This window comes from Poecilia mexicana, unplaced genomic scaffold, assembly GCF_051168715.1.
Source record: "Poecilia mexicana isolate PSO_F unplaced genomic scaffold, ASM5116871v1 scaffold_23, whole genome shotgun sequence".
NCBI lineage: Eukaryota > Metazoa > Chordata > Actinopteri > Cyprinodontiformes > Poeciliidae > Poecilia > Poecilia mexicana.
Window position 1 is genome coordinate 12864940 of NW_028263392.1, and position 275129 is coordinate 13140068.

The window sequence follows — 275129 nt, forward strand, 5'->3', positions numbered from 1 at the left end:
AGTTCAGTAGCTGGGCAAATAACAATGCGACTAAGTAAAACTGAAACTGTTCCAACAGTTACAGCAATTTTGATTAGCTTGTTACACTGTTCTGTAACAGATTAGATAATAAATCCTCTGTTTACAAGAAAAAGTAAGAAAACAACATTAACACAGAAAAGCTTACCCTCGTTAACATAAACTCGGTTTATGACTAATGCATTCTGGTTAAAGTATTCTTGTCATTCATTCACTGAGTATCCAGAAATTTTACTCAAGAATAGTAGCGATGCTTCATAATAATATTGCTTAATAAAAGGACACTTTTACTTAAATGACTTAAGTGTACATTTAAGATTGCAAAACTAATCTTAAATGTACACTTTTTACTCAAAACGTAACTATTTTAATTATATTATATTATATTATATTACATTATATTATATTATATTATCATTCCTCGCGAGGAAGTGGCAAATCGAATTGCAGTTTGGGAATTGTAGTTTTAGCCGAACGTTAGCACCCGGCTAACTCATAACTTCCCAACCGCTGTTTGTGACAACTCTCGCCTCCAACTGGAGAATGCTGAATGGGTTTGGTATCGATGGCGGAGAGCAATGACGGAGGAGTTTGACGAAGATGTGGTATTTGAGGTTTGTATAAACGCGCCTCTTCTTCTAAACGAACTGATGCTTTGTCATAACCATTGGAGGTAAATATGGGCTCATTAACAGGCTAACAGGTAAGCTAGCGTCGCTTTAGCAGCCCCCTGCCTGTTGCAGTGTAATCCCAAGCAACTCCACATATTTGGCTGAGTTTCTGAGCGTGTTCCTGTCGAGCCAAGGAGCTTTGGTGGTCATGAGGGAGGCTGAGCCGGTGTTTCATCCGCATTTATAACGAGGTGGGGTGGGGATGATCACATCCAGTGCTGTTGCGTCGGTTCTGAAAAATGACTCCAGCGTAGCTCTACATCTGAGTGTTTGCTTGGTGACAACATGAGCTGCGACTTCGTGTGACAATGCATGTGAGTAGCTATTGTTTGCTATAGCTGCAGTGCAGGCAGTTGGCAATGATTGTAGATGTCTTGAAATGCTTTCCTGCAGGAATTAAACACAAAGGAGCTGCTCAGATGGATATCACCCAGAAATATGGGCTCAGCAGCTGGGAATAAATGGGTCAGACATCATTTGGATAAAATCATAATTGCATAACAGATTGCACTTTTCTATCTGGGATTAAACAAGTTTATGCTTTTTTTTTCTAAAAACTAAAAATTAACATGCCTGGATTTTTATTCACACCATGTAAACATGAGACCAGTTTCATCTCACATCCTTTCATCTTGATTCAGCTGACATGACATTTTCCTCCTCTTCCTCATTCAGATCAGTAAGTTTCTCTTTCTCTCCATCTCTGCAGAACTCCCCGCTGTTCCAGTACCTTCAGGATCTAGGGCACACAGACTTCGAGTCATGTCCGACGGCGTCGCAGGAGGAGGAGGAGTACGGCGGTGCAGAGGGAGACCTGGGCTCTCGTGGCCAAGAGCAGCAGAAAACCTCAGTGAGTTCTCCTCCATCCTGCTTACTGATACGAAACAAGCTTTTCTTGGTATTCATGAGAGATTACTGAAGATTTGTCCCGCTGAATATCACAAGTTTTATTCATTCCGCCATCAGATGGAATCCAGAATGAACAACGTATTTAATCTCTTCATTTGGTCAATTTTCAAGATGATAATTTAAGGAAATATAGTGAATTATGCAACAGTTTACTATCTGATAATGTCAGGTAAAACATTAAAGAGAGAGTCTAGAATTTAGTAAAAGCATTTTTTAGATTTTGATAAGAATATAAAAAGACAATAGAGTATTATATTTATTTCCTTTTTTATTCTATATCCATCAAAATTCATGCTTTTTCCATTCATTCTTCCTAATTTCTCTTATTTTTACTGTTTTTTGTTAGCCTTGTACTATATGTATGTATTATTATTATCATTGCTATTGTTAATCTTTTTTTTTACATTTATTGTTTTTAACACTAAGAACTTTTTGTCTGAATCTTTATTTCTGTTGCTTTATTGCAAAACAATAAAGGTGGTTTTATTGTAGAAGGTGACAGCTGTTGGTATCATTTTGTGATTTAACTGTATAGTGATAATAATGATGATAATAATTTGATGCATCAAAGGAAATTTTTGCAGTAGATATCAGCGTCGCAGTGTGATTCTCTTGTTCTGCATCCATCCTGGCTTCCTCTTGCGTCCTGAAGCGGCGTCTGTGTTTTTCATGTCATTCCCCTTTAATCACTTGTGCAGTCAGATAAAAGTAATTAATTAGACTATTGACCCCAAAAAAGGACACATGCTGGCTTCTGACAAACAAGGCAACAAACATGGCAACAAACATGGGAGCAGAAGCTTCTTACATCCAGATTCAGGTATCATGTTTTTACATTTTGTTTTGCTTGTTGCATCGGGTAGATATAAAAAAAAAAAAAAGATGGCCCTGATTTTATAAGAGATTTCTGTAATGTGATTACAGCCATCTGGTTGTTTTTTCTCCGATGTAACCCCTCACTCCAGCAGCAACTTATGGTAGTATAATTTCTGTGTGTTCATTCTCCAGATGTTTTTAGTAGAACTGAGCGCAACCTGAGGATTAAAACAACCATTAATGACTCTAGTTTTAGGTTTTATTCAGCTGTGCAGGCGACGTGTCCCGGTAAGCTTGGGTGGGTGGGGGGGGGATCACATGACTCAGCCTCTCCTTATTTGCTCTCCTCATGAAAACGGGAAGCGGAGCTACGCTCGCCTCGCTCGGGAACTTTCCATGCGTGTCATGCTTCCTCCCCGGCGGTGTGTTGTTCTACAGAGTTGAGGAGGATGAGAGACTCAGATCTGACTCTTCCCTCTTCCAGCCATTTCCTGAAACCCAGATAAAAGTTAAACTCGGATAGATAACTTTCTGTGCTGCTTCAAACACTCATAAATGTCAAAGTCCTGATTTGCTGCTGTGAAGGTTTGCATAATTTTAAAGGATGCATTCTTTAAATTGTGTTGTGATATATTGCAGGCGGCAGTAGACGACGTAGTATATATGACATTAACATATGAAGCAGCTCTCTGTTTATGTGTTATAGTACTGAAGTACCTTGTTACACAGACTGCTACATAATTTACAGCCTCATTTACCTGTTCTCTTTCTTTTTATTGTACTTGAACTGCTTATGCAAATACAGTCCTGGGGAATTGTTCAGTCTACCAGTAAATAATTTATCTGGTATAAATGTATCCTTTCATGTGAAACGTCTTTTCCCATTACGAACATGGAACAGTGCATACGTTTCCTGTGGTTAAGTTGTCATGTTTTATGTGTCTACTAGCTTCACATATTGTTATTTTTCTTCCACTTAATAGTTTTGTTCTACTTTGTTTTGATCTATCAAATAAAACCTGAATGAAAAGCTCGACAAAGAAAAAACAGTAACACTTTATTTGAAGGGGGGTGAATAAGACTGTCATGACACTGTCATAAACATGACATAACACCTGTCATGAACATGAATAAGCCTTCATGAATATTTATGACTGTTGTCATAAAGCGTCATTCGGTAAATTATGACACTTTTAATACAAAGTTGACATTATTCAAAATGTCTTTGTTATGACAACTTGACATTAACCAATAAATCATTACTGTTTAAACTTTACCTTTAATAACATAAAGTTACCTAATTTTTAAAGTGCAATCAGTAATACTTTTATAACAAATTTATATCAGTAATGATTTCTTGGTTAATGTCAAGTTGTCATAATAAAGACATTTTGAATAATGTCAACTTTGTATTAAAAGTGTTATAATTTACCGAATGACGCTTTATGACAACAGTCATAAATATTCATGAAGGCTTATTCATGTTCATGACAGGTGTTATGTCATGTTTATAACAGTGTCATGTCAGTCTTATTCACCCCCCTTCAAATAAAGTGTTACCGAAAAAACTAATAGAATATTAAACCTAAAGTCTTCTTCTGTATCTTCACCAATGACTCGGGAAAGAGAGAAACTTGAACACAGATACTCTGGAGATGGAATAATTTCTTTTAGCAACACAAAAAGTAAACTATACATAACATTACGGTTCAGCTGTGGTGTCATTTCCAACTGGTTTGTGAACCAGTTTAACGAAAATAGCAAAATAAATTTACATGATTTGCTGTTGAAGCCAAATCATTGTTTCTGTTTCTGCTTTATTTTGGAGAGACTTTGCATGCAGTCCCACACTTTTCTGCACAAGGAGCTTTTACTCCAGCTCCTTGAATTACTAACACTCATCAGAGCTGCAGTTTTTCCAGAAGCTGCAGCAGAATTCAGATGAGCGTCAACATGAGTACACCAGAGTAATAACTGGATTTGATCCATCCAGGCCTTGCATCATTTCTGCTGTTGATTATCGTCTGTGGTACGGCTCTGGGCAGAGTTGTGGCCTACTTTGATAATGCTGCGGATAAAACTGATGATCAGTGGCGTGTGAACGTCCCGTTGGTAATCAATACGGTTGCAGTTGTAGAGTAAACACACTTAACCGCCTCTGAAATTAAACAAACATGAGCGCCGACATGAGTCCCATTTTCACTCAAACACGGTAAGCAGATTAGAGTCAAATAAATCCTGTCCACATCGAGGTGTTATGCATTTTTGGGAGGATCTGGCAACAAAACCGAGCAAGATTTTGAAAAATCCCTTGAGCTTAGTCATGCATCCAAACGGTGCTGCACTGAAACATTGTAAAAGTCTGTGGTGATTTCCCTCAGTGAAGGTGTTGACAGGGGAATATGCTGGTTAAAGTGCGTTTTGTGTATTTCTGCAACAGAAATACAGTTTGATGATTGACTTGGCTTTTTATTAAAGTGCACAAACATGACAAACTCCTTACAGAAACTGAAACAAGTTTTATAGTTTGTGCAGCAGAACTCCTTTACAGATTATTGCACGAAAGACTTTGTGAACTGGGAAACTCCTTTGGTGTGTTTGTTGACTTAAGAATTTGTCCATAAAAACGTCGTACTGCAAAAACACAAATATTACCAAGGATCTTTGGTCTAGTTCGCTGTGCAAATATCTTAGTATGTTGAAATAAGGCAAAACTAACTTACAAGTAACTTTGCAGGAAGTTAAAGGAGCTTGTATTGCGTAAATAATTCCTTAATGTGATGAAAATGTATTAGTACCGATTACTTTACTTGTAACAAGATGTTTTTCATGTTATAAGTGAAATAATCTGCCTGTGGAAATATAACTTTTATGACTTCAACCAAGCTCCTGTGTCTTACTGAAAAGTTACTTGTAAGTTAGTTTTGTCTTATTTCAGGCGTTCTATAAACTAGACCAAAGATATTTGGCAAGGTTTTGTGTTCTTGCAGAGCAAATAATTTAGCAATCTAAACAGAGATAAGCCTATTGTGAGTTTATCTCTGAATTGTTTGGTTATGTTTCCTTGCTGTGCGTCTCTTGCAGGGAGGATGTTTATGGAGGCTGGTTGAGGCCTTGTGGAGATGGAGTCCTCTTCACCAGGCAGCTGAATCCCGTAAGCTGGAGCAACAGCTGGTACGTCCAGAAATGCATTTATTTTTTATATCATTTGCGAAATGTTTATTGTTTGTGTTTTGCTTTACTGGTTTTCCCGCCTCGTCACAGGACGGCGTCTTCGGCCAGTACTCGGTCAGATGCATCCTGGACCAGGACGTTCTGCTGCAGGAGGACGTGGAGCTCATCGAGCTGCTGGACCCGAGCCTGCTCACCCTTGGCTCGTCGCCCTCCGGCTCCCCCAGCCGAGTCAGCTCCCTCCCCAGGCAGAGTTTCGTCTCCACTCCATCGCTATGGTATTTCTCTCTTTATAATTCATTCATTTAAAATGGACATTGTTCATTAATAATTAAACAAGTTAAAGGTAAATATGTCCAGGTTAACTGGAAAGCTAGCTTGAATGAGTATGTCATATAATTAAAATATTTTATTTATTTTTATATTTTTCTAGTTAAAAAAACTAAAACATTGTGCAATAAATGTGATTGTTCCAGCAAAGACGATCCACATCAATAAAACTAACAAGTGTTTAGACATTGCTCATTCTTAATAGCTCATTTGTTTACATTGTGCTTGAAGGAATAATAAATATCTGTACATTGGTAAACAATCCTATTCATTATGAAATGCCTCCAACTGAGAAGAGAAGGTAAAACAATAATATACATCCCAAAAAATAATTGTACCTGGCATACAGCCCTGTGGGACACCAGTTAACAAACATAGGAACCTGGATTTGTAGTTGACAATTTTACCAGCTAAAGCTACTTCAACATCAAATTACTTGACTATATAATATTCTCCAGTTTTATTATAAGTAATGTTTTTGTTTATCACAATAATTACTGACACAGTTCATCACCCTGCTTGTGCAATCCTTACACAACTGCAAATGTTCAGGCCTAAATACCGTAAGTCACAATCATTAAGGTTTTGGAACACAATATGGCTGAAAATCGTCTCACGATAAAATCATTTCATGTCAGTCGAAATTGATAATTATTGATTAGTTTTCGGTTTTGAATATCTGAAATATTACCAAATTGTAGTCGTGACCTTGTGTTTGTTTAGTCCACAGTTTTCACTTCACGCTGTTATTTTTTATTTTAAATATAAAGACAGTAAACGCACCACAGTAACAAAAATTTAAACTACTGCTGCCGAACTTACTCAACAGGCTGTTGCTAGGTAACCAAAGACAGACAGAGTGAGTTGCTAGGTAACCAAAGAGAGAGTGAGTGAGTTGAAGCCACCAACAGAGGTTGAGCAGCTAAAGGTTTTCCTCTGCCCCCATTTCCCAGAATGCTGTGTGGTTCTGGATCAGAGTTCAGTGAATATTCTATCACATGTATTATGTATTGACTTTGATCTCAAGTCTATGACAATACATATTTTTATTGATTTATTGTCCAGCTTTAATGCTAACCCTGGTGTAAAAAGCTTAACCTTCTCTTCTTCTACTTTACTCAGTTAATAACGATGGATTTATTTTGTCAGGGATGTGGCGGGGCTGCTGGGCCTGGCTGCCGTGCTGCTGGGCGTCTGCTGCTCTCCGGACAGCCTGTGGTCCCTGGCTGCGGCCCCCTGGGCTCTGGCCCTGCTGGGCTGGGTGGCGCTGAGGGGCCTGGCGCTGTGGAGACGGAGGCGGATGCAGAAGGACGTCCAGACCAGAACCACGCGGCTCCAGACGCTGGTCCATAACAGCAAAACTCTGACGGGACTGGCCCGAAAAGCCCTGCGCCTGGTCCAGGAGACGGAGGTCATCTCCAGAGGGTTCACCCTGTAAGTGCTTCACTCTTCCTCATCCAATCACAGAAATTCTTCTAGATTGATTTATTCTAGATTGATTAATTATGAAGGGGGAGTTTTAGGATAACTTAGTGTTGTACTGCTTTTAACTGGATCTTTTGCAGTAATTTAAACCAAGTTGGGCGATATGAACTTAAAATTTTATCACAATATTTTGTGTTACTGTTGTGACGATGATAAAGAGTTTGATAAAATACTTATTTCTTTCAGGTAACTGTATTACTGTGATACATGGCACAGCATTCGTGGCGCCAAAAACACAAATATTGCTGAAAAACATTTCCATTTGAATTAGGCGTCTTCGGGACTCTACTGACTTTAAAAAAAAAAGATTGATTCATATCACTAAACTGCTCACAGTAACTGCAGTTAATCATATTTTCGAATTGACTAAGATTTATTGATTCTCTATAAATGGAGAAAATGGCAAAAATAACATTTCCAGTCATACTGGGTTTTTTTTTTAGTTTACAATAAATATCTGGAGTTTATCATAAGAGTAAATCAAAATTTTTACAAGAAAATTTTTCACGCTAAATGATAAACGATACGATACGATATGATACGATAAATGCCCACCCCTAATTTAAACTACAAATAATCAAGACTGACATTAAAGGGTAAGGATGCGCTTTATTTTGAAAGTGCAACTTGTTTTAAGCTTACTAGGAATTTTGGAAAATTTGAACATGTAAATGAAAGACTTTCTTTGAAAAACATTGTTGAGCTTTATTTAGAAAAGACAGTAGATAGGATAATAACAAATTAAGGCTCAGATAAATGGATCCATGATTTTAATAACTTATCACGTAACGTGTGGTTTTAATTCTGTTTCTTATTTAATGGAAACATCACAATTGTAAAATTGTATTTTGTGATATTGACAGAATATTGACAAAGTTTTGCACACATTTATAATGAAAATGCAGCAAGTGATGCTGCATTTTAATGATTCTTCATTATCTTATTTATTATCTTTAAGTCCTTTTTGTTCTTTTCTTTCTTCCTTGTATCCTGTCTGTCTTTATTTTGTCCCTCTTTATCTCATTTTTCTCTTTATTTCCTTTGCTTCTCTACCTTCATCCGTCTATTTATTCCTCCTTTCTCCATGTGTCGTACCTTTTTTCCTTCGTTTTATCGTTATTTCTCTCCAGTTTCTGGTTTTTGCAGGCTTCATGTTAATGCCTGGCCACTCTAGAAATATCTGCTGTAAATTTGTAGTGAAATTTAATGTTTTATGTCTAGAAAAAAGAACCTAAAACTCTTAAAAGTTTGTTGTTTCTTTTACATGAAAGGTGCATTTGATTGATGCTGAGTAGCGTTCATGTCTCAGTCGTCTGTCTTGTGTGTTGTGTGTGCCCCCACGCCTCTTTGGGACGTCTCCACAGTTGTATCACATTTCACTTGTCAAGTTTGCTCGACAGGGTGAGTGCGGCCAGCTCCTTTAGCAGGGCGGGGCCCGGGGCGGTGCCTCGCAGCCAGCAGCTGATGGGACTCCGGAAGGTGCTGTACCGGGCTCTCCGCTCGGCCTTCAGAGCCTCGCGCCGGGCCACCTGCCACATGCTCAAAGCATATCCTTCACCTGAGTAAACCAGGACCTCCATGATGTGCGCTGCTGTAAAACTTCCTGAAGCTTTCAGCTGCTTTTGTGCCACTGCTGCTGTTTGATTTGGATTAATTTGATTAATGTTTTCATTCACAGCGTAAATTAGAGGCTGTGAAGGATTTCAGTGTCGTCTCGGAAGTTATCAGATTTTTTTATTTATTTATTTTCTTGCATTAATGTGACTATTTACTACCCAACTCTGATTAATTTAATATAGTTCTAAGAGATTTTTCTTTTTCACCCTTTTCATTTCTGTTTTCATGCTCGTTTTTGTTTTTTATTTCTTCTTTTTCCTTTTCTGCTTTTTCTTTGTTTTCATTTCTGTTCTGTTTCCTTCATCTGTTCTATTATTTGTTGTTTTAGTTTTTTTTCCCTTTTCAGTTTTTTTCCTTTCATGTTCCATGCTTATTTCTATTTTTTCCTTTTTGTTTCTTTGTCTAATTTTATTTACATTTTCCTAATTTGATTTTTCCCTTTTGTCTTTCTTTTTCAGATTTTTTATTTCTGTAATTTTTCTTTTTTTTAGTTTTTTTTTGTTCTTTTTTCACCTTCCTTTTTATCCTTTTTCATCCCTGTTTATTTCCTTCTGCAGCGAAATATTATTATTTTTTATTAGCTCAGATCCCTAACCATCCTTTAATGACTTTCAGAATAGATTCTTTGATGCATCAGGACATATTTTCACCAAAAAGATCCCTTCACGTTAGGTGAAATAAGCCTGAGACAGAAACCAGGAACAAATTAAAGTTTATAGATGTGAACATTGCTTTTCCAGATATGTTTTGTGTCTTTAACTCCCCTGAACGTTCCCGCTGAACTCTGAGGTCGACAATGTGACCAACTACGTGTGCGCGGTGCCTCTGAAGGAGCTGGGCCTCGGCCTGGGGATCGAACACCTGGGGGACGAGCAGGCGCAGGAGCTGACCGACGACTACAGCCTTCCAGCCCTCAAGGTTCGGCCTCGTCACGCTTAAAGTCTGGTATTCCCTAAGTAAAGGAATCAGAAGATGGAGAAACTTTGAAATAGAGACGCAAACAATTTATCAACTTAGAATTAATTGTCGGTTAGCGGTTTATTAAATTAAAATTTGTTCCAATCGATTAACTAATAACGTAAATTAGACCTTCTTTTAGTGTTGTAGTTTGGTCACCATCCAGCAGAGGGCGCCGCTGGTCGGAGCCGTTGAGGTAGAAACAAAGATGGCGGCCGTATCAGAACGGGAAAGAGAAACGGCCCAAACAGAATCCGGTTTGGGGTGTGCAGTGCACTGTATGCGGTTCTGTTTTGAAATAATAAACACTCGACAAACTCCTTAAGTGGTTTTGAAATAAAAATACTCGACAATCTCCTTAAGTTATCACCTTTATGGCGCTCATTTGAGCTACATAACGGAGCAGTTAGCAACGAAACTCCTCAAACAGCCGATGTGCTACGAAGTGAGGCTAATAAGTCACTAAAGTGGAGAGAGGATAGTGGTGAAAAATTGTAATATGATGGGGAAAAACACGATGCCACTAAACAAGGCTGATTTTGTGGGCTGTTTAGAGTTAATGTAATTAATTTACTCTATTCCTTTAAGACCAACCACCGCCTCTGGTTATGGAGAATTAAATATTGCACACGAATCTTTTTCTTTTCATCTTCTAATTTTCTATTCAGAAACTTAAGAGGTTCCTGTTTTGTTGTATTTATAAAAATATATTTAAGTTTAATATAAGAAAACCACAATTCTTTGTTTATTCAGTGAGTATCTTATATTCACTGAATAAACAGGGAGTATATACAAAATATGTTGTACGTTAAAATTTAATGATTTTTTTTATTTAGTTTATGAAAAATATAGTTATTTATATAATGGTAAGATGTTCAGTCAAGTTTTTAAGAAAATAGCCACTTAGTCATTAGTAGATCAATAAGATTAATCAGCTTTTAGATCAACTGATTATTATTGTTGTTCCAGATGTTGTTCCAGCTGTGGTTGGGTCAGAGCTCAGAATGTTTCCGTCGACTCGCTCTCCTCCTCTCACCGCACCGAACCAAGGAGTCCGAGGAAGGCAGAACCAAAGAAGACATCCCTCTTCCTTCATCTCCCTCACTTCCTCCACCTCCGCTGCACCGGTCCGTCGCCGCGGTGACAGAGCCCCTCCATCACGCCCTGGCCAGCTGTCTGGGCGACGTGCAGCGCAGCTACGACTTCCACCGGCACTTCGAGATGCAGCCCAGGACATCGAGCGCCGACAGCAGCGGACGAGCGAGGGAGAAATGCCGAGAACTCAACGCTTTGCACACATCCATCCGCAGCCTGCAGCTCCACCTCAAGGCTCTGCTCAGCGAGTGAGACTCATGCACAACTCGCTTTGTTTCACTTTGTCCGTATTAAATCAAGGCCAGATTGACCTCCACCCTTTTGAACCAACAGGATGATCATCTTGGAGGACAATCTGGAGAAGCTGATGGTGTCCAAGGAGCTGACGGAGCTGACGCTCGAAGGCTACCGTGACCTGAGCGAGCGGCTGCAGCAGCTGCAACCCCACATGCAGGCCAGCGCCGGCTGCTGGGAGGACACGGTCTGCCAGGTGGAGCACATGCTAAGACGAGCCAACGCCTGTACAGGTAAGCAGGGAAAGTAAAAACGGCACATGTAGCACTTTATCAGTTATTTATAACAAAACACTTAAATCCCTGGGTCTCCTGGTACAGAACTGTTCAAGTCCTGAGAATAAATGTCTTTTATTGCAGCAGCATAGTCTGAGAAACCGACCTTAAATCACAGTACATTTATTCAATTCTAAAAAGCTAAAAGAAAACCATATAGAAGTATCAGAACTTCTAAGATTTTCTAATTTTTAAATGTGACCTTTTATGCTTCCTTGAACAGTTAGGATAGATCTAAGGACTATACCAGGGCTCTCATTTTGGGCCATATCATAAATCTGAATGTTCTTAAAGAACCGATTGTGCCAGAATATGTCGACAAAACCAATTAAACTGTTAAAATATCAATAAATAGCTGTTCCTCCAGGATTTTGTGATTCTTTTAGTGTTTTTAAGACTGAGGAAAAAATGTGGAGATGCGTTGAGTTTGTGTGAATTTTACAGATTTGTGAAAAACTGGAAGGACTTATTGATGTAGTTTGGAGTCTAACGGGCCACATAAAATGTTACACCGGGCCAGATTTGGCCCCCAGGCCTTGAGTTTGACACCTGTGGACTATACAAACGTCTTGTCACTTTACATCCCAATAAGCTGCTGCTGGCCACAACCAAGAAGCACTGCATGCCCAATTAAAACATAGTGGAAGATCTGTTGTGCTGTGGGCCTGTTTTTCCTCCACTCAAAGCTCCGGTGAGCTCACAGCGCCCCCTCTGTCCAGGTAATCCTGACGACACGGAGCAATTTGCTCCTCTTGTTCCTGAACTTCCTGCTGCTCCTCCGTCCTACCCGCTCATCCTGGACAGAGACCCGGTTCCAGAGGAAATGGTGAGATAAGATCCCCGACTTTTCAGCTGAAAACTCACACTCTGTTTGTCTCAAACTTAGATTCCCATCCCTCTGTTTGGTCCCGCCAGGAGCTGGAGGCCTACGTCTCCGACTCGGACTCGGACGGGGAGGGGAGAGGTTCCTGGTCCGACATTCTGTCCCCAGAGGAGCGGGAGCGGCAGCGGAGGGAGAGGGAGGAGTCGCGGCGCGTCCTGTCGGAGCTGAAAGCCGTCCTGGGTTTCCGAGCGTCCGAGGGGGAGAGGATGAAGAGGAAGCAGATGCTGTTCAGCGACCAAGGTCTGGAGTTATTCCTGGAGTGAAGCTGCTGTAGTTTCTGCTTCCAGTCTGGATGACAGAATAGAAAAGCTGCAGGTCTGTTCTCAACCCAAACAAGCAAAGTTGCAACTACTGTCTTAGAACTCCTTCACATTAGTCAGAGTTGGCTAGTAACTAGTTACTTTTACTCAGTTACATTTACTTGAGTGACCTGGGAGGAAACTTACTTTTACGAGTATTTTTGCTACACTGTACTTTTTACTTTTACGAGTTCTGGATTCTCTACCCAGAAACAGAAATTCACCATTTTTGTTAGTTTTACCAGTTTTATTTTGAAAGAAATTGATTTGGAAATATGCTTCTTTTGCCTGATTTTATTTTGTAATTATGTTATTGATATAAATTATTAAAATTTTGATCTTTACCAAAATTTCAAGATAAACTTTATGTTTTGGTCTGTCTGATATAATTTTTAAATATTAAATTATTTATGTTTTGATTAGTTGCTCAGTAGTCGAGTCGCCTTTTTACCAAACAACTTTTTACATTTACTGGAGTAGAAACATGTTGAAGTAGTGCTGCTCTTACTGAAGTAGTTTTTGGGTTGATTATTTATTTATTAAGCAATTAATAATTGGACAATAAAAGCTGCAATAGGATCTCTTTTTTTTTTTTTTTTTTTTTACAGAATATGAACCAGGTGAAGCTGAAACTTTTCCATCATAATTACATAGGCTTTCTTTAAATTAAATGTAAAATGTGGGGGGGGGGTTTGTACAGTTTTTGCTAAATTGCAGTTCTGAATATGATTTTCTTCCAGCAAATGGCCTTTTTTTTGAGTCTATTAATGATCAATAATTGATTAATCACAATTAATCTGATTAATCTTTACAACTCTAGTTGTAGTAAAATCTTAAGTGTTTGCTTTCTGCCTCTCTTGCAGCTGCTGCATTGCCTTCGGTTCTGACCCAGAGTCCTGATGCTCCGGGTCCAGTGGGCGCTGCAGGAATCGGTTCTGAGGAAGGAAACTACCTATCAGAGCGGCCGGCAGGAAACAACGGGGAGCCAGGGGAAGGAAAGGACGACAGGGTGAGGCCTGACCCAGTTACAGAGTTCAGCTGCGGCTCGGAGGAAAGCGAGCCGGGCGGACCTTCTGTTGGAGGCGGAGCTTCAGAGCTGCACCAGTACGACGGCATCACGGAGGAGGAAGAGGAGCGTCAGAACGGTCTGGACTGCTTCCTGAAGCCGAAAATCCCCGCCGTGTCGGTGCTGGACAGACTGACGGAGATCCACGGCTCGGAGACGCTCAGCTTCAGCTCCGCCCTCGCCGCTCAGGTGGCGGCGCGCTCACAGTCGCTCGCCAACAGGGAGGAGCAGACGTTTGGAGATGATGAGGAGGATGAGGAAGGAGGAGAAAACTTCAGAACCTCAGAGAAAGATTAGACATTAAGCAGAAGCTGTATTTATGTCTCAGTCCGGTCTTCGTCTCGTTGCGTCCTGATGTTCCACCCGTCCGTCCGTCATTCTGTCACCTGCGACTCTGACAGCTGTGGAAACTCAGGAACAAGAAACACAAAACAAGAAAACCTCCCCGCATCGCAGCGAGGCTCAAGTAGCAAAACATCCTCAGCTGCCACCACATCATTTCATATCTGCAGTCAGTTTTTATGTAGCTGATTACTTCACTGCTGAACTCTGTGTTTATTCACTAAGCAAATGTTTGCTGGATGAATTTGGCCAAAATTATGTATAATTCCAACTCTTCCTATTCTTAAAGACCAATTTTATGCTTTTATAAGACTAAATCTGACCTCATATCATATAAAAGTTGCTTATATTTAGGAAAAACTTGACCACTTGTTGAGCGTATAGCACCTAATGTTTATGAAATATATATATTTATTTCTCTACTGTTTTGACATGTTTTTAAAAAAAAGAAACACAGATAGATGGCAATATCTGTTTTTCATATCAAACTGATACAGTACATTAAAAAATTACCAATATCATCTGATATCAATGTTATTGTTGATCCCAAGGAGCAAATATTAAAGGAAAACATAGCAAATGATTAGGAAAATAAAGGCTAATTTCCCTTTAACACATGTGCAGCTCATGAGAAAAAGAACTGGAGACCCTGCAGCTTTTCAGTAAAACTGGTTCAATTTGTTGGTGTGTAAACACAAACCGTTCTGCAGTGAAATCCAGAAACAATCATGAACTCAGCTGACTTCTCCTAAAGACACGAGGGAAGAAGAAGAAGAAGAAGAAGTCTTGTGCTATTTTTTTTTTACAATCAGCGCTCTATTTTGGTCCTGCCCCCCCCGTACCCTCCCTGTTTCCTACATGCCATTTGCTCTGGTGGGGTCAAAGCAGAACGTACAGTCACAGTGACGTAAAGAGAAACTCCCATTTCATCAGTGTGTGTGTTTACAGGGGGAAACGTTTGGGTTTGAAGTGGTTGACGTGAATGTAATTTACCGCGATGCAGATTTGAAGTTAAAAACTTCTTCTTTTTTTTTTTTTCTGAGACCGGCGTGTCGCTTTAAGAGAAAGCACCAGATGGTGACGGCGTCAGTCCTCGTCTCCACCTTGTCACCATGTTTGCCTTTTCCCGACCCTTCCTGCATTTTTTCACTCTGAAATAAAACGCCACTCTGGAAGTGTTGAATGAAACGTGTCGTCGTCTGTCACTGTGGGGGTTTACAAACTGGTTCTGTGGGTTATTTGATCTGGTTTTCTGGATTTTGCACCCCGACTAGTTCACACCAAAACTGAATTAGTTTTTTAATGAGCTTCACTTATTTGTTACATTTCAGGGTTTTTAGAAGTCATTTCTCAGATTAACAGGAGAGAAAACTATAATTCACATCTTCATTTACATAGTTATTTACCTTTTTAACATATAAACATTACTAGTTTTATTATATTTAGCTTATTTCTTAAGTAAAATAATTTTTATACTTATATTTATCTTGTAAGTGAAACATTCAGTTTAACAAGATATTTGAGAAAAGAAAGATCCATCTTTTTATCAGCTTACAATAAATAAATATCTGACTAACCAGTATCCATAAACACTTCTAGAAGCATTAGCTATCTATTTAATATTTACATTATTTATAAAATGTTGAAAATTACAATCCGTTGAGTCTTAATTGATTTTAATGTGTTATAATTTTGGTCACTGGAACAGCTTTGCCATCTAGTGGGGTTTTCTATACCTGCTGGTCTCAGTGGTAAAAACAACTTTTATCAGTAATAGAAATATTTCATACATGCATATATTACAGTAGACAGGTACTAAAATATATATGTAATAAAAAATGTACAAACATGCAATGAGAATTGTAATATCTTCAGTTAATTTATGAAAAATAAACTTTTTATATAGTATTGTATAATGTAAGCTATTTATGCTACCTAATACTGTTTAGTTTTATTATATTAATTTTTATAGCATCATTTGCAGTTAATACATTTTATCCCATATTTGTTTAATTTGGTGAAAATATTTTAGATATATTGTATACTCTACTGTCGTCTTTTTTCTTGCATAGCACAAATTGGTTATTTATTATTATTATTATTATTATTGTTGTTATTATTATTATTAATAATAATAATAAACATGTTTAATGCATGCGTTATCTAAAGGTATTCCATCTTTGGCCTTCTCTGAATCGGCAAGTTTTTACCTTGTGAGGCGTTTTATTGCTTAAATCTGGCTCGGATATATTCCCACTACGCTCATAGCTGTAAATAGATTTCAGTTAATAAATATTCAGTTGATTGACATATTAACCTTTTGAAGACGATGTTTAAGTCGATGAAACATAAACATACATTGCAGGAAATAATATAAATCAATTTATAAGCAAAGGTTAAAACTGTAATGCAGCGACGACTGCGGTTTTTAAAGTAACGAGTGTCCGTGAAGGCAGCAATAGTTCCCTCCTGCTTCCTTTTCCAGCAGTGCCTGCGATCATGGCGGACGTTGTTGCGGAGCAGATAGTGATCCAGAAGCCTGTTCACGAAAGGGAGCTGAACGGGGAGGCCGAGATCCGGGAAGAGGCCGACCCAGTGGATGAGGCAGCAAAAAAGAAGAGGAAAAAGAAGAAAAAGAGCAAGTCTGCAACGACAGGTAAGGGTTTTCTGTGGCTGCTGTAGTGCTAACAGGCTAACGAAGCTAACATTAGCTTAGTTAAAGCTGCGCCAAACTAGCCAGGGTTAGCCGCACTGGAGTCGGAAATGTTTAAATGTAGCCCTAAAATGTACATGACATAAATGCACATACACTTATATTGCCTACTCTAACATTGTATACTTGTTTTGGAGTGATTTTGAAACATTTACCATGAAGTTTTGAGTTATTTCGGATCGTTAAAGATAGCAAACTTTCTGCGTTAATTACAGCTGTGAAACGCTAAGCCATCTGCAGTTTCTTTCGTCTTTAAGCTATGAGAAAATGGATTATGTGTTGCTTTTAAAAACAGGTCAACTAAAAGATCTCGATTAGTAAAAACCATTAAATTTGTGCTGCATTATTCTACCCACTTTAAAATACTGGTTATGATATCTGAAGAGGGTGCAACGCTTCCAAATTGTATGAATTCAGTGTTATTGTTTTTAAATGTAACAAACCGAAATGAGAACATTTCAGTTTCCCCAGGTATATTTTCAAGAAATGTATTCAATGTACGACAATTCTGTTTTATATAGGCTTGTTTTTAAAGCCTATTCTCGTGTTCTTCGGTTTTATTGACAAAAAAAGGCGTCAATAAAGCCAAACCGGAAATTTTAGCTAATCCAGTGTCGCATAGAATAACTTAGTTTAGGATTAAACTAGTCGAGTGATTTACATTTTTGAACTATTTGTTTTACTTTGAAAGGTTGAACTAGCCCTTTCATGGATTGCCATTGTTGTTTAATATGGCAGTTTTTAGTTCCTAAAACTTTCCTTCAAAAATAAGTGAATCTCTTTACTTCCGGTAAGTTAAAGTCAGGGTTGTGTGTTTGACAACAAAATCTTTCAGCTTTTCAAAAAAAAAACAAAAAAAAAAACAAGTAAAACTAAATTTAGTTTGCGTAAGCTTTTCAGACACTCAGTTTTATAGTCTAAAAAAACCCCTATACATCTAGGGCGTTTATTTTGAAAGAGAAACCGGAAACACCGCAGCTAGCAGGCGGAACTTGACGTTTCCCGTCTTTTAGCCATGCGGGTTTTACAGCAGAGTATATTGGACTTTTTCAGGCCTCAGAAAACGTTTCAGAACAAGAAAGAAACGTATAAATTACATAAAATTAATGTTTCAGAATATTTGTAAAACTCCTCCCTGTTATCTGACCCCACCTTTTGGCTGCTGCTTACTGATGGCGGTGGAACTCTGCCAAGTTTTCCTGTTTCGTAATTCTCTTTTTAATGTAGTTGTTACGTAAGAAAACAGGAGAATATGTAATCAGCAAATTAAGTAATGCATTACTCAGATTCTCTCAACCTCTCTCAAACCAAGCTTTGCATTATATTTCACTTTTGTTTGTTACAAAAAATTAAAAGCCAATTCTAATGATTACCACTTAAATTTTGCACATATAAATATTATTATAATTAGTATTATTGTTGAATAAAGTGTTTGTGTGGGCAAAATATTGTACATATTTTCTCTCTTCAAATAAACTTTAATAACTTGTTTTGTATTTTAATTATTTAAAAGTTGTAGTCCATATCACCTAAATGTGGACTTTGTTTGTTGCTTATTTTACAAAAATGCAGTGATGTAGTTTATAGTTTGACATTTTAATTTAATGGTACACAGAAATAATTATTTTATGTTTTCTAGCCGTAAAGAAAACAAAACAAGTCTTTTTATTTATGGAATTTAATACCTTCCTTAACAGATAAAAATGTCAATTATAAACTAAATCATCTCTACCGGTTTTCCTGCTGCAGCCGTGGAACCTGAGGCAGACGGCGTAGCGGCGGACGGCGTGGCGGAAGTGACAAAGCAGCTGGATAAGCAGTCGATTGAGGAGAAGGACGAAGAAGGCGAGGAAGGTAAATATGCCAGCAAATCAGCAGTTTGTTATTCGGTTACTTTAACGTCTCAACATGTCGGTTTAACGGCTGCTTGTTTGTTCAGATGGAGACGATGGCGAAAACGCAGCAGGGAAGAAGAAGAAGAAGAAAAAGAAGAAGAAAGGATGTAAGAGGATGAGTTTTTTTTTTTTTTTTTGAAGATTCATACTCTGTTGGACAAACTAATGCATTTCTTATTTATTTGGTTATTTTTTCAGCCAAAGCTCAAACAGATCCTCCGTCTGTCCCCATCTGTGAGTTGTACCCAAACGGCGTGTTTCCCATCGGACAGGAGTGTGAATATCCTGTCTGTCAGGACGGGTGAGTGTTTTAGACGTCTCTTTATTTTCACTTTGTTCGCCGAGGTTGTCGGCGCTAACCCGTGTTGTGGTTTCCCAGTCGGAGTGCGACGTGGCGTATGACCATGGAGGAGAGGCGGGTGATGGACAAAGCCAACGAGGAAGTGTGGAACGACTTCCGGCAGGCAGCCGAGGCCCACAGACAAGTCCGGAAACACGTCCGCAGCTTCCTGAAACCCGGACTCACCATGATAGAGATCTGGTGAGGCGGCTCAGACACACACTTGTTTAATAAAACATTTATTTTCTACATTCCTACTTTATTTTATGATTATTGTAATGTATTCTCCAGAAAAAATTAATAGACAACTTAAAATGATCAGTTTCTCTGATTTTGCTTCTTTTTATAGGTTTATGTTTGAGTAAAATGAACATTTTTCTTTTATTCTATGAACTACTGACAACATGTCTCTGACATTACAAGCAATAATTTAGTATTTATCAGCAGAAAATGATAAATGGTCAAAATAACAAAAAATACGCAGTGCTTTCAGACCTCAAATAACAAAAAGAAAACAAGTTAATATTAGTTTAGAAACAACAATAAAAATGTTTTAACTCAGGAAGAGTTCAGGAATCAATATTTGGTGGAATAACCAGGAGGTTTTCAGTGCGGTGGGCTCTGCTGGACGCTGGCCTTTTGATTTTGAGACAATCCAGAACTAATTCCCATTTTTTAAAAGCATGAGATTCCCTTTCAGACAATCTCTCAGTCTTTCTAATACAATAACTTCAGAAATTAAGTTTTTCCACAGCTGGACTGAAGAATCATCACAACCAATCAATTATGGACTTCCTACACATTATTTTTATATTAAAGTTGAAAAGTCTGAACTATGAACTAAGAAGTGTATTGGTGTGAAAAAAATCCAGATTTTCCAGAAACTAAGTCTTCAAAAGTTAATCAAAAAATACAATTGATTCATCACTCAGCTCTGTTTGTAGTGTTTAGCCTCTTTGGTTTGGACGTTTTCCTTCCTGGTTTTAATGTTTTGCTCCTCTGCCCAGCGAGCGTCTGGAGGATTGCTCCCGTAAGCTGATAAAGGAGAACGGGCTGAACGCCGGGCTGGCCTTCCCCACCGGCTGCTCCCTCAACCACTGTGCTGCCCACTACACCCCCAACGCGGGAGACCCCACCGTCCTGCAGTACGACGACGTCTGCAAGATCGACTTCGGGACGCACATCAACGGTAAAACGCAGCTTCAGCTTTGCTCAGCGACAACAGATCAAACATCAGATCTGTAAATTTAACGCCGCTCCCCCCCCAATTCCTGTGTTTCAGGGAGAATCATTGACTGTGCCTTCACCGTCACGTTTAACCCAAAGTACGACAAGCTGCTGGAGGCCGTGCAGGACGCCACCAACACTGGAATCAAAGTAGGACTCAAACACGCTGGCCATGTTTGATCTGTTTGGAACCGGCAGCTGACGCGCTGCTGTCGGTCTGTTGCAGAACGCCGGCATCGATGTGCGTCTGTGTGACGTCGGCGAGGCGATTCAGGAGGTGATGGAGTCCTACGAGGTGGAGCTCGACGGGAAAACATACCAAGGTGTTTATTTGACCCGGTTTTGGGTTAGCAAGGTTGCTAAGGTTGCTAAACTTGCTACCAGCAGAATAAAGCTAGCAGTGTTATTGTGTTATTTTTATTGCTACCATGACTGTATTATTGAAATATTATGACTTTATTCTTGTAAGAAAAGTTTTAGCTTGACCTTGATGTGTCCTAAAATCAAAGTCCAAATAAATAAAATGCTTGTCAAACAAGATGGCGGCCATCACTGATGGACAAGGAGTTAATTGGTGGGGGAAAAAAATCCAGATTTTCCAAAAATGTAAATCTTCAAAAACTTTATTTGTCATAATATTATCAGATTAAAACTGATTTGTCAACCCGCTCTAGGTCCAAGATATGCTTCCTTAAAGCTAATAAATGTTTATTAAATGTAACAAACAGGCTGCACAGCAGCAACAACAACAACAAAGGAATATAAGAGACTTAAAGTTGTAGAAAATCATTTGTTTTATCTGACATAAAAACAGTGAAAAGTTTTTATGTTCTCATTGATTTTATTTATTTTTTCAGTGAAACCAATCAGAAACCTGAACGGTCACTCCATCGGCCAGTACAGGATACATGCTGGGAAGACGGTTCCCATCGTTAAGGGAGGCGAAGCCACCAGGATGGAGGTGGGTGGTGTTTACTGCTTTTAATGGTTGAACTGGGACGTCGGTCTGTGCTGAGTGTGTTTTCTGTGTTTAGGAGGGAGAGGTTTACGCCATCGAGACGTTCGGCAGCACGGGGAAAGGCGTCGTCCACGACGACATGGAGTGCTCCCACTACATGAAGAACTTTGACGTCGGCCATGTTCCCATCAGGTGAGGCCGCGTTCGCTGCGCTGCGTTTTGTCGACGTTTTGTCAACGTTTTATGTGAATCGTGATCATAATTATTGAAATAATCAACTAATTTAGTAATTGGACAAACTAAAAAAAGAAAATCTGCTGAAAGAACAGCAGTAATTAATCCAAAACTGTATAAAAAATACAAGTTTCCATTTAAAACTTAATAAAAATCTTTGTAAATATGTCCTCAAGTGGCAGTTGTAGCTTCACCCACTTCAAACTTTGTAAAAAAAAAAAAAAAAAATTGAAAAAATCTCTTTAAACTCTATTTTCTAATTAATAATCAGATTAGCCCTATAATGTATTGATAAGTCAAAGAGCTGAGCTACTCACATCAACACGTTAAAATTTGTGCGTGAACACAACATGCGCATTGTGTGAAAGTTTGAGTTAAATCCCGTCGCTCTTCTTTTCCCTCCAGGCTGCCGCGAGCGAAGCACCTGCTGAACGTGATCAACGAGAACTTCGGCACGCTGGCGTTCTGCCGCCGCTGGCTGGACCGCCTGGGCGAGAGCAAGTACCTGATGGCGCTGAAGAACCTGTGCGACCTGGGCATCGTGGACCCCTACCCGCCGCTCTGCGACACCAAGGGCTGCTACACGGCTCAGTTCGAGCACACCATCCTGCTCCGGCCCACCTGCAAGGAGGTGGTGAGCCGAGGAGACGACTACTGACCCCCGACCCGACCGTTCCACCTGTCGCCCCCTCACCGCTCCTCCAGACACTGATTGAGAAACAGCAGAACAGAGCCGTTTTATTCAGAAGAGTCATTAAAACTATGAGAAATGTTGTTGTAGGCTGCCTACAGTGCACTCCTCACAGCTTCCAGGGAGAGATAAAACCCAACAGCAAACTTTGGACCTCGTTTAGAAACGTGTTACAGCTGCCAAGCGAACTCGGTGCAACCCCCAGTATTCAGAGAAGCGCAAACCCAGAACCTCCCTGTCAGGTTTAGCGACTCCACTCTGAGACTTTAATTCTATAATCAACGAAGATACGGATGGTTTTAGGACATATTCAGCTCAATGCATGATGGGAAATACAGACTTTACTGCACATTTAAGCGCAGGTTGCCGTAGTAATAGACGCCATCTTCATTCAGACGCCACATCCCTGCAGCTTCTGTCGCTCCTGGAGGGAAACCTGCACTCTGACCCTCCAGTCTCTGTAAAATATCGTAGAAAAGCGGCCGCAGAGACTGTATGCTCCCAGATAAGATGCTTCATTTGGAACTCTCCTTGGAAATGTTTTTGTAAGAAAAAAAAAAGATTGATTAAAATAATTTTTGCTCATTGCTTGTTGTCTTTAATGTTTATATATAAAAAAGATATTTGACAAATTCTTCAAATGTTTTAATATTTAGGCTTATTCTGACTACTCTGAGTAAACATTTTATTGAACACTTAATTTGTAGCAAAGGATGCATCTGCAGGTAAAAAATACTGCTAGCATCAACAAATGGTTAACCGGTTAATAATTACATAGCAAAAGCAGGTTAATAGTTTTTCTGTTTTCTGTTTGTTTGTTTTTTTACCAAATTTGACCCAGGTGTAGCTAAAACCGTCACATTTCTAGGTGAAACATTTACATACAAAGTTTTTTTTTATTATCTTAAACTCAGAATCTACATACATATTTTGAAAGTTTTGAATTAGTTACTGCTCTGAGTATGTTCAAATTGGCTTTCTGAGTGTAAACTCCAGTTAACGATTAATTGATTACTAAATTAGTTGATTATTTCAATGACCGATGAATCTGATAAATCATTTCAGCCTTATATTTTTGTCATTTTGTTCAATTATAATAAAACATACAAATGGATCTCAATTAGTATTGAAAAGTTTGTAAGTTTAGAATAAGTTAAAAACGTAAAAAAGTCGTCCACAGTTTTTACCTCTTTGCAAGGGGCTTCCTAACATGTTAATCACAAATCTTAAATTTTGTTTGTAGCGGGACTATTTCATCTATTTTTTTCTGGCGGGGACGCGCAGACATCTTGATTGCGGCGGTTGAATATGCCGCTAGCTAGCTGCTAAGCTAATTAACTTTTTTACTTTGATCATAAGTAGAAATTTATCGCCAGTTGGCTTACTTCTGTTGCCAACCATACAATGTAAGGAACATTATGTGCAAAGAGAGACATATACAGTATTTAAAAAAAAAAACAAACACAAAGTCTCTGACAAGAAACCCCAAAATGTCAGTGTTTGCTAGCATGATCTCCCGACCTTCCCTGTATTTGTATTTTTTCGATCTAAAATTTTACTACATTTTTCTTAAATTTGACTTGCTCTAACCTGTTTGTAAACTTCTTTTATTAAGTAATAATCAAATATTGACTTTGTTTAAAGTGGTCAGATACCATATTTAAAAAAAAGACAAAAACTCCCATCTTTGTAGAAAAATGAAAAAATAATCTCATTTATTGAGGTAATTTTTTCTAGAAATAAAAATTGAGGTAACAATTTGCATAGCATAACTTCCATAAAATTTACACACACGCACAAACACACCGTGAAGTAGTAACCAAAATGCCAAAAACCAACCATTCAACAGTGAAAGGAAAACAAAGTGTGCTGTGATTCTTCTCTAATGAACAGATTCATACAGTAAAATCTTTATAAAAACAGATGCTGGTGTTGAACAAGAGATCGTATAAAAATTTAACATTTGATGGTCGAGTTTGTATAAAAATACATTCATAGACTAAATGCTGGTTTGTATGGATCGCAGTGCTGCTGAATTAATAAGAACTATAAAAATACTTTGAGACAAAAGGGCACTTTTTCTGTTATTGTCTGGTTGGGGATGTTTCTCTTAAAGCAGTTACATTCTGGAGCAGAAAGGTGGCAGAACAATGCTCAAGGAAAGTTTCCACCATGTTGAATATTTATTCAAACCCAAACTTCCTGTCCTGTATGTTTACATATTTTTTTTGAAACAACCGTCATTTGTGTACAAAAAGAAGTTAAAAACTGTAGAAACTAGTGCATTTCTGGCAGGAAAATGACCCAAATGCCATCATGAGTGACTGACATGTTAACCTACATCCACTTCAACAATCTAAAGTGACTGAGAAACATTTCAGCTGATAAACAAACATTTACAATCAACAAGCGGGCAGATGAGAACTCTCCCTGCCGTCTGCTACAGAGACAAACCTTGGCTGATACTCTCTTCTTAATAAAATACAAATTTACATAAATCACATCAGCATTTTCTTTTAAAATACCTACATATATAAACACCATTTACAACAAGTTCACAAAGCAGAACCGGGTTTTTACAAAAGGAGTCCTTCCTCTTATTTTTCCTAACGTAGAAAAGTAGACACAAAAAAAGTCCCATGATCCCAGGTTTTAGAAGAAATACTGGAAAAGGAGCGACAGGTTGGGCCGGGATACAGTGGAGGTCAAAGTTCAGGAGAGAGGTCCTGATTCTATAGTGGCCGGTCTTTGTCCTGAGTTACTCGCTGTGTGTAGAAGAGGATGTAGGCCTGAGCCCGACAAACCTCGTCCACTGAGCAAACATTCAGCTTAGAGTCATTACAGTGAACCCAGAAGCCTGGAAAAGAGAAGATTAAAACACAAATGAACTTTTTCAATCAAAACAATGCAATTATTTCACTTTTTATACAATAAAACAGTTTAAACAGTTATTTCTTGATCAGTCAAGTTCAGGATAAAGAGAGACATTTAATCAAGTGGGTTAAATAAAATCCAAAAACAAGGAAAACCTGCTACAAGAATATAGACATCTGAAGTTTGATAAAAATGTACAAGTTATGATATGTCTGCTGTTTTATTTACACTTTCCCCTCTTATATTAATACCCTGATAGGGTTTTATCATGAACTTTTTATGTTGTCAGATGTTTTTGATTTGAGGTCAGCATTCTTAGGTGGGTTGAAGTTTTTAGTGATTTAATTTTTATTTTATTTTTTATTTAAACCTCATGTTCTTTTAAATTAATTTTATTGAGGCACTTGGCAGACATACAGTAATAGAGAACACCAAGTACCGTAGGTTAATCATTGATCGTTTATCTGTGTTCAGAGACTGAGTCACGGAGCTGGAGTACAGCATGAAATTAAATTTTTGATTAAACTCAATAGTGAGGAGATACTTTATTACTAGCATAATAAAAGAAAAGAGGTTTTATTTACAGAAAAAAGTGGATGATTCACTTTATTTGGGAAATGTGTCTCAACAAAGCTATATATTACACTATATTATATATTTTACAACATTGCAGTGGCACAGAATGGTTAGATATGTTCTCATGTCTGCCACTCCCTGGAATGTTTTATGGCTAAGACCAGTTTTATTAGCCATTAAGATTCACTCAAATGTTCCTCCAATTTGATACCCCTATTCATCACTGATTATTAGCTTGGAATATTTGCCTCCTCCTGTTAGCTCTTCAGGTCTGTTCCATTCAGTTTTTCACATCTACAGTATTAGCATCTTCTCAATCCTGACATTACAACACATCCATTGATTCCTGTCATGAAGCATCACTGAGAAATAGATAAAATATAAATAGAAAGCTGGTCCCTGTCAACACTGATCGTAGAAAAAACTGATAAGAACTGATAAGAGTTCTACTTTTTGGCTCAGAGAATTCAATTACAATTAATTGTCAATAAATAGTTACTTTGATTAGCATTAGTTCCAGTCTCTCGTCGTCCGTTGGACCTTGTTTTAGTGTTGTAGTTTGGCCGCCATCCAGCAGAGGGCGCCGCTGGTCATCCTTAAGCGGAGGCGCTGACAAAGATGGCGGCCATACCAGAGCGTTAAAGAGAGAAATGGTCCTAACAGGGTCAGGTGCGGCATGTAAAACGCACTTTATGCGGTTCTGTTTAGAAATATAAACAGTCCCGGAAGTTATTTTGAAATATAAATACTCGACAAGTTCCTTAAATTTCATCTTAATAGCGCTCATTTAGCCTAGCTACATGACGGAACACACACTACGTCTCAACAGAAAATAATGATTTGCTACGAAGGTGAGGACGTGAAGACAGAAAAGCGAAGGAGATAACGCCGAAAAATTTAGAAAAAACATGATTTTGAGGGCTGTCGTGAGTTAATATACTTAACGGAGCTGGGTTTCGGCATTCATTCGAGTAATTACAAACGGTACTCCTGTGTTCGTATTTAACTTTTCATCTTTTATTTTTTAATCGGCTGTAACACCTGCTTTGTTTTAACATGTCTAAGTTTGACCATTTAAGAAAATTCAATGAATATTTAATACAGATAAAATAATGTTAAAATTTAATGTTTTTTAAGTCAGCATATTATGAAAAAATTAGGCTTTCGTGTTACTTATACAGGAAAAAATTCAGGTTTTTAGTAACATGACCGCTTATCAATTAATTGTTTATCGAGCTTTAAGTCTAACTTTAGATTAACTCATTAATCAATATCTATGCTGACTAAAAAACTGAAGCACTACTTCACCATATTTTTACTCAAGTAAAAGTAAAAGTAGTCATCCATGAAATTACCCGAGTAAGAGTAAAAAAGGTATTTGGTAAAAAAAAAAGGCTACTCATGTTATTTTACAATGTCACCAGGTGGACTAAAAATATAAAATTATGCACAAATTCTGGAATATTTAAGCCTAAAATGAAAACATTAATACAAATAGCATAATTACAAAAAATAAAGCAGAAGAAGCACTTTTTAATTCTTTTTTTCCAAAATAAAACTTATGTAACTCGCGTCTATAGTAGGTTATGTTAAAACAGGATAGAGTACTTCCAGTAGTAATGCATAATGTTTACCGTACATTCATTTGATCATGAAATGGCACAAGAGGCTCAACGGCAAATAAAAAATAACATCAGAAAAACGAAACAAGAAGTCTCGATTTAACATAAACTAGGTTTCCATCTGATGCTCTTTTGGTTAAAGTTCTGGATTAATTTAAAACATATTTTTAAACATAAATGTACTGAATTACAAATTTATTTGATAACTCTGCACCAGTACAGATCACTTAAATACACCAATGGCTTCAAAAGTTTGGTCAAACAACCGTTTTAATTTGCTCATTCAGTACATTTAGGAGTATAACAGCCAATGGAAAGTAAATAATCAACAAACTCACAAAAGCAATAAATTGACTACCTTGGCCAAACATGTCAAAATAAACAAACTTTCTTTCAAATGGTGCAGAAGGAGAAATTAGAAATTCTAGCATGAAGTTGCTCAGAGAACAAAGCATAGAATTAGACTGAATAGACGTGCCCTTACGATAAAAGATATAGATTTATTTTTTATCATGACCGATAGACATTGATATCGGATCGGTGCATTTCCTAACCAAACTTCATTTCTTTTTCTTTTTTTTTCCATTCAAATAATTTCAGCTTTTTCCCCCCTCACCTCCTTCTGTGTTGTAGCAGTAGGCAGTGTAGTGGCCTGATCCAAATCCCTTCCCATGATGCATCACGACAGCAGAGAGCTCGTAGAGGAAGTGCTTGGGGCGCGGCGACCCCGCAGCGCTGGGGCTGCTGGGATTGGAGCAGTAGGGCTCCATGTTGAGGAGCTGGTCAAAGCTGACGTGGACTCCGATCTTCTCCCGGTGGTTCCGCCCGGACCACCTAACCGTCAGACACAGTAAGTCGACCAGCTGAAACCTGCTGCTGTTTTACCAAAGCTGTGGCTAATTAGTATACTAACGTGAAGCGTGAGCTCACCTGAAACGTTTGAGGTGGAGCCTGAGGACCTGAGGCAGTTTATAGACCATCAGCTGTTTCTTTGCTTCGGTCAAGATGACGGTTTTGGAGCATGTGCGTCGTCGCGCTGCTGCAGGAGGAATGTAAAATGTAAACTTCTATTACACTAAATGTTTTTAATAGCACTTAACTTAAAAACAGGTTAGTATAGGTCTATACAAAACATCGTTCTTAGAAAATGAAATTTTAGTCCAGTCAGTTCTGCCTTTTTTAAGTTTCTTTCAGAATGAGCAGTTTCAGGGCCTCTGTCACTGTAAATCCTGATAAAGTGCTGCTGGCCACGCCCCCAAACTCAGTGTTTACACACGTGAAAATGGCTGCAAACAGATATGCAATTATTAAACGGCTGAAACAATTAATCGGATTAATCGATTATTAAAATATTAGTCGCTGAAAGAATTAAGACAAGACAAAGCAATTAAGTCCAAGCTGTACAAAAAATAAACATTTTGCATTTAAGATGAAAACAAAAACCTTTTTAGTCTCTATATATGCTCTGCCAAAAACTTATTTTGATCATCAACATAATCAATAGAATTTACTAATATAATATAATATAACCCTAGAATAATTATGCATCTTTGAAAAGCAGAAGTAGAGCTTCCTTAACAAGCAACAAGAATGCAGCATGTAGTTTGTGAGCATTGGGCAGCTAGTCTTTTACCAGCTGACCAAACATGCTGGAGCAGACTGGGGTTGCTAGGTAACAGGATTTATGAAATGACATTCTGAAGTCTTTTAAAAAGGGCTGCTTTTCCAGACATCAAAAACATGAACTTATTGCCAAAAAAAACAGCTGAGGGTTTTTTTTAAGCACTTGGGTTGTTTTCAGAAGCAGTAGAGACCCAAATGGAAGTTAAAAAAAAACTTGCAAAATATGAATTTTGCACAATAGGTACCCATAAAATAAAATAAAATATCAGGTGTAAATGTTTTAAAACCGAGGTGGCTCAGAGTGTTGCACTCACTCACCGTTGCACTGGTCGCAAGCGTAGATGTTTCCCTCCAGCGCTTCCGTTTCTGTAAACTTGGCCAGCATCTCGGTCAGGTGGCACGGAGCCTGCGCTGCCGACTCCCTGCTGTTGCTATGGTAACGCTCGGGGAACTCCAGAGACAAATCCCAGAAAGGCTCCACAGTGTTGGAGCGATGGCTGCAGGCCAGGCACGTCACCTGCACAGACGAGTCGGGATGAGAGGAGCTTCCCTCTTTGTCATGCAGTCTGAGTCGGGGTTATGGTGAGCAGTCAGAGTAGAGAATAGCTGAAGACACTCGGCCTTCTGTCCAGCTAGAGCAGGTGTCTCAGTGTGTGCACAGACTACAAGGAAGCATTACTCTTTTCACATACACATCCTCTACAGAGCCCTGAAAAAGTATTTATTAGGGATGCTCTGGTCAGGTTTTTTGCTGATCCACCCATGAGGGCCGATCACACGGATTGGCTGTTAATTTTTCGCTTTAGGTATAAATGCTACTATGTGATCTGGCAAAATGGAAAAATGATCTGGCAATAAATTCACCTAATTTAGACATAAAAACATGCAAAGTACTTGCAGCCACAACACAGCAGCTATTCAGTCAAAAGGACAACTGAAAAACCTGAAATCAGTTAAACAATATTTAATAGTAAGGTTCTCAGTGCCATAAATTATATATGAGTCAAATAAACATCAACACTGCATATATCAAATAATCTCAACAAAGAAAGAAAACATTCATTCCAAGTCAAATGCAGGTTGCATCAACATAAACAATCCTGAGTTACTGAGCCAAAACTTCCTGAGAGGATGGCTAGCCGATTAATGCTGGTTCTGATTGGCTAGCCGATTAATGCTGGTTCTGATTGGCTAGCTGATTAATGCTGGCTCTGATTGGCTAGCTGATTAATGCTGGTTCTGATTGGCTAGCTGATTAATGCTGGTTCTGATTGGCTAGCTGATTAATGCTGGTTCTGATTGGCTAGCTGATTAATGCTGGTTCTGATTGGCTAGCTGATTAATGCTGGTTCTGATTGGCTAGCTGATTAATGCTGGTTCTGATTGGCTAGCTGATTAATGCTGGTTCTGATTGGCTAGCTGATTAATGCTGGCTCTGATTGGATGTTTCCGACTGAGCTGAGTAATTCTGCAGAACACAGGAGGAGGCAGAGGAGATAGATTTTTTATTTTATTTTCTTTTTAAATTTTTTCCCCAGACATTATCTGTCTTAGCGAAAGTTTTAATTGTGTAAAATATATATATTTTTTGTTTTAGTTACATGCTGCAGCTTTAAGCAGATGTTTGGTGTGAGAGTTCACTGCCGGGTGGAGGTTGAGCGGTGCTACGTCTGTGAAATATTACTACCAGTAGCGTGTAGCGGCGGTCCAACAGCGAGAGCACCACTAGTTCGTTAATTTTTCGGGTTATTTGTTTAGCTTTCTGACCGTCATGCTCTTCTGGGTGAGGATTTACCTGCTGTCAAATCGCTCTGGATGACTTTGTTTTTCCTGGATTGAGCTTTGGTGTAGCCAAACTCTGTCAAGTGCTTGTTTTTTAAATTGCGTATTAGATTTGTTGTGTTGACGCATTTTGACCTGCTTCACCCCGAGGTGTTTTTCCGCAACACTTAACTCGGGTCACATTCGAAAAAATCCAATCTGTGTTGCTCAGACCATCATAAAACGATCAGACGCAGGTCGCTTTACGGCAAAAAGAATTGGATTTGGGTCACTTCAGGCTGCAGTGTGAACACAGCCTAAGTCTCTATCTGTGTAGCTTAGAGCAGAAGCTGGACGACAGGGTTAAAGGTGTGTGTGTGTGTGTGTGTGTGTGTAGGTGTGTGTGTGTGTATGTCGTACCTGGCTGAGAAGCTGGCCATGGAAGATGGTGTTGACGACGCTCAGAACCTGCTTGATGAGGCGTTTCTGTGGGACTCCGGCCGTGTTGGTGTGCTTCCCGGTGTTCTCCAGCTCCTGCTGCACCTTGTCCAGCAGTTCGCACAGGAACTCTTGCGCGTCCTGCTGGGCGTAGCCCCTGAACGCGGGGATCAGCTGCCACACCGAGTGCAGCATGGCAAAAGGCGAGACCAGCGCCCACTTGCCGGACCACATGACCTGGAACAGGGTGTGCAGCTCGTGGCAGAGGGAGATGTGCTTGGAGCTGGGCTCTTTGGGTTGGATCAGCTCCATGCTGCGGCCGCGCGACGCCCCGCCACTCAGCCCCGACGTCGACTGGAGCCCCTTTCTCTGAGACAGGGGGAACTGGGTCGTGGTTTTCACAGTCAGCTGGTCGTGGACGGCAGACGCCAGCAGCTCCAGCGCCTGGGTCAGGTCCAAGCGGAGAAAGCACTCCCTGAAAACGTGCAGATGGCTTAAAACCTGCAGGATGGAGTTCATGTAGCAGGTGTTCCCCAGATTCCTCAGACCCGTCACGCCAGGAGTGACGGTGGGACGCCGTTTGAAAGGCGAGCCTTCCTGCTTGCTGCTCTGACGGCGGCGGACCGGCGTCTGGGCGCCGCGGGACGAGGATGGCATAGTTCTGGGCTTAGATTTTGGGTTAGAGGAACGTCTCTGGGATTTGGGGCAAGGCGGGGACTTTTTCGTCCGACCGGCTTTCTTAGGCGCCGCAGTTGAAGGACTTCGAGTCCGTGACCTGCGAGATCGAGACGAGGCCGTTTGACTTTTTCTCTTCTTGCGATTTTTCTGAACAGTCGGCACGATGGTCGCATCCACGACTCTCTGGCTCTTCCGACGCAGACGTCGACTCTTTCTGATCGGAGCGTTCTCCAGTACCTCCTGGAGCTGGCGCTTCAGAGCACGCCGCCTCTCCCTGGCCTCCCGTTTCTGTTCTTCCTCTTCCTCCCTTCTCTTTTCCTCTTCCTCTCTCCTCTTCCCACAATCGGTTAAACCAAACCAGAGGCGGAAGATGCGTCCGATGAGGGCCCGGCGGCGATGCCAGAGGGCAGTAAACATTCGGTCCTCGTCTCTCAGCTGCAGCTCGCTGGCGCCGCATGGTATGAGCGCGTCCGATCCAAAGCTAGCTGAGCGCAGGGTTCGGCCGCTGCGCGTTGTGACCTCATAGCGCTGGCTCTGGATGGCGCTGAGGGTGCTTCGGAGTAGCTTCAGATCCCCGGTAGCGTTATCATTCAGCACATAGTCGTCGCACAAGTAGCAAAACACATACAGCTCGTTAACCTCCATCGCCAGTGGGTGGCGCTGCTGCTGGAAGTGCTGGAGAGCATGCTCCTCGATGTAGCGGCCGCACGCCACATGCGCGCAGCCCAGGCAGGCCCAAATAGACTCGGTGGTGTTGCAGTCCACACAGTGCCACTTCTGGGGGTTGAGGATGGAGTGGTCTGGGGCCAGGCGCAGCCGCCCCACGTGTTTACACCTGTCCATCACACAGGCCTGCTGGCCGGCCGGGCGCACCGCCTGGGACAGTCAGCGCCTGACTGTGGGTTTGCGTGCGAGGCAGAGAGCGTGTGTGTCACTTTCAAACTAGCCTCATATTACCATGGTGACCACAGTGAGCGGAGAAATGGGAACATCCCAGGACATGGTTGTGGTTTCTGGAAGAGAAAAAAGCTGTATCTAATCTGTACTGAAGGTTTTATCAACCCAAAATAAAATGAAACACAATAAACTAACAGGCGGCAAACAAACTCTAACATTACATTTTAAAAATAAACCAACTTTTCAGTGAATAAGAGTTTATTTTGTGCTTTCAAACAGTTTAGAAAAATGAAATTATACTATAGAGCCATTTAACCAGATTGTGTGAAATAAAATATCTTATTAAGCACCTTTTGCTATCCAATTATTAATTAGTTAATAATGTTGCCTTCCTTGTAAAAAGTGGGGGGGGGGAGCGTTTTAGCTCTTCTTTTAGCCAGCTGACCAGCAGTGTGCAGCAGCAGTTGCACAGTCTGTGCTTCATTAGCTCAATGAAGATAAAAGGTCAACGCAAAAATATTCAGAATCTTTAACGACTTGTGTTTGTAAGTAATCCTTTAAATTAAAAAATTAACATTCTATAATAAAAGATTCTCGGCTGATGGAAAATAATCTTGTACATTTTGGAATTTAAAATCCGACCCAGACCTAAATTAGCCAGTTAAACTTGGATGTGAAACATCAACCTAAACCTGTTCTATAAATAGTAACAGAAACACAAACTCACTGAGCCCAGAAAGACAAACAGCATTAGAGCGCATGAATTAGCACTTCCTGTTGAGCTTATATCGGTGTTTTAGTTGTAGACGTGCTTAATAAACATACGTCGTGTTAGTTTCAAACCACTTTTAAGTGTAATTAAACAATCATTCAGGAAATACACTTGAATAAATATCTTCTTTTTCTGTTTGATTCAAAACTACAACCTATAAAAATACCCAGAGTCAGAATTTTGGGCATAAAAATATCTGAAATTGGCATCACTCAGTAAAAGCCTGACATCATTTCTGGTTATAATGAGGATGTTGAAATTTCCACACTGAGGTATAATAATCACATGTTCTCATCTCTCCTCTGCACTGTTGCTCTCCTGCATAAATCCCTCAAGGAAAAGCGATTTCTTCATTTATGGACAGTGTGTGACTCACTCAATCGTTGTTCCGACTAGATCAGGAAGAAATCTTACACACGTCAACACTCTACAGCATTGGATTAGCTAAATTACACTGCATTATTTCTGACTTATTAAAACTACAGAACTCTTCAACTTTATGAGACTATCACTTTTTGATCTACAGTAACAAACGTGCTGTTTGGTCTGAATAAGTTATGTTAATTAACTCTTAATATACTGGTGTTAATCCTCCCTCAGGGAACATCTTTTATTTTGACAAACAGCTCTTTAAACTTTTGCAAACTTTCCGTACTAAAATGTTTATATGCAAATCACAGATCATAAAAGCTAAAACGACTGTTGTTCATGGACTCGAGTCGATCATTGCGCTTGTTTACCTTTTTATAGTGCAGGAGTGGGCGTGTTTATTCGTTTATAAAGCATAAATATCAAAGATTATGCAGTAATTTAATATATTTGATTTTTCTTATGATGTATCCACTTATAGCTGCAACAGAACATTCACTTAATATATTAAAATAATAGTGGTATAATTTAGCATTAAGAGTCGTGATTGTTCAGAGAGCTAGCCAGGATTTATCAGCGAGTTAGCGCGCTTTACCAGGTTTGTCCTTGTGGTTGCCTGGTCTGAACATGAAGCTTCATTGTTGCATAAATGCATAATAAATACGACCTATCTGAAGACAACCATTAAACGGTAAAAGAAACAACAATTAATTTCACATCAGCATGAGAATGTCTTCTGTTTTATCATGATAATATTTCAAAAAGTGGTAAATCCCCAGTTGCTAACTTGAGCCAGCTAGCTACGGCTAACCCGAGATCTCTGGGATTTATAAAACAAAATATAAACCTAGAGACTCACCAAACACGAGAAACAACACCGTCGAGCAATTTAAACATAAATTAGAGTTTATCCACAGTTTCCGGTGCATATTATTCCTGTTTTCAGATTTGTGATTAAGAGATTAGTGAGCTGCTAATTTTAGCCTAGCATGCTAACTAGCATTAGCAAGCCGGGTTGATATCCCAACTAGTTCAAGCGTTATCCGAGCCGCCGTTCACGGCGTCCGTTGGGACTTTCCACCAACTCCCAGATTATGATCAAACACAGTTCTCATGGACAAGACAAGTCATTATTTTAAAAGGACGCAGCTTACCGAGGCTCCCCTTCACGGTTTACTCCTCTGTTTCTAAAATGTTCGCCATCTTGTCAATCCCTGTCGCGTGGTGTTAGTTCGAGCGCGTCCACGAGACGTGACGTTTTTGTTGTTGTTTATATTGTTGCTGGTAGTTTATTGCTAATTAGTTATCATTTACAACCAAACGTATGCGTCACATTCACCTTTTCATTTGCTTTCTTCAGTTTGACAGCTTTAAAATATTCTTACGTATCTTGACGAATTTATTAAACACCAAATTTGGATTTATTAAAATGATTATTTTTATTAAATAATTTCAGAGGAATTCATTTACAAAAGAGAAGAATATCACCACAGGTAGATACGTGTTGTATATCCTCTATTGCGTGTTTATTACTCTACATTTAATATGCGCTTATCAAAAATCACAACTCTTACTGACACAACAGATGTGACCAACTTTAATCGCTAGAGGGAGCTGTTGCCATAATTTTGAATTGTGTCAAACCCTGAGTTAATCAAGTCTGTAAAACAAATGCAATTCTTTGTTTTGGCTAGTTTTCTGTTAAACCAGACATTTTTACCTGCCAAGCTCCACATTTTTTTTTGGTATGAAATCGAAAAACTGGACCTTTAGCTGGAAGTAAAGAACATAAGTTTATTATTTACAATTCAATCCAGAGCCTGGATTCTCCAGATCTTGGTGTTGGATAAAGACGATGGACAAATATGGACTTTGAACATCCAAGTCTGGAAAAGTCGACATAACTCTGGTCCATCCTTTGATGGACCAGCCTGACATAATTGAAACAACTGAAAGACATTTTTATTAAAATCTGTTTCAGGTAACACAGTGATGCCACTTTCCAGGACGTAACATGTGTATTTATTATCTGTTGGCTTGTGTTCCTGTTTGTGCACCTTCAGAGTCTCTGAGCTACTGTAGGATGCAGGTGCAGAGCTTCATGCTGGCTAATGGGGGCTGCATGGTGGTAGTCACCATCTAGATCCCATCAGGGCAAAGAAAACATCATTACATCATCTGTGATTGCAGGAAACAGTGCAATAACCATACAATAACTGTGCATAAATATATTAAATCGTTCTGTGCGTATTTCTGCAGAGGCTCAAAGGCAGGAGTTAGGTTTCATCCAGGAAAGTTTGCTTGAAGGCTCGTGCTTTTCATCTCAACACATGCTCCCTGATTGCATGTGAGGAATCCCTCTCATGTTCTGATTAGTGGGGAACTGATCCATTCAAACCTTGTTAAATCCTCTTGTGAGAAGGGGGGAGAGTGCAGATTAAGGAGCGTTTGTGACTTGGAGAAAGAGGTATGTGTTGATGTACCATGCAACGCCTGTGAATCATCTCTAATGTTTTTTCTCCCTTAATGTCTCCGGGCAATAACTGCTTTCATGTCTGCACACGCAAACCCTCGTTCCCTCGCGTGTTCGTTTTATGCACCCTCCTCATAAACACTTTATTCGCTATTATTTAACTACTAAAGATCTTGTGAGATGAAGCACATTAAGTAATTTAGCGTTAATATTTAATAGGATTTTTATTACTGGCGCGATGACCAGATTTCTACTCCTTGTTGTGGTTCGCCTGCTTTGCCTTTACTGAACATCTAATTTCATTCAGTGTCACGATTTTCTCAGGAAACCTTGTTTTCAGTTAGCAGGCTGAGAAAACCTGCTGTACTCAATATTTTCAGCACCAAACAGCAGAAATGATAAAGTCGAATGTAGATTTTCCCATGAGCTGGTGGAGATTTCCAATCACACCTTAATGCCAAACGTATTTGAAGATATGGATGGATAACATTCATATTGCATTTCACAATGCAAACCAAGGCGTTTCTGTTAAATTCAATAAATATGCATTTCTTGTTAGTAATAGATTAAAACACCCCAATGTTTATTCCCCCTTGAAATGGCATCACTTAAACCCCTGACATTTAGAGGGTGGTGTGCTCTTGGCAGTTGAAGTGACTAAACTTCATGGTAAGATCCAAAAATCTTTCTGGTTACAGATCTGAAAAAAGAAATAAAGGAAATCAGCTATTTTGCTATGCAGAAAAAAAACTCCCTATATTCCCAGATCTCTATGCAAGTTTACCTTTAAAGCAGGCTGCAAATGCTAAAAGAAGTCTCCAAAACCATGCCTGCAAAATCATAACATGGATTACACAACCTAGAACGTCTGGAATAATGACAGATGAGTCAAAAATAAAAATATTTGGACAGTATATCAGGAAAAGAGCTTCATGTAACAGTGGAGCATGGAGGAGGAAGTGTGATGGTTTGGGCTGCTTTGCTGCAGCAGATGATCATAAAAACCAACATGAATTATTCTGGGTATCAGAGAGGGATTGAGGGAAATATGTGTTCAAAAACAATAAAAAGAAAGCTGAGGCAGAACTGAATCTGCAACGTGACAATATTTTGTTGATTTGGAGACTTCTTATAGCATCTTGCGGTCCGCTTTAAAGGTTAACGCACTGCAAAAAGACAGTTTTGTCTAGTTTCTAATCCAAACATTTTAGCACACTTGAAATAAGACGAAACTAACTTACAAATAGAACTTACAAGTAGATTTTTCCTTAGCATTGATAAAAAAGTGCTAATCCCAATAGCAGATCCTTTCACTTAAAAGAAATGTATAAATGTGAAATATGTTAATAAATTATTGACTTAAAATAAGCTCTTGCATCTTGCTAAAAATGGTACCTGTAAGTCAATGTAGTCTAATTTAAAGTGCACTAAAATATGTGCACTAGAAAATAAACAAAATCACTTTGTAAGATTTTCATGTTTTGCAGTGCAGTTGGTCTGAATCTTCTCCACTTGTAAATTTTCTGAAACTTCTGAAAGATTTATAAACCAGTTCAATTTTTTTTTTTTTGAACATTCAAGATGGCGTTCACTTTCACTTCAGCAGTCAGGAGAACACAAAACTAAAGGTCAAGGGTTTCAAAATGTGCACCTGATGCTATACATCAATCTTATTTTTCGACATTTCTCTGTTTTACTTGCATTTCTCAGTGTTAATGAGAAATGCATCAACACTGATGCATTTCCCACACCATTATCCGACTGCTGTGGATAATGCACACCAGTTGATCCAAGTATGTTAGAAAACACGCAGGTTGCTGTAGGTTGTCCTCATCTTTTCCACTCGGATGTCTGAACAACAGCGATGTGCATTGAAAGACGGGGAACGCTCGGTGCGCACCATTTCTCCCAGACACCTGGACCTCATAAAGATAAAAATAAAAGCAAGCCCACATGTGTGAAACAGGCAACATGTTTTCATGTTTCGCTGGGCTGGTGCTTCCAGAGAAAGGAAGCCATTCCGGTGGTTTCACGGTGGTGTTAGCGCAGCTGGATACGCCGCTGGTTTTGTGGGGGGCTAAAACACAGGTGCAGGTGAAGCCAGAGGAAATGCTGCAGAGCCTGTAAACAAACACGCCTCCTGTAAAAATGTCCTCCCCTCGCTCCGCGCACTCAGGCTGGATGTTGGCGTTGGATGCATGACTTCTCGTCTATTATTATAATTCTTTTTTGGTCTGAATAAACCAATGACATCGGGATCTTGATTTGGCACGTATGTAAAAATGATCAGCAGTTGTGTTTTGATCCCCGTCCCTGTTCTGGCTTGCTCTTTCAACATTCCTCAAGTGTTTTTAATGTGAAGCCAGCGAGCTGTGATGGTTTCTGAGGAATATTTTTCCTTAACTCGATTCACTGACTCGGTTTCCGATGCATAAATCTTCTCATTTCCTCTGTAAATGAATCACGACTGACGGGGTAATTCTGACCACATGACTCCCTGATCCAGCACACGTATAGGAAGGAGAATAAATCCAGTCTTGGTGTATTTTCTGCTTCCAGAGCTCTGATTCTGGCTCCAGAAGCTCATGGTGGGAAGTGTTCAGATGTTTAATGTGCTGGAAGGTTAATTATCGGGTCAATGTTTTTAACTTCCCATTTCTGAGTGAAGTTTATAACCTGAAACCTCCAGAGGAGAAAAATATTTATTTACTGAACCAATGAGAAAATTAGTTCAGTAAATAAACCTGAACTGAAAGTTTAGAGGAATGCTGGTAGGAGAACATCCATCTATCCAACCAAGCGTTCATCCATCCAACCGTCCATCCCTCCATCCATCCATCCAACCAACAAACTCTAATTCCATGTATCAATTCTCTATTTTCCCACCATCCATCTGTTTTTGTCCATCATTCTGTCCTTTCTTCTCTGATCACTGTACAAATATCTGCCCTAAATTCATAATTCATTTTTCCATTTATACTTCATACTTTGATCACTGCGACTCTGTAGCAACTAAAGATAAGCGCATGGATGAGTTTCTCCAGATTTGTTCTGCAACATTTGTCCTTTAATCCTGAATATGTTCTTCAGGTGATAAAAGGCCGACTTTGCAATCGTCTTTATGCGTCTCTGAAGGTTCAGGACTTGAAGCAATCATTACGCCCAGATTTCAGCCTGATCAGAGCACACAAGGGCCTACTCAAAGTACTAATCTTAAACTTAAAGAGCCTGAAAGCCGAAAGCTGACTGAGCTTCATCTATTTTGTAAAGAACTGGACGTCCTGCAAAGGACTTGATGATGTAATTACAGGAAATGGAGGTTTCTAACCTGGAATGATGTGAAAAGATTCCAGGTTCGTCTGTGTTTTTTTCTACCTGTCGCTTCTTACATCCTGGATGCTGTTTGCTGCCAGTTTCGGGGCGTCTGTCTCGGTGCATTGTGGCTGGCTGTGAGGGGACGGGGAGGTGGGGGAGGTTATTGTCCCCCGGCCTCCAGGAGCTGCCACGCACGCCAGAGCCAACCGCAACACAAGAATGCTGCCGGGACAAAGGCCATAACTCCATTCTATAGCAACACAAGCGAGGCATTGTGTTCATACAGGCGTGCACACATGCATGCATTCGCCGTTTCTACAATAACACAAAAACTATACTGGCGCGAACTATGCCAGAGGAGAACGCTAGCATGCCAACACTCATTCATCAACCGGGTTCCCACAGCAGGCAACCCCCCGCTGGACATCTCCATCACAGGCTGAGAATGGCCAGTCAATCCTGGGACAATGGGCGAGCGAGCATGAGGGAGTGAGAGAGGAGGTCTGCGCTTGAATGTGTGTTTGCGGCGGCCTGTTGTGTCTGCGCCTCAAGGCCGGTTCCCACAAACACCTCCTTCGGTCTGATCCAAAGGTCTCCCCAGAACACAGAGGGACATTTCAGGTACTCTGCTCATGGAAGAACTCCTCTGTGTTTTTAAACTCCAGATTTAACGCTTTCAGTGAATAACTGCTGCTAGTTCTTTGAAGATTTTCTGTGTTGAATCCAGGAGTCACTTGATAAATGTCAGAAAATGATTAATGATGCCTTTAAGCAAAACAGAAAACAGTTCATTTTCTGTGAACCTTTTATTTAAAACCTTTTCTTTCTCATGTGAACAAAAACAGTTATTAGGGCTGAGACGATTAATCGTGATTAATTGATTATTAAACAACTAATTTAGTAATCCATTAATTGTTAATTGGAGCATACAGACTCAAAAATTAAATTTCCTGAAAAAAAATCTCACTCAGAGGTAATTAATCCAAAACTGTACTAAAAAAAAATATATTTTGCATTTAAGATGGAAAGAATCCTTCTTTGTAAGTAGACATGTTTAACTCAAAGTCCCTTTAGTGGCATAGTTTTAGCTTCACCTGGTTCAAATTCTGTAAAAAATAAGTGTAAAAATGAAGCATATTTTGCTATACAATTATTAAATAGTTAATTCAAAAATAATCACCAGATCAGCCCTACACTGTTTGGATAAACATATTTTTATCTGCAGATGCATTCTTAGTTAAATATAATCAGCAGTAACCTGAAGGAATACTGTGTTATTGGATTTTAGATAATAAAATGCTTATTTTCAAATTCAGATAAGGGACTGAAGTATTTTTTAAATACATTTTTTATAATATTGTATAAAAAAACATTAATGAATGACCATTTTTTTTGACCGATTGGGAGCATTTTGTAGTGTATTTAATTGATTGAAGACAAATATTTAAACTACTGCTGTTTACTCATGAACTGATCTGGAGGTTCATATGAGAATGTATTAAAATTTATGTGGTAATAATAAAAACATTGGGGGAAAAAAACACCATTTATCGTTTTAGAAAGACCTTCAGTCCGTTATAAAAAAAAAGGTGTATTTTTCAGAATATCTCAGAATTGGGCATTTGGATTTTCAAGGTGTAATTGTAGAGATTTCCTTTCCACATTTAAATGTTTTCAGCTGAATAATCTGTTACTGCTGAATGTTTTAGCTCAGTTCTTATAACCCATCCCAGATGTTGAGTATTTTCAGTAGAAGGTTTTTTCTTGCCATGATTGGTGAGGTCTATCCAGCTTGGCATTGTGGTAACGGTCCCAACCCAGTAAAACTTAAAGTCTTTATACTTCAAAAGTTATTAAGAAGTTTAGAACTTTTGGGGGGTTTTTTCTAAAAAAAAATTCAGACATTAACCTGAAAATTTTTGACTTTACAATGCAGAAATTTCCTAGTTTTTCTATAAAATCTGAGATTGATCTCAAAATAATTTTTTTTCCAGAAATTTACTCCATTTTGACCCGTAAAAATGTGTACTTATTCCATGAAGTGTAGCATGCTGCAGAAATATGTCTGTGCAACATGACTGATGGTGGGGAGGGGGACGTATGTTGTCTGCAGATACAGCAGGTTTGTTCTAATCTTTTCTTTCAGCATTCCTCTTCCCATTTGCACTCATTCACCCTCCACCCTGCTGTCTGGAAACTGCTTACAGAAACCTCCAGCGCTGCCACAAATCTTTAAACAGGTCAGCAAGTAGGAAATATGGCTACTAGAGGCTATCCGACTGGTGAGGTGGACACAGGTGAATGACCTTTGACCCAGAGAGCCGCTCGACTCGCCAGGAATGTGTTCGCACCTTTCGGCCAAACGCGTCACGTCGCGAGCGGAAGACAAGCTCTCCGTCTAAACCCAAACAGAGTGCCGGTCGGGGGCTCGCTCTCTGTTATGGTTTACATTTTGCAGTGCGGTGCGACTGTGCAGGAGACTGATGGATGACTGGATCTGAAAAGATGTGTGTGTGAGAGAGAGAGAGAGAGAGGATGGGTTGATAAGGATATTTTAGTCTAATTTATGTGAAGTATTTCAAGGCCTGTGAGGGTTTTCGCTCTACACACAAACACAAGCTCCCCCTGACAAGAACAGCTTATTATAATCCGGATATGTTACGTCAGATTTTCTTCTGCATTTTAACTTTTGCCCCAAACTTCAAAGTACAGTGCAAAAACAAAAAATCCAAGTATTATTTACTTAATTTCTAGAGCAAATATCTTTGTTCACTTGAAATAAGACAAAACTAACTTACAAGGAACTTTTCAGAAATATACAGCAGCTGTTTTAAATAAATAATTCCTTAGTAATGATGAAAAAGTACTAGTTTCACTAGTGGTTTATTTCACTTATAACATGGGGAAAAAGTTGTGTTAAAAATGAAATAATCTGCCAGTGAAACTAGTACTTTATAAAATTAACATTAAGGAATTATTTACATATAAAAGCTTCTATATCTTTCTGAAAAGTTCCTTGTAAGTTAGTTTTGTCTTATTTCAAATGTACTAAGATATTTGCACTAGAAACGAGACAAAAATACTTAATATATTTTTTAGCAGTTTATTTCAGTTAGATATTCTAACTAGCATTTTGCAACTTCCAACAGTGGCACCCCCAAATGGGGGGCATGAGGTGGCCATGGCTCCCTCTTGAAATACGTTGGCCACCCTACAGAATCATGTTCAGGTCATAGAAAGGCATGAATAACCATCTTATTCAATCAAGACATAAACTTAAAACCCAATAAATGAATAAATACATTTCTAAAATTTAAAATATAAAAAATCTACTGACCTAATAGTAAAACAGTTGCTTTTAACAATAAAAATATGGAAACATTTTAACTGAAAGTTGTTTTTTAACTTATTTTTTCTTCTGTAAGTTTATGCTGCTGAAGTGTTTATTGAGGTGCTTTTTAATCTGCTGAAATACAAGAGTTAGACCAAACTTGTAATAGGCTGGATTTATCCTTTAATATAACCATAAACAAAAAACAAAGAGGTGAGCGACAATATTTATAGAGATATATACAAATAATACTGTACATGGGCATAAAGGAGGAAAGAATAAGAGCATTTTGAGTCCAAAAGGGCATATTAATATGAAATGAATCACATTATGCTGCGATGCAAACGTTAGTTGGTTTATAACCTAAAACGTCAGAGTTGGACTGAGCCTCACTCAGCCTCAGCCGGGGGGAAATACATTCAGGTCTCCATTTGCTCTGATTTCATCACAGACACACCTGGACTGGCGAGGATTTAACCACCTGTCGTGGTTTTTATGGCTTGCTCGGCGTCGCTCCACGATGTGGAGATGTACTACGTCCACTCCAGGCGCTGCTGCTTCTTCTTCTTCTCCTCCTCTTCTTCTTAGTGCATCCGCGTTGGCTTGGTCCATCTTAGGCTAAAGTGCTGCAGAGGAGGAAGAGCAGTTCTGCACTTCTGGTGAAATCCACTTGTACTCGAACATAATCACTCAAGAGGAAGTTTGCACAGGTGCAAGGGAGACATTTCTTAATAAAAATACCTCCAGCAGTGGTATTATGCTGTCGGTAGACAACAGCAGAGAGATTGAGGGATTCGTTCATCGCAGTTCAGTCCCTCAAAAGCTGCTCCAACAGCAAAAGCAGGAAACTAGAAACTCTCCGCTCCGTTTCCGTCTACCAGTTGCAGTCTTTCTTTAGCAGCGTGAGGACTTTGCGACCCAAACTGGCCTTCCACGGCTTAACGAAGCTCTTCATGTTGACCAGGAGCTGACCCTGCTTACGGTCCAAGTGACCCGCCACTAAGTACTCCACACCTGTTGGATAACACAGTTAAAAAAGTCTTTAAAAGTTTTAATTTTTTCAACCTCATGTGTAAACAGTATCTGCTCCTTAAACCCAATAATTGTTTGTACCGTTCTGCAGCAGAAACCATCAAGTGATGTGAAATGACTCCTTTATGTCACTGCAGGCGAATTTACCCACAATTCTTTGCAGGAATTTTTTTCAATCCAAACACACTGGAGGTTTTTTTTTTAAAGCGATGAACAAACATCTCAATGGGAGTAAAGTCCAGACTTTGACTAGGTCATCATTCCTATACTTGAATTTCTTCTTTTTTTCCTTTTTTAGATCTCTTTAAACCAAGTGTAGTTCGTAAAGCATTTTTAATAAACTAATGAAATCATTTTAAACAGCTTTTTGTATTTATTTAGAGTTGGGTAGAACTGTTGATCAGAGGGACGCCACATTCTTTCAATTGAAGAAGCTAAATCTAAAGTTTTCATTCCACTTTCCTGGCATATGTTCATTTTATCACAAAAAAACCCCAATTAAGTGCATTGAATTGACAGTTTTAGTTTGTGAAAAACTAAATGAGTGCTTTTGCATCTTGCTGTAAACTGCGGATCTTGGGTCTGACCTGGGTTCAGGATGGGGCAGGTGCAGCCCCGCGTCGTCCAGGACTCGGGGTAAAGCGTGACCTGGCCTCTATGTATCTTCAGCTTGGTGTTGTGGCTGAGGACCTTTTGAACTTTGGCCTCCACCTCGGCGTGGGAGCCTTTATCGTGGGCCGACAGCACTTTCACCTTTAGCACTGAAGGTCAAGAAGGAGAAAACAGATGCTGAAAGCAAAATACAAACTCCAGAGTCAGGACTGTTCTGCTTTCTCAAACAAATATTTCAATCTTAACTTGAGTAAAGTAAGGGAATACATGGCTTTAAATGAAATATTTGAAGATATTACCACAACAGTTAGTAGAAACTAGTGTGAGTTTAAACACTAGATCATTTAATTTATGGGTCTTGACCAAGCAATTGAAAAATAAATCACTGCACTTCAAGTTTAGAAGTTAAAAAGCAAACTGGCATCATAAAAGGGAACTGTGAAGTAAATTGAAAACACAAGCAGCATAAAATAATGTCTGTAAAAACAAACAAGTCAGTAAAACCCATAGTTTTACCACATCAGAGGGAATCTAATAAAAGTAGCTTCTACTTGCTGCAGCTGTTACAAAATGACAAAAGAATATTTTTTGAAGGCATAAATTGAAAATGTGTAATTTTAACTTAAACTGAAATTGTTAACACCTCTTGTGGCAAAAAAATAAACTAAGATAATTTAGTTTTTAAGTGATTTAAAGGCGCTCTTCCTTTAATTCACCTCAGAAAATGAACATTTGAGACAAAAATGTAACTTCAATAGCTAATTCTGGCTGCATTCAGATAGGAAATATTGTTTCTGCTCCAAGTTCTTTAAATAACTCCCACCAGAACCCTTTAAATTAAAATATGTAATAGATACATTGGTTTTGTAAAACATAATAATAGTAGTGAATGGAAATGGCTAAAAGTCACCATAAATTTTTTTTTACATTAAACCGGGTCTGTAAAGTTAAAATACTGAAATTTACTGCATGTGCTAATCACTAATATATAAAGATCCAGGTGGAAAGTTGAGAGAGCTGATCTGTTATCAAATGTATTAAGACTGATTAACTTCTATGCTGATGAGTCTGCGATGTTTAGCACAGTGGGCTTTGAGATTCATTTAAACTTTAAAACTTGCATTCTTGCATTTGTTTGTCTGCTTTGTCAGACTTAAATACTGGCATATCTATTAAAGAAGGTATTCCTGCTCTCTTCTTTCACATTTATAGATAGATTATAGATTGATTTCCAGTTACTTCCAGTTATATCTCAGGCATTTTCTATCTTTTTTCAGGACAATAATCTCTGTATTCTTAACAAATAATCAAACAATCCAGGTATTTGAATTGTTCTGCCTCACCCTAAACGTCCTTATGTGAACATTTAAGCTGTTTTTGTGTGATTTGGTAATTCCAGACACCCAAACAAATGTATTTTTACCAGTAAACCTAATTGGGGCTAAAACAGTGAATCAATTATAGAAATAATCATCAACTAATTTAGTAATTGTTAACTGGAATATACAGACTTAAAAAAGGTCACTTGCGAAAAGAAAACAAATTCACTGCAATAATTAAGTCAAAACTGTACAAAATACATTTTGCATTTAAGATGAAACCACATTTGTAAATGTTTTACTCAAAACTCCTTAACTTCTGTAATTTTATCTTCGAATTCACCAAAGAATGCTGTATTATTGAATTCTATGCAGTAAAATGTTTATTTTATTGAACTGAATGAATTTGTTTGCATGTTACCTAATATTAAGGCTTTTAACCAATTAATTGTCAGCTGCAGCGCTAACATTAATTTACATTCGCGTATTGAATAATTTAACTTGTGGCTGTGTTTGGACCCTGATGACGGGTCAGAGGTGGATGCTTGAGTTCTTACCATATGCATAGTTCATGGTGCAGAAGAGTTTACTGTTGGTCAGCGTTTGCTCTTTGCACTCGCACTTTTCTGCAGGGAACAGACACAGGCACCAATTTGTAACATAATCAAATAACTTGCATGCGTGGCGTGTTGCTGTGAGGTCTTGGACAGCGTATGTCCTGCCAGTGAGGAATGTGGCTGTAAATGCTGCAGCTTACAGGGAGTCACTGATGAGAAAAGGAGCATTTTTCATTCTGTCATCTATCTGAAAGCTTCTATGGAGTAAATGTTCATGTCTGATTCACTGGACTGTTGTGAAAGGATGAATCTCACCTGAGTAGTGGAGAGCAGAAAATAGTTCATGTGGGCTGAAGATCCTGACTGGTTCACTTGAGTTTCCATCCAGGCTGTATATTTCCAGATCGGAGCTGCAATAGGATATCACACATTTAAAAATGAATCTATACAGCTGGAAAATTTAGGTGGTAGCGCCCTGAAAATCTCCAAATGTAAAGTTCAAGTGAGAATGTTACTTCATGCCAGCTGGCGTTTGGTTAGATACAACTTTAAAAAACTAGAATTTGGTCAACAAGTTTGAATTTATGTCATAAAGTTTCTGCATGGGTTGAAGATATAATATGATATAAATATTTAGATAAATATCTGCCAGAACCACACACACTGTTAAATGTGTATTGTTTACTTTCATTCTATTACAGTAAAATTATGATAAGTCAGTAAAACTGTATTAGAATAACAGTAAAATTGTAGTAGTTGCAGTAAGACTGTAACAAAATCTGAATATTTCACTACAACCATAGTAAAATTGTAATAGGATTACAATAAGACTAATAAAATCACAGTAAAATTGCCATAGTTACAGTAAAGCTGTAATAAAATTAAATTACATGAAGGTTACTGTAAAGAATACAGCTGTTATCCCTGCTGCCAGTATTTCACAGTAAATTATACGGACATTTTACAGTGTAGCCATCAACATGCTTCTGTTATAATTCTGGTTGGATATTTAACTGGGTTTTTTATTGGAACATTTTGTAGAATTTGTTTAAATTGTGTTTTTCCATTCACAGCATTTAAATTGAGCAATTCGTCTGCTCAGTCATATTGGATTGTCTGAACATCAATTTAAAGCTTTATCACTGATTGGATTGTAGATCTGGGCTTTGACTAGACCATTCTAACACATGAATATGCTGATTTTCGTCTTTTTTTACTTACCCATACATGCAGTCCCCAGTAAACGGGTCGCAGTCTCCTGCACAGTCACATGGGCGACAGCCATACTCATGAAAGCCCCAGTATCCCACCATGCACCTGTCACACTGCGCTCCGCCGACGCCAGGTTTACAAATGCAGTTTCCGTTGGAAGGGTCGCACAGAGAGCCGTCGGTGACGTGAAAAGGCATGGAGCCCATTGGGTGGCAGCTGCATGCTGAAAAATTAGAAAAGTTTGATAAATTTTGATGAAAAGACTATGACAGAATCTAAATCTAGAGCAAAAATGGTTATAATGGTACAAAAATATGTTTATTTGCAACAACTTGGCGCTAAATACAAAGTCTGAAGGTCTTTTAACCGCATTATAATAATTTACGACCAGCAGTTAGACGTTTTATCATTCAACAGTTGCACTATTGTTTGCCTGGTGTGGTAGGAGACAAAGCTCTCTATCGTTTTCTTATCCAACAAGTGTTTGTAGTTCATTTTTTATGACATGATAACCATCACAAACACAAACTGCTTTCTTCGAACTGAAAAAAGCTTTCTGAGTGTCTGTCCAAAACCTAAATACCAGCCAACATTTGTCCAAGGGCAAAAACTCTACACAAACATTACAACTCTCCCTCTCTTTCCCTCGTGTCGCCTAATTGTGCGGTGATATGGTGTTCTTTAAACAAACTCCAAAAGCAATATTTTTACGTCAACATTGTGACGTCCACTCAGGTTTTTACTGGCAGTTTGAGAAAAGCTTCTGTGTGCTGGGATTTTTTGGGAGCAGAGAGGATGCCAGGCCTGCTGCATAAACCTGTTCTTATCTGTAGCCTGGAGAAAGGGACATGAAGACGGGTTTCTGAGGCAGTTTCTCTCCGTAAAAGTTGATTGTCGTTGCCTCGGTAGGAACGGGTCTTCTGCTGTAAACCTAGAAGGCTTTTGTTGCACTAAAATTGGGGGAAATTTGTGTTTGGTTGTTGTAACCGTGTTACTTTTAAAGAGTAACTAAACTCCAGATAAGCTGTATAAATTGGTCCTTGGGGGTACTAACTTTATTTTACAGTGCAAGTTGGGACTTTTTCATTTAAACCTGCTCAATTCTGCAATGCTTGGTTAAAAAAAAAGTGTTAGTGCTTCCCTCTTTGGGTTGAAATGTGGCTACTGCAGCTAAATTTTCCTATTGGTCACAATACAGGGTTTCCCCTAATGTATTATAAGCCTGGCGGGCCACCAGGCTTCACTTGTGTCCCCACCAGGCTTAGCACTGCTTTATTTATTTAAGTTTCTTTAAAATGTTTGCATTTTTAAAACTTTATAGTTAATGTTCAGGTGTTATTCTTCCAATCTTTCAATCGCACATAATTACCAAGTGATATTTTCAAATTTCTTGACAACTTAAACATTTTTTAACTCAAAAACACGACGGGCCGCTGGATGAATGACTGCCGAGCGCCACAACCACCGAGTTTAGCAAGTTCTCTGGGAGAAACTTGCAATGGTAGAGCCTAGTTGATATCTGTCAAACCTTGAAATTAGCAGTAATCTGGTTTTTGATGGATCATAGAGATTTAATTGTCCAGTCCACATATGTTTCGCAGATCTTGAGAAAACTTTACCAAAGTATTGGGGCGCTGCAGTAATTTTTTGGTGATCTGTGTAACCAGACCAAAATATGTCCAAATGCTCTAAAAGCAGAGGAGCTTAGTTTGGTCTTCGTTCCTCCAGAGATGCCCCATGTTTCTGTGGTGTTATGGAGAGAAGGTTATATATTTTGGGAATGTCAACGTCTGAAATTGACTATATTACCTTTTTGGTCTTCAAGCCATGTTTCTGCGTACACTAATTGTGAAGCAACCTAGATGAGAGTCAGCCACTCTAATGGTTTTCCGAGTTGTGGATGACTTTATATTTCAAGTTAAGAAATTCAAGGATCTTAGGCTGTTGGTTACAAGAAGCAGAACGATGGAGGTAGAGCTGGATTGAGGGGTTACTGGTTCATCTGTAGGTTACAGTCTGTTTTTAACTGACCTGTTGAGGTCTTTCACTCCCCATCTGCTTCAAGGTTCAAGGTATTCCCATCCATTTGACCTCTGACATCAGCAACACATATGGATGATTTCTTTTTTTTTACCAAACCTGTGAGGTTTACAGAAATTTCTGAAACTCCAGCAACAACGCCACGCTCAGTTGATGCCATCTAATTGGTTGTAGCTAATGAACCACAGCATCAGTGCCTTCTTTTGAACGATGTCACATTTGTCTTAAAATCAAACCGGACAGTCGTTCAGATCAACCATCCACCACTGCGAAGATAAGATAAACTTATCTTAAAACCGGGCTGACTACAGTATCCATAAAATCATAAAGATATCACCTCTGTATACCCAACAGGCACACAAGGTGACGTCTGTGTTGTGTTGTTGTGCACAGCCTGGTAATGTTTAACAGATCATGCCTTGGTTGGAGGCAAAGCCTCAACACGTGCGCTTCCTGATGGGACTGTGAATTAACGAAAACATGGAGATTGAGTGGATGTGTGTGTGTGTGTAGATAGACAATGGACACTTAATGAGCGTGACATGACTAGACACAGACGGTAATCTCCAGCTGTAACCCTACCTTCAGTTAATCTGTTTGGGTGTGCGTTTCTTTCCAGGGCCTCTCAGAGGTTGGTATGATAAAAATGTTCCTCAGAATAGAGGGAAATTCCTCTTTTTGTCAGTCGGATTGTACAATCTATATACCTTCATCTTAGGGGTGTTTTGAGGCATGCACACGCTGCTTTTTCCCCCGATCAATCAGGCACACAGGTGAGATGATGTAGCCAATATAATCAGTAAGATTCAGTTCTGACATGGTTACAGCTGCTGTAAAGAAGGTGGAGAATCTGCTTCTGTGACCTTTATCAGAGATACCAGGAAGACACATGATGGGAAACACCTTTAAGTTCATGTGCAGTCCATTAGTCATCACTGCCACTGGCCGACAGATCAGTGTTATGTGGCAGACGGGAGAGAGACATTCGATTTGTGAGGAGGATTTGAAACCTGAACTGTTTTGTGAAGTTCAACGTCCATTTTCTCCTTTGGTTAGAGGCACAAGGCCGTCGTCAACTTTTCCAGATATTTTGGACTCAGTCTTGTCCATGAGATTCATTTTTCTGATGTGCCAAATTAAAGATGGAGTAAAATTAAGTTTTGGCAACATTAGTTTCTGGATGTATCTTAATGGGAGCAAGATGGCGGGTCAGAAAGTGGAAGAAAAGCAAAAAGCAACGATAGAAAATATCAAATTATCTGTCGAAGTGGGGCAGATTTACTGGCTAATCCAAATCTAATCCCAAAATCTGTCAGATTATCCATCCATCCATCCATCATCCATCCAACATTTTATCCATCCATACATCCATCCATCCATCATCCATCCAACATTTCATCCATCATCCATCCAACATTCCATCCATCCATCCATCCATCCATCCATCCATCCATCCATCCATCCATCCATCCATCCATCCATCCAACATTTCATCCATCCATCCATCCAACATTCCATCCATCCATCCATCCATCCATCCATCCATCCATCCATCCATCCATCCATCCATCCATCCATCCATCCATCCATCTTTATTGTTTCTATTCTTTAAATGTGGATCTACATCTGAAACTGAGTCTGGGTTCTGCTGTAGAGCCGCTGTGCGTCTGCAGCACAGAGATATCATCTCTACAACGTGCACACTGAGACTTTTCCGGCATCTCTCCTCCGCTCGATAACATCGTCTTCTTTGTTTAACGGTCTGCTGCTGTTGGATTGTTCTGAATTCAGTGAGATGTACGTTGACGAACATAAACACATACAGCAGGAATGAGCTCAGTCGGTCAAATCTGACAGATAATCAGAGGGTGAATGTAGCCACCGCGCTGTTTATGGATGACTATCTCATGTTTACTTAAGTCGTCCTCATCAGCGGAGGGCAGCACCACCCCCTGCATCCCTGCAGGAGAAACGACCCTCATTTTTTTTTACAGCCCCTGACAATGATTATCCCCGAGCTAACTGAGCTCTGAGTCACGTCTGAAAAATGGCAAAACAAGCCGACGTGGACAAGCGGGAGCCTTTTGTTGAAGCTTGAGTCAAGAAGGAGGAATGCCGCCATCTGATGATTAACTACGATGTTAACAGTGGATAAAGCGTGGGCCGTCTCACTCGCTCATTCAGAGTCAGGTACCGGCCGGGACTGAGCGCAGTCCGACAGGTCCCGGCTTGCGATGGCAGCCTTCCTTCAGCGTTCCTTCTCAGAATGAGCGCTGTGCCAACGGAGGTTAATGTTTTGATTCACACCAGCAACATTTTGTCAGACAGGGTGTAATTAATCACCGGTTCATGTTGTGGCATTTTGGCAAAACTATTTGCTCTAATATATTTACAGGCAGAGGCAGAGCACGCAAAAATTATACTCAATTAAGAGCAGAACTGCCTTGACATATTTTTAGTAGAAATACTTGAGTAAAAAAATATTTACTTGATCTAAACAATATTAACTTAATATTTAAAAGTTACATCATCAGACGGACCAAAATGTAAGCTTATGTGGAAATTTTGCTTTTTAAAGACCAGAGTCAAAATATTTTACGGCTCTGGAAAACATTAAGAGACAACTAAAATGTGTCAGTTTCTCTTATTTTACTTAATTTTATAGGTTTATGTTTGGGTAAAATGAACATTATTCTTTTATTCTGTGAACTACTAACAACATGTCTCTGACATTACAAGCAAACATTTAATATTTATTTGCAGAGAATGAGAAATGGTCAAATTACATCAATCAGTCCTTCCAGTTTGTTGAGAATTATCATGGAAATTCACACAAAATCAACAAATCCCTGCACTTTTTTACCCTAATACATGATTGGGACTTTATTGAAGATTTTTCTCCAAAATTGTCAAAATCTTTCTTACTTGTACTAAACATCTGCCTCAGCCTTATTTGATATCAGAATCCAGTCAATGATCTACATAAAATGTCCCTTTTATCGTCATAAATAAGTGCAAATATTTCCAAATTAGTACCACAAAAACTTTGATTTTTATTGCAAAAAAAAAATCACAAAAAGTATCACAAAATCCTGGAGGGACTGAAAAGATGTTCATTAATATTATTTAATTTTAAGAATTTATTGATATTTTAACAGTTTGTGATCAGGTTTTATCAATATATTCTGCAACAACCGGCCCTTTAAGAGCATTCATGATCTTGATTTGGCCCAAAACGAAAACAACCCCTGGTCTAAGGAATGGAAACTATCTTATGGTCTACAGAGACAAAAGTCAAACTTTTTCAAAACAACTGGAACAAATTCATCCTAGATAAAAATTTGCCGTGTTTATGAAGTGTTATGCCAGCGTTTTGTTAGTGACTCTTACGTTTGCATGAGTCTGGAGCTGCATGAGGCTGCTGTGGGTCTCTGAAGAAGCCAGCTTTGCATTTCTCACACTGACGCCCCTCTGTGTTGTGCAGACAGTCGCAGACGCCGCCGCTTCGCTGGCCGGAGTCGCTCCACGCCGTCCAATCGAAACGGCAGCTCTGAGCGTGTCCGTTGCACTTGCACTCTGGAGGGGAAATAAAAGAATTCAACAATATTTATATTTAGCTTTGTTATGTAACAACTTCCTGCTTCCGCTAAGAGATTTTAGATTTTTGTAATGTGTTGTAAAAGACGATTTGAATAGCCAGAATAAAGCAGATTTTAATATTTTAAGTTGGAGCAACTTTACTTTAAGACATTCAGCCTTCTTATTGCCTGCTGAAAGTGCTGCTCTCTCTCGTTGCAGGCATGTCTCAACATGCTGTAGAAACCCCCCACAATTTTATCAATTAATTTTGGTCTAGTTTCTCGTGCAAATATTTTATTTCACCTGAAAAAAGATAAAGTAACCCAAAAGTAACTTGTCAGCAAGATATAGGATGTTGTTTTAAGTCAATTATTCTTTAATATTGATGAAAAGTGTCTTGTAAGTGAAACAATCTGCCAGTGGAACTAGTACTTTTTCATCAAACATTACATTTAAGTTAGTTTTGTCTTATTTCAAGTGAACTATGGTATTTGCACTAGAAACCAGACCAAAAGTACTTGCTAAGATTTTGTTTTTGCAGTGAAAGTTGCTTCTTCAGACTCTCTACTGACACTGAAAATATCTTTTAGTTTCTTCAAGAGCGTTGCTATCAGTAGTGCTAAATTACGGTGCATTCAGTGATTGGATTTCAGATATACAAACAGCTGGACACATTTTAAATGCCAATCAATCAACAGTCAATTATTCTGGTTTAAAATTTAATTCTTTGACATTTTGCAGACCAATAACAATCAAACATCACAGTGGTTTTTAGTGAATTACACGTTTGTCCAGCTTACTGCGACATTCGTGCGGCGCGCCTGTCAGTCCGTCGGCGGGCTGCCAGGGTCGGTCGTTGTAAAGAGGAGCGCAGCGCTCGCAGTGATCTCCTGCAGTGTTGTGTCTGCACACACACTTCCCATGAACCTGCAATAAAAAGTTGAATGCTAAATAATGACACAGAAAACTGAATTTCCATGTAAGTTTCCTTCTTACAAATTTTATCACAACTGAAAAAGTCCTACAATGTAAAGATGAGAAGAAAGCAATTTTAAAGCTACTAACATAGAAAAATACAGTATATTTAAATAGACATGTAGTGGTGATTGAGATACATAAGACAGAATTAGTTTTGGATTTTTGGGGCAGAAGATGATCAGTTTCTCAAATGTGAAAACAATTTAAAGCACTTCTTAAAACAATTCAGTTTAAATCAGGCGCAGAAACGGAGGCTCTGCTGCTTATCCTCAAGACGATATTGGTCAGTTTGTAAATCAAAATAACATCAAACCACATGTTCGTTTGCACAGCAAAGGTTATGTTTCCAGGAGGAATGGGAAAGAAAAAACACAACTTCAATGCATCATCACTTGATCTCATATAGGGACATTGCAGATGGAAAATACATTTTTGCCAAAGAAAAACTCAGAAATTGAAAAAGTACTCTTTTTTTTCTAACTTCAAAGGCCGTCGTGTCATACTGTAAATGGATGAGCTATCCTTATTTTCCAAATCCTGCCATTTTTTCCTTCATCACAATCATCACATTTTCTCTCCATTAACATTTCTCTCCTAAAATTAGCGACAGACTGGTGATTATTTTTGCTTCAATGCTGGAAATAAAAACAGGCCGCTGCTCTGAAAGGCCTGTGTGTGCGTTTATAAGTGTGTGTGTGTGTGTATGAGAAGAGTAAAAGTATGCAGTGCAGAGAGCACAATAACAATCTCCTTGTCATTCCTTTGAGCTGGAATGCCATGCATGCTGGATAATGATGGGGGGAGAGGGGTCGAAGCGTCTGAGGAAGCTCTTTATTTGTTTGCGTTACACTGTGCAACTGTAATGTAGGACACACAATTATACAATGATTAGGTAGGCACTAATCAACGCGCACACAAGCCTGCCAAAGCTGCAGAACGCAGATCGAGTGTTGCGTCTGTTTCCCACGGCGACTGATGCGCGATACGCTGATCTGAGAGCAGCCTTAAACACACGCTATAGGAGCGGGTCGTAAACAACACGCCCTATGCATGAACCAGCACCACACGCTCGCTTTTACACACATTTCACTCACACTGACAGGGGGGAGCGGTCGCACAAATGAGAGGGCCAGACGAGCAAGAGGCCGGAGACCTGATGACACGTTTCACAAAAATGGAGAAGTGATGAACTGGTGGAGAGGGAGGCCAGAAAGAAGAGGAAGACGTGAAGGAGAAAAGGGCAGACAGCTGGTATTTAAGCCCATTTCACATTTCCCATCCTGTGATAAGGGATAGTTAACTCATGTACACACTGAAAGCTGCACACGCCCAGTTGTGTAAAGTCAACAGTACTTTGCAAACATGGAACTTTTCCTCATTTTCTCCCTTTAAGTTCAACATCTAAAGGGGGTCTATTCTGCAAAATTATTATTTTTTCCTTGTTTTTATGCTTTCTTTTGGGCTTCTACTGCTTCTATAAACAGCCTAGGTTCTTAAAACATGAAATAATGTTTTTTTGGTGTCTGGAAAACAAGTCATTTCAAAAACCTCTGGAATATAACGTCACAAACCAGCAGGCCCAACCCGTCACCTAGCAACACCAGAGGAGATCCGCCGTTACCTAGCAACCCAAGCTGAGCTCCAGCATGCTTTGTCAGCTGGTTTCACCACTGTATGTGCTGTACAATGGCTGCTGGAAAAGGCAAGTGTTTTGTTGTTGACTTAACATCCTGAAATCACTTGCTGCATTCTTGTTGGTTGTGCGGGAGGTTTCACTTCTGCTTTTCAAAGATGTACTGTTGTATAATTTCGCATCTGTTTGCAGCCATTTTCACGTGTGAGTGTAAATGTTGAGTTTGGTGGGTGTGGCAAAGAAGGCGAAGCAGTACGTTTGAAGTTAAGTTTTTACAAAAGAAACACGGACAAACCCACAGATTACGATCAAATGAGTCAGATTTCACACGAAAAGCTTCAACTAAAAAAGTGTGAATATTACAACGTTGGAACGTTCAGAAACTGACATGAAAAGAAAGGCGCATGGATTCAGAAGCAGCTACTCTCAATTAGTGGACTAATTGCTGGTAATGCAACAGTAGCAGACCGTGGATGTCACAGAGTGTGTGTTGGCTTTGTGGCCAGCCATCAGACAGTGTAATCACCCTGAACCACAAAACCCCTGTGGAGGGACAACAAACAAACGAGCCCTTTTCGTCTTCGTGTCTGAGCAGTAATGACTGCCGGGGAAACTTTCTCTGCTGATTACTGCACAGCAGCTCACACTTGGGGAAGACAAAACACTGCATTCCTAAGAATACTTTAGATGGACAAAAACAGGCACAGATGTGAGTAAAGTCAACATGAAAAGGCCAAGTTCAAAGACTTCAAATTTATATTGAAAAAATTAAAAATGAATAAACACGCGACCCTATTTTGTCCTTCCTGGGGTTAGCTTTAATCTCTACTCACATCTCATGTCTGGTGCTGCTCTGCTTGTTTGGGTTTTGCCAGAACCAGCAGCTGTCTGCTAACATGGAGGCACAAAGCAAACTGCTGATAGGCAGGAAAAGGTATTTATATAACCTGTCCTTGTTTACCGACTGGACCTGGATGGCGCACGTTGCAAACGTAGTAAGGCAAGGAAAAGACTATTTAAAATTAAAAATATTAAATCGGGTAAGACACATTTCTGTGAAAAGGCAAATAGTGAGTATTTCTATGACTGGAGTTATTTTGACAAGCAGAGCAGGGTTTTTGAGTCTTGTGGTTTAGAGGCCAGATTTTCTGCCCTCAAAGGAAGGAAATCCTTGTGAAAACCAAAGAGCTACTTGGAATTTCTTGGCATGGCAATAGTCAGATTTTCAGATTTAAAGGGTTGTGCCCAATAAATCAGATATCAGCAGCTTTAGTCTCAAAGGAAACACATGAATCGTCCTTTGTATTTATCATATAAAATATCCCAAAAATGTTTTGCTCTATTTCCGATTTAGAGATGAAAACGTTTTAGTTGCTGCGTCTGGTATGTTGGGCTGTGGTGTCTTTGAGTAAATAACAGATTGACTAATTAATGATACAAGGAACTATGAACAATGTGTTTATTGTATTTAAATTTAAAACATTAGAAAAAGTTAAAATTTAGTTTTCATCAAAGTGCCAGTCAAACATTTTGGTTAATTAGGTTTAATTGTTGTTAGCGGTTAGTGTACTAGCATGTCAGCTAGCTTAACCAAAATAGCAAAGAGACATCCTTCAATATTTTGGGGAAACCTAAGAAGTTATCTGTTCTTATAATTCAAACTTATTGTATATACTCTGAGAAGCAGTAGATGCTCTTTAGCAGTCTGTGCTAAATGCTAACAATATCTCCAGATGCTAATTAACTGAAGCTGATGTGTTTACTTGCTTTTCAGGTCAGAACTATCTTATGGAAATTATTATCTAATTCAGTGTTTCCCAACCCTGGTCCTCAAGGCACACTGCCCTGCATGTTTTAGGTATTTCTTTCCTTCAGCCCAGCTGATTTCAGTCGATCACTGATTAACAGGCGTTTGTTGAACTGCAATCAGCTGAATCAGGTACATTAAAGCAAGGAAACCTCTAAACCCTGTAGGACAGTGTGCCTTGAGGATCAGGGTTGGGAAACACTGCTCTAATTTAACAAGTGAAAAACTCAGTCTGATTGTGACTCTAGCAGCTAAGCTAAGTTAGCATGAAGAGGCAATACATGCTCTTTAGCAGTCTAAGCTAAATGCTAACAATATCTACAGATGCTAATTTAACAAGTCAAAGTCATAAACAGAGTCTGATTGTGACTCTAGCATCTAAAAACGACAAAACACACTTTTCTCTATAAATATGGCGAAATTTATCTCCATATTTATGTTTTTAAATATTAAAGCAGCATATTTGCTAACATATCTTGTGCAGTACTATCACTGCAGCTAATTTAATAAGATATAAACTAAAATAGCTAATTATTAAGTTACTTCTGCAACTATTACACACTGCTATAAGTTATTTTATTGGATTTTGAAGTTGGATATTCTGACTTCAGGTGAGGTTTTTGATAGTAAAATCTGAAGTATATATCAGAGTTAAAGTGGCCACAGATTATATTTCCTCCCACTTTTTCATTGTATTAAACACTATCAACTGTGACAAATGCAGCCCTGAAATCCAGCAATATAAAAGCAGATTACCTCTGCCGTCTCAGTGCTATTAACTGATGACTTTCGCATTCAGCTGAAATAACATAAAAGCATATTGCATTCTATAAAAGTAAAAACACGCGATTTGTATCACAAACGTTTATTTTGTTAGCGATCTGAAGAGAAATTTAAGCCTAACAGTCGACGCAGTGATATTGTTTATCTTGAGAAATACCACCACAGTTTTTCTCGTTTCAGAAAAACAAACTGGTTGTGTGTCTTAAATTTGTGTTTGTGGAGATTTATCGATAAGCTCTCCACCATGACACACTCAAGCCAAAACATTGCCGATTCACACTTTCATCAACAAACACAAACGTCCGTCTCCTGACTCTGCTATAAACAGATGTTTATCTGACCAAGACGGAAAGGTGACCCCTCCTCAAATGTTATAAACAAAACAGTCGACACAAAGAAACTAAACTGTTCTTAAGATGTCTGGTCCTAACATCTTGATTTCACCGAAACAAGAAAATCGTCCACAGGGTGTGATTACTGCCAGATAACGATCAAAGACTGGAAAAATGTGTCATTTTGTCTAAACAAAACAAGTTTACTAGCATTAGAGAGGTAATTACTAGTAGAAATAAAAAGTTTCACTAAATATTTTTCAGAGAAGAATTCAGGAAAAGAATGAGCTCACAAAATTTGATTATTCAGCCAAGTATGTCCGGTTATTACTGGACATACGGTTTTACCTAAAAGGCTTTTGGACGTAGTTATTAGTGCCTAAAAAATGTCCATCAGAAGCCGTAAACATAGTAAATTATAGGTCAAAGCCATGCTTTGCATACAGTTCCTCTTTACTGATTTATTCTGTTTTTTCTCTGTCAGACATTCGTGTTTCAAAACAAGAAAATTTGTTACTTGTTTATATCTATAAACTTTTTTAGCCAAATGATCAAGAACCTGCAGTTTGGATCAAACTTCCCAGGCGTTTCTGCTCTTACCACGTGGTTGGTCCGGTCTCTGGTGGGCTGGTATTTGGGCGCAGGGACGCACTGCTCAGCGTGGCCGTTGCAGAAGCAGCTTCCTTTCACTATCAGGTCGTAGATGGCAAAGTGCTGAACAGGAAGAGGTTTTCTTGTAGAGGCGAGACCTTTGACCTGGCAGGGGCACGGCTGGTGCTTCAGCAGCCGGATCCGGATGTTGGTCACCCTCAGCTGCTGCTGGCCCTCCAACCCGAACGGATCCAGCGACTGCCACTTTGGGAGGGTTCGATAAATCACCTAGCAGTCAGAGAGAGACGTTTTGAGTTAATGATGTGGAATGCTACCCTGTTAAAAAAGAAAACCTGAAGAAACTTGACATGTCTGATGTAACTTTTGCTTCTATGTTTGAAATACCTGGGCATTCGTACGGCCCATTAGCATCTGAAAATAGCCAAACTGTCCAAACAAAACTGATTTTCATAGCAAATACCTCACACTTAATGGTGTAGTAACACTTGTCACTCACTCCATTTAGAATATAAAGTAAATATATGGAGCAACTGATGTTTGTTTTTAAACCATTCAATAGAAGAAATTGGTTGGAGGGTGTTTGAGTTTCACACACCGTCCAATTGTGCAATTGTTTAATTCCTCAAGTGCATAAACTGTTGAACTCCCAAAAATTACTGCCTGCAATTTACAAGGGCAAGATTCAAGTAAACGTTGCAATTTTTACTCCTGTTCTGACCAGCATTACCAAAATACAGCACATTTTCTCAAACAACTTATCAGAATTAGAAAACCGTTCTGAAAACAAAATAACAGTGAATGAAAGCACCTGCACGTCTCATATTTTTACACATAAAACATAGTAGGGAGATGTTTGAGTTTAGCAATTGATTAAATCCTGAACCCATCAGACTTCTGAACTGCCAAGTTACTCAGGAAAAATCTCAACTTTTCTGATTTATTAAAAATCTATGGAGAATCCTGTTTGCTATAATTCACCATAATGCTGGACAGTGATTAGAAACTGACTAGAAAGCTGTTTCAAGCTTCCGCAAACACCGCCGCCTATGAGCTCCAACCAGGTGTGTTACGCTCAAAATTAGCTCGACTCAAACAAGCAGAAGCCATGAATAAACGGGCAAAAGCAACTTTAGAAAACAACTTCAGTCGCTCAGTTCATCGCTCCGGATCCTCACTTCCAACGTCCATCCTGGCGCCTCCAATGATTAAGTGGCATAGGGTCAATTTTGGGAGGCCTTTCAGTGGTTGCATAAAACATAAACAAAGTGAATGGAAGCTAAAAGTGTAATTTTTGTACAGTCTGGTTGTTACTTGTAAAAGTTGAACTGAACTACAGTGACAGTACAGTCGCAATGTTCTTCCATTCCACTCAAATTTAAACTCTGTCAACAATTAGCTTATTACCAACATCATGTTTTTGGCACTAAAAGTAACTTCAAGCCAATTAGAGTGGATACATTTTTGAGTCTTTGGATAGTATAAGTTGGTAGAAGTTTTCCTGTGTTTTATTTTTTGTTTTACCAAATGTAGCTTCAGAAACCAGTAGATCAGGTTTTGTACATTTTCAAGACTTTTAGATCTGAAATACTTTTGTCTTTTGGAGATCTGTAACATCTACTTCATTCTCTTCTTTGAAGGGTTATGTCTGTTTATTCAGAGTAAAACACACCAGCTCATCTGCTCCTTTATTGGGAGCTGGTTTAGGATCATGATTTACACCCCAGCATCATTGGATGTAACCTCAGGTGACCTTGATGTTGCCGGGCATCCTTGCACAAGTGCATTCCCGTTCTGTCTCTGTCTGTTCCCTGAAAATCCTTTGAATTGACGATCCCTTTATGGCCTACCATCGCCATGGCTATTGCTGCCGCTGGCAACTAACACCACTGCTGTTGTTGTGGGGGAAATAGTTGGTGTCACTTCCAAATGCTGGCTGGAGAATAAAACAAGTTGATATCGTTTATATTTTGGGTAAGGTGTAGGAAACATCTTGGTGCTCCACCCTGATTGGCTGAAGGGAGGAGCGCTATTAACTTCCTCGTTATTGGATGAGGTCACAGGGGCACGGCTTTGTGATCCACGATTAAGAGAACACGACAAATAGGACGAGGGGGCGCCAGGTCCACAGGAGAGCACGAAGACCCCGGCAGCACAAAGCCGGGGATGAAGATGCAGATCCACATAACTCAGGACTGGACAAAAGGCCAACGACAGCCCAGCAACGCCACGGCAACATGAGCACACCCGTACACCGCTGCTGGCATGCACTCAAACACGCACCGACAGATCACAGTCCCACTACGGCCCACTTTGAGCTTTTTATTTCTTTCTCTATTCATTTAAATTTAGAGATACAACGTAAAAGTCTGCAAATACGCTGATGACGCCTGTGTTTTTCTGAGTGTCCCACTATGAAAAGGCTCAGTATGAGTTTCAGGTTTATAATGTAATCTTTTTGAGTCACATGGTGGCCCACCATCAGCCAGGCTGGGACAGTGCAGTGTCATGTTTTCTTGGTTCAAAGTCAACCTATAGAAGAACGACCCAAATGAAAGCTGAATGATGACAGCATGTAGAAATCATAGCAAAATATCCAGCTTAAATGAGCTCATATCAGGATTTATATAGTGTTCGTTAGCTAATTTCAGGAATAGGAGGCCACATGAAATGTCTAAGACGACGACCTAACAAACAGGCACCCAACCTAGGAATTTGAAGGTGTTTTTCTCCAAATAATCAAATAACCTCATGAGGCTTAAACTGCACTAAAGTTACACAGGTGACAAAATATTTTTTCTGGCTGACGCTATCTGTCCTACTTAAACTTCAGGCTTATTTTCAGTTGATTTTCTTACAACCCCATGATATCTGGCCATTAAAAGTCAATTTAAACTGCTCCCTTTTGTTATTTGATAAATATTTTTTAGATTTATGTTATGTTATGTTTGACTGCTTAAGAGGAGAGTCAGTTTCATTGTATTCTGTACAAATCAACAAAATTCTTAAAAGTATTTTTTGTATAAATCCAAAAAATTAAATGTAAAGTAACTTCTTTCACTGTCAGTCCTTCAGTACAAGAAGGTTTACTCTACATATTTAACATACTAAAAACCTGAAAGCCTCTAAAACTAATTTTTTTCTTTAATCTGATTTGATGAAATCTAAAGATTTCAACAAGAAACTGTAGGGATATTTAGGGGCTTTATTTCACAAACTGATAAAACATTTAAAGTTTTATCAAAGTTTGACAACTGCAGCTGCTTGTAAAGCCGATTTAAAAAGGAAGTTAGACATTCTGCTGACTAATTGTGTTGTTGGGAGTTGTTGAGCTGTGTGAACGGAGAAAGAATCTCGTTTACTGTAAATAGGGCTGAGGATTGTCCTCCAAGCAGAAAGCATGGCTTTTGAAGCCTGGGAAAAAATTAAATCAGGGCGAAAAGCAAGATCAAGTTCATTTATGCTCATTTTTAAACTAAGCTTTTCATGAATTCAGTTTGTATTTGATCCTTTTTCATGTTTCAAAACATTCACATTCATTAGTGACTGAGGAAATCAACTATTACCGTCATTGTTGGAGGTTGAAAAGACCGAACGGATCGACTGTGTTCAAAGCACCTTTTGGAGATGAAAAGCCTTCCTCACCTGCCATTAAAAAATGCAACAGATTTCAGGCCTGAGGTTGTGAGTTCACTGCGGGACACTGAATATCTTTCTTCCTGTTTCAGTGTGCGAAGTAAAGTAAGCCCAGCTTTAACAGGCCTAATTCCATCAAAGCACTGTGCACTGTAATCTGGTAAACAGGCACAATGGGCATTGATGGAAGCAGAAAGACGGAGAGAGGGAAACTCTGGGAGGGAGGGGCGGCGGCGGCGTCTAGCCAATGGGACCGACATCCTTCAAAGAAACGGCACTTCCTTCCCAGCAGACAGATGGAGAGCGACTGTATGTGTTTATCTGAAAGGGCACAGAGGCCAGAGTGTGTGTTTGGAGCACAGAAAAGGGAAACGTGTGTGTGTGTGTGTGCGTGTGTGTGTGTGTGTTTGTTTGTGATTCCTTGTGGGAAACATTTTTCTGACACATACTACGTCGTGGGGACCGAAGGGGAAATGCTGCTTTTGGGTCAGGGGTTAAGTTTAGGACTAAGGTGTGAATTGAGTTGTTAGGCTGCAGAAATGAATGGAGGTCAATGGAAAGTCCCCACAAAGATAGCCACGCCAGTGTGTGTGCGTGTGTGTGTGTGTGTGTGTGTGTGTGCGTGTGTGTGTGTGTGTGTGTGTGTGTGTGTGTGCGTGTGTGTGTGTGTGTGTGTGTGTGTGTGTGTGTGTCTGTGTGTGTGTGTGTGTGTGCGCGCGCGTCAGAAGGAGGCAGAGTACCTAAAAATGGTGCGAAAGTAAGAGTAGAAGTACTTCAACATATTTAGCAGTCCAATTACTTAAGAGTAGAAAAAGTATTTGGTGAAAAGACCTAAATGAAGAGGGCCCCACCGTCTTCTTTAAATCAGACAAAATTGGTGTCAGATGTTTGTAATATTTTAAGGATGTTAAGAAATGTTTCCAGAGGTCATGAAAGGTCAAACAGCCCCCCGACCTTCTCCAAGTCAGACAAAATTGGCGTGTGAATTTGAAGGTCATTTTGATTTCATCAAAGTAGGGGGGCTGGTTGATCTTTTGACCCAACTTCACTCAGGTGGCGAAAAGTTTACTCAAATACTGGAGTAACTGATCAAATTATCAATCATTTAATATTTAAAAATTAGACCATCAGGTGGACCAAAATACAAAGAATTTTGGTATTTTACAGACGAAAATAACAGTAATGTCTGTAAATAACCAAACATAACAAAAAGAAAAAATCTCCAAATCAGTTTCTTTAAATAAAAAAACTTATTAAACTTTAATAAAAACTGCAAAGTGTGTCTGAATCTTTGGTAAAAAATAAATTTCTTCTTTGTTCAATGGGTAGAGAATCCAGAAATCTATTCAAATAAGAGTAGAAATACTTTATAATAAAGTTACTCAAGTAAAAGTAAAAAGTAGAACGTAGTAAAAATACTCCCAAAAGTATTTTCTATTTCAGAAAAGTTACTCAAGTAAATCTAACAAGTTACTTCTCCACTCGGTGGAGTTTTGGTCTCTCTTCCCTCAGGAGGTCAGACTGCGTAACAAACACTTGCATTTTACAGCTGACCTCATGAACGCGTGAATACTTTCCCTCCGTCTCTTCGCCATCACCTTTTCACCACTTCACAGGTGAACACGGAAAGCTTTCAGCACATGAGATGACACGCTTTTATGTTCGCCAGAGAAAGGAGAGAAGCAGAAAACCGAGAATGCCTGCTGCCTGCGATCGCTCCGAGCTACAACTCCCCATCCCTCCACACCTTCACCCTCCCTTTCTCCGACACCCGGCTCCAAACCTCCAGTCTCACTTATCTGATCCCAGCAGCTCACATGCAACCCTGAGAGCTTTGATGGCTGCTAAAAACAACACACAGAGCCTCGTTTTGACTCCTTATGCGGTCAAAAATGTCAGTTTTCAGTCATGTTGATGCAGGTGGAAGCTAATTATTACTGATAAAGCTTTTGTTTTGCAAAACCAGCATAACGCCATGGCTTATTATTGTGCTGATTACACATTTAGCCTTAAAGGTGTCTGACTATGCTTCCTTGAACATGTTAGGAAATGTTTATGAGCTATGCTAAAAATGTTTTGCACAAAATCATCCATGAGATGATGAGATTTTAGTCTGATCAGTTCTGCTTTAGGACCTCTTGCCAGTGTAAATCGAAATAAGCTGCTGCTGGCCACACGCCTAACTCAATGTTTACATTCATGCCTAAAAATTCCTACAAACAAATGCACAATTATACAAATGAAAAGCAAAAGTGGAGCCTCCTGCACAACCAACAAGAATGCAGCAAGTGATTTCTGGATAGTAAGTTAACAAAACACTTGTCTTTTCCATCAGCCATTGTACAGCGGTAAAACTAGCTAACCAAACGGACTGGAGCTCTGCTTGGGTTGCTGGGTAATGGGTTGGGGTTGCCAGGCTCAAGGTTTTCCCCAGAAAACTTGCTAAGCCCATTGGTTGGGCGCTAGGACCAACCACTCAAAAACAGCAGCTCGCGTGTTTTTGAGTGTTTTTGATAATTATGTGCTATTGGAAGATTAATATCTGAACACCAATTATGAAGTCTTAAAAAATGCAAACATTAATTTTTTTTAAATAAGTAATGCTAAACCTAGTGGGGGCACAAGTAAAGCCTGGTGGCCCGCCAGGCTTATAATACACTAAGGAAAACCCCGAGGCTGCTGATTTGTGACGTTACATTAGGAAAGTTTTTGAAATAGCTCATTTTCCAGACACCAAAAAACATTAATGTGTTGCCATAAAACAGTTGGGTGTTTTTTTAAGCACTTGTTTGTTTTTATAAGCAGTAGAAAACCAAATGGAAGTAGAAAAAATGTGCAAAGTGTGAACTTTTCATAATAGGTCCCCTTTAAAAATAAATGGGCTGCAGTATTAAACAAAACCATGTCCAACCTCTTGAAAGTATACTTGTCCTCTTCTGTTTCTGATAGAAACCCGTTTATTGAGAATCTGGTATTGCTTTTCAGAACAGCTCTGGAGCTGTTTAGTTCTGGTACCAGTTAGATTTTATAACAACAATATTTTCTACTGTATTATCAAGGATTCTGTGGATTCGCTCTTCTGATTTGATTTGCCAAAGTGATATTGGATAAACAAGCTAGTATTTCTTCAATATGTGTTGCAAAACTAAATTCAGTAAAACCAACAACTATCTTTGTAAAGGTGAGACTGAAGACTGGAGAGGTACTGAATGAGTTGAAGCACCTTGGGTCAACCCTTCAAAGTTGCAGAAGAAGAAGAAGAAGAAGAAGAAGATTTACAAGACGGCAGTGAGATCTGCTCTGAGGTTTGGTTTGGAGATGTTCAGCAAATCAGACAAATATTCCTGGAAGCAATGTCCTGAATCTGTGAGCAGCTACACTGTAAAAACACAAAATCTCCAGTATTTTTGGTTTAGATTCTAGTCCAAATATCTTAGTTCACTCGAGATTAGACTAAAGTAGCTTGCAAGTAACTTTTACAAGTTTATTTTAAGTAAATAATTCCTTAAAATTGATTAAAGAAAATGTAGTTCACTTGTATATAAAATGTGTTTTTCCCATAGTACCAGCATGTAAGCCTGTCACAATAATCAATAAATCAAATAATCACATGATCAATTAAAGCAAAGGTAATCATTTCGATTGGCATGATTTATGGTTTTTTTCCCTTTCTACCAAAAACTGAATTGTAAAAGTCGTCAGTCTGGTGATTTGTGTCTCTTATAGTCATTTTGTATTTACAGAGACTAAATAATTCAATCTATTTGTTGTTTTGTTTATTTATTTTGATGTTAAATGTTCATTAGAATTTAAAGTTTATGTTTACATTACAGCACTTAAAAATGGTCCCAAAACAAAAATGTTATCATTTATTGCAATAACTTCTGGAACAATTTATCATACATCATAATTTATTGTGACAGGCCTTCTAGTACATTATCAATATTAAGGAATCATTTACTTAAAACAAGCTCCTTTATCTTGCTGAAAAGTTACTTGTAAGTTAGTTTTGTCTTGTTTCCAGTGTGCTAACTTGGTAAACTTTGTGTTTTTGCCGTGTATGAACGAGGTAAATGGCCTCCGTGGTGTAAAGAATCTGTGCAGCTGTCTTGGTTTTGCTCTGGAGCCTCCGGTTCAGGGGTGAAGCCTAATTACAGAGGTGGAGAAAGAGCGGCCAGCTGAGCGGCAGGAGAAAACAGCTGGTCCGTCGGAGCGCTGCCTGACCTCTTCTAAGATCTGGCTCATCAGCTGATGCGTCACAGGTCAAAGGTCAGGCTCCCTGCACAACTGGCTCTCACTAACACAAGAAAGCCACAAACCAAGGGAGGAAAACAATGTTGTTTACACACAGCGCTCCAGCAGCTGTCAGAAACGGTTTGCAGAAATGACCGCCAGGCTCCCAGAGCAGCTGCAGAGCGGCTCCCGACTCACACGCTTCCAATTAAACATCAGTGGATCTCAGGAAGCTCTGCAGCGCCGCAGTCAAAGCGTGCCGATTAAGCACTCAATCACCTGGCTCTGCTCTCGCTCTGCTTCCTACGCTGCTCACCTGTAGCCTTACTTTTCCGGTGACTGAGCCAACACAGGAAAATCGCTCATTCTGCAGCACAGATTACCGTCCACACGCGACATGTAAATTATCTCATCAGTGGAGCTTTTTTTTTTTTTTCCCAGAGGTTGTTGGAAAATGCTGACACACCTCCAGCATTTTCTCTGCAGGTGTGGTTCCGCCCCCCGCTCCACCTGCCTCCTGAGCGAGCTGCGTGTGTTTGGAGCGAAGGAAAAGTTGGATTTTAGCACCGGATTTAAATCCTGGTCACTCACACTGCGTCCAGAGGGAAAAACTGTCTTCACATATTTAAGGGGTTTTGATGCAACGGGATTAAAAAATCTGGCTCTTCATGATGATTAAGTCAATATTAATCACGATTAATCGTTTCAGCCCTATTAAAAAAAACTTTTTCCAGTGTGGTTGGGAATCTGGACCAGGTTTGGTCTATTGAAGCATTTGATGACTTCCATATTGAGCTCTGAAACAAGAACATGTTTTTAATTTATGTTTTAAACTATTTTTGAGGCGGATGTTACTTTTAGTTTCCAAACTTTCACATTAAATGTTACTACTAAAAAGCTCAGGGTGCAGCAACCTATTCTTCTTTGTGTTTCGCCAGCAAATGTGGACAAACTTAGGTCTTAACCTGTTGCAATTAGCAATAAATCACAAGATCAATTAAAACAAGCTTGATCATTTCCATTTGCATGTTTGTTTTTCTGGTGTTGCTTTCTCTTTCTACTAAAGACCGGACGAAACGGCTTCAGTTTGGTGGATTAGTCCTAAATAGCTGTTTTTTGTTCATTTACATTTTAGTTGTTGCTTTGCTTGTTTTGTTTATTTTGGATATTTAAAATGTTTTCTGGTTATACTGTTAAATGTTAGACTTTAAAGTTTGTTAATTTTTTAGATTGTGTACCACTATTTCACTTAAAAGTGGTCTCAAAACAGCAATATTGTCGTTTATCGCGATAAATTCTGAGATGATTTATCGCCCTGTAAAATTTGATACTGTGTCAGGCCTAGGTAAAAGTTATCAAAAGCTTTTGGAAACATGTAAATGCACGGATAAGCTATTTTCTCTGAAAAGTCTTGACAGAGTTTCACCTCACCTCCCCTCGGGTGCAGGGATAAGCTCCAGAGTACTTTGAGGTGCAGGCGGCTCCGTCCCGGCCCCTGCCTGCTTTTCCCTCCTCCAGCCCAAAGGTGGCGCTGCAGTTACTGGCGTAGTACTGCAACATCCTCCACGTTCGGCCAAAGTCCTGCGAGCGCTCCAGGGTCATGGCGGCAGGCCGGGGTGAGCGAAACACGAGGATGAGGTGCGTAAAGTAGAACTCCGTCTCCAGGTCCAGCTGGACCGTCTCGGACTCCACGCCTTCCGCAGACTGCCACCAGGTGTTGGGGTGGCGGAAGGACGAGTCGGACATGGCGCCGGCCAAGTGGGACAGGAAGGGCAGTGCGGCGTTGCATTTGGAGCACTTGGGGGCGCTGCAGGCCGGGTTGGCGTTGGGGTCGGCGTAGGAGCAGTACAGCTCTGTTCCGTTGTTTCCGCAGACGGACTGAGTCAGAACCCGCCGACCCAAGGCGAGGTTTCCCATGCGGGGGTTGCAGGCCCTGCTCTCACAGCGGGGAGCCACACCGGCTCGAAACGCCTCCACCGAAACACCTGGGTAGAGGAATAAATGAAGATTTCATATCAAAGTAGAGGAGGTTTTATACCCCAAACAGCTGAACTTACAGAGTTATTACACACAGAACCACAATAAGGCCCATTTGCTATTGGCAGGGCTGGCACTAGCCTTTTTGGGACCTTCAGCAGATTTTCATTTGGGGCCCAACATACCAACAAGTCAACACTAAATGCTTCATCATTCCTAGGTTACTCTATGTGTGTAACATACCTACTATCATTAGCATCATTCGTATTTAGCTTACATGATACCAATGGCTGTTGATTTTAACAAACTAAAAAAAAGGATTTTGTGATGCAAATTGGTCTTTAAGTGTGCCATATTTTAATTATCTTAAAGTAACATCAGATGATGAGCACTAAATTTACAGTAAACATCGAACATGTTAGTTACCTTACATTTCCCCAACAAGAAATATATTGTCATTATGAAATATGAAATGTATGATGTCATGCTCATACATTTCAATATGAGCATGACATTCTTCAAGATGGCCGCAGTTTTTGACCCTATTAAACCAATTATTTCCATAACATGTTACCTACCATTTCCGTGATTTGGATGAACTTGGACATTTTCGACTTTGGTCATCCTATCCATGCAGCTTTAAAGTAACAATAGGAAGCAAAACTAGATGCTGAAACTGAAACTGTTTGTGAGTCTCACACCAGTCGTCAACTAGAAGGAGATGAAGATGTGGCACACAGACTGTGACCCGGTTAGCATTAGCTTTGGCTAGTTTTAGCAGTTTACGATTTGCTTCTGCTAAACAAGTCCTGTGCATTAGCAGTTTAGTGCTAACTTCTGCTAATTTTTTATATGTTTAGTGGTTCAGCGTTAGCTTCTGCTAATTTTTTATGTGATCAGTGTGTTAGCTACTGCACAGTTAGAGTGTAGCAGTTTAGCGTTAGCTTCTGCTGTTTTCTTTTATATGTTTAGCGGTTCAGCATTAACTTCCACTAATTTTTATGTGATTAGCATTAGCTTCTGCAAAGCTTTTAAGAGTGTAGCAGTTTAAAATGAGCTTCTGCTTATTTTATTATATGTTTAGTGGTTTAGCGTTAGCTTCCACTTAGGTTAACGTTTTTTATGTGATTAGCGTTAGCTTCTGCAAAGGTTTAGAAGAATGTAGCAGTTTAGTGTTGGCTTCTTGGAAAAAAATTGTTTAGCAGTTTATGGTTATCTAATGCTATTGTTATGTGTTTGAGGTTTAGCGTTGGCATAGCTACCATTCTTATCTATGCAATTGTTTTTAGTTCTTCCCATCAGCTTTCTTCTTCCTGAAAAAGAAAGCCACCCCATAGCATGATTCTTTCACCACCATGTTTTTTCCATTGTTTTTGTTTTTTCAAGGTGCCACACAGTATTTTTCAAATTGGTCAATATTACATACATAAAAATGATGGACTCAGTCAATGGCATAGTTTCTAAAATTCACCAACTTTATAATCTTTTTCTTAAATTAAAAATGCAAAAATACTCTTATTGCAAATTATTTCTCTTTTAAATTCACAACAATAACTTAAACATTTTCATATTTTCCCTAATATGAGTTGTGTAACATTTTGGACTTTTTTTGTTTTGTTAATAAAATGTTTTTAGTTTATTTGGAACAACAATTTTCTTCTAAATCTTTGCTGTATTTAGCCAAGCAATGAATGGATGGTTTAAAAGTTGTTGCATGTTCATAGCAGCCCAACTTACTACAAAATAATAGTATAATATACTTAACACTTCAAAATGTGCCCATTTTTGCCAAATTTTTAACATTTTTTTATTTACAGTTGGGTGCCACAACTGGTGCCAAAGTAAAGGGAACCAAATGCAGATTTTCATATGCAAAAAAATGAAAATCCAATTGAAAATATATAGAGGTTTGTGGTTGTAATGTGACTTTATGGGGGTATGAATACTTCTGCAAGGCAGAGCAGAGTTACATTCTGACTCACTGTGTCTATGTACACAAGTCAAGTGATTTACCTCGATCGGAAATGTTATGCAAAACCGGATAATGGAGGCATTGTGCACCTGCCTGCCGCAGACTGCAGCCTGCGTGGACTCTGACACAGATAAAGTTTGGCAGCTATAGAGAGGGATGAGCTGCATTCAGACGCCTTCCAGACGCTCCATGACCCCCCTGCAGGGCCACAGTGTCAGGTTCCGCTGGATTTATTGTCCTGAACCTGCAGCTCAAGCTGGAAAACCTCAAAACCTGCCTCAAAATCAGCTTGCACTAATTTATTATAACACCAGAAGCTTTTTACATAGCAGTATTCGTTACTTGAGTGGCTGATTGCACTAGTTTGTGAGATAAGAACTGGACTTACCTGCGTCTGACAACACGGCCAGACTGATCAGAAATAAAACCAGCATATCTCCTCGCAGAGATAATCCAGAGAGAACTGAACCAGACGGAAAACCATGCAAATATCTTGAAAATATAAAATAAAAAAAGAAGTTCTTCAGATCCAGTGTGGACTTTCTCTTTCACTCAGCAGCGACCCAACGAGGCGATAATAACGCGGCGCTCGGAGAAAACAACATGATCCCGGACGCTGCGTGCCGTCCCGCAGAGAGAGAAGGAGACCCGCAAAGGAGGAAGAGGAGGACGAGGAGGAGGAGGAGGAGGGATGAACGGCGGTGCTCGGCTCGTCTGCAGCTCTCAGACCCGCAGCGTGGTTCATCTCCCCGCAGTCTGACTCCGCCGCCCGGTCATCTATTTCTAAGGAGCGCACAGACGCGGAGGGTTTGTTTGGTGACAGCGGCGCTGCAGCTCCGCCTCTCTCCCTCCGCGTTTTTTTCTTCTTATCCTGCTTAAAGAAATACTCCGATTTACGATTCAAACCGCTTTTAGTGAAGCTTTCATTTAGGTTTGTCCACATCTTGTCACACTATAACCACAAACTCTAATCTATTTTATTTATGTTGTAGCTGGAACTAGTTACATTTACTCAATTATATTGATTTGAGTAACTTTTTTTTTTTTAAAGATGTACTTTTACTACGATATACTTTTTACTTTTACTTTGGTAATGTTTTTATGAAGTATTTCTGCTCTTACTTGAGTTAAACTTCTGGATTTTCTACCCACTGATTGAAGATCAAACATGTTTAAACCAAAAATTCACCAGACACAGACACACACCTGCAGTTTTTATTAAAGTTTTATAAATTTTTTTATTGAAAGAAACTGATTTGGAAAATATATATATATATTGCCAGATTTATTTATTTTTTGTTACTAGGAATTATTGTAATGTTTTCCTTAAAATACCAAAATTTCCACTTAACTTTATTATTATTTATTGTCTGATTATGTAATTTTTAAATATTAGATGATTGTTAATTTGATCAGTTGCTCAGTACTTTTTACCAAATTCTGTTTTACTCTTGAGTCATTTCTGGATGGCTACTTTTTAGTTTTACTTGAGTAAAAATAAGTTGAAGTAGTGCTACTCTGACTTGAGTTCTATTTTTGGGAACTCTACCCACCTTAGTTCCTAGTTACATTTACTTTAGTAACTTTTTGTAAAAAAAAAAAAGTACATTTATTTTTCAAGATAAACTAACGCCTGGATCACAGTGTATAGCAAATTCACAACACTCATCCCTTTAAAACCTCTGATAGTTGGTTAAAATAAAAAGCTAAGATTCACAGTAAATACAATAAAATAATGTATTTACAACTATTCAGTTACAATATTTAGAAATGAGTGCACTGCAGAAGCCTTGAAATGAATATTTTAATGCCTTAAAATCAGATGGTAATGAGTTTGAAAGCTAAACTCAAATGGTATTTTACAGTAGTTTATGGTGCTTCTAGTGACTGTTGCTTTTCTCTTGATAAATATATGCAATGCCTTCTGTGCTACAACACAATAAAGCTGTCAAAGCTCATTAGATTATATATTTTAATAAAGGTGCAGATGATTGCGGGTAAACTGAGCAACAAATTGAAGTTTGTGGTCGCAATAGCCACTGTGTCTGGTGTAAATCCAAATTAGGACACTTTATTACATAAACAGTTGTGTAATTCCCTCCAGTGCTCAGTTTTGGACCGCCGTGTGGATTCCCAGTGAAAAGCTGATTTCTGTTTCCTCCTTTCCTGACTAATTGTCTCACAAAGTGACGCACTGAGAGGAGAGGAGCGCCGATTGATCGCTCTGCTGAGCACCAATCACCTCCTTTGTTGTTGACAATGTTGCTGTCCGTAGAAAACCAGTGACATAAACAGGCAACGTGGAAACGTCAAGTTCTGTTTTCCACACGAGCGTCTGCTCTCAATAATTGACGCAAAAGCAGATTTACTGGGACTTTTCCGAGTCAGTAAGCGTTAAAGCGCCCCCTTGCGTTCGGGGATTGTATCCAAACTTCAGTTTGTGTAATCGGAGCGTGACCCGTTTTCTGCGGATGTGACCCGTGTCCAATAAGCAGTGAGCCAAGCTAAACTATCTCACCTGTTGTCTCGGTTCTGTTTGTCTGTGTTCAGTCAGTGGTCCCGCTCCCCCTCAAGGAGACATTTTCTCTCCAGACCGCCTGCAGCCTCACAGTGAAGCTTCCTGCAGGCCTTTACATCGCTAACCAACTTTATAGGTTATATTTACTGTAATCCAAAAAATATATTTGAGCCGCTCTGCTTTTAAACCCCGTTTGTAAAGTTACACTGTAAAAGAAATAATTTTTTTTTTAGCCTGTTAAAGAAAACACGAAACTCATTCATTTATAAACGTTTAACTCAAATGAAATATTTAGCTAGGAGGATAAACATTTAGTTTGTAAAATAAATATTTAGTGTGGAGTAATGCAATATTTTTAGCTGGCAAAATAAATATTTAATTTGGAGTTAAATATTTAGTTGGGAAACTAAATATTGAACTCTATATAAAATATTTATTTGGGACCTAAACATTTAGCTTCCAAACTAAATATTTAGGTATCTAACTGAATATTTAGTTTGGAAGTTAGAAAATTAAATATTTAGCTCAGAATTAAATATTTAACAACTAAAAGTTTAGATTTCAAACTAAATATTTAGCTTTATAACTAAATGTTGACTTTGGATGTTAAACAAAATATTTAGTATAAAACTAAAAAATTAGCTCCAAATTAAATATTATTTGGGGGGAGGGAACAAAATGTTTAATTTGGAAGTTAAATATTTAGTTTGGAAACTAAATATTTAGCCTTCTAGCTAAATATTTATCTCCAAATTAAATATTTAGTTTAGACCTTTGACATTTATAAATGTAAGGATACGTTGGTTAAAATATAACTTTGAAAGATGAACAGCCAACATATATTTTTATATGAGAGGCTAAATAAAATAAATCTTGCTGTTAATTTTTTACTGTGTAACTTTTCATTCTCCGCTGGACTTGAACCAAAAGTGTGGGAAGATTTTGCACATGGTCGGTTTCGTCAGCTCGTCCTCTTCCCTCCGTTCAGCGGCTCCAGAGGCTCGGCGCTCCTCTGCGGGCTTCAAAGCTGCATCAGGCAGCAGACTGGAAAATTCCCGCTCGCTCCCTGAACAAAGTCGATTCTTTCCAAATGGTGACGTCAACAAACGAAAGGCTTGGAGTCGATGCCAAGACAGTGACTGGGAATCTTATGACACTGAGGCCATATTGTTTTAAAGAGCCGTGGCTTAAATCCAGGAATAGTTTATTGTCTTGGGAAGGTCATGAACAATAAACGTAAAAAAAGAAAAGAAAAAGAAAGTGTGTATTTTTTTTAACGACCACTGAGCATCTGCATGGGAGGTTTTTGCTTTTCTTTCTTTTCAGGTCTTTCCCAGTTAAGATCATATCCTTACTCTATTTGAGATAATTTTCCAATAATGTTTTGATTTTAATTGGTCAGTTTAAGGCTCCTAATGGTCATACACTGCAAAACAAAAACAACAAAAAATTCTCAAATTTTTGTTGAACCAGCAGGTGTGGTTGGCAGATATATACCGTATATATACAGTGAAATGTGGTAAAATTCGGTAAAATGTAGTAAAATTATGTAGAAATACAGTAAAATTTCAGCAACCACAGCTGATTGTATTTTCCTATAAATTAGACATTTTTTTTTTTTTTACAATGTATGTGAAAGCTTTGATTATTTTAATGCCTTGTTTAGTGTATTTTTTTCATTTCTTTTATATGAATCTTTCAAAAAACATTTGCTCATTTTGATAATCTATAATTTATCTCTTAAATCATTCTATTTATCGTAAATTCACAAATCTTTTCGGTATTTAAACTGTTTGTATATTAGCATGTATTGCCTATTTCTCATATTTTTAGTGAAATTATGAAACTGTTTTGTCACATTGTCGAAACCAGACTCCCTGATGGATAGGATAATTAGGGGAAACTTAAGTAAATAAGTTTAGTGATGTAACGTTAGAAGCATTTCAAACATGTTAAGAAAGTGCCAGACCAATTTCGCAGGAATGTTTCTGAAAGAACTCACCTGTTCCTGTAAAATCAGATTTTACCTTATTTACTTAGCGGGTTTCAACTTGTCCATGTGCGTCAGTACTGGATCAACTCTTCATAGCAGGGGAAAAAAGTGCAATTACCATATGATGATATATGTCTCTAAAGGGGAAAAAAAAGAGAGCTGCAGAGACAACTTGCATGACCCAGATCTCAGATGAATATCAAATATTTTGGATGCCTTAATTCAGTTTTCATTTCACTAAACATCTTGCTGTCAAACACAGTTTTATACAAGAAATTAGAACAGAGGAAAACTAAATGTTTACAGATTATAATAGAACAAAATAAACTGAAACAGTGTAGGATAGAATGGAAGAGAATAGAAGCAAAATAACACAATGCATAAAGATTATAAAAGAAAGATTACAATAACACCATGGAACAAAAAGGATAAATAAATTAAAAAGTCAGAAGAAGATGCTGCTTTAAGCCAAGGATTATTAAATTCAATAGAAACATTTAGTACTGAAACATAAACAGTTACAAAAACTGTAAAATCAGAAATATATTGACTGGTGATTGTGGAAAACTATAAATATGACAAGATAACAATAGATTATTGAAACTTAATTAGCACATTATTAAAAGATGGTCAAAAGATTTTTATTAAATTTTTTATTTTATTTCATTTTTGCCTCCTTTTTAGTTTTAATGTTTTTATTTAAGATAATTCTCATCATTTGTTCTCTGTTCTCTTTTTAGTTGAGTGTGCGCATATCTAACCGCTAGGTGGCGGTGCGAAGAGGAAAAAACAGGAAGACTGTCTCAGCATTAGCAGACGTACTTCCTGCCGGCGGCAAAGCGTGCTGCTAGTTGTTTGAACCGAAACGTTACTGTGACGAAAATATTGCATTTTCTACTTTAGCCTTTGATTAACTATTGAACCGAAATAAATATGGTGAGTAAACTCTTAGCGCGGCCTTTAAACTTTATGGATATGACGTAGCGTCCTTCCTGTTTGTGTGTGTCTTTTTGTTTAGCCTTAGCATCGTTAGCTTCTCATTCATAACTTCCACCAAAGCGATAAAGCTGTCACAGTTCGTCAAACAGACTGTTTAAATAGTCGTGTTTGCCTCTGTCTTCTGTAATTATTTACATGCAATCATTTTATTGAAAAGCAGAACGTCTTTAATAGACTTTAATGACGTTGCACGGAGGTGTATTTATTCATTTGCTAAACATGGCGTTACTACAGCTAAATGTTACACTATCAGGACGTCAAGCCTTTACTTATGTTATTTTCTTTTAGGAATTTTAAAAAAGCTCCTTACCACAAGTAGAATAAAAGCTTTATAAAGCTTAAAGTTGCTATTCATGACATTTGGTTTAGAAAATACCTTTTACTGTATCCATGCTTTCCAAACCATAAAATATATCACTGTGTCTTTGTTTTACCTCTAATTTCACTGGTAGCTTTTGGTAAACTAAAGTTTTATTTCCTGTTTCTTCATTTCCTGCAGAGTTTACCTCTGAATCCGAAGCCTTTCCTCAACGGCCTGACAGGAAAACCTGTGATGGTGAAGCTGAAGTGGGGGATGGAGTATAAAGGCTACCTGGTATCTGTGGATGGATACATGAACATGCAGGTGGGAACAACTTGGAGCTCTTCCTGACACTAAATATTACTCACAATGTGAGAATCTGAACCTAATAATTCCAAACAATACTTTCAGATGTCAGTATCTTACATGAAGCTGAAGTTGGTTGCCAATTCCAGCTTCCAATAGCTAAAGGGCGATTCCACTTAATTTTTCACTACTTTCCACATCTTTAATCAACTCTAGTTTAAAAACTACAACACCTATAGACTTGAAACCTGGACTAGATTATTCTGCTTTAATAGCAGAATATTTATAACCATGTTTGGGATTTGTGAAACCTTTTTCTGATTTGTGAAAACTGAATAAAGTTAGATTTTCACCATTTTTGGCACCTCTTTCATTACTACAACTGCTCTAATTAAAAAAATTACAACTCCTAGACTCTTCAAACCTGGAATAGATTATTCTGCTATAATAGCAGAATATTTATAACCATGTTTGGGATTTGTGAAACTTTTTTCTGATTTGTGAAAACTTAAGAAAGTTAGATTTTCACCATTTTTGGCATCTGGATCGCCATAGATCTGCTCTAATTAAAAAACTGTAACTCCTAGATACTTCAAACCTGGAACAGATTATTTTTCTCTTCAAGCAGAATATTTAGAACCATGTTTTGGATTCGTGAAACTTTTTTCTGATTTGTGAAACTTCAATAAAGGCTGATTTCGGACATTTTTTGGATATTGATCACTCCAGCTCCAAAACTGCAACACCTAGACTCTTCAAACCTGGACTATATTATTCTGCTCTAATAGCAGAATATTTTAATCCATGTTTGGGATTTGTGAAACCTTTATGTGATTTGTGAAACTTCACTAAAGATCAGATCACTATTCTTTTATGTTCCATGCAGTTTTTTTCAAATTCAATTCTAATTCAAAACCACTTTATTAATCCCAATGGGAAATAAAATGTTGGTGTAACTCATTAATTTTTCAAAGAGTTATTGTAGATGGTGATGGCTGTTGGAAGGACAGATCTTTTGCAGGGGTCTAAGTGAAATTTCACAAATCAGAAAAAGGTTTCACAAATCACAAACATGATTCTAAATATTCTTCTAGTAGAGCAGAATAATTTAGTCCAAGTTAGAAGAGTCTATTTCTTGTAAATTTGGAATTACAGCAGTTCTCGTTTGACAGAGATAAAAATAAAGTGGTGATATCTCACTTTTTGGAAGTTTCACAAATCCCAAACATGGTTATAAAAATTCTATCACTTGAAAATAATCTGATCCAGGTTTGAAGAGTCCAGGTGTTGTAGTTTTTAAACTAGAGTTGATTAAAGATGCGGAAAGTAGTGAAAAATTAAGTGGAATCGCCCTTTAGCTATTGGAAGCTGGAATTGGAAACCAGCTTCAGCTTCGTGTATCTTGCTTGGATTGTGATTTTTGATCCAAGCAGGATTTACAGAACGTAAATAAGCTTCTGAACGTTATCAGACGTGTTGCAGCATAAAATAAGACCTGCTTAATGCTGCAGCTCATTGAACCAAGTTTGGTTTTGAATAACAGAAATTTGTCAACATTATTTTTTTTTTTAAACTGTTGCGATGAAAGAAAAAAAAAAGCATATTAAATGTTTCGGTATCCTTTAAAATTTCAAGTCGTATAATTTGATCTTTAACATTATTTTTACATGGAACAAAATATTCAGGCAGAGTTAGCACCTGCCTAAATATTTTCTTAATATTTGTTCTTCAAACCTGAGAAAATGCAAACTAAATATCAAAATGAGAGTAAATATATTTTATAGATGTTATGTTGTCTCTGAATGTGAAGTATTTGTTGTGGAAATTATGTAGTCATACTAATGCAACAGGCAATGAGATGAATCATTGATCTGCTTTAATTTATTAAGATGTTGCAACAAATTTGGCTTAAAGAGTTTCCTAAACTCTCTACTTACTGCTGAGAATTGATTTCACTTTTTTTTTTCCAAGTCTGACTTCTATATATTTTCAAAATAAAATACTGCCTGCTCAATTTGCTGTTGAACTGGTTAGAAAATAAATCACAATAAAACATTTCTGTAACGTTATTTTTTTTAATGCTATTGGCCAGTGATTAGTTTCCACTTGGTGACTTGGATCCTCATTTAATGCCCATATTCTATAAGCTGCGCAAAAAATAATAATAATAATAAAAACCAAACCAAAAAACTAAATTTACACCTGCTGAACAATTCTTCAGACTTTATTTTACCCCAAATCCAGCAGAGGGCGCTGCAAAATCACCTTCATTTTGATCCACATTTGAGTAAATTTATAATTTAAAAAAATTAAAATAAAAAAATTGGTAACTGCTTACCAAACCTTTTCTGCTTAGTTATGAACTAAACTTGATGTTCATGTTAATACCTTTCAGTGAAGAACATCTCTAACATGAATAAACTCTGAAAACAATTAGAATGTTGCAGCTATGATAAAAATAAAACCAATTAGAGAATTATTGGCAGAGTTGTTTTTGTCTGATCTTAATATCCAAGTGAACTTTCATTTAGTAACTTTCTTGGTTAATTTTTGCCACGCAGAGTGTTTGTTTTACTCTGCGACGCTTTTAAAATGGCCGACGCAGGACAGGAAATTATTGTGTGTTAAAACAGGAGGAAGGAAACAAAACAAAAACATCCATTTCCACTAAAACCTTTTGACCTTTTTTATGCATGATTTCCACCAGTTGGCGAACACAGAAGAGTATGTTGATGGAGCGTTGGCGGGGCATCTTGGTGAAGTGCTGATCAGGTATGGAGATGGTTTTTTTATCGCATTAGCGCTGTGGTTTATTCACATGGATGTGCTCTGAAAAAGACGCGTAAAAAATTTACATTTTACTGCCACAATCTGACCCTGAAACACGTCGGAAGAAACAAAATGTAATAAAAATGTATGCAACTGAAACATTTTTTTGTTATTGTAAGTTGGATCAGAGTGCTGAGGAACTTTTATGTAGCATCACAGCGTGGATGCTAATATTCGTTAGCCACTTTTAAAAATGGGAAAGATGAGAGAGCATTAAATTCAAGACTGTTTTTGTTGCAGCAGAAAACAGGAATCCTAACCAACATCTGTTAACTATTAAATGTGCTAGAAAAAGTTTTTGAATTTTTTTTTTCCCTCCACAGATGCAACAATGTCTTGTACATCCGAGGGGTGGAAGAGGAGGAGGAAGATGGAGAAATGAGAGAGTGATGAAGATGTTTTTGTAGTTGTACCTGGTGGTGGAGTTAACCTGCGTTTGTGTTTTCACCATGTGAAACAAATTTTGATTTTCTTTTTTACTACGATGCCTGTTTGCGTGTTGCGATCCAGAAACAATAAAACGATTATTGTAACATTTCCTAAAGCGGATTTGTGTCCTTTTTGTTTTTCTCTCTCTCTGAATCTTAATGTGTTTGAGCTCTGCCCGCCCATCTCTCTGTGCACTTTGACCTCTTCTCTCTTTGGCAAATATTTGCCTCGTTTCCACCCCAAGGTAGTCTGAGCGTTGCTTTTGAAGAGGGAAAATGTCCAGAAATCACAGGCTGCTGGTGAAAAATGCCGAGCAGGTTGTTTTAATCTGCAACAACGGGGAGAAGTTCCTGACCAGGCATGGGATGAACAACCTGAGTGTGATCGAAAACGCCAGCATTGTCGTCGGCAGGTGAAATTTAACAAAAAGAATTTAAAAATCATTTTTAATTTTAAAAAAGTGATTATAAAAGCTGCTGTTTGAGGTAGAAAGTGGTTTATTTGTCCAACATGAGACCCGTTTGCAATGATGCTCTTTTTTCTGTTTGTCCACTGGCGCCCTCTGCTGGATATTGTTGATTACACCAAAAGTCACTGGAATATTTATTTTTTAAAGCTAAGTTTGTCACCAACTACAACCAAGAGCCAACTTTTGTACATTTCCTAATTACAGTTTTTAAGTTAGGCTTTGAGTTTTGTGCAAAAGTTTTAAACCAATCCTAATCTCTTCATATTAGCAATTAACAGATCAAAGTGTCTGAAGGTGTTTTCAGTCTGACTCATGACCTCATTGAGTGGAAGAAAAGTAAATAAATGAGGGTTGACCCAAGAATTTTACACATGACTTCTTCCACCTCAACTGCAGTCTTTAAAATGGTTGGTTTTTAATTTATGTGAACTATTTCTCCTGGCAGTGATGGTCTGATTAAAGCTGTGGGTCCTGCAGAAACCATCAGTGCTCGGTACTCCGAGTCCTCCTTCGATAATGTGATCGATGCTGCAGGGATGTGTGTTCTTCCTGGTGAGTATCGGCTGCAGTTTGCTGCATCCGACTAATTCATGCATCTTTCAGACCTTAAACATGGAAAATGTTTAAACTCTGCAACTGTTAAAAGTGCTTTATTAAGTTTATGCATCTATTAAGGGTAACTAAAATGCACCTTCATGACAAAGTCAAACACTTTTTAGTAAAAACTTATATTTATGTCTTAAATCTATTTGAAGAGGCCATAAATTAAACATCTTTAGACATGGGACTAATGTACAAAGCTGAAAAGTGGGAATTTAATTGGAAACTTTTAAGTATTGTATTTAAAACACATCTCCAAGAGAGGACAATAACGGTTAACGATTAGCATTATCCCATTAGTATTTTTATTTTATTCTCAGTCCTTTAAACATTTTTTTTTTCTACATTAAGAGGAAATAACATCTGACATAAAATCTTTTTCCTCACTATCTTGTACAGAGAACATAAACATTGTGAAATTTAACTCAAAAATCAGTTTATTTTGTAAAACACAGATATCTAGAAAACAAAAATGGAAAAAAAAATATGTGGAAACTCAAACTGATTTCATTTATTAGAATAAAGAGCACTGAAGTTGTTTTCCCTTGTTTTGTTTCAGGGCTTGTTGATGCTCACACTCATCCAGTCTGGGCCGGAGACAGAGTTCATGAATTTGCAATGAAGGTACAAACATCCTGACTGAGTCTGTTCACTCCCACAGCTTCATTCAGAATGTCCTGGAAAATCTAGAACTGGATTATTATTATTTCCCAGATCTGGATAAACATGAATAAGGAAATGCAGTGAAATATTTATTATTTTAGTCCCTCTGTTCGCCAATCCTTTCGTTTAGTCGCCAGCTTTATGCAGGGTGTCCACGCATCCTCAAAAAGTCTGAAATTCATAAAATAAGACTTTAAAATAATTAATTTAAAAACATTTTAATTATCACTCATATTTTGTGTGACAGGACTATTTAATCTTGTGGGCAGAAATCTTTCGTGTCCTGTGACTTGAGGCTAGTGCTAACTAGCTGCTAAAGTAGCCTTGCTAGATAGCGTTTTCTTTTCTTTTGGCCTCTATCGTAGCACCTTAGTGAAGCCCCCACCTGCTTTAACAAACATTTGTGCTGTTTGTGCAGCAGATTTCTTTGTATGTGCTGCTATTATTTTAAAGATATTAATAAATGTTTCCAGAGGTCGTCAGAGGTCAATAGGCCCCACCCCAATCAACCGTCAAGCAACTGTGCTATAAAAATTTTAGCTTCACAAACAAAGCAGAATTAATTTATATCAATTTTGTTTGGTTTTGTTAATCTGTGGCAGAGGTGGATTTCTGGTGACCTCTGGAAACTTTTGTTTGGCTGAACAAATGTAGCACGGTTCATTGACGCCGTGTTTCGTTTGATTTTGTATGTGGACCGGTTGGTTGGCCTTTGATGAGGAAACATTTATTAATATCTTTAAAATAATGGCGGCATAAACGATTTTTTTTCTGTTGCACAAACGTTTGACGCCAATATTTAATTTGAAGGGGAGGCTTAGGAATCTTTCCGTTATGGTTCCAAACGGTTGAGGCTACTGCTAACTAGCTGCCAATATATCGTTGCCAGCTAGTTAGCTTTCTTTTGCGTCCATCATGGATAAGTGTAAATTTATCGCCAGTTGGCCACTTTTGTTGCCAACCCATGTGATGTTACATGTATTAAATTTTTAAAAATGGCTTAATTGTCAAAATTGAGACGAAATCTTTTTTAAAACATTTCTTGTTATTACGTGTTTTATATCTCGTCTGAGTTGGAAGGTTTCTTGTTTTAAGATTCCCTTCTGAAGCTGAAGCTGGTTTCCAATTCCAGCTTCCAATCGCTAAAGGGCGATTCCACTTAATTTTTCACTACTTTCCGCATCTTTAATCAACTCTAATTTAAAAACTGCAACACCTAGACTCTTCAAACCTGGACTAGATTATTCTGCTCTAATAGCAGAATAATCTAGTCCAGGTTTGGGATTTGTGAAACTTTGTGATTTGTGAAACTTCACTAAAGATCAGATCACTATTCATAAATGTTCCATGCAGTTTTTTTCAAATTCAATTCTAATTCAAAACCACTTTATTAATCCCAATGGAAATAAAATGTTGGTGTAACTCAATAATTTTTCAAAGAGTTATTGTAGATGGTGATGGCTGTTGGAAGGACAGATCTTTTGCGGGGGTCTGTTAAGTGAAGTTTCACAAATCACAAACATGATTCTAAATATTCTTCTATTAGAGCAGAATAATTTAGTCCAAGTTTGAAGAGTCTATTTCTTGTAAATTTGGAATTACAGCAGTTCTCGTGTGACCGAGATAAAAATAAAGTGGTGATATCGCACTTTTTGGAAGTTTCAAAAATCCAAAACATGGTTTTACATATTCTGCTATTAATTGAAAATAATCTGATCCAGGTTAGAAGAGTCTAGGAGTTGTAGTTTTTTAATTAGAGCAGTTTTAGTGTGATCCAGATGCAAAAAGGTGGTAAAATCAGCCTTTGTTGAAGTTTCACAAATCGGATAAAAGTTTCACAAATCCCAAACATGGTTATAAATATTCTGCTATTATAGCAGAATAATCTAGTCCAGGTTTGAAGAGTCCAGGTGTTGTAGTTTTTAAACTAGAGTTGATTAAAGATGCGGAAAGTAGTGAAAAATTAAGTGAAATTGCCCTTTAGCTATTGGAAGCTGGAATTGGAAACCAACTTCAGCTTCGTAAATTGAGCTGGTGAAACTTGTAGAAACTCCTTAAAGATGGCGAACACCTCCGTCCTGCAGCTAGCCGGAGCCACCTACATGGAGGTGCACCGCGCCGGAGGAGGAATCCACTACACGGTGGAGCACACTCGAGCCGCCGCCGCCTCCGACCTGCTGTCCTCCCTGAGGAGCCGGCTGCAGCGGATGCAGCGAGCCGGAACCACCCTGGTGGAGTGCAAGAGCGGATACGGCCTGGAGCTCCAGACGGAGCTGAAGATGCTGGAGGTGATCGAGGAGGCGAGCAGATCGCTTCCCATCAGCATCTCCTCCACCTACTGTGGAGCCCACGCTGTGCCCAAGTAAGAATCCTTCACTCGGTAAAATACTGACGCCACTTCTGAAGTATTTAATGTTCTTCTATACAACGTGGTCACAATAGCGCAGTCATATTCTGTGACGATCTATATTTCCATAATGTTAGTTCTTATTCTTTGTTGCTGCTTGAAAAGTTCACGTTTTGGGCGTAGCATAGTGTTAAAATGCTGCAGCTGCAGCTCCCCCTACGGTCATAAGATATGGTGGTCACAGAATACGTTGTAACACCGGTGTTCTGTCGGTGGAGAATACCGGAAGTTTGTTTTGATAGTCTGGTGCTTTGGTGTCAAGTTGTCCTTTTTTTTTAAATTACAATTTTGTTTACAAACACTTCATCATTAATTTTATTGATTGTTTCTGCTGTTTTGTTTATTTTGGATATTTTAAATGTCTTCCAGTGTTAAATGTTCATTGATATTTGAGAATGGAATTGAAAATGTTCTCAAAACAACAATATTATCGTTTATTGCCACAACTTCTGGGACCTAATGATAAATTGTCCCAGTAATTATTGCGATAGGCAATATTATTATTTAGAAACAATTTCCAGGTAATATATTGACAACAGCATAATAATGCAAGTTCGCCCTCAACAAAAACAAAAAAAAAACAACTTAACACTCAAACTGGAAGACATTTTAAATAAAGCAATAAATGCAAGAGAAATAAAAACACTTAGAACTGCAACCTTGAATAAAATGTTTTTTATTTATTGTCTAAAAACAAATTTGACCATATTAATCATTAGAAGGGAAATTAAGGCCATCTTTATTGCTTATTGTGACAAGTTTAGCTTTTTTCATATAGTACACAGTTTAAAATTTAGCAACAATCATTTAAAAGTTAAATATTCTGCAACATATTTAATCTGTCAGTTTGGGGGAAGAATAATAAGTCGATCAAACACCAGATTAAACAATTTTATGACTCCGCTTGCTATAGAAAACTACAGTGTACATTTATTTCTAACTATGGAGTTAATATGAAATTTATGCACCAAATATTGCAGAAAAAGTTTGGCGTTATGCTGAAATGATGGGTTGAATGTAACACAGGCGCCGTTTCTGTCCCTCAGAGGGAAGACGGTGGCAGAAGCCACAGAGGACGTCCTGCAGGTTCAGCTTCCTCGGCTGAAGGAGCTGATGTCGGCCGGGAGACTGAAGGTCCAGAACATCGACGTTTTCTGCGAGCAGGGAGTTTTTGATCTGGACTCGACGCGCGCCGTCCTGCTGGCTGGGAAAGAGATGGGGCTGAACATCAACTTCCATGGAGACGAGCTGCATCCCATGAACGCTGCAAAGGTTTACCCAGATTGATTACTTGACCATTTGTAGCAAAGGATCTGCAGCGTTGGGCTGATTTGTTTTTGAATGAATCGATAAATAATTGGATGGCGAAAGATGCTTGAGATTTTTCTTTTTACAAATTTTTAACCAGATGAAGCTAAAACTGACACTCGAGGTCATATTTACCGAGTTTTGTTTTTCTTAATTGCAAAATGTATTTATATATATATTTTGTTTCAAGTTTCCATTTCTAAATAAGGCTGCAGCTAACATTTATTTTAATAGATTATTCTGAATAAAAATTTACACATGCTGCAGATTTTTTATGTAATATTAGAAATGCATAAAAATGTAAATCAGCAAATAAAATATTTTATTGCTTAAAATGCAGGGACAGATCATAACTTACTCTACAATACCACCTGAGGAGTTCAACGTACATCTTCTGCCCTGAATATGTTGTTCATTCACCAAAAGTTAATTTTTTTAATGGATTATTCATTAACACAAGCTGCTGTGTCTCAGATGGGAGCGGACCTCGGAGCGTTGGCCATCAGCCATCTTGAGGAGGTCACGGACGAAGGGATCGTCGCCATGGCGAAATCGAAAACCGCCGCCGTCCTCCTCCCGACCACGGCTTACATCCTGCGGTACTGAGACAGCGACCTGGCGCTCTCTGCTCCTGGGATTTGTAGTTTATGGATGTTTCTGTGCCCTCAGGCTGCCTCAGCCTCGGGCCAGAGACATGCTGGAGGCAGGCGTGATCGTCGCCCTCGGCAGCGACTTCAACCCCAACGCTTACTGCTGCTCCATGGTCAGTACTCGCTGCTAGCTTCCTGTCCGTCTCAACCTGTTCTCCTCATGTAAATGTTTTGTCATTCCCAGCCGGTAGTGATGCATCTAGCCTGTGTCAACATGAGGATGTCCATGACGGAGGCTTTGGCTGCCGCTACCATCAACGCCGCCTACGCACTCGGCCGCTCCGACATGCACGGATCCCTGGAGGTGAACAAACGTGGAGACCTGCTGATCCTGAACGCAACACGGTAAATAAACTCTGAGAAGTTTATCCAGGATGCCCGCGCATCTTAAAGCCTTAAAATGCAACTAAAGATACAAATTGGCCTTAAATACGTAAATATCAGATCTGTTGTCCTGGCAGGAATATTTAGTTTCATGTTCTATGTAGTCTTTTTTCTCACATGCCAACATCATTGGCTTTCATGAGGCGGTTGCGTATGGAAGGCCAAAGTGGACATAAATCGACATTTTCACTACATGTCTTAACAAAAAATGCTGGTTTTTGACATTGAAATTGTAAAATGTCATGCTGAGATGTTTAGTCTATGCAGAAACTTCCACACTGTCAACAGTTATCTTAATTATTGCTGATGTTTGGCTGTGTCATTGCTCTGTAAAACAATTAATAAAATTTAAGACCTGTGTTTAACATGTTTAAGATCTTAATGTATGGTGCTAACATTCTCAACTTAAATCAGTATCAAGATGGCTGAAAGTTGGGTAGAATTTGATGCTTTGAACAGCAAAACTGGCCGATATTGAGTTTAATGTCAGCCGTATTGTAAATTTTAGTGGGTCAATGATGGGAATCCTACCAATTTTAATAAACTCCACTTGTTAAATGAATGGAGCTACAACTTGGTGATATTTAAATTTGCTCCACAATCATCAATTAATTTAAAGTTGAGAAATTCAAACATTATTTTTAAGACTTTCTCTGCTGTTTGAAGGTGGGAGCACCTGATTTACCAGCTGGGCGGACACCAGGAGCTCATCCGCTACGTCGTCATCAGAGGAAACATAGTGTACGATAACGACAAAACCCTTGACCTCTGACCCCGAAGGAACTCCCAGCAGAGGTATGTCTAAAAATAAAACCACACTTCCTTCCAGCTTTCAGAAAAAACAGCTGGTTTTATCTTTGCCACCAAATTGAGTGTATATATCTGAATGAACAGTAGTCAGTGGTGTGTGTTTAAATCTCAATGAGCAGCAGAAATGACCAAACAAAATGGTTGGATTTATGAAAAAATGCAACACTTGGAATTTGTAGCCTAAGAATATCGTTGCTTACTTTGTGCATTTTAGATAATATTTCTACTTTTTAGCAACTTTTTCAGTTTTTATTCAGATAAAAACACAGATTCTTGTTTTATTGCTTTATATAAGCATATTTGTACATTTGGCAACAAAATTAAAGTTAAATCCTACCATTGTGTTTTGAAACTTCTGCAGCCTGTTGAGTTTTGATTGGCTGATGTGGTTCATTTGAGATTTAAAGGCACACTCAAGAACACCTCTCTGCAGGAAACAGAAAGGGACGGAGACGGACCACTGTCAGTCTCGTACCTTATTTGGAAATGGGACCATTGCAATCCGGAAGTGAAGGGGGCGCTATTTCTTATACTTCCGTTTTTATTTTCTTTTGAAATCTGTGATATATTTTCACCTTTAGGAAAGAGTTTAACTCAGAATGTATTTGAACTTCTCTTATTTACTTCATGGCAGCTCACAGTTTTTAGCAAATTCTGTAGCTTTTGGTATACTGCTACTGCCTCTAGTGGCGTGGGGGTGGTAACGCAACTAATCTAATTACATTACTAAATCAGAATACCACAAAGTCTTTATTTACTATTAATTATGGCATTATAAAACATTTTTTCATTTTCTTAAGGATGTAGCGCCAGTTAAGACACACATTACTTTTATACACATACTTATCTTCTTAAAAGGTAGTCTCTGATATACATATATTATTTATAATGTATAAAAGCGATGTTTCTTTTAACTGGCGCTACATCCTTACGAAAAAATATGTTTTATAATGCCATAATTAATAGTAAATAAAGACTTTGTGGTATTCTGATTTAGTAATGTAATTAGATTAGTTGCGTTAACACCCCCACGCCACTAGAGGCAGTAGCAGTACACCAAAAGCTACAGAATTTGCTAAAAACTGTGAGCTGCGCTAAAGTAAATAAGTTCAAATACATTCTGAGTTAAACTCTTTCCTAAAGGTGAAAATAAAAATGGAAGTATAAGAAATAGCGCCCCCTTCACTTCGGGATTGCAGTGGTCCGTCTCCGCCCCTTTCTGCAGAGAGGTCCTTCTTGGCACACTGACTGCAGTTTGGTCACAGATATATAGACTCAGATGATTAAATATCAGCAGAAACCAAAAGAAAAACCTCAGACTGGTGATCAATATCAGCCTTTATTGAACATTTTAGTTGATAATCACTTTCCACAGGCAGGGATATAAACCTGATTTTCAGTAGAGGCTTATTTAAAAACAAGGAATAAAAAACTATTTTAGATGTTAGAATATGTGAGTGCATAGATTAAGTAAAAGTAATAACAGTGGCAAACATGTGAACTGCCTTTCTACTTAACATGAACAGTGTTTCCCAACCCTGGTCCTCAAGGCACACTGACCTGCATGTTTTAGATCAGGAGTGCCCAAGTTCAGTCCTGGAGAGCTACCATCCTGCAACACACCTGAATGGCTTATCAGGCCTCTGTAGAGCTGATCCAGGTCTGTTGGAGTAAGGATACTTCTAAAACCTGCAGGATGGTAGCTCTCCAGGACTGGACTTGGGGCCCCCCCTGTTTTAGATGTTGCCCTGCCTCAGCACATATGATTGCAATTGCTGGCTGATTAACAAGGTTTTGCTGAATTGCAGTCATCTGAATGGTGTATGTTGAAGCAGGGGAACATCTAAAACATGCCAGGGTTGGGAAACACTGTTCTAGACTATGACAGTTTAAGTACCAGAGGTGATCTGGATCCCGTTAAGCTTCGTATTTCTTTCCGGCTCGGTGGATCTGTTGGTAAAGTGTCATGGAGAACGCCATGCCCAGCAGCTGGAAGAAAGAGATGATGTTCAATTAGTTCTGCTTTTATTAGTCTTTATTTTGTTAAAGTTCTGGTTATATTGGGTTCTAGTAAATTGATCATTATCAAACATAATTTAATGTACTCACCTGTATGACCAACACACACATGGCAATGGTTCCCAGCAGGTGTTTGTTGGCATCCACCCACTGCTCCGCCTTATCATAGCAACCCTGAAAACAGAAAACCTTCAAGTTAATCAATAACACTTTAATTCTTTTTCTGTTTTTCTTCCAGGTGAATTGGGGCTGGACTCTTAAAAGCCTGAACTGAGATGCTAATAATAGCCTCTATGTTAACCCTCATGTTGACCAACAGTAACAAACTGCAGTGTGAAAAAATAAAGTGTTTAGTTAGTTAATCTTACTTCCATCCAGAAGGCGTTTGATGCATTGCGGCCACAGTTCAGGTGACGCTGCTGGCAGCAGCTGTCTGGAACGACGTTCTCCTGCATGATGCTGGACCAGTCGTCCGCCTTCGTCACGCCGCAGCACTCCCACTGCAGAGGAGGAAACCAGTTCAGAATAAAGAAACCACTGACATAAAACCAAACCTCCTTACTGGTGTGGTCTACCTCTCTCTGTATGGTGTTCCACACATCCCTGAGGCCGGCATTGTTCTCTGTGTTGTACAGCACCAGCCCCTCTTTAAGGTCCTGTCTGGCATTGTCCCTCACCTGGGAAGACATAGGGAGTGAGGATTATGGGTAATCGACACAAAGAGCACAAAGGGTAGGAGTCGAGTTTTACCTCTTCTATGTAGACAAAAAAGAGGATGAGGAGGATCAGTTCAGCCAAAAGGATGATCAACAGAACGATGAAGAACTGTTTGAAAGAGGGAAAAGTGTTTCACAAGATCGTATTTACTCACTGAAGATTAACAGCTGAAAGTTATACAAGAAATGAAACGACCAAAATGACACATACTAAACTATGATGTCAAAAAATGACCAAAATCACACATACTAACTACACTATGTCAAAAAATGACAAAAATGACACATACTAACCTATGATGTCAAAAAACGACCAAAATGACACATACTAACCTATGATGTCAAAAAATGAGATAAAATGACACGTACTAAACTATGATGTCAAAAAACGACCAAAATCACACATACTAACCTATGATGTCAAAAAATGACAAAAATGACCAAAATGACACATACTAAACTATGATGTCAAATAACGACCAAAATGACACATACTAACCTATGATGTAAAAATGAAATAAAATGACATTTTAATTTCAAAAACGACCATCATAGGTCGTTTTTTGACCTACGATGTCAAAAAAACGACAAAAATGACATACTAACCTATGATGTAAAAATGAGATAAAATGACACATACTAAACTATGATGTAAAAATGAAATAAAATAACATTTTAATTTCAAAAACGACCATCATAGGTCGTTTTTTGACCTACGATGTCAAAAAAACGACAAAAATGACACTAAACTATGATGTCAAAAAATGACAAAAATGACACATATTAAACTATGATGTAAAAATGAGATAAAATGACACATACTAACCTACGATGTCAAAAAATGACACATACTAAACTATGATGTCAAAAAACGACCAAAATGACACATACTAACCTATGATGTCAAAAAATGACACATACTAAACTATGATGTCAAAAAACGACCAAAATGACACATACTAACCTATGATGTCAAAAAACGACCAAAATGACACATACTAACCTATGTCAAAAAACGACCAAAATGACACATACTAACCTATGATGTAAAATGACATATTTATTTCAAAAACGACCATCATAGGTCGTTTTATGACCTATGATGTCAAAAAAACGACAAAAATGACACATACTAACCTATGATGTCAAAAAACGACAAAAATGACACATACTAATCTATGATGTCAAAAAACGACAAAAATGACACATACTGACCTATGTCAAAAAACGACAAAAATGACACATACTGACCTATATCAAAAAACGACAAAAATGACACATACTGACCTATGATGTCAAAAATGAGATAAAATGACACATACTGACCCTATGATGTCAAAAAACGACAAAAATGACACATACTGACCTATGATGTCAAAAATGAGATAAAATGACACATGCTAAACTATGATGTCAAAAAATGACACATACTAAAATGATGTCAAAAAACGACCAAATTCACACATACTAACCTATGATGTCAAAAAACGACCAAAATGACACATACTAAATTATGATGTAAAAAAATGACCAAAATGACACATACTAAACTATGATGTCAAAAAACGACAAAAATGACACATACTGACCTATGATGTCAAAAAACGACAAAAATGACACATACTGACCTATGATGTCAAAAAACGACAAAAATGACACATACTGACCCTATGATGTCAAAAAACGACAAAAATGACACATACTGACCTATGATGTCAAAAATGAGATAAAATGACACATGCTAAACTATGATGTCAAAAAATGACACATACTAAAATGATGTCAAAAAACGACCAAATTCACACATACTAACCTATGATGTCAAAAAACGACCAAAATGACACATACTGACCTATGATGTCAAAAAATGACCAAAATGACACATACTAAATTATGATGTAAAAAAATGACCAAAATGACACATACTAAACTATGATGTCAAAAAACGACCAAAATGACAACTATGATGTCAAAAAACGACCAAAATCACACATACTAACCTATGATGTCAAAAAACGACCAAAATGACACATACTAACCTATGATGTCAAAAAACGACAAAAATGACACATACTAATCTATGATGTCAAAAAACGACCAAAATCACACATACTAACCTATGATGTCAAAAAAACGACAAAAATGACACATACTAACCTATGATGTCAAAAAACGACAAAAATGACACATACTAATCTATGTTGTCAAAAATGAGATAAAATGACACATACTGACCTATGATGTCAAAAAACGACCAAAATGACACATACTGACCTATGATGTCAAAAAACGACCAAAATGACACATACTGACCTATATCAAAAAACGACAAAAATGACACATGCTAAACTATGATGTCAAAAAATGACACATACTAAAATGATGTCAAAAAACGACCAAAATCACACATACTAACCTATGATGTCAAAAAACGACCAAAATGACACATACTGACCTATGATGTCAAAAAATGACCAAAATGACACATACTAAATTATGATGTAAAAAAATGACCAAAATGACACATACTAAACTATGATGTCAAAAAACGACCAAAATGACACATACTAACCTATGATGTCAAAAAATGACAAAAATGACACATGCTAAACTATGATGTCAAAAAATGACAAAAATGACACATACTAAAATGATGTCAAAAAACGACCAAAATCACACATACTAACCTATGATGTCAAAAAACGACCAAAATGACCAAAATGACACATACTAAACTATGATGTCAAAAAATGACAAAAATGACCAAAATGACACATACTAACCTATGATGTCAAAATGAGATAAAATGACACATGCCAAACTATGATGTCAAAAAATGACAAAAATGACACATACTAAAATGATGTCAAAAAACGACCAAAATCACACATACTAACCTATGATGTCAAAAAATGACAAAAATGACCAAAATGACACATACTAACCTATGATGTAAAAATGAAATAAAATGACATTTTAATTTCAAAAACGACCATCATAGGTTGTTTTTTGACCTACGATGTCAAAAAAACGACAAAAATGACACTAAACTATGATGTCAAAAAACAACCAAAATGACACATGCTAACCTATGATGTCAAAAAACGACCAAAATGACACATATTAAACTATGATGTCAAAAAATGAGATAAAATGACACGTACTAAACTATGATGTCAAAAAACGACCAAAATCACACATACTAACTAACCTATGATGTCAAAAAATGACAAAAATGACCAAAATGACACATACTAAACTATGATGTCAAATAACGACCAAAATGACACATACTAACCTATGATGTAAAAATGAAATAAAATGACATTTTAATTTCAAAAACGACCATCATAGGTCGTTTTTTGACCTACGATGTCAAAAAAACGACAAAAATGACATACTAACCTATGATGTAAAAATGAGATAAAATGACACATACTAAACTATGATGTAAAAATGAAATAAAATAACATTTTAATTTCAAAAACGACCATCATAGGTCGTTTTTTGACCTACGATGTCAAAAAAACGACAAAAATGACACTAAACTATGATGTCAAAAAATGACAAAAATGACACATATTAAACTATGATGTAAAAATGAGATAAAATGACACATACTAACCTACGATGTCAAAAAATGACACATACTAAACTATGATGTCAAAAAACGACCAAAATGACACATACTAACCTATGATGTCAAAAAATGACACATACTAAACTATGATGTCAAAAAACGACCAAAATGACACATACTAATCTATGATGTCAAAAAACGACAAAAATGACACATACTGACCTATGTCAAAAAACGACAAAAATGACACATACTGACCTATATCAAAAAACGACAAAAATGACACATACTGACCTATGATGTCAAAAATGAGATAAAATGACACATACTGACCCTATGATGTCAAAAAACGACAAAAATGACACATACTGACCTATGATGTCAAAAATGAGATAAAATGACACATGCTAAACTATGATGTCAAAAAATGACACATACTAAAATGATGTCAAAAAACGACCAAATTCACACATACTAACCTATGATGTCAAAAAACGACCAAAATGACACATACTGACCTATGATGTCAAAAAATGACCAAAATGACACATACTAAATTATGATGTAAAAAAATGACCAAAATGACACATACTAAACTATGATGTCAAAAAACGACAAAAATGACACATACTGACCTATGATGTCAAAAAACGACAAAAATGACACATACTGACCTATGATGTCAAAAAACGACAAAAATGACACATACTGACCTTATGATGTCAAAAAACGACAAAAATGACACATACTGACCTATGATGTCAAAAATGAGATAAAATGACACATGCTAAACTATGATGTCAAAAAATGACACATACTAAAATGATGTCAAAAAACGACTAAATTCACACATACTAACCTATGATGTCAAAAAACGACCAAAATGACACATACTGACCTATGATGTCAAAAAATGACCAAAATGACACATACTAAATTATGATGTAAAAAAATGACCAAAATGACACATACTAAACTATGATGTCAAAAAACGACCAAAATGACACATACTAAACTATGATGTCAAAAAACGACCAAAATGACACATACTAAACTATGATGTCAAAAAACGACCAAAATGACACATACTAACCTATGATGTAAAATGACATTTTTATTTCAAAAACGACCATCATAGGTCGTTTTATGACCTATGATGTCAAAAAAACGACAAAAATGACACATACTAACCTATGATGTCAAAAAACGACAAAAATGACATACTAATCTATGATGTCAAAAATGAGATAAAATGACACATACTGACCTATGATGTCAAAAAACTACCAAAATGACACATACTGACCTATGATGTCAAAAAACGACCAAAATGACACATACTGACCTATATCAAAAAACGACAAAAATGACACATGCTAAACTATGATGTCAAAAAATGACACATACTAAAATGATGTCAAAAAACGACCAAAATCACACATACTAACCTATGATGTCAAAAAACGACCAAAATGACACATACTGACCTATGATGTCAAAAAATGACCAAAATGACACATACTAAATTATGATGTAAAAAAATGACCAAAATGACACATACTAAACTATGATGTCAAAAAACGACCAAAATGACACATACTAACCTATGATGTCAAAAAATGACAAAAATGACACATGCTAAACTATGATGTCAAAAAATGACAAAAATGACACATACTAAAATGATGTCAAAAAACGACCAAAATCACACATACTAACCTATGATGTCAAAAAACGACCAAAATGACCAAAATGACACATACTAAACTATGATGTCAAAAAATGACAAAAATGACCAAAATGACACATACTAACCTATGATGTCAAAATGAGATAAAATGACACATGCCAAACTATGATGTCAAAAAATGACAAAAATGACACATACTAAAATGATGTCAAAAAACGACCAAAATCACACATACTAACCTATGATGTCAAAAAACGACAAAAATGACACATACTAATCTATGATGTCAAAAAATGACAAAAATGACCAAAATGACACATACTAAATTATGATGTAAAAAAATGACCAAAATGACACATACTAAACTATGATGTCAAAAAACGACCAAAATGACACATACTAACCTATGATGTCAAAAAATGACACATGCTAAACTATGATGTCAAAAAATGACAAAAATGACACATACTAAAATGATGTCAAAAAACGACCAAAATCACACATACTAAACTATGATGTCAAAAAATGACAAAAATGACCAAAATGACACATACTAACCTATGATGTCAAAATGAGATAAAATGACACATGCCAAACTATGATGTCAAAAAATGACAAAAATGACACATACTAAAATGATGTCAAAAAACGACCAAAATCACACATACTAACCTATGATGTCAAAAAATGACAAAAATGACCAAAATGACACATACTAACCTATGATGTAAAAATGAAATAAAATGACATTTTAATTTCAAAAACGACCATCATAGGTTGTTTTTTGACCTACGATGTCAAAAAAACGACAAAAATGACACTAAACTATGATGTCAAAAAACAACCAAAATGACACATGCTAACCTATGATGTCAAAAAACGACCAAAATGACACATATTAAACTATGATGTCAAAAAATGAGATAAAATGACACGTACTAAACTATGATGTCAAAAAACGACCAAAATCACACATACTAACTAACCTATGATGTCAAAAAATGACAAAAATGACCAAAATGACACATACTAAACTATGATGTCAAATAACGACCAAAATGACACATACTAACCTATGATGTAAAAATGAAATAAAATGACATTTTAATTTCAAAAACGACCATCATAGGTCGTTTTTTGACCTACGATGTCAAAAAAACGACAAAAATGACATACTAACCTATGATGTAAAAATGAGATAAAATGACACATACTAAACTATGATGTAAAAATGAAATAAAATAACATTTTAATTTCAAAAACGACCATCATAGGTCGTTTTTTGACCTACGATGTCAAAAAACGACAAAAATGACACTAAACTATGATGTCAAAAAATGACAAAAATGACACATATTAAACTATGATGTAAAAATGAGATAAAATGACACATACTAACCTACGATGTCAAAAAATGACACATACTAAACTATGATGTCAAAAAACGACCAAAATGACACATACTAACCTATGATGTCAAAAAATGACACATACTAAACTATGATGTCAAAAAACGACCAAAATGACACATACTAACCTATGATGTCAAAAAACGACCAAAATGACACATACTAACCTATGATGTCAAAAAACGACCAAAATGACACATACTAACCTATGATGTAAAATGACATTTTTATTTCAAAAACGACCATCATAGGTCGTTTTATGACCTATGATGTCAAAAAAACGACAAAAATGACACATACTAACCTATGATGTCAAAAAACGACAAAAATGACACATACTAATCTATGATGTCAAAAAACGACAAAAATGACACATACTGACCTATGTCAAAAAACGACAAAAATGACACATACTGACCTATATCAAAAAACGACAAAAATGACACATACTGACCTATGATGTCAAAAATGAGATAAAATGACACATACTGACCCTATGATGTCAAAAAACGACAAAAATGACACATACTGACCTATGATGTCAAAAATGAGATAAAATGACACATGCTAAACTATGATGTCAAAAAATGACACATACTAAAATGATGTCAAAAAACGACCAAATTCACACATACTAACCTATGATGTCAAAAAACGACCAAAATGACACATACTGACCTATGATGTCAAAAAATGACCAAAATGACACATACTAAATTATGATGTAAAAAAATGACCAAAATGACACATACTAAACTATGATGTCAAAAAACGACAAAAATGACACATACTGACCTATGATGTCAAAAAACGACAAAAATGACACATACTGACCTATGATGTCAAAAAACGACAAAAATGACACATACTGACCCTATGATGTCAAAAAACGACAAAAATGACACATACTGACCTATGATGTCAAAAATGAGATAAAATGACACATGCTAAACTATGATGTCAAAAAATGACACATACTAAAATGATGTCAAAAAACGACCAAATTCACACATACTAACCTATGATGTCAAAAAACGACCAAAATGACACATACTGACCTATGATGTCAAAAAATGACCAAAATGACACATACTAAATTATGATGTAAAAAAATGACCAAAATGACACATACTAAACTATGATGTCAAAAAACGACCAAAATGACACATACTAAACTATGATGTCAAAAAACGACCAAAATGACACATACTAACCTATGATGTAAAATGACATTTTTATTTCAAAAACGACCATCATAGGTCGTTTTATGACCTATGATGTCAAAAAAACGACAAAAATGACACATACTAACCTATGATGTCAAAAAACGACAAAAATGACACATACTAATCTATGATGTCAAAAATGAGATAAAATGACACATACTGACCTATGATGTCAAAAAACGACCAAAATGACACATACTGACCTATGATGTCAAAAAACGACCAAAATGACACATACTGACCTATATCAAAAAACGACAAAAATGACACATGCTAAACTATGATGTCAAAAAATGACACATACTAAAATGATGTCAAAAAACGACCAAAATCACACATACTAACCTATGATGTCAAAAAATGACCAAAATGACACATACTAAATTATGATGTAAAAAAATGACCAAAATGACACATACTAAAATGATGTCAAAAAACGACCAAATTCACACATACTAACCTATGATGTCAAAAAACGACCAAAATGACACATACTGACCTATGATGTCAAAAAATGACCAAAATGACACATACTAAATTATGATGTAAAAAAATGACCAAAATGACACATACTAAACTATGATGTCAAAAAACGACCAAAATGACACATACTAAACTATGATGTCAAAAAACGACCAAAATGACACATACTAACCTATGATGTAAAATGACATTTTTATTTCAAAAACGACCATCATAGGTCGTTTTATGACCTATGATGTCAAAAAAACGACAAAAATGACACATACTAACCTATGATGTCAAAAAACGACAAAAATGACACATACTAATCTATGATGTCAAAAATGAGATAAAATGACACATACTGACCTATGATGTCAAAAAACGACCAAAATGACACATACTGACCTATGATGTCAAAAAACGACCAAAATGACACATACTGACCTATATCAAAAAACGACAAAAATGACACATGCTAAACTATGATGTCAAAAAATGACACATACTAAAATGATGTCAAAAAACGACCAAAATGACACATACTGACCTATGATGTCAAAAAATGACCAAAATGACACATACTAAATTATGATGTAAAAAAATGACCAAAATGACACATACTAAACTATGATGTCAAAAAACGACCAAAATGACACATACTAAACTATGATGTCAAAAAACGACAAAAATGACACATACTGACCTATGATGTCAAAAAACGACAAAAATGACACATACTGACCTATGATGTCAAAAAACGACAAAAATGACACATACTGACCCTATGATGTCAAAAAACGACAAAAATGACACATACTGACCTATGATGTCAAAAATGAGATAAAATGACACATGCTAAACTATGATGTCAAAAAATGACACATACTAAAATGATGTCAAAAAACGACCAAATTCACACATACTAACCTATGATGTCAAAAAACGACCAAAATGACACATACTGACCTATGATGTCAAAAAATGACCAAAATGACACATACTAAATTATGATGTAAAAAAATGACCAAAATGACACATACTAAACTATGATGTCAAAAAACGACCAAAATGACACATACTAAACTATGATGTCAAAAAACGACCAAAATGACACATACTAACCTATGATGTAAAATGACATTTTTATTTCAAAAACGACCATCATAGGTCGTTTTATGACCTATGATGTCAAAAAAACGACAAAAATGACACATACTAACCTATGATGTCAAAAAACGACAAAAATGACACATACTAATCTATGATGTCAAAAATGAGATAAAATGACACATACTGACCTATGATGTCAAAAAACGACCAAAATGACACATACTGACCTATGATGTCAAAAAACGACCAAAATGACACATACTGACCTATATCAAAAAACGACAAAAATGACACATGCTAAACTATGATGTCAAAAAATGACACATACTAAAATGATGTCAAAAAACGACCAAAATCACACATACTAACCTATGATGTCAAAAAACGACCAAAATGACACATACTGACCTATGATGTCAAAAAATGACCAAAATGACACATACTAAATTATGATGTAAAAAAATGACCAAAATGACACATACTAAACTATGATGTCAAAAAACGACCAAAATGACACATACTAACCTATGATGTCAAAAAATGACAAAAATGACACATGCTAAACTATGATGTCAAAAAATGACAAAAATGACACATACTAAAATGATGTCAAAAAACGACCAAAATCACACATACTAACCTATGATGTCAAAAAACGACCAAAATGACCAAAATGACACATACTAAACTATGATGTCAAAAAATGACAAAAATGACCAAAATGACACATACTAACCTATGATGTCAAAATGAGATAAAATGACACATGCCAAACTATGATGTCAAAAAATGACAAAAATGACACATACTAAAATGATGTCAAAAAACGACCAAAATCACACATACTAACCTATGATGTCAAAAAACGACAAAAATGACACATACTAATCTATGATGTCAAAAAATGACAAAAATGACCAAAATGACACATACTAAATTATGATGTAAAAAAATGACCAAAATGACACATACTAAACTATGATGTCAAAAAACGACCAAAATGACACATACTAACCTATGATGTCAAAAAATGACACATGCTAAACTATGATGTCAAAAAATGACAAAAATGACACATACTAAAATGATGTCAAAAAACGACCAAAATCACACATACTAAACTATGATGTCAAAAAATGACAAAAATGACCAAAATGACACATACTAACCTATGATGTCAAAATGAGATAAAATGACACATGCCAAACTATGATGTCAAAAAATGACAAAAATGACACATACTAAAATGATGTCAAAAAACGACCAAAATCACACATACTAACCTATGATGTCAAAAAATGACAAAAATGACCAAAATGACACATACTAACCTATGATGTAAAAATGAAATAAAATGACATTTTAATTTCAAAAACGACCATCATAGGTTGTTTTTTGACCTACGATGTCAAAAAAACGACAAAAATGACACTAAACTATGATGTCAAAAAACAACCAAAATGACACATGCTAACCTATGATGTCAAAAAACGACCAAAATGACACATATTAAACTATGATGTCAAAAAATGAGATAAAATGACACGTACTAAACTATGATGTCAAAAAACGACCAAAATCACACATACTAACTAACCTATGATGTCAAAAAATGACAAAAATGACCAAAATGACACATACTAAACTATGATGTCAAATAACGACCAAAATGACACATACTAACCTATGATGTAAAAATGAAATAAAATGACATTTTAATTTCAAAAACGACCATCATAGGTCGTTTTTTGACCTACGATGTCAAAAAAACGACAAAAATGACATACTAACCTATGATGTAAAAATGAGATAAAATGACACATACTAAACTATGATGTAAAAATGAAATAAAATAACATTTTAATTTCAAAAACGACCATCATAGGTCGTTTTTTGACCTACGATGTCAAAAAAACGACAAAAATGACACTAAACTATGATGTCAAAAAATGACAAAAATGACACATATTAAACTATGATGTAAAAATGAGATAAAATGACACATACTAACCTACGATGTCAAAAAATGACACATACTAAACTATGATGTCAAAAAACGACCAAAATGACACATACTAACCTATGATGTCAAAAAATGACACATACTAAACTATGATGTCAAAAAACGACCAAAATGACACATACTAACCTATGATGTCAAAAAACGACCAAAATGACACATACTAACCTATGATGTCAAAAAACGACCAAAATGACACATACTAACCTATGATGTAAAATGACATTTTTATTTCAAAAACGACCATCATAGGTCGTTTTATGACCTATGATGTCAAAAAAACGACAAAAATGACACATACTAACCTATGATGTCAAAAAACGACAAAAATGACACATACTAATCTATGATGTCAAAAAACGACAAAAATGACACATACTGACCTATGTCAAAAAACGACAAAAATGACACATACTGACCTATATCAAAAAACGACAAAAATGACACATACTGACCTATGATGTCAAAAATGAGATAAAATGACACATACTGACCCTATGATGTCAAAAAACGACAAAAATGACACATACTGACCTATGATGTCAAAAATGAGATAAAATGACACATGCTAAACTATGATGTCAAAAAATGACACATACTAAAATGATGTCAAAAAACGACCAAATTCACACATACTAACCTATGATGTCAAAAAACGACCAAAATGACACATACTGACCTATGATGTCAAAAAATGACCAAAATGACACATACTAAATTATGATGTAAAAAAATGACCAAAATGACACATACTAAACTATGATGTCAAAAAACGACAAAAATGACACATACTGACCTATGATGTCAAAAAACGACAAAAATGACACATACTGACCTATGATGTCAAAAAACGACAAAAATGACACATACTGACCTTATGATGTCAAAAAACGACAAAAATGACACATACTGACCTATGATGTCAAAAATGAGATAAAATGACACATGCTAAACTATGATGTCAAAAAATGACACATACTAAAATGATGTCAAAAAACGACCAAATTCACACATACTAACCTATGATGTCAAAAAACGACCAAAATGACACATACTGACCTATGATGTCAAAAAATGACCAAAATGACACATACTAAATTATGATGTAAAAAAATGACCAAAATGACACATACTAAACTATGATGTCAAAAAACGACCAAAATGACACATACTAAACTATGATGTCAAAAAACGACCAAAATGACACATACTAACCTATGATGTAAAATGACATTTTTATTTCAAAAACGACCATCATAGGTCGTTTTATGACCTATGATGTCAAAAAAACGACAAAAATGACACATACTAACCTATGATGTCAAAAAACGACAAAAATGACATACTAATCTATGATGTCAAAAATGAGATAAAATGACACATACTGACCTATGATGTCAAAAAACGACCAAAATGACACATACTGACCTATGATGTCAAAAAACGACCAAAATGACACATACTGACCTATATCAAAAAACGACAAAAATGACACATGCTAAACTATGATGTCAAAAAATGACACATACTAAAATGATGTCAAAAAACGACCAAAATCACACATACTAACCTATGATGTCAAAAAACGACCAAAATGACACATACTGACCTATGATGTCAAAAAATGACCAAAATGACACATACTAAATTATGATGTAAAAAAATGACCAAAATGACACATACTAAACTATGATGTCAAAAAACGACCAAAATGACACATACTAACCTATGATGTCAAAAAATGACAAAAATGACACATGCTAAACTATGATGTCAAAAAATGACAAAAATGACACATACTAAAATGATGTCAAAAAACGACCAAAATCACACATACTAACCTATGATGTCAAAAAACGACCAAAATGACCAAAATGACACATACTAAACTATGATGTCAAAAAATGACAAAAATGACCAAAATGACACATACTAACCTATGATGTCAAAATGAGATAAAATGACACATGCCAAACTATGATGTCAAAAAATGACAAAAATGACACATACTAAAATGATGTCAAAAAACGACCAAAATCACACATACTAACCTATGATGTCAAAAAACGACAAAAATGACACATACTAATCTATGATGTCAAAAAATGACAAAAATGACCAAAATGACACATACTAAATTATGATGTAAAAAAATGACCAAAATGACACATACTAAACTATGATGTCAAAAAACGACCAAAATGACACATACTAACCTATGATGTCAAAAAATGACACATGCTAAACTATGATGTCAAAAAATGACAAAAATGACACATACTAAAATGATGTCAAAAAACGACCAAAATCACACATACTAAACTATGATGTCAAAAAATGACAAAAATGACCAAAATGACACATACTAACCTATGATGTCAAAATGAGATAAAATGACACATGCCAAACTATGATGTCAAAAAATGACAAAAATGACACATACTAAAATGATGTCAAAAAACGACCAAAATCACACATACTAACCTATGATGTCAAAAAATGACAAAAATGACCAAAATGACACATACTAACCTATGATGTAAAAATGAAATAAAATGACATTTTAATTTCAAAAACGACCATCATAGGTTGTTTTTTGACCTACGATGTCAAAAAAACGACAAAAATGACACTAAACTATGATGTCAAAAAACAACCAAAATGACACATGCTAACCTATGATGTCAAAAAACGACCAAAATGACACATATTAAACTATGATGTCAAAAAATGAGATAAAATGACACGTACTAAACTATGATGTCAAAAAACGACCAAAATCACACATACTAACTAACCTATGATGTCAAAAAATGACAAAAATGACCAAAATGACACATACTAAACTATGATGTCAAATAACGACCAAAATGACACATACTAACCTATGATGTAAAAATGAAATAAAATGACATTTTAATTTCAAAAACGACCATCATAGGTCGTTTTTTGACCTACGATGTCAAAAAAACGACAAAAATGACATACTAACCTATGATGTAAAAATGAGATAAAATGACACATACTAAACTATGATGTAAAAATGAAATAAAATAACATTTTAATTTCAAAAACGACCATCATAGGTCGTTTTTTGACCTACGATGTCAAAAAAACGACAAAAATGACACTAAACTATGATGTCAAAAAATGACAAAAATGACACATATTAAACTATGATGTAAAAATGAGATAAAATGACACATACTAACCTACGATGTCAAAAAATGACACATACTAAACTATGATGTCAAAAAACGACCAAAATGACACATACTAACCTATGATGTCAAAAAATGACACATACTAAACTATGATGTCAAAAAACGACCAAAATGACACATACTAACCTATGATGTCAAAAAACGACCAAAATGACACATACTAACCTATGATGTCAAAAAACGACCAAAATGACACATACTAACCTATGATGTAAAATGACATTTTTATTTCAAAAACGACCATCATAGGTCGTTTTATGACCTATGATGTCAAAAAAACGACAAAAATGACACATACTAACCTATGATGTCAAAAAACGACAAAAATGACACATACTAATCTATGATGTCAAAAAACGACAAAAATGACACATACTGACCTATGTCAAAAAACGACAAAAATGACACATACTGACCTATATCAAAAAACGACAAAAATGACACATACTGACCTATGATGTCAAAAATGAGATAAAATGACACATACTGACCCTATGATGTCAAAAAACGACAAAAATGACACATACTGACCTATGATGTCAAAAATGAGATAAAATGACACATGCTAAACTATGATGTCAAAAAATGACACATACTAAAATGATGTCAAAAAACGACCAAATTCACACATACTAACCTATGATGTCAAAAAACGACCAAAATGACACATACTGACCTATGATGTCAAAAAATGACCAAAATGACACATACTAAATTATGATGTAAAAAAATGACCAAAATGACACATACTAAACTATGATGTCAAAAAACGACAAAAATGACACATACTGACCTATGATGTCAAAAAACGACAAAAATGACACATACTGACCTATGATGTCAAAAAACGACAAAAATGACACATACTGACCCTATGATGTCAAAAAACGACAAAAATGACACATACTGACCTATGATGTCAAAAATGAGATAAAATGACACATGCTAAACTATGATGTCAAAAAATGACACATACTAAAATGATGTCAAAAAACGACCAAATTCACACATACTAACCTATGATGTCAAAAAACGACCAAAATGACACATACTGACCTATGATGTCAAAAAATGACCAAAATGACACATACTAAATTATGATGTAAAAAAATGACCAAAATGACACATATTAAACTATGATGTCAAAAAACGACCAAAATGACACATACTAAACTATGATGTCAAAAAACGACCAAAATGACACATACTAACCTATGATGTAAAATGACATTTTTATTTCAAAAACGACCATCATAGGTCGTTTTATGACCTATGATGTCAAAAAAACGACAAAAATGACACATACTAACCTATGATGTCAAAAAACGACAAAAATGACACATACTAATCTATGATGTCAAAAATGAGATAAAATGACACATACTGACCTATGATGTCAAAAAACGACCAAAATGACACATACTGACCTATGATGTCAAAAAACGACCAAAATGACACATACTGACCTATATCAAAAAACGACAAAAATGACACATGCTAAACTATGATGTCAAAAAATGACACATACTAAAATGATGTCAAAAAACGACCAAAATCACACATACTAACCTATGATGTCAAAAAACGACCAAAATGACACATACTGACCTATGATGTCAAAAAATGACCAAAATGACACATACTAAATTATGATGTAAAAAAATGACCAAAATGACACATACTAAACTATGATGTCAAAAAACGACCAAAATGACACATACTAAACTATGATGTCAAAAAACGACAAAAATGACACATACTGACCTATGATGTCAAAAAACGACAAAAATGACACATACTGACCTATGATGTCAAAAAACGACAAAAATGACACATACTGACCCTATGATGTCAAAAAACGACAAAAATGACACATACTGACCTATGATGTCAAAAATGAGATAAAATGACACATGCTAAACTATGATGTCAAAAAATGACACATACTAAAATGATGTCAAAAAACGACCAAATTCACACATACTAACCTATGATGTCAAAAAACGACCAAAATGACACATACTGACCTATGATGTCAAAAAATGACCAAAATGACACATACTAAATTATGATGTAAAAAAATGACCAAAATGACACATACTAAACTATGATGTCAAAAAACGACCAAAATGACACATACTAAACTATGATGTCAAAAAACGACCAAAATGACACATACTAACCTATGATGTAAAATGACATTTTTATTTCAAAAACGACCATCATAGGTCGTTTTATGACCTATGATGTCAAAAAAACGACAAAAATGACACATACTAACCTATGATGTCAAAAAACGACAAAAATGACACATACTAATCTATGATGTCAAAAATGAGATAAAATGACACATACTGACCTATGATGTCAAAAAACGACCAAAATGACACATACTGACCTATGATGTCAAAAAACGACCAAAATGACACATACTGACCTATATCAAAAAACGACAAAAATGACACATGCTAAACTATGATGTCAAAAAATGACACATACTAAAATGATGTCAAAAAACGACCAAAATCACACATACTAACCTATGATGTCAAAAAACGACCAAAATGACACATACTGACCTATGATGTCAAAAAATGACCAAAATGACACATACTAAATTATGATGTAAAAAAATGACCAAAATGACACATACTAAACTATGATGTCAAAAAACGACCAAAATGACACATACTAACCTATGATGTCAAAAAATGACAAAAATGACACATGCTAAACTATGATGTCAAAAAATGACAAAAATGACACATACTAAAATGATGTCAAAAAACGACCAAAATCACACATACTAACCTATGATGTCAAAAAACGACCAAAATGACCAAAATGACACATACTAAACTATGATGTCAAAAAATGACAAAAATGACCAAAATGACACATACTAACCTATGATGTCAAAATGAGATAAAATGACACATGCCAAACTATGATGTCAAAAAATGACAAAAATGACACATACTAAAATGATGTCAAAAAACGACCAAAATCACACATACTAACCTATGATGTCAAAAAACGACAAAAATGACACATACTAATCTATGATGTCAAAAAATGACAAAAATGACCAAAATGACACATACTAAATTATGATGTAAAAAAATGACCAAAATGACACATACTAAACTATGATGTCAAAAAACGACCAAAATGACACATACTAACCTATGATGTCAAAAAATGACACATGCTAAACTATGATGTCAAAAAATGACAAAAATGACACATACTAAAATGATGTCAAAAAACGACCAAAATCACACATACTAAACTATGATGTCAAAAAATGACAAAAATGACCAAAATGACACATACTAACCTATGATGTCAAAATGAGATAAAATGACACATGCCAAACTATGATGTCAAAAAATGACAAAAATGACACATACTAAAATGATGTCAAAAAACGACCAAAATCACACATACTAACCTATGATGTCAAAAAATGACAAAAATGACCAAAATGACACATACTAACCTATGATGTAAAAATGAAATAAAATGACATTTTAATTTCAAAAACGACCATCATAGGTTGTTTTTTGACCTACGATGTCAAAAAAACGACAAAAATGACACTAAACTATGATGTCAAAAAACAACCAAAATGACACATGCTAACCTATGATGTCAAAAAACGACCAAAATGACACATATTAAACTATGATGTCAAAAAATGAGATAAAATGACACGTACTAAACTATGATGTCAAAAAACGACCAAAATCACACATACTAACTAACCTATGATGTCAAAAAATGACAAAAATGACCAAAATGACACATACTAAACTATGATGTCAAATAACGACCAAAATGACACATACTAACCTATGATGTAAAAATGAAATAAAATGACATTTTAATTTCAAAAACGACCATCATAGGTCGTTTTTTGACCTACGATGTCAAAAAAACGACAAAAATGACATACTAACCTATGATGTAAAAATGAGATAAAATGACACATACTAAACTATGATGTAAAAATGAAATAAAATAACATTTTAATTTCAAAAACGACCATCATAGGTCGTTTTTTGACCTACGATGTCAAAAAAACGACAAAAATGACACTAAACTATGATGTCAAAAAATGACAAAAATGACACATATTAAACTATGATGTAAAAATGAGATAAAATGACACATACTAACCTACGATGTCAAAAAATGACACATACTAAACTATGATGTCAAAAAACGACCAAAATGACACATACTAACCTATGATGTCAAAAAATGACAAAAATGACACATACTAAAATGATGTCAAAAAACGACCAAAATCACACATACTAACCTATGATGTCAAAAAACGACAAAAATGACACATACTAATCTATGATGTCAAAAAATGACAAAAATGACCAAAATGACACATACTAAATTATGATGTAAAAAAATGACCAAAATGACACATACTAAACTATGATGTCAAAAAACGACCAAAATGACACATACTAACCTATGATGTCAAAAAATGACACATGCTAAACTATGATGTCAAAAAATGACAAAAATGACACATACTAAAATGATGTCAAAAAACGACCAAAATCACACATACTAAACTATGATGTCAAAAAATGACAAAAATGACCAAAATGACACATACTAACCTATGATGTCAAAATGAGATAAAATGACACATGCCAAACTATGATGTCAAAAAATGACAAAAATGACACATACTAAAATGATGTCAAAAAACGACCAAAATCACACATACTAACCTATGATGTCAAAAAATGACAAAAATGACCAAAATGACACATACTAACCTATGATGTAAAAATGAAATAAAATGACATTTTAATTTCAAAAACGACCATCATAGGTTGTTTTTTGACCTACGATGTCAAAAAAACGACAAAAATGACACTAAACTATGATGTCAAAAAACAACCAAAATGACACATGCTAACCTATGATGTCAAAAAACGACCAAAATGACACATATTAAACTATGATGTCAAAAAATGAGATAAAATGACACGTACTAAACTATGATGTCAAAAAACGACCAAAATCACACATACTAACTAACCTATGATGTCAAAAAATGACAAAAATGACCAAAATGACACATACTAAACTATGATGTCAAATAACGACCAAAATGACACATACTAACCTATGATGTAAAAATGAAATAAAATGACATTTTAATTTCAAAAACGACCATCATAGGTCGTTTTTTGACCTACGATGTCAAAAAAACGACAAAAATGACACTAAACTATGATGTCAAAAAACGACCAAAATGACATACTAATAATGTATGATGTCAAAAATGAGATTAAATGACACATACTAACCTATGATGTAAAAATGAAATAAAATAACATTTTAATTTCAAAAACGACCATCATAGGTCGTTTTTTGACCTACGATGTCAAAAAAACGACAAAAATGACACTAAACTATGATGTCAAAAAACAACCAAAATGACACATATTAAACTATGATGTCAAAAAATGACACATACTAAAATGATGTCAAAAAACGACCAAAATGACACATACTAACCTATGATGTCAAAAAACGACCAAAATAACACATACTAACCTATGATGTAAAATGACATTTTTATTTCAAAAACGACCATCATAGGTCGTTTTATGACCTATGATGTCAAAAAAACGACAAAAATGACACATACTAATCTATGATGTCAAAAAACGACAAAAATGACACATACTGACCTATGTCAAAAAACGACAAAAATGACACATACTAATCTATGATGTCAAAAAACGACAAAAATGACACATACTGACCTATGTCAAAAAACGACAAAAATGACACATACTGACCTATGATGTCAAAAAACGACCAAAATGACACATACTGACCTATGTCAAAAAACGACAAAAATGACACATACTGACCTATGATGTCAAAAATGAGATAAAATGACACATACTGACCCTATGATGTCAAAAAACGACAAAAATGACACATACTGACCTATGATGTCAAAAATGAGATAAAATGACACATACTGACCTATGATGTCAAAAAACGACCAAAATGACACATACTGACCTATGATGTCAAAAAACGACCAAAATGACACATGCTAAACTATGATGTCAAAAAATGACACATACTAAAATGATGTCAAAAAACGACCAAAATCACACATACTAACCTATGATGTCAAAAAACGACCAAAATGACACATACTGACCTATGTCAAAAAACGACAAAAATGACACATACTGACCTATGATGTCAAAAAATGACAAAAATGACCAAAATGACACATACTAAATTATGATGTAAAAAAATGACCAAAATGACACATACTAAACTATGATGTCAAAAAACGACCAAAATGACACATACTAACCTATGATGTCAAAAAATGACAAAAATGACACATGCTAAACTATGATGTCAAAAAATGACAAAAATGACACATACTAAAATGATGTCAAAAAACGACCAAAATCACACATACTAACCTATGATGTCAAAAAACGACCAAAATGACCAAAATGACACATACTAAACTATGATGTCAAAAAATGACAAAAATGACCAAAATGACACATACTAACCTATGATGTCAAAATGAGATAAAATGACACATGCCAAACTATGATGTCAAAAAATGACAAAAATGACACATACTAAAATGATGTCAAAAAACGACCAAAATCACACATACTAACCTATGATGTCAAAAAACGACAAAAATGACCAAAATGACACATACTAAATTATGATGTAAAAAAATGACCAAAATGACACATACTAAACTATGATGTCAAAAAACGACCAAAATGACACATACTAACCTATGATGTCAAAAAATGACAAAAATGACACATACTAAAATGATGTCAAAAAACGACCAAAATCACACATACTAACCTATGATGTCAAAAAACGACAAAAATGACACATACTAATCTATGATGTCAAAAAATGACAAAAATGACAAAAATGACACATACTAACCTATGATGTCAAAATGAGATAAAATGACACATGCCAAACTATGATGTCAAAAAATGACAAAAATGACACATACTAAAATGATGTCAAAAAACGACCAAAATCACACATACTAACCTATGATGTCAAAAAACGACCAAAATGACCAAAATGACACATACTAAACTATGATGTCAAAAAACGACCAAAATGACATACTAATAATGTATGATGTCAAAAATGAGATTAAATGACACATACTAACCTATGATGTAAAAATGAAATAAAATAACATTTTAATTTCAAAAACGACCATCATAGGTCGTTTTTTGACCTACGATGTCAAAAAAACGACAAAAATGACACTAAACTATGATGTCAAAAAACAACCAAAATGACACATATTAAACTATGATGTCAAAAAATGACACATACTAAAATGATGTCAAAAAACGACCAAAATGACACATACTAACCTATGATGTCAAAAAACGACCAAAATAACACATACTAACCTATGATGTAAAATGACATTTTTATTTCAAAAACGACCATCATAGGTCGTTTTATGACCTATGATGTCAAAAAAACGACAAAAATGACACATACTAATCTATGATGTCAAAAAACGACAAAAATGACACATACTGACCTATGTCAAAAAACGACAAAAATGACACATACTAATCTATGATGTCAAAAAACGACAAAAATGACACATACTGACCTATGTCAAAAAACGACAAAAATGACACATACTGACCTATGATGTCAAAAAACGACCAAAATGACACATACTGACCTATGTCAAAAAACGACAAAAATGACACATACTGACCTATGATGTCAAAAATGAGATAAAATGACACATACTGACCCTATGATGTCAAAAAACGACAAAAATGACACATACTGACCTATGATGTCAAAAATGAGATAAAATGACACATACTGACCTATGATGTCAAAAAACGACCAAAATGACACATACTGACCTATGATGTCAAAAAACGACCAAAATGACACATGCTAAACTATGATGTCAAAAAATGACACATACTAAAATGATGTCAAAAAACGACCAAAATCACACATACTAACCTATGATGTCAAAAAACGACCAAAATGACACATACTGACCTATGTCAAAAAACGACAAAAATGACACATACTGACCTATGATGTCAAAAAATGACAAAAATGACCAAAATGACACATACTAAATTATGATGTAAAAAAATGACCAAAATGACACATACTAAACTATGATGTCAAAAAACGACCAAAATGACACATACTAACCTATGATGTCAAAAAATGACAAAAATGACACATGCTAAACTATGATGTCAAAAAATGACAAAAATGACACATACTAAAATGATGTCAAAAAACGACCAAAATCACACATACTAACCTATGATGTCAAAAAACGACCAAAATGACCAAAATGACACATACTAAACTATGATGTCAAAAAATGACAAAAATGACCAAAATGACACATACTAACCTATGATGTCAAAATGAGATAAAATGACACATGCCAAACTATGATGTCAAAAAATGACAAAAATGACACATACTAAAATGATGTCAAAAAACGACCAAAATCACACATACTAACCTATGATGTCAAAAAACGACAAAAATGACCAAAATGACACATACTAAATTATGATGTAAAAAAATGACCAAAATGACACATACTAAACTATGATGTCAAAAAACGACCAAAATGACACATACTAACCTATGATGTCAAAAAATGACAAAAATGACACATACTAAAATGATGTCAAAAAACGACCAAAATCACACATACTAACCTATGATGTCAAAAAACGACCAAAATGACACATACTAACCTATGATGTAAAATGACATTTTTATTTCAAAAACGACCATCATAGGTCGTTTTATGACCTATGATGTCAAAAAAACGACAAAAATGACACATACTAATCTATGATGTCAAAAAACGACAAAAATGACACATACTGACCTATGTCAAAAAACGACAAAAATGACACATACTAATCTATGATGTCAAAAAACGACAAAAATGACACATACTGACCTATGTCAAAAAACGACAAAAATGACACATACTGACCTATGATGTCAAAAAACGACCAAAATGACACATACTGACCTATGTCAAAAAACGACAAAAATGACACATACTGACCTATGATGTCAAAAATGAGATAAAATGACACATACTGACCCTATGATGTCAAAAAACGACAAAAATGACACATACTGACCTATGATGTCAAAAATGAGATAAAATGACACATACTGACCTATGATGTCAAAAAACGACCAAAATGACACATACTGACCTATGATGTCAAAAAACGACCAAAATGACACATGCTAAACTATGATGTCAAAAAATGACACATACTAAAATGATGTCAAAAAACGACCAAAATCACACATACTAACCTATGATGTCAAAAAACGACCAAAATGACACATACTGACCTATGTCAAAAAACGACAAAAATGACACATACTGACCTATGATGTCAAAAAATGACAAAAATGACCAAAATGACACATACTAAATTATGATGTAAAAAAATGACCAAAATGACACATACTAAACTATGATGTCAAAAAACGACCAAAATGACACATACTAACCTATGATGTCAAAAAATGACAAAAATGACACATGCTAAACTATGATGTCAAAAAATGACAAAAATGACACATACTAAAATGATGTCAAAAAACGACCAAAATCACACATACTAACCTATGATGTCAAAAAACGACCAAAATGACCAAAATGACACATACTAAACTATGATGTCAAAAAATGACAAAAATGACCAAAATGACACATACTAACCTATGATGTCAAAATGAGATAAAATGACACATGCCAAACTATGATGTCAAAAAATGACAAAAATGACACATACTAAAATGATGTCAAAAAACGACCAAAATCACACATACTAACCTATGATGTCAAAAAACGACAAAAATGACCAAAATGACACATACTAAATTATGATGTAAAAAAATGACCAAAATGACACATACTAAACTATGATGTCAAAAAACGACCAAAATGACACATACTAACCTATGATGTCAAAAAATGACAAAAATGACACATACTAAAATGATGTCAAAAAACGACCAAAATCACACATACTAACCTATGATGTCAAAAAACGACCAAAATGACACATACTAAACTATGATGTCAAAAAATGACAAAAATGACAAAAATGACACATACTAACCTATGATGTCAAAATGAGATAAAATGACACATGCCAAACTATGATGTCAAAAAATGACAAAAATGACACATACTAAAATGATGTCAAAAAACGACCAAAATCACACATACTAACCTATGATGTCAAAAAACGACCAAAATGACCAAAATGACACATACTAAACTATGATGTCAAAAAACGACCAAAATGACACATACTAACCTATGATGTCAAAAAATGACACATGCTAAACTATGATGTCAAAAAATGACAAAAATGACACATACTAAAATGATGTCAAAAAACGACCAAAATCACACATACTAAACTATGATGTCAAAAAATGACAAAAATGACCAAAATGACACATACTAACCTATGATGTCAAAATGAGATAAAATGACACATGCCAAACTATGATGTCAAAAAATGACAAAAATGACACATACTAAAATGATGTCAAAAAACGACCAAAATCACACATACTAACCTATGATGTCAAAAAACGACAAAAATGACCAAAATGACACATACTAAATTATGATGTAAAAAAATGACCAAAATGACACATACTAAACTATGATGTCAAAAAACGACCAAAATGACACATACTAACCTATGATGTCAAAAAATGACAAAAATGACACATACTAAAATGATGTCAAAAAACGACCAAAATCACACATACTAACCTATGATGTCAAAAAACGACCAAAATGACACATACTAAACTATGATGTCAAAAAATGACAAAAATGACAAAAATGACACATACTAACCTATGATGTCAAAATGAGATAAAATGACACATGCCAAACTATGATGTCAAAAAATGACAAAAATGACACATACTAAAATGATGTCAAAAAACGACCAAAATCACACATACTAACCTATGATGTCAAAAAACGACCAAAATGACCAAAATGACACATACTAAACTATGATGTCAAAAAACGACCAAAATGACACATACTAACCTATGATGTCAAAAAATGACACATGCTAAACTATGATGTCAAAAAATGACAAAAATGACACATACTAAAATGATGTCAAAAAACGACCAAAATCACACATACTAAACTATGATGTCAAAAAATGACAAAAATGACCAAAATGACACATACTAACCTATGATGTCAAAATGAGATAAAATGACACATGCCAAACTATGATGTCAAAAAATGACAAAAATGACACATACTAAAATGATGTCAAAAAACGACCAAAATCACACATACTAACCTATGATGTCAAAAAATGACAAAAATGACCAAAATGACACATACTAACCTATGATGTAAAAATGAAATAAAATGACATTTTAATTTCAAAAACGACCATCATAGGTTGTTTTTTGACCTACGATGTCAAAAAAACGACAAAAATGACACTAAACTATGATGTCAAAAAACAACCAAAATGACACATGCTAACCTATGATGTCAAAAAACGACCAAAATGACACTTATTAAACTATGATGTCAAAAAATGAGATAAAATGACACGTACTAAACTATGATGTCAAAAAACGACCAAAATCACACATACTAACTAACCTATGATGTCAAAAAATGACAAAAATGACCAAAATGACACATACTAAACTATGATGTCAAATAACGACCAAAATGACACATACTAACCTATGATGTAAAAATGAAATAAAATGACATTTTAATTTCAAAAACGACCATGATAGGTCGTTTTTTGACCTACGATGTCAAAAAAACGACAAAAATGACACTAAACTATGATGTCAAAAAACGACCAAAATGACATACTAATAATGTATGATGTCAAAAATGAGATTAAATGACACATACTAACCTATGATGTAAAAATGAAATAAAATAACATTTTAATTTCAAAAACGACCATCATAGGTCGTTTTTTGACCTACGATGTCAAAAAAACGACAAAAATGACACTAAACTATGATGTCAAAAAACAACCAAAATGACACATATTAAACTATGATGTCAAAAAATGACACATACTAAAATGATGTCAAAAAACGACCAAAATGACACATACTAACCTATGATGTCAAAAAAACGACCAAAATAACACATACTAACCTATGATGTAAAATGACATTTTTATTTCAAAAACGACCATCATAGGTCGTTTTATGACCTATGATGTCAAAAAAACGACAAAAATGACACATACTAATCTATGATGTCAAAAAACGACAAAAATGACACATACTGACCTATGTCAAAAAACGACAAAAATGACACATACTAATCTATGATGTCAAAAAACGACAAAAATGACACATACTGACCTATGTCAAAAAACGACAAAAATGACACATACTGACCTATGATGTCAAAAAACGACCAAAATGACACATACTGACCTATGTCAAAAAACGACAAAAATGACACATACTGACCTATGATGTCAAAAATGAGATAAAATGACACATACTGACCCTATGATGTCAAAAAACGACAAAAATGACACATACTGACCTATGATGTCAAAAATGAGATAAAATGACACATACTGACCTATGATGTCAAAAAACGACCAAAATGACACATACTGACCTATGATGTCAAAAAACGACCAAAATGACATACTAACCTATGATGTCAAAAAATGACAAAAATGACACATGCTAAACTATGATGTCAAAAAATGACACATACTAAAATGATGTCAAAAAACGACCAAAATCACACATACTAACCTATGATGTCAAAAAACGACCAAAATGACACATACTGACCTATGTCAAAAAACGACAAAAATGACACATACTGACCTATGATGTCAAAAAATGACAAAAATGACCAAAATGACACATACTAAATTATGATGTAAAAAAATGACCAAAATGACACATACTAAACTATGATGTCAAAAAACGACCAAAATGACACATACTAACCTATGATGTCAAAAAATGACAAAAATGACACATGCTAAACTATGATGTCAAAAAATGACAAAAATGACACATACTAAAATGATGTCAAAAAACGACCAAAATCACACATACTAACCTATGATGTCAAAAAACGACCAAAATGACCAAAATGACACATACTAAACTATGATGTCAAAAAATGACAAAAATGACCAAAATGACACATACTAACCTATGATGTCAAAATGAGATAAAATGACACATGCCAAACTATGATGTCAAAAAATGACAAAAATGACACATACTAAAATGATGTCAAAAAACGACCAAAATCACACATACTAACCTATGATGTCAAAAAACGACAAAAATGACCAAAATGACACATACTAAATTATGATGTAAAAAAATGACCAAAATGACACATACTAAACTATGATGTCAAAAAACGACCAAAATGACACATACTAACCTATGATGTCAAAAAATGACAAAAATGACACATACTAAAATGATGTCAAAAAACGACCAAAATCACACATACTAACCTATGATGTCAAAAAACGACCAAAATGACACATACTAAACTATGATGTCAAAAAATGACAAAAATGACAAAAATGACACATACTAACCTATGATGTCAAAATGAGATAAAATGACACATGCCAAACTATGATGTCAAAAAATGACAAAAATGACACATACTAAAATGATGTCAAAAAACGACCAAAATCACACATACTAACCTATGATGTCAAAAAACGACCAAAATGACCAAAATGACACATACTAAACTATGATGTCAAAAAATGACAAAAATGACCAAAATGACACATACTAACCTATGATGTAAAAATGAAATAAAATGACATTTTAATTTCAAAAACGACCATCATAGGTCGTTTTTTGACCTACGATGTCAAAAAAACGACAAAAATGACACTAAACTATGATGTCAAAAAACAACCAAAATGACACATGCTAACCTATGATGTCAAAAAACGACCAAAATGACACATATTAAACTATGATGTCAAAAAATGAGATAAAATGACACGTACTAAACTATGATGTCAAAAAACGACCAAAATCACACATACTAACTAACCTATGATGTCAAAAAATGACAAAAATGACCAAAATGACACATACTAAACTATGATGTCAAATAACGACCAAAATGACACATACTAACCTATGATGTAAAAATGAAATAAAATGACATTTTAATTTCAAAAACGACCATCATAGGTCGTTTTTTGACCTACGATGTCAAAAAAACGACAAAAATGACACTAAACTATGATGTCAACAAACGACCAAAATGACATACTAATAATGTATGATGTCAAAAATGAGATTAAATGACACATACTAACCTATGATGTAAAAATGAAATAAAATAACATTTTAATTTCAAAAACGACCATCATAGGTCGTTTTTTGACCTACGATGTCAAAAAAACGACAAAAATGACACTAAACTATGATGTCAAAAAATGACAAAAATGACACATATTAAACTATGATGTAAAAATGAGATAAAATGACACATACTAACCTACGATGTCAAAAAATGACACATACTAAACTATGATGTCAAAAAATGACAAAAATGACACATACTAAACTATGATGTCAAAAAATGACACATACTAAACTATGATGTCAAAAAACGACCAAAATGACACATACTAAACTATGATGTCAAAAAATGACAAAAATGACACATACTAAACTATGATGTCAAAAAATGACACATACTAAACTATGATGTCAAAAAATGACAAAAATGACACATACTAAACTATGATGTCAAAATGAGATAAAATGACACATGCCAAACTATGATGTCAAAAAATGACAAAAATGACACATACTAAAATGATGTCAAAAAACGACCAAAATCACACATACTAACCTATGATGTCAAAAAACGACCAAAATGACCAAAATGACACATACTAAACTATGATGTCAAAAAATGACAAAAATGACCAAAATGACACATACTAACCTATGATGTAAAAATGAAATAAAATGACATTTTAATTTCAAAAACGACCATCATAGGTCGTTTTTTGACCTACGATGTCAAAAAAACGACAAAAATGACACTAAACTATGATGTCAAAAAACAACCAAAATGACACATGCTAACCTATGATGTCAAAAAACGACCAAAATGACACATATTAAACTATGATGTCAAAAAATGAGATAAAATGACACGTACTAAACTATGATGTCAAAAAACGACCAAAATCACACATACTAACTAACCTATGATGTCAAAAAATGACAAAAATGACCAAAATGACACATACTAAACTATGATGTCAAATAACGACCAAAATGACACATACTAACCTATGATGTAAAAATGAAATAAAATGACATTTTAATTTCAAAAACGACCATCATAGGTCGTTTTTTGACCTACGATGTCAAAAAAACGACAAAAATGACACTAAACTATGATGTCAACAAACGACCAAAATGACATACTAATAATGTATGATGTCAAAAATGAGATTAAATGACACATACTAACCTATGATGTAAAAATGAAATAAAATAACATTTTAATTTCAAAAACGACCATCATAGGTCGTTTTTTGACCTACGATGTCAAAAAAACGACAAAAATGACACTAAACTATGATGTCAAAAAATGACAAAAATGACACATATTAAACTATGATGTAAAAATGAGATAAAATGACACATACTAACCTACGATGTCAAAAAATGACACATACTAAACTATGATGTCAAAAAATGACAAAAATGACACATACTAAACTATGATGTCAAAAAATGACACATACTAAACTATGATGTCAAAAAACGACCAAAATGACACATACTAAACTATGATGTCAAAAAATGACAAAAATGACACATACTAAACTATGATGTCAAAAAATGACACATACTAAACTATGATGTCAAAAAATGACAAAAATGACACATACTAAACTATGATGTCAAAAAACGACGAAAATGACATAGTATAGTATAGTAGAGTATAGAATAAAATCTCACATTGATGACTAGAATAAAATATAAAATAATAATAAAAACAGCTGGATGCAGCGGTACTCACACTCAGCAGCAGACACTTGTTCTCCTTGATGGCCCCCAGACAGCCCAGGAAACCTGTCACCATGACAACGGTGCCCAGTGTGATGATGAGGTTGGAGGCGGAGAGCGTGGGGAAGGAAGGAGACAGGGTGGCGAAGCTGCCCTGGGAAACCGAAAGCCAAACTCCGACTCCCAACAACCCGCATCCGCCCAGCTGGAACGAACAAAAAATACCAGAAAATAAAAATCCTAATCAAAAATATTTTGATTGCTTTGATTGTATCACTGTTAACAGTTGTCAGAACTTACCCAGAACAAGAGGTTGAAGAGGAAGAGCATGTATTTCACACAACAAATGCAACCCCGAGCCATTACTGAAGACAAAAGGATCTGCTAAAATTAAACACACAGAACAAAAAAAATAAAAAACATAAATGCTACAATTTATCATTCAAATCTAATTTTAATCCTTCCAAGTTCCAGAACTGCTGGAAAACTTCTCATGTTTGATGACTCACGTTTTTTTTTTTTTAAACTGAAGACCACACAGTAAGTTCACATAGCACTTTGATTCACTTTATTTTGGCACCGAAACCACATTAAAAGAAAGAAGCTATAAACTCACCACTTTAAGAAGGAAGACAACTCTGCAGCTTGAAGGTTTCTGTAAAACACAAATATATAATTATAGTATGGAAATTATATGACAAATGGAAAATAAGAGTAAAAACATTTGGATATAAATGATTTTGTGACACAAATATTGTTGAGAAGGAGGTAAGAAAAAGCAAATTGTCTGAAAATTTGATTCAAAATGTCTCAACTGATTTAGATTAACACATTGTTTCATATTTTTTATCAACTATTAGGAATCTATATTTGTCCTCACACCAACATTAACTCACTTTGGTGAATTCAATTTATGTCACAAGAAAATTCGTATTTTCTCCTGATCAGAAACATACTTTTTGTGGATTGGTTTAGATAATTATTATATATTACAGCTTAGGAAAGCAAATTATGCACCATTTTTTTATTGTCCTTTTCATTGGTCCTACAACAAATACCACAAACTATTGTGGCATTTTAAGATCATGTCGTCCAGCCCTAATATTTATATTTCATAGAGTTAATTTATTTATCATTTTAGCAAACATTACTAATTGTTATTGTAAATGTAAAAAACACGCTTAAACCTAACCTTGAAAACGAAAGTGTCAAAAAAAACAGAATTAAAAAAAGAGTAAGATAATCCATTTTAAACGTTTTTTTCCCTGACTTTTGTATTATCAAAGAAAAAAAAAATTACGTTAACTTTCGAAACTCGTTAAAGCTAATTTTATCAAAAGAAAAACATGTTTTTGTAAAATAAAATGAATTTTAAAAAAAAGAAAAAAAAGAGAAAATACCAAGAAAATGTTTCTAATAGTTTTAGAGTTGAGATTTTTGGACTTTAATAAAGTAAATTAGTCGAAACATCAACTGTCCATTTCTTATTTTGTGCTAAAATATGTCGACTAATTAAAAACAGTCGACATATTTTAGGGACTCTACGCGTTGACGTAAACGATACGTCACGGCGTCCCCCTCAGATTTCGCCGTTCTTAAAAGTTTAGGCATTAAAAACTGGACGAAAACGGACAAAAGCAGTTTTAAGACACTTCTTGTTTATATTCAGATATAGATACATATAATGCTTTGTGATAAGCAAATGAACCGCTTATCTTCGCCTCGTGCCGTGTTTGCTTTCATGTCCATGCAGCCAAAAAAAAGTGACGAAGAGGAGGAAAAACGGGGATAAAATCTCACCGTTAGCTACGAACTGGCGTCCATCTTCTCACAAAAAGTCTGGCGTCTTTTGCCGCAGAAACCTTCGCATTCTGCTTCCGCGAACAGCTGGAGTCGGTTTTAAAACACAAATCCAATAGCTGGAAACCGCGACAGCAGCTTTGGAAATCCGTCGACGGGTGGAAGTGGAGAGGATGTTTCCCCTGCGGATGGAGGGCGGAGCTGGACAGGAGGCCAGGAACGGGTCCGCTCCTCATTGACCAGCCGGCGCTCGACCCGGCTACCACCGCGTTATTCCAACGGGTGGAGCTTCTCTCTTAATTCAGGGACACGCTGTAAGAGGGGTTTAAATGAACTCTACCACCCAAAATTTAGAACATTTAGTAATTTAGAATAATTAGCAATTAAAAACTTCCCTTCTTGTGTTACTTCTTCACTTAATCAATAGGTGCTTCTTTTTGGTTTAAATAAGGGAAATTATCACACAATATGACTAAATTTAAATTCTTCTGGTCCAGATGCTAATAAAATATGTCTAACATTAATCACTGAGTAAAAATGTTCATATTTCAAAAATCTTAGTTTTGTTGGGGTTTTTTACTATCCAGAACTTGGTTTTACTTTCTGGAGATTACAGGCTACTAAACAAGATTAATCTTTTAAACTTTTTCAGTTAGTCCTCTGCAATCGTCAAAGTACAACATATGTAATGTTTAAAAGTGCAAACATTGAGTCTATAAGTTTTCTAGACTTGAGGATCTTTACTTCTCTGAAATTAGCTTCTATAAAACAAAAGGCTTTTTCCAAAACTTATACTTTAATACTATAATTTTTCTGAAACTAGATTCAAATTCATTAGAGCTCTAATAGTTTTTACAAACAGCTATGATACTGGAAAGGACCTGGAAAACAAAACAATACCAAAGTAAAAACAATGATTATTTATCTTTTCCAAGGACAAAATGTGTCCTAATTTATGAGTGTGTACCAAAAGAATTTGAAAAGCAGATTCTTTGGTTATTCATCTACAATCATTTTGTCTTATTTTAAACATTGGAAGAGAGAAAACAGGGATTTTAAAGTCCCAGTAAAGTCAAATCCAGCATCATTAATAAACACACATGAAAAGCAGGTTTTTGCTCTGGTTAAAGGGGCAGCTAAATTAATAAATATTTTCTAAACCCATTTCAAAAAATAATCTGAGATGTTACTGAAAAGAGAACAAACAAAATGCATTAAAATTAAGTTTTATAAACAGTTTTTGTACAAAGTTCGCCTCCATTCATTGGACATTAACTTGAGAGACCTTCTAATAAAGTCAAGCAGGACTTTAATAAACATTCTTTATCATAACAATATAAATACATAAACCTGAACAGAAAATAAATAAAATACAAAACGTACAAAAAACATTAAAAGGAACGTTTTTGTTTTTTGGTGCAGTTTTTGCATCCATGGAGTTAAACTGTGGGGGAAAATTACAATGTATTATCCAGGCTGTCTGCAGGTCGGTAGAAAAAGACACACAGGACTCTGGACAGCGAACGCATCACCGTCCATCAGGAAACTTATCCCAGGACCCATCGATCGGCGTGGGAGGAGTTCAGCTGCACCGACTCGCTGCTCTCTCCGCCTTCATGCTGACAAACAAAAAAAATCAGATGAATAAAAACCTTCCAACTGGTGTCATTTTCCCCACTTAAAACATTCACAGCAGCAACACAAATTATTTTTAGTGCAAATATATTACTAGACTTGAAATAAGTCGAAACTAGCTTTATAAGTAACATTTCAGTAAGATATAAGAGCTTGTTTAAGTAAATTATTGCTTAATATTAATGAAAAGTAAAATAATCTGCCAGTTAGACAAGACGGGAAAAATATTTTGTTCCACTAACAGATTATTTCACTAATAACTGCAACTTTTTCATCAATATTAAGGAATTATTGACTTAAAGCAAGCTTCTATATATTAGAATAGCACAGCATCGCACAGCATAAAGTAAAGTTTGTCCAAAGAACAAATAAACATCATAAGACATGAGTTGACAGGTGCCTGAGTCCGAGAGGTGCTGCTCTTTCATTAAATGAGAAAAATTATAATTTTCTTGCTGAAAAGTTACTTTTAAGTTACTTTTGTCTCATTGCATGTTAGCAGTGGAAGCAAGGCCAAAAAGCTTGCTGAGATTTTATGTTTTTCTGCCCACCTTGTTGGCGATGGCCCTGAGTTTCCCCAGCAGGGAGGGTTTCTGGGTGTAAACCACGTCGTCCTCGGCCTCCTCTCCTTCCGCCAGCGCACAGCTGTCTGCAGCTGGAAGCTCACACTCCTTGTTGGCCGACATCACCAGGCGAGAGTATTTATACTCCAACCTGGACGCAAACATCACTGGGACTTTCAGCACTGGACGAATTTAAAAAAACATGAATTTATCTGATAAAATAATAAAAAAAACCTAATATTTCTACATCCACATTGTTTCTAGAAATTTAATATGTTTCCAGTCCTTTTAAAATATTTATGTCATAAATATTTATTTTAAAATAATTTTTTTCTCTATAGATTTGCAATTATAAATGTAACATTTTATCGCAATATTTTTAGGTACTATCATGATAAAGATATAAATGTCCATGATAAATGATTGATTATTGATCTTGAAAAGCATTCCCATTTGAAATCGGCTTCTTAAAGAATTCTGATTTAAAAAGTTTAACTGCAAACATTAATTGCATTTAACCCTGTTTTCAAACTTATATATAAGTTTGAATTTATAAGTTTGAAATCTCCACTGTTTGTCCTACAAACAGTGGAGATGACATTTCTGATGTCAGTTTTTAAAAATAATTTAAATATTGTTAATTCAAATTTATTGAGATGATTAATCAAATTTTTATATGCAATTTTAATAATAAAATTAATACATAAAAGTGTAATAATTAAAATAAATAATTATTAAATAAAATACATTAACAGTAAATGACTAAAACTACATGCAATAAATGTATAAAATTTAAACATAGTTTAGAATAAAACAATATTTTTTTCATTTGTCTCAATTTAAAATTAAAAAAATGTGTTTTTGTCCCTGATCAACACATCAGTGAAGTTTATTTATTTGTTTTTATTTATGTTTTTATGTATTTCTGGGTTAACCCTAACCCTTTCTGCAGCAGCCCTCCTCTGTTCTGTCTGGAATAAAACACCTTCTACTGAAGAAACAGGGAAAACTTAAAGTGAATAAATAAATGTTTCATCTTATTTATTGTCCCAATATGCAGTTTATCTGAGCGGCTTCAACTCTGTTTAGTCTAAATAAAAAGTTTCCGTTGTTTTTGTTTTCAGCTCAGAGTGTTTCAGGTAAAATCAGACAGTCAGAGTGAATCAGCTGCAGTTCGTCTCCACTCTGTCATCACATCAAGTTCCCCTCTAAATAACGTCTGACTCAGTTAATGGGCCTGCTGCTCCCACCTCTTGTTTTTCTTCCAGAAATAGAAGGTGAGGGAGACGAGCAGCACGGCGACGAAGGCTCCGACGCCGAGCCCGACCTTCAGCCACAGAGCGATGACCTCGCAGGGGGCGGAGCTTCGGGAAGGCAGCGCCGCGCCTTTGGTGCACAGCTTCGGTTCATTCCACACGTACAGCGTTTCCTGAAAGAAAGTTGGGATTAACTCCTGGGAGACGTTAATCTGCCAGACTGTAGTGTTTCCTCTGCTACCTGGATTCCCCCCCTGCAGGCTCCCTCTATCAGGTGGTAGTCGGCCTCTGTGCAGCGCGGGCAGGCGCTGGCGCTCTGCCACAGGAAGTGAAACGTGCATCCGTCACACGTCCCTGCAGGACAGGAGCTGCACAAACCCACAGTCAGGTGAAACGGCGCCTTTTCCTTTTTTGACATAGATCTCTAATGTTCAACTGTTTAGTTTGGGAAATTCAACCCAATGTTGGTGGTGTTTCTGTAGAACGTAGCTAAGTCAATGCTGAAAATCAGATTTAAGAAAAGTATTTAACAGTTTGAGACAAATTCCCTAATATTATTGTAATTATTTATTCTTATTTGGGATTTTCTTGAAGCTGTTAAGCTTTTTAAGTCCAACTGAAAACTTTTGTATAACATGATTTAACATTATTTTCAACTGTTGATCCTTAAAGTTTCCAGTTTTTATTGCTAATAAATAAAAATATTTTGTGAGAAGAAATGTCAAAGAATCTATGGAAGCTATTCTGCAGTGGATGGATGGATGGAGCACTGGATGGACAGCACCGGGTCAGGACTGGGTCAGCTGTACCTGGGCACAGAAAGTTCTCCTCTGTCTGACGCTTCCGGGTCGCAGCGGACCGTGATGACCGAACTCCGACCCTGATCACAGGAAGCCGTCGCCTGCGTTGACCTGGAGGAAAAGCTCGTTAAACCCAGAACCAACCAGGACCGATAAAAATCGCCTTTCTGTCTCCACCTGTAGAAGAAGTTGATGTCCGGAACGTCGTTTGGATTTTCCGGGAACAGGTCCGGTTTGGCGTTCACTCCGCTGAGAACCGTGTCCACTGTTGCTCCTGAAGAGAAGGATGGGTCAGATCGGCTTTTACCAGCAGGGGGCGACACACAGCAGACTTCTACCTATGAAGGTGTCGGCCAGGCTGATGGACTGGGAGGAGATGGCCATCCTGAAGCCCCGCCCATCTCCTGGGATGATGGTCGACTGGCACAGGAAGCTGTCCACCGTGTTGACGAACTGAGACAGGTCACTCTGGTCGTCTTTGCTGGACACGTCGGTGACGTTATCGGTGCAGACGGCAGCTCGTTTCCCCTGAGAAGGAAACGGAAACAACACCGTTTCTCTATTTTTAGCGTTCGCTTTTTATTGGTGCTCCCAGAAAATGTTCATAGATGAGGCCAGTAAAAATTCAAGGGGGAATAAATAAAAAAAATAGTAATAATTGTTAAAAAAAAAAAAATCACTTAATTACAATTTTTGTATTGTGTTTATTTATTTGTAAGGTTTCTACATGTTTGTCTTCATTGAAGAAGATGACTAGGGCTGGGCACCACTTTTTAAGAACTAGGGAAAAAGATTAGGGGCACTGAAAAAAGGGATCCTGACTTTAAAGTCCGAATTCTAAAGAAAAAAAAAGAATTCTGAAGGGGAAAAAAAGAATTCTGGGAAAAAAATCAGAATTCTAAAGAAAAAATCCGAATTCTGGGAGAAAAAAGTCAGAATGTTGAGAATAAAAGACATAAAAAAAAGTCAGATTTTTTTTATGGTCCTAATCCTCTTCCTTACTAATATCCCCCATGAGGGCGCCACTGTTTTAAAATGCTTGAAATAGTGAAGTGTTTTTATTTTTTTAAGTTTGTTTGAAATAATTCATAGAAAATGTGGATTTGAACGGCCTTTATGTTTCAAGTGTTCCAGACGTTATTTTAATAGTTTTTAAATTTTATTTTCCTAAGCCTCTTTATTTCTGTAACCACACAGTCAGAAGATCACAGGAAGTTTTACTGTTTTTTTTGGTAAACTATAATGTTTGTAAAATTGTAAATAAAAACTGTTTCTAAATGCTTCGTATTTTAGGAATGAAATAACTTCGGGCTGGTCTCCAGAGGTCAGTTACCTCGTGGCCACAGAGGCTGACGTTGAACAGGTGCAGGTACTTTGTGCCTTTAGAGGTGAAACTTGGCCCCAATATCAGCGAAGCCACATTACTCATGGGGCTGAGGTCAAAGGTCAGCGTTCTGTTGTTCTCAGTGTGGGTGAAAAAGCAGTCGCTGAAGCAGCGGGAATGTTCCTGAAAGAATCAACAGTTTTGATAATAATCCAGCTGATCGTTTTGTAAGTGTGTCTGTTGGTTTCACTGTAAAAGTCAAATTTACATATGAAATCACATATTTATGATGCGAACACTGTAAAACACAAGCAAGAACAACCAGGTCCAGTAGTCCAGACTGGGATTACTGGACCTCTGTACCTTGTTGCTGATGCTTCCAGGTCCACAGGCGATGCAGGCGTCCTGGCCGTAGGTGTGCCGCCCAGCCAGGTGCGTGTTGGCCGGACACTCCTGGCACCTGTTGGTCTCCCGGTCGATGAAGAACCCGGCGGGGCAGGGGACGCAGGAGGAGCCGGCCCGCTGCGAGTTCTGCGGGACGAGAGCGCAGGCCCGGCACGCCGACGCCACCCCATCCAGGACGTTGGTCACCTTGATGGAGTAGATCTTCACCGTGTCGCTGACGTAACGGCGCACCTGCAGGTTTAACCCGTCGGTTTTAAAGAAGCGGTGGAACGGGTCGGAGAGGTTTTGCTGCTGGAGGTTTTACTCACGTCCAGAGCGTGGCTCGTCCTCTGGAAGGCCCAGGTGTACGTCACAGAGGCGTTTCTGGTCATGCTGTGGGAAAACGCCTGCTTCCCCTTGCTGCCCTCCCAGGACTCCACCACTGTGGTGCTCTTCCTGTTCACATCCTGCAGGGGGCGCCCAAGACAAAACAGAGAAAAACTCAAAGTGCTCACTTCTTCTTCTAGGTAACATGTTTTTTCTTTTGTGATTCCTCTCAGTAATGCACTTGTGAGTTCTTGTGGCATCTTGAATACTGAACGTCTTTCTGCTACAATTAAAGGTTTTTGTAAAGTTTTTCCATTTATGCTAATATTTTGCTAGCAAAGGTACCCAAATATTTTACTACAGTGAGAGTAGATTAACTTCACATATTTTAACTCAAGAAAGAGAAAAAAGTATTTGGTAACTAGCCTACTGAAGTACTGAGTAACTAAGTACTTTCTGCCGACACACACTGAGACACACACCATCATGAAGTAGAGCTCACAGTCAGCAGAGCAGATCGTCTCAAACACAAACGTGATTTTTCCGATCTCTCCGCCGGTCATCCCTGACAGCGACGCCGGCATCCTGAAACCAAAAACAAGCAAAACTCTAAACATTTTTGCATTTAAGATAAAAAAAAAAAAAACTTTTGTTGGTAAATATGTTTTACCCAAAACTCCTCAAGTGGCAGTTTTAGCTTCAACCAGTTCAAATTCTGTTACAAACAATCTATCCAATTATTAACTAATAATAATAATAATAAAACAGATCAACCATAAACTTTATTGATGTTAATTAAAGCAGAAAGATGTTGGAAATATTGTTTTAGCTGCAAACGATCGAGTGTTCCCTAAAGGAAAGCTTTGTTACTGCATTTTAGGCAAAAAAAAAGTTTATTTTTTTATTTAAAAAAGGAACTGAATGTTTAATATATCTCTAATATTGTGTAAAAAAAGTTTAAGTGGTTGAATTAAATATCTGCAAATTTATTTTCTCCGATTAATCATCAATTAACTGTTAGTTGTAGCCTTAACCTCCTGACTACCAGTGGTTCATTTTTGTCCTCTGTAGAGGACATTTCTAAACTTGAATATCTCCCACTCCCTGCATTCTACTGAATTAATTCCTTTTGGTATCTGGAGAGGACATTTAGGGCTTTTCAGTGATACCACATATGAAGGGGTGGGACTTTTGTTCGTATCTTTTTCTAATACATAAAAATTGTGTTCATCAGTAATAACACATTCTCTGGGACGAGACAAAGTAAGTGCATAAAACCTTTTATTACCTTACGAAGAATGTGGGATTTAAAAAAAATGGTGATTGGACAATATTTTTTTTCCTGGTAGTCAGGAGGATAAAACCGTTAATGTGTCGCCACACAGCCAGTTAAATATATAAAATAAAGCAAAAGTCTTAAGTTGCCTTTAATTTCTTTTTCTTTCAGGAACTCAAATAGACCACTTAAAGTGGATTTTATCAATAATTTTTTCACGTTTCTAAGTAAAAGTAGAAAATAGCCGCCTATGAAATTATTCTATTCTATTAAATTAAATTATTAAATTATTTTAAATACTAAAAAAGTATTTGGTAAAAAGTCTGATCGAAATATCAATCATTTAATATTTAAAAATTACATAATCAATGGACCAATGCATAAACTTGTGTGTAAATTTTGTTATTTTAAAAATGTCAAAATTAAAATAATTAATATAAATAAAATCAGGCAAAAGAAACTTTTTTGTTGTTAAAACTTATGAAGCTTTAACGAAAACTGAAGGTGTGTGTCTTTTTTGAATTTTTGGTTAAAACAAATTTTTTCTTCATTCAGTGAACAAGTGAAGTGAGGATTCAGAAAGTAAGCGAAGCAACACTTTATGATAAAAGAAACGTTTTTTTCCAAAATGTTACTCAAGTAAGTGTAACTAGTTATTTCCCAACTGCGTACCAAACTGAAGTAGAAAGGGGAAAAGTGACGATGTTGGACTATGAAATGGGGTAAGAACTGGAAAAGAGGTGAATTAACCCAAAGTTATAAAATAAAACGATAACTTACTTAAATCCAGGAACAGTGAGGCTGAGGATGAGGTAATCATTGTCTGAACTTCCTGCCCCGCTGCGGATGTGATCTCCAGCGACCTCCCATCCTGACAAACAACATGCTTACCTTTACTGAACGTAGTGTAATAAAAGAACGAATAAATAATGCTTAAGATGGACATTGTTGAGTAAAAGCCCAGAGTTTCTTCCAGTGTATTTTAAGCCTGGCGGGCCTCCAGGCTTTACTTGTGCCCCCACCAGGCAGAGCATTGCTTATTTATTTAAGTCTTTTTAAAATGTTTGCATTTTTTAAAGACTTTATAGTTGGTGTTCAGGTATTAATGTTCCAATCTGTTAATATCATAATTATCAAGTGATATTTTTCAACTTAAAACATTTTTTAACTCAGTGAATGACTGCCCTAGCGCCCTTGAAGTCACAAGATGTCTTGTTTTAAGTTTGTCAGAAACCAGAACAGAAATAAAGATAAATGTTGGAAGAAAACCTATTGGAGGCTGTAAGAGCTTGGAAACTGAGAAGAAGGACAACAACCCTGAGTTTGAACCATTTTGCAAAGAAATGGAAAAAATGTTGGTAGAGAAAACCAGGTGTTGACTTTCTCACCGTTCATATCGTCACATTTGGAGTTCCCTACGTTGAAGCAAGACGTCTTCATGTTGGACGGCAGCACGTTCCACCATTTGTACTCGTAACCCAACACGGGTTCGGTGCCTGCAGGACACTCGACGCACGCTGAAAGCCAAATATGACATCCAGAAATCATTTCAGGCACACAATGATAACAAGCTGCAGAGCTGTTTGAACAGAAACGCTGTTCAGAGGAGGATTAACCAGCTGTGTCAACATCAAGGGATGGACAGAGATGCTTTTAGTTACGCATACTGAGGTCGGTACAGAACCCGAAACTGTACTGAAGTAACAGCAGAACTACTTCAATATGCAGCTCTGGAAAAAATAAGAGCCCACTGCACTGAAAACCTCCTGGTTTTTCCACCAAATATTGATTTGAGTTAAAACATTAATATTGTTGTTTCTAAATGAATATTAACTTTTCTTTGCTTTATTTGAGGTCTGAACATTTTAAAAACTTATAAAAGTTTAATAAAAACTGCAGCTGTGTCTGGTGAATTTTTTTGGTTAGAAAATTCAGAAATTTTACTGAAGAGTAGAAATACTTCATAATAAATGTAAAAGTACAGCGAAGTAAAAATACTCCTAAAGGTAAATTTTTTCAAAAAAGCTACTTGAGTAAATGTAACTAGTTATTTTCCAGCTCTGATTAAGTATCAGTGCAGAGATAATAATTGTGCCCGACATGTTTTTATTTGTACCGTAGATGCCGTCAGAGTGTGTTCCAGGTGGGCAGGGCAGGCAGGTGGAGTCGTTGCTGTTGTAGTAGCCGGGGTTGCAGGGGGGGCACGGCTCTCTCTGTCCGGTCGCAGGCAGCTTCACGGCCCCCGTCACGTTCTCCACGCAGATCTTTGGCTCCACCCACCGATGCAGCACCTGCGTCTGGAGCAGGAACAGACGGAGTGATAAAACCCAGAACCTGTTTGTTGGGTTTTTGCTCCTGTTTGGTGTGTGGATGAAATGTGAAACCTCTGACCTTTCCCTCGCTGTCGCAGGCTGTGTGAATCTGGAAGTAATCCTTCTCTGAGCACGGCGGTCTCACCTTACATTCAGCCCAGCCCTCATCTGAACAAAACACACTCAAAATGAATCACTGCTAGAGACGAAACACAAAAACTAAACAAAAAAACTGCAGCTTGAACAAACTTTAGTTGTTTCTTTTTTTATAACATACAATCTTTCCCACCTCTACCTGTTAAAATGACACTACAATAAATAATTTACACCTTTAATGTGAGATCTATTCCCTGAAAAGTAAATGATTCGGGCTATAATCAGTAAAAGGCCTTTTTTGAGCCTGTATAATCCAGTTAGTGATTAATTGACTACTAAATCAGTTAACGGTTATTTCTATAATTGATTAATCACAATTAATCAGGATTATTCGCGATTAACCCGATTAATCGTTCCAGCCGTAGATCAAAGTGGACTCCCAACTCTAATCAGAATGTGAATATTCTTAAATTGGATGGATTAGATGTGGATCCGTCTATGTTTTTGTGCTCTTTCGTTCACGGTGTGCGTACGTGAGTAGTAGTGTTCAGGGCAGGACGAACAGGCGGACGCTCCCTTTCCAGAGTAAGTGTTGCTAGGACACGCTTGGCAGGACGAGGAACCGGGCATCGGGCTGAACCAGCCGGGCCGACATGGAAAACACTCAGACGTGTAGGCGACACCTGCAGCAGCACATTCGACTGAGCTCCTCGAGATTCTGGTATTTTAATTTAATTTGTCACAAGAGCACAACTTAGCTTTACCCTGTATCTGGATGTTCTTCAGCAGAACCGGTTTCACCATCTTCCCTCCCACCAGTATCCCTGTTGTTCTCCAGTACAGGATGTTTGTGCCCGACTTCAGGCTCACCTGGACAAGAGACGCTCAGTGAGGAAACAGAATCCTACCAAGTCCAGTTTAGTTCACTTGAAATAAGACAAAACTAACTTACAAGTGACTTTTCAACAAAATATGGGAGCTTGTTTTAAGTTAATAATTCCTTAATACTGATGAAAAAATACTAGTTAAACAGGCAGATTATTTTACTTATAACAGGACGTTACGAGTGCTCAACATGCTAATTATAGCCCTAATGCTAATGTTAGCGTCTTAGCTAATTTTGATGTGAAACTGAAACTTAAACTGAAATAGAGTAAATTAACATGCGAGTGATGATCCATATTTTTAGGTTTAGTTAACAGTTAAGTAATTTGCCAGTGGAACTAGTATTTTTTAATCAACGTAAAGGAATTCTTTACTTAAATTAAGCTTGTATATCTCGCTGAAAAGCTATCTGTACCTTAGCTCTGTCTTATTTCAAATATACTAGAAGCTAGACCATAAATTATTGACTTAAAACAAGCTCTTATTTCTTGGAATAGAATATGTTTGTTAGTATCCCAGGGGGTAAATTTCAGTCCAGCCCATCCAAAGAAGAAAAACCAAATGTGAGACATGGGTAGACAGGTGCCTGAGGCTGCAGCTGTGGGAGATGCTGCCCTTTCATTAGTTGAGAAAAATAATAATTTTCTTGCTAAAAAGTTACTTGTCACTAAGTTTTCTTATTTCAAATATACTAAGATGTTTGCACGAGAAACTAGATCAACTATACTTGTTAAGATTTTGTGTTTTTACAGTGTAAAGCACTCCACTGACAGTAAGAACCACGGACTTACTGTATGTGTTCCCCATTCTCCACTGCTGGTGACTTTAATCCACTTCTGGTCGTCAGTCTGGGACATTTCCTGGCATTGCTCGTTCTGGACCTGGACACACATTCAGAATCTGAGCCCTGCATGCTTAGAATCAGAGAACACCGCCTTCTAGATGTTGGTAGCATTGCTTACGTAAAACTCAAAGAAAATGTTGTTGTCTGGATACTGATAGGTGAACGAGACGGATCCCTGTTTTTCCAGGCGGACGGCGTAAACGAGGGACACTGTGCACTCGTCGCGGTTGGACTCCAGGTACACACCCTGCGGCGTCCATGAAGAGCTGCAACAACAACACATCAACATCAACTTCATTTTTCTGTTTAAATCAGACCCATTGTGCTTTCTTGAACAGGTTAGGTCTATGAGCGTTATAAAACATGTTTATTGCATTTTTGCATAATATCATTCTTGAATAATGAGATTTTCTTTGGAGCTATTTTAGGGCGTCTTGTCACTTTAAATCCAAATAATCCGCAGCTGACCACCAACTCAACATTTACACTCGCACGTAAAAATGGCTGCAAATGGATGCGCAATTATACAACTGTCCATCTTTGAAAAGCAAAAGTGGAGCCTCATGCAAAACCAACAATAATGCAGCAAGTCGATCTGAATAAATTAGTAACAAAACACCTGTCTTTTCCAGCAGCCATTGTACACCGGTAAAACCAGCTGACCAAACATGACAGAGCTCAGTTGCTAGGTAACAGGGCTGGGCTAAATGGGGGTTGCAAGGTAACAGTGTCATTTCCATCAGATATGCCTCAACAATCAGGAGGTTTTTGAAGTGGCTCATTTTTTCACACACCAAAAAAATTCATATTTTTGCCAAAAAAAATTTTTTTTTAATTAGGTGGGATATTTTAAGTGCTTAGGATGTTTTTAAAAGCAGTTGAGACCCAAATGGATGTACAAAAATGTGTAAAAAGTGAATTTTGCATAATAGATCACATTGAAAACACCTTTTAATGTTTGGTTACCTGTTACAGGCCTGAATGTCCTCTCCATTTGGTCCAGGATCCAAAAAGCTGGCCAGGCTCGTGAAGCCTGCAGGAATGGCGTCCCATTGGTCGAACCTCAGTCCGCTGCCCAGAGAGTAAGAACCGGCTGCACACGGCGTGCACAGCTGGGACGACATCTCCAGAAACTTCCCAGCCGGACAGGAGAAGGCTGAAGAGAAGACGAAGGTTATCTTTATGCGAATACAAAACAAGTTTGAAGAGTAAAAACTGAAGCTCACAGCAGTCTGTTCCTCTGGTTGGAGAGGGGAGGTCCGAACAGGAGCCTGGACTGAGCGGGATGGCGACCCGCCATCTTGACCCGGTGCTGTCACACTCTGTGTACTGGTAGTAGTAATCTCCCTGTGGAAACCACACATAAAAACACAAAACGATCAATAATCCGTCTAATTTCAGCCAAGTTAGCAGAGCAGGTGGATATAAATCATCACAACTGGCTCCCAAAAACAAATCTGATCTGAAAGGGGAAGCTTAGCTGCTGTTGGTTTTGTTACTGATATGTTTTACTGCAGTAACTTGTCCATCATTTTCACTTTAACCCTTATGGACCGAAAGGTGTCACTGATGACCCAGTTCTACCGTAACTCCGCCACACTTTGCGCTGTCTTAAAAATCCCAACGGTTTCTGAAAGGGGAGACGTTACGCTTTCCAAGCAATATGGGGTTATTACGGTAATTTCACTCCCGCCATTGCAAGGAGCATGTTTTACGTCAAAAATATCCAGGCGGAGACTTGAAATTTAGGTTTAAAGGGCACTAACTTCAGAAAGAAGAAGAAAAGATCATGCTGATCTAAGACTTTATAGTCCCAGTTTCTAGAAAATCTTTGTTTGCACTTCAAATTAAAACTCTGCTTTAATTCTAGAGAGAAATGTAACCTTTATTTATTTATTTTTTAGAAAAGCATTAATTATGAACCCTACCTTTTGGTTGTTTACATATTCAGTAACAGACTGAAAGAGATTTGGAGAATAACGCTGGAAACATGTAGGAAGATAATAGTATGCATGACCAAATGTTTAGAAAAGCTGATCATACAAAAAAAAAAAAAAAAATCATGAATGGCCTTTGGTGACTGACCCTGATTGCCATGGCGACCAGCAGTTGCAGCTCTAATGGGTCCATCAAGAGCATGACTGCAGGTCAATGGGGTTCTTGTCAAGGACAGCTATTTGTCGCTCAACATGCAAACTCAATGAACATTTACTGAAATACTCTCTGACCCAACTCTAATTGGTTGTAGCACAACAACTGGTTCCCCAGAGTATTGTGCTGTTTATAGTTTTGGTCTCATCTGTCCAAAAAAAAAAAAAAAAAAACTTGTTCCAGAAGTTTTGTATCTGCAAACCTTAGTGCTACTGTCATTTTATTTTTGGAGAAAAGAGCATTTCTACAAGCAACTCTTTCAAAACGTTGCATTTTTTCAGTCTTTTACCAATTCTACAGTCATCTAACATTTAACATGCTAACATTTAACATGCTAACATTTAACATGCTAACGGAGGTCTGCAGTATTTATTCATGTAAGAGCCATAATTTTAAGAAAATAATTTAAAAGACTGATATGTTTTTATGCTCTCTTGTATTTTATTCCTGTTGTGAGAAGTTTTCACTGAAATGTCCTGTAGATTTTCTTTAGTTATTAATCCATCTGACGAGACAAGTGATTAACAATATGTCATATTTTTCACTTTAATTCAACAAATATTAATCCTGAACAGATTGAAGAAATCTCTTTCATCTGAACTCTAATAGACTTTAAAATATTTTATATCTGCTCCCTACAGAAAGCTCAGAATCTGAACTACCATTTTAGGTAGAACAAATGTATTCTGATTGCAGGATCTGTGGAAACTTTGCAACAAATCTTTGAAAATATTGAACTACATTCCAAACAAATCAAGGAAATAAAAATAATAGTAATAAGAAAACACAGCTGATTTACAGTCGTCCAATGAAACCCAAACAAACGCTCGGTTTTCTATGTGTCCGACTTCCCAGACTGCAGCAGAGCAGTGCTGGATATTTACTTTTCTGCTAATTAATCTGAACGAATAAATGGCAAAACGTCTGCAGGGAAATGAATCAGCAACATGGAGGCTGTTCAGAAGCAGGTCAGGTGTGAAAGCGTTGCCAAACGACTAAAGATCCTCATTATTCATGGTGAACATCTGTTTCTCATCTCCAAACACAAATAATAAGAACGTCGGTTTGCTTTGAGTGTGGAAGAAGTCGAGTAAACATGTAGAGAAGGCAACCTGCGCTGCCTTTATGTTTATAGAGGACTGAGAAAAAGGACACAGACTAATCTGTTTCACTGGTCTCCAGGGTGATTCGCTCTGGCTGTCATGGAGACTGGAGGCAGGAAGCGAGAGGGTAAAATTTAGCTTTTCAACACACCAGTCAGGAGGTTTCAGGATTTAACGAAAATATAAAAATTCAGCTGAGGATTTATTTCCTCCTGTTGGGTTCAGTCAACAGCTGCAATGTTTACACACACATAACATTAGAAGGGTTTTTTTTTAGAGCTGGATAATAAATCAATAATATATTCAGCATTCTGCTGGGGTCTGCTTTGACTAGAAACCATGAGCTCTCAGCCAATAGTGCCACCAATTGCCACTTTTACCTCTCTATGGTAGAAAGTCACGTAAAATTGCTGGTTTATGGTTAAGGATGCCATAAAATATGGATAAAATATCATCAAGATGACGCTTTTTGCACTGCTGTAAGACTACCTTCTGAACTGCTTAAATCTGGACACTAATAAGCTAATAGTGTTTCGTGAGGCGACAAGAACAAACGCTGTATTTTTTTTTGCAACATTATTACACCATATTAGATTATGTTTTCTAAAATTATGCAAGGCTCTGCCCATACTTTTCTTATTTTAGTGTGCAGACCACACTAATTCATCACAAATCAGCTGTGCTGAAAAGACTTTTTTTTTTTGGCCGATATTATATATTCTGCAGAAAAGTGATTTATGGCAATTTTGGTCTTCCATATCCTGACTCCAGCAGACCGCGTCTTCTCAGAGTGCGGCGAGTTTATGGTGAATTAAACGCCTTTTATTCCTATCACTGAAAAGACATGATATTTTATGTAAGGAAAACTTAATTAAGCTAATTAATTAAGCTGAATTCAACTTAAGCGAATTAAAATGCAGTTGCTCTTGTTACATAAGCGCATACAGGTGAATTTTAATATAAAATGTTAATTATAGGAACATGAGCTTCCCAGTCGTGCTTGTTAAAGTCAAATCAACGTTAGCAGATGATACTAGACAGACCCACCTTGTCGCACGGCTGCAAGTCTCCATCGGCTGACGCTGCTGATCTGTGAGCGCTGATGATGATGAGAAGGAGGAAGAGGAGGTGGATGGAAAGGAGGCAGCGGGAGAAGCAGGAGGTGCGGACCGGTCCCAGCATCCTCAGCTCGGATCACAAACAGCTGGCAGCTCGATGCCTGGAGCCGCGGACGTGAAACAGGCCGAGCTGTGAAGATTTGATTGCTGTCCCCGTCATTGATGCGCCTGCCGTCCTCCTCCTGTAGCAAAACCAGCAGAACATGAGGGCAACAGCAGCACTTCCGGCCTGGGGTTTCAAAATAAAAGCACAGATTTAAACTAAAATATTTAATATCTACATTTTTTCTGAATGAAATATGTAATAATAATAATAATAATAATAATAATAATAATAACTATAATTATATAATATAATACAAGTATACTACAATAATTATATTATATAATAATAGATAATATACTATATTATATTATTGTATTATACTTGTATTTTTATTATACACTTATAATAATTATATAATAAAAATATATAACATACTATTACTATACTGTTATTACTTATAATAATGTATTATAATTATGTATTATTTTATTATGTACTTAATTTCTTTTATTTTCAATTAGAGCACATGTTTTGAGTATTTTCCCCTTTTATTTTTTTTAAATCTGTGCATTAATACAATTCTTAAATTATTATTACTATTATTACTATTTCTATTATGTAAATGTTTTATTATTAATTTAAGGCATTTGGTTTCTTTCAATCTGAGTGTAAATTATGAGTATATTTTTTTTAGTTATTAAGAATTTGTTTTATTTTCCTCAGATTTATTCTTATATTTGTTTTTCTGTTCTATTTTAATCTTGTTATTTTGGTTGAAAGTAGTGTATTTATGTAATTATTTACCTCCTTTATTATTTATATTAATAAATATAATAATTTAGCTTTGATTTAATGTTTAAAATCTGAAAACTTTATTTTCTGCTTCGGGGTAGGAGTAGGAAGGAAAATATTTGTACTTTTCTTTCCTAAAATCGTAATAAATAAAGTAGTGGCAACGCTCCAAAACCTACTGTGGTGGCAACAGTGCATTTTATTTTAAGTTGTATTTAAAACTCATACAAAGATGAATGAGAATCACCACAATGGTGAATAGCTTAGGGTTTTATTTTGAAGCACAACTTCCTGTCACAAGCTGGTTAATTTGTTGGAGCTTTTCCTCATCACGTTGTTAAACCTTTTAAATCCTCAGGCTGACGCCACCATTGTGATAACAAGCATTATCTTGACTGACAGCAGGAGGAGCACAACAGAGCAGCTGAGTTGATTTTAACCCTGAAGGAACTGGGATGGACACACTGAAATATGTCAATTTTCTTCCCAGCTAACAACGCAGCATAGTATGTCACTCAATTAAATCCCATTGTTGTTGTGGAAAATTGAAAAGAAAATAAATTAAGTAAGATTCATGACGTAATCATGTAAAATGTAGTTCTCTTTTGTCAATTTCAGGTATTCCTTTAAAACAATATTAGCATTATATTTTAGTAACACAAATCGTCTCACGTAGAAGCAAACAAAACTTAAATAATTTGAAAAGTATTGTGTTGCTTTGTCAATCCCCCCCCCTCTATTCCATTATTTTTAGGGTTTATGAAGCAACAAAGCACTTTTTAAATCTCTGCGCGTCAATTTGTAAATGAACTGATATTCGAAAACATATCGGTAGGTGGCAGCAGCGCACATGCACAGCCAGAAATAGCAGTCGATTCACTAACGAGGAAGTTAAGAATCAAAACAGTTAGGGTCTTGGACAGTTTTTCTCCGAGATGGAACTCATGGATTTTAGAAGAAAAATAAATTTAAATGTCTGAAATACTGTATAATACACCGCGAATATTTTACGGTCTGGATACACTTTTTGAGGAATACCGGCGAATGCTAAACTGAGGAAAAGGCAGTTGTTGCTGTTTTACTTCTTAGCCGGTTAGCTTTCCCGTTAGCCGGTTAGCTTTCCAGGCTCGGGAGTAGCTCCATGGGGAACTATGGGATGAACATGACCATATATAGACAGGACACGGAGCTGCCCCACCGGTGAACTGTAATCTCATCCTGGAGGCTGACAAACAGCAGGGGGTAAACATGTCAGCGGACCAGGTTATAGCCATCGTGGTGGACGACAGGACCTACGAGGTGAATAAAAAGAAGCTGATCGAGAAAAGCGACTACTTCCGAGCGCTCTACAGCTCCGGGATGAGGGAGTCCACAGAGGACTCGGTCCAGCTGCAAGGGCTCAGCGTGCCGGGCCTGGAGCTGGTCCTGGAGTTCATCAACACCTCCAAAGTTCAGGTGGTCAATGAGACCCTGGAGGATCTGATCGAGACTGCCTCCTTCCTGCAGGTCACCTCCATCCTGAAGCTGCTGAGCTCAGAGATCCGGCCGGAAAACTGTGTGGAGCTGTACAGCCTCTCTGAAGTGTACGGAATCCACGATCTGAGGACCGCCTGCCTCAAGTACATGAGCTGCCACTACCACCCCATGCTGCGGCGCCCGGAGTTCGGCAGCCTGCCCCCGGCTGTGAGGGACCAGCTCCGGGAGATGCGCATGAAGGGCACCGCCACGCTGGTGGTCATCGGAGACTTCACCTGTCTGTCCCTGGATGTGCCGGATCAGGACGAGCCCTGGTCCATGCTCAGGTACGGGGAGGTGGAGCAGCGCTGGAAGCCGCTGGCCAACAACCTGCCGCAAGACATGATCAACGTCAGAGGCTACGGCTCCGCAGTCCTGGATAACTACCTGTTCATAGCGGGCGGCTACCGGATGACGAGCCAGGAGATTTCTGCAGTGCATTGCTACAACCCCTGCAGGAACGAATGGAACCAGGTGGCTCCTCTAAACCAGAAGAGGTAGGCCTGTCACAGTTAAATGAGCAATAAATCAATTAATCGCATGATAAATAAAAATTAGCTCAATGTTCTCCATTTCCATTGTTTCATGACTTCTGATCCAGGTCTAACTTCAAGCTGCTGGCTGTCCAGGGGAAGCTGTACGCTGTGGGAGGTCAGTGTCTGGGTACAGTGGAGTGTTACAGCCCTGAGCAGGACTGGTGGACCTGTGTGTCCTCCATGCCCGACCCTCTGGCTGAGTTCTCAGCCTGCGAGTGTCAGGGAATGATCTACGTCATGGGTGGATACACCGCAAGAGGTTGGTACCCAAAGAAATACTTAATAATTTGATGCTGATGTGTTAAAATATCTGGTCATGTCATGGACCATGTCAGCTTTTTTCTCATTAAAACAACTGTTTTCTTTGAGTTTTAAGATGTTTTTCCTGGTTAAATTTGATCTTTTTTTCTGCTAATATTATGACTAAACAAGAAGTCATGTAATGTTTTGTCATACAATTCAGAGAAGAGATTAAATATTTACTGTCATTTTGACTTTGCACTGCAAAAACAAAATTTTACTAAGTATTTTTTTGTCTAGTTTCTAGTGCAGATAAATTCATACACTTGAAATATGACTAACTTATAAGTAACTTTTCAGCAAAATATAAGATATAAAAGCTTATTTTAAGTCAATAATTCCTTTATATTGATGAAAAAGTGCTAGTTGCACAGGCAGATTATTTAACTTATAAAAATAAATTTTTCCCACGTTCTAAGCGAAATAATCTGCCAGTGGAACTAGTAATTTTTCATCAGCATTTAAGAATTATTGACTTATATGTTGCTGAAAAGTTACTTCTCATTTAGTTGTGTCATTTCAAGTGAACTAAGACAGTTGCTCTAGAAAATAGACCAGAATTACTTGGTAAACTTTTGTGGTTTTGCAGTGTAGAAAAGAAAGCAAGCAGAAAAAAATAAAAATCAGATCTGGTATGAAAATAATCACTGGTTTTATTTGTAAGTCGTATCTCCCAGCCCTACCTGCTTGTTTCAGATGCAGCGTTTTTCCCTCCTGACAGACAGAAACACCAACGTCCTTCGCTACTGCCCCACCTCCGACTCCTGGTCGGTGTTCCAGACGTGTCCGGTTCACATCCGGAAGCAGCAGATGCTCTCGGTGGAGGACACCATCTACCTGGTGGGCGGCTACACCCACCAACTGGAGGCGGGGCGGCGGCAGCGGCGGCCCAGCCAGACGGAGGACGTCCTGTCGGTTCAGTCGTACAACGTGTCGACGGGGGAGTGGATCCAGCTGAAGGAGAACACGTCCAAGTCGGGTTTGAACCTCACCTGCACGCTGCACAACGACGGCGTCTACATCATGAGCCGCGACATCGGGCTCCCCACCAGCCTGGACCACCGCGTCTTCCTCAAATACAACATATTCTCTGACGCCTGGGAGGCCTTCAGGCGCTTCCCGGCTCTGGGTCAGAACATGCTGCTGTGTTCGCTTTACCTCCCCAACTCGCTATGACCAGCGGCCCGCTGGGACCAGAGGAACCTCCAAACGAAGCTCACTGCAGTGGAGAGAACATTTAAGAGAAATCGGACCAAACTCAGAAATCCGAATGCTTCTCCAGTCAGTGAACGCACCGTAAGATGTCACTTTCATCAGCCAAACATCTGATTATTCATTTCAGTCCTTTGCTGCTTGGCATCTCTGCAGTTTTGTGAAAAAAAAATTCACTCAAAGTAACATTTTTCCCTCAGTAAATTACCGCAACCTTATAGCGGTTAGCCTGATGCCTTTAGGGACTGGAAAAGAGCAGATCTTTGAGTTTCTGACCAGACTGACATCGCCTCTGCAGGTACAAACTGATTATCTCCATAATTCATCAAACCACTAAAACTGAATATGAGCGTAAATAAAGCTTGTTTACAGATACAAAACAAGGATCTGAATTGAACTGAGGTTTACAGTTAACACTAACCACCAGTAAATGTTTAAAATGTAACTGTCTTAAAATATTAAAGTCTGGTTTCACATCAGAGACTCTTAACACACACAGTGTGACGTCACCTCTGATCTTAATGTAAATAATTAGTGAGCACTTGAGGCTAAAAGGAGATATTTTAAATAAAATCCTGATGTTTACACTCCAAATATGGCATTTTGCTACATGTTTTTATTTCCTCCCCCAAACTTTAAAGCTGCATTTCTTATGTTTCTGTTCACACCTAATCAGGGACAGAGCTGCGGTTTATGCCGGCACTTTAACGAGAACGGGGGTCCTTGAACGCGTCGGGAAACAAAGCGCCTTGTTCAGTCTTATTTCTCCTGAGATAAACTAAATAAACGTCCCAGATGTGCCTTCTGCAACCGCAGTGAAACCATTAAGGAAAAAAACACAAAATGCAAGACTCTGTTACAGCGCCAGCATCTGACCAAAAACTGCTGTTTTTATTTTCTGTTTTTGTTACAGTGGATGTTTGCTGAGCAGTGACATGAACCTCTGATCGTCCTGTGTAATAAGTGCAGTTTTTATGGAGATTGGATTTTTGTTTTTTGTTGCAGAATAAAGCTTCTGGGTTTGATCTCTGTTTTCTTCACTTGTTTATAAAACAAAAGCTGCAGATTTTGTAATATTCTTTAGTTTTTCTTACCATTTGGAGAGGATGTTTAAGATTTCCTCTGCAACTGCAGGTTGGTTCCTGTTACCAAAAGAAAAACATGTTAATATTTAATTTGAATTATCCTTAGAAAAGGTTAAGTAAACCAAACAGCTGTTAAGACTGATTTACAGACATTTCAATTAAGTTTAAATAATCCATATGTAAAAATCCCACTTTAATAATTAGTTTCCTAGATTAAATTTTGGGCTTTATAATTGATTTGCTTCTTTTTTTGAATGCAGTACAAAAACAGAAAGTCTTACCAACTATTTTTTTTACTAATTTCCAGTGAAAATATCTCAGTAGACTTGAAATAAGACAAAACTAACTTAAAACTAACTTTTCAGCAAGAGATAGGAGCTCGTTTAAAGCCAACAATTCCCTAACATTGATGAAAAAGTTCTAGTGTCATTGGCAGATTATTTCACTTATTATAATGTCCTGTTATAAGTTTAATAATCTGCCAATTTAACTGGTATTTTTTAAGTAATCAGTTAAAACAAGCCCCTACTTCTAAATGAAAAGTTACTTCTTAGTTTTGTCTTTTTAAGTGGAGTAAGATATTTGCACAAGAAACTAGATGAAAAATACTTGGTAAGATTTTATGTTTTTGCAGTGTTTTGCTCATATTTCCTCACTCATCAAACACTTCAAACCTTGTGAACTTATTTACTGCTCATTTAATTTTGATTCAAACTAAAATTTAAATCTCTATATTATTCTAAATATGAGGGTTTATGTAATTTAGTAGGAAAAATCAGACTTACACATGCAACCAGCAGGGGGCAGCACTTGCTTTTAAATATCTCCCCACCTTTAAATGCGCGCTGTATTTTCACCTTCACAAGGACTCCGTAAAAAAAAACCCATATGTATCCTAAAGAGGAAACGTTTCACATGCGTGTTTGTGCTGAACAGAGTTATGTTGTTGTTTTTCATTAAATCCGCAGCATCTTCAGCGTGTCATCGTCTAGAGGTCACGGACAAAGATTGGATGGGATATTTATAGAGTGAATGGACGGGAGAAATTGGATTCTGGTTTTAGCTGTGGCACTCAGAGGGGGGGACAGAGGAAATCAATATCTGCCAGATTGATCCTCAATGTGAGGTCAGATCCAGCTGCAAAAGCACCGCAGGAGGCATGATTTTTTTTTTTTAATGCATGAAAAGCTGTCTTTTTTTTCTTTTCTGTAAAGTCAGGGAAGATGTGCTCCGAATGGTGAGCAAACGGAGAAATCCAAGGACGGCAGCGATGAGGGGAGGGTAGAAAAGACGCGCACAGACTTATTAGTCCCACCTTCTTCTTCTTCTCCTTCTCAGTCAGAGGGAGCAGATCTCAGAGGAAGATGCAGCTCTACATCCGAGGAGCGCTCAGGAAAAGTACATGAGAGGAGACAGGAGCAGGATTTGACCAGACAGAGGAATATCTGGTTGTTTATTCTGCAAAATCAGGGGACGATAAACAGACCGGAAACCGTGACATCCAGCCCGTCTGCTGCACCGACAGCTGCCTAGTTTGAGAGCATGAGTGAGGCGAAGAAAGGAGAGCTGGCCATCCGGGACAAAGCCATCCTGCATCAGCAGAGGCGCCTAAAACAGGCCACCCAGTTCACACACAAGGACTCGGCTGACCTGCTGCCCCTGGACGGACTCAAGAGACTCGGAACCTCCAAAGACCTGGTGAGTCCAGCGCCCAGCAGCAGAGAGGATGGAGAGGCGGAGAAGGTTTTCTCCTCAAGTTCACACCACTGGTGCTGATTAAATGCACTTTCGTTCAAATACCACCTCTAGCAGGAGTTTACGACTACGTATTAGGGCCATTATAAATAAAAAAAGTAACTAACTAGTATGTATAATTCTGCCCCCCCAAAAAAAACACCTCAGATTTTCTGAGTTTGAAAAGCCAAATTTGTAAAACAATGAAAAAGTAAAATAAAATAAATAAATTAATTAATTAATTAAACTCAACAAGAAACTATATTATATATATATATATTTTTTTTACTTTTGAAGCTCCGAAAATTCCCAAGTTTTTTTTCTAGAAAATTTTGAGATTAATCTAAAAATTTCTGAGTTTGGAGTACATAGGGAAAAGGAGACATACATTTATTTCTTCAAAAAAAAAAAAAAAAAAAAAAAAAGAACTCAAATTTGGAGCTTGAACATTTCCAAGTTTGCTAAGAAAAAAAAATGCTGAAATTTTAGGTTAAATTCAGAACTTTCTGAAAGAAACTTGGAATTTTTCTGAGCTTCAAAATTTAAAAATAATTCTGGCAAATTTTAGGATTTTTCAAACTCAAATTTCCTGTTTTTTTCTATAATATGTCAGAGATTAATCTCAAAATTTCTGAGTTTGTAGGAAACAGGAGGGAAATTCCAGCAAAATAACCCCATCAGAAATATTCTAGAAAAAAACATTCTGATTTCAAAATGTCTAAAACTTAAATTTTGAGATCAATCTCAGAAATCTTTGAGTTTCATAAGGCTAAAATATAATAGAAAAAAGGCTCTGAAATTTTTTTGATTAATCTCAGAAACCCATCCATTTCAAAATTTCTGACTTTTGATTCCTTGTGTTTTCTAGAAAATCTCAAAATTAGATTAAAGGAAAAAAAAGGGAAATTTCTGGCAAAGTACTCTGAAATTTTGAACTTTACCTCAAATTCTCTAGAAAAAATGTTTTTTTGTTGCAGCCCTACTTTAATCAGATTTATTGCTATTTTTAACATCGTGTGAACGTGTATACAGAATCTCCTTGGCGCTGATTGGCCAAGAACGGAGATACGACGACCATGAATGTTGGTTTGTGCTGTATTGCTAACATAGTTGTTTTGTTGTTGTTGTTGTTTTGTTTTTTGCTAACATAGTTCCCACTCTGTGTATCAATGAATATTCACGTATTTGTTGCTTGAACTACTAATACAGGCACCTATGACTGTTTTTAGAGGGCTCTCAAGTATTTGTGTGTTCTTTTCTAACACTTGTATCGGTAACTAACTGTGGTGACAGTTGCTAAGGAGTTGCTATGACAACAACAAACAAGCCACATTCTCTGTATCTAAGGGTCGATCCCAAAAGCGGTGACTTTGTTGATATGTATGTCTCTGGCACTTCAGTCAGAAGTGTCATTATACTTTATTTTTGTCGGCTGAGGTTCATTTCTGCTTTCCGCTGCGCTTGCTCACCAAGATGGCGCCGGTCACTTCCGGTTCAGACTTGCAGGCCAGTACAACCTTAAGATGTTCAGAAATCATCAGTAATCTGACGTAATACAGGGGAAAGAGCAAAACAAAACTACTGTAAGGTTTCGATGCTAAATTTGGAGCCGTTTTATTGTATCTCTGCTTTGTTTGTTCATGCTTGTATGCTTATTTTGAGGGCAAAGGGGGTTTGGCAGCATTTCATTAGAAAAGTTGGTAAACTTCATGTTTTGGACGGTTTCCTGTGGTAGTTGGAAGTGAAAATATTTATTTATCTTTTTCTAACGTGAAGGAGTCACTTATTCATTAGCTTTTCTATGCCTGCTGTTTTGCATTTGTGTTTTATTTTAAAATGTAACATTTTCTGAGCAATCTCTGAGTTACCCATCATTTCTTTATCCACCAACGCTTTGTACACTTTAAGAAAAAGATGAAGAATGTTTGCAGAATTGGGAATGTCAGCGCTGGTCACAGTTCACTGCGCATCTCACACATTTTATAGAATGAAACCCGGCCCTGCATATAAAGTCCTGACTTCCTCTTCCTAAGCCTCTCAAGTCAAGCGGTTCTGAAACTCTGGAGGAAACTTTCTGTAATAATCCCCACAATTTATTGCTCCTCTAACAGAGTTCTGGTTTAATGGCTGCGGCCCAGATTCCCCTGAGCTTTTTCAACAACTTCCAATATGTTGCTCTGGTGTGGGGAAACTGGAAATGTCGCTCTCATGTCTGCCACATTTCAACAGAGACATTAGCTGCAAAAAAAAAAAAAAAGCTCAACCCTCATTCTCATCTTCTGTAATCGGGTTTTGTTTCTCAATCAGTCTAATTATAAACATATTTACATTTCTTCCTCTTAATTTGCAGTGTTTTGGTTATAGACAAAGTTCCTGAGCCAGTCTGTGTTTAGCTAATAATATTTTTAGTTAATTCACTCTAATTACTGAATAAAATGACTCAAAAACAACAAATTTAGTGACTCCAAACTATCAAAAGACCCAGACATGACACAACAAAATTACCAAAACTGCACAGCAACAAGACAAAGAGACAACTTAAAATGAGTTTAAAGAAGAAAAAATAAATAAATAGCAAAAAAGAGATAGAGAAAGAAAGGATCACGTGTAATTCCAACAAGACACAAAATGACTCAGAATTGACTAATCTCGTTAAAAAATAACTACAGACATGCCTGCAAGGACACAAGAACTTGTCAAGGTACAGAAAACACAAAATTATTTTAAAAATGACTTTTCCTCAAAGCTCCATTTGAGCAGGAACTGATAACAGAGCAAAATGTCTCAAGACTGAAGGCTCCTATTAGTACCAGAACAACAAGAACCCATGAAAAACACTTTAAAATAACCCAAACAAAACAATAAATTAAACTATCATATAAATATTATATGTGCATAATATAAATTTTTTCTACATTGCAAAACACAAAAAGGAAAATATTGAATCAGAAACTTAAGAGTTTAAGAATATTTTTCTTTTTCTCATTAAGTTGTGAAATTCCAAACTTAACCTTTAGTAACTTTTACAGCACTGTTTATACATTGATGTTAAAAATGAATTTGTGTGATTTTTGTCAAACGTTTCAGATCAAACTAATTTTAAGTATCAGAAAATAAAACCTGAGTAAATACAAAAATATATATTCTTAAAAGATGATCTAATTTATTTATGAGGAATAAATTAACGAAAACATCTTTGAAGACTTTTAGGAAAATATTCTGTGGACAAATGAGAACTTTTTGTGATTTTACATCTGAAATAAAACTAACAGCATTTCAGAAAAGCATGGTGATGGCAGTATGATGCTCTGGGCTTACTCTTCTGCTTCAACATGTTGGATTATGCAGCAGTAGAAAGATTTTCACTTCTGAGTGGCACCAAACAACAAAAGTTTTTTTTTCTAGAAAATATCTGAGATTAATTTCAAATTTTCAGATTTTTTTCCTTTTTTTTTGCAAAATTTGGACTCTTTGAGCTCAGAAATTTCCATGTTCTAAAAATTTCTTTGATTTTTTTCTCCCAAACAGAAATGTATTGTTTTTTCTAGAATTTCTGAGATTAATCTTACAATATGAGTTTTTTGGCAGGAATGTACTCCTGTTTCTTTTCTGTCTAAAATGCGCCGTCATAGATTGCTGTCAGAATAAAATGTGAGAAACGTGTTTCTCGGATCCCAGGTGATGGTAAACATTTGAAACTTCCTCCACAGCCTGATAAACTCTCTCCTCTCACCTGCAGATGATCATAATCAGTCGTTCTTGTTTCCACACCTGATCCAGGTGTTGCTGCAGAAAGGGGCGCCGAAGATTCATATCGGGACAAATGGCATGCAGCAGTCTCTGTGATCACAAATGAATAAAAGCGTTTTCAAAAATGTTATTTTTTTCATTTTCACAGAACCTCCAGCTGCAAATAAAAGCTGTTTACTTTGCTCTGCACTGGGAGATAAAAAAAATAAATAAATAAAGACTGCAAAATGCAAATCCAGGAGCTCATTATCGTTTTATGAAGCTAAGACAATTTACCTTTTTGCTTTCTTATCTCTCTATGCTCAAAGTGCCATCTAGTACAGCTGCAGGCTCATTTAAATACAAGGTAAAAACGGCAATCAGATTTAGTCTAAACTCTGTTAAATCCAAAGAGTTTACTGTAAAAGTCGTCATTGTGGAGGGAACATAAAATTTTATTATAAAAACTCAAAACAAATTTCTCAGTGGATTAGGGCCAACAATCCCTGAATGATGCAAATGGAGCCGATGCAGATGGACACTTCCTGTAATTTTTTTAACAACAAAATTTCCACGGCAAACTTAAATGTAAAATGTACAACAATTTCTTTCCTTTTTGCTTTTATTTTTATTTCATAGAAAGTCACGCCACAAACATCCAGCAACATTTTATAAAACCAACAAAGTAGATAATAATTGGCCAAACATTAAGACAAATGTTGGTTTCATTCAAATTTAACTTACTTAATGTATAGTTGTGAAGCCAGAGGAGAAAGAATGAATTCACAATAAACACTTTTTCTCTTTGCAAAAATAATAATTTTGGCCCCTGAGAACTTTCAACTTTGGGTTTTTGACCCCCAAAAATTTACTCCACAGCAATATAGAAAATAAAATCCTGGAGATATTTCAAAATACTGGAAGAAATGTGTTTCCAGAGGATGATGGATCAGATTATTCAGGTTTTGCTTCTTTGCCTGGTTTTCTAGATGGATCAGCAAAAGCAAATGAGGTGGATCAGCTTAACAACTGATCATCCAGAACATGTTAATGTAGAACATTGTCTTTATTGAGGGAAAATCAAGCCGTTAGCACGTCCAGACAGTCAAACAGTAGCTGTTTTAAGTTAGAGGCCTCCTCAGCCTTGCTGCAATACTGACTGCTACCAGAGATCAACAGATTTTTGAATGACATGAAGTATTGAGCCTTGGCTTTGTGGTGAAACATGATCTAAAACGTATTCTTAGTTCACAGTAAAGAGAAATGAGAGGAAGAGATAAATGATAAATAAATCCCATTTTTCTCTCGACTGTAATTCTGCCTGTAAAAATCACTGAAAAGCATCGCTTCCATCTGCGCTGGAGCGGCTTTCGTTCGTCTCATCTGTACAGCATAAAACATGGAGGTTACACAATAATCTGGGTCGTTCTGGGCTCAGGTGTTAAACAGATTTTTCAACCCAACAGACAAACTCATACCCTCAGAAATCCTTGCAGCGTGTTGCATGAACAAGGCCGAATACTCTGCTCCTCCTCCCTGAATCCTTTTCTTTTCTTCCCCTCCACTGCGCTCGGGTTACAGAATTGGGTTTTGCCCTTTCAGAGCTGCTGCTGCCCCGACTTTGCAGCAGAGCATGGCTGTGGTGATGCTGAGAATGAGAGCACCTCAGGCGAAAGAGCAGCAAAACAAACCCAGCCTTACATAAGAGCTGAGCTGCAAGCAGGAACAAAATCCAGGCGACAGCATAAAGATCTAATGTATGAATTAAAGCAGTAGACATTTTCAAAGTCTAATATTGTCTTTCCTTTGAGTTAATGTTTATTTTTTTATTGTCTCATGTCGCAGAAATTGTTTTAATTCAAACATTTAAACTACAGTAAGTAACTTATGAATAACAGTTGAATTACATATTTGATGAAACCATCGCCAACCAATCAGAGCCAGGAGGCGGGACTTACTGCTGTCAATCAATCTCATGTGGCACCTCTTGCTCTCTGCTACAATACAGCTAGCATAGCCTGTTGTGACGCTAAGGCTAGTTAGCATAGCCACTGTAGATGGCAGATAAACAGTATTGATTAGTTCACCATTATCACATCGAGCAAAAATTCAGAAATTTCTGAGATTAATCTCAGAGATTTTATTAAACCCCCCCCACCCCCCCAAAATTTCTGAGTTTCAAAAATATAATTTTTTTACTTTTGAATCTCAGCTTTTTTTTTTTTTAAACAAATGGTCAACTTTTCAAACTTAGAATTTTCCAAGTTTTTTCTATAAAATTTCTAAGATTAATCCCTTATTTTTATTTATTTTATTATTTTATTTTTTACATCACAAAAATCACTAAATGTCAGAATTAAAATATCTATCTACAGAATATCTACATTCTCACAATTATATTAAATACATATAGAAAGTACACAAAACACCACAACCCAGCAAACAAATGATGTCAAGATATTTTCTTGCAGACCTACACAAATATCAGCTCTAATAAAACTAGGTTTCACACTTAAAATGTGTCTAAAAAGCAGCAGATCATCAAACCTGCATGGAATAAATCAAGTTATTAGTCAGAAAGAACATCCTTAAATTAAAGATTTGAAAAATGTGTGAAAATTTTGTCTGTGTATTAAAAACAGACATCAGACGACATCAAACAGCAGCTGCTTTCCATTTCAGTAAAACAGCCAAGAAATAACTAAAATAATACCAACATGCTTCACTCACTGTAGCCAAGAGTTCATATATCAGCTTATGGTCATTTCGAGGAAGAGCATCAGAAAAAAGCAAAAACAAAACCAAAAGTAATAAAATCTGCACTGATGTAAAGACATTAAGCGTTTTGCTGCTGCTGCTGTATCCATGGTTTTGCCCTACTTACTAGCTGTCCGTTTCCTCGAGTGTAACTCGGACAGATGAGTGAAACTGAAAAGTGTGTGTGTCTGCAGGTACCTGAGGCTAATTAAAAGCTACAGGTCTGGATAGATGGGAACTGGCAGCGTTTACAAACAGGAAACCACAGTGGAGACGAGTCGTTCTGCATAGAATATATACAACTAAACCAGGGATGCTACAAACGATTATTTTAGTAATCGATTAATTGATTATTCTGGCGATTAATCATATAAACAAAGGTTCACTCTACAGATTTTTCATTTTGCCACAATATTAGAAATGCATTAAAATAAACGAATAAATAATTTATTTTTAAGTAAGAAAATTAAATTTTATTGCCTAAAATGGAGTAACAACATTCCTTTGATAAGTCTGAACCAGGTGACTTAATTATAATCGGATTTATAAATCTAGACCTTTGCATGTTATTGTTTACCTAAGGAAATTTCGCGCATGCGTACAATGCTGGAGGGCAAAAAGACGATTCTTTAACATGTGATGCTTAGCCGCGCCGCAGAATAATTCCGTTATCTCAATCAAACTTAGACATGTAGACATTATTAATTTCGTGCTGTGCTTAACAGCAAAGGGAGAAACCGTTAAAGTACAACTCAAAACCACGTCTTTCTCGTTCTCTGTATCAGCGCAGCTACTGTATAGCTAGCTCGCTGTTAGCGTCTCTTACTCTGCAGTTGTGGAATCACAATGTCTGGGTTCATGAGCGCCCCCTGCCATGAGGCACGAGAACTGCCTGCCTCACTTTGAATCTGTTCTCTGCCGTTTCTGATCCTCAGCACATGAAACACGTTACACACAGTTGGTGACAATAAAAACACAGTACATTAAATACATAAGCTAAATGATGGAAAATCAGTTCATACATTAAAGGTTTTTAACCATTTTATTGGCGACGTACAGACAGGAGGAGCATGCTCTCATAGAATGGCAACCGGTGCAGTTAGCGAGAGGTTGCGCAATCCCAGGTGAGGCTCAGCTCACTGCTGCCTCACCAGCTTCGCTTCTGAGCATTTGAATGGGAAAATGCAAAAATTCAGCGATTTTGAAAGAAAAAAACATCAGATTTGGTTAAATTAAATGAAAAAATAGGTACATTATAGTACAAACCACAGGGTGAAAATATCTTTATAAATGATTTTACTATTATATATTATTTTTCCATGATTTATATATTATTTTTCCATATTTTCCCCTGACCGCACGTCACTGATATATATATATATATATATATATATATATATATATATATATATATATATATATATATATATATATATATATATATATTATTATTATATATATATATTTTATACAAATAGTTTTTAACTTTTCTGAATGAGATTTTCTTTTCCAGAAAATTGCCTTTTTTGTGTCTGTATATTCCAGTTAACAAATAACTAAATTAATTGAAAACAACATGAATAATCGAATAATCATGATTAATCTAAAATACAAAATGTATAATATTTGTACAGATTTGGTATAATTCCTGGTCTGAATATGTTGAGTTTTTCCAGCAAATGGAAGCCATTTGCTGGAATTTGCTAGCCCTAAACCAAACTAGTAAAATTTCCTCTTTGGTGCATAAATAATGAATCCAGGTAATTTGGAGATCAGAAATGAGAGCCACCAAAGCAGAATTTTGCGAACTGCTTCTTTTAAAAGTAAATGTGTCCTCCAGAGGGAAACTCTGCTAACCTCCAGTGGTTCGCCTGTTCCTGCACCTAAACATGCTGCGTGAAATCGGTTCAGATGCGAGTTTTATTATTAGCTCCAGGACAATTAGGAGGCTTGGACCTGTCTCACTCCCTGTCATCTGGAGCGGTGGAGGGGCGGTGACACTCCCTCAGCTGCTCCCCTCGGTACGCAGCAGGAAGACATGAGGCTAAAAATACTCAGCAAAACAAAAACAACGAGCAAACAAACAGACGACGGCCATGTTTGTTCACTAAGGCATAAAGAACTAAATATATTTCTCATTAAGAAGAATTTATTTGGGTTTTTGAAATATTTAACTTCAATTTCATGTATTTCTTGCAGTATCTCGAGATCTGTATAATAAAAGGTTTTTATTTCAAAATGTTAGGTAATTTAAGCATAAATGTTCTTTTTCCCCCAAACTCATTTCCATGAAACTTCATATGGTACTCATTTGAGAATAATGGCGCACACACAAACTCGCTCACAAAGAGAAATCATAGAAAAGAAATAAATATTTTAAAAGAACAGAAGCTGAATTCAGGCGTCGCTTTGAAAGAAAAAGAAACCCACTTGGTTTGTTGCAGTTTTGTTTCTGCGTTGTTGCTGTATAGTGGCTTTTGTTGCTGCATTGCGGCTTTTGTTGCATTTTTGTTGCTGCATTGTGGTTTTTGTTGATGTATGTTGTTGTGTTGTGGCTTTTTTATGTTTCTGTTGCTGCATTGGTGGTTTCTGTTGCGTTTTTGATTATACATTGTGGCTTTTGTTGCTGCCTTTTTGTTGGGGCATTTTCATGTGTTTTTGTTGCTGCATTGTTGGTTTTTGTTGCTGCGTTGTGGGTTTTTCATTTTCTTGACAAAATGCTGCCATCACAACAGCAGCAGAAGCTTAAAATGACAATACGGGACATTCAGTGCGTCCAGCAAAGCAATTGGCATTAAGTGACCCTGCTTGTGCTCACAATCTCGTTCTAGAGTCTAATTAGATGTACACAGGTTGATCTCCTGAATTAGTCATTTGTAAGTACGGACAGAGGTTTGTTCTCCTCAAACGTCCTGCATGTATTTTTTATTTTTTTTAAACAGAGCAGCAGCAATGGTCTCAGCTTTTCACCTTGAATCAGACTCAAAGTTTGACGTCTCCAGCTGCACACATCTTTTCATACGCCTCACGCCAACCACAGGAAGTGGTCATGAATTATACAAATCTTATGTAAATATAATCTCAACCCAGCAGCTGGACGACGGAGCGCTTAGGAAAAATATTACTTTAGAAAATCAGAAGCGAAGGTGGGCAGTTTTTATTTCATTTTCCAGGGGGCAATTTTTACAGCGAAATCACAGGAGGGACCCTGCATTTAAAACAAGACAGCATGCAGCTGTGCATAAAATGAAATAATCTTTACAAAGTGATGTTAAACACAAGCTGAACATAATTTACAAATGATGCAGCTACGGTGTCAACCGTCACAAATCCCATAAAGGTAAACAGACAGGACGCTATCTGGCCTCTTATTAGGTCCCCAACAAACTGGTTTGTTGTTTGTGCTCTAAAAACCTCCATTTAAATGAAAAAAGAAGCAAGAAACTACTAGATTATAGAGAGAACAACCCCAACATAGGGTAAGTTCACAAAAGGTTTGTTTCTGGAAATGGAGAGTGAAACTCTGTTCTTAGAAAATGTTAACATGTCACATCAAGACTAAAATTACCTTCAAACAGATTAAGATTCTGTTTAAATAAAGAAACTGTTCTTTGGTTAAAGTAAAAGTCAGAATCAGGGTTCAATACAACACAATTCCCTACTGCCCCCAGGGTTGCTACGGTAACAGGCTGGGATTAGCTGGGGTTGCTACGTAACTAGTGGAACTCTGCTGGGGTTGCTAGGTGATATGACAAATCAGGAAGATTTTTGAAATGGCTCATTTTCCAGACACCAAAAAACAAACTTATTGCCAAGAAACAAACCAGGTGTGTTTTTTTTCCAGGCAATTGGGTTGTTTTAAAAATGTCAATTAAAAATATATTAAACTCACTCAAATTAAGTAGTTCTGTTTGTATTTGTCCTCACTGAGCGACTGAACTGCCTTTGTGGGTTTTAAATGCATTTTTTCAAGCTTCTGTTGAAAAAGGCTTTAACAAAACAACCTTGACATTTCAACTGCTTAAAAGAAAATTAAACAAAAAATCTAAAACATGTTGCTTTCTCATCTTAAATGTTCCCCAAACTAAGTTATGCTTTTTCAATCTGTCTGCACAGGGTTTTCATTATAGTTTAGTTTTATTTTGTTGCGACTTTTTGTCTACTTTATGTAGTTTTAATTTGTTTTGAGTGTTAGCTAGTTTTTATTAGTTATTCGTTAAATAATGGTTTTAGCTTTTTCATATTTTGGTTATTTTTTAGGTGCAGAATTCAAAAAGATTAAAGTATTTTGATTATTTATACATTTATCTTCAACAGAAGTTAGTATTTAAAAAAAATAATAAAAAAAATAATATATATATATATATATATATATATATATATATATATATATATATATATATATATATATATATATATATATATATATATTAAATTATTGTGGAGCATCCAGTTAGCTGGTGTTTTCTCTCAAATTGTGGACGAGCCTAAATGCCACCAGGGGGAGTTTGAACTGATGTATTTTGATGCAAACTGGTGTGGAGTTAAAAAATAAATAAAGAAATGTCACAGTTTAAAAGTCTAATAAATAGACTCAAACATGAAAACGAAGGGTATTATAATTGTAATTTGAACATGTTTTAGTTTTATAAACGCACTTTAGCTTTCCATAATAATAATATCACACATCTCACAATAGCAACTAAAAGTTAAAGGAAGCACAATAAATATCAAGGAAAAATAACTGGTACAATCATCAAATACTGTTTTTATTTATGCGAGTTAAAAATGTTTTCTCAGTTTAAGTTTGTTAGTTTTATTTAACTATGATAATCTGAACCAGCGGTCGCGCCAAACGCAACGCTCATTAAAACGTTTGCAGTTTGGGAATCACTGACCCAAAGTACAAGCAAAAAAAATGACAGCAAATACTTCCAGGAAGCGGATAAAATAAACCCCGAAGAGCGCCGCTGGAAACCACATGAGCAGTTTATTCTGTCACCAGAGATTTAGTCGTCACCGATACGGCGGAGTGGGATGTCGGCACGTGATGAAGACACATTACGGGTTTATTATGATGAAGAAAGAGCAGGAAATGGAGGGGAAAGGAGGCGTCCTGATCGCTGTGGCGGGACGTCAGCTGCTGGAGACATCCATCAGAATGAGAAAGAGGGCATTAGGAAGCTGATGGAGGAGAGAAACGAGTCTGCTGCTGTCAGATAATTAGTCCACATGGCAATCAGCCTCTAATCTGACTCACAGAGGGAGAGAACCAAATAGACAGAGATGAAGAGGAGGAGGAGCAGCCCTGGTGCTGAGCTGACCTGCTGGGGAGACTGGTTTGAACTGGCTGGAGCGCAGAGGTTGCCACTGGACGCACATGAGTCGAATCAGCAGCGGGACACGCAGGGACAGAAAACACAAGGACCAAAGTCGATCCCTGTTAGGCCGGATTATGATCACGAGAGGCTAGGCTAACAAAAAATGAATAAAACAAGAATAAGACCATAATATTATGAGAAATCGTACGAGAATAAAGTCGTAATAAACCCTGAGCTGTCACAATAAATTTTGTTGGCGATAAATTCTCCCAGAAGTTATTGCGATAAACGATCATATTGCTGTTTTGTGACCCTTTTCAAGCAATGTAATGCAAGAACACATTCTCAGAGATTAATAAACTTTAATAAGAAATTTGTAAATATCCAAAATAAATAAACAAAACAACAGAAATAAATAAAATGAATAATGAGTCTATAAACAAAACTGTCCTTCAAAAAACAGCCTAGTTGAGATCAAAACACTAGACTGACAACTTTTGTCATCCAGTTTTTGGTGGAAAAAGAGAAAAACAATAAATTATTCAAATGGAAATGATTGAGGTTGTTTAAATTTATCATGTGATTAATTAATTTGTTGCTTATTGCGACCAACTTACAATAACTTTGCTTTAGGCTTTCCTGCAAAGAGATTTGTGGAAAAATGTCACAGATCCACAGAAATGTCACCTTGTTGTGAATTAATTTCTGTCTAGCATAAATAATTTGCAGCAAAAAGACAAAAACACACGAACGAAATTTAAAAATCCTGACATAAAATCATGAAAACGTGACGCATCGGGTTTTCAGGCTCTCCCTGCTCTGCACAGCCAGGTTTGCTCTGCGTATCAAGCCGCTCTTTGCGTCGCGCTGCTCTGCCATAAACACATCAGGACGGCGCGTTATTGATGCAGCTTTTCATGCTCTCAGTCTGCTAACAAACCGCCGGCTGAGCGAGGCGAGAAAATGTGCCGGAACGTCGAGATGCGTCACCGGGGAGGGAATTTGTCACACTTGACAGTTTGTGAAGAGACTCTCCACAGCTTGCAGAAAATGTGCAGAATAACTCGTTCCAAGTCTGTCACCGTTGACCCTTTTCAGATGGCAAAATAAAAGCACAGAACTTAACAAAAGGTGATTTTTTTTTATGTGGATTGAATGAAAACTAATGGCAAAAGAAGAGAAAAAGATCGTTTTAATGGATTAATAGCTTCTTAGTTACCTGCAGATAATTCAATATGATGCTTTCAAAACCGCCAAAATAAGGAGCAAATTAATGAGCCATCTGCTCACTACTATCATGCTAATAATCTTCCAGCTGTTGATCATAACTCTCCATCCAGAGAGATTAAATTATCTCAGAGGAAAACAACAAAACTGACGTTAGAGTCATGATCTCTGTTCTCACACGTTGGCTTGAACTGATAATATTTAAAGGTAAATAAAAACGGCGGAGAATCATCCTGGGTGGATGTTATGCAAAACTGAAAAGATGGAGAAAATTAGACCAGCTGCTTTCAGACCGACAGGAAAGCTGGGAGGCGTCACATTTCTCTGCACCTGTGATGGAGAACAAACTGGCTTGACTGAAGAGACGGAAGGTTTTATTTTAACCTCGGATGTATTTTGGATCATGTCGAGTTGTTTAGGTCGGAAAAAGGCTGATTTTCGTTTTGGTGAAACGTTTGTGGTGATTTGAGTAAATCAGAGGCGTCAAACTCATTTTCATTCTCATTAACAAAATGCTGATATATCACTAAATTGGTATTTATTAAAATTAAAGAACATCTTTTCACATCGGTCACATTGCGATTGTCTGAAGTTCTGCAATGAAGATCACAGATTTTGTGGCGCTTATTTAGAAATATTTACAACAGATTTTTCATCTAGTATTTTGTTTTTCAAAACCAACCAATTGTAAATCAACTGACCACAAAAGACAGTGTATTCTTTTTTTATTGGCCCAAAGTGTGAAACACTAATGTTTGGAGCTACTTACAACCAAAAAATATAAATAAAAATAAGCTTTTCTGGCTTGTTTGGCTTTCTGGCAAAATAAAGTTAAAAGTACCACGAGTTGAGTAGTAACTAGTGAGTTACTGTTAGAAAAAAATACTTCTAGGAGTATTTTTTATTATGCTTTACTTGAGTAATCTTATTTATCATACTTGAGCAAAATTTCAGAACATTCTACCTAACTAAATTAACAAATTAACCAAAAATGTACCTGCAGTTTTTGTTTAAGTCTCACACGTTTTATATTTTAAGAAAATCATATGGAAAACATTATCTTTTGGCTGATCTTGTCATTTTGTAATTATGTAAATTTTATAGCATTACCACATATATTTCGTCTGCCTGATATTTTTAAGTATTAATGATTGATGTTTCGATCAGTTACTCAGTACTTCAGTAATTTCTTGGACGTCTGCTTTTTACTTTTACGATAGTAAATATTGTGCTTCAACAGTTTTCTAGTTAACTTGGGTCTTTTCGTCTCCTCTTGATTACGTTTCATCAGTTTCTCTCCAGACATTTCCACCAGTTCCCTTTTCAACTCTGTAATCAAACCGAACAGAACAAGTCAATCTTGCGTCCGATAATTCGGAGCAAACGGTAACGTTATGATTAACTGCTGTGTGGAAAAGCACTGCTGCTGCTAAGCTAATTTGCTCCATAGCAGTCAGGACTAACCACCAGAAAACATGGAAAAACACTAATAGCTGACATTACGCTCAATCATATTAGCTTTCTTCCGTGGAGGATAATAGGAGCACTTTAGCAGACCTAGTAGGCCGTTTTCATTTATATTAGAGTCTGAACCGCCGCTAAGCCTCAGCAACAATCATGACTGAAATTTAATAGCATTAAAACTGTTTGGTTTTCTTCCACTGGTAATTTTAAAAACCCCTGACTGTGTAATGTTGGTAATTCCCATTCAAGAAGCTCAGTTTCGGCCTGTTTTTCAATTCCAGAACCAGCGGTGGTGTGTGTTTTAGATAATTTTCCTGTTTAAGGCCCAGCTGGGTTTAAATCGCAACAATCTGACGGAAACCGAAGGGAAACTGGTTAGGATGCTAGCCAAACGTCTGATGAGCCATTTTATAAACATGAGACAAAGACTGGGCCATCGAGCTGTTCAGCACGATGGTGGCAGCAGTATGCTGTGGAGGGTTTTTACTGACTGATACAGTAAAGCGACTGCCCTTAACTTCACCTCAAAATAAAAGCTAGATTGTTAAACTTGGACACAGTTGGGTGTTGCAACTACACAATGATTGTTACACAAATCAAAAAAATGCTTTGAAAAGATAAATGAGGTTTAAAAAAGGCGCATAGATCAAACTCAACTTTTGAAAATTTTGGACTAATCCTAAAAAATTAGGCAATTCTCTAAAGAGTTGACGAATATTCTGCAACTTAGTTTGGTTTTACAATTCTGACCCAGTACAGATTACAAGAAAACAAAAACATTTAAATACATTTTGATCATCACAAATTAAAATCACAGTTTTGTGTGTAATTCTTATGCTTGAAATAATAAATATATATCGCAATAGACGTGTGATAAATATCAATAGATGATACATAATATTTAATATTCACTGAACTCTGATCCAGAACCGCACAGCATTCTGGGAGATGTAGGCAGAGGGACCCCTTTAGCTGCTCAATCTAAGCAAAGTTGGTGGAATTAATTTTACTCACTCTTTGGTTACCTAGCAACTCACTCATTCTTTGGTTACCTAGCAACAACCTATTGAGTAACTTGCGCAGCAGCAGTTTAAAGTTTTGTCACTGTGCCTCATAACTGCTTAAAAATAAACAGCAGCAACAGTTTGGTGGTATTTTAGACATTTAAAACAAAAAACTAATCAATAATTATCAATTAATTAATTTGAAACGCTTATAATCATGTTAGGTTTTTCAGGCATTTTGTTCGGTCTTAAGAATTAACTGAAGATGTAGGTCAATCAATCCATGTTATTAAAAAGTAGCTCAAAAAATATTAAATATTTTCATAATAAAAATTCACTTAGTAATGTCATAAAAAAAATCAATAAAAATCAAAGAACAGAAGATGTAGCCAGAGTTTTAAAACTTTCAAGTTGCTTTCAAACATGAACAGCTGCTAATATGTCAGCAGCTACTGGGTGTGTCCACTTTAACCCCCCTAAACCCAGAATTACGTAAAGAACAGTGAGATTTATATTGATTTTATAGAAACGCCCAAAACGTGCAGAAAGTGAAAATTTTAGCCTCTTTTTTAAGACGAGATCAAATTTCAGTATCTTGTATCTGTGAGTTTCTGGCAAAACAAAGGAAAACCAAAGCTATGCTGATGGGACGGCAAACAGAAGGTTTAAAGGTGTGTGTGTTTATATTAGTGAGTCCATAAGAAGTGGGAGTGTCATGTTCAGGTGATAATGGTTAAATTGAATGTTTGTTAGCTTATGGCTAATTTCAATCATCAGACGTTTAACAAATTTCTCCAATTAGAGCTTTCTGGGCGTCAATCCTTAAAGAAGAGAGAATTTTGTTTAAAAGGTGACAAAATGTGTTTTGAGAAATTACGGTATACTTTCTTAGTCAAGTATAAAACTCTATTCCAAATAAAACTTGTAAATGAGTCTAAGAGACTTCTTAATGGATGCTGGAAAACTCCAGAGGGGCAAAGAGTTGAACTGAAATGCAAATTAATGAAGAGGAACCTGGCAGCCGGAAGAAAAGGTGAAAACACTCAGAGGAGCTCCTTTTTTCAATCTGATCTTTTCAGCCTTTTCTCCACGTTATAATTCATATTCTGCATCTCCACACACAACTGGAAACAGGAATTTATATTCATTGAATAAAAATATATTTTATTCTTCACTGTCTGGAGCTTAATCAGGCCAAACTTTACTTGTTTAAACTTTGTTGGAATAATTACCAAAAGTATTTCTGTTTACTTAAATGTATTTACTAAACTTATTGAGAACATTTCTTTGAAAAGTTTTGTAACTTTTTCATATTCAATAGTTTATACATTTGGTCGGTTTCCAGGATAACCGTCTTTTAAACTTCGTGACCTGGGTCAAATCTTTTGGTTTACTTTTACGTTTCCTTGTAACCTTCTAAATTTCTGAGTTTCAAAGGTCAAAAATGTTTGACTTTTGAAACTCAGAAATTTAGAAGATTTTTCTTGAAAATTTCTAGTAAATTCAAATTTTGATTTTTTCTTGAAAATTTCTATTGAACTCAAAATTTTATTTTTTTCCTTGAAAATTTCTATTAAACTCAAAATTTTTTGTTTATTTTTCCCCCAAAATTTCTCTTAAATTCAAAATTTTAGTTTTTTTTTTTTCAAAAAATTCTATTGAACTCAAAATTTTAGTTTTTTTTATTTCTGATATTAATCTCAAAATTTCTAATGTTTTTTGGCAAAACTTTACTCTTGTATTTTACTGTTTGTTAAAAATCTGTCATTTAGAAATATTTTTGTAAGGGATTGAAAGAATAAAATAATTTAGAGCAGTAAATTGAAAAGGAGCTACAAATTAATTAAATGAATAATCAAATTAATTTGTCATCATTTTAGTTTCCTTTTGTTTAGCATGACTACTTAACTTAATTTGATTACTTAATTAATTAACCCAATTATATTTAACATTGGATCACCTGTTTTCTTTTTTCAGTGAACAAAAAAAGGCAAAAAATGATAAAGCATTCTAATATCAGGACTAAATGAGGAAAACATAAGTGGAACAAGTTGAGAATCAGAGATAAAAATGGGTATAGTGTCAAGTTGGCTCAGTAATGACGTGGGACAAGAGGAGAGGTGTAAAGACGAGACGAGGGCATCATCAGCAGCTGCTCAGAACCAGCTGGAGAGCCGACAAAAGGCCAAATCGAACTCTGTGACCGTGGAGGTGATTACCTGCTGGAGTGTTGCTGAAAAACAACAAGCTAACGCAGAAACCTCATTTTATTCACCCAATTTTATTGTTTATAAATGCCAACAAGGTAAATTGATGTCTGCCAAAACACGGCCATGTTAATTTGGTATCCATGAAATGCTCTGGGTCTAATTCAAATTCCAGTCAGGAATATTTTAACAGCAAACCAGATCATATCAGCATGCTTGTTAATCAGAGCAAAAAACCCCTAAAATAATCACTGGTGTTAAAGAAAAACAGCAGGTTCAGTGTTTATAATTCTTCCTACGTTTGCACATAACCTGAAACTTAATGGGTTTAAAAGCTGGACAACAAATTGCTCAACTGATTGCACAATTATCCAGAAAATTAATCAAAAGCCCAATCAGATGTGTTGGAGCTGATTCTCAAAAACACCTTGTGCTGATAGCTGGAGCTCCCATGAGAAGAAGGGCAGGAATGGCTGTTTTTATGTTTGGGAACAGGCTGCGGACAAACAGAGCGCTTCCTCTAAAGGTGTAATAGCTGCAGGCTGGTTACTGCAATAAAAAGAGGTGGAGGACAAAAGGACGACATAGAGACATTTCAAACCACTGATTGGATTACGGCAATATTTAGTGAAGGATCATTTAGTTTATTGCTCAAACTAATCCATGTTTACTCCCGTTTCTGTCTAATAATTACATATTTTTTTTGTCCGTTTAATTTTTTTTAATGAGATGCTGCTTGTAGTTTTCTGTCCTGGTGACAAACACTTTTACCTCTAACTTTGCAGAATTAAACTGGTTCAGGTCTGTTTTTAACTGTTGATTCAAATAATGATCCCAACATTCAGAGTTGTTCATGTAAACGGTCCACATTGTTCCTGATTCAACTTTCAATGGATGGAAAGAAAAACTAATGGAGAGAGAGAGAGGACAACCAGAAGGAGGGAGAGATGGAGAACGAAGGACGAATGGATGGAGAGATGAATGGCTGAATGGATGGATTAATAAACGGATGGATGAACAGATGAATGGTTGGACGGACGGACAGGTGAATGGAAGAATGAAAATTATCTTCTAATTTCACTTTAAAACTATGTTCTAATCAAAATCAGAGATAATACAAGTTTAGATTTCTGAACCTTTACGTTGATCTATTTTGAATCGTTTGACTAAAGTTTTAAATTATTATTTAAAGGTTTAGTGAGTAAAAAAGACAAAAACAATCCAGTGTTCTGGTGGTTTGAATGTTCAGGGAACCCTTGAAAAAGACGGAAAGCTTTCAGCTAATAACTCTGCAGGTCTGGAAAAGCAATGAGATTATGGAGCAACAGGCTGCTTAAATAAAATTTTCTGCTAATATGATGGTGAACAGAGAGCCATGTTGGTTTGAATCTGACACAAAACACCAAATGTGCTGAAAAAGTAAATCTTACTCCAGACAGGTGGATTAAGGGATAAAAAGAGCTTTGTCACAACACCTTGAAGCCTTTATAGTTCAAGGTTTGTCTGAATAAATGCCTCCCAGAGATCTTTTCACAGTAGAGACCTTGTATATGCATATTTAGCTTATTTTCATGACTTATTTCAGCTGTAAATTGGTCTTATATTAACATATGCTACAACAAAATGGCCGACTATGCCAAATCAACACTTCCTTCTTCAGAGGTCAAATGTCAGTTTATTGAAAGGTTGCAGTTGTAAATTGAGAGTTTATGGAAAAGTGAAAAAAAAAAAAAAAAGACATTCTACTAGTTAAAGGCAACCCATTTTGCTTTTTTGAACAGCTTAGGCTAGATCTATGATCTACACAAAACATGTTGAACTTTTCTTTTTGCAGAAAATCATTCTTGGATCATTAGATTTTAGTCTGATCATTTCTACCAACTTTGAGCTGCTTTAGGGCGTCTTGTCACTTTAAATCCAAATAAGCTGCTGTTGGCCACGCCCCCCAACTCAATGTTTACGCTCGCAGGTGAAAATGGCTGCACACAGATCTGCAATTATGCTACCGTACATCTTTGAAAAGCATTAGTAGAGCCTCCTGTACAACCAACAAGAAAGTGGTTTCTGGATGATAAATCGACAACAAAACACTAGATTTGTATTTTCCAGCATGGGCTGGAGTTCTGCTTGGGTTGCTAGGAGACGGGCTTGGCTGGGGTTGCCAGGTAACAAGCTGGGCTTGGCTGTGGTTACTAGGCGATTTGTGACGTCACATTCCGAAGGTGACACCCAAAAAAACTTTAAGTTAATGCTAAAAAACAGCTAGATGGGTTTTTCCAAGTGCTTGAGTTATTAGAATCAGTAGAGACTTTTTCATTTACCATCTCAACATTTACATCACTGTTTGTCTTTTTAGCAACCTCACAGCATCGTCCAGCGGCGCCTGCTGGAGGGAAACATCACGCGGCTCCGAGGCGAGGCCCGGGACGCCACCGCCAGGGTTCGCTCGCCGTTGGCCGACAGCAAGGACGGACCTACGGACACCGAGGAGAGGAGCGAGAGCACAGCAGACGACTCCACCGAGGAGAGGGAGTCTCTGGAGGAGAGCGAGAGGAGCCTCCGATCAGACGAGGAGGACGATAACAGCGAGGCCGGAGCCAGACACTCAGCCGAGAAGCCGGAGAGCACGGACAGCTCGACCCGACTCACAGCTTTAATTATTCAATCCAAGGTACCACGCACTGTAAAACAGTCTGCCTGCAGTTTTTCATTTTATTCACCCACGTATATCTGCAAGCAAACTGAAAACAAAAGGAGACGAGCTCCATTGTGCTCCTGTGACTCATAACTTGGAGCTCATTTTCACCTGAGAACGAATGAAAAGCTCTGCAGGACCAGCAGCTTTCAGACTGGATCAGAACCACAGATAAGTGAGTCACAGAGACTGAAAGTCCAAACGGGTCCACCGTGGATGAAAGTATAACATTTACTGCAGCAGAGCTTAAACACAAACAGGCTGCGGTTTAAAGCAAAACTAATGGGGCTTCAGGGCAAAATAAAAGGTCAGTACATTTGTTACCAACAAATTATGTTCACTGAACTCAAGTTTAGATCCAAGGCAGCATATTAGAGCCACTGTTTATAGACAAAATGAGGAAATTTCCACCAAAAAATCTAAAATTTTCAAGAAAAAACAAAAAGTCAAAGATTTTTTAAAACATTTAAAACGAAGAAATGTCTGAGATTAAACTCACTTTCTGAATTTTATTGTAGTAAATTTTTGACTTTTCAACCTCAAAAATGTATGAGATCAAACTCAAATTTTCCAGTTTTTACAGAACTTTTTTAAATTAGTCTCAAACATTTTGACTTTTTATGTGGAAATTTACTCTTTTTCTATCTACCATAATCATTGCTTAATGTCTCAGATTGGGATTAAATTCCCCAGATTATCTGTTAAATCTAAGATAAATTGAACAGAACTAAAAACAGACATCATCTGTTTTCTAACAAATATTTCCCCTATATTGGAAGAGATCAAGGTAATTTAATTAGAAATAAACACATATAGAAGTATGACATTTTTATAGTTTAAATCTTTATGAAAACAAAGAGTGCAGTGAGACTTTAGTCCAAAAGTATCTCATTTAAAATTTAACCAGCGGCAAAAACAGCTAGTATTTGCCTATTTTTATCTTTGTAAGAAATCAATGCTAAGATCAAACATCTCCTGTTCTCAGTGGTGTTTAAATAATGAATCACTGAATGCTGTTAATATTTAAAATAATCCTATTTTCCAGCACATTCAGCATTCTGGGTTTTATCATCAACTCATTAACAGCTCAGGCTTCTTGCGTTACTCATTCAGGGGCTATTTTTAAAGCATCAGGGATTTCAGAGGCAGCAGGACTCAGAACAAAGAGCAGGTTTCTGTGTCTGCTGATAAGAACAGAGCGGCCATCTTGGTCCGTGCAGAGCGAGCAGAACCACAAGAAACTCACTGTGTTCATTTCCACCGGGGTGGCAGATTGTCTTTGGTGAAGTGGATAAACCAAGATTTATAATATAAAAAAGAGAGAGAAAGTCAAATTTTAACAGTAAATAGATGAGTGGGTAATAAGAATTTAGAGTTTTATTGCAATATTTTGTGGTACTATTGTGATTATGATTTTTTTTTAAAAAGCAACTTATTTCTTAGGTAATTGTTTGACTGACTACATTCGTAGCTCCACAAATTTGAAATAGGATTCTTTAAAAAAATAAAATTAAAAACTGCGATTTAAATCACTAAGTGGCACACTGTAAATGGATTTAATCATATTTTGAAGTATTGATATTTATTGATGGTATTGTGGGACAAACAGTGAAGAAAATGGTAAAATACACATAATTCTGACTGAAATGTATCGTGACGATAAATGAAAATACATAAAATAAAATTCACAATAAAAGCATCGAAATAAGGAATTAATCAGTTAATCTCATGATAAATTAAAATGAGCTCAATAACTGAGACCATTTTAAGTAATGTTTTCATAATGCCAGTTCGCCCTTTCAAAGATGAAGTGTTCTTTAATATTTATAAAGAACAGCAGCTCTACAGTTTCCTAAAATATTGAACAGCTAACAGTATTAAACTGATGCTAGAGTTGTAGTTTATATGAGACTTTATAAAAGATAAAAATAGTCCATACAGCTGAGCGCCATTTGTAGATTATCCTGGAAAATATCTAAATTATGCACCGTGTGGGTGGCGTCACCCCACTGCTTATCGCACAAGCCTGCAGAGCCGCCATATGCTGCGTTTACATCCCAAACTCTTCCTTTAATGTCCCTCTACTGACACCGACTTAAAGGTTTCTGAGGAAGGACCTCAGACATAACACTTAGCATAAACCATTCCAGTCTGCTGCACTACAGAAAGAAGCACATTGAAATGTCTTGCAGGCAGCAGAGGAACTGTGAAAAGAAAGAACAAAATAAAAGTCCAGGCTGCCTGCTGAAGCTGCTACTCCAACACCTCACCTTGAGAAAATCTATGAGAATGACAAAAGCTATGTGATCAATGAATTTTTTCTTGGTGTTGTATGAAGATACTCGATTTAAAAAAAAGAAGCGAAAGGCAAAAAATACAGTGAGATTTCAGAACGATTAGGTGGAGAACATATTGATTTTGAAGCAAAGCTACAATTTGAGAAAAATTATTACTACTCTAGGGTTTAAATTTGGACATAGGATGTTACAGTGACTCAGAGTGGTCAAACTTTGCCCCAGAAAAGCTAAACTAGCTCAGTTAAGCTAGTTGAGGAAAGTTAGTTCAGTTAAGCTAGGCTAGAAAGCTAGCACACAAATCTTTTAGCTTTTCTAAAACTAGAATTCATCATTTTAAATTTGTTTTCGCCATTTATTGAATAACAAAACATGAATAGATCAGATCTAGTTTCAATTTGCGTTTTCTTTGACCAAAAACGTCTTAATATTTTTTGTTTTTACTTTACTACTGCAGCTGTTCACCTTATGACTTTACCAGGTTGTTGGTGCCCCAGTTTAAGACATTTTAATGAAAATATTTTTGCAGTTTTGTGAAATTAATTTAAAATGATCTAAACAAAACTGCACAGACTCTTTGAATGGGTTTCTGTTAGGAGGTTGTGATTAATTTTATTTAGTTTTTAAAAAAGAAAAAGCTAAAGAACCATTTATTTAGTTTGGTATTTGCCTATTGTTTAGGACTCAAGTGTTTTTATATCCATCATCGTATGTCTTTGTATTTTATTTTATTATCTACATATCAATGTTTTTTATGTCCCATTATGTTTATGATATCTATATTTTACTGGATGCAGTCCTTTGTGAGAATGTAAAAAACACTATCTAAATAAATTATTCAGTCATAACTGCAAAATGTAAGCCTTGAGAAAGCAATAATTGTAATAACATGCAGCAATATTTGAACATAACTCAAAAGAAAGCCATTTAGAAATAGAGATCAGCACATCATAATCTTATAAATTTTCAATGTGAAAAACGAATGCCTTTTCTAGGGAGGTTCAGCCAGGACACATTATGTTTTCAGAGTGGATTCTGATGAAAGCTGAGAGATTAAATCAAAGATGAAACTCATTAAATAGCTCTAGAGCTAATAGAGAATACAGGACTGGCTGGTAATTATCTATTATTACCACATTTCACAGTAATTTCATCTAATTGTATGAGAGAAATGGTTGTAATAGACGCAAGGGAATTGATTGTGGGACGAGAATTTAATGTTATTCTTATTCAAAGACATGATTTAAGATTTGTGGCATGGCATACACAATAAATCACCACTAGGTTTTCACTTCACTGTACTGTGGTTTGCAATTTGTTAAATGTGCACATATGACCCACTTGGTTCATATTTCATGGTTGGTGGTGCATAAACAGGAAAATTCAAAGTGCATTCAGCAGACTTATGAATCAGCATCTCCTGTTAGCAATATGAGACTTAATATTTAAGCTAAACATCCCAAAACATCCTTAAAATAGAACACAGAAACAGAGTGACTTCATAGCTGCTAGCTAACGATGACTACCATTGGTTTTAGCTGTTAAACTGTCAATACCGCATGTAAATCTTAAATGTACGCCTGCTGTATGAAAGAAAAGGGAACCCAGTGCTTGACAACTACATAACAAGGTGAGGAAAAAGTTTAAGAAAAAATAGCGAGGGACGTAGTTGACAAACAGATGTAATAAAAGAACACCTGCTAAAAGCAAGCATTTAAATGAGCTAATCTGTCACCGCATTTAAATGAGCTAATCCGTCACCGCAGTGTTAGCTTAGCTGATAACAGCGGTAGCTAATCTACCACAGCGTTCACTTAATAATCGCAAAACAAACACCAAGTCTTAAAACATTATACTATAACAGATGGTAACGGACTGAATGTGTTGTTCTTTGTGTGAGAAATGTTTGAATGTTTTTTGGTGTCGAATCATGAAACATAAAGTGACGTTGTCAGTTGCTATGGCAACGAGCCTCCGTGTAGCGTAATCGACACAGAGCACGAGAGAGAGAAAAAAAAGTGGTTTTGAGTTGCGTTATTTTCCAATTTCCTGTGGCGCATAACACTAAATTAATAGTGCCGACATCCCAAGGTTATATTTAGTTAACGGAATTTTTCTACAGCTATGGCACGTAAAAATTTTCATTTTCCAGCATTGTGCGCATGCGCGGCATTTCCGGATATATAACATGCAGGGGGTTAGTTTTATTTTAACTTGACCTGCTTAACAGCTGCACAGAATCGATGCAAACCAAGTCGCAGCAACATTAAACCCTGGACAGGGAATTCTCCACCATCAGTATTTGTTTTGTTTCTGGATTTTATTTTTCAGCTTGGCAGTTTTATAGGCACATTGCAGCCAGACAGATTTGTGTAAAAGAGAGAAGATCAGCTTTTAAAAACTCCCTAAAGCTATACTTATGTGCCGCTGTGACAAACTTTTTCCTTGCGTGCAGAATCATTGCAAATTGGAAAATCTCACTATGACACCAAAATCCCCTCCTCTCGTCTCTTCTCAGTGCTGCGAAACTGAAGTGAAGGCATCCATCAACACTGGCAGCCTACACAACCACATCTCCACCTCCTGCTGCCAGAGGCTGGGGTAAGAAACATCCAGCTCAACACAACAAAAACGCACCGTTCTCACTGTATTCCTGACTGTTTCTAGAACCAGACTAACTAACTGCCAACAAAGATAAAGTTCTAATAAAAGTGACTTTAAAGCATTAAAAGGAATTGTATTTAAATGGACTGCATCAATTTTAATCAGTTCTTATCTTCAGTAATGATTTAATTTTATTATGGCTTATTTAATATACATTTACAAAATTGAGAAATATAAAAAAAACCCATTAAATTTAAGTTGCTATGGGGAATGTTTCATTAAATATTGTCCAACAGGCAGGAAACTGGAGACTTATTAAACCGGCACTCAAACTAGCAATCACTATAGTCTGGCTGTAATTAACCATAATGCATAGTGGTAGTCTTCAAGTGCTCTGCAAAAACACTAAGTCTTTGTGTAATTTTTGTGTAGTTTCTAGTGCAAATATGTTAATCACATTTCAAATGTACTAGCTTTCAAATAACGTTTCAGCAAGATATCAGCTTGTTTAAAATCAATAATTTCTTATTAGTGATGAAAAACTCCTGTTCCACTGACAGATTATTCAATTTATCACAAGACATTTCCCCCATGTTACAAGTTAAATAATCTGTCAGTGGAAATACTTTTTAAAATCAAAATTAAGGAATTATTTACTTAAAACAAGTCCTATTTTTGCATGGAGAGTTACTTTTAAGTTAGTTTTGTAATATTTCAAGTGTACTAAGATATTTGCACTACAAAGCAGACCAAAAATACTTGGTGAAATTTTGTGTTTTTGTAGTGTATGAACATATTTTATACAAATGAAGAGTATAAAATTTGTTAAAAGTAAGTCATTTCTTACCTGATAAACTTTATGCTGTGTAAACTCTTGTCCTGGTTGTAGCCTCTGACAGCTTTGGGTTTTGTCCTCAGTTAAAGCCACATCTCCAAGTTGGCCATTATCTTAAACCAAAACATGTTTGTAAAAGTGACCACTTATTTTCAATAATATCACCATGTTGTCAAGTAATGAAGAAAAAACAGTTCCATTTTTAAAATCTTAAGATTCTACTGGAATGGACAGCTAAAACAATGTGAAAATGTTCTTTCTCCTTTAGACAAATGAGCTAAATTAAAAATGAAAGCTGCACTTGGAAGGTAGCAACATCAACCAGGTAAACATGTTAATTATTGAAGGTACTGTGAGGATCACAGAGTGTGTCTGTCTTCTCAGACTGGTTCCCATTAAGGACAGTTCACCATGCGGTGCTACCAGTTCAGTGACTGGTCTGCAGCTACAGCTGGGCAGACAGACTATCCAGTGTTCAGCATATGTGAAAGGTAAGGACATTGTTATAAAACCGATGTAAAGCAACTTGGGAACATTTTAAGGATTTGAATGTGATTTTTTATTTTTGAACTTATTTGTTTTGATTTTTTTTTTTAAATTAAAACATATTTTCTCTGAGAAAGTATTTGTGCCTTTACACATGTAATCCATTTCTACCATTTTAAAACAGTCAAACGTTTCAGATCAATCAAATTTTAATAACAAAAAGAGCTAAAGTAAATACAAAGAGCAAACATAACATAAAAACCGACCAGGACGTACAACTAGGCCTCTCTGACCCATAATTTCTGAATAATTTAATTTCCCTTTGGGATTAATAAAGTATTTTTGAATTTTAATTGAAGCCATACTATCAATAAATGAATAATATATAATCACAATAAACATGTGATCAATATCAGTAGATAATACATCTGATAGAATATCCAATAATATTGTTTTACTCCAATCCAGAACCGTACAGCTTTAGCCACTCTGACTCACTCTTTGGTTACCTAGCAACAACTCCCTCACTCACTCTTTGGTTACCTAGCAACAACTCCCTCACTCATTCTTTGGTTACCTAGCAACAACCTATTAGTATCTTGCGCAGCAGCAGTTTAAGGTTTTGCCTCATAAACGCTTAAAAATAAAAAACGGTGTGGAGTGAAAATTGTGGATAAAACAGGAAAAGCTACAGCCTTCGGTTTGGCAATATTTCAGATATTGAAAACACAAAACTAATCAATGATTATCAACATCGACTGATATGAAACGCTTATATGATGATTAGGGCTGTTGTAAACGAATATTTTAGTAATCGAGGTACTCGAATCATTCGAGGAATCGTTTCAGCCCTAATGATGATACGTTTTTAAGCCTAAAATAAGTCAACCATTTTGGATCCAAGGCGTTATTAATTTTATGATCGTCAGCGCAAAATAATCAGAAATCCAACTTTATTGTAGTAAAATGTCTGTATAATTCTTTTTATTTAAATTCTTATATGCCTAACTCAGTGGATACAAGACAAATCCTAAATGGTCTAAATGAAGCTAAATGAAGCCACGCTGTATGGACTTAAATCATTCTAACCAGTGAAAAACGGATAATTCAAGCAAAAAATTCAACCCCATACCCACAGATATTAAGTTTTTATGATACAACACCAACACCCAACCTCACAAGTACAAGCTTAACAGCTCTCATTATCACACAAAGGAATATTTTTGTAGAGCTTCAGTCTAATTTATGCATGTTCAGATAAGGTGGTTAAATTGCTTTCATAAAGCATTTCTATAATACGTTTTATTTTCTCTGCTGTTATCTTTTCTTCTCTCCACTTTTAGAGGATGAGGCGTCTGAACTGTGCCTGGGTCTGCAGACGCTGCTGGAACTGAAAGTAAGGTTCACTTTTTATTTTAATACTTGGTGGATAATGGTCCAAAAAGTAGTCCAGTTTGAAGCTAAATTGCTAAATGGGAAAAACAGAAAAATGTTAAAAATGGCAGTAGGACGGAAAAGCAGATAAAGTAAGTTCATGGTGTGAAAGTAATGTGAACTTGGATTCAGTTGGAGCGTTTCATGGACGGTGATTTTACCCTCTGGCTTTTTTTTAATGAAGATCTAATTAAATATGATTAGAGGCCTGAAGTATAAGAAGTCTAATTAGAATGTTGTTTAAGTGTGTAGCTGTAAAAATATCGCTGCTTCTCTCATAGATCATAATGTCAAGTCACTGGAAAATAATTACATTTTAAAGTGAAAGTTATATCACATCCTCACAGGCCTGGTGAAAGAAAGCAAATCCTGCATCAGTGCAACTGGTGACTGAATAAAAACCAAAAAGTCATTGATTTCATTTGACTTTAATCAGTCTGTTGCTGAAGGATCATCATCTACTTTACAACAGAATCCTGACAAAGAGCTTTAACCTCTGGGTGTAAACTAACAGGGAATGTTAAGAAATATCAACTTTTACAGTGTTTTTCTTTCACTATTCAATCATTATTACATTCATTTAACATAAATGCTGCTTCATAGATTTGGATTTTAGACGGCCATAAGTTCTGTGGCAGAAACTGTTATTACCAGATAATACAATTTTTTATCATAGTCCTCTTCTTTGATAAGAAAATATGTCATATATCATATATAATATGTATTTTTTTTGCAGTAGTATCCTCCACAGTCGGGAACTTTTGTCTGTATTTTGTAAAAACTTTCACATTTATAGCTAAAAAAACAATCAGCTAAAAAACAGAAATAGCATTTAAAGCAATTATTTTAACATATTTTATTTGGAAAAAACATGATTGAATAACAGATTAATTTTTACTTTCTCATCTTCGCTTCGACTTTCTGAGGCCCTCACAGCGCCCCCTGGCGGACCTTTGAAAAATACGCCTAGTACACTTGAAATGAAACAAAACTAACTTACAAGTAACTTTTTACCAAGATAGAAGTTTGTTTTAAGTCAATAATTCTATAATATTGATGAAAAATACTGTAATCTGCCGGTGGAGCTAGAACGTTTTCATCAGTTATTGATTGTAAACGAGCTCCCATATCTTCCTTTAAGTAATTAATACACTTGAAATATGGCAAAACTAAGACTTGCACTAGAAACTAGATTATAATACTTGGTAAAATTTTGTGTTTTTGAAATTTATAACTCGAAAAATAGAGGTTACAGTACAAAAACACAAAATCTCAAGTATTTTTTTCATCTAGTTTCTAACACAAATGTCTTAGTTTTGTCTTACATTAAGTTTACTGACTTACAAGTAATTTTTCAGTGAGTTACAGGAGCTTATTGTAAGTAAATAATTAATATTGATGAAATAGTACTTTTTTCACTCTTAAAACATATAAGTGAAATAGTCCGGCAATTTAACTAATACTTTTTCATCAATATTAGTGGATAATTTGCTTAAAAACAGCTCCTGGATGATTTATAACGAACCCTTTCAACAGGCCTTGGATTAGCCTCCTGAAGTCAGGCTGGCAGCCTGTTTAAATTATTTAGAGCAGTAATTATGTCTCACCATGTCGATCCTCCCTCAGTGCTGCTTGGATCTGAACAGTCGGGTTCTGAAGCTTCAAGGCTGTGGCGATGAGCTGCCCTTCCTGAACACTGTAACTGACGGCCGGTGCCAACACGACACCAACGAAAACCTGTGAGCCGACTCCACGTCAGCTGCCAAGTCTGTCATCGCTAACGGGCTGCAGCTGCGAGAAACGACGCCCTTTGTTTTTATCTGGACTGTCCAATCACAGTGTCACTGCCAGAACATGGATGAGCGTTCACCTCTGTTCTCAAGTTTACATCTTCATGTCTGCTGAGTTTTGACTTGATTTTCTCTTATAATTGTCTAGTTAAGCGGATCTAAACCTGACCTCTCCAGGTTTTGGGATAATGCTGTATTTCCTCTGTTCTGCTGCTTACTAAAAGAAAAATATAACAATTTGAAGTGAGTTTATATTGAATCTGCTATGATTTGAGGAATCATGTTGAATTACACCTCAATCACATACTGAGATTTTTTTCCACTTAGTTTTTTTTCTGTTACAAAAAATGTCTACAGTATTGTTAAACCACAATGACAAATTAGGGCCGTTATAGATAGAAAAAACGAGTAAATTTTGTAAAAAAAAATAAAAATAAAAATTTGGAGAGAATTCTTAAAAATTTTCTCAAAAAAAAAAAAAAATCCAAAAAACTTGGAAATTACAGAGTTTGAAAGTCAAAAATTTATGAGAAAAAAAATCTGAAATTTTGAGATGAAGCGCAGAAATTTTCTGAACAAAAAAAAAACTTTAGAAATTTAAGTTTCAAAGTCAAACATTTGCGAGAAACAAATCTGCTAGTTTGAGGATAATCTCAGAAATTTTCTAGAACAAACAAAAAATGTCTGTGCTCCAAACAATAAAAATTTGCAAGAAAAAACTGAAATTTTGAGACTAAACTGAGAAATTTTCTGGAAAAAAACAAACGGCAAAAACTCAGAAATTTTCATGTTTTTGTAAAGAATTTTTTTTAGATTAATCTCAAAATGTGAGTTTTTTTCTAGAAATTTTTGACTTTTCGAACTCAGAAATATTCTTGTTTTTTCTAGAAAATCTGATGGAAATTTACTTCTTTCCCCTCCATCTACAATGGCCTTGATTCGCCGCCATAGTTAACGCCGATGTTTGGTTTTTAAAAGTTAAATTTTTTTTGCCTAAATAGTCGCTCCTATTGGCATAACAATCAGAATCCCAAAAATATTTTGGATTAAACCAGTGCTTTCCAACCATTTTAGCCTTTTAGGTCTACTCATCCTTAACGCTGATTATATTTAATCTATGTAATTAAATAAAAATTGTGGTCAATACTGAAATTTAAGATACAATGTATCAGTTGTTTCATTGTTTTACTGTCTTCATGACCAACTTTAAGTTTAAATGTTTCTCAGCTTATCTTTTATGCTTATATGGAAGTCAGAAGTCAACCGTGTTCAGCTTACAAGGATTTTCTTACTATTACATTAAGTGACTACGTTAACTACTGTTGGCAAAAAAGCTAATAAGTGAATATATTTTTACTGCAACTGAGGCATATAAACCCTGAGGTGAGTATGTTCATAAATGTGTTGTTCAGTACAGTATGTGAATGATACAAAGAAGCACAAACAGCTAATCACTGCAACTATTACTGTACTTTATACATGTAGCAGCAGCCATGTTGGATCTGAAGGTCCGTTGCAATTTACTTTTAAACTTCAATCTTAAAAAAAAGTTGCTTATTTTATGCAAGTAGATATTCCAACATCCAAGTACAAATGGATCAAACCATTGTTTAGCTGTGATAATGGTGGCGTTTGAACCTTTTTATTTAGAAAACTAAACATTTATTAAATATATTTTAACACGCAACAATTCTTGATTTATTCAATTTCAAACTCTGAATGAAAGAAGTTAAATGGAAAACACCATACTAGACTACTAAGACTTCATGTTGGTTTAATGTTTGTACATCGCAATAGTTGGCTCTTATCTTCAGAAAACAGTTTTTTACTTTTCACATTTAAATTTTCCTTTAATTTAAAATAAAATTGTTTATTTGTTTCAAACAGAAGAATCTGTAGGTAGCCATTTCTTTCCATGCAGCTGAACCGTTAGCATGTTAGCTAACCTTTAGCATGTTAGCTTACAGTATCGAACCGTTATGGGTTTGAAATATTACAAACGTAGCTCACAATTTTATCAAATGCGCAAATTAAAGATTTGAACAGTTAAACGTCAACGTTAGATTAACATTTCAGGTTCCTACATTCCATCATGCTAAATATATTCGGTTTTAGCGTTTTTCTCCAAGCTATTTTTAGCAACTATAGCATCTCCTAACGGTCAAAATAATATTTGCTCTTTTGGTTGGAAATCACTGGATTCATTAATTTAAGAAACGACTGAGTAAGTGTAGTTTTGTTTTCTTCTCTTTCTGCTAATTTGGAGAAACACAGCAAAATAAAAAAATTACCCCCAAAAATGTAGTCCTTCCAGTAAAGTGGTATTGCATAAAATGATTAAATGCCCTAAATACATTTTTAAAATATTTAAAATTCGGTTTGGCTCAGACAATTTTCTGAGCTTTCTACATCTTTTAAAAAAAATAATTGTGATTGATTTTTGTTTGTGTTTTCCACACTCTCCTCAGCCTAACAGTAATATAAATTTTATAACAGCACTTTCCAGAAATTGCCCTAAAGATTTGATATATTTGAGTCAGACTCGGAAGCAACAAAAACACTAAAACAGTCCAGATCTGCATGACTTTGTCAAGTTCAGCCTTTGTATAAATAAGTCTGCATGTGGTGTTCTAGTCAGAAAATGTCACGTTGGAAGTCTGTAGGGGCAGGATGTGAGTGTGTTTTGTGTGCATGTTTGCGTTACAAGTCATAGCGAGGTTTTGTTCCTTTTTCACATGGGAAAAAAACAACTGAATCCTTCCCGTTTTCCCAAATGGGTCGAAACAGAACACGCTGCCAAAAGCCTACCCCAGCTGCCTTCATGCTCTGCCTCTTTTAGGAGACTTTAATCATTTGGTTACGGCTCAGCTCCATGCCAAGGTCTCCTCTTCATGCTAATCGTTATAGATATGGTCTTTATCGGTATAAATATTTCAACATTTCTGTTTCTGATGCAATCGTTTCTGATTTATCCATATAAAATAAGCAAACCTGGCAACCTGAATTATGTTTTCATGGTTCAGAGGACCAAAAGGTGTTTATCAGAGGCCATCATGCTCTGCTTTGAGCCCAATCATGCTTATGACTGTGCTGCACAGCATCCATCCCCACACAGATTGGCAATATTTGTTTCTTATAAATGTACTAGTGAAATTCCTATGCTGTGTGAAAGGAATTAATGTTTTAAAGAAATTTATTTTTGGTGTTTTACCTCTTCTGAATAGTATTTTCTCTGCTTAAAATAAAATCTGTATTCTGGCTAGCTGTTTTCCTTAATATTTGTGGAAACTAGTTACACTGTGGGCCAGTTTTGTAATGTAGAAAATACATAATATACTTAATCTCATAATTCTGACTTTTTTCCAGATTTTTGACTTTTCTCAAAGTTCTGACTTTAATCTCAGAATTTTGAGTTTTTTCTCAGAATTTGACCTTTTTTTTAAGAATGGTGACTGTAATTCTCACTTTCGTCTCAAATCTGACTTTTTTTCAGAATTGTTTTTTCTTCAGAATTTGACTTTTTCCCTCAAAATTCTGACTTTAATCTCAGAATTTTGGCTGTTTTTCTTCAAATTTTGAAATTTTTCTCAGAATTGTGAGTTTTTTTCCTCTGAATTCTGTTGGGGTTTTTTCTGAATTTTGACTTTTTCCTCAAAGTTCTAACTTTAATCTCAGAATTCTGACTGTAGTCTTTTCAGATCATAAGTCTGAGTCTTGAGAAATATCGAGATTAAAGTCTGAATTTGTAGAATTTTTCAGTGGCTCTTTTCCTCTTCTGCAGAAAAAGACTCCTAGTCTGTAAAATGACTAAGCAGACTGTAGGAGGGCTCTGCAAGAAAGACGGTCAGCGCAACCCATTACATTGATTCCCATAGACAAACTATTTGCCCTTCTCTGCCATCCTTCTATATAAAGCACAGAGAAAGCAGATGTTCCCACAGCACCAGAGGGAAATGACCCGCAGCCAGTTTGACAAACACACAATCGCTTCCTGCTGCACAATAGATTTTTTTTCCATGACAGAAACAGCACTGCTGTATACATCATGTCCAAACATTATCGTCATATAATAAAATCACTTTGAATTTACTGAAATCATATTAAACAATGATTCCACCAGTAAACAAATTTATGGGTCGACTGTAAAAACAAAATCACAAATGTATTTTTGGTCTATTTTTCTAGTGCAAACATGTTAAAGACACTTGAAATAAAAACAAAAATATTTTACAAGCAGCTTTTCAGCACAACAGGATCTTTTTTTGAGTCAAAATTACTTAATACTGATAGAAAAATAACTAGATATAGGTGAAATAATCTACCAATGGAACAAGACATTTTTCGCACATTAAAAGTTAAAATGTCTTGTTCCACTGGATCATCCTAGCAGAAAAACGTTTTATTAAAAAGCTCGATTTTTTCCCTCCGAAATTGCTGTTTCCATTAAAGCTACAGTATGCAACTTTTATGAAAAATATAGTTGTACATATTTGCTAAAACATTTTACTATGTTGTGACAGTAAGATATGAACTATGCTCTCCCAGTGCCGTCTAAAAACAACCAATCAGAGCCAGGAGGCGGGTCTCAGCGCTGTCAATCACCACACTCCCCTTACTTTCTGCTAAGCTCCAGGTAGCATAGCATGAAGGCAAAGCTGGTTAGCGTGTCCACTGATGATGGCAAATAAACAGTTTTCCTGTAACAAGTTATTTCTCCAAAATTAGCACATTTAGCAGTGAGTACATGCGGTTGATTGACAGCTTTAAGACCCTCCTCCTGGCTCTGATTGGCCATTTTTGGTAAGACATGATGGATTTCTCCAGACAGCAATAATAGCTCAGAGGAGGTGGAGGAGATTGATTTTTTCACAGATTATCTGTCTAAAATTACACTGTCACGACATGGTGGCAGTTTTAACAAATATATAAAAAACACTTTTTATAAATGTAAAATAATGCACCTTTAAGCAAATTTATTTTTGTAATTCCAGTTTGAGCAATTACATGGTCAATGGAAACACAGCTTGTGTGTTGAAGGAGTACTTCTCTTAGTACTATCAGACATGATGCTGATTTTAGGGGTGTTTAAAATACACCAGAAAAAGATAAAGTGAACCCATCTAGTGAGCAGGAAGAGCCACCGACGGGCCTGGTTTAAATTCACAGCACAGTCCAGACCAACTCTGCAAGCTAAAGCAAGTCAAAGACCATCCAATTACTGACTGGGGAGATGTAATTTGATTTCTTCTTTAACACTACAGTGTCTTAATGTCCAAGCAGCTTTCAGCTTGTCAGATGATGCTTTATTTCATTTTGGCTTCATGTGACAGCTCGCTGCGTCGATAAGCCAGGAAACGGGGCTTTGTTGGGGGGAACAGAGGAATATAAAGTCACACCAGACCTTGTTAGAAAAGAGCCCCCCCTCTATCCACCCCCGCCTGCTGTTTTGAGTCATTTTCTACACCCACATCCTGTTAACACTGCAGCCGATAACACCTCTGGTTGGAAAGTTCAGTTATTCTTTCATAAATCACAATGAAGTTATGCTTTCACTCTGCACAGCCGCCTTTGTCTCTGCAGCAGCTACAACTCAACATGTCAAAACCACAAACTGTAAAGCAGAAAAGGAGCAAGTGCTGCATTTACTGACTAATCTTTATGCTTAAGAGCTTCAATATTTAACTACTAAACAAATTTCAATAACAAAAATAACTGCAAATAAAACATTATTGCATTAACTGAAAAGCTAACCTAATCATAAATTAACTGTTCTCATATTTTTTGAACTGAGAAGTAGCACATTATTTCATTTATAACAGAAAAAATGTTTAGAAGTGAAATAATCTGCCAGTGTAACTTTAAAAAAAAAATCTATATTAAGTTATGAAGCAAGCTTCTATATCTTAATGAAAAGTGACTTGCAAGTTAGTTTTGTCTCATTTCAAGCAAAACTGAAACAGAAATACTTGGTAAAATTTAATTTTAATGCCCCTTGTAAAACACTCGTCGTGACTAAAGGATCCTTACAGGTCAGTGTGGGCAGAAGGACTTTAACTCCGTCACAAAGCTCACGTCTCGCTCCTTCCTGAAAATCCTGATCACAGGCTGCTCACTCCCACACCAACAAGTCTGTCATGGGTGAATTTTACTCTGCCTGCTGCCACACAAAGCTTCAAATATCTATTTGCCCTTCATTTCTTGTCAATACCTTCACTCACCTTCTTATTTATTTATTTCCTCCATCTGCTGAGGAGATTAAAACACAGCGAGTACCTGTGTGGTTCAGTAACACATTGGGAATGACTCACAATTTGAACTTCAGTCTTTTATGTTATTGATCAGATTAGGGTTTTTGTGGTGACGGAAAAAACTTGTAAAATTTTTTTTCCACTTCACAACTATTTAGTGAGAGTCTACCACATAAATGCAACGTTACAGAATGTGAAAAAGTTAATTATTATTGTTTTATTAAAGTACTATAGACACTTTTAAACCGTTTCTGAAGCACAGAGGAAACCAGTACAGACTAGAACAAACTGAAGCTAATAGCTGCTAGCAGTGAAGCTAATCTTGTAGCGGCTAGCAGAGAAGCTAATTTCAAATCTTTCCTGATTATCTTGAGACAATTTACTGAAAAACATTAAAACAACAATAAAACAAGCACAGATTCATAAAATATGCCCTAAAGTGAAGCACAAATTTACTAGGCTTTTGAAATAACGGGTCTGTGGCTGAGACAAACACGTAACCCTTTTAAAGCTAGCTTTTAAAACATTTTTTAAGCCAGACGATGAAAAACAACATGGCGTCCAAGAAAGATGGTAAGAATCTCTGCAGAAGCTAAAATAAAACTCATAAAGCAGCTGAATCTTATCTTTTCAAATCATCTGTCTTTATTCAGGAAATTAAAAAAAATAAAAAATACTGCCATAAAAATGTAACCTTACACAAAGAAGTACATAAACCAGACGCTGTACAGATATTTTTAGTCAAACTTCCATATTTTGCCATTAAAAAGACAAAACTGCTATTTTGTTAAGAATAATCTGGGTAAAACTGCTTCGCAGTCATGCACCCAAGAGGTCAGTTATAACGACAAGGCCAGCGGCCTGGTGCAGCCAGGTCACAGGGTCAGATGTTTGAGACATGTTTCATGTACAAAATTTATGTCTGGGGAAAATCCTGGAGCAAAGGTCAAAGTCACAGAGGTTTCTGCATACTAAGCTGACATTTTCTCTGGGAGATCATGCTCAGGAAGCCATGTACATCGGACAGTTTACATATTAAAAACAGCAGCCTGGTTCTGCTTGACCATTAAAGGTCATAAATGAGCCTCAATGAGCTCACAGAATTGAAACGCTCAGCACTTATAAGGACAAGCTGCAGCCGAACAAAGATGTGTTCTGATATAACTGGAAAGGTTATGGTTATAAAATCCACTTATCTATAATAGGGGTCAATCATTTTGTTAGGATGCATTTCCTTTCAGGGATGCAAACATTTTCTGTTATCTTAAAGCTTCAAGAAATAAAAAAGCAACCCACTTGTTCTTCATTTTAACTGCACAAATTACCCAACTAATGATAAATTTGTCTGATAAAATATTTCTCTGCTGCAAGAATTGAATTGTCATAGTGACAAAAATAGTGATTATTTGGAAATATTAAACAATCCAACAGGATAAAGCAAAAATGAAGCCACTAATAATACAAAACAAGTTTCATTATTATTAAATAGATGAACAATTATGAATGTCCAACTAAAACTTCAACAATAAATTAATCCAAATACAGCAACCCGTTTAAAGATATGGAATAATAAGCAATTATTTCAAGAAAACTGTTATCTGAAGATAATGAGAAATTGTGGAAATGAAAATTTACGCATGCATTTTCGTGAAATTCAATTACAAGTTGCACAAGATTGTGTGTCTGTAGATTAATTTTTTACGCAGGAAAGAAAGAAAGACTGCATCATCCAGGATGTCCAAAAATCAAATGTGACTAAGAAACTACAGCAGTTTGCAGCGACTTCATACAAAGCAAAGACTGCAGAACAACTGAGCTAATCAGGGAAACTCTTGGTGTTGAACTGAGCGAGTCTCTAAAGGGCAGATGAGAGGCAGCGGCCTCCCAGGACACCTGAGCTTCCCCCAGTCAAACACAAACACATCTCATTTATTTTTCATAAGACACAGGCAGCCAAACATGGGCGGTCACTGGATCCTCCCCAGAGGAGCAGTGGGTGATTCCCCCAGCCTTTCCAATCGTCACACCCTCCGAGGAGATTGCTGCTCGCCGCTGAGACAACGCTGCCGTCTTCCTGCCTGTTTCATTATGTAACAAACTCTGTTATGTAACATCAGTAGGGCTTTATAAATTTAAGAGAACTCACTAGATAAAGGAAGAGGGGATTTCTTTTTCAGCGGCTTGTCAGAGGTTATTAGACAGCAACACAGAGGCGATGTTGATCTCGACTGGGGAAACAGCGAAGCGTTTCCCCTGCAACGCCTCGCGCTTTCATCCTCCCCTCGTTTTGTTAGGAGCTAACCTGAGCAGACAGAATACCAATGACAGGTAGCACAGGAATAACAGCAGCTGGGGGACGGTCTTTATTACAGAGTATTCACATTAGGAAGAGATGCCTGAAATACATGTTGATGCTATTGGAGATAGAAAAAAAGGAGTAATTTTCTGCCAAAAAACTCAGAAATAGATTAATCTCAGAAATTTTCAAGAAAAAGCAAAAAAAAGAGAAAAAAGTTTGAGGAGTTGAAAATTAACTAGAATTTTTTTTGTTGAAATTTTAAGATTTATCTGAGAAAATTTAAAAAAAGAACAAGGAAATTTTTGGGTTTAAAAGTTGAAGAATTTCTAGAAAAACTCAAATATTGAGATTAATCTTAGGCATTTTCTAGAAAGAACAAGAACATTTTTGAGTTTCAAAAGTCTAACAGAAATTTTCAAGGAAAAAACTTTTGAAACTCAGAAATTTCCAAGATTTTTCCTAAAGAAATTTTGAGATTAATCTCAAAATTTGAGTTTTTCTCAAGCAAATGTTCAATTTTTGATACTGTGAAACTTTTTTTTATATATATATTAAAATAAGTAAATTTTCATCCAAAAATGTTAAGATTAATTGCAGACATTTCCAAGAAAAACAACTTGCAAATTTTTCAGATTAATCAAATTTTTTTTGTTTTGTTTTTGGGCAGAAATTCACTCCTTTTTTCCTGTCCACTGTGGCCTTTATACGCCGTTGTAGAAGACAGAGAAGGAGGCTGTGTGGTGGAAATCTGTCGCTGCACTACGTCTGTGTGTCCTGGTACAGAACATTCGCCACCAGATCTCTCACTGCAGCCGGATCTTCAGCATCTGTGGAGACAAAAAGAACAATGAGACAATTACTGATGACACCAGACAGAGAAAAAGTATCCATATCCTATTAACTCTTCCACATTTTCTCATCTTCCAACCACAACTGTTAAACTTTATGTGTTCTTTATGATAGAAAAACACAAAGAAGTGAATAACTGAAGCTAACATGTGATGGACAGTACCAAGACCCTCCCCTTGGCTCTGATTGGTTGTTTCTGACCGGGCGCTGTGCAGATGACTGTAGGAATGAGGCAGAAGATATCTTCACAGATGATCTGCATGTAAAATTTTTTTGACATAGTGACAGTTTTACTAAATATGTAAAAAAAAAAATAAAGTTTTTAAAAGTTGCATACTGCAGCTTTAATGCCTACTTCATGTTGTCAGACAGGTCTTATGTAGATAATTTATTTCTGTTAGTGAAACTGGACCTATTTAATAAGGTCAATCACAGATAATTCTTGATTTATTGCAGAGAAAATTTGTAGTTCTACACAGGGCCTTTTCCTTCTAATAATAAAAACTGACATTTAAAATTTGTATTTAACTCAGATGATCTTTTTCTGGTATTCAAATTAAGCAAAAAATATGGAAGCACTAAAACTAATTAGATAAGATAGATGGGACTTTGAACATCCTTATCTCTTAAATATGGATATTTGTTGTAAATAAATCATCACAGAGAACGATTTGTTCCTCCAAAGGTCTTATTCTCCATCTGCCTAAATCTAAAACATCCTTCAAACATAAGCTGCTTTGGTCATGTTAAAGCCTTGATGAAGTTCAGCTCTAAATCCAATCTTAATGTAACCTCACAGCATTGCTTAGCACTAAGAATATTGCATGTGATTTCATCCATTTCTTTTACAATGAGGTTTAGGTTTGGGCGTTGACAGCAGAGGTCTGATCACTGACAGCACTGTGACCTTTAACGAGCAAAAAAGGAAGAACTGATCACACATTAATATGAACACAAACAAAGGATGGTTACACGAGACGGGAATTCAATTAAGTTCAAAGACTTTTGAAGGCGTCCTCCCGGATGCAGTGGAGCAAAAAGAAACAAGACAGAATTACATTTATGAATAAATAAAATGAAACTAAATGTACAGCGTATACCAGCAGGTCAAAAAGTTTTTTTTTATATTTCATTTCAGATATGATTATTGTGCAGCAGTGATGGATGGATGATGAAAGAATGGAGAAAATGATAGACAAAGAGTAATTTATCTAACTTTTAAACAATGATATGTAGAAACATTCCATTGTTTAATGAAACATTTTATACTTATTCACCCTGGAAGTTATTTTTAAGTCAAATTGTGTAGCAATATGTATGAAAAAGTAACAATAAGCGTTGTTATAAAGTTTCCTTTTCTATCCTAAACCTCTGACCTTCTGCTGTAATGCCATGATGGTTTCCATTGTGTTCATTAATGCATGTTAAAGGTGATTTATGCTAATTTGAGCAGGCTAAGTTAGATCTGTGGGCTACACAAAACAAGTTAATTAGACTTTTTCGCACAAAATAATTCTTAGATAATGAGATTTTAGGTTCTCTTGTCTCTAGTACTTGAAAACGGCTGCGCAATTATACAACTGTACAGCTCTGAAAAGCAGAAGTGGAGCCTTCTGCACAACCAAAAAGAATGCAGCAAGTGGTTTCTGGATGGTAAGTAAACAATAAAACACTTGTCTCATTTTCCAGACATCAAGAAACGTCATCTTACATACTCTTTACATATTTACACACCCTCATTATTGATTTATATTTAATTTATCAGGCTTCTTAAATGAGGACAAGTCCAGATTTTGTACCATAAACATGCAAATGTGAGCTGGTATAGCAATAAAATAGATGCTGCTGACATCAACTGTCTTCATAACCAGCTTATCCACTGTAAATTGTTAATTATTCATGATATCCTTAAGCATGTCTGTATGATTTATTGGATTTTTTAAAAATCAAATGAATATCTGCCATCTTTAAACTGCTCAAATCAAGCAATTGAAATTTATTTTGTTCTGTCCTGTTTTGTAATAGTTGTATACCTGGTGAAAAAGGAGGTTTAGTTTAACCTGAGTGATAATTATCAACATCTGTCTCACTTCTGTTGATTCACAGACAAACTTTACAGAAAACTTCCCTGTTGTTGATGTCAGGTGAGAGAAAAAAAAAGCCTGCTTACCTTCTCACATCACAACTCTTCAGGAATGAGCCAAGTTATTCGCTCAAGTTGAAACAAGCAGACTGAAGTCCTTCATCACAAATTAAAAACGCAGGAGCAGCTGGCTTTATTTAGAAACCTTTTCCAGTTGCGACAGAAATCCAAAAGGCTCTTAATAATCAACGTTTGGCCTGAGGGCACGTATTAAAATAAAAAGGACAGTAGGGGAGAGGCTGAGGGTCGCTGCGTGACGTTTCTGTCAGACTTCTAGTTTATTCTTCACATTTTTAATCCTTATGGCAGCCATTTGGTATATGATCATTTTAAAAAAATCCCAAATATAGACTACTTCTCTTCTTTAAATAAAATCTGTCACCATTTTTCTTCTGTTCCTGGAAAAGTTAGTCTCAACTTTGACATGATGTGTAAAAAAAACGATGTAATTTGTAATTTAAATTGAATCTTACTGAGTGAAAATCACTGCGACAGCAGCGAGACTAATGTTTCACCATGACGGATAATTAACAAAAGAAATTAACAGGAAATAAACAACCGTGGAGGATTCAGAATAATAATTAACCAAATGCTGACTGAAGGCAAACGCTGCGTTTGTGATTAATACAGAGGAGCAAGAAGAGAGGAAAAGCTGCAGAGTTGATGGACAAGCTGCAGATTTGTCCATATTTGGATGGGATAAATTTCCCTCCTGACCCCTTCTGTCAGTCAATATGAGGGTTTTATGAAAGACTCTTATTAGCTGTTAAATAAAACGCCAGCAGCAGAAGCAGCATCTGGTTAGCTTAGCTTCAAATTAATGCTGAAAAATGGGAAAAACAATCATCTGTTTTTACTTTTTATTTATTTTTTATACTTTCAATCCTGATATATTAAAAGTTTGTCATAGATGGCTTGAATACAAACAGAGTCTATTGGGGAGTGTTGTTACTGTGATCTGATAGTTTATTATGGCGAATTAGCAGACTGGAAAGTGGAAGTTTTTGAGTACCGATTATCTGCACCCAATATTTCAACAACCTGCAGCAACTTATAAAATGTCTCTCCTATTAGCTACAACGTTAACATTCATCAAAAAGTCCACATAGGGCAAACATTATCAATTAGCTTAGGCTATAAACGCTTAAGCTAATTTACAATAGGACTTTCCCATATACAAACAAATACATTCAAATCTAATTTATGCAGTTTTCTTTATTTTTGACATCAAACTGCCTGACTGGAGAGAAGTCCTTCGCCATTCTATGGCTAAAAAAATGAGGGGCGTTTTGTTGAACTTGATTTAGATTTCGTTCTGGGTTTTCTTTATGTTTATTCACGTTTTCTTGTGTTTATAGATGTATTTAATCATCAAATGTAAATGAGAGGCTTAATCTGCATTCTTCAGTGTATAAATTACATATAAATGCAATATCGATTAACTAATAATGTCCGTTTAGGCTTTATTTTAGTGTTGTAGTTTGCCCGCCATCCAGCAGAGGGCGCTGCTCAGCCAAACAGAAACAAAGATGGCAGAGTGCGCCACCCAGAAAAGAAGAGTGAAACTCTGAACGGAGTCGGGTTTTTATGCGGTTCTGTTTAATATTGCCATTATTAGGCACCAAAAACAAGAACAACAACAATTAGGTATCCTGACAGCTACTGATTGACCTGTTAAAATGATTTATTTTTGTGTTCATCGTCATGTTGCTCTTCACTTGAATTTGTTCTCTTCCAATCTTCACAAAAAAATAAAAAACATAAATCTCATGTATGATGAGTCACAACCCGTGGCTTAAAGCCAGAGTTTGAGACTTTAATTAAACACTTATAATCTGCTACTGACTTCTTAAAGGTTGTGTGAGTGCAGCTGGTTTGATTAAAAATGTTCTGGTCAGATCTTTGAATTTCACAGATTAGGCAGAAGTGCCAGTCCTGCTTTGTCACTCTCCTCATAAGCAAATAAACACATTTCTGAAACTGTGAGAAGTGGGCAGTAAACCTAGCAGAGAACCAGGATTTCCTCTCCTCCGTTCTCATTACCATTCAGGTCAGAGTCTGAGTGCCAGCTCAGGACTGAATGTTTGTTGGCTGCAAACAGTCACAGTTTGTCTCCTGTTCAAATAAAGCCTCCAACTGAGGCAATGTTGGCTGAATTTAATGAACGATGTTCTGGTCGGAGCTGAATTTGCTTCCTGGAGACCACCTCCGAGTTGTTTTTGTACTCACCAACTCCCAGAGCCTTCAGCTGGCTTTTAAACTCAGGCTTCTCCTCAAGCACTCGCAGCAGGTTGGTGGACTCCATCCGCTCAAGCTCCACCTTCCAGTAGATGTAGATTTTCTGGTTGAAACTGACGTATACCAGACAGGGGCTGTTTTTACCCTCCTTGCATGTGTACTGACCTGAAATCACAGATTTAAATTCACATTTTGAACCTAAAAGTTTTGTAAAATAACAACCATCTGGGTCAGGTTACATTCACAACCTTCAGTGTTTTGGAGGGATTTTCTGTAATAAACAAAAACAAAGTAGTTCATAACATCTAAAAGGCAAAAGTAAACAGTTTGCAGAAGCATAATAACAGCTAATGTTAACATTTTAGCTAATTATAGCATATAAAATGCAGTTAGCTCAGCAGAAATAGTAAACTAATAATACCTCATGTGCAAACTTGAATATATTATTTTATGTTTATTTTTTGCTCACTGTTAGCATCAAAGACAGACAGTTCTGTAATAAGCTAAAATTAGCATATTAGCTAATGTTAGTATTTAAGCTAATTACAGTACAGTATAGCAACTAGTGAAAGACTTTCAACCCCACAAAGGCTCCACATTTTGAATCTCTGGTTAAGAACAATGCTACTTATTTCAATCACTTAGTAAAGAAAACAAAGCCAGTCAACTGAATGCAATCATACGAACAAACTCCTTAACAAATATTCCGAGATATTAAAATGCTTTCAAGTTCAATTTATTTTTCAACTTAAATTAGCGACTGTGGAAAGTCACCTGTGTTGTGTAATTGACTTTGCAGCAATCCCTCATACGGACCATGCTTACACTACGTCACTTTCGAGGCGCCATGATGGACAGAGTGATTTAAAATTGTTTTACAAAGTTGTTTTTGCCAGTTTATTCATGTTTCCTACTTGTTTGAGTCAAGATAATTTGTCTGTGAACACCCGGTGGGGGTCATAGACGGCGATATTTACAAAAGTTGGAAACAGCTAGCTGCTAGCTTAGAAACCGACCCGTCCTTCCTCCCTCCTGATGTGTTGATCAAATTTCCGACTTTCACTGAATTCACACCACACGATTTGTATCACCATGTTATAAACGCCGTTTTTTCTTAAAACGAAGCAGCATTAAAAACGTTCAAAAGACGAGATGCTAACTAGTTTGTTTCCATACATGCTAGGCTACACGGCGGTTAGACGCATACCTTCTTCATAATATAATACTTCTAATTATACACACTTACAAAGTAAATGAACGTTAATCTTCTTACCTTCGCTGCAAATCCGCGGTTACACCGAGGGCTGTCAATAATAATGACTGACAGCTGCTATCCATCGCCGCCATATCTTTTCTCATTAAAAGTTATAAAATAAAATGACAAGTTTGGTTTCTATCCCTGTCTGTTCATACAGCCGACCGCGCAGCATCCTATGACAATTTTTAGAGTAAAATCAACTAAATAGAAGCAATTTTAGGCGACCGGCTGCCTGTTTTTTTGACAGGCTTTAAAGGTTGTTTGGACGTCCTTCATGGCGCAGCGGGCAGATGTCTTAAGAGCGTGACGTAACGTGCTGAGACGTTAGCTACTGTTAGCTATGATACTGTTAGTAGCCATTATAAACATATTAGTTATTGTGTGCGTATTGTATGCGTAACACAATAACGTTTGCTACTGGTAGCAACATGCTAAAAGTAGCATGTTTTCAGAGATTAACGATTTCAAAATACAGAGTTCAGAATCGCACTATGGGCTAACTCGGCTAGCAACACCGTTAAGCTTGGACACTAGAATAACGCTATTCACTAAACACTGTCCGCTTATGTTATTTAGTACAAGTCCAGCTGTTCAGGTCAATAAGAAAACATTAGTGAAACAGCATCATGAAAACCAAGGAGCACAGTAGAAAGGGCAGAGATGAAGTAGTGGATACGTTTAAAACAGAGTTAGGTTCTTAAAACAATACGCCAAGCTTGTGAAAACCTTTGCAGCAGTGTCAGGTGATCAAAATGAACATGGAGCAGAAGGAGTCAAGCGTAGAGGAGGACTTATCTCCATTTCAGCAAAGAAATGAACCTAAAATAAATCTAAGTAAATTTCTCACGGATTAACAGTGCCATCTAGTGGTGAAGGTTTAGCTCTACACCTGGCCTATGAATAATCTACAAAATGTAACAGAGGGCAACCAATCATATTTTAAAGCTTGTTTTAATCACTTTTAAATCCAAATGCTTCCAAATATTTGAGTTAATCTTCTCTGTTTAACTTTTATTTAAAAAAAGGGCAGAGAAAAACTAAATTAGCACATCCGATTTATCATTTAGGAGCTGATTACTAAAACTCAGAAGCTGCAGAGCATCTTTATCATATTTATTTTTGCACCCCGATCAGAAGAGTTTTATTGATTTGAGAGATTAACGGGATCTAAACCAGACGAGGTTAGAGAGGACAGATGGAAGCCTTTTGCGAATAAACCCAAGCTGGTTCTTTTCTGTTTGTTTCTTCTTTCTGGACCAGAACCAAGATGAGTGCTGGTGTTTTATATAAACTGTTGACAGTTGGCTGTTGACTTATTGCTGTAAAATACTGAGCAAACGTCTCGGTATAAACAGAGCAGTCTCTCATTTCTTTATATTCAGAGCAGCCACAACTTTTTCTAAAAGTAACTACAGGATTTTTTTCTTAAATCTCAATTTAAAAATTAACTTATTTAATTTCCCTTTGAGATTAAAGTATTTTTGAATTGAATTTGAATAAAATTAATCTGAATTATGAAGTTGCGGAGTTACCTGCACAGAAGGCGTTGACGTTCTCGTCAAACTGGAAGCGCACCACAGTCCTGTTGTGGTCAATAATGTAGGTCTGACCGTCCCAGGCGCAGGCCACCACCTCCTCTCTGCCGTCTCCCTGCAATTAAAGACCCAAACAAACAGATTTTCACCCAGAGAAAAGAACCTCCAACTGATGACAGAACTCATAATAGATTTATTTAAACAACCGGTGAAATTAGACCAAGCACAGACTCACAGTGACGTCGAGTTTCTGCAGAGCGAAGAGCTGATGATCGACCTGAACTGACCACAAGAGCTGCTCTGAGCTGTCCATCAGCTTCAGGGTTCCTGAGGACAAAAACAGTAAGATTTAACATTCTTTAAAGACAAGAAATTACGCAAAATGTGCCTTTAATTAGCTTTGCTCAAATACATGTGAACATAATACTTGAATTCCCTCATCAGCATTTCACCAAGCTGTGCTGAGGCCTGCTACTGTACTTTAGATGAATCTAAAGTACAATAGACTCTACACTAATTAGTTAATGGAGTATTTAATACCTTATATTGCTTTATTGGTGCTCTATCTTCTAAAAAGAAGCTGGTTTTGTCAAAAATAAGGATAAAAAGAGACAAAAATCCCTCTCACCATCTAAAGTACAAAGTGCAAACAGGCCACGTTTTGAGGATTCCTCTTTTGAACCTGGAAAATAAAAAACAACATAATTTAAAACAAATTAAATCAATATTTAGAGTTTTTTCTTATGTTTTTTGTAGGAAACAAAACAAAATACAAAGCAGAAACAAATAGGTTGATTGTTATCAGCATTTCTAAATATTTATTTTTTTACAAATATGACATGATTTCCCATTTTTATAAGTTAATTATTTACAAGCTGAACTCAAAGGAAGAGGTGCACTTTGACTAAGACATGATCCAGCAATGACAAAGTTAGAAAATAATTTTCAAAAAGTTTAAATAATTTGTTGTAATCTGGATTCAAAGATAAAAAGTACTAAAACTAGTGGGTTGTCAAATAAATTAATGACCTTTGCTTATGCTGCCAACGAGGTGAGTAGAAACGTTCTTGTTGTGAATCCGCCCGCTGGTCAGGTGGAGAACTACATCTCTGGACGGCCCGTCACTGTGAACAGACACGCAGCTGATCGTCCAGCAGCCGAGCTCGTGTTCTGGCTCTGACGGGGTTTACCTGCCCGGCGTGGCAGGGGCGTCGTCCTCAGACTCGGTGGAGTCCTGCTGGGTCCAGGTGCAGAGCAGGATGGCGTAACCGCAGCCCGGCTGGGACACCATGAGCTCCGGCAAACCCTCGGGACCCGGGTTGACAGACAGGCTGTCCACCTGCAGAGCGAACATCAGAACACGTTAAAACTTATTCAACAACAGAAACCACAAAGCTGGGTGAAAAGTTTACAAGCAAAAAAAAAGAAAAAATGGTTCCTAAGAGAGGAAAGTGGAAGGGGAGGGACAGATGAGTGGCGCCACATGAGATTGTGATTGTCAGCGCTAAAACCCGCCTCCTGACTCTGATTAATTTTTTCAAGACAAATCAAAGTTTATTGATATAGCATATTTACAGCAGCCTCAGCTGACCAAAGTGCCTCACAACAAACAAACATCACAGGTAGATAAATGATAAAATAGAAAATAAAATTAAGTTTAGTAAAAATAATTATACAATTATAAAATTAGCAAAGATACTCAAAGCAAATAGTATGAATAAAAACCAAAACAATACTTAATTTTAGCTGTTGAAATGTTCTTCCATCCTTTACCTTTTCACAGATTGTCTGTCTCATAGCATACTATCACAACATGGTGGCAATTTCAACAAATATGCAAAAAAACATATTTTTACACAAGTTTCATACTGCACCTTTAAACCTGAGGACTCAAAAAGCATATTGAGTAGACCTGCATTTGATATTTCATGAATTTAAATGCTAACTTTTCCTGATTTGAGGTTTGCAACCTTCATGGACGAGAACTGCCTGACTAAATTTTGTAACTATGGATACTTCTGCACCATAAATAATATTTAAAAGCTTGAGACCTGTCCCTCCAGTAGCCACTTCTTCAGGAGAACCAGCTGACCGGATCCCCCGTCCGAACTGTCGGACGGTTCCTCCCAGCGGAAAGCTCGGACCACCCGATCTGTGTATCCCACCACCAGCTCACAGCGCCCATCTCCGTCTGCACACATGGAGATCACCGCAGTTTGCAGAGAATACGCTTTGTGCTGAGCAGGTAAATGGAAGCAAAGGTCGTACCGATATCACTGATGAGGATGACTTTGGTGTTGGCTGGGATGTGTTGGGTGAAGAAGGGTCTCTGGTCGTCTGAACAAACAAACTCATGCTGGCTGGAGGAGTCGGATTTGCTGGCGCTGGCCGCCGTCAGGTCGAAGAGGTGGAACCATCCTTCTGCTCCCACAGCGACAACGAGATTCTGGAAAACATCCAGGAAGCTGAGTGGATCGTTCTGGATCCAGCTGCTTCTGACTTCAATCTGCTCACCTTTCCCTTGTTGCGGACGTCTCCGACTGCGACGCAGGTCAGCTGGAAAAGAAAATACGTGAAAACGGGACAGAAGTCACATTTTGTTTTGTGGTTTTCTTGTTCCATACCAACCATTCCCACACAGGTTCTTGTGACCCAGGGCTTGGATTCGTCATTCTTGTAAACGAGCAGCTTTCCACTTGTGTCTCCAACAATTAGTTCATTCAGCTGCAGAGTCACAAACACAAAGCTTTAATTCATTTATTTATAACTTAGGCTGTAATATTTACTTGAGTTGAGAAATCTTGATAGAAATGTAAATAAGTTACATTTAATTATCTGATTTTGTGCATGTAGGCTAATAAATATGCCTGGTACTAAATATATTCAATATTAAACAAATATATGATGACATATTAGGGCCATTGTAGATTAAGAAAAAAAGAAGAGTAGATTTGTGACAAAAAAACTCATACATTTCTGAGAGCAAGTCAAAACTTTTTGACGTTTGACACTCATAAATTTCTGTTTTTTCTAGAAAAAATGCTGAGGTTAATCTCAAAATTTCAGATTTTTTTCTAGCAAACATGGACTTTTTCAAACTCAGAAATTTTAAAGCGTTTTTTTTTCTAGAAAATTTCTGATTTTTTTAATGTAAATGTATTCCTCTTTTTGTGTCCAGCTACAATTGCCTTAATACGCCGTCATTCCAATACCTCAAAATTAAAATAAGAATGTTTCACAATTTTTAATTAACAAAATAGCTCATTTACCATTGTTTACGTCCAAATACAGTCGTCTAAAAATCATATATTTGATTTCAGATGTAAATCTAATATAAAATTCACAAGAAAGATTCAAATTAAAATATGATACACTAAAATATTTGAATTATTTTTAAACTAATGAATCGTCCACCCCACATACTGCACTAAGGTGAACTTTATTTATGGGTGTTATTTATAAGCTGTAAAACATACATAGAACGATGATAATAATAATAATGATAATAATAATGATAGTAGTAGTAGTAGAAAAAGAAATTATCTTCCGTTTGACGTCTAATATTAGGAATACTGGGTCAACCATCACACGGGTGAAATATAGAGAGGTTTGTTACCGAGTCGTTGTCTGCGTCTCCCAAACAGATGGCGTGAGGAAACATAGTTCCTGTGAAGTCCAAACTGACCCGGTGCACAAAGTTTAACGACCGCATCGCTACTGGATTAAAATCCGCTAAGCTAACATGTGGAAAACTTAACTTATTCTTGGGCTAAATCGGGAGCTAACTAGTCTAACGGTCGCTCTGCTTCCTGGTAAACAAAACCACGTGACCTACAACCAACGGAAGCTCGAAAAAGACAAAATCATATTCGAGGACTGACTGGTGCTCAGAAACTATTCAAAAATGAAAAATGTTCTCAGAAAAACAAAACATTTTCCCTTATTTATTTATATGTTTTTACATAACTGGGGATAAAATTAATTAGAAAAATATCAGAGCGTTTTATTTTAAAAACATATTTTAATACGCTTTACGGTACACCGTCCAAACAGATAAATCAACATCTAAATATTTATTAAGTTGAAATGATGACATCTAGTGGTCACAGGACGCAAACGCACTGAAACGCAATACACTTTACTATTTTATTTTGGTCTTTTTTATTTTTACTCTATCTATCCATCCATCTGTCTATCTAGTCCCTACGTCATATTTAGGTTCTGCATGGCAACCCAAACCCTATCGAAGAGAATAAAATGTTCATTGGCATCTTTAAAAATCCATAATGACTCGTGTATGTAAATTCCTGAGTGCAAATACCGATGTCCGCTAGAGGGCGATGTTTCATTACAACTTAACCTGGACAGGAGAAAACAAGTTTTCGAGCAGAAATTATCTAAACGGTCAACTTGTATTTGTATTTTAATTTTATATATACAAAACCACGAATAAATCAGTGAAAATGAGTCGAGCTCATAATTAGGTCATTATTGTAAAATATAATACATACTGGCTCGTCAGGTTTCCTTAAGGGTTAAAAAAATGTTTTTGATGAGAAACAAATGGGAGGGTAATCCCTTCATCCCTCACACATTAGTTTTGGTGCTTATATTATTTTTCTGTTTTGTTTTTATTATCCTCCCGGACGGTGAACGCCTCACACAAAAGCGTAAAATCACGGAAAGTGGTGAAATAGGAACCCGGGCGCCCAGATGTCATAATAATTATTACACTCAGCTTTGACTGGAAAGCCCCTCCAAGTGAAGCGCGCCCTCCCAGCCTCTGGAAGACCTGCAAAGTCCGCACAAAGCGCTAATTGGACCCTGGAAGCAGGCAGACAAGGGGCATGGATAGGTTTCAGAAAGCATGGAGATGGGGAAGGGAACGCTGAATAGAACCCACGCCTCTTTTTCTAAACTCTCTTGCTGCGCCAAAAGGGGAGGAAGAGGAGGAGGGAAGAAAAGAAAGTATATAGGTGGGGCGCACAGGAGTGGGGGTCGCTCAATTGATCCTGAATGCCACTGCCAGCAGAAAATGAACGCAATTTTACAACAAGAAGTAGAAGTAGTAGCATATAACTGAATTTGCGCGCGTTTTTATCCGGTTTCTCCGCATCTCAGAGCCACAATAATCAGCCTGCACTGCAACAGCATCGGGTGTGTCCAATCAGCCACAAAGCTCTGGATTCTCTGCGCCTCCCCGCAGATTTGCGCCTCGGCGTTCCGCTTGTGCAACCGATCATGATGCGCCCCAATCACAGTGGAAAATTTGGCCTTCGACGCACAATAGAGCCTCAAATGAGCCGCGTCGGGGAAAATAAAAAGATGTGCTGAAGCAGCTGCTCTCAGATAAACTAGTATCTATAGCAACGTGCTCCATTTTGTACGACAAAAAAAAAAAAACATTAAAAAGGTTAAACGAGCTAAAAATGCTAATGCTAGCGTAAATGCTAAATAGCTAGCAATATAGTTAACTTATAGCTCATATAAGTGAGGTATGTTTGATAAACAAATCCTCTTGCTCATCTTCCAAGCCAGCCCGAAGTATAAGCGAAATACGTTGCTGTTCAAGGCCACCAGCAGGGGGCGCTAGAGAAGTTAAAAGTTCCTCCAAGAACAACCTGAAAACTTAATCAAGTTTGAGTTGAATTTACTACTCGGATATTTTATTCATAGCAAATTTAAAAGAGAATTTTCACTTAAAAGTGTAAATATTTTAAAGTACAAATAAGTACTTAAAAAGTATTAAGTCCAGCCATTTTACTGGCAGCCAATCAAAGAATGAGCACCAGAAATAGCATTTAAATATATTATTTCAATAATAGAAAACAAAAAATATGATAAAAAGTTTAAGATTAAAAAATGTGGGATTTGTTTTCTCATCAACTTCCTGAGGTCCCCACAGCGCCCTCTGGCGGCCCCACTTTGAAAAACACTGACCTATAACACGTCACTCTGTTTTACAATTTGTTTCGCTATTATCAAGATCAAATCTGACGGGATTCCTTTAAGATCTTAATTGTTTGATAGTTGTGTTAAAGTATTTTAATAATGCCAATATTGTTATTTTTATGCACTATGTAAAATCCAGTGAATCAACTGCAAGTTTTTCATATTTGCATGTAAGCAGAACCTTTAAACCATCCATGATGACTCTTTTCAGATAGTTTCAATGTTTTTCACCCAATAAATAATTACGTAAATTGGCTGATCACAAGATGTTTATCACATCCTGCTTTCGGAGCTAAACAGATGCATCATAATAAAATAGAAAATCTTAATTAATTCAATTGAAAAATTGAAAATCACACCCTTTATAGATCTATTACACATGAAGTGATCCAACTGATGCATTTATTTCTGTTAATTTTGATGATTTACACCAAAATTTAGGTTCTAGACTTGAAAGCAAGATCAATAAAAGAATAACTGTTTGGTACAGAAATGCGGGCCTATAAAGTTTTTAATTGCACTCGGTTCTTGGTGAGTCATTCTGCTGACCTTTTCTTCTAAAAAGGCTGCAGTCGTCCTGTTTTGCTTGTGTATTTTTGTCTTTCACACAACTTCCTATTGATATACATTCAACAAAAGATAATATTTTAAAAAAACTTGTATTCAATTATTGTTAAACAACCAACAGACTGGTGTTTCATCCCAACTTTTACCGTCGCCATTTTGCGGACCAGTGTCGCCAACAGTGCCGTAATTTGTTGACAACTGACGTAAACTGCTTTGTTAGGAAAAAAAAAATCAATTTCACATCCATTCAAAGGCCAATAATAAACACAAAACCAAATGACATTAAACCTTTGATTTAAGCATGTTTTAGTCAGTTTTATAAACACACTATAGTTCTAATTAATTACCGTTTTAATTTATTTAACAGAAATATCTTAATTTCAGTTTTTGTTAGTTTTTTACTTTCTTCCAAATGTTTGTAACATTACAAGCTTGTTGAGAAACCGACAGAAGTCTCACATTCAGGACAAACTGTTGTTATTGTAAAGAGGTTTCCTTCCGCTTACCTCCTCTCCGCTCTGTTTGTTTAGCGCTTCAAGTGGCACGCGTCTGACGCGCGCGAGCACCGGTACCCGGCGCAGGAGCCCAAGGTGTATCCACGCGACCAGTGGGCGTGGCCAGCTCACATCCAAGCGCATTGAAAAGCAGTGGAGTCTGTCTTCCAGGACACATTTCAGCGCTGAGAGGCGGACTGCCCCCACCGGAACAAGTGCGGTCGAAACACGTGAACGGCACGAGCGGGACGCACCGCCTCGAGACTTAAAAGTTACTTTCCGGAGATGGACATTACAGCCAAAATGGAAATTAACGTCAGCCAGCAGCAGCTGGTTCCCGCCGCGTGTTACTTTTCGGCGCAGAGCATCCAGCTGAGCCCCAGCAGCAGCTGCAGCAGTAGCAGTCAGTGCAGCGGGAAGTCCAAGCAGCCGAAGCGGCAGCGCTCCTCCTCGCCGGAGCTGCTGCGCTGCAAGCGGCGGCTGAACTTCGCGGGCTTCGGCTACACGCTCCCGCAGCAGCAGCCGCACGCGGTGGCCCGCAGGAACGAGCGCGAGCGCAATCGGGTGAAGCTGGTGAACAACGGCTTCGCTACGCTACGTGAGCACGTCCCCAACGGCGCCGCTAACAAGAAGATGAGCAAAGTGGAGACGCTGCGCTCCGCGGTGGAGTACATCCGCGCCCTGCAGCAGCTGCTGGACGAGCATGACGCGGTGAGCGCCGCCTTCCAGGCCGGCGTGCTGTCGCCCGGCATGTCGCAGGGTTACTCCGCGGACATGAACTCCAAGGCCGGGTCACCCGTGTCCTCCTACTCGTCGGATGAAGGCTCCTACGACCCGCTGAGTCCGGAGGAGCAGGAGCTGCTGGACTTCACCAACTGGTTCTGAGCATCTCCAAGGTAAGACGACGCAGTTATTTTCTACAACTTTTAGAAACTTTTGTTGAAGTTTGATCTAATTGTTTGTTTGTTTTTTTTCACAGAATTCTGGATCAACTCGTCTGAGTTTTGTTGTCCGGCGCTTGGGATGGTCCCGGAGAACAAGGCGCGCTGTTTTAATCCTAAAGACTGATTAAAGACTCAGGATTAAAAGGAGACAAAGTGGGAAAACCCCAAAATAAAACAAAAAAGACCCTAACGTGAATTCATGCTGTCCAGAAAACAAAACATTATTTAAAACGCCGCTCCTCATCTATGCTAAACCAATCACACCGACCCGTTTTGGTAAACCTCTCCGAAGCTGAATTCAGTTCAAATGCTTCCAGGTTGCGGATTTATTCTATTAAATTCTATATCAGACGCTTTTTTTGGGAATATATTAAGATATTTTTGTATGTAAGAGATTTATACATGTTTTGTACACATCCTTTTTGTATATATTTTGTCTATATATTGCGAAGTTATTTCTAATACCTCCTGCCAACGTAGACGTGTAGTCTATTATTCTCTGGCTCTTGTGTTCACGAGGTTTCCAGCAGGAGTTTGACACTCCGATGTTTTTATTATATAGCACCGATGTGTCTTATTTAATAGCAGAACCAAGTTATTGCATTATATCATGTCACGATGATCAAACTTATGCAGCTATTGTCCAAAAAAGAGTGCAATAGCCATGCATTGTGTCTTTATACTGCCAGCTCTTTATCTTCTATTCACAAGCAGATGTTGAATTCTTCTAACCATATTTTCTACAATTTAGTCCAAAAATAAAGAGATTTACTGAATTTCTTTCAATGTCTTCTTTTTTTGATGTTTGCTTTGTAGAGCGGAGTGGAAACTATATAAAAGCAAAGAAGGAAAATAATAGAAATTCTATTTTTAGCTCTTAAGGGATCAACAGTTACTCTACTGTTAACTTTACGCACCTTTTAAACATGATTGCTTTTTCTTTGGCTATAAATAGTTCAAGTTTTAACAATGGATGCCAACATTAAGTGAGCAAAAGTAGGGAAAACAAAAGAAACAAGACAAACTTTTACGCAAAGTATTTACGCATAAACCTTTGTGCGTTATGGGAAGAAATAGTCAAAATTACAGCAATTATGGATCAATTAGTGAGTAACTTCAAGAAAACTAAGGAGAAATGGTGAATTAGACATCTTAGGAAATAAAGGACAATTTACGCACCGATTGTAAGGTTTTTTAGCGGCGTAAAGTTTTTGCGATGAGTAAAGCAAAATAAAGTATTTACTGCGTTGGTGGCATTACGCACATTTTTTAAAAATTATTATTTTCAGTTCTTTCCTGAACGACTCTTATTGTCCATCTTTATCTGTTGTTTTTACGCACCGCATCTGAATCACCGGAAGCACTTTTTAGATAAAAGAAAGAAAAATCCGGATAATGCAGCATGTCAAAAGAACTTTTACGCAACTTAAATCATCCAATTACGCAACAACCGGACAATTCCAGCTAAACTCCGACATCAGACGCGTAAAGACGGGAAGAATGTCGCCTTAAATCCGCAGCCGGAGGCGGTGTGAGCGGGGCGCGCAGGGGGTTGTAAGGTGGTCTGCGCGTTTCGGGACAACTGAGTTTGACAGGTAGGGCGGAGGCTGCGCCGGGACGCGTGTCCGCTGTAATGAGTGAATGGGCTCCGGGTGGTGATCGAGTGGAGACACGGAGCTGAACTGACTGACGGCGTGTGCCTCCTGACAGCAGCAGCATGCCGCTGAACACACAGGCAGCCGCCACCTGCAAGGAGAGGAAAAGGTTTCTGTGAAGGACGAACTGATTTACAAAATACACAAGTGTTTTTGTGGTTGTAGAGCAAACATCTTGGTACATTTGAAATAAGACAAAACTACAACTTTCCATCCAGAAATAGGAGCTTGTTTTAAGTCAATAATTTCTTAATATTGATGAAAAAAGTACAAATTATAATTTCGAATCAATGTATTGAAAAACCATTTTTTCGTATTTTGTCACATTACAACAAACATTAATATATTTAATTTGACTTTTTATGTGAAAACCAACACAAAGTGGTTTACAATTCTGAAGCAGAAAGAAAGTTAAACATGATGCAAAACATTTTTACAAATTAAACACTGAAAAGTGTGGCATGCAACAAATTGCTTTCAGAAGTTACACGGTGATGGTATAATTTTTTTCCATATTTGCTAAAACTGCCATTATGTCGTGACAGTTTTTCATTAGGCTGGAATGTACCGATCAGAGAAAACAACCAATCAGATCCAGGAGGCGGGTCTTACTGCTGTCAATCAAGCTAAAGTACTGCTGAATGAGAAAATGGTGAAGAAACAACTTACCGTTCCAGGAAAACAGTTTATAGAAAAACTGAGTGTCAAGATTGAGACTGGATGGTTGGATTTACACATTAAAAAGTCTGACAGTGTTTATAAATTCAGTTCTCGACCAGAGATTACAGTTGGTGGTCTGTTACTACATGACTGATAATAAAATGTGGAAAAACTCTAGGATGAAGGAGTTATTTTAACTTTTTATAATCATCGATAGAGTCAAAGTTTAGGTCTTAAAGTAAAAAGAAAAACTTAAGATGAATAGACATGGCGTTCAACATAAAAACAAATCTGACATTTTACTTTTAAGTCACTTATGCAAGGTTTTAATGCAACTTTGTTTTAAAAGTGTAATTACTTAAAGAATGATGTAAAATTGTCAACTTTAATGGACTTTAAACAAAAGTTTTAATATAATTTTGCTTTTAAAAGTGTAATTTTTTACCAAATATTGCAAAGTTGACATTTTTAATGCACTTTTAATGCACTTTAAATGCATGTTTTAATAAAATTTGGCTTTAAAAATGTCATTATTTTACAAATAATACAAAGTAAACACTTTTAATGAAACTTAAACACAAGTTTTAATGAAACTTTGTTTTAAAAATGTCGTTATTTACTGAGTGACAGGAGTAAAACATTCATGAAAACTCCTTCATGTTCATGACTGTCATGTCAGTCTTATGCAGACCTTTTCCAATAAAGGTTTACTTTACTACTGTAAAAGTTTATCATTACAGAGCAGTAATATTAATAGTATGGTAATTTATTCCCTTTAATATGTTATTCTACCGATCTTCTGAGCCCTGAGGCCCAACATGCCGCTGCAGAGCTCAGCAGCAGCCGGAGTCGTCGAGCGGGTTGGCGATCACTGATTGGTGGATGAGCATGAAGAGGGGCAGGTAGGCCAGGAAGTCCAGCAGGTCCAGCGGAGGAACGCGCTCCAGCTCCAGCCTGACGGCCGCCTCCTGCTCCAGGTGGATGCCGCCGGCCTTCAGCTCCAGAAGCAGCTGCTCGCCGCTGATGAAGCCCCGCTGAGCTCCGGAGGCGTCGCGCTGATCCTCCAGGAGGAACAGGAAGAGCTGCTGCAGAGGCCAGGGTAACAGATTCAGAAGGAACCAGAAACATCCTGGAGCCATTATACTTCCTTTACACAAACTCTTACCAAGTATTGTTTTAATTTTTTTTGTAGAGCAAATATCTTAGTACATTTGAAATAAGACAAAAGAAACTTTCAAAGTAATTTTTCAGCCAGATATAGAATCATTTAGCTAAAAATACTCCAACAAGTTAACAACAAAACACTTGTCTTTTCCAGCAGCCATTATGCAGCAGTAAAACCAGCTCAACCATGATAAAGACGGCAGGTTCTGTTCTGGGGATGACTGTGGAACCTCTGGAGACTATCAGGAAAATAATGGGCAACCCTGACCGCCCTCTTCATGAGACTGTCTTGAGAAGGCAGAGCATCTTCAGTCAGAGGCTTCTTCAGATTTGGTGCAGTAGAGACAGTACAGCCATCACCACCTTCAATAACTTTTTGAAGAATATGAATTAATGAGTTACAACAACATTTAATTTCCCTCTGGGAGCAATGAAGTGTTTCTGAATTGACCAAACATGCTGGAGTTCTGTTTGGGTTGCTAGGTAACAGACTGGCTTTCTCTGTGGTTGCTAGGTGACGGGCTGGCCTTCTCTGTGGTTGCTAGGTGATGGGAAGTGCCTTTACATTCCGAAGGTTTTTGTATTGGCTGATTTTCCAGACACCAAAAAAACAGTTGGGTGTTTGTTTGTTTTTAATTGTTTGGGCTGTTTTTAGCAGCAGTAGAAACTTAACTAAAAGTACAAAAACATGAAATTTGCATAGCAGGGCAACTTTCAGGAACCTGTTTTGTTTATGTGGGAATATGTGTTTGTGATTTTGTGTGGCACAGCCTCAGATTACCACGGTCCTATTTGGACGCACCTGTTTGCACAGTTAATGCAGTCGAGGTAATAATTGCAGAGCAGAGGGAGGGGACCGGGGAACAGCCCTTCTGGCAATTAGCCCTCCGCCCCCCCCAGCAGCCTCTCCAGTTAACAACCCTATCCCTAACAGCTCTGTAATTACAAAGCCTCCCTACCTGGCTCCGTTTTCCACACCCACAGGCTTTCATGTCCTGCCGGCCGCTACTTCCTCGCCCTCGCTGCCAGCTGGTATAGGCTCGGCCCAGTCCACCCGAGATGAGCTGTGTGTCTCGGGCTGATTACAGGCCGGGGCGGAGTGGACGGCATGTTCACTGCTGGGCACTTTAATGAGATTAAGGCCGTGCTAATCTATGAAAAGGGAAAGGCGCCCCCTCTTCCTTTCTCCAGCTTGATTCCCTCATTTCTATGCATGAGGTTCTGAGTGGCTCTCCAGAATAAAATAAAAAACATTGCTTTCGCATCACTTTTCAAAGAGCTGGGATGTTTGTTTCATTGCAATTATACCTGCAGAACCGCGGAGGTGATGTTCGGGCCGTAAGAGTTAATCTGATGTTGCATCGAGGCCGTTAAGTGCGTCTTGTGTAAACAAATTCAAGAGAACAAACATGTGGAGAGGCAGGATTTACCTTCGCTTTAAAGAGACGCACTTCAAGGGAGCGCAGGTCCATGCTGTCGATGAGGGATCGCATGAACTCACTGGGAAGGAGAGAAATTAATCAGCTTAAAATGAATGGGAAGGAAGGAAAACTACACAACCTACACTGCAAAAACATGAAACCTTACCAAGTATTTTTGGTCCAGTTTTTAGAGCAAATATGTTAGTACAACATTTCAGCAAGATATAAGAGCTTGTTTTAAGTCATAAATATTGATGAAAAAGTGCAAGTTACACTGTTTTCAGTGAAATAATCTGCCAGAAGAACTAATACTTTTTCATTAATATTTAGAAATTAGAAATTTTTGTAATTTTTTTCTGTAAAAATGTATAATTACCCACAATTAACCCAAAAAGCTAGCTAACTTGCTAGCAAGGGTTTATTAGCAGTAGGAATAATACATTCACTCTGTATCCGACACTGCAAAAACACAAAACCTTACCAAGTACTTTGACCTAGATTTTACTGCAAATATCACTTGAAATAAGACAAAGCTAACTTAAAACTTTCAGCAAGATACAGGAGCTTGTTTTAAGTAAATAATTCATGAATATTGATGAAAACATGCTAATTACACTGTTTTAAGAGAAATAATCTGCTAGTAAATAAATGAGGAACTAATACATTTTTATTAATATTTAGGAATTAAAAGTGTTTTTGTAATTATTTTAGTGTGAAAATGTACACTTACCTATGACAGACTCAAAAAAGCTAACTAACTTGCTAGCATGGGTATATTAGATGTTAGTTAGCTGTAGCAGCACTGCCTCAAGTTATAGAGCATAATCTATGTATTTATATACCTTTTATTAAAGCAGGAAAAATAACTCACTGAGATTAAAAACCTCTTTTCCAGGAGTGACCTGGTCAAGACAGCAGCAAAAAACATACAAGGATGAAAATGTTTTATGTGACTCAAACGTTTGCCTGACAAAAGAAGTCCAGAGAAAAAACAAACAAACAAACAAATCATATGGACGTCTAAATTAAATTTAAAACCTGTGGTCAATTTCTTATGAATTTAAAAATATTTTTAGATCAATTAATTTAAGACTTTTTAAGGATGCATTAACTATCCACACTGTCGCTGTTTGGGAAGTTTCTGATGAAACAAAGATGGATGAACTTGAGGAACTTATTGTGAAGGTATTGTATTACTGGGTGTTAAATTAAACAAATTAAACCAGAAATTTATGCATCATAGAATATTTTAACTTCGTTTAAGTCTAGGTAGCATGTAAAATTAAATACATAATAAAATTGTTGCTGAAATGTGTTTGTGGAATATCTCTCTAGATTTTTGGTTAACTTTTGTGTAAAATTAAAACATAAAAGGAATAAAATTAAGTCTTTTAAAACAGGGCTGACCAAAGTGTGGCGCAGGGGCCTCCCCAGGGGCCCTAAGGGAAGTCTCATGTGGCCTCAGCACACAATTTAGGAATAGTTTAAATGGTTTAACTGACAGATTTATATCTATATTTCTAGATACTACAAAACAAGTGTTTTTCTTTTTTTGGGATCATTTTAAGGTCTTTGTACTCAAAGTCAGACTTAATCACACCCAGTAACTAAAATGGTCGTCATTTTATTGTTGGAAATAAACTAAAATTGATATTTTGACCAAGAAATTAGGAAACTGTACAACTGTGAGATCCTTTATTTGGACTTTTTAAATAAAAATACACTTATTATGTAAAATAAGAGAATTCAGAATAAAATAATTCAGTATTTTTTAAATTGTGGCCCCTGAGTGCTTTCAAGTTTGGACTCGGCTGCGTTAGGGCGAGTGTTTGTAAATATGAGTCACGCCAGGGCGGGATGTTTTTGGCGCGTTTGTCCCGGGCGACCCCGAGTTTTCCAGCCAGTGATGCTAAAGTGTTTTGAGTCCATTGTGGTTGCTCACAGCCGCCTCGCAGACAAACAATGCGTCGGCACACGGAGACATCCCGCCACATTAACGGATAAAACTGATTTGGGGGACAGTGGGCGTGGACAAGGGGCTGCTTGGGGTTGGCGTGGAGGGGAATGAGCGGTCGAAGCACACTTTGGTGCAATGTGATGAAATCTGGTCCACGAGGATAATTAGAGGCAGAGTGGAGCGATTGTGTTGGGACGGACCTCTCCAGTCCAGCGTGTGGCACGGCGACGGTCATCCCGTCTCTAACGAGCGCCTGGTGTTAGCGAGCCCCTCCTCGCCGAGCGCTCAATGGCCTGTTAGGGCAAAGAATGGCCATCGAGTCCGGGCTTTGATGAGGACGAGGCAGGACAGGGCAGCTAATGATCATTAATTGCACTTCGTTTGCGGCGCACAAGCACACCGGCGAGATAATGGCGAGGACAAGCAGCCGGGGCGTGGGGGAGGCGGCAGTGACGGACTGGAGCGAGGATAATAACAGCCTAACCCATTTTACTTTTGTCGACCCCCCGCGGTGACCAACACAGAAGACTTCTCACTTACGCAGAGCCCAACATTTTGGCGGCCTCATCGCTGCAGAGCCTGCAGACGGCGATGCAAACAGATTCTGACCCAGTTTGATCCGACAAAGCTCAGAGTTGTTTGGGGATATTTTAAGCAGGATGGTCAAACAAAATGTTACCAACTATTTCTGTTCAGGGTTTGGTGAAAATATTTTAGAAGATACTTGTGAGTTAATTGTCTTATTTCAAGTGCACTAAGATATTTGCACTTGAAACTAGACCAAAAATCCTTTGGATTTTTTGTTTTTGCAGTGTTGAAACTTTGTAAACGGACCACAAACTAGATTAAGGTATCCTTGACTTTATGTCACTTTGTTTAGTTTTGCATTTGAGTCCTTTTCTCCTGTTTGTATGACATCTGTAAACAAAGCGAATGTCTGTCCAACAGAATATTAGTGTGTGACTTTTATTTTCTGGCATTTGTTTGGTCAAGCAGTGTAGTTTATGTTCTTTAATTGGTGTAAAAGAAACATTCCTCAACTCTTAAAAGTGAAGAAGCTTTACGTTCAAAAGCAGACTGCCCACTAAAACTAAAAGTGTTTTCACACCTGATAGACTCCTTTCAACTGGGGACCAAAATTGCAACATTTGTTGCATTTTTATCAGCTGCAACTCGCTTTCACACTGTCAAACAAGCCAAATTGATTGAAACGCCTGTTCCCCTCCTCGCCTGTGGGGGCGCTGCACCAAGAAACACAGGAAACATGAGCTCAGCTTCCTTCTTATCAAAATGTAAACAAAAATGGAGAAGCATCAGATTTTTAGCGGTTGTAGGATCTCTCTGTTGGTAAAGACCATGATGCATTTTTCCTGCTAGAACAAAACTAGTGCATCCGTTTTGGTTCTTTTTACCCAGAATTCCCTGCATGTAGCCCGCTTCCTGCTTTTGGAAGCGGTCTCCTGTCCGCTTGGCGTTCACATACGCATTCAAACCGTACCAGAGATCACTTGCACCGCACTGAGACCTAATTATTTAGGTGGACCAGAGTTTGATTTTTGGTCCACATCAGTTTGATTTTCACGTTCAAACGAACCAGAGTTTGATTAAACTGGACTAAACAAGACCAGTTGTTTGAATACAGATAAAATTTTTATCCTGCCATTTTTTTTAGTTCCTGAAACCCAAACAAGATCTGATCATTAATTTTCATCACTAAAAATTGTTAAAAACTAAACTCTACACTATTTATCTACTGGGATTTTGTTGATTCCACTTCAGCAGTCGCTCCCTCGTTCAGTCCAGCGACAGGAAGACGCACAACGACGACCGCCGTGGCTCCACTGATGCTATTTGTGCTTTCCTGCCAAACCACGTGATGCGTCCTGAGGGAATGTGGCGCACAATGCAGCGCGGGGACAGATGGGTAAAGCAGCAGAGTGAAAAGGAGGCAACAAGAGATGAAAGACATGCGACAGGTAAAGCTGGGAAGAAAGGAGGAGACAGAGGGGGGGAGGAGGCCAAGAAACACACCTCCTCAGATCTCCGCATGGTCAGAAAGGCTGATTGTGTAACTACTGTAGCGGCTCATTTCCAAAGCGGGATTAGAGACAACAGGATTAAGTGAAACAGGTAAGAGGATCAGTCCAGTTCAGTACGGATGAGATGCTTTTGTTTTCTTCTTGTTTGGGAGGCGGCATTATGAACGCTCATCGCCTCCCTGCTTATTATTGAAATTGCAAAGAGGAGTTTTGTGTAAAGAGGTTTAATACGGACATTCATTATCATTACGATAATTGCCTCCACACAGAGCAGACACCCTGGTGTTTTTGTGCCAGCGCGGCAGTCAGGCAACAGGCCGCCTCCAGCCCACAAAGAGTCGGCCGTAAATCAGGGGACCCGTGACCCCGGCCCCGGCCCCGCTGAGAGGGCGCTCTCAGAGCGGGGTGAAGGCTCCGGGTGCAGGCCTTGACCCCCGGGGGACCTCCGGAGCGAGCTTGGCTCCACTCGCTGCTGTCTGCAGGAAGCCTTAGACCCCGGGGGCAAGGCCGAGGAAAAACAAAACGCTGTGTGTGGGAATCTGCGGCATATGGAGCATAACGTTGGGACACGGGGACGCCGAGGCCAAAGTTTGGCCCAGCAAAGTTCAGCCTGTTCACAGCTGATTCCCTGGATCCAGTGACATGTTCTCACATATGTCTGATCAATCTAAAAACTGATGCAATCTGAATAAAATGATCAAAGATGGAACAATCAATAAGCTTCAAAGAAACCAGTCTTTGATCTGATCTCGTAAAATGGTCTTGATTAAAGCTGCAGGATGTAACTTTTATAAAAAAAATACAAAAGGTTTTTATATTTTCATATTTATAAAAGTGTAAAAAGTTTATACTTTTGTAAATATAAAAAAATTATTTGTATAGTTTTTTATGAACATAAATATAATTTTTTTTATATTTTTATTAAAATACCTATATTTTTTATATAAATATAAGTGTATATTTATATTAAAATATGTTTTATATAAAAATGAAATATACTTATTTTTATATATTTTAAAAATATTATTTTTATATAAAATATATTTATATATAAAAGTATATATTTGTCCTCTTGGTGTGTGCTATGCAGCGTCTGTTGTGAATGCTAAAGCTAGTTAGCAGCGGATAAACCGTTTTCCTGTAACAGTAAGTAGTTTCTCCATCATTAGCCCATTTAGCAGCGAGTACAAGAGGATGATTGACCACGTTAAGACTCTCCCCCTGGCTCTGATTGGTTGTTTTTGACCTGGAGCGATACATTTCTTCAGATGGCAATAGTAGCTCAGGGATGAGGTGGAGGAGATTCATCTTTTCACAGATTATCTGTCTCATAACAATCTATAACAACATGGTTACAATTTTAACAAATATGAAAAAAAAATTTTATAAAAGCTTCATACTGCAGCTTTAAGAGTCTTGTGTTTAAATTAGCCCTAGAAAAATAAAACTGTTTCACTTTTTTTTTTTTACAGATGTAGCAAAAGAATTAAAAAAAAAAAAAACTTAACTTCATAATTTTCAAATACTTGAATATTGTTTATATTCTTAGAAAGTCCAAAATATTGTTACAAAACCTTTGGTATACGGCAACAAACTGTGAGTGTAAACTTGACCTTTACACACGCATGTGAAAATAGCTCCAAACAAACGTGTAATTTTCCCACCGTACACATTTGAAAAGCAGAAGTAGAGCCTCCTGCACAACCAACAAAATCCAGCAAGTGGTAACTGGATGTTGAGACAACAATAAAACTCTTTTCCAGCAGCCACTGTACAGCGCATACTGACCAAATGTGCTGAAGCTCAACTGGGGTTACTAGATAACGAGCAGAACTCTGCTGGGGTTGCTAGGTGATGAGCAGAACTCTGCTTGGGTTGCTAGGTAACAGGCAGTGCTTGCTAAGTTGTGATTCTGAAACAGTTCCATTTTCCAGATACCAAAAGAAATTAGTTTGGGTGTTTCTTTTAAGTGCTTGAGCTGTTTATAGGAGTAGAAACTCAAATGGAAGTAGAAAAATTTGTAAAATGTGAATTTTTGATAATAGATTCCCTTTAAACGTAATGAGGAGTCTTATTTCTCAAGTATCAACCAGCCAAATTCACACCAGTTCACATTAAAATTCAGGATGATATAAAATTTTAGTTTTTTTCCAATAAAAATAAACACCCATTAGCTTTCATAAATCATGAAATAATGCTTCAGAGAGTGCGGATATGGCCCAGAAACTGAAGTGTAGCAGATACAAGACAACTCAACGCGGTTCAAAGAGACCCACACACAACGCCAAGATCAGTGGAACAAACTTGGGTGCAAACTCTCATCCTTATTTATGGCAGGTCAGTGACTCCTCCTCCAGCCTGTGGCTCTATGGAGGAGTGCGTCCGCCTTTTCACTTACTCCATGGAGGCTATTTTCTGCGCCAGGCTCGCAATCACGGCGAACAGCCTCAGGTCCACCAGCCCATCTGTCACCCTGAAGTCCACCATCTCCAGGATCTGAAACGGGACGTTGGCGTTACGGCAGGAAGCGAGCGCCGCTGCGCTGCGGTTCGTCACTGATCTACCCTGTAGACGTAGATCTCTTCTTTTTCGGACAGCAGCTCAGGAGGGATGATGGTTTTGAGAGCGAGCAGAACCTGCAGGCAGGAGATGTAGCCGTCAGAGTCGCTGTCCTCCTGCACACAAAAAAATAATCTGTTGCTTTATTTGAAGAAGCTTCAATGGAAATATTTAAATTTGTAACAAAATAGAGAAGAAAATCTGAATGTTGATCACTTCCTCGTGACAATTTCTGCTATAAAAATTACTCCATTATGTAACTTTACATATTTATTAAAACTATTTCTTATTCTCCTGCTAAATACTCCAGTCTCAGTTAGATTGGGTAAATAGTGTTTGTGAATATTTTCCATCACCTTTTAATCCTGTCAAACAGATTTAGACTTTGACTAGACCTTCTCATCCAACAACTCTAAAACTCTTTCCATTCTCAGATGATGAAATACTAAATTGAAACTTCTATTTTAGTGAATTATAAGCATAATTTTTCCTTTAAATTTAATGCCAACACATCCCACTGATTTGTGTTTTTAAAAAGTGAAAAAGTTCACGTTATGTGGACATTATGAGCCTGCAGACTCCACACCTTCCCTCCGACTGAGAGCAACACAAACCAGTGAGTGAAACAGAATCTGCTGCTGAAAGAGAAAGAACAAAAAGGGTTTAAATCGCCCTTCACTTACTGCTTCAAAAGCCCTTTTGTACTCCACCAGCTTCTCCTGACTGAAAATGCAATACTTTGCCAGAAAGTCGACTGAGAAAGACAAAAGAAGAAAACAACAGGAGTTAAAGTGTGAGGAAGCATTTTTAAATGTCCATGGAGAATTTTGTTTTGTTGAATTTTAAATGAGATATTCGCCTTAAATATCTCATTTAAGCTGTGTGACTTTGCTATTGAAACATTTAGTTTTTCTTTTTTAAAAAAGGAGCCAAATTTCATTAAAAGGGATATTTTGTTTTACCCATTTAGGTTTGCAGCTGCGTAACGTATTTAAATCAAATGTAAGCTACCAGTTAAAAATCATCTTACATCAGTCAAAAAGCATTTCAACTTTTCTTTTTTTCAGGATGTATTGATTTAATAAAAACCTTGAACTTATTGTGTTTTTTATTTTTGTTTGTTTCATAAATTTGTTCAGATTTAGCACCACTAACACTGAATTACATTTCAACTCTAATTTGTTTCCTTTGGAGTTTTAATTAATAAAATAAAAGTAAAGACTCACTGCTAGTTTCTGACAAGTCGACTCCATCGTGGTCAAGACTTCAGTTTGTATCAAAGTATCCTGCATATTTTCTGCACTACATTTCTGGGTTTAAAAGTATAGCTTGAACTAATTAGTATTTTATCTTTTTAAGCTTATTTGCTAATTTATGTCTTAATTTCCTTATTATTGCCCTTTTTTAAGATATCAAACTTAATGTTTTAACCCTCACAGACTGAACAGAGCGGCGACAATTCAGCCAGGTTTGCAGCACCGTAACTCCGCCACACTTTGCGCTATCTGGTAAATCCCAACGGTTTCTGAAAGGGAGACATTGCGCTTTCCAGCTAATGTTGGGTTATTACGGTAATTTCACTCCCGCTGCAACAGGAAGTGAAATTAATCTGATGAGACATTCTTTTAATAGATGGAAAATTGTGAAAATAACTTGCTAGATATTGAAAGTTCCAGTTGTTATGGAGAAATGGGCAAATATATTTACTAATAGGACATTTAAAGAACTTTGTACAATTAAAATAAGCAAAAATATCCAGGCGGAGATTTGAAACTTAGATCATAAAGGGTTAATACACACAGTGTAAACCACCTCAGCACTACTACCTCAAAAAATGGTCAAATCTCTGGATTTAGCTGCAACTCTGCGAAATATGTTTGTCTCATAATCCTAAAAATAAAAGTAGAGATTATCAGAGGAGGGCAAACTGAGACAAACCATGAATATTTCATTAGGCAAATTTGGGAGGGAGGAAAGAAATGGCTGCCTTAAAAAGAGGCTTTTAAGCTGCTGCCACTTCAATTTAGGAGATGAGAAAGAATCCCTGGATAATGGATCTATTCATGGGTTTCCTGAAGAAAGAGGAGCAACAGAGTTGATATCAGTCTGGACTTAAACCTCTGGACCTCTGGGGTTTCTCCGCAGTAGCAGGGGGGCCTGTTTGAATCGGCCATTTATCAGCTTAGGCCTAATCAAAACCAGGCCTCGCCTTTCAGATGCAAAATGTTACATTTGCAGCCAGTCAACTTGACTTGTTAAAGCTTGATTGATCAAAAAACCTGCAGGCTGCCGTCGCAGCATCTGTTTGCAAATATCTAGGATGGCAGGGTGAGGCAGCCTGCATGCGAACCTGCAGGGATTTAAAGTCCGGACTCGTCCCTGTTGGCCGGATCAGAGAATGGATCCTCCGATTCTTAGATAACTTAGAGCTGCAGTTCAGTTGCCTTGGATTGTTTCACTGCTGGGTGTTAGCCGCCATCCGTTCTTGTTCTGAGGCGACTCAAAGAAAATTTATTTACCACCAGGTCTTCTCCATCCAGCTGTCATCCAAATATTAAGCAAACTTTTAAAATTTAGCGAATTTGGGGTCTTTCTATCTTCTGGTTTGGCATGAATCAACCAGGCCACGCAAAGCATGATTGGGTCAGATGTCTACATAACTGACGCTTATTACAATGACTGTAACAAACAGGTAAATGGTTGCTATGCATGAGGCCATTTCAATTCTAAATGATGCTGGTTGTACATTTATTTGGTAGGTGACCATTGCTTACACAACAATAGATGTGTTTTCATCCAATTTCAAGAAAAAAAGAAGAAAATGTAAATCAGACATCTTTCCATCTACTGGTTTGGAGCAAATCAACCAGGCTACGAAAAGCGTAGATGTTGATGTTTACACATGGCAAATGTTCACTACACCTAAAAACCTTGGCCTCTGTTTGGTTGACGTGAACTCTAGCTTCCAAAAACAGGAAGTGAAGCAAAGTGCAGGGCATTCTGGGTAAATTCAACCAAAACAAACGTGCTAGTCTAGTGTTAGCGGAAGAAATGGCTCGTGGACTCGTGGTCCTACGACCGCAGAAATCTGACACTACTCCAATTTGTTTACATTTCACAAAGAAGGAAGTTGCGTTCATGTCTTCTTCGGTGGTTTTCATGTAATTTCCCTCAGTGGTCATTAGTGCAGCGCCCCCGGAGGTGAGGAGGGGAACAAGGTTTTCAAAAGTTTGGCTCGTTTGACACAGTGCAGTTTGAATAAGAACCACAGCAGCTGAAAATGTAACAAATGTTGCAATTTTGGTTTTCATTCGAAATGAGTCTACCGGACTACCGGATGCCAGGACAGTCTTTCCGCTGGTGCCCCCTAGTGGTCCGCAAGGAACTGCATGTAAACACCTGTTTATTTGCCGTAGCGTTAGCTCAAAGTGAGAGTATTGATGTTGTTCACTAGCAATATGATTCTTTGAACGACACTAAGCTTTAAACGAATCTCAGTTGGTGAGAACTGTTCTTTGTTTATTACGACTTTACTTGCTTATAAAACTGTGTTCGCAAGTCAACAACCAATGTGATTTTATTTAATTAAAATGATTAAATTAAGCTAATTAAATACAACAGATAAATTCAATTGATAGAAATTGGTGGATAAGTGTTATACTTACTGGCGCAGAAGAGGATTTTTGTTTCTGTTGAAGCAACTGCAGTCTATTTTTCTTTTATTGTGCTTCTAAATTACAAATAGCCATAAAGGTTATTAAAGAACAACTTCTTCTTTTTTGATTTCCATTTGTTTGACTTCATTGGAAAGCTTAAAATCCATACTTTCAGAATCTAAATAACTCCAAACGCCTCGAGTTGACCATGATCCTTCATTAGGACGAACAATGAAGACAACAATTGTACTTGATGTGTTATTGCAGGGGCAATTTCTGCTGATTGCTCAGTTTTTTGGCAACTTTTTGCTCAGTTTTATTAAATAACGTTGATGTGTGCAGCTGTGTGAGACCCTGAACACCAACGCTGGTTGCTGGAGGTGGTCCCAGGCCGAGCGCAGCGCTCCGTCAGGGAATCAACCGAACAAAAGACGCAGTGGAGTGAGAGACTGGTGGAGGAAGCGAGGGCGGGTGGAGGAGCAGGACAAAGCCGAGGCAGCAAAGCCTCCCGCCTGATAGCCTTATCTGATTCCACTCCAGCGCTTGATGGCTTTTTTTTCACCCTGCCTTTAAAGGACACAGGTTGGGCCTTTGGTGTGAAGCCTAGCAGAAAATGTTAATCAAGAGAGGGGCTGTGTGGAGAAAGGCGAGAGAAAGGGGAGAGTCACTCCGCTCAGGCTGTAATCTGTAATGAGACCGAGGCGATTCAGTTGCAATTGAGAGAGGAAGAATAGGGCTATGATGATGATGATGAGCAGGGAGGCTCATGCTTTCACTAGGCGTTTGTTTTTATGTTTTGTTCCTGTTTGTTCACTCCTGCATCCTTCTGCAAGCAGCCTGCGGGTCACGACTCATTTACCACGCGCTTGGACCTCGTTTTCAGACCTGCAGCTGCACATGAAGAAAAGCACCGAGCTGCTCGTTTGACAAGGCCGCTCTTCTGATTATGATTCATATTTTCATTTCTGACACGCAGGGCAATTCATGCCGGGTTTCGACCAACAACTGGAAAATGTCCAAATATTTTTACACTCTATTGGTGTTAAAAAAAATCTATTCGGTTAAGGCCAGACTCAGAAACTTAGAAGGGAGATAAGCAGCAGCAAACACAGGCAAAAATAAAAGGAATTAAATAATAATTTGCTGCCATTTCCTTCATATTAATGATGAAAACATCTGGTTCAACATTAGATTTATAAACTTTTCTGTCATCTTGTGTTTACCTGAATTTAATCGCTCAATAATAAAATCTCCACGGGTGAACATGAGACATTTACTGTAAATCTGCACTTTCTAGTTAAATTGATTTGTTATTTTTAAAGTAAAGAGAGTTTATTTTTAATTACCCACACAGAAGCTCCTTTGTGTTTAACGTTTTTTAAATTTGTTTGTTGCTCTCTTTCCCGCCTAATCCCAGACTTTTGAATGTCAACACACTGTCTATAGTGTCCCATAATTCAACACAAAGGTCGCTTTGAGCGGCAGGGAGGAGGTGACCCCCTTTTATAGAGCCGAAGAACGATGGATCGCATGGCCCACTTCCACAGCAACATGTGATTAACGGCATCAAAATACATTTACACACAACGTCTAAACTGTTCAAGGAGTATAAAAGCTACAAAAAATGGATTTATGGGATGTTTTATGTATTATTATTAATGTGATGATCCTGCAAATCAACAGGTGTTACGATGCAGATCTGTTTGCAATAGTGTAGGATGTGAAGTGCAGATCTTATAAACAGTGAATAAAGTCAGAAAGGAGGACGCAAAATATCAATCCTGCATCTTTAAGTTTACATTAAAGTAGACTGAGTTACTCTATTATTTCAATTTTCTCAGTAATTAGGAATTTACATTTCTTTAAAAACAACAAAAAATCAGATTTGCTCTTAAATGTAAAACAAAATGTCATCTCTAAATTATAAGTGCTGCTCAGTAAATTCAGAACAACATAGAAAAGGTAATTTACTCTGATAATTAAAGTGATATAGATTCACTTATAGTGGTCCAGCATTTGCTTTATTTAAATCAAGTTTAGTTCAATTAGATAATGTTTTACAAATTTCTCAGGAAAATTGACTAATTCTCAAAAATTATGTTTTGACCAGAACTAAAGAGCTGTTCACCGTCCAGTCACAGCTGCATTTCCGTTGATCATAACGTTACGTAAATAAATTTGCTTAGTGGGAGTTTTTGTGCTACTATGAAGTTGTTTTTTGTCTATATTGAAATTAGTGTATTTTGCAAATCTCCAATGGAAACACTTTATTAGCATCCTGAGTCACAGGATCAACAATCAGACATTACTACTGCTGGAAAAGATGAAGAAGAAGAAGACAGGAAGTGGTGAGAGGATGATGTCACAGAATGGTTTTTAATGACTTATAGTGTTAAACTTATTCACATGTAATTTTAATGCTGTTTCTTATTTAAGGGAAACACAGTAATTACAAAATTGTGGGGTTTTTTTTACATTAGCGGAGAGTGATTGACAGTGCTAAACCCCTCCTCCTGGCTCTGATTGGTTGTTTCTGCACTTAGAACTGGGAGAACTGGGAGAAGGAAAAGGAACTTGATTTTTTCACGGATTATCTGGTTTATACCATGATAATGTAAAAAACACTTTTTTGGATAAAAGATACATACACTGCAAAAACACAAAATCTTACCAAGTATTTTTGGTCTCATTTCTAGTGCAAATATCTTAGTAAACTTGAAATAAGACAAATCTTATTACAAGTAATTTTTATAGCAAGATAGAAAGACTTGTTTTGGGTAAATTACTTAATATTGACGAAAAAGTTCTAGTTCCATTGGCAGATTATTTAACTTATAACAAGCCACTTTTCCCATGTTGTAAGTTAATTAATTTGCCAGTAGAACTAGTAATTTTTCATCAATGTTAAGGAATTATTTACTTAAAACAAGCCTCTATATTTTTGCTGAAAAGTAGCTTTTAAGTTAGCTTGTCTTATTTCAAGTGTACTAAAATACTTGGTAAGAGTTTGTGTTTTTGCAGTGTACTGCAGCTTTACATTAGAATCCTGAGCCTCGAAATATAAATAACGCTTTATTTTTTAATGTTGATCTTTGAGGAACGATCTGATGAAGTACAACAGACGTAGAGCAGCTGTTTTTAGTCGCAGAAATCCGATCAGAGCAGAACTTCTTTAATGAGTCGGCACAATATGAAAGGCGATAACATTCTCCCGCACGCACTGTTTTCCTGAAACAAACACACAACTCTCCAACCCCGCCCCTGCACTTTCTCCAACAACACAAAGTGTGTGTGTGTGTGTGTGTGTTGAGGGGGGTTCAGGCTCTGCTAGGAAAACAAACAAAGACACACGTAGCAGCCACACTCCTGTCTCTGGCTGCATGCCATCCAGCTCACCACAAACCGCAGCCCACGCTTTCCGCACACACACGGACACACTTTAGACCAATCAGCTCAGATCGTCGCCGATACGACTCCCGTAGGCCAAATCATCTGCTTTAATGCGAGAGCAGATTTCCAGAGATAACCTCATAAAGAAAAATCATCTGCTATTATTGCTCCGCCGCTCCTTGACATTGTCACATTAATAAGGCCATTGTGGAGGGCGCTCTCTGTTTGGACACCACATAATGGAGCCTTTGACAGATTTACTCCGCGCTCCCTCTCTCTCTCTGAATGCGGCGGCCATATTCCACGCTGCCGCTCATCAATAGGCGAGCTGTTTGTTTGCCCAGTTATTCGGGACCAATGGTAAACACATAATTGCAGAGCAAAGGCTGAGCAAACAGGAGTTGCATAAAGGCAGTGTACCTGAACACACACTCACTGAGAGGAGTGTGTGTGTTTTCAGAAGGAGGTCCCATTACTACAACCTCCTCTCATCTCTTCTTAGTCGACTGGGTTTTGTTGTTTGATGTTTATTATTGTGTTTCACTGCTTGGAAACAAGTTAGCCCTGATATACACTGCTGATGGTGGGTGGAGACAAAGTGGAGTCGACCCAACGCCGACAGGTGTCCCATACAGAGCTGCTAGTTATGTTTACTAAAGTAACTTTTTGGAAAAAATATACTTTTAGGAGTATTTTTTTTGTACGTTTTGGGTTTACATAAGTATTTTTACTATGAAGTATCGCTACTTTTAGGGCTGGATGATATAAGTGTTTCATATCAGTTGATATTGATAATTATTGATTAGTTTTTTGTTTTAGATATCTGAAATACTGCCAAACTGGTGGCATTGTTTTTTTTATTTTTAAGCAGCTATGAGGTATGGTGGTGAAGCCTGAAACTGCTGCAGCGCAAATTACTCAACAGGTTGTTGCTAGGTAAAAACAGGGTGGGTGAGTTGATGGATGGATGGATGGATGATGGTTGGATGGTTGGATGATGGTTTAATGGTTGGATGATGGATGGATGGTTGGCTGGATGATGGTTTAATGGTTGGATGACGGTTGAATGGTAGGATGATGGCTTAATGGTTGGATGATGGTTTAATGGTTGGATGATGGTTTAATGGCTGGATGATGGTTTAATGGCTGGATGATGGTTGAATGGTAGGATGATGGCTTAATGGTTGGATGATGGTTTAATGGTTGGATGATGGTTTAATGGCTGGATGATGGTTTAATGGTTGGATGGTTGGCTGGATGATGGTTTAATGATTGAATGATGGTTTAATGGTTGGATGATGGTTGAATGGTAGGATGATGGCTTAATGGTTGGATGATGGTTTAATGGTTGGATGGTTGGCTGGATGATGGTTTAATGATTGAATGATGGTTTAATGGTTGGATGATGGTTGAATGGTAGGATGATGGCTTAATGGTTGGATGATGGTTTAATGGTTGGATGATGGTTGAATGGTAGGATGATGGCTTAATGGTTGGATGATGGTTTAATGGTTGGATGATTGTTTAATGGCTGGATGATGGTTGAATGGTTGGATGATGGTTTAATGGTTGGATGATGATTTAATGGTTGGATGATGGTTTAATGGTTGGTTGGATGATGATTTAATGGTTGGTTGGATGATGATTTAATGGTTGGTTGGATGATGGTTTAATGGTTGGTTGGATGATGATTTAATGGTTGGATGTTGGTCGTTATGCTGCCGTTCCTGCAGCAGCTTAATGACCAACTGACTGAATCTGCTCTTTGTGTCCAGACTGTCTTCTTCTTCTCTTCATCAGTGACTGTTGACTTCAGACACGAGCCACATGGCGGCTCCCGCTAACCGGCGCTGACCCGCCGGGTCACTGGGTGGCCGAGTACAGGAAGCTGCTGGCGTGTGTGTGCGCGGGGGGAGCTGAGAATTTTGGGAATCCACGGGCAAGCAGTCAGTGTTGGATGAAACAAGACCAATTAAAACCCGTTAGTCCCTTTCAGAGCCTAATGAGGGGCCACAAGAGTCTGGACCGGTGGCAGACGGTGGACTGAAAGGCAGAAGCATTTTAATGAACCCACAAACAACGCATGAGGACAAACAAAGAGACTCAGAGGCAAAAATAAACCACTGATTGTGTAATCTTAAGCTTTAGAAATACCACAATTTAACTAATTAAGTGTAAATCTCGTTAAAGTAGAAAAAAAGCCTTCATATAAATATGTATTTTTGTCATTTTAGAGTATGGAAATTTTACAAAAATATCTTTTATCTGTGTTTATTAAAACTGTCACCATGTTTTGACATTAAGAGTAATATTCTCCTCCCTGATTGGCTTGCTGTCAAAAGCAACCAATCAGAGCCAGGAGGAGGATCTTTGCGCTGTCAATCAATCTTATATATCCGCTGCTAAATGTAATAATGGCACTTTATTACAAATGAAAGGGAAAATAATAAGGAAGGAAGGATTTATTCTGGAATTTGTTCATTTCCTTATTGTAGTTGTTTTTTATATTGAAAAAATTCTGATTTCAGGTCATTCCTAGTTTTAGTTCAGCATTTAATCATCTGTTTCATTAAATCGGTCTCTGCTTTATTATTTAAATTCAGAGGTCCACAGAGTAACCAAGTAAAGTAACACTGCTTCAACATATTTTTAATCAAGTTATAAAGTTACTCAAATAAATGTAGTTGAGTAAATGTAGCTAGTTCCTACCAAACTGTGTTTAAATTAGAAATGCTGAAAGTGTCAGGATAAACTCACAGTCCTCAAAGTTGGAGCGGCTCCTGCTGGTTTTGCTCCGCTGTGGGGCGTTGTCCTGCAGCTTGGAGAGCAAGCTCAGCGCCTTGGTTTTCCTCTCCTCCATCGCCTCGTCCCGCTCCTCAACTCGCTCTCCGTCCATCAGAACATGGCTGCTCCTTTCTGGATGGTGCGGTCCGTCCTCGGCCGAGTTCTTCTCGTCTGAGTGGGAACATTAAACCTCCAATGTGAAACTGTTCACTTCAAAAATTAAATTTAAAAAGTTATATAATCTTCCTATTCAAGCCAGTCCTGAATGGTAACAAAATTTAAATTTTGTTTTTGTGCTTCCATTTGTGTATCAACTGCCTCTAAAAACAGCTCAAAATCTAGAAAAAAAAAAAACACACTGGTTTTTTGGTGTCTGGAAAATGAGCCACTTCAAAAACAGCCACTTTGCTGTTACCCAGCAACCAAAGCAGAGCTCCAGCACATTTGGTCAGCTGGCTCTACTGCTCTATGCGCTGTACAATGGCTGCTGGAAAAGACACGTGTTTTGTTGTTGACTTGTTGCATTTTTGTTGGTTGTGCAGGAGGCTCCACTTCTGTTTTTCAAAGATGTACAGATGTATAATTTTACATCCATTTGCAGCCATTTTCACATATGGGTGTAAATGTGGAGTTGGGGGGCGTGGCCTGCAGCAGCTTATTTGGATTTAAAGAGACAAGACACCCTAAAACAGCTCAGGTAGAATTGAGCAGACTATGATTTTGATTTTGCACTAAAAATTTAATACAATTTTTACTATAACCCAGAAACCTCTTCAAGTAAGAATAACAGGTGATCTTTAAACTAACATTTTGTTACTAAAATCCTAAGGAATGCAGGACCGTATCTGAAACCTATTTAAGGTCGCTATTTTTTAAATTAAAACCAACAATGAGCAAAGTCTGGAGCAAGAAAAACACATTTGTATTCATAATCATCTGCATGTAAGAAGCCACTAGAGCCCATTTCTTTTCTCATCTCATTGTTCTCTCAGATGCAGGAGTTACATTTCCATTCAGTCCTTTCAGAGCCACACTACAGACCAAGCGCTGCCCTTGAAACTTAAACAGCCATCCATTTTGTAAAAGCCCAGCCAATTAAGAGTCCCATTATCTCCCAATTCAACCTCCACAGAATACACTTCTCGGTGCAGAAGTGTGGAGACAAAGAGCTCCATCAATGTAGACTCGAGACTAAAGAAGGGTTGCATTGTCTTCTACAGACGCTTCTATAAGTTTTTTCTTTGCAAACTGTTTCTTGCACACGCGCATGTGTGGTAATACTAAAAGTGATGCATTCATTCATTTCCGCCGGTGAACGTGGAAAGGTCAGCGGCGTAGATTGATGGAGCCATGTCTCATTTGACAGGACGTCTTCCACCAGGCTGCACACAATCACACGCCTCCATGTCCTGCCGCAGCGCCGGTGACACCAGAACGGACGGCAGGAAGGAGAATTTATTCATCTTCACAAAGTAAAATTCATCATTCCTTCTCCCATGCAACAAAAAATGTCTTTCTGACATCATGATGAATGACATGTGAGGATATTCATTTTCAAAAACCCAAAACTTTCCTTAGGACTGTTATGTACAGGTGCATCTCAATAGATTTGAACTTTTGAAAGTCAAAAAAAGTGAAACTTGTCTTTTGGTAGAGTCGTTGCACAAAGACTGATATTTTTCAAGCATTTCTTTCTGATAATTTTCATTCTCTGCAACAATGCTAAAAGCTAATAGCTCACTTGCACATTTTTATCTGATTTTCTTTGTTTATTTATGATATGCTTCCAAATCTTACTTCAAGATTTAAAACCTCAGGGTTTTAAGACCTTTTAAAGACCATTATGAATGAAATTTAAGACCTGTATCATGACAGAAAATTGAAAAAGAAAGTATTTTATATAGTAGTGCCAACCTTTGGCATATTTGTCATACATAATGGCAAGAGAAATGAGCCAGAGGCAAAGACAACTGGTGATAATTCACAGTTAGCAAAAAAGTTAGAGATAGCTTATTAGCAGCTAGTTAGCGGTAGCCTGACTGAAAAGTCCCATGAGGAAAATAAACTACAGCAAATTTACAAGTTTTGTCAGGTATGGAAGCCTTTTATTAAATACTTTAAGTCCCTGAAAACAATTACAGACTGTTATTTTTATTTCTGTTTTGTTTTGTTGTTTGTTCTTATTTCTGTTTAGGATAGCTGATGTTTCAAACTGACGACTATAATTGTGCTGTTTTGTATTTTTTTGTGAGCCTGATGTGCCAAACTACAAAAAAAATCATAAATAAATATTAAAAAAAAGAAGTTACGAGATTAAATAGTACTGCCACGACAAAATTTAAGACCTGTGATCAACATATTTAAGGCAAACTTGCATATTTTCTAATGAATTTAAGACATTTTAAGACCTTAATTTTAGATACATTAATTGAAGACTTTTTAACGATGAGGGGTTTCTAATTTCAGTGGGATATCATTGAGATATATTAGAAGAAAATTATTATAAAATATTTTATATTTTATAAAAATATTTTAGAATTATTATTTTTACAAGAATATTCTTGTCATAATATTACAAGAATTAAGTCAAATTAGGACTTCTTGAAATATTTCAACTTTAACTTAAATTTGTTCTTGTATTATGATTTTATTCTCATTATACTTTTTAATTTTTTTCTCAGTATGGTCTTAATACTCCTTTGTACGTTAGCAAAAGGAGTATTGTTTTTTTTAAAAAACCATTTTCATTACATAATTTGTGTGAGATTATGCAATCAAAACTTTGTTTTATTCAATGTCTGTTAAAAATGAGTAAAACAAAAGCAGCATCAGTTTCTCAGAGCGAGGATCTGGAGGATATTCAAATGAAGCAGGTCGATGTTTACCGCTGATTTCAGCTCTGACTGAAATTATTCAGGATTTGAAACCGTTCCTTCAAAGCCCTCCTATATCCAAACCTCCAACACGGCCTAATCCATGAATGCACAGCAGTGATTGCCGTCGGGTCAAGCTGGAAACAAGAGCTCATCTAAAACCACAGCAAGCAGGTTGCCATACCAACCACAGCATCTGAGCACAGCAGATATCTGGATTTGGCTGCAAGTGGCCGAGTCAAATCCCCTCGCTGATCTCAGAAAGGCCATCAGGGACAAAAAAACCCAAAAACACCCACACCCTTTAACATCCAGCGCACCAGGCAGCGGCAAAGCGGCTGGACTTGTATCGTTTTCTTTGCGTGTTTGAGAAAAGGATGAGCATCAGCGAGACAATCGGCTTTAATGGCAGAACAGGAGGAAGGAGGAGTAAAAGACAAAATCCTGCAAGTTATTATTCATGGGTAGCGGATTTTCCTTTCAGGCCTTCTTCATTGACGCCTTTCTCCAACATACCACCCTCTCTATCAGCCCTGACAAGTGCCAATCAAAGGCCTCGAGTCCGGGGGTTTTTGGGGAAATGTTGGAGGATTTCCGAGACAATAGCCTTCGAATCCGAAGCAGCGGTGAACTGGAGACAATAGAGACACGCTGTCAGTGTGTGGTCCGCTCGGGGAAACGATCTTTGCTCGCTACATGGCTAATCTCTGCAAGAATCATCTCTGTCTTTTAGCAGGGTCATTTCAGATTATCGCTACGTTCATTCAGACGCTAACACCTTAGCTACGCAGCTGAATGCTAAACCGAGTGACTGAGGGCTAACAACAGTGTTACAAATATGAGGGGAGGGATTAATCTAGCTATGAATGGCTGATGAGCAAAGCGGTTCTGGTGGGAGAAACTCAATCGATCAGAAGAAATGGGCGACTCATGCTAACGACAAACAAGAAAGAAGAAGTTTTCTCAAAAAAACTTTTGAGTTTTTCATCAAGAGTCTGGAAAGTGTGGAAGAAAGTGAAATTTGACACATTTTTTGGCTGTTAAAGTGCAGGTGAAGGAAAATAAAGGGTGGAAAAAACTTCAGGTTTGATTGAAGTTTTTTCCACTTCAATCAAACCTGATTGAAGTTTGATTCAATCAGGTTTGATTTTTTTTGTTGTTTTTTTATGGACTCATGACAACTCTCCCTGAAACCTTTATGGACCTTTCAACAGACAAACAACGGTGACCTGATGGATCACATGTACTGCAGTGAAACATCCGACCTGACATGGATTCACACGTGTGAATGCTTCATTTAAGAGTGCTTTAAACCTCTAAAGATGGATACACAATAATATTTTTTATTTTAACTTGTAAGACATGCCTATGTCAGAGGACCGCAGAGAACTGCGGTCCTCTTCAATCAAACCGCAGTTTGTTTTTCTAAAGGTTTGATTTGAATGTACAATCAAACTCTAAAAAAATGAACTCTGGCTCAACTACAAACCTCGGTTTGGTGCGGCTCAAAAGCCAATGCAATCAGAGACTGCTCCAAAATCAGGAAGTGGACTAAAGTGCAAGGCATTCTGGGTAAATAAAACCAAAACAAATGAAAGAAATGAGAAGTATCTCCTTATCTTTTGCCAAAGACAAAAGAGAAATCCTACAACCGCTAAAATCTGACGTTACTCCATTTCTGCTCACATTTTGTAATGAAGGAATCTGCGTTCATGTTTTGTTCTGAGTCGTTTCTTTCAGTGGTTCCTGGCGCAGCGCCTCCACAGGTGAGGAGGGGAAAAAGTTTTTCAATTAGTTTGGTTCACAATGCAGTGAGAAAGAGAACCAATCCGATGAAAACGTAACAAACGTTGCAGTTTCGGTCCTTAATCAAATTGAATCTATTGGACTATCAGGTGTGAAAACATTTATTGTCCAGCTAAATTTGTTAGACTAAAATCCAGTAGTAATTAAGCATTTTTGACTCTGCATTACAAACCTCACCTTTCCATACAAAGACGAGCCTGGGGGTCGTTTAGCAGCAGCATGACCACCACATTGACCTCTCCATGCCCTGATGGTGACCCCTCCTCCTCCAGAGGGTGACCATGCCTTTGACCTCTAAAAGGTCACCGCTCAGAAGCTCCTTTAGTCTCTTTTTTCAGGTTTGTATAGTTTAAGAAACTGGTGAAACAAACCTTCTTTCAAATGGTTCAGAAACTGCAATAAAAAATATAATGTAAAATAAATAATACAGCAAAAAGCATAGAATTAGACTGCATAGATCTGTCTCTGTCACAATATTTGGACCCATGCATCTCTAAATCTAATATATTTTTATTATTTTAGTAATAAATTCGACCTTGGCTTCGTAAAGAAACATCTAAGCAGCATTTCTGCATCACTGCAGCTCAGCTGCAGACAGACACCAACACATCCATCTGAAGCCTGAAGGACGCAGAAATACAGCAAGCTACGCATCATTAGAGTCAAGACAAGCAGGACATGGAAACGGTCAGATAAAGATTTCCAGGGTTCATATTTTAAAAGCCGCTTCGGACCCATCGCTCATGAATCTACAGCCAACTCAACAGGCCAGCTGGCCCTTGCAAGGATTAGCAGGCTTAAGTGTACCGGAGGCAAGAGAACACCAAACACAGCGCTGGCAGCGAGGGGACAATGGCTCCGGGCTGACAGGGACCCACCGGGCTTTTATCGGATCAAACGCTAATGGCGAAGATGGCTTCTCGCATTGATTAAGTATTGTTGTTAAGCTCTGCAGCCGCAGCACTGAGGCGACACGGTGATGAACGCGTTTTAAGGCTGAAGCAAACGGGAAACCTACTGGAGAGGAGGGAGGAACCAGAGGACCGGAGCATTTCCAGCGACGGACTCGGGTCGACGATCCAGGAAGACGGAGACGCAGAACCTCCATCAGACCAGTTCTGACCAAAAACAGAGGAAATGTTCAACAAGTTCAGGCCGGGAAAACGTTTCTGCAGCGCGGTCAGGGTTTGAGCTGGGATTTCTGTTTCAAAAAGATTATTTGATGATTGATCAGACAAAAATGGCACAATCTACAGCCTTATATATAACATTAGAAATACGTTAAAAGAGTTAAATAAATAATCAAATTCCTTTCTTAAATAGCAAAAATAGACATTTTATGGAGTATTGCCTGAATAACCAGAGCAGGAACGAGACAAAACAGACATGGCAGCCAGAGCAACATTGGAACGAGTGTTAATAAATAAACATAAAGGGAAATAAAGGGCCGTTTATTATGAGCACTGAAAATGTTAGTAAAAGGAGTAAATAGAGCAAAAATTTAAATATTGTAGAAAAAAACAAACAAATGTCTGAGTTTGAAAAGTGAAATATTTTCTAGAATAAATTTTGAGATTACTCTCAAATTAAAAAAAAGGACATGTCTGAATTTCAAAAGGTGAAAAATTTCGATTTTTCAAACTCAGAAATTATTTATAGAAATTTCCTTCATTTAATCTCAAAATTTTATGTTTTTTTCTAGCAAACTGGTAACTTTTTAAACTACAAAATTCCTGAGAATAATCTAAAATTTCTGAATTTTTTCTAGAAAATTTTTACTTTTCATACTCAGACATGCACTTGTTTTTTTTTTTTTAGAAAATTTCCAAGAATAATCTCAAAATTTGAGTATTTTTTTTAGGTAAGGTAATTTTATTTATATAGCACATTTTCAGCAACAAGGCAATTCAAAGTGCATTTAGCACATTTTTGGCTTTTGAAACTCAAAAAGTTTGCTATTTTTACTAGAAAAAGTGTTTTGGTGGAAATGTACTTTATCTACAATGGCTCTCAGTTGGAGTTTATTAAACAGACTGAACACCGACTTTAAAAATAATTTTAAAAAAGACCTGCATTTCTAAGTCGTAACTTTAAGGAAGTGTTTTTCAAAGCACTTGGCTGAAGCTACCTCAGTGTGAAAAGGCTTTTTTCATGGCGATAATTTATAAAAGTGCTGTTTCCCACTTGGGCAGCAGGTTGATTCAGAGCGTTGAGCCGATTCCTGTGGATCGTTTGCAGTTTGCAGGTGATTTATGAATGCATGAATCCTTCCTTGTGCCGTCATGTTGGGGTTTACAGCCTCGTTCAGACTCTCTCTCCTCTGTCATAAAGAGGAGATTAATCGAAAACCACGTGGAGAAACTGAACCCGTTCCACAGCAGCGTGGGGAGCGACCCCTCCCCGCCTTGTTGCTGGAGCTTCTCCTGAAGCAGGGAGTCAAACTCAGTTTCATTTTGAGCCACATTATAGTCATGACTGGCCAGAATGTGTTGATAAAATCTGTTAATTAATAATAGCTGTGTCTGCATTCGATAAGTACTTCTTAAAATTAAATAACATTAAACATCTTTTCACAATGAACTTATTTATGAGGCTAATTTACAAATATTAGCAAGAAACTTTATGATATTTTGCGCTTATGTACGACGGTACATGTGATTTTTGTTACTTGCCATTTTGATAACGGACAAAGTCTTGATCTCATGCAAGGCTGAAGCAGCAGTGGAGTCAAAGTAAGAAATACTGCCACCTGCATGTGGAGTTATCACCTAAACCAAATAGTTTTTTAACATTTTGGTGGAAAATTTGCTGTAAACTTGAACAAAAAAGTGTGGCGATTTGTTAATCTTACTTAAATTTCTGCAGAAAAATTGGACTGACTGGTGGAATTTATCAGTAAAGAGTTAAAAATTGCTTTAATTTGACTGATTAAATAGTATTTCAGCATCAAATTGATTCATGTGATCAAGCAGAACGGTGTGTTTATCTCAATTAAACACTTTGACTCGTCTGACATGCATTTTTTGCTGTTATTTCATGAAGAAGTTAACTTCCTGGAGTGCTTTTGGAGCAAGAGATGAAAAAAAAAAGGAGAAAAGTTCCTCTTAAAGAGCCCGAGTCGCTCACCGATTTATTCTCCTGGAGTTTCCCTGCAGAGTCGCACCTTTCAGAGTCGCTGCCAGCTGTGAGAGGCCTTGAATGACCTGACAAAACCGCAGAGAAATCATCATCATCAGGACCTGCAGCCAGAGAATCATCATCATCAGGACCTGCAGCCAGAGGAAGTGATTGTGTGTTTGCAGCACACACACACACGCACACACACACACACACACACACACACACACACACACACACACACACACACACACACGCACACACACACACGCACACGCACACACACACGCACACACGCACACACACACACATTTGTCTTTTGTACTGGAGTGTGTGTGCTCAGATATGAGTAATGTCGTGTAGTACCCCCAATTATGGCTGTTAATCTCTGAGCAAATAATGGCAGAAAAAGGAGCAACAGAGCAGCACCTGTCTGCAGAAGCATGCCAGCTGCAAACATTGTTCTGGAGCCTGAGAGGAAAAATGAGCTTCCAGGGAATTCAGACACATTTAGGCTCCCTGCAAATATTCATAGATGGCTGAAAAGAAAATTCAATGACCATTCAATATCCTGCTTGTGCCTCAAAGTAACAAAAACACATTTTACTCACCTAGTTTGTTGATTTTTCATCTGTTTTTATCACAGCTCTTTTATTCTCCTAAATATTTTACAGAAAAGGTTTCTGCAAAAGAAAGTGATTCACCAAACTGGTTTATTTTTTGATGTATGTGCAAAAAGTTTACTTTTTTTTAAATACTTGTTCCTTTGGCAGATTATTTAAATTATAACATGGTAAAATGTCTTGTTATAAATGAAATGATCATCAATGTCCAGATAATATTAAACATCTTTTAACATTGAATTCAAAATAACTGATTTATGATGTTAAGTGAGCTTAAATATTATGTTATCAGTCAAATCAATGCAGGTTTTATCTGTTTATTATATTAGGGAGTTTATTGCAGATTTTTCTCAAAAATTGTCAAAAACTTCCTTACTTGTGCTAAACAGTTGCTTCAGCCTCAACTGGTGTCAGATTACAATCCTTGATCTATACAATCATAAATATCAGAAATATTTCCAAATTATTACCAGCAACACTTTGAATTTTACTGCAAAAAAATCACAAAAGGAATCATGAAATCCTGGAGGGACTGAAAAGATGTTAAGTGATATTTAATTTGAATAATTAATTGATATTTTAACAGTTAGTGAACAAGTTTTATCAATAGATTGAGCACAACCGGCCCTTTAAGAGCAGTCATAGTCTTGATTTGGCCCAAAACAAAAATGAGTTTGAGGAAAGAAAATATCCAAATGATTTCCTCTGATTTATTTTTGATGTAGAGAAACTTGTGAACCTTCAGACTTCTGCTGTTTGTCTCCTCCCTGCCGCCTTATCAGCCTCTAAACGACAGACGATGAGATAATTGAGCTCTTCTTCTCCGCCTCTTATCCATCGTTATGTGTGCTGTGATTGGTTTAAATCGCCTCCTGCTGTCTGAGTCGGACTTCCCCAGTTAATGTTCCACTGCAGCAGTTTGATCTGTAATAATTTGGCTGGCGTCCCAGTGAACCTGAGCGGCCACACCTTCGGGACAGGAGCAGTTAAAGCTCGCAGCGGCAGATCGGTCGTTAAAAGAAAAGGCCGCTCTGCGTCATAAAGACGTCGCCTCGTCTCAAAGAGAACGCGACGTTTCGTTTTTCCCCTTCTCTGGAGGTCAGTTGTGTTTTCTCAAAATGCTCTTAGACACAAACACAGACACACCTGTCTGACGGCTTCCAGGTATGTCAGTGACGGTTTCTGCTTATCAAACGATCTCTTTCAAACTGTCAGAAAGGAATAAGTCTGGGATGAGGACATTATGTTTTAACTGAGCTCAGATTCCAGATTTACTGTAGAATTAAATTCTGGTTTTTTTTTTGTTTTGTTTTTTTTCAGAATATTCTGGCAGTTTTTACCTGGTGAGATGCATTCTGGGAGTTCGTACGGTGACGTCAGGTGAGACCATTCCTGGACCGGGGAGAATCCCTTGTCCAGGTCGGTGTGTGGTACCGGCCGGTCCAGCAGCAGCAGCTGGACCCGGGATAAGGAGCCCAGATTCCCAGAGTCGCAGCCCACAGTGAGTGCCGCCAGGCCCGGAGACAAATCTACACGGGAGGAAACGAGAAACTGGAACTTAAAAACACAAAAAGAAAACGAGAAACTGGAACTTAGACACAAAAACACAAATAGAAAACGGGAAACTGGAACTTAAAGACACAAAATGATGGAAAAATAAACAGGAAAACAAATGAAGGTCAATAAATTTACCAAAGATTTCTACACGACTGAATTCAACATGTTGGAAAAGTTTTTACACTTAAAGAGAAATCTGGAGGGTGAAATGGTGCTAGAGTGAAAAATGAATGGATGACGGATGGATGTACAGATGGATGGATGGATGTACAGATGGATGGATGGATGTACAGATGGATTAATGGATGCATGGATGAACTGACAGGTCTTTCCAGGCGTAAGCTACTGCCTGCTCATAAATACTCCACATAATCCCACCTTAAAAATCAAGAAAAAAACTAAATAACTTCATCTAAATCATAAAATTTGTGTAAAATCCAACAGAACTGATAAACTACCCCTCTACCCCTCTTATTTACCCCTTTACCTCCCTTATCTACCCCTCTACCTCCCTTATCTACCCCTCTGCCCCCCCGAGGCTCCAAAGTTCTCTCCGTCACACCCAATTAAAAGCGGATCAGTGACACTGTGGCTCCCGGTCCATGCAAATCCCAGGTCCATGCTGGGTGGGGAGCGGCAATCTGAGGGGATTTCACAGAAAGTACACACACACACACACACACACACGCGCGCACACGCACACACACACACACACACACACACACACACACACACACACACACACACACACCTTCCAGTAACATCCAAGAACATCAAACGGAGGAAAGTTCAGTTTGTCCCGACTCAGGACTCTCTCACACACACACACACACACACACACTTGTTGATTGGCTGTGTGTTTTCAGTTGGAAAGTCAGACCTGTAAAGTAATCCTTCAGGTGAGGAAGAGGAGCTGCAGTCGTTGGGAGGAAATCCCAGGGATAACGCCGGCGGTAACACAATGAGGCGCGACACACTTTCAGTTAGGCCAGGTTTTAACGCTCCAGAGTGGAAAACAATTAACCAACACTTTGGCTGATCAATAACTAATCCTCAGTTCGAGTAACGCGTATACCTGCTGCCACCCACAGAGACTCGTCCTTCTTTCTTAATAAATTACTTCTAAAAAGATATAAATAATTCCTCATTTACAAACTTTTCTTTGGAAATCGGCAGAATTTTCTCTACCTTTTTATTGATATGTTTATTTTTTAATTTAACAGAAACAAACTTCAGTTTTTTCAATGTACAACCCAGGTATGTTACTTACATCTATTTAAAATGGAGAAAACGTGTTTCAGAATTCTGAAATGTGTGGAGTGCAAATATTTTCAGCTCCTTTGGTTCAACACACCTGAACCAATGATGGTTCATTATGTCTGGACTTTGACTAGGCCGTTCTCACACAATAATGTAGTTTGACTTAAACCATTCCATCAAATATCTGGTGGTTTAGGATTTAGCTGGATTTCGCTCCATCCATATTCCCATCAAATCAAAACAGCTTTTGGGTATGGGTATGACTTTCAAAATGTCATACCCACAGCATGATGCTTCCATCACCAGGTCATCTTCAGCCTCTCAAACTTTAAGCAGGATTTCTTTTGGTTTTCTTTCAAAACTTTCAGTGGCATTTTTCCAGTGAGCGCTCTGTGGGTGGTTGCCCAGGGCGTTATTGGACCAGGGGTGGATGGAAAACAGTCCAATTTGTGGAATGAGAATTTGTCAACCACTACTTTCTGAGAATTGGAGAATTACATGCTTCTTGCAGATTGACATTGCAGTTTTTATTTTTCAAAAACATTGGATGACTTCCTGAGTTGTGATTGGTCATGTGGTGGAAGTAGGAGGAGCTTATCCAGGAAGACGTTCATAAAAAAAAACTTGCTTTCTGATTCTTTTTTATCGCAATACTTTTTGCTTTCTAATGTTTTTGAACAGAAAAGTTGGATCTAAACTGAGATTTACACACAAGTGAAGGCGACTTAGTTTATTTTTAATCAGAGGAATCGTGACAAAAGCGGTAATTAGAGTTAATTATATGCAAAATTTTAATTAGAAGTATTATAATGTGTCATTTTTCTACCATTTTAGAAATGTGCAATATTTTTATTAGTTAATCAAATAAAACTTAAATAAACTACACATAAGTTTTTACAAAAGACCTAAAATTATTCAGGTATAGAGCTAAAACACACAACATTAAAGCACCTTGTTTTTAACAGCCTTTGAAATTAAAATGTACTAATTCATTTGGTGTGGATGGAAAATGCACATTAATTATTATTTTTAACGTATCAGAATTAGTAAAATAACTATTTTTCATTTGTTAGCCCTGGACAATGAGTAATTTATCTTGATAAAAACAAAGTTTATAGAAATAAAACAAGGTTCAAATGACTTAACTACACAAAGGAAACTACAACACAATTCTTATAAAAAGTATAAGAAATAAAACTAATGTAGATGGCAAAACAGAAGTCGCATATTATTCAAAATGTTGACAGATCTGATGTGTTAATCTGTTAATTGTTTATATGCAGGAAGAACTCTGTTTTTCCCCACCAAACTAAATATTTTTAACATTTTCAGCTCTGATAGTATAGAATCCACCACATCCTTTACAGATTTAAGCTGCGCTTCCCATCAGCGTGACAAAAATCTGAGCATTAACTGGCATTTAGAAGAGCTTCTGGCCAAAACCCAGAGCAGATCCTTATCACTCCACATCCTCCGGGGTCAAAGGTCTGTGGGGTCGTACGGCGGTTCGGGTCAGGTTAAACACCTTGTCAGGGATTAGCAGGCTCTGAGGGAGGTGGAGGAAGTCTTCACTGGCTGATATCTTTCTCTGCAGCTGAGAGAAGCTCCTCCAGGACACACACAGGCGGAAACACACACACGTCACGTCAGCGCTGCCTTTGTTGGGCCGATAAAACGAGCCGACAGAGTGAGACGTCAGATAAACCCATCTCTGCCTCTGAAGACATTCGCTGCGTTTCCACTCACCACATGGTTACGCAGTTTAACGTTTCGAAAAGAAATTCGCTTAATGGAAACGCGGCAATTTTTAAAAAGGTCTTGTTTTTGATAAAAAGTTTCGGTGCTAGTGGCTGTATCAAAATTAATTTATCTCACAAAACAATTGTTCATGTAGAAGATGTGCTGCATAGAAAATGATCGAGTGAAGGCATCTATCTTTCCAGTGACCATAAAACTAATATAAATATAATCAATGGGAACACGCCAACTTAAAAAAAAACAACAAAAAAAAAACAAGTTTCTTTGGTAAGATATTTTTGTGCCAGGATGCAGTGGTTTTAAAAAACTAATGTAAATCATTTTTTTTGCATTACACAAGTCACATAATCAAAACCAGATGTTACTACTGGCACAAACTACAAAGAAGACAACAGGAAGCAGTTGGAGGATGATGGAGAGGCGTGTGAACAAATTCACTCACATGTGACTTTAACTGTGTTTCTTATTTAATGGAAACACAGGAACTGCAAAATTGTGTTTTATTTTCGACATTAGCGTAATACTGACAAATTTTAGGGCACATTTTCACAGGAAATGCAGCTACAAAAGAAGAAGAGATTAGAAAATGTAGGCGTGACTAGAACCGACTCAGTTTCAAAAATGTGTTACATAATAATAAGACAACAAACCCATCAGAACTAGCAGTAAAAAACATTTTTGATATTCCGCTAATGTCAAATAAACACAATTTTATGACATTTGATAAAGAAATGCAATTAAAATCATATCTTAATAAGTTTGATCATGTAATAAGTGATTAAAAACATCATCCTCCAACCACTTCCTGTCGTTTTCTAAGTCTTTTCCAGCAGTAATAGCATCTGGTTGTTGATCACATGACTCTTGTGATGCAAAAAAAACTGTTTCCATTGCAGTTTTGTGAATTACATGAATTACATTTTGTGCCACTTGAACAGTAACAAGAACTAGTTCAACCAGGTTTAAATCAATTCATTCATGTTCATAGTTCACCAATATTTTGAACTAAGTCCACAGTTCGAGTAGCATCTTTCATTTATCATATTTTAAAGTAAAGTAAAAACAATAAGTTTATAGCTTATTCAATTGTCTTGCATAAATGTTATCCTCTCTTGCCATCTTTATTCATATAAATAAAAAAATATAATGGCTGAATTCCCCAAACAGCTGCTCTCTGTCACACATTTTAACGTTTTCATTGCCAGAAAACAAAAACAGTCCAAGCGTCAAAATAAGCTGCGGTTTTATCCCTCATATTACAATGAAAACAGTCCTTTCCTTTGGGATCAATAAAGTCTCTTAGAATTTGAATTTGGTATGATTTATTTTCATTTTGCGCTCTAAACTGTTATTGCAGTCAAAAACACGATAATACTGAACATCTGCCAGTTGCTGAAAGTCAAAATTTACATGGAAAAGGGAAATTCTGCATAAGAGAAAAATGACTGTAATATATAAAGGCTCAGATACTTTATTTCACGCTGTGTTTGCAGGATCATTTAGGGTGAAATAATCCTGCAGGAAGACAGATTGATTCTGATACAAAATGATTTAAAATAACTCTTAGTTGCAGCTCATAATCCTTGAGCGTTACCTGTGAGAGGTGAGCCAGGTGAGCGAGGCGAGTCCGAAGAGTCGGATGGTCGATCCAGAGACAAAGAGGAAGCTGAAAGTGGAGCGATGACTTCCAGTTCATCAAACATCTGAGACTGACTGCAGCTGATCTCAGAACAGCCTGACACTGCAGAGGAACCTGCAAACACACAGCGTGGGACAAGAATGGTGACTCAACTCTTACTCTCTCAATTTCTGCTACACATGATGAAGAAGGTTATATTACCAAGTATGTTAGGCCTAGTTTCTAATGCAAACATCTTATTTCAAGTGAAAGAAGGCAAAACTAATGTACAAGTAACTTTTCAGAAAGTTCTAAAACCCTTTAATTACAGTAAATAATTCCTTAATATTGATGTAAAAGTACAGGTTCCACTGGCAGGATATTTCACTTATAACATGGAAAAAACATTTTGTTTTAAGTGAAATAATCTTGTACTTTTTAAAAATCAGTATCAAGAAATAGGTTACTTAAAACAAACTCAAATATCTTGCTAAAAGTTGCCTTTAAGTTACAACTAAGTTATTTGCACAAGAAGCTAGACCAAACGTTCTTGGTAAGAGTTTATGTGTATAAGCATTAACTTCTATGACCTTCATCGGCGCTTGTTCATAGTTGCTACAAAAATATAATTATATTTAGCACAAATTGAGAGACTAAGAGCAGAATCACTGAGTCATTTCAAGTGTACTGAGATATTTACAGTAAAAAGTAGACAAAAGATACCTGGTAAGATTTTGTGTTTTTGAAGTATTCTGTAAAAAGGAGATTTCTTAGAAAACTGATAAACTTTTAATAAAAATAAAAATAATAATAATCAGAGAGAGGTAGGAATTAAGCTAACTGAATGGCAAAACCAGCTACTTAACACAACCATAAAGTCAGAAGCGTAACTCTTCCTTAAGAATGAAAATACCCCCATGGTAACGGCTGTGTAAGAAAATCAGCCTCATAACTTTACACCTGACTCAAAGGAAAAAATTTCACGCTGTTCTCTGCCTGTCTGGTTTTGAAATCGGAGGATTAGTTGGTGAAACAGTCACTGCGAGGCATGCGTTGTGTTGCAGTGAAAAGGACCTGTTGGGGCTTTTCATACATTAGATATGCAGAACAGCTTTCTCCGGACAAAAGGATAATATATACACGGTTTCTAAAAGGAAAGGCGAACCGCGCTCCAACAGGAAGTGGAGTATGCGAACGGCGTTGCTCTCGAGCTACTTGCCGCTCCACTCAGACAGACAATGGAAGGACTTGACTTGACACTTCAAAGCATATTGCTGTTGTCAACTGAGCTGTCAGTCTCAGGCGATGAGGGTTGAACTGAGTTTTTCGGGGAGGCTAAGGGGGCTGGTTGGAAGGACAACGCCTCCTCTGTGCGGCTGGAGGCCTCTATTCGCCGGGCTGAAAGGGCCTGAGAGAAGAGGCCGGGCCATGCCAGGACAGAACTCTGGTTTATTGTTGGAGAAAGTCAAACTCTGGATTTGGTGTTGAAAACGGGGCAGCTTGGGGTCGGGATAAGACTTTCTGAGAAAACTCAACAGAAGACGTGTTGCTTTTCAAGGACTCTATAAAACAAAATACATTCTGATTACCTTGGACACCTAACCCATAAAAAACCCCCACAATCAATATTTTATTTTCTTATTATAGGGGACCTATTAAGCAAAATTTTGCATGTTTTTGTACTTCAGTTTGAGTCTCTACTGTTTCAATAACAGTCCAAAGGCTTAAAAAAACACCCAGATGTTTTATGTTGTCTGGAAAATGAGCCATTTCAAAAACCTCCAGAATGTAACATCACAAATCAGGACACACTCCCCGTTACCTAGCAACCACAGACTATTAGCTAGCAACCACAAGTGTTTTGTTGTCAACTTTGCATCCAGAAAGCACTTGATCACTTTTTGGTTGTGCAGGAGGATCTACTTCTGCTTTTCAAAGATGTACAGTTGTATAATTGCACATCTGTTTGCAGCCTGTTTGATTGCTTAGTCACAATGGGCTGTTACCTAGCAACCCCGGCCGAGCCCAAGCTGGGCCCCAAGCTGCATGCGCCACACAATTCAATTCAATCGATCACAAAGGGAAATTAAATGTTGTTGTAATGGCTGCTGGAAAATGTAAGAATTTTGTTGTACGTTCAAATACAACTTGCTATATTCTGTTTTTCAAAGATGTACGGTTGTGTAAGTGTGCATCTGTTTGCAGCCATTTTCATGTGTGAGTGTAAACGTTGAGTTGAGTGTGTGGCCAAGAGCAGCTAATTTGTTGACAGACAGATGGTTGGATGGAAAAACATATGCATGCAAAGAACGACATACAGTTCTGGAAAAAAATAAGAGCCCATTGAAAACCTCATTGTTATTTCATCAAATACTGATTCCTGAACTCTTCCTGAGTTAAAACAATAGTATTGTTGTTTCTAAATGAGTATGAATTTGTTTTCTTTGCATTATCTGAGGTCTGAAAGCACTGCATCTTTTTCATTAATTTGATCATTTCTAATTTTCTGCAAATAAATACAAAATGTTTGCTTGGAATTTCAGACACACGTTGTCAGTAGTTCATAGAATAAAATAATGTTCATTTTACTCAAACATAAACCTATAAGGGCTGCACAGTGGCGCAGTTGGTAGAGCTGTTGCCTTGCAGCAAGAAGGTTCTGGGTTCGGTTCCCGGCCCCGGTCTTCCTGCATGGAGTTTGCATGTTCTCCCTGTGCATGCGTGGGTTTTCTCCGGGTACTCTGGTTTCCTCCCACAGTCCAAAAACATGACTGTCAGGTTAAACGGCCAAATTGCCCCTAGGTGTGAGTGTGTGTATGCATGGTTGTTTGTCTCTGTGTTGCCTGGCAACCTGTCCAGGGTGTAGCCCACCTCTCGCCTGGAACGTTAGCTGGAGATAGGCAACAGCAACCCTCCCAACCCCACTAAGGGACAAGGGTGTAAGGAAGATGGATGGATAAACCTATAAAGAGAAGTAAAATCAGAGAAACGTTCTTTTATTCTTTAAATTTATTTTGCTTAGTCAACAAGTTGTTTCTTAAGACATTTATGTTGGAGTTGTAAGTTCTGTTAAGCTGCTCTTGGCAGTTGGTTACCATAGCAACCAGTTACCATAGGAACCCACAGCTCCTCCCCCTTTTATCTGTTGCCGTCGGTAACCGTGGAATGTTCTAGAATCAGCTGTGTTTTCTTTACAAATACATCTTAATTTATATTTTGGACAAACTTAATCATATACAGTGTTTCATGAATAATGTTGCTATGTGTATGGTTTTAACTGTTGTTATTAATGTTGTCCATTTTAGCCATGTTTAATTTCAGAACTGCTAACTTGTGAAACTTGGGATTTATTACTTTGTAGTTTGTTTAGGGTTATTTATTGAATTTTATTTAATGTATGGAGGCAGAAGCTGCTGGACTGATGTTAACCACCAACTTGATTTCCTCTTCTGTTATAATAAAAACAGTGAACCTGAGTTTGTGTTGTGAAGTCAACCTACTGGATCTGAGATGAACATAGAAGAGTAACACATTAAAGGATGGACAAATAAAAAACTGACAAACAGATGGCAATATGATTTGCACCCAAACACTCTGTTGAAATTCTGATTTTTCAAACAGATGACTGTAATTTGATCCTTTGTGCAGCAGCTGTTGAAACCGATGTTTAAACTGCAAATAAACTGAGCTTCACACGCTGCGAGCTCTCTGAACTCCACTTGCCTCCATCTGCAGAGAAATAAATGAACTGGTGACACTCGCTCTGTGTCTGCTGTGAAGAGAGCAGCGTGCTGCGATGCAGCGCGGCCCCCCTGCAGTACAGAGCCACAGTCTACAGTTGAAAACAGTAGACGTCTCTGACAGAAAGGAGAAAATCCCCACACAATTTCCACATTGTTTGCTTTCTTTCATAAAGTTCCCGGAGAAGTCAGATGTCACTGGCCCGGTCCTTTATCCCCACTGGCAACGGTAAATTAGCAGCCGCAGGAAAGCCACCGAGGTATTTCATTGTGGCGGTTCGGCTCAGCGATGTGCAGCGGTCAGTGTGGATTTATGACCGTCGGCAACACGTCTCCCTCTCAGGGATTAGAGAATAGAGAAAGCATCAGGGGACCAAAGCTGAGCAGGAGAAACTCCTGACTTCAACTGTTGGGGCCTCACGCCTTTAAACAACAATAAAAAATCAAATGGTACCAGCTTTTCATCTTTTCTGTCCCTGACATGCCGGAAAAAGAAAAGCAGTGTTTTTTTTTTTTTTTTTGTTTTTTTTTACAGAGGATTCATTATGGATTCAAGCTTTGACGTTCAAGCTCATTTTTTACCTCTTTTTGGGGAGATGGGAGGCAGCACAGGCCAGCGCTGTGAATCCAGCCGGGATGGAGGAGGAGACGGGCTCAGCTTTGGTCCTGATCCAGAACGTGGAGCCAACCTGAGTTCATTCAGCTCTTTATCAAGAGATAAACTGGTGACATCCTCCTTCAATGTCTCCTGGTCGATGTTTTCTGTAACTTCTGTCGTCTGTTTGATGCTTTGAGGTTTATCCGATGCAGATTTAGCAACTGGTGCAGGATTAGGTGAGCGCGGTTGGTGAAATTCATCAGATGTTTTCTCAGGGAGCGAAGATGTAGATCTATAAGTGCTTTTCTTCAGTGGTTGTTTAAAGGTTGGTTCTGTTGGAGAGGAAGAGGCCAGTGGTGACTGAATCACTGGAGGAAGATCCGATGTGGAGGAACCGACACTCGTCTCAGGACGGGAGTCCAGAAAATCTGCTGCAAATCAAGCAGAAAAATGTTTAAGAGAAGTTTTTCAAACTTCAAAATTAAGAGAAAGAACAAAATGGTAAAGTATTAGGGACATGCAACGAACATTTTTAAAAATAAATAAACCCATAATATAATGACAATATTATGACTTTATTTTTGTCTAGTTTCTAGTGAAAATATCGGTAACACTTTATTTGAAGGGGGTTGAATAAGACTGACATGACACTGTCATAAACATGACATAACACCTGTCATGAACATGAATAAGCCTTCATGAATATTTATGACTGTTGTCATAAAGCGTCATTCGGTAAATTATGACACTTTTAATACAAAGTTGACATTATTCAAAATGTCTTTGTTATGACAACTTGACATTAACCAGGAAAACATTACTGTTTAAACTTTATCTTTAATAACATAAAGATACCTCATTTTTAAAGTGCAATCAGTAATACTTTTATAACAAATTTATATCAGTAATTATTTTTTGGTTAATGTCAAGTTGTCATAACAAAGACATTTTGAATAATGTCAACTTTGTATTAAAAGTGTCATAATTTACCAAATGACACTTTATGACAACAGTCATAAATATTCATGAAGGCTTATTCATGTTCATAACAGGCGTTATGTCATGTTCATGACAGTGTCATGACAGTCTTATTCACCCCCCTTAAAATAAAGTGTTCCCAAAATATCTTAGTCCACTTGAAATGAAAGAAAACTAACTTATAAGTAACATTTCAGCAAGATATACGAGCTTGTTTTAGTGAATAATTCCTTAATTTTGATTTAAAAAAAGTTCTAGTTCAATTAGGAGATTATTTCACTTACATCAATACATTTTCCCCATGTTATAAGTAAATTAATCACTCAAAATAACCTGGCATGGACTTATCAGAATGCCAAAACAGCATTAGCATTAGCATACTAATGCTAATGCAACTACATATTTTAAAACTACATAAAACCCAGTGTTTTATGTAGTTGCACATAAATTTACAAAAACTTTATGTAGATTTTGTAAAACTATATAAAACATGAAGATACTATCACTCAAAACGACCAGGCATGGATGTATCAGACTCCACAATGAGCATTAGCATTAGCATACTGATAGACTCCAACTGAACAAACTGGAAGATGGATGACTTAAAATGCTAATGCTCATTTAGCTCTTTTATTTATGTAGGTTTTTTTTTTTATAAACTACATAAATAAATGACGATACTATCATTCATCTGAGCCCAAAATGAGCATTAGCATTAGCTACATAAAACTACATGTTTTATGGTAAACTACATAAAACAGAATGATACTATCATTCAAAATACCCATTATGGATAAATCAGAATCCAAAATTAGCATTAGCATTAGCATACTGATCGCCTGTGAAGGTTTACCAGCAGTGCGATCGCTCAGGATGCTGCTCCTGCCACTGGCGAGGTTGGTGCTCCGACTGAACAAACTGGAAGATGGACGACTTAAATGCGAAAGAGACTCTAACGAGAGCGATGTAGGCGATGGTAACCATGACGATCCGGAAGGCTTCAGGCTAAGATCACAGTCCGGCTCCTGTGGATCTGACTCAAACACAGTTTCCCTTTCAGGAACAACGTTTTCTTCAAGCTGAGGAGGAGCAGGAGATGGATGTATTTCAGGAGTTGGAATAATGCTGGAGTTGCTTTCTGGTGTTTTGGGGTCGAGGTGCGGCGAGTCTGGTTGGAGAGGAGTCGGACCAAAGCTAGATGGAGATACAGGTGGAGTTGGAGGGATCTGGAGACGAGGAAGAACAGCAACGTATTGTCTTCTCTTGATCAAATCAACACTTTGATCGCTGCTCTGTCCTCCACCAGAGTTGGAATTACCTTTAAACACATTTTAGGGAAAATATGTAAATAAAAACAGTTCAAAGAAGCAAAGCAGAGAGCCACTGGTTGTGATATTCAGCCTTATTCATTCACACTTTTCCCCAGTTGGGCAGGACACATTTTGTTTCCCTGCTGAGTGGGTCGGCCTGCTAACAAAAGCAGGGAAAACTTCGCCCCACTGCAGCAGCTGCCACTCTCCCAACTCCATATTCACCAGAGTAATCAGAACTGAAGGCGGCAGACAGCGCAGATATTAAAACTTTAAGCAACGTTTCTGAACACGGGTTAGGGAAACGTTGCATTTCCAGACTTCCAGACTTCATTTACATTTTTGGCAAACTATAAATTGACATCAAGTAAGATTGAGGCAGCAGTCACTTAAACCCAACGTTTTTGGTCAATTTTGAGAAAAAACTGCAGTAAAAATAAGAAAAAATGTGAGGATTTGTTGATTTTGTGTAATTGTGAAAAACTGGAGGGATTTATTGATGCAACTGGAGTCTAGAGGGCCACATAAAAAGCTACGGCGGGCCAGATTTGGACCCCAGGCCTTGAGTTTGACACATGTGATACACAGTATAGATTAACAGCAAGAGGAGAGATGCATTGTATCAACTCATAGTGTAAATTTTTACCTGTAATTCCCCAAAAAGCTGGTAAAATAAAATAAAATAAAATAAAAAAACCATAAAAGGAGCCATCATTATTATTATTTGGGGAACTTTGTTTTCTAGATTTTTAGAAACAGAACAGAAAAAAGATTAGTGGAAATGTTGTTCCCCTCCACCAGAGATTCTGTGATAAAGAAAATCTTTGTCACATTAAATCACAAGTGTCAAACTGAAGGCCCGGGGGCCAAATCTGGCCCGCCATAGCTTTTAATGTGGCCCTTTAGACTCCAAATTACATCAATAAGTCATAAAAGTTTTTCATAAAAGTCACACAAAAACATTTTGATTTTACTACAATTTTTTTCTCAAAATTGGCCCAAAACACTGAGTTTAAGTGACAGCTGCTTCAATCTTACTTGATGCCTAGTTATAGTCTGTGAAATGGTGATCGATAAAAAGTCACATTGGCGCAAATATATATGCAAAAAATTCTTACAAATATTTCTAACTTAGCATCATAAAATATGTGATTTTGATTACAAAAAGCCACAAAAATGTTCACAAAATCCTGGTGGGACAACAATTTGCACAAAAATAAAAGAAGAAGCAAAGACATGACATTAATTTTGACCCATTCCTCTTTATTTTTATACTCTTTAACTTTAAATTCATGCAGCTCCATGCATTTCCTCACAACCTTCATAACTTTTTGTGGGGATTCAAACAGTCTCCTTTTGTTCAATGCGGTGAAGGCCACATTTCTGCACTCCTTTTTCCAATACCCTGCCATTCCCATCTGTTGTGCTCACACACACACAGCTAAATGTGAACCGGTGTGTGTACTAATGTGCATATGAATGACATGTGTCAGAGTGCAAAGCCATGGCATTGGGCGCAGCACGTTTCTTTAGGGAGGAGGGTCAAGGATGATTGTGAGGGAGCCAGCCACCATATGGCAGAATAATTAGTGCTGGACCTCGGAGCAGAGAAATGCGCCCTCCCTCCGCTGCACACACACACACACACATTTTCACACAGGAAAGCAGCGTTCGACTGGGGAGCTAAGGTGTGAAAAATACCTTCACATCTGAAAGGAGCAGCAGAAAACTGATTTCAATAGAGAGACAGAGAGAGAGAGAGGGCCACCAGGAGGGCGGCGCTGTGGGGACATCCTGCCTAATTTGAGTTTTAAACTAGAACCAAAAGGAGGGATTAAGATCCAGTGACCGGCTTGGTGGCCTCCGTGTTGACTGCTCAGATGAGAACAAAAGGAGTGAGAGACTGCTGGTGTAAAAGCGCCAGATGGTTTAATCAACTTACCCTGAAGAAAGTCGGTCTGTGAGGCAGGAGGAAGGTTAAAACTCTGCATCTTCCCCTCAGGCGGAAGCTGCTGCTGCTGGTTGTTGTTGAGGTAACAAGGAGGGTGGAAGTCCTCAGGACGAGCCTTCATGTGGGACAGAAACCGAGGACACACAGCTGGGGGACGACGAACCCGCTCATAATGGACCTGCGGCTGAAATGCAAACATTTTATAATAAAAAAGAGAAAAAAAAAAAGTTTTTCTTATTATTCTCAATTAAGTACCTAGAAATGAAATGGTTTAACAAAAAAAAAAAAAAAAAAAACTAAGAATAACCTCATGAGTATATTTATAAAATTCATTTATTACCACCTCTACTCATGATCCACCTCATCTTTTCCCATTTTAATTGGGCAATTTTGGTTTGAAGCTTTTTTTATTTACTGAAATGTCATAAAAATATTTTTTACTAGTTAAGAAACAACTCTATTCTGGAAGAAACTACAGTAATTAAATAAAAATAGCTCCAAAAAAGTTAAACCAGCAAAAATAGTAAAAAAAAAAAAAAAGTAAATTAAATTAAACAAAGGATAACCTTATAAAATGCATTTAATACCACTTTTATGCATAATTCACCTACTCTTTTCTTATCTTCATTGGATCATTTTATATTTAATTTTTTTTATTTATTACAGTGTAATTTTTTTTTTACTGTTTAGAAAATAACATGATTGTGAAAAAACTACAGTAATTACATAAAAATAGCAATTTTAATAGTAAAATTTTGGACAATTTTGTTTGGAACTTCTTCATTTACGTTGTAATGTCATTCCAAAAAACTGCTATTTAGAAAATAACATGATTGTGAAAATACTACAATAATTAAACACAAATAGCAACAAAAAAGTTAAAACTGGAAAAATATCAAAAAATAAAGGAATAATTGCATGTGTTCATTTTAAAATAATACTGCATTTATTACCACTGTTATTTATAATCCACCTTGTCTTTCCTATTTTAATTAGATTTTTGGACAATTTTGGTTTGACATTTTAAGTATTTTTTGAAAAGAAAAGCAAAAAACTTTATACAAAACAGAATGATTATAAAAACAGTAGTTATTAAATAAAAATAAAAAGTTCAAAGTAAAACTGTATTAAATAACCAAAAAATTTAATATTTTAATTCATCAAAAAAATACAAAATAACTTTTGGAATTCAAAGCAATAAATAATGAAAATACATGAATATAAACATAATATTCAAAACAGAGATAACTCATTACCATCTGGGTGTGCAGTTCTTCACTTACAGTATTTTATAACATAACTTGTCACCGCTGCCCCCTTGTGTTGATATAAGTAATTACTTTAAAAACAAGTTCTCCTCAAAGAAAACCTGCCTCCTCTAAAATTAAAAAAAGAAGCAGAAAATTATTTCCCAGGTGATAAAACTTCAGAGAATCTTCCAGGGAAATAGAAGCGGGTAAATAAAACCATCTGGACACCAACCAGTGAAAACCAGTTTGTCCCAAATCTGTGGTGCCAGTGACTCAGAGAGCAAACAGTCGTAATAAATGGCCCACTGGCTTTTATTTGTCTTGGATTTAAGCTTCATCTAAAACAAAGTTCAGCTCCACTCACTTTTTTAAAAAAAGAAAATGTTTCAGCGGAAAGGAGGAGCAGAGGAAGGAGGGAGACCGTCTGCCTGACACAGCGAGGATCAGCTCTTAAATCCCTCCACCATGTTCTTCTTCAGAGGCTTTAAAGATTTGCATTCTTGTGATGTAAAGAGGGAGAAGTAACGAGCGAACAAGGGACGCTCCTGTCCACGCTCTTCGTTCCTCCCGCCTCCTCCTCCTCCTCATCTCTCAGGATGATCAGGATGAAGGAGGTTTGAGGCCAGATGTGAGCAGCTGGGTTTCTGCACAGCAGGACTGAGCATCAATTTCTACTAAATCTACAAAAGTTTAATCAGAAAACATGGAAACTGTGATTTTTATTAGACATTCTTATTATTATTGGATATTGGATGTATAACTTAAAAACTGTAAAAGTTTAACAAAAACAAAATGTGGATCAAAACAACAAGATAGAGATAGAGAGAAATAAATGGAGAGATAAGGATGGAGAGAGAGAAAGATAGATGGAGAGAGAGATGGAGACAAAGATAGATAAAGAAACAGAAAAAGATTGAGAGCTAGAGATACGCAGAGAAAGATAGATAGTGCTAGAGAGAAAGAGAGAAAGAGGGATAGGTAGAAATAGAGAGAATAAATACAGCGAAAGAGATGATAGAGAGAGAGAGATAAATGGATGGATGAGTGGAAGAATGAACAGAAAAAGGGACAGACTGATCATGGTTAGATGGGTGGATGACAGATGATTGTTTAATTATTGTGAAGGGTGGATGAAGACAGATAAATGAACAAATGATGGATAAACGGATGGATGAGAGACTGTATGTTGTATTTACCCAGAATGCTTTGCCCTGTACTCCGCTTCCTGTTTTTGGAGTGGTTTCCGGTCCGCTTGGCGTTCACATGTGCATTCAAAGCACATCAGTTCACCAATATCAAGACTTCTAGGTGGACCAAAGTTCTGTTGCATGTTCACACCTCCCCCAATGAACCGGACTTTCCAGGCAAACCATCCTGACTTTCCAGGCAAATGAACCTGACTTTTCAGGCAAATGAACCAGACTTTCCAGGCAAATGAACCTGACTTTTCAGGCAAATGAACCAGACTTTCTAGGCAAACCATCCTGACTTTCCAGGCAAATGAACCTGACTTTCCAGGCAAATGAACCAGACTTTCTAGGCAAACCATCCTGACTTTCCAGGCAAACCAACCGGACTTTCTGGGCAAATGAACCTGACTTTCCAGGCAAACCGTCCTGACTTTCCAGGCAAACCATCCTGACTTTCCAGGCAAATGAACCTGACTTTTCAGGCAAATGAACCAGACTTTCTAGGCAAACCATCCTGACTTTCCAGGCAAATGAACCTGACTTTCCAGGCAAATGAACCTGACTTTTCAGGCAAATGAACCAGACTTTCTAGGCAAACCATCCTGACTTTCCAGGCAAATGAACCTGACTTTCCAGGCAAATGAACCAGACTTTTCAGGCAAATGAACCAGACTTTCTAGGCAAACCATCCTGACTTTCCAGGCAAATGAACCTGACTTTCCAGGCAAATGAACCAGACTTTCCAGGCAAATGAACCAGACTTTTCAGGCAAATGAACCAGACTTTTCAGGCAAATGAACCAGACTTTCTAGGCAAACCATCCTGACTTTCCAGGCAAATGAACCTGACTTTCCAGGCAAATGAACCTGACTTTCCAGGCAAATGAACCAGACTTTCCAGGCAAATGAACCAGACTTTCTAGGCAAACCATCCTGACTTTCCAGGCAAACCAACCGGACTTTCTGGGCAAATGAACCTGACTTTCCAGGCAAACCATCCTAACTTTCCAGGCAAATGAACCTGACTTTCCAGGCAAACCAATCGGATTTTCTAGGCAAACCAACCGGACTTTCTGGGCAAACAAACTGGACCTTCTGGGCAGACAAACTGGAGTTCGACGGAAGCGAACCAAACAGGACTGAAGTGAATCCACCTTTTAACATGAAACCAGTCTGACTGGTGCGTCTTGACGTTTGTCATTGGTGTTTTTTAATGTTATTAAAGGTTTCCAGGAGCTTTTGGGACTCTCATTGTCTTTCTACTGAAAGTAGAAAGTTTCTGCGAGCGCTAAGCTGCATCTGAGCCTGGCTTCTGACACGAGCTGATAATCAGATTTACCCCCCTGAATCCGCCGGACTCCACAATGCTCCCCACTGTCGTCGGCCCCCACATTGCCTCTTGCCAGCGGCCCCCCTCCGTCCTTGCAGCAAAGCCAATTACACCCCACAGAAACACAAATCTCCATGTTTTAAAAAGTCTCTCTTTTTCAGGGGTTTAACCTTGTTAGGCCGTAAGCCTGGCTTTCTTGTACATCAGCTCTGTGAAGAATTCTCTGTCCCTGCAGCCTCTGGGACATAGACACACTTCTGTCTTTGCTCATAGCCGTCCGCCTGTCAGAGGGTTCACTCGGAGGCAGCGTAATTAAGTGTGTGCATGCGTGTGTGTGTGTGTGTGTGTCTGCTTATCGATGCTTATGTGTTTTGGAGGTGGGTGGATGGTTGAGGAGGGGTGCTGCACACGCAAGGCAGACCATCTGGGACTCGGACTAACTAATAGACTTCCTACATTCATCGAGCAGCGCCACTTGTGCGTCTCAGTCAGGGAGCTGTTGAGCACAAACAGGCCCGTAATGACATTAGCCAGTTCTGGCTGTGTGAGGACAGCGTGTGGGCTGCCTGACGCCAGGAGGTCAGCCTGTTTCCTGGGGGCCTGCGAGGGCCCAGAGGAGCCCACGCCGCGGTAATGGGTGTCTGCAGAAAGTGCGGTCCAATGTACTGTCACTGCTGGAAATGCCTTCCCTTTAATTCACTTAGCTGTGACTTCTTAGCAAATCTGCTGACTAGCGTGTCATCAGAGTCAAACCTTTAAAGTTGTTTTCTCTGCTGTGCAGATTGATTTTGGGAAAGTTTGGAAAAACTTGGAATTTTACTTAAAGTATGGAAAAACAAAACACATGGAAATTATTTGTACTTCACACTTTATGAAGTAAACATTTAAAGATTTACTTCGGCTACATAGAAAATAAATCTGAGAATAAGTTAATGTTTTTTTCTCTACATATTTATATTTAGAATATTTAGAAAAAAAATATTTTCTGACTAATAGTTTCTCGAAAATATTTAGAGAAAAATAAAAAAAATAAAAAATAAAAATATTTTCAAGAAAATATTTTTTGAGAAATATTTTCTAAAAAATATTTAGAAAAACATTTTCGAGAAAATATAAAAAATATTAATATTTTCTCTAAGATTTAGAGAAAATATTATAATTAGGCTGTTAATTTAACAATCTAAACTTTTTTTTTAACGCTTTTAGGTTTTATTTTATTTTATTCATTGGCAGGTTTTATTCTAAAGAAAACAAAACTTTGTTAGAGACAATACTTTTATTTTCTCTAATTAAAAATATTATTTTTAGAGAATAAAATATTCACTAAAAATAATATTTTGAAAATATTATTGTAATATTTAGAAAATATAATATTTAGTAAATATTATTAACTACAATTCTCTAAATAATAAAAGTTGATCAGGAACGTCCAAATACCTTGGCTAGCTAAGAAATCTTTACTGTTCAGTGGAGTTAAAAAATATTTAGATGAATTAAATGGAAGCTCTTCCTCATGCAGAAACTACAAAGAAAGAAAGGGATGTCGAAGTTGGAGTGTTTCCATTCAGTGAATTTATTTTTAATTTTTATTGTTAACGGAAACACAGCTATTGTAAGTTGTGCAGAAAACCCAGATTTCAGGGTTCAGATTCAGTGTTTAGCTCTTTAAAGGATAATTTGGGAAGACAACCCTGCTGCTAAGGGTTAAATTTGCGAACTTCTGCATTGTTTGCGTATTCCGACTTGCATTGCTCCTCCCTGAAAGATTTCAGCTGCCAAAGCAGGTTGCTGGGTGAAAAGCCTCTTGTTGGCCTCCTCCATGTTTAGACATCGACGCCATTCTGGCAGAAGTCGTGTCGTTGTATGACAGGAGCGGCTTTACAGTCACAATGCTCCTCCTGATTTATGACGTACAGCTGGATCGCAGCAAAGCGGCAGAATGTCAGATAACTGGAGGAGATTCTGAATGCAGAAAGCAGTTTAGGATGTAAATGAGGCTGGAAGAGCAAGCGGGCCACTTTGTCTGACCACTTTGTTTGCAGAACCAGAGGCCGAGACAGGAAGGCGGCCCACGCGGCTCTGATGTAGCCATGGAAACGTCGCCGTTAATGATGGCGCAGCCACTCCCAGCCTCCTTTTAGCAAATGGAAGAGGTGGAGACTGGGAGTTTGAGTCTGTGTGTGTGTACTTGGTTAGCCACCATATTTAGAACCATTTCTGGCCTATTTACTAAACTAATGGAGGCCTAATGGAGACCAAAGCCCAGTGCTAATGCGGTTGTAAAGGGTCAGGGGTCACGTGTGAATTAGGTTTTGGTTAAGGTTGACATTAGGAATAGTCTGGACTAGCACATAAATATTATAACATGGTTTTAACTAATTTTGATAATTATTGAGACATTATGCAATATATTTTATTAAACTGGGAAGGATTAAATAAGTGTTCACTTCTTCCTACTCCTTTTCAAACAGAATAGTGGTAAAGAAATGATCTTGTTCTTGGTTATTTATGCAAGCGTTTTCTCTGTTCTACTGATTGCTTTTTTCTTGTATTTAAAAAAAAAAAACCTGTTTGAAATAAATAAATATATAATAATTAAGGTTAGGGAAATGTCTGGGTTATTGACAGTAACTGAATCAAAACGTTTTTTCAATAAATATATTTAAATAAAGATAAGAGCATAAATTTAAGGATGCAAACTTAAGTAAAATCTTAAAAAATATTAACATCAAATACAAATTTGTTTAACTGTATTTGTCACCATTCAGCTCAGGTTATCAATAAAACAACAGCAGGGATCTTTTACAAATCATTTTCTAACTGAGTTTATAATAAAATTAAAGGTAAACTATAAACTGCTTTTTGTGGCTATTTTGATATGATTTGCTATGTTGTTGTTATTACAGGATAGATGAACTTACAGTGTGGTGGTAGCCGCCTCTATCCCACAGAATGGCCTTGGTGACAAAAGAGATGTACATCGGTCTCTAAAAAGGACAAAGAAAAAGACCAGCTGTGAATAGAGCAATAAAGAGACAGTGATTTCAAGAGGTTGTCTTATTTTTTTGTAGTGTTACAAAATGCAACATTAAAGGTGACCTATTATTCTTCCGTGAACAGATTAGGAGAAGTCAATGGGTTTTACAAAACATGTTGATTAAATTTTTTGTACAAAATTATTCTTAGATGATGAGATTTCAGCCTATTCAGTTCTGTCCATGTTGAGCTCCTCTCGAAATGAGCTGTTTTAGGAGGCTTTGTCACTTTAAATTCAAATAAGCTGCTGCTGGCCCCGCCCCCAAACTCATGAAAGCGCTGCAACTCAAGAAAGCAGCAAGTGGTTTCTGTTTGGTGAGTCAACAACAAAACTCTTGTCTTTTACAGCAGACATTGTACAAACCTGCTAGAGCTCTGCTTGGGTTGCCATGTAACGGTCAGAACTCTGCTGGAGTTGCTAGGTAACGGGCGGAACTCTGCTGTGGTTGCTAGGTAACAGGCTGGGCTTCACTGGGGTTGTGCCTGCGATTTGTGACGTTGCATTCCAATGGTTTTTGAAATGGATAATTTTCCAGACACCAAAAAACTTTAATAGCCAAGAAAAAACGTCTAGATGTTTGTTTTTAAGTGCTTTTAAAAGCAGCTAAGACCCAAATGGAAGAATAAAAAGGTGTAAATGTGAATTTTGCTTAATGGGTCCCCTTTAAACAACATAAATATGAGCATCTAATATCTTCTAGATAAAGATTGTTCAACGGCTTGACGTTGCTGGTGTTTCACTACTAAACCAACATTTTGAGACATTTTGAAATTTGTTCCTTTACATCTAATGGTTGAATTTTAAGTTATAAAATACAAGTGGGACTACTCTCCCACTTGGTCCTTTCTAACATCTGCTGCCCGTCTTTACTCAACGTCTTCAGGACAGTGTAGTGGTGATGTGACCGGTGCAGCCTGTGGAGCTGGACGCAGTGCATTAACTCATCCATCAAGATGGACACATACCGAAAACTCATCCATCTCTCTTTGCAGCTCATAGAAGCTGAGTCAGCTCAAGTCGATCCACTGCAGGGAGCAACAGAGCAGATCCTCCCTGAACTCACCCCTCATTCATGGGCTGTAAACCCGAAACGGAGATGGTGACGGGGCACAAGAGGAGGTCACAAGGTGGAGGACAATAAGACTTTATTGGTGTTTACTCTGAAGCGTGGATCGCTTGTCCGCTGAGGACAGAAAACCTGCAAGTCCAACAAATGAAGACTAGAGGGCAGCGTCAGGTCTGACCATGTCTGATTGTGCGGTGGCTTTAACGTATGATTAGTTAAATTATGGCACCAGTGTCACAAACTATTCTGTCCTACTTACTTAGAGACAAAGTAATAATGACAGACAGTAAAAAGCCGAAGTGAATTGAATAAATAAAAAATGCTCACATTTTTTACCATATTTTGACGGCTCCCAATCAGCCGGTAACAAATAAAGTAATAAAGTATATTCAGGCATTTTGCCAGCAGCAGCCTAATCCCACTTGATCTTATAAATAAAATGTTGTAGGTCTACAATACTGTCCATGCATGTTTATATTGCATGTTTCAATGTTCTGTACAAGGACAGAAAGAAAGCAAAACTGAAGGAGAAAGAAAAACTTCAGAATGTTTGAAAAGAAATGTATTTAGACATTCAATGTTACTAGAACCATAAAAAAGTAGTTTTTATGGTTCTAAAAAAGTAGTTTTTATGGTTCTAGTATCTTCAATTTTAATGTTTATTGAATATTTTTCTCTCTAACCAAAGAAAACAGTCCAGGCATGGACTTGGACACTTTACGGTTGTTTCTGAGCAATTTCTGAAAGAGTCAAGGCTCCAAGTCAACCCACCACTCCTCTGAACTGACAAGAGTAACTGTAATCTGATTACTCAGGTAACCAAGAAAGTATGGGGTTACAATTCCATAAAAATTTGATTACTGTAAAATTAACCGCAGTAGTTAGAAGTGGAGTAGTTGGAAACGCAGCTCAACAGAAGAAAAACTTGATTTTCTTAAAATATAGTAGGACAGGTTTAAATATTTAACAAAATTCATCAATAAAAGATAGTTGCATTTCATTAAATTTTTGGTGATTGAATAGTTCAATAGATTTAAAAGAGTGAAACAAAATGACCCGGTTTCATTTAAATACATTTTATTTGATGCAATATGAAGAATAAAAGGTTTATGGCTTATTCAGATTGTGCATCGTTTTTTGTAAAGTAATGAATTACTTTTAAAGATGATTAGTTATGTAACTGGATTACTGTCTTGTGGAAGTAATTAGTAACTAATTACTATTTCCAAGATGACACAGATGGTCACTGCGACCAGATCGCTGTGGGATTTTTGGGAGAAAACAGACTGGGATCACTGTCTTAAATGATGCTTTTCAACTTTCCATTTACTTGAAAAAGCATAAAAACACAATTTTTTTAATCAAAACACAAAGTTAAAGGTTTTGCCTCATCAGCTCAATCACAGCTGCATTAATTGATGGAGTTGCTTTGCCTCTGATGTCCTCATCTGACCAATCATCTCCAACAGGAGATATAATCCCACAGAGAGTTCACCTAAAGTGATTGCTGCTCCTTTTTTCCTGCTCAATCCAGATGATGAGATTAGGGAGATTCCTGGCAGATGGGGTTTCCACCGTGAATGTGTCAACAGGATGCATCCCCACTTTTAAGACTTCACCTCAGTCTGGGGAACGCAGAGGAGGCTCCTCAGGAAGCTGCCGGTTTAAGCCGGCAGCAGAGGGGAAATATGGTCAAATATGGCTGGCCTTATCAATAATGAGTAGGTGGGAAAGGAGCAGATCAAATTACCAATTTAAAAGTAATCACCAAAGTGGTTGCTGGGTCTGCGTTATCCACTCTGCTTTGTCCTCTGTGGTGATTCCTGCTGCCATCTGTCCGTCTTTCTCAGGGGAGTCCTTCCTTTTTCTCCTGAGCGCCACACTGGATGTTTTATTAACTCCATTTCACCTGATTACACCCTGCCTGGGAGTCGGCGCACATTAATAGGCATTTAATCAATGTTTAATTAAGGTAGCAGGCATGAAACACCGAGCTGAAACACTGAGCTGAGGTCAGTTGTAAGGACGCACAATAAGTACATGATTCAAACTTTATGAGCAACTTTCTGCTTAGTGGATATATTATTGAACTGAAATCCATCTTAAAAAGCGAAGACTTTACATTTTCATGTGTATTTCCCTAGAAACTAAATTTTATGTGACAGTAAGCAGGCTTCAGAAGAACATGAACATCTCACAGCAGTTCACCATTTAAAAAAAATGTACGCCACTTTTTAGAGAAGCAGCATTCAGCTTCAATGCACCACAAATCTGGAACAAACATCTAGAAAACTGCAAAACAGCCGAAACACTGAGTTCCTTTAAATCAAGGCTAAAAACCCACCAGTTTAGAGTTGCATTTGAAACATAATAAATGATTGACCAATATATTTAACCTGTATTAATGATTTGCAACGTTTCTCACTGTAGGCTGTATGTTGTTTCTATGACGCCTTAATTTTTGTGTTTTTATGACGTAAAGCTGCCTTGTTCCTGAAATGTGCAATACAAATAGAGCTGATTGATTGATTTATGATTTAATTTTACAGTTGTTGAGTCGACAACATCACAATCAAGAACTTCACTGTCTTCCCATTGTCTGGCTCCATCCAAAGTGACAGACCTGTTTCCTGCAGCCATTGTTTAATTGTGGCTGCCTTGTTCTGGTGCAGAGTTATGACGCATGTCTCAAGTCAATAGCCAATAACTGCGTTTCCATTACAAATGTGATCATAACTTGGTCAATATTCCACTAATATCGAAAAAACCCACAATTTCATAATTGTGGTGTTTTATTAAACAAGAAATGTAATTAAAATCACATGTGAATCAGTTTGTTAATGCGATAAGTCATGTAAAAAAAAATAAAATAAAATGCCGCGCCATCATCCTTCAACAGCTTCCTGTTGTCTTCTTCGTCATTTCCACCTGTAGTAACAGCTGGTTGTTGATTATATGACAGGCGTGATGGGAAAAAAGTGTTTGCATTGAGATTTTGTGGTATACATAAATTTCAAAACAGCTGGAAAACCACCTCATCCAAATAAGAAAAGGTTGTTTTTTATCTAATTTGGAGTGTTTCGATAAAGCAAATTTACTTTCATATTTCCAATTTGCTAAATTTTACAGTCAGTGGAAAAGCATCTAATGATGTAAGAGTCACATAAAATATGACATGGCCATCCTGACTGCAGAAAACTACTGGAAAAAATTGTTTATGCTAAAGGAGCTTTGCACCTGTAGCAGTATTTCTGCTTGAAACTTTCAACAGATATTATTTATTCTAAGTCTGAACATAGCAGGCTCGTCTTTTAGAAGTGAATAACTGGAACTGCATGAGGTCAGGAAACAGAAATTGAGTCCAAAGAGATGACACACTCTCCACAGGATGGTGGAAACAAAGCGCAGGAACAAAGCAGCATCCCGTTTAGAATCGACTGATGGAGCTGCTGACTTATAAATGAGAACAAAAGGCCTGGATGAACACCTCAGCATGGCTTAGTCCAGGTTACAGCCAGAGACGGAGGAGAAAAGGAGAAAATTGAGAGAGAGAAAGCCTGGGGTCAGCCATAATGAGCCATGAATGTGAGCATCCCACCAATCCTGTTTAAAGGGGTTCATCCCTGGAAGGTTTCCTGCCCTTCACTGCAAAAACACAAAATCTTACCGAGTAGATTTAATTTAATTTTAATTCGAATATCGACGTACACTTAAAGCTGCAGTAGGTAGTTTATAACAATTTTTTTAACATATCTGTTGTTTCTCCTCTATTAGCCAATTGAGCAGCACGTACACTACGTTGATTGACAGCGTTAAGACCTTTTTTCCCATTAGTGAAAAAATAATAAAGCTTGTATTTTTGATCAAATTGGGTAGTAAGTAAGCTCAAGTACAGCAAAAACACAAAATATTATCAAGTATTACCAAGTATATTTGGTCAATTCTAGTGAAAATATCTTGGTACAAAACTAATTTACATGTAACATTTAAGCAAGATATAACAGTTGACATTAAGTCAATAACTAGTAAATATTGATGAAAAAGTGCTGTTTTCACTGGCAGATTATTTCACTTATAGTATGGGAAAATATCTTGTTATAAGTGAAATAATCTCCCAGTGAAACTCGTAATGTTTTTCAATCAAAATTAAGGAATTATTGAATTAGAACAAGCTCATATTTCTTGCTGAAATAATACAAAACTAAGAATCTGGTTCAGATTTTGTATTTTTGCAGTGCTCCTCACACCGGCGGTTCTGTGCGCACACGTTGGGGTTCGGGTCAGGGGGCTGCAGGGACTCTGTGACCCTGAAATGAGCCGGGGAGCCCTGCTGGTAGGACAGAGCTGCTTTTCTGCTTTAATCTGCAAGCAAGAGGATCAATATGGTGACTATTGGTGGTGAGATTGTGTGTAGGGCAAAGCGGGTCCAGCCATTTAAGAAGTCTCACAGGGGGCTGGCGCACCCTGACAAAAGCACAGCTCTGCTGCCACAATGACCCAGGAGACACTGGCACACTGGCGACTAACCTACTTAACATTCATTAGCTTCAGAGAGGGGGACAGATGCTCATGTCCTCGACGTGGGGCTCATTTGACGTGTCTTTTATTCAGGATGCTGAGTTGTGGAGGAAGACCTGGGTGGGCATGGAGGGACTCACCCGGTGCGGCCTGCGGCGTCCAGAGCCAGAGCAGTCGGGTCGCCTGGCAGGGAGAGACAGAAGCCTCCTCGGGTGCTTGAAATCCTGGTTTCTGCTCTGTCGGCGTTCAGACAGAAACTCCAGAGCTCCTCTCCTTTCAAAAGAAGACATATCCAACAAGTTCTAGTATTTGTGTTTACATTTTTACGCTTCTGAACACATAAATATACTTTTGACTAATATTCCCTTCTAGTTTAAAAGTAAAAGAGCAGAGTGAACTCTCTCTGTGGGAGGCTAAACATGCAGACGATTTTAAATAATAATCTGTTAATAATTACCACTCAGACTCTCAGGCATGTTTCCCTCAACATTAAGTAACAGAGGTTGGGCCTCTGACAGAAGTTGGGTAGTAGCTAGTTTTGACACACAATGTACTTTGAGGAGTATTTTTACTTTTACTTCAGTAATTTTACTGTGAAGTATCACTACTCAAGTAAAATTTCTGGTTTCCCCATCCACTGTGAGTAACTTCACTGAATGAAGAACAAGCTTGTTTTAAGCAAAAAATCATAAGTTTTATATGAACATAAGCTGATGTTGAAAAAAATCTTATTTTGTACGACAAGTACTAAGGCCATGCGAAGAAAATAAAAAAATAAGCTAAAATTAAGAGACTAAAGTCAAAATATTACATTCAATTCACTTTATTCTTATTACAGCTTTATTCTCGTAATATTACTTTATTTTTGTAATATAACTTTATTATAGCTATAGTTACTATTCTCACTTTATTTCAACTTTATTTTTGTGATATGACTATTCTCGTAATGCTACAAATGTTCATTAATTTGATTTTATTCTCATAATAGTACAACTTTATTCTGGTAATATGACTGCTCTGGGATTATTTAGATTTTATTCTCATGATACTATGACTTTATTCTTATCATTGTAATATTTCTAAGTATGGCCCTAACACTCTGTCGTAATTTTGTAGTTATGTTATTTGTAAGAAACACTTTAATTGTGGCTTTAAGTGCCAAAATTTCCACATATCTTTATATTTTGGTCCGCCTCGTTAAGTAATCTTTAAATGTTAAATGACTGGTAAAAGGCAACTCAATTACTCAAGTACTGAGTAATTAATTTAAAAATCAAATACTTTTTGACTATCGAGTAATTTCTTGGACGGCTACTTTTTAAGTATGTTGAAGTAGTACGACTCTTACTTGAGTACAGATTTTGAGTACTCTACCCACCTCTGTCCTCCAACGTTACTTTTCTACCTCAGACAAACTTCATCCCTGTGTTTCTGTCACATATACAGAAGAAACAAGGGCAACAACAGAGCAGCGCTTTGAATTAAACATTGAACAGCTGTGCAGCCCAGAGTGACAGAGTCCAGAGCAGAAACCAGGAGCAGCTGGAGAGAAAGACAGCTTTTCAACCTGACTCCAGACGCAACACGGATCAGGTTCTGGGCTGCCACACAGCGGCATAAATCTCCTCTCCTTAATTACATTAGAGGCGCATAGTGGCGAGCTTTGTGATAACAATGGAGCCTATCGATTCCACAAATCGGAGGCAGCCGAGGTCGGCCTGTGCGCTCCGAGAAGCTCTAGATCTGCATCTCCAATCTGAGCTCATTACGAAGAGTGAGCGTCGGGCGGGACGCAGCGCAGGAAAGTTCTTGGTTTAATATTAACAGGAAGAACGTGGAGCGGTTTCTATGGTAACCGGCAAACAGCTACACTCATGACACAAAATGTATTTCTGCTGGAAAAGCAGGGCAATCGCATACTCCCACCAGATATTACAAAGTATTTTTGGTCTGGTTTCTAGTGAAAATATATTAAATAAGACTAAACTAACCTACAAGTAACTTTTCAGCAAGATATAACTCATTTTAAGTAAATAATTCCTTAATATTTAATTTCCCTTTGAGATCAAGAAAGTATTTTTGGATTGAATTTGACCTGAATAAGTGTCAATTCAAGCCAAAGTTGTTTTTTTTTTTCTTTTTGGTTCTGAAGGGTTAATATTGAGAATAAGCTTCTAAGGGACGTCACTGGTTGCCATGGTGATTCCCTCCGTTTCTCACAGAAAACTTGAAATAATTTCAAAATATGGAATAATTTTGAAATGCCAATGGAATTAGTATATTTTTTAATCAATATTAAGGAATTATTTACTTAAAACAAACTCTTCTCTTTTGCTGAAAAGTCACTTTTGTCTTATTTCAAGTGCACGATATTTACATGAATAGACCAAAGATATCTGGTAAGATTTGGTGTTTTTGCAGTGTTCTCATCTCTGTCCAATCTGACCAAGGGAAAAGATTTATTTATGTTTTTCCAAAGCAAAAGGTCCAACACGACTTGAATAAGCTTCTTTTGACTTATGAGATCAAGACCTCTCTTTAACATCTCCCTCCACAAAGCTGACTCTGCCTGACATCTCTGTGTTGAAACTGGTGGGGGCTCTGCAGAGCAGGTCAGCATAATCCAAATACCAGAGGACTGGTTGCTAGGAGACGGCAACGGAGAAGTGTCCAAAAAGAACAAAAAGCTGAAAAGTCCTGATTCATCCGGCTAATATCTTCAAATCTAAATATGCAAAACAGAAAATCATAATTTCAAATACATCAATTTTAATCAAAACTCATTTATAACATGAGTTTTTTTTGTCTATTTCTCAGTACAAATTCAAATCCCATCATGTTACAGTAAAGAGAGTATTGGCATACCCTGTTCGTTATCCACCATTATATTTATTCAATTAAGAAATACTTTATTGATCACAAAGGGAAATTAAATGTGAAATAGATAAGGGTGAACTTTTAAAGATGACCTGTCCAACTCAGTTTACACTCACATTTGAAAATGGTTAAAGATGCACAATTATAGAGGCGTACATCTTTAAAAAGTATTAGTAGAGCATCCTGCACAATGAACAATAATTCAGCAAGTAGTTTCTGGATGGTAAGTCAACAACAGAACACTTTTCCAGTAGCCATTGCACAGCACATACAGTGGTAAAATCAGCTGAACAATCCTGCTGGAGCTCAGCTTGGGTTGCTTGGAGATGAGTGGAGTTCTGCGGGCGTTGCTGGCTAACAGGCTGAGCTTCACGAACTAGGCGAAGAGCAATGCTAATGTGTGACATTACGTTCTGAAGATATTTGAAACCGCTCATTTTCAAGACACCAAAAAACATAAGTTTATTGCCAAAAAAACCACCTAAAAAAAAAAAAATCTATAGAAAACTGCTTTTTATATTTACTCTGGTTATCTTTCTCACAGAACAGTCAGAACAGTATGATAGTGACACCAAATCTAATCAAAAATAGCTTCTCTTACTGGTAGGTGATATTTACTGGAGTCATAAAAAACACATTTCCTCACAGCGCCCAATAGGAGCAAGGATACAAATTCTTGGTTGTCAACTAAGAAATGTATTCCTAGACACAAGTAATATTTAAGCACAGCCTTTTAATGAGCATGCTAACAAACACATACGCCAGCACACAAGAGCTGACAAAGCTTTCCACAAGACACATAAAAATACAATTACAAGAGCTATCATGCTGTTTTAAGGAAAGCTGCCCTGCCCACCACACGCTGCCCTTTGTCAGGAGCGGGACGGACAATCAAGGAGCCGTGACCTGCACCGGCTGCTGTGGGCAGCAGGCCTGACTCCAAACCTCGGTTACCATGCCATGCTGGGAGCCTCCGCTTGTCCCCTGGTTAGCGCCACTATTTTCTCATCTCATCAATCTGTCAGCTAAGCCGCTTGACGCAAGGCACAATATGGCCGCTGTATTTTATTCAATCTCTTACAATATGGTCTCAACATTTCCAGATTAGTCAGTTCACTCACGAGGGCAGCTCCCCTGGTGAGGAGTAGTGGCAGTGGGTGTCCTCACTGCAAAAACATGAAATCTTACCAAGTATTTTGGTCTAGTTTCTAGAGTACATATATTAGTTCCCTTGAAATGAGACAAAACTAACTCATAAGTAACTTTTCACCAAACTATAGGCGCTTGTTTAAGTCAATAAACCCTTAATCTTAATGAAAAAGTACTGGTACCATTGGCAGATTATTTCACTTGGGGAAAATGTCTGCCACTGGAACCAGTACTTTTAAATCAATATTAGGGAATTTTTTTACTTAAAATGAGCAATATCTTGCTTTCAGGCAAGCCACTACTTATTCTGCCGCTTTCCTTCATTTTTGAAAGAGGACCAATGCTACCTTGAACAGATTAGGATAGGCCTATACAAAACATATTCATTACATTTTTTGCACAAAATTATTCTTCTTCTGCTCAGTTCTGCCTACTTTTAACTCCTTTAAAAACTAGATGTTTTAGGGCCTATTGTCACTTGCAATCCAAATAATTTGCTGCTGGCCATGCCCCCCAAATCAATGTTTACACTTGCTTGTGAAAATGTTTGCAAACAGATACGCAATTATACAAACTTACATCTTTGAAAAACAGAAGTGGAGCCTCCTGCACAACAAACAAGAATGCAGCAGGTGGTTTCTGGATGGCAAGTCAACAACAAAATTCTTGACTTTTCCAGCTGACATTATACAGCGGTAAAACCAGCTGAAAAAACGTGCTGGACCTGCACTTATGTAACGATGCAGTTTCTGTTGATTTTGACTCTATATTTAGGAGGGTTTTTTTAAAACACACACCAAAAAGTCATTAATTTACTGTGCATTTAGTGCTTGGGCTGTTTTTAGAAGCAATGTCAACCAAAATGGGAGTTTATAAACATGCAAAAGGAGAATTTTGTCTAATAGGTCCCTTTTAAGCAAACACCTAACAATGTTAGTTTCAAAATGATTTAAGGAAAAAAAATTGAAAACCACGGTAAAAGAAAGAATACCCTCACAGCTCATAAATTGTTCAAAATTGAAGTTCTCTTGCAACTTTTCCTGCTTTTTTGACAGATTTTACATTTAAACCAACCAGTAAAGAAATTATTGTGTAAATGCTGGCCATCTGTGTAAGTTTACAGCACGAGTTTTCTGAGAACAACCGCAGACTGGACTCGCTCGAGAGCCGACCATTCAGTTTATTTTCAAGTAAGGATGAAAGAAAGACTCCAAACTATGTATGTCGCCTATTCAGTGGTGACGCTTTTTAAATGAAAGGACAGCAGAAAGAGTTGGGGATGGGGTGGAGTGCTGCATAAATTTTACATACACAAGGCCTCAGACAAAGTGATTGTTGCTTCCCTGAAATTTTTTTTTCTCCCCCTCCTCCAGCAAACACTTTCCCCGCTGAATAGGCACCTATTAGTGACTCCATTATGGGCACAGGGCCCTTGAATGGCTCCTCACTGTGCGTCTTTATCATAGCCATGCCCCCCTTCCTCCTGTGGCCCAACCCAGCTTCCTACAGCCTGTTTTGATAGGTGATGATGGGTGAAGTCGGGGTGGGAGGAGAGGTGGCCTGCCACTTTCACTCCCCGTTGTGTGCTCCAGGTGTGGTGGGTTAAGCGTAGCGCTTCACAGCTTCTATTGTGCCACGCACTTTTTCCCCTTCACCACTTATTCAAGGAAAAAAATGGCTGTGTTTTACATGCATTAGCTGATCCCCTCCTCCCTGAAATGAGGGTGGAATCGCTGCACACTGCCTCGGAGAAGCGTATTGTTGCTGGATTATTCAGGAGTTAGCTGAATGAAAGAGGCAGGCAAAGAGGGGTGTCTGTACTTTATCTCCAAGGGAGACAGTGGCTAAAGACGGAGCTTCTTTAGAAGAGTGAGTTACTGCGGCGAAAAGCTCAGGAACACCTGCAGGACACAAACGCCTCCATCCAAAATACAGTAAACCAGCTTCTATTCATCAGGTTGAGGGAATGGTACAAAATATGTAAAGAAACTTCAACTTTTAGAATGTTTTCTATTCACTATTCAATAATTATTACAGTCAGTAATTATTATGCTGCCTCATACCATCTGATTTTAGATGGTGGAAATTTTTATTAACAATATAATAGATAATGCGATTTATAGTAGGTAATATTTTATATTAATCACACCGAATTTTTTATAATTTTGTTCCCACGGTTCTTGTGGGTTTTTGCAGCAGTGCCATCCACAGCTGGGCTTTCTTGCTTGCATTTGCTTGAGGAGCGTGCTCCTCAAGCAAATGCAAGCAAATGGAGCAAAAGAAATGACATTTAAATCTATTATTTTAACTTGTATTACATATTATATATATATATATATATATATATATATATATATATATATATATATAAAAGACTGAATAACAGAAAACAAAAAATTAAAGATTAAAAAATTATTGGAATTGCATTTTTTGACTCAACTTCTCTCAAACTTTCTGAGGCTCCCACAGCGCCCCCTGGGGGCCACGGTCCCCCACTTTAACCTGCCACAACCTCGCTCAGACTGTACAAACTCTGCTGTATTCACAGAACCATCAGGTCAACAAACATCTATGTGTGTGTGTGTGTGTGTGTGTGTGTGCGCGTTTGTTTGTAATACCTTGTGGGGACGATTTTCCTGACATATGCTACGTTGTGGGGACCAATCGCTCCTCGTGGGGACCTGAGCCTGGTCCCCACGAGGGGAAACCCTGTTTTTGGGTCAGGGGTCAGAGTTAGGGCTAAGGTATGAATTGAGTTTGGGTTAGGGTTAGGGATATGATGGTTAGGGTTAGGAAAAGGGTAAAGGTAAGGTTTAGGCTGTAGAAATGAGTAGAAATGAATGGAAGTCAATGGAAAGTCCCCACAAAGATAGCAAAACAAACGTGTGTGTGTGTGTGTGTGTGTGTGTGTGCGTGTGTGTGTGTGTGTGTGTGTGTGTGAACCAGGTTTTTATATCCTGGTGGGGACCCATTTCTGTCTACAATGTGGGGTTGTGGGGACCACTGCTCTTAGAGGGGACATTTTCTTGGTCTCCACAAGGGGAAATGCTGTTTTTGGGTTAGGGGTTAGGTAAGTGATTGATAGGGGTAGGGCTAGAGTTGGGGTAAGAGTTTGGTATGTAATGGTTAGAGTTAGGGATGGAGTAAGGGTCCAGCGGTAGAAAATTTATGTAAGTCAACATGAAGTCCCCACAAGTGATGAAAACACGACTGCGTGTGTGTGTGTGTCTTAGCTTTGAAGTTATGCATGCACACACAGTTGAAGGAGGGAGACACCGAGAGTCAGCAAGACTTTATGATGAATATGGAAGCATTGTTCAGCCGTGCTTACCTCCACGGGGAACCATCTGCTCCCTGTCAATGCATCACCTGCTCGTCTGAGCCGTCTCCACAGCAACAAGACTCGGGGGGGATTAGGAGAGGTTACCGCTTCGATGGCCAAGGGAGGGGCTGGAGTCATAGGTGGCAGACGGCAGAGCGAATGTCACCCTCTGCTGGTGGAGAAAGGAATAGAGCAACTCAGCTAGACTGATATTGAGCCACCTGTTGAACACAACTGTTACAATCAATAGAAACTCTTATTAATAGAACAAAATCTATTTTGTGTCAATTATTGCTTCTGGGTAAATGATAATACTGTAAGCTTACCAATAACCTGCAAAGTTGATACATTCACAACTTTTGGAGCAATATGCAGTAAGGGAAAAACCGTTTTAAATGAGTGTTTAAACCTTAAAAATATGATTCAAAATGCTGTTTATATTGCTTGTGGATTGTAATTTACAGTTTAACTGGGGAATATGCTTAAAAATCATAAAAAAGTCACTTTCACTGAATTTTTTTATTTTATTTTTGGAAGGTGATTCATCAGCACTAAGGACTATAAAAGCTTCGACATACAGCTTTGGAAAAAAATGAAGAGACCACTTAAAATGATCAAGTTTATCTGATTTTACAGTTTTATAGGTTTACGTTTGAGTAAAATGAACATTGTTCTTTTATTCTACGAACTACTGACAACATGTCACCAAAATTCCAAGCAAAAGTTTAATATTTATTTGCAGAAAATGAGAAATGGTCAAAATAAGGAAAATAATGCAGTGCTTTCAGACCTCAAATAATGCAAAGAAAACAAGTTAATATTCATTCAGAAACAACATTAGTTATGTTTTAACTCAGGAAGAGTTCAGAAATCAACATTTGGTGGAATATCCAGGAGGTTATTAATGGGGTTCAGAGCAGTGTGCTCTTCATTTTTTCCAGAGCTGTATATCTGCATGAGTTCTTGATTGAAATAAATTAAAATATTTTAAAGAATTTGTTTTTTTTCTTCATTTGCATCATAGCTCTATCTAAAAATGTAGATTTGGATGAAAGCTATTCTGTTTCTAGAAGTAAACATACAAAAGTGCCTGGTTTCCATCTGAAAAAATTCAATTAGATTGGAAATGTAACATTTTATGCCTTTATTATATTAAATATTTCGCTTAGAAGTAGTTCTAACCTATTTTTGTTATTAAAATTAAGAAAAATGAACTCAAAGATGTTTGGAAATCTTTGCTGTGATGTCACAAAACAAGATTTAGTTTTGTTGCTTTTCCACGTCACATTCATACGTCGTGAGGAAATGACTTGTCACACATCACTGTGATTATCAGCTGCAGAGTAATTTCCCCTTTGTGTGTTTTCCACGCATGTTTTGTGTTACAAGCAGCATGAATGAGGATCAGTCGCAGGCTTCTCATTATGTCTGCGTTTTCTCCACCTACAGTACATTGTGCGTTCTGCCAGAGACGGCTGTGTAAACACGGACCTGAGGACAGCTCCAAAAGCAAACATGAAAATGTTGAAGTGAGGCCAATAAACACGCCACCCAATGACAAAACACGGCTTTTAATTGTTTACAACTATAGAGAAGCACCTTTATACATACATCAATGCGTCAAGCCAAAAACTATTTAAACATCCATCTTTTTTAAGTAGAGATTGCAATTTATTTACATAGATGTAAATGTGTTTTGAATTTATTCAGATTCATTTAAAATGTTGAGGCAAACATTAAATATGTGAAGTTTTGATAGAGCATCACAAATTACCTAGCACCCCCCAAAAAAACTAGATTTTAATCATAAATGCTAGAATTAACACATTAAAATCATATTTCACTTTAAATCTGAATGATAATCAGTGGCAGTTAGGGCAGATGCCCAGGGTGACATTAGAAAAAAGGGGTGCACAAGCACTAGATTGAAAAACATATATATAACTTACTCAGTGTTTCGGCTGTTTTGCTGGCAGTTTGTTCCAGATTTGTGGTGCATAGAAGCTGAATTCTGCTTATCCATGTTTGGTTCTGGTTCTAGGGATGCAGACCAGAACCAGAAGACCTGAGGGATCTGGAAGGTTGCTATAACAACAGCAGATCTTTAATGTATTGTGGTGATGAGCCATTCAATGATTTATATATCTAACAGCAGGATTTTAAAGTCTATTCTGTGAGCCACAGGGAGCCAGAGGAAGGACTGTAGAACTGGAGTGGTGTGCTCTGACCTCCTGGTTTTAGTCAGAACGCCAGCAGCAACATTCTGATTTTTTTAGGTTGATCTGTGAAAACACTGTTGCAGTAATCAATACAATTAAAGATAAAGGCAAGGATGAGTTTTTCTAAATCTTCCTTTAATCCTGAAAATGTTCTTTATGTGATAGAAGGCCGACTTTGTAACTGTCTTTATGTGGTTCTGAATGTTCAGGTCAGAGTCCATCACCCAGATTTCAGGGCTGATCACTGGTTTATAGTTGTAATAACTGAAGCTGTGTACTGACTTTAGATTGTTCCTCTGTAGGTCCGAAGGACAATACAATAAAATTATTTTTTTTAAAAAGGGGTCTTCAAGTATTCAAAGTTATATTTTCACATTATTCATTGATCAGTTTCAAACCAATTAATAAGCAAACTAAATATTTAGTAACATATAGTAACACTGTGACTATATCTCCATTACGTTGTTCCCAGGACAGGCTAAACCTAAATTACTTTTGACTTTACAAATGTCAGCCAGCAGTAATGAACCTACAGTTTGTCGCTAAAGCTAGCATGCTGTTCCCTGCAGACGGACTGCCAATGAGTCATCAGCCACAGTCGAACACTCACCTGGAGCCGCCCTATGCAGGCGCAGCTACCCTGGAAAGTCTGAGTGACAGGTGAAAGTGAGTGCAGCTGAAGGAAGGAAACACCTTTTGTGTTTGGTCGCAGAGCAGGACGGAGGCGATGACCCCAGCCCACGGCTCACACTCGCCACCTGATGAGCTCATCGGCCCGGGGCAAAGAAGCGGCACGTCGTCCAACAACCACAAACACACAGCAGTATCCCCTTCAGTGACATGCTCACCAAAACAACCTCAATCTGATCTAAATCTCAACAACATTTGTAGGAAATAGAATAAGCTGAAAGCCACCTGCAGGCAACACTATCCCTCTGTACCGTGCAGCTGTCAAGCTAAATAAAGCCTTTAAAGTCCAAAAATCAATAGCTTTTTTCTCCTTTTTTCTGTTTCGCTATCGATTTTAATTTTGAATGCACATCAGGATGTCGATAACCAGAGGAAGCTGAGTTGTTTAGGGGTTTGTGAGCCATTAACTGGACCGTGAAAGTCATAACTGTCCCCCGATTTTGTCACTTATATAACAAAGGGAACAAAATGGGACTTTTTCCCCATGGTGGACATAATCTATAAAAACAATTGAAAAGCAATTGGTGTAACTCTTCCAGAAAGGTAAGAGAAGGTCTGAAGTAAATTAATAAATATTATTGAGGAATTTTTTTAATGCTGCTTTTTGGGAAAAGTAGATCACGAATCACTTCAGCCACCCTACTTAACGTAGATGGAGCAATAAATTATAAGTTTAATCTATTGGAACAGGTGATTTTTCACCATAAAAGCCCAGCCCATCTCAATCAGATCTCAATTAATCAATTAATCCACACTATTAACTCAAGTGCAGCCTTAAGGGTGATTTGTTATGCTTCCTTGAACACGTTAGGTTAGGTCTGAAGGCTGTACAAAACATATTCATTACATTTTTTGTCATGAGATTTTAGTCTGGTGAGTTCTGCCTATTTAGGGCTCTGTCACTTTAAATCCAAATAAGCTGCTGCTGGCCACTCCCCCTAACACACTCAAATGTGCAAACAGCCGCAAACAGATGCGCAATTACACAATCATATATCTTTGAAAAGCATTAGTACAGCCCCCTACACAACCAACAAGAATGCAACAAATAGTTTCTGAATGGTAAGTCAACAATAAAACACTTGTCTTTTCCAGAAATAGTAAAACCAGCTGGCCAAATGTGCTGGAGTTCCATTTGGGTTGCTAGGCGACGGGCAGAGTTCTGCTGGGGTTGCTAGGTAACAGGCTGGGATTCACTGGGTCTACTAGGTGAAACACCAAAAAACATTAACTTATTCTCAAAAAACATCTTGGTGGGTTTTTTAAGCACTTGGGTTGTTTTTAGAAGCAGTAGAAACACAAATAGAAGTATATGTGAATTTTGAAAATAAATACAACACTTTCTTGAAAATATAGTGGTCAGGATTTAAATGTTGAACCTGAAAAATAGACTTTAAGGAAAGTGTAAGAATGGATCCAGCTCTTAGACAATGGTTCATCTGTAAACACTCTTTTCACTACTTTTCCGACTTTGTTCCCCATTTGTTCTAGCAGTCATACAATTCAACATCCAGTCTTCCCCTCCCTAGAAAACAAGTTAATCCTGGGAGAGTTTCTGTCAGGCCCACGTGTGGCCCGGGACACGTCCAGAGAGGAGAAGAAGAAGAAGGGCCGACTTTCCTGGGAGTAAGAATTCAATTATTCAGCTGGGAGAGCGTGTCTGTTGTGAGCGGCAGGCGCACGGCTGCCCATTCCCAGCATGCAACAAGGGGGTTAAGAGCCACAGAAAGGCCTCCATTATCCCGAGTGAGAACGTCCCATGTGGCTGGCTGCACGGCTCCAGCTCTCATTCACTCCGCCTCACAACGGCGCTGCCCAAAGTCCCAAACTTTCACTTTGTGCCCCCTTTTTTTCTTCCGCTCAGAAAGGCGCCTTCACAATGCTGAAGTGGATTCTTCAGCACCCCCCGTTGACAGCGCACATGTGGACAACATTCACAGGATGTCCATCATCTTGTCCATTAATCAACGACATCTCATGAAAGCACAATTAGGAGCCTCACAAGTGCATAAGCGATTATCATCTCTAAGCACTCCTGCTACTCCTTCTGCACAGCAACGCTCTGTGTGCAGAGTCGGTTTCAAACAAATTCAATCCACTTTTTTTTTTTACAAATAAAAAAAAAATAGCTGGAGTTACATAATTGTGACAAAATAATAAGTGATCTGGAGGCCAGAGATTCACATCTGGCCAATCATTATTACAGGAACAGAACCGCAGTGTGTTGGTCGGCTCAGAATCACTTCTGCTGATAAACGAGTAATTGTGTCCATCATCAGTAATGATGGAGAATGACTCACAGGGGAGCGCTCCGTCCACTGTACAAGCTGACCTTGCTGGGGTCATGTGACATCACAGCTCTGATTACTGACCAGTAGGTCCCACATACTGAGGCTCATTGTGAGCGCAACTCTGACGGCAAGCGGTATTCTCCATAGAAAATCAAAACTATATGAATTATATGCAGCTTGGAAAGCTGAAATATTGAGGTGTAATACTAATGGCTGCTGTTTCGTTATCCTTGAAGCTGATTGGGGAAGACTATGGATGTCTCCACTGTGCATGCTGTGAATTTCCCATTTGAGGACAAAAAAGTATATTCATTAATTAAGGTATATTTGGTGTTTGAGCTACTAAAATGGTTCAAACACCAAATATACTGTAATAATTTTCCCTAATTCTAATCAACACCACTTTCTAAGATGATAAAAAATTTACAGAAATGTCTGTCTTTGTCGGGATTTAGTTTTTTCTGAGTTCTCTGTATGTTTAATTTAGGTTTCTCTGTGTCTTATTTTGATCCTGTTCCCTGTGAGTCCTGTCTCCTCCCTAATTGTTTCCCAGGTGTGTCTAGTTCCCCTAATTACTCCCTGTGTATTTAAGCCCACCTGTTGTCTCTGTCCTTTGTCAAATCCTTGTCAGTTGTTGTCGATTGTTTGTCTGTCTGTTTCCAGTGCTGCCTGTTATTCTGAGTTTGTTCCTGATTCTTTATTAAATCATCATTTCATCATGACTACCTGGGTTTACCGGCGTCTTCCTCACCACCAACCACCACAAATCATGACAGCCTTAGGTGAATTGTTCCAGGAATTAGGAGTGATTTAAAATGTGCTTTACTGCAAATAAAACAATTAACGGAAACATGTCCTAAGCAACAGCTTATATATTTTACCGTCTTTTTTAAATGAAATGAAACCAAACGAATGAAGGTTTCCAGTATTATAAATAATAGTATTATATGTGTGTGTGTGTGTGTGTGTGTGTTAAAAAAAACAATTATGTTAAAAGGTAAAGAAATATTACATAATTTGTATACTAAATACTGTATAAATATTGGTTTGCTTTGTCACTACTTATCTCAAACATAATCTTTGCATATGGTTAATATTGTAATTTTCTTACAACTTCTTGAAACTTCATTTTAGTTACATTTAGTTACACATCAAAAAACTGCATTTTAAGCTATTTTTCATCAGAAATAAGTTAATATCCAATTACATAATTAACATAAATCTCACTCATTCCAACATAACTGTTCAACAAAAAAAGAGAGCGGATTACTTAATGTCAGGTTGTTTGTTCACGTTACGATATTAGTATGCATGTGGCGACAGTAGAGAGGAACAATCAAGGGCAGGTTTTTTTTAATGAGCAGCAAAAACATTTGAGACAACGCTGGGAGGAAGCTGGTGTTTGCTGATTATCTAACCAACATCGCCCTCTTGTGGAGCCTGTTGGTCCCTGCATTCAATTTGGTTTTTAAGCTTTTATTTAGTAAAATTCTTAGAGAGGAAACAGAATTTTCTCTGATGGCAAAATATTATTTCTTCCAAGTTTCCAAGTTGGGTTCTGTTAAACTTTTCAAATAATTTTGATCAACAGATTTAAAATTTTCCTTCAATATTTGCTGTGTATCCAACACTTTTACTAGCCTATGACCTCATATTGCACCAGAAAGAGCCGATCTTCTGCAGAAAACAATATTCAATTGTAAAAGCAGCATTCACACTTCAAACTGTTTGAGTGTATGATACAAAGAGAAACCTCTTTAAAAAACGTTTCCTATGAAAAACTGATTGTTCAAAAACCAGATGCATCCTGGGGACCAGCAAAAGTACCGCTTTGTTTTCTTCCTGCAGACCCTGAAATTGTGAGCATCTGAGGGGTTTTGTTTCTCTGCGCTAACTTTGACATGTCACATGTTTATCGATGTGGAGCGAAAGCAACAAAGAACAACAGAGAATATTAATAAAAAGCTCGACCAGCTGATGCAGAATCCTGGAACCTCTCGAGATAATTGTGCAAAGAATCTTTCTTAAAATGAAGTATATTAAAATCATCTGACTTGAGTCAGAAGCTTATTCAGAACTGCTGTACTACTGACCACTACAGGAGATCTTTGCTACACACAACCATCAACTTCCACAACATATCTTTGAAGAAATCTGGATGAGCTACAACAACATTTAATTTTCCTTCTGGAGTCAATAAGGTGTTTCTGGAATTGAATAATATTGTAATTTTGATTAAATCCTTTTAAAACAATTATTTTTTTTATAAACTGCCATATTTCTGAAATGGTACAACTGTAGTAAATGGCTATTATAAATTATAATGTGACACAGAAGTGGGTCAGATTAATTGATCATTGAGAAAAAGACCAACTTTTTCTTAAAACACGATCAAATTTAACTTCACTTTTATGTTAGGGGTATCACTACTGATTTTCTAGTCAATTAAATATTATGAGTTTAATCCTTTTTAGTTCACTTTATAGTAGAAATACAATAAAGTATTTCTACTTTATAGTAGAAATACTATAAAGTATTTCTACTATAAAGTAGAAATATTTTAGAAATAAAATAGGAAATAAAAATCCTATTTTTATCCATCCTAAAATAGGATGAAGGTTAGCATTATACCGCTTTCGGGTTGTAGACAAAACAACTAAAGCTTGAATCATATTTTAAAAATAAAATTTTACAACTGTTTGGAGTTAAATAAAAATGTATTCAGCAGAAACTCAAACATCGTTATTGTTGTGGTTTGTTGTGCAGAAAGCAGCGCTTAGCATGAACAAAATTAGCCGCTATCGCTAGCTAACCACAGTAACTCATTGTTTCAGAAAACCCTGGTTTTCTCACCGAAAACTGTGTTTCTCTGGGATGAGGCATGCAAACGCAGCATAAAATGTGTATTTCACAGACTTACCGCATTAACAAGACCAGGGTTTTTATTACGTGCTCATGAATCAAGACATTGTTCTCTGACAGGATGTGGTTCCTAAAACAGAAGATAAATGTTCAGACACTGCAGAGCTCGTCTTAGTTACTGTTTTTTGTCTAAACAGAAAATAAAACATTCAAAAATCACTATTTTTTTATTATTATTACTATGAACTTAAATAGTCCTAGAGAGAACAAGAAATAATTTATTATTGACAAAATAAATGTATTAATTTTCTTTTTCATATATTTTAAGAATAACATTCTGTGCATGGAAGAATAAATTATAACAAAGACTGTGCTGTTACCAAAATAATAAAAACATGTACAAAATGTGTATTTGGGCATTTAAGATATATAAAATGCAGAAATGTTCTTTAAAATGAGTAAACCTGTGCAAATAAGGCACATGCAAGGATGTCAACACAATCTGTGTGTAAATAATCATTGAAAAAAATTTCACTTGGTGAATTGATTCACCAAATAAATGAAATTTTTAATAATATTCTAATTTATTGAATGGGTCTGTTATCATTTAATTACCCAATTATTGATCTGTTGAACTTCTGAACTTTTTCCACCAATATCTGTTTTTCCAGTTGGTTAATTAAACATTTTCTAGGTCACTGAATTCATTACAGTAGTTTATGTTTATGCCTTTTATGTTTGTTACAGTTAGACTTTGGTCTATGCAGACACAACTAAAACACACGGACGTAAAAACACAAAAGTCAGACTTTTATGTAAGATTGTAATTTAGGTTAAAATGCTCTGAAGCCAGGAAAGGCAATGACCACAGTGACCCGATTACCGAAGCAACAATGTAAATATTGTCACTTATTTTATGGGTTTTAAGGTATAGTTAGACATAAAAATTCAACAATTATCCTCCAGCTTAAATCTATTACTATGTTATTAATTAAATGCAAGATTAAGAGATTAAAAGTTTATCTATAGTTGGACAGAAAGTGATTTTCAAAAGGTAAAAAACTAACCGGTGCATCTCCAGTCTATGTTCAGACTAGAGATGCACCGATCCACTTTTTTCACTTCCGATACCGATGCAGATTTCTGAGGTTAAAAAAATTGGCCCGTAACGATCTCACACAAAAAAATGGTGCTGTATTGAGTTAAAATTGTTTTTTTGTTGTTTTTTTTAATACAGACTTAAATGTACTGAATTACACATTTATTTGGTAACTCTGCACCAGTACAGCACATATAAATACAAGTAACTTCACAAACATCTGTTCAGTCAGTGCAATAGAGGTATAGCAGCCAATGTAAAATAAATAATAAAGAAACTGACAAAAATAAGTTGACTGAAACAACCTAGAAATTCAAAATAAAATGTAAAATAAATAAAGAATGACGTCGCTCAGAGCACAAAGCATAGAATTAGACTAAATAGATATCTCCTTATGGATCAGGCACATTGTCACCGGTGTAGAATTTTTGTTCGACAAAACCGATGCAGACATAAATATCGGATCGGTTCATCTCTGGAGCAGAGCAGAGGAGGACACTGGTTGATTTTTAGACCTTTGTTGAGGTAGATAAGATTCGGCTTCATGTGTAAGTATCAGGCGATCACCAATCTCCAGATATTTCTACCTGCTTTCAGGGCAGCCAGGCTGCAGGAGACCAAACTGTTTTTA

General features: G+C 37.2%; 13 protein-coding genes and 1 long non-coding RNA gene across 22 annotated transcripts; 8 read left to right on the forward strand and 6 right to left on the reverse strand.

Annotated features, from left to right (window-relative positions):
* Positions 1-484: 484 nt before the first annotated feature.
* vezt (vezatin, adherens junctions transmembrane protein) lies at positions 485-15416 on the forward strand. 5 transcript variants are annotated; one of them, XM_088003255.1, is made up of 13 exons: positions 485-632; positions 1399-1539; positions 2338-2418; positions 5499-5588; positions 5679-5863; positions 7065-7349; positions 8789-8946; positions 9787-9935; positions 10944-11317; positions 11403-11596; positions 12358-12464; positions 12554-12761; positions 13684-15416. In XM_088003255.1, exons 1-13 carry the CDS (start codon positions 597-599, stop codon positions 14181-14183), a joined length of 2508 nt encoding a protein of 835 aa, XP_087859381.1. In that variant the 5' UTR covers positions 485-596; the 3' UTR covers positions 14184-15416. The 5 variants fall into 5 exon arrangements, 4 of the variants coding, with proteins under 4 accessions (XP_087859381.1, XP_087859377.1, XP_087859378.1 ...); XR_015762130.1 differs by lacking the exon at positions 2338-2418 and having other exon boundaries at positions 12554-12836; positions 13684-13819; XM_088003251.1 differs by lacking the exon at positions 2338-2418.
* A 1269-nt stretch (positions 15417-16685) lies between these two features.
* On the forward strand, positions 16686-22871 carry metap2a (methionyl aminopeptidase 2a). Its single transcript, XM_015000810.2, has 11 exons — positions 16686-16884; positions 18691-18795; positions 18881-18943; positions 19035-19137; positions 19216-19377; positions 20184-20365; positions 20459-20553; positions 20630-20726; positions 21261-21364; positions 21438-21553; positions 22001-22871. Exons 1-11 carry the CDS (start codon positions 16728-16730, stop codon positions 22251-22253), a joined length of 1437 nt encoding a protein of 478 aa, XP_014856296.1. The 5' UTR covers positions 16686-16727; the 3' UTR covers positions 22254-22871.
* A 1101-nt stretch (positions 22872-23972) lies between these two features.
* On the reverse strand, positions 23973-35133 carry usp44 (ubiquitin specific peptidase 44). The gene is made up of 6 exons (XM_015000811.2): positions 35051-35133; positions 31163-32871; positions 29300-29498; positions 28289-28397; positions 27975-28192; positions 23973-25143 (listed from the first exon to the last, which is right to left on the reverse strand). Exons 2-6 carry the CDS (start codon positions 32699-32701, stop codon positions 25019-25021), a joined length of 2190 nt encoding a protein of 729 aa, XP_014856297.1. The 5' UTR covers positions 32702-32871; positions 35051-35133; the 3' UTR covers positions 23973-25018.
* On the forward strand, positions 26454-66772 carry LOC148152511 (uncharacterized). Its single transcript, XR_015762226.1, has 3 exons — positions 26454-26587; positions 27992-28208; positions 66326-66772. It is a non-coding gene; the product is annotated as an uncharacterized LOC148152511 (long non-coding RNA).
* On the reverse strand, positions 43182-72137 carry ntn4 (netrin 4). Its single transcript, XM_014970120.2, has 10 exons — positions 71715-72137; positions 68809-69362; positions 59500-59778; positions 54167-54293; positions 53178-53363; positions 47757-47970; positions 46851-46945; positions 46536-46604; positions 44635-44808; positions 43182-44029 (listed from the first exon to the last, which is right to left on the reverse strand). The coding sequence occupies exons 1-10, from the start codon at positions 71758-71760 to the stop codon at positions 43890-43892; spliced, it is 1884 nt and encodes a 627-aa protein (XP_014825606.2). The 5' UTR covers positions 71761-72137; the 3' UTR covers positions 43182-43889.
* Positions 72138-76633: 4496 nt separating this feature from the next.
* snrpf (small nuclear ribonucleoprotein polypeptide F) lies at positions 76634-80816 on the forward strand. Its single transcript, XM_014970119.2, has 4 exons — positions 76634-76773; positions 77336-77461; positions 80151-80215; positions 80596-80816. Exons 1-4 carry the CDS (start codon positions 76771-76773, stop codon positions 80660-80662), a joined length of 261 nt encoding a protein of 86 aa, XP_014825605.1. The 5' UTR covers positions 76634-76770; the 3' UTR covers positions 80663-80816.
* A 99-nt stretch (positions 80817-80915) lies between these two features.
* On the forward strand, positions 80916-90564 carry amdhd1 (amidohydrolase domain containing 1). The gene is made up of 10 exons (XM_014970114.2): positions 80916-81113; positions 81616-81722; positions 82330-82394; positions 84518-84795; positions 85887-86112; positions 86623-86747; positions 86818-86911; positions 86983-87143; positions 87849-87977; positions 90250-90564. Exons 1-9 carry the CDS (start codon positions 80977-80979, stop codon positions 87952-87954), a joined length of 1299 nt encoding a protein of 432 aa, XP_014825600.2. The 5' UTR covers positions 80916-80976; the 3' UTR covers positions 87955-87977; positions 90250-90564.
* LOC106905325 (tetraspanin-9-like) lies at positions 89313-123653 on the reverse strand. Of its 2 annotated transcripts, none has more exons than XM_088003320.1 (9): positions 123458-123653; positions 122274-122312; positions 121958-122038; positions 121671-121862; positions 90762-90836; positions 90587-90688; positions 90380-90511; positions 90102-90185; positions 89313-89981 (listed from the first exon to the last, which is right to left on the reverse strand). In XM_088003320.1, exons 3-9 carry the CDS (start codon positions 122018-122020, stop codon positions 89910-89912), a joined length of 720 nt encoding a protein of 239 aa, XP_087859446.1. In that variant the 5' UTR covers positions 122021-122038; positions 122274-122312; positions 123458-123653; the 3' UTR covers positions 89313-89909. The 2 variants fall into 2 exon arrangements, with proteins under 2 accessions (XP_087859446.1, XP_014825604.2); XM_014970118.2 differs by having other exon boundaries at positions 121958-122041.
* Positions 123654-124667: 1014 nt separating this feature from the next.
* elapor2b (endosome-lysosome associated apoptosis and autophagy regulator family member 2b) lies at positions 124668-139799 on the reverse strand. The gene is made up of 22 exons (XM_014970110.2): positions 139461-139799; positions 136386-136506; positions 136126-136315; positions 135278-135425; positions 135107-135196; positions 134195-134300; positions 133964-134113; positions 133414-133502; positions 133139-133319; positions 132411-132539; positions 131803-131893; positions 130229-130331; positions 129749-129886; positions 129399-129671; positions 129045-129218; positions 128050-128239; positions 127889-127985; positions 127721-127822; positions 127153-127279; positions 126906-127084; positions 125644-125806; positions 124668-125076 (listed from the first exon to the last, which is right to left on the reverse strand). Exons 1-22 carry the CDS (start codon positions 139593-139595, stop codon positions 125005-125007), a joined length of 3048 nt encoding a protein of 1015 aa, XP_014825596.2. The 5' UTR covers positions 139596-139799; the 3' UTR covers positions 124668-125004.
* Positions 139800-141111: 1312 nt separating this feature from the next.
* Positions 141112-144957, forward strand: klhl42 (kelch-like family, member 42). Of its 2 annotated transcripts, none has more exons than XM_014970112.2 (3): positions 141112-142381; positions 142486-142679; positions 143417-144957. In XM_014970112.2, exons 1-3 carry the CDS (start codon positions 141618-141620, stop codon positions 143812-143814), a joined length of 1356 nt encoding a protein of 451 aa, XP_014825598.1. In that variant the 5' UTR covers positions 141112-141617; the 3' UTR covers positions 143815-144957. The 2 variants fall into 2 exon arrangements, with proteins under 2 accessions (XP_014825598.1, XP_014825597.1); XM_014970111.2 differs by having other exon boundaries at positions 141115-142381; positions 143442-144957.
* Positions 144958-145847: 890 nt separating this feature from the next.
* On the forward strand, positions 145848-179860 carry nrip2 (nuclear receptor interacting protein 2). Its single transcript, XM_088003319.1, has 6 exons — positions 145848-146715; positions 166817-167131; positions 171968-172050; positions 173273-173379; positions 174718-174770; positions 176435-179860. The coding sequence occupies exons 1-6, from the start codon at positions 146560-146562 to the stop codon at positions 176549-176551; spliced, it is 831 nt and encodes a 276-aa protein (XP_087859445.1). The 5' UTR covers positions 145848-146559; the 3' UTR covers positions 176552-179860.
* A 3608-nt stretch (positions 179861-183468) lies between these two features.
* itfg2 (integrin alpha FG-GAP repeat containing 2) lies at positions 183469-196995 on the reverse strand. Of its 3 annotated transcripts, none has more exons than XM_014999790.2 (12): positions 196785-196995; positions 195797-195892; positions 195683-195724; positions 195437-195614; positions 195220-195359; positions 194359-194507; positions 194198-194292; positions 193797-193850; positions 193404-193495; positions 193166-193283; positions 190367-190540; positions 183469-185972 (listed from the first exon to the last, which is right to left on the reverse strand). In XM_014999790.2, exons 1-12 carry the CDS (start codon positions 196878-196880, stop codon positions 185905-185907), a joined length of 1302 nt encoding a protein of 433 aa, XP_014855276.1. In that variant the 5' UTR covers positions 196881-196995; the 3' UTR covers positions 183469-185904. The 3 variants fall into 3 exon arrangements, 2 of the variants coding, with proteins under 2 accessions (XP_014855276.1, XP_087859362.1); XR_015762127.1 differs by having other exon boundaries at positions 185957-185972; positions 190367-190457; XM_088003236.1 differs by lacking the exons at positions 183469-185972; positions 190367-190540 and adding an exon at positions 190591-190646.
* A 3362-nt stretch (positions 196996-200357) lies between these two features.
* On the forward strand, positions 200358-201901 carry ascl1a (achaete-scute family bHLH transcription factor 1a). The gene is made up of 2 exons (XM_014999789.2): positions 200358-201077; positions 201161-201901. The coding sequence occupies exon 1, from the start codon at positions 200467-200469 to the stop codon at positions 201064-201066; it is 600 nt and encodes a 199-aa protein (XP_014855275.2). The 5' UTR covers positions 200358-200466; the 3' UTR covers positions 201067-201077; positions 201161-201901.
* Positions 201902-203999: 2098 nt separating this feature from the next.
* LOC106925436 (uncharacterized) lies at positions 204000-258300 on the reverse strand. The gene is given in 18 exon segments (XM_088003404.1): positions 204000-204525; positions 206035-206100; positions 209724-209848; positions 209851-209915; positions 209917-209964; positions 212420-212517; positions 212586-212696; positions 213264-213334; positions 222384-222576; positions 228097-228207; positions 230216-230292; positions 232170-232358; positions 236999-237157; positions 241345-241791; positions 243192-243656; positions 245591-245777; positions 252290-252355; positions 258130-258300. Coding segments are annotated over 18 exon segments (2880 nt in total). The 5' UTR covers positions 258280-258300; the 3' UTR covers positions 204000-204273.
* Between the last annotated feature and the right edge of the window lie 16829 nt (positions 258301-275129).

Bases quoted from the DNA above. Each gene is read 5' to 3' on its own strand.
- ascl1a (XM_014999789.2), top strand. From the start codon at position 200,467: ATGGACATTACAGCCAAAATGGAAATTAACGTCAGCCAGCAGCAGCTG.
- LOC106905325 (XM_088003320.1), bottom strand. From the start codon at position 122,020: ATGGCTCGGGGTTGCATTTGTTGTGTGAAATACATGCTCTTCCTCTTC. The intron at 90,689-90,761 runs GTAAAACTCGAC...ATGTCTTCCCAG, and splicing joins TTTTTGTCTACATAGAAGAG to GTGAGGGACAATGCCAGACA. The intron at 90,512-90,586 runs GTAGACCACACC...CCTCCTCTGCAG, and splicing joins GGAACACCATACAGAGAGAG to TGGGAGTGCTGCGGCGTGAC.
- vezt (XM_088003255.1), top strand. From the start codon at position 597: ATGACGGAGGAGTTTGACGAAGATGTGGTATTTGAG. The intron at 5,589-5,678 runs GTACGTCCAGAA...GCCTCGTCACAG, and splicing joins GTAAGCTGGAGCAACAGCTG to GACGGCGTCTTCGGCCAGTA. The intron at 11,318-11,402 runs GTGAGACTCATG...TTGAACCAACAG, and splicing joins CTCAAGGCTCTGCTCAGCGA to GATGATCATCTTGGAGGACA.
- elapor2b (XM_014970110.2), bottom strand. From the start codon at position 139,595: ATGCTGGGACCGGTCCGCACCTCCTGCTTCTCCCGCTGCCTCCTTTCC. The intron at 136,507-139,460 runs GTGGGTCTGTCT...TGGTTTCCACAG, and splicing joins ACTTGCAGCCGTGCGACAAG to GGAGATTACTACTACCAGTA. The intron at 127,280-127,720 runs GTACAGCTGACC...GGGTTTGTGCAG, and splicing joins GGAGAACTTTCTGTGCCCAG to CTCCTGTCCTGCAGGGACGT.
- klhl42 (XM_014970111.2), top strand. From the start codon at position 141,618: ATGTCAGCGGACCAGGTTATAGCCATCGTGGTGGACGACAGGACCTAC. The intron at 142,382-142,485 runs GTAGGCCTGTCA...CTTCTGATCCAG, and splicing joins GCTCCTCTAAACCAGAAGAG to GTCTAACTTCAAGCTGCTGG. The intron at 142,680-143,441 runs GTTGGTACCCAA...CCCTCCTGACAG, and splicing joins GGGTGGATACACCGCAAGAG to ACAGAAACACCAACGTCCTT.
- snrpf (XM_014970119.2), top strand. The intron at 77,462-80,150 runs GTGGGAACAACT...GATTTCCACCAG, and splicing joins ATGGATACATGAACATGCAG to TTGGCGAACACAGAAGAGTA. The intron at 80,216-80,595 runs GTATGGAGATGG...TTCCCTCCACAG, and splicing joins CTTGGTGAAGTGCTGATCAG to ATGCAACAATGTCTTGTACA.
- amdhd1 (XM_014970114.2), top strand. From the start codon at position 80,977: ATGTCCAGAAATCACAGGCTGCTGGTGAAAAATGCCGAGCAGGTTGTT. The intron at 82,395-84,517 runs GTACAAACATCC...TCCGTCCTGCAG, and splicing joins TTCATGAATTTGCAATGAAG to CTAGCCGGAGCCACCTACAT. The intron at 86,113-86,622 runs GTTTACCCAGAT...GCTGTGTCTCAG, and splicing joins ATCCCATGAACGCTGCAAAG to ATGGGAGCGGACCTCGGAGC.
- nrip2 (XM_088003319.1), top strand. From the start codon at position 146,560: ATGAGTGAGGCGAAGAAAGGAGAGCTGGCCATCCGGGACAAAGCCATC. The intron at 172,051-173,272 runs GTAAGAAACATC...CTGTCTTCTCAG, and splicing joins TCCTGCTGCCAGAGGCTGGG to ACTGGTTCCCATTAAGGACA. The intron at 174,771-176,434 runs GTAAGGTTCACT...ATCCTCCCTCAG, and splicing joins AGACGCTGCTGGAACTGAAA to TGCTGCTTGGATCTGAACAG.
- metap2a (XM_015000810.2), top strand. From the start codon at position 16,728: ATGGCGGACGTTGTTGCGGAGCAGATAGTGATCCAGAAGCCTGTTCAC. The intron at 18,944-19,034 runs GTAAGAGGATGA...TTATTTTTTCAG, and splicing joins GAAAAAGAAGAAGAAAGGAT to CCAAAGCTCAAACAGATCCT. The intron at 20,727-21,260 runs GTGTTTATTTGA...TTATTTTTTCAG, and splicing joins CGACGGGAAAACATACCAAG to TGAAACCAATCAGAAACCTG.
- usp44 (XM_015000811.2), bottom strand. From the start codon at position 32,701: ATGGACAGGTGTAAACACGTGGGGCGGCTGCGCCTGGCCCCAGACCAC. The intron at 29,499-31,162 runs GTACGACATACA...TCGTCTGTGCAG, and splicing joins ATGGCCAGCTTCTCAGCCAG to GTGACGTGCCTGGCCTGCAG. The intron at 25,144-27,974 runs GTGAGGGGGGAA...TCTCTTTTCCAG, and splicing joins CTGCTACAACACAGAAGGAG to GCTTCTGGGTTCACTGTAAT.
- itfg2 (XM_014999790.2), bottom strand. From the start codon at position 196,880: ATGCGGTCGTTAAACTTTGTGCACCGGGTCAGTTTGGACTTCACAGGA. The intron at 194,508-195,219 runs GTCTCAAGCTTT...TTCGCTCTGCAG, and splicing joins AGTGGCTACTGGAGGGACAG to GTGGACAGCCTGTCTGTCAA. The intron at 194,293-194,358 runs GTAAACCCCGTC...GTCTGTTCACAG, and splicing joins GCCCCTGCCACGCCGGGCAG to TGACGGGCCGTCCAGAGATG.
- ntn4 (XM_014970120.2), bottom strand. From the start codon at position 71,760: ATGCTGGTTTTATTTCTGATCAGTCTGGCCGTGTTGTCAGACGCAG. The intron at 46,946-47,756 runs GTAAGTAAAAAA...ATCCTATTGCAG, and splicing joins ACTGGGGACTGCATGTATGG to CTCCGATCTGGAAATATACA. The intron at 44,809-46,535 runs GTAAGAACTCAA...CTTGACCTTCAG, and splicing joins CACCATGAACTATGCATATG to TGCTAAAGGTGAAAGTGCTG.